The sequence below is a fragment of the Syngnathoides biaculeatus genome, chromosome 10 (assembly GCF_019802595.1).
Source record: "Syngnathoides biaculeatus isolate LvHL_M chromosome 10, ASM1980259v1, whole genome shotgun sequence".
In the NCBI taxonomy this organism is placed as follows: domain Eukaryota; kingdom Metazoa; phylum Chordata; class Actinopteri; order Syngnathiformes; family Syngnathidae; genus Syngnathoides; species Syngnathoides biaculeatus.
In genome coordinates this window covers 12,753,974-13,040,514 of record NC_084649.1, presented here as the reverse complement: position 1 = coordinate 13,040,514, position 286,541 = coordinate 12,753,974, and the positions used below count along the sequence as shown (strand labels likewise).

General features: G+C 42.4%; 14 protein-coding genes, 1 long non-coding RNA gene and 5 other non-coding genes across 60 annotated transcripts in view; 13 read left to right on the top strand and 7 right to left on the bottom strand.

The window, feature by feature from the left end:
* Positions 1-9,129, bottom strand: part of nr1d4b (nuclear receptor subfamily 1, group D, member 4b) — a 9,539-nt gene extending 410 nt beyond the window's left edge. The window contains exons 1-8 of the mRNA XM_061833296.1: positions 8,608-9,129; positions 3,761-4,072; positions 3,582-3,670; positions 3,353-3,497; positions 1,759-2,312; positions 1,482-1,667; positions 856-1,066; positions 1-759 (exon numbers count right to left, since the gene is read on the bottom strand). The exon at positions 1-759 is cut by the window's left edge and continues 410 nt beyond it. Of these exons, the coding sequence (XP_061689280.1) occupies positions 563-759; positions 856-1,066; positions 1,482-1,667; positions 1,759-2,312; positions 3,353-3,497; positions 3,582-3,670; positions 3,761-4,072; positions 8,608-8,626 (1,713 nt within the window). The 5' untranslated portion in view covers positions 8,627-9,129 and the 3' untranslated portion in view covers positions 1-562. The remainder of the gene's footprint in view (positions 760-855; positions 1,067-1,481; positions 1,668-1,758; positions 2,313-3,352; positions 3,498-3,581; positions 3,671-3,760; positions 4,073-8,607) is intronic.
* LOC133507823 (retinoic acid receptor gamma-A-like) overlaps positions 1-68,631 on the top strand; it is a 71,433-nt gene extending 2,802 nt beyond the window's left edge. For 3 of the 5 annotated variants that reach the window (XM_061833299.1, XM_061833298.1, XM_061833297.1), the window contains 7 exons: positions 46,291-46,658; positions 63,017-63,165; positions 63,778-64,083; positions 64,196-64,372; positions 64,528-64,732; positions 64,810-64,968; positions 67,064-68,631. In XM_061833299.1, coding sequence (XP_061689283.1) covers positions 46,490-46,658; positions 63,017-63,165; positions 63,778-64,083; positions 64,196-64,372; positions 64,528-64,732; positions 64,810-64,968; positions 67,064-67,410 — 1,512 coding nt within the window. In that variant the 5' untranslated portion in view covers positions 46,291-46,489 and the 3' untranslated portion in view covers positions 67,411-68,631. Of the gene's footprint in view, positions 1-32,561; positions 32,671-46,290; positions 46,659-54,852; positions 55,123-63,016; positions 63,166-63,777; positions 64,084-64,195; positions 64,373-64,527; positions 64,733-64,809; positions 64,969-67,063 lie in introns of those variants that run through there. The other 2 variants (XM_061833300.1, XM_061833301.1) reach the window with 2 other exon arrangements.
* A 148-nt stretch (positions 68,632-68,779) lies between these two features.
* On the bottom strand, positions 68,780-79,251 carry calcoco1b (calcium binding and coiled-coil domain 1b). Of its 3 annotated transcripts, none has more exons than XM_061833304.1 (11): positions 79,127-79,250; positions 78,405-78,498; positions 76,865-76,967; positions 74,807-75,024; positions 74,530-74,742; positions 74,238-74,401; positions 72,623-72,692; positions 72,275-72,529; positions 72,064-72,189; positions 71,766-71,827; positions 68,780-71,693 (listed from the first exon to the last, which is right to left on the bottom strand). In XM_061833304.1, exons 2-11 carry the CDS (start codon positions 78,444-78,446, stop codon positions 71,666-71,668), a joined length of 1,281 nt encoding a protein of 426 aa, XP_061689288.1. In that variant the 5' UTR covers positions 78,447-78,498; positions 79,127-79,250; the 3' UTR covers positions 68,780-71,665. The 3 variants fall into 3 exon arrangements, with proteins under 3 accessions (XP_061689288.1, XP_061689286.1, XP_061689287.1); XM_061833302.1 differs by having other exon boundaries at positions 70,805-71,693; positions 78,306-78,498; positions 79,127-79,247; XM_061833303.1 differs by having other exon boundaries at positions 70,812-71,693; positions 74,253-74,401; positions 78,306-78,498; positions 79,127-79,251.
* Positions 79,252-79,481: 230 nt separating this feature from the next.
* On the bottom strand, positions 79,482-81,901 carry smug1 (single-strand-selective monofunctional uracil-DNA glycosylase 1). The gene is made up of 2 exons (XM_061833325.1): positions 81,477-81,901; positions 79,482-80,716 (listed from the first exon to the last, which is right to left on the bottom strand). The coding sequence occupies exons 1-2, from the start codon at positions 81,768-81,770 to the stop codon at positions 80,150-80,152; spliced, it is 861 nt and encodes a 286-aa protein (XP_061689309.1). The 5' UTR covers positions 81,771-81,901; the 3' UTR covers positions 79,482-80,149.
* Positions 81,902-82,622: 721 nt separating this feature from the next.
* Positions 82,623-112,468, bottom strand: znf740a (zinc finger protein 740a). Of its 26 annotated transcripts, none has more exons than XM_061831794.1 (21): positions 112,128-112,467; positions 110,533-110,701; positions 110,202-110,387; positions 109,822-109,968; positions 109,267-109,387; positions 109,001-109,084; positions 96,054-96,137; positions 95,540-95,623; positions 95,070-95,153; positions 94,221-94,304; positions 93,482-93,565; positions 92,297-92,380; positions 91,879-91,962; positions 90,744-90,827; positions 90,343-90,426; positions 89,438-89,521; positions 89,025-89,108; positions 87,841-87,900; positions 87,039-87,122; positions 86,595-86,713; positions 82,623-85,019 (listed from the first exon to the last, which is right to left on the bottom strand). In XM_061831794.1, the coding sequence occupies exons 2-21, from the start codon at positions 110,575-110,577 to the stop codon at positions 84,846-84,848; spliced, it is 1,944 nt and encodes a 647-aa protein (XP_061687778.1). In that variant the 5' UTR covers positions 110,578-110,701; positions 112,128-112,467; the 3' UTR covers positions 82,623-84,845. The 26 variants fall into 26 exon arrangements, with proteins under 26 accessions (XP_061687778.1, XP_061687779.1, XP_061687785.1 ...); XM_061831795.1 differs by having other exon boundaries at positions 109,852-109,968; XM_061831801.1 differs by lacking the exon at positions 109,001-109,084 and having other exon boundaries at positions 112,128-112,468.
* Positions 112,469-116,637: 4,169 nt separating this feature from the next.
* Positions 116,638-134,151, top strand: LOC133507629 (LIM domain and actin-binding protein 1-like). 2 transcript variants are annotated; one of them, XM_061832885.1, is made up of 11 exons: positions 116,639-116,911; positions 118,530-118,608; positions 120,004-120,145; positions 120,325-120,370; positions 127,546-127,989; positions 129,270-129,324; positions 129,395-129,483; positions 130,490-130,568; positions 132,217-132,251; positions 132,334-132,467; positions 132,562-134,151. In XM_061832885.1, the coding sequence occupies exons 3-11, from the start codon at positions 120,024-120,026 to the stop codon at positions 133,583-133,585; spliced, it is 2,028 nt and encodes a 675-aa protein (XP_061688869.1). In that variant the 5' UTR covers positions 116,639-116,911; positions 118,530-118,608; positions 120,004-120,023; the 3' UTR covers positions 133,586-134,151. The 2 variants fall into 2 exon arrangements, with proteins under 2 accessions (XP_061688870.1, XP_061688869.1); XM_061832886.1 differs by lacking the exon at positions 118,530-118,608 and having other exon boundaries at positions 116,638-116,911.
* A 233-nt stretch (positions 134,152-134,384) lies between these two features.
* On the bottom strand, positions 134,385-156,968 carry spryd3 (SPRY domain containing 3). 4 transcript variants are annotated; one of them, XM_061832845.1, is made up of 11 exons: positions 156,824-156,968; positions 155,571-155,717; positions 155,347-155,422; positions 148,375-148,499; positions 147,701-147,833; positions 147,424-147,609; positions 142,312-142,461; positions 140,427-140,484; positions 136,919-137,038; positions 136,704-136,840; positions 134,385-136,621 (listed from the first exon to the last, which is right to left on the bottom strand). In XM_061832845.1, exons 2-11 carry the CDS (start codon positions 155,696-155,698, stop codon positions 136,487-136,489), a joined length of 1,248 nt encoding a protein of 415 aa, XP_061688829.1. In that variant the 5' UTR covers positions 155,699-155,717; positions 156,824-156,968; the 3' UTR covers positions 134,385-136,486. The 4 variants fall into 4 exon arrangements, with proteins under 4 accessions (XP_061688829.1, XP_061688831.1, XP_061688833.1 ...); XM_061832847.1 differs by having other exon boundaries at positions 156,763-156,916; XM_061832849.1 differs by lacking the exon at positions 156,824-156,968 and adding an exon at positions 156,690-156,712.
* LOC133507613 (insulin-like growth factor-binding protein 5) lies at positions 156,926-165,743 on the top strand. The gene is made up of 6 exons (XM_061832850.1): positions 156,926-156,961; positions 162,550-162,631; positions 162,808-163,560; positions 163,838-163,866; positions 163,950-164,069; positions 164,885-165,743. The coding sequence occupies exons 3-6, from the start codon at positions 163,245-163,247 to the stop codon at positions 164,981-164,983; spliced, it is 564 nt and encodes a 187-aa protein (XP_061688834.1). The 5' UTR covers positions 156,926-156,961; positions 162,550-162,631; positions 162,808-163,244; the 3' UTR covers positions 164,984-165,743.
* A 2,718-nt stretch (positions 165,744-168,461) lies between these two features.
* Positions 168,462-176,040, top strand: LOC133507539 (phosphatidylinositol 5-phosphate 4-kinase type-2 gamma-like). Its single transcript, XM_061832666.1, has 10 exons — positions 168,462-168,596; positions 169,835-169,932; positions 170,939-171,035; positions 171,367-171,516; positions 173,355-173,501; positions 173,785-173,823; positions 174,114-174,227; positions 175,423-175,672; positions 175,784-175,887; positions 175,960-176,040. The coding sequence occupies exons 1-10, from the start codon at positions 168,462-168,464 to the stop codon at positions 176,038-176,040; spliced, it is 1,215 nt and encodes a 404-aa protein (XP_061688650.1).
* Positions 176,041-184,113: 8,073 nt separating this feature from the next.
* LOC133507495 (arf-GAP with GTPase, ANK repeat and PH domain-containing protein 2-like) lies at positions 184,114-214,636 on the bottom strand. 4 transcript variants are annotated; one of them, XM_061832575.1, is made up of 19 exons: positions 213,526-214,636; positions 206,937-206,995; positions 206,767-206,854; positions 206,319-206,404; positions 206,082-206,223; positions 204,952-205,086; positions 204,735-204,856; positions 203,280-203,438; positions 197,798-197,881; positions 197,443-197,547; positions 197,182-197,341; positions 195,902-196,030; positions 195,687-195,827; positions 195,476-195,535; positions 193,643-193,794; positions 193,068-193,158; positions 188,185-188,407; positions 187,293-187,596; positions 184,114-185,513 (listed from the first exon to the last, which is right to left on the bottom strand). In XM_061832575.1, the coding sequence occupies exons 1-19, from the start codon at positions 214,634-214,636 to the stop codon at positions 185,232-185,234; spliced, it is 3,633 nt and encodes a 1,210-aa protein (XP_061688559.1). In that variant the 3' UTR covers positions 184,114-185,231. The 4 variants fall into 4 exon arrangements, with proteins under 4 accessions (XP_061688559.1, XP_061688560.1, XP_061688561.1 ...); XM_061832576.1 differs by having other exon boundaries at positions 195,687-195,824; XM_061832577.1 differs by having other exon boundaries at positions 195,687-195,824; positions 197,194-197,341.
* Positions 203,052-212,081, top strand: LOC133507497 (uncharacterized). Its single transcript, XR_009796825.1, has 3 exons — positions 203,052-203,158; positions 206,044-206,242; positions 211,934-212,081. It is a non-coding gene; the product is annotated as an uncharacterized LOC133507497 (long non-coding RNA).
* A 4,850-nt stretch (positions 214,637-219,486) lies between the features above and the next one.
* Positions 219,487-232,051, bottom strand: cdk4 (cyclin dependent kinase 4). The gene is made up of 8 exons (XM_061832580.1): positions 231,824-232,051; positions 226,116-226,346; positions 225,886-226,021; positions 223,348-223,515; positions 222,457-222,566; positions 221,810-221,860; positions 221,587-221,722; positions 219,487-220,076 (listed from the first exon to the last, which is right to left on the bottom strand). Exons 2-8 carry the CDS (start codon positions 226,331-226,333, stop codon positions 219,975-219,977), a joined length of 921 nt encoding a protein of 306 aa, XP_061688564.1. The 5' UTR covers positions 226,334-226,346; positions 231,824-232,051; the 3' UTR covers positions 219,487-219,974.
* Positions 232,052-233,878: 1,827 nt separating this feature from the next.
* Positions 233,879-248,372, top strand: LOC133508057 (E3 ubiquitin-protein ligase MARCHF9-like). Of its 3 annotated transcripts, none has more exons than XM_061833760.1 (5): positions 233,879-234,032; positions 234,122-234,381; positions 243,597-243,752; positions 247,183-247,375; positions 247,826-248,371. In XM_061833760.1, the coding sequence occupies exons 2-5, from the start codon at positions 234,175-234,177 to the stop codon at positions 248,122-248,124; spliced, it is 855 nt and encodes a 284-aa protein (XP_061689744.1). In that variant the 5' UTR covers positions 233,879-234,032; positions 234,122-234,174; the 3' UTR covers positions 248,125-248,371. The 3 variants fall into 3 exon arrangements, with proteins under 3 accessions (XP_061689744.1, XP_061689746.1, XP_061689745.1); XM_061833762.1 differs by having other exon boundaries at positions 247,183-247,215; positions 247,826-247,963; XM_061833761.1 differs by lacking the exon at positions 233,879-234,032 and having other exon boundaries at positions 234,039-234,381; positions 247,826-248,372.
* Positions 236,613-236,694, top strand: trnas-gcu (transfer RNA serine (anticodon GCU)). Its single transcript has one exon. It is a non-coding gene; the product is annotated as a tRNA-Ser (tRNA).
* trnas-gcu (transfer RNA serine (anticodon GCU)) lies at positions 237,340-237,421 on the top strand. Its single transcript has one exon. It is a non-coding gene; the product is annotated as a tRNA-Ser (tRNA).
* trnas-gcu (transfer RNA serine (anticodon GCU)) lies at positions 237,531-237,612 on the top strand. Its single transcript has one exon. It is a non-coding gene; the product is annotated as a tRNA-Ser (tRNA).
* trnas-gcu (transfer RNA serine (anticodon GCU)) lies at positions 238,364-238,445 on the top strand. Its single transcript has one exon. It is a non-coding gene; the product is annotated as a tRNA-Ser (tRNA).
* On the top strand, positions 239,362-239,443 carry trnas-gcu (transfer RNA serine (anticodon GCU)). The gene has a single exon. It is a non-coding gene; the product is annotated as a tRNA-Ser (tRNA).
* Positions 248,373-250,086: 1,714 nt separating the features above from the next.
* mettl1 (methyltransferase 1, tRNA methylguanosine) lies at positions 250,087-264,182 on the top strand. Its single transcript, XM_061833758.1, has 6 exons — positions 250,087-250,315; positions 250,441-250,568; positions 250,635-250,819; positions 255,518-255,631; positions 262,315-262,416; positions 263,572-264,182. The coding sequence occupies exons 1-6, from the start codon at positions 250,236-250,238 to the stop codon at positions 263,692-263,694; spliced, it is 732 nt and encodes a 243-aa protein (XP_061689742.1). The 5' UTR covers positions 250,087-250,235; the 3' UTR covers positions 263,695-264,182.
* Positions 264,183-275,936: 11,754 nt separating this feature from the next.
* On the top strand, positions 275,937-285,794 carry LOC133507929 (25-hydroxyvitamin D-1 alpha hydroxylase, mitochondrial). Its single transcript, XM_061833519.1, has 9 exons — positions 275,937-276,359; positions 277,174-277,364; positions 278,430-278,620; positions 278,887-279,087; positions 280,874-281,034; positions 281,579-281,745; positions 281,819-281,900; positions 283,153-283,350; positions 284,181-285,794. Exons 1-9 carry the CDS (start codon positions 276,141-276,143, stop codon positions 284,292-284,294), a joined length of 1,524 nt encoding a protein of 507 aa, XP_061689503.1. The 5' UTR covers positions 275,937-276,140; the 3' UTR covers positions 284,295-285,794.
* Positions 285,795-286,541: the final 747 nt, after the last annotated feature.

Here is a 286,541-nt window from a genome sequence, read left to right as displayed (position 1 = left end):
AATTAGTGATTTACTTATGACATGAAAATAGCTGATATCGTTTCAACATAGAGCACATAAATCATTCTCTTAGCTCTGCGCCATTTCTATTGCTATCACCGATACTTGGCTGTGGGGCTTCTTAATGTCTGGAGCGTGCCTTTTACAGTTGAGGTGTAAATGTGCAGTCAGAAGTCATAGTTGGTGAAGGTTTTGAACAAACTCCTTGTATCTGAGCTGGAGTGTGTGCTTTGCTGACTTGTGGAATTGGAGGACTAAGTCTTAAGTATAGACCAACTCCAGGGAGGAGAGGTAAAGATTTGGTGAATCAACCAGGAAGAACACAGTTTTAAGTCATTATTGACAGTCTTGGAAGCAAGAGATCAGTTGAGTTCAAGGGCTTCCACTCCCTGCTGGGCTAACATCCTTTACTTTCAGAGTCCCCTCTCTCACGACTTCACACTCTGCCAAGCTCCAACAACAACGATCCGTCATGCAGAGGCCAACATCTGTGGCTGGCCTAGCTCGAAAGGGAAGCAAAGAAGCTCCCCGAAGCAGACATCTCAGTGGGCCCTGTGCTGGTTTACGGATCTATACGGAACGCTAAAAGCTTGTCGGAGTGCTGGTTGTTCAAGGTTCGCAAGTCCGGCAGACGTAGCAACAGCTTTGGGAAGAGCGTGCTGTCGTCTGGCCGACGACTCGTAATAAGAGTGCGCAGAGCTTTGATGAGGTTCTCCTGCAGCTGCTCTACTGCTCCCATATCCACAATGCCAGAACGATCTAGAGATAACGGTGGAAAGTAAGTTAGATATGCAGCTTAGACAGAAGACAAACGTGTTGCTCCTCTATGAGTTTGTGACCATGAGTAAGTCTTACCAGCTGAAACAAGCACAACAGCCATAAAAAGGGCCATCTCATCTGGTTCCAAACCCAGAGAGCCGAGTTTCTCGCTGAAATCGAACATGGAGTCCAGTAAAACGCCCATGCCCAGTGCCCTTAGTGATGCTAGAGAGTATGTTTGCCCATTGAGAAAGGTCACAGTCCTCTCCTTGGGGTCAAATAATGAGCAGAATCTCACCATCAGCACCTGCAAATAAAGAAAACAATGTTAGAGCCAGAAACTCCAAAATTGACCACTGAAGAACCCACTAAGTCAAATGCCCCAACACGCGCTGAGCCGACCTTACTGTTTCCACATCAAACTATCCATCAATCACCGCAGTTTTACTTTATTTTAGTTTGTTTTTGTATTTATTTTCATTAGTATGACAACCTTGAATGTGATGTTATTTCAAATATTGCCTGAATAGCCAATCAAGGCTATGCGAGGGTGTAGTTGGTACATCAAACAAATCATTTCCCATGTTTCTTTGCAAATGTTTTTTGCAAACCACCATCGTCTAGGAACGTGTGGTATTTGACTTTGGAGGTTCCTTTGTGCACCCCAATCCATAATTATACGTAAAAAAAAAAAAACATGCAGGTTACTTAAACCAATGTACCTGGAACGTGCCAGATTTGAGTAGCATGACTTGGTCCTGTTGGCTGAGAGTCTGGAAGCCTGGGATACTTTTTGCGAACTCCACCACTTCCTTGACAGCAGGGGTGAAACACTGGGAAAAGGACTCCCACACTTCCTGACTGGAGCGACTGGCTGGAGCCACCGGACAAGAATTGAGTGGACATGCCTGTCACGAGAAAAAGAACAGCGGCCAGATTAATTGGCTGCCTAGGACTGACGTGAAGATTGAAACAAATGAAGAATGCTAAAAGACTTACCAAGACTTTGGCTCCACCATTTAGCTTCCAAGGACAGGGGTTTTGGTTCTGAGAATCAGTCTTCTGATTGGCTGCATAGTGCTGAGATGAATGACCAGCGGGGATGTTACACTGATTTTGATTGGCGAAGTTGTACTTGGAAATATTGATGTTATTATTCGCGGTGTTTTCGTTATTGGCGTGGGCAACAGGACATTTAGAGGGGATGCTGTATCCCGATGTCAGGTCTCCTTGAAACGTGTGGTGTGCATGTACAGTTGTGTGAGTTGGGGCAGTTTCCTGCACAGGACTGTTCTGGAAAGAAATGCCAAGGTTGGTGTTGCTGGCGGGCCTCTTGAGAGATTTCTTCTCACTGTTTATTAAGTCGCTCTGGTATGGCTGCATTATGGAGCCTGCTCCTTCATTCGTCTGGTTCTTTGGGCTGCAGTGGGTGTCAGAAGGAGGTGACGTCTCCATCTCCATGGAGGCGGATTCGTTTAGACTGTTCATATAGCTCTGCATTTCATCCAATAGCCTCTGCTTCTCCCGTTTGGGAATACGGCCAAAACGCACAGCTGAAGTGGAGAGGAAGAAAGAGAGAGTATCTTCTGTTAGTGTATACTCTCACCAAAAATCAAATTGCAATAGCGACACTCTGCAAAAACGGCTTCCGCCTGGTTCTCCGTTTTTAGATTTAAAATCTCAAAATCCAATACTCTCTGTGGCTATTCCATGAACTGTAATGTCATCACCTCATTTGACAGGTTTTTCTTTCCCTCCAGCGTTACAGTCCATCCTCCCCACTTTTTTCCCGCTCGTGCACTGACAGCCCTATTTATAGTTTGCTATATGCTGTCACACCTCCCCCCACTCTCTTTCGCATCCTGTCTCAAAAGTTGAGCTCTGCCTCTCTCTTGTGTAGAAGTAGGTCACTGGGTCGACACTGCTAATATATGATGTCGTATGTAAATTGACAAGAGAAAAGGTTTTAAAGAGTTAGTTGGAATATGAAAATAATTTAGGGTGGAAGAATGTATTTAAAATGTCATTCAAATATTTGACATGGAAATTAATAGGCACACCGTTATAGTGGGCAGGGTAAGAAACATTAATCACAACTATAGATTGCCTTCTCTCATCTGATGTATTATCTGGTAAATTTTCACTGTGTTTTTGGGTCAGCTAAAAATGTTTGCTCCAAAAAGAGATGATTTATCTTCACCTACTTTGTGCATTTCCCAAGAGGCTGGAGCCTTACGGAGTGGGGGCAATAAAGGGCAAAATACACGTGGAATATCTAAACTGGAGCACTCTCTTTTGCTGTGATTAATAGAACAGAAGAACGGTAACATAAACATAAATTTACCTTAAAAAGAGGTGAGACTGTACATAACACTAAATGCATGATCAACAACTCTAGTGTCCCAATTTCCCAAAATAAACTATATTTGTCACAGTTTCTCCGTGATGGATGACTACTGGGATACTTGAGCCTCTCTTGTGATAAATCATACAGAAGACAACTAGCAAAGGAAAAGGGGAAGACGGGACAAAGGAGAGGAAAAGAACAAGTGCTGTGGTCCAAACTGCATGTGTCCCCCTGCACGTCTCTTACCATCTCTGGACATGCCCACTGAGAGACATTTCTTAAAGCGGCAGTGTTGGCAGCGGTTTCGGTTCATGCGCATAATGAGACAGTTTTCATTCTTCACGCACATCTTGTAGTGGATATTCTGTTGAATGCTGCGCCTGAAGAAACCCTGGAAACAGCACAAGGGGAGTTAAATATCTCGAGTGGAAATGTGAACAGGCAGGTAGTCATAATGCGACATTGTTGCACTCACTTTGCAACCCTCGCAGGCGTGGACACCATAATGGAACCCAGATGCAATGTCTCCACACACTTTACACAGAAGCACCATCCCTCCAGTTTCTGTGAAGACATAGGCACAAGATTTAAGAGGACAGTTCAAAAGCGAAAGAAAGAAGAGGACAGGTAGGAAGGCAGTGGCCGTCTACTTACTTGGGAAGGTGCCAGTAAAACCACAGGGTCTCTTGGCCACCGTGGGATGGTTGTAGGTGGCTGATGACACTGATGTAACTTGGGCAGCTGGAGCATTGTTCACTTCTGGAAACTGGAAGACCATTTTCGGGGAAGGCGTCCCTCCCCTTTGTTCCCCTCCCTGCTTCATGGCCCCAATCTCCTGAAAGGAGACACCCTCTGGGGATGATGGCTGCGAGTGGGAGGAGGGTGACTGGGTCTGGTATCCACTGGAGGGGCTGCCAGGACTTGGGCTGGCACTGCCAGAGGAGCCAGCATAAAGGATGACACCACCTGAGGTACACGCAGAGGAAAAAAAAAAACAAAACTTAGTTGACCCATATTCATGTTCTACTTTGACGACTTCTTGGCTTACTTGTAGATACCCTGATCATTTTTGAGACAGCTAAACAATGTGATGAAAATCTTTTAGACCCCAGGTAGAACAACTCCAACCTGTTTGTGTGATCATTTCTTTTTCCTACTTTCCTACTGTGGTATTCAAGCACCCATTTTCTAGTGTTAATATAGACTCAAGCAAAGATGGGGAACCTATGGTAAGACCAATGGATCTGGCCCACCATTTAATTGTAAAAACAAGTGGCACATCTGTGGAAACATTCTTAAAAAAAAATCACCCTAAAAATTAAATCAAGATATATTTTACTTTGCAACATATGTATTCATACATTCTGCATGGCCCTTTTGGACCTGATGATTAAAAAAAATAAATCAAGCAAGAGCTTCTATGCAACACTGACATTCACGCAAACTCTACTGTAAAGCAATTGACTTAAGATAATGGTGCAACAAGGTTAAAAAAAATCAAGTATTTTTGTAATTGGATTCATTTAATTCCTATTTTACAAAGTTCATCTCTTTATTTACAGTGCCATTTTGGTCACTGTGTAGCCATGTGCCTCATACATGCTGTAAATTGGCCTTTGTGTAGGGATGTCACATCAAGTTGGAAATGCCCTATTACCCCTGAATGCAGCTCCCTACAGCCACCCCCCTTGTATTGCAGACACTTTTCTTCCCACAAGATGAAAGACTCCCTCTCACGTGCAGCCTGAGCCAGCCAACTCCATCCCCGCCTTCTCGCTTTCACTTCACCACTGTCCTTACGCCTCATGCTACCCCTCCCTTCGTCTCAATCCTCCTCCCCTCCCCTCTCCTCCCTCCCTCCCTCTCCTCTTTGGCTCTGAGCACGCAGACCCATCTATCCGCCAGCCACCTGACCGCCAGCTCACATGGACTCTTGACACAGTTCCCGCCCGGCTCACAAGGCTCTTTTGCGCAGTCTCGTGTAGACAACAGCAGCAGTACAATAATAAGAGCTAGGGCAAGATCACGTTGGGAATACTGAGGCTTTTAATGCAGCATGCGGGGAACGGATACTTAAATGGCTAGATTCCAAATTGGATTTTGGCAAACTGTGCAGAAAGTTAAACGATAGTCACATTTTCACTGTACTTTCAACATGAAATATTTTCAATCAGTGAATATAATAGAGCTCTCTATTAGTGTTGTCAGTAAGGTATAACCATTGTGACTAATCTAACCATTTAAAGGCTGAATTGATGTTAATAGTAACAAATGTAATATTTTATAGCAGCAGTTAGAACAAATGCTTGTAGAGTGTCGGCTAAAATATGTTATTTACAATATTATTGAAGAACTTGTCCCAATTACATCTTAATTACTATGAATCTGCTGTTTGGTCTACCAGATTGCTGCTTTTAGTTCTGAAGAATGTTTACCATTGGATCGTTTCCACTATCATTATTGTGTACATTTCCCTTTAATGACCTTGACTCATCCAAGGATAACTGATCAGCTGCTTGCTCCAGTGCTCTCTCTCTCTCTCTCTCTCTCTCTCTCACTCTCTCCTTGAAGAAACGTGCTGTATTTGTGTGAAGCGTTAAGTGCCTTCCTTCCTTAAATCCTCCACTTACACGTGAGGTAGTTGTGGCAAGCTGCCATGTGTGGCTCTGGCTTCACACAGAGACGATATGTGTTGTTTTGCTGAGTCCGTGTGCGTGCGTGCACATGTGTGTATGAAAAAGGTCAAGTTTTATCAACGTGTATCACCTGAGTCACACCCGGCGTCACATGGTACACACTTCCTGCCTTCATTCAGCAGCACGCTCACCAGCCTCCCCTCATGTAAAAACATCCCCTAGTTGGTTTGCCCCTAATGACTTCCTGGAATCTAGTTTGGCTGGATGTCAAAGGGAGCTCTGGGAATACAGCACTGAAGTCATGCACAGGTTGAAACACGTGATGTGTAGACTTACACAGGGCTGTAAAAGCTAAAGAATAAACAAAACAACCCACCCCTCCCTCATGTCAGTCCTTCATGACTTCCCCACTCGTGTACTCCCGCCTCCTCGGCATCTGACCATGGCAAGCTTACTGTATAAACATCAACCTCATATCGTGGTTCACAGAGAAACCCCTCACCTTCCTAGCCCCGCCAACCACAGTTCTGTGCGAACATTTACAGTTGTGCATGGGTGGTAAGCCGTCATCCACGTGCAAAGGCTGACCTTATGTGCATATATGAAAAGGGATGATTCAGTAATGGCAGCAAAGGGTAATGTAGTAGTGACTAAAGCTCATTGACAACATATCGCAGTTGTTTAACCCAATAAAGACGCGGCTTATACCAATTTCATTTTCAATAATACTACAATTTGGTTGTTCACTTGTCAACTCAATGTAGATGTGATTTTGTGTCAACATGTTCTAAACTCCTTCAGAGATTAAAATGAATGTTTTTGGCAGCGTGGAGTACATTTGTGACGCATTCAGACACACGTTAACACCTGCCCTGCGATTGCCTGGCAATCAGTCTCAGCCAAAGTGGGAGCTTCCTTGTGACCCTGAACGAGATAAGGAAAAATCAAGTAGATAATTGATGGACGTAAACACCTTCAGGATTTAATTGAAATAACACTGTTTAACAGTCAACTTGTGTTGAGCCCATTGTTAACTTCTCGACAGTTCTTACTCGATCGGGCATGCCAAGAATATTGGACATATTTTACTCCATGAATAGCCGACCACATGGTGACTCAATGACCACAATGTTCATAACCATCAGTACTAGAAAACATCCTAATAAACTCGTAATTTGACTTACAAGTTCAGTTTATTTCATGACCAAGATCAGAACTGAACAGACAATTAATACATGGAAAATCAGTGCTGTAATTGAAATGTATTGTCAATTCTGAATATAAATTGCACCATTTATATGAAATGACTAAAATATGAAGAAATATTATATGTACTGATGTGTGCCTTCAAGGGGCAGAGGTTAGTGAGTTGACGACTTATGGCAATTCATTGCCAGTGGTCTCCTTTTGCAATTCTTTAATATGACCGTTTGTCCTCTTCAAAAAAGCGCTGAAGGTGCATCAGCGACCGTGTTCTCCTTGCTCACATGCACGGGCATTGCAGTAGCTGAACTGTCCCATTTATTTGTTTCACCATACTCAAGTGTTTAAAGCTCGCCCATTGCTCAAATATTGACTCAAAAACACAGAGGAAATACTCCCAAGCCAAGTTACTTGGGACAGCTTATAACCTAAAATGTTGTCGTGCTTGTACGTCATGGTATGGCTACTTATTTTTAATACTCAGTGTTTTTTGCTAATCCCCAAATTCAGGATGGATTCATAATTTCACGTTAAACGCGGGCAATGCCATTCCATTCATATGTATCGTTTAAGACATGAAACATGTGAAGGACTCTTGCTAACAGAAAAGCCAATCCTACCAGATGAACTTAGACGTTGCTTCATGACAATGGAATGAACTTGCTTACTACACTTGAGTATGGTTGCTGCTTTTGAGTAGTTTATGAAGCAGGTAGTGCAAAAACACACTTTAAAACCCCTCTGACCCACTGACCAAACTCTCCTCAAATACAGCGGAATCCCCGTGCTGGCCCCCAGAGTGAGCAAGCGACCATGCGCCTGGTTGGAACGGAGGGTCTGTCAGGGGCGGGGCTAGAGGAAATCCTGCGCAGCACGTGGACAACGAGGTTGTTACACGTGCTCGTGTGCTCGAGGTGGGGTGGGGCGGGCCTGCGTGTCGGAAATCAGCCGCATGATTGCGACTCACAGTATTAGCGCCGCCGACACTACCCATGATGCAAAGGGCACGTAAAACACATGGCACACTAAACAACCAAGGGGACATTGATTTACTTTAAATGGCCCTAATTGCGATTTCTGCATTACTTTAATAGCAATAATTATTCCACATCACCATATTGGGTGCTCCATGTCAGCCGTCCATTTGAAATAATCTGATAATATGAACAATAACCAGTAGCAAAAGTGTGAGCGTATTTGTGAGGTGGGGCGGGCGTTGTCATCCTCAGGGTGGGGGCATTTTAGTTCTCACTCCATATGAGTTTGTTTACATGGATGGTTTGCAAGTTAAGTGTCAAAGGGGATTTAAGCAACATGAAAACTCCTGTGGACAGCACGCAGGTGCGAGTGGTTTTTTTTTTTTTTTTTTTTAAAGTTTTGTTTTTTTTTCGTTTCCCCCAACCTCTAAAAGCCATTTCCCGCGCATGCAGCTGCCAGTCACTTGGTCATCAAGTAGCGACAGAGCAGGAATGTGCACGAAAGACAATATTAGTTTTTTTCATTGACATACTTTTCCTCCATAAACTGCCCTTTAGATTATGCAGTATTTTGAACAGAGCAACTACATGTACACATCATCCAATTTTCGACCGCATCACTGACTGTTATAGTTATTGTTAACACACATTATTTAGTTGTGGGTTGATCGAGAAGCACACTTACCCCCGGGACTATTCTCCATGTCTCCTCGTAGATACAGTGTTTGCTTCTGTTGTTCTTGTTTGTTTAGCGCGTCTGCTCGCCGCCGACGAGTTTGGTTGACACAGGTGAAAGAGTCCTGAACTGCCAAGGCATAGAGAGTGTATCCCACAGATTAAAAGAGCGGGGATGTGCACAGGGCATTGGTAGGGGGTTCTTGAGAAAAATCCGGTCACCAGAGCAAAAATGGTTTGTTTAAGAAGGAGAAATTAGAGCAATGCTGTATTGAATCCAAAAGAAAAAAGAACTCCGAGGTGAATAGCACTCTGTGGGTGTGCACCTCAAAGGGGTTCTGTCACACTGAACTGCTGTCCATGTACAGTCACCATGAAAACATGATTAGAGTGCAAGTAGTTTAAACACACCCCACTCATCAATAAGCAACACGAGTCCTGAAATAGCCAGCACGTTTTCAGGTGCCTGACAAATGTGACCGTTTTTTTTTTCTCTTTCCCTTTCTCGTGTCCCCTCCACCGCCTGTTTGTTGATGGGTCTCTCTCCTCTCCCTCTCTCTGTGCCCCCACCCTCCTGCTCCTCCTCCTCCTCACGCCCCCTCTCTGCTCACTCGTGCTTGGCCTCTCATTGGCTGAGGCTCTCGCTTGGAGACTGCACATTGGGTTGCCTGCACACTGGAATGCTGCATGTGCGCATGGCATGTGAGCTTGCTCTGCCCTACTGACACACATTTTATGCAAATAGGGTGCCTGAGCTGCAGCTAGGTGGGGGGGATGCGGGTGAGCGGCAGCGAGATGTCCTACTCTTCTGAAATACTCCATGTGTTGTTGGAGGGACGTGAGGTTGGAGCTTCTTTGACACTAGGGCAGTGACTTTTTCACACTAAAAGCTGCTTTAGCGGTGACCGCGCTGACGTCACTACGTTTTGCCTTTATACTTTAGCGCAACCCATGCGCGATGTTTTGAAAACGTGCTGCAGTCTCCTCCAAGTCAGGGGTGTCGCTACAGCTGGTATTGGATAAGACACGACAGGGTGGAGTTTCCTCTGCATTACATGACCATTTCTGATGCCCGTTTTTACTTTCCTTTCTGGTACAAAGTTAGGGTGAGCCTAACCTAACCTACAAAACAACAACAACAATGGGGACCGTGCAACAGTGTCTGCTCGAACAAATGGATCTAGATGATAATGTTTAAAGGTCAAGTGTCATCCCTATAAAAATTCTAAAATAGATATTGAAATGCAAAATACAGATACATAATACATTATTCACTTCAATGTAAAAAAAAAAAAAATATGAGCGGAGAGCATGTCATCCATGTGCAAAGTTGTGGAAGTCTCATTCGACATTCAAGTGGTCACCATATTGGCTGTATCTCCTGTCCGTGACGTCACCCCAGACATTTGCCATTGAAAACATTGGCCCCTACTGTGGGACACGCCCCATCAGACACATAAGGTCTTTTCGAAGAAGAGGACATCTCACAATTGAGTGAAGTGTCCAGGGCAATATTACCCGATTGTTTCGAGCCATATTTAGATCATATGCGGATCACTGCCAAACCACCTCCCCGCCCGAACCACCTCCACGCGGCGGTGATTAAAAACAACGCCGCCCGCGAGCGATGATGACGCCGCCGCCAAACCACCTCACCGTCCGATCCACTTCCTCGGTGGAGATGAGCCACCGTGGCCCGGCGCCGCAATGAGCCAACCCGGCCTTGTCGACATGGCGATTCACAAGGCCTGCGGAGGCCGTCCTTCAGCGGCTCCTGTACGGAAGCCTTCCGATGTGCTCGTCGGCACATTTAGCACCCCTGACTTACAGATTACGCTCCCCCCCCCAACTATTGTTTTTTTTTTTTAGTTGCTGTATACACACCTAGCTGTCATTTGGAACCCACAAAGCTCTCGTCCTTTGCACCTGTGCAGACCTTTTTCCACGACGAACCGGATCTTTTGGAAAAGTGTGAAGAGCGAATCCATCCTCCAGAGTGTTGGAGCAATATCCAGCAATACAACGAGCCGCCATTTTGGTTAACACGAAGGAACAACGAGTTATCTTCCCGCAGGTAAACCTAAAAGAAAGAAACGAGTCCGCATGAGCGCACTACTGCCTCCAATGTCACTTCCTGCTTCTTGTTGAAAACAAATTCCTCAAGAGGATTTCCATGGCGGGAGTTAGAAAAAGCCATATGTGTCAAAATCATGTTTTGTGGTGAAAAAACAGATGGGTCCATTCCGGCTGCCATTTTTTCATTAATAACATACTAAAAATCATCCATTTCATGACACTTGACCTTTAATTATATCAAGAAATATATCAAGAAGGCGGTGGTGTAGATACTATGTGGAACCAACGGGAACACTGAGTACATCATCACAGCATGTGACTAAACCGGATCAATCACGAGATGAGATTTCTGTGGCATTCTACACAGCAACAATGCATTGGTTATTTGATGCAGTGTAGGCTCTCTCTGCTGTGAGTGCATAAGTGTAAAGAGGCCTCAACCCAGTGATTTCCAGATATTCATGGTAATGTGTCACGAGAGATTGTCTGGTGTGTTGCAGGATCCTATCACATTTCATTAAATTAAGCAAAAAGTCTGAATCCCATTTATTGTCCAGTGATTATAAAGCATAAGGATTTTGTCTGTGCTATTTGGAGCCACTCTTATTGCGTAAAAACATGAACAAAATATATATTTAGGACATACAGGGAACATTCACTATCCACGGGAGGCTTGTAAAAATCCATGACACCCCCTCGCCCGGCCCCTTCTTACTATATTACTTCATGCAGGACTTGCGCCGCTGCACTATGATTGCTGTATATAGAACTCGCCTGACTGCTACCAGACAGGAAAAGAAGTACGTGACTTAAATGTCCCACTAACCATGACCCAACCTAACCCTAACTCTGACCCATGCCAAACTGCCTTAACACAAACACTCGTGCTAAATTTAACCATATTAAACGTTTTATCTTGTACAAATATGATCCATATTTGGACTGGTCATTGCATAGCCCGTCTTTCCTGCCTGGAACCTGAATAAGCAGAGGTGGAAAACGTGTTAAAGCACGTGTCTCAAATGGGGTTGGGCATCATTTGAATTTACTGCAATTCCATGTCCGATTCTGATTCTCTTTAGGGGGCTGGGTCAAAAAAGTGTTTTGAATTTATTGTTCAAATTATGCCTGCAGCATAGATAAAAATGAACATTCGTCTCGGGGTTATCAAACCTATAAACTAAAATGTGTGTGGAAATAACGCAATTGACATAATATACATCACTTAATATTTCAGGGTGGCACTGTGGCGCAGCTGTAAAGCGTTGGCCTCACAGTTCTGAGATCCCGGGTTGAATCCCGGACCAGCTTGTGTGGAGTTTGCATGTTCTCCTCGTGCCTGCGTGGGTTTTTTCCGGGCACTCCGGTTTCCTCCCACATCCCAAAAACATGCAACATTAATTGGACCTTCTAAATTGCCCCTAGGTGTGATTGTGAGTGTGGCTCTTTGTCTCTATGTGCCCTGTGATTGGCTGGCAACCAGTTCAGGGTGTACCCCGCCTCCTGCCAGTTGACAGCTGGGATAGGCTCCATCATTCCCCGCGACCCTAGTGAGGATAAGTGGCAAAGAAAATGGATGGAGAGATAATATTTCAGCTAAAAGTTAAGAATAGCATTGTTAAAATCGTTTCAGTAAAATGGTTTATCTTTGTAGGTTTTAACTTAAGTTCCTTGTTTCAGCATGTCGCCATTTATTTTGAAATCAGCATTTTGGCACGGAACTTATTTTTACATGACAATGGTAAAAATAAAATTAAAACGAGATTGCAAGAATAAGAGTAATTAATGGAATCAAATGCTCGGTAAAATGTTGATTTCATTACCTACCTACCCACTGATAAGGTACAAGTTTAGTGTTTGTCTTACTGTCAGACATTTCTGTGAATTTTGTCCCAAATCATTGTGAAGTTAACTTTGCCACTTTGTTGGTTTTCTCCACTTTCTTTTTCGGCGGGGATAGAGTGTAAGCATCGAATTTTGGAACCAAAATTTTAAAATTTCAACGATTCCGGGGGAACTGGAATATTAACCCTGGTTCCACTCGATTCTCGATGTCCAATCTTGGTCTCAACTACACCAGAGCAATATAAAATAGGAGAGTTCAGGTAGACCTGGTTGTTGAAGTTTCACTTTGTTTAAAAAAAGTAAATAAATCTGTGCAGAGCAAAAGAATGTAGGGGAGGTAAAAGACAAAGAACAATTATTTCAAATGAAATACATCTGTCATATGCAGTGAAGATTTGAACGCCCTGCTATATTGCTAGTTCTCCCACTTAGAAATCATGGAGGGGTCTGAAATTTTCATCGTAGGTGCATATCCACTGTGAGAGAGATAATGTAAAAAGAAAAATCCAGAAATCACATTGTATGATTTTGAATGATTTATTTGTGTGATACAGCTGCAAATAAGTATTTGAACACCCGAGAAAACCAATGTTAATATTTGGTACAATAGCCTTTTTTTGCAATTACAGAGGTCAAACATTTCCTGTAGTTGTTCACCAGGTTTGCACACACTGCAGGAGGAATTTTGGCCCACTCCTCCACACAGATCTTCTGTAGATCAGACTGGTTTCTGGGGTCCCGCTGAGAAATGTGGAGTTTCACCTCCCTCCAAAGATTTTCTATTGGGTTTAGGTCTGGAGACTGACTACGCCATGCCCCAAGCTTCTTACGGAGCCACTCCTTGGTTTTCCTGGCTGTGTTCTTTGGGTCATTGTCATGTTGAATGCCCCAGCCACGACCCATCTTCAATGCTCTGATTGAGGGAAAGAGGGTGTTCCCAAAAATCTCACAATACATGGCCTCTCCTCCTTAATATGGTGCAGTCGTCCTGTCCCATGTGCAGAAAAACAAAGCGTGATGCTACCACCCCCATGCTTCACAGTGGGGATGGTGCTCTTGGGATGGAACTTATCATTCGTCTTCCTCCAAACACAGTTTGTGGAATTATGACCAAAAAGTTCCATTTTGGTCTCATCTGACCACAAAACCTTCTCCCATGACTCCTCTCTATCATCCAAATGGTCATTGGCAAACTTAAGACGGGCCTTGACATGTGCTGGTTTAAGCAGGGGAACCTTTTGTGCCATGCATGACTTCAAACCGTGATGTCTTAGTGTATTACCAACAATCATCTTGGAAACGATGGTCCCAGCTCTTTTCAGGACATTGACCAAGTCCTGTCGTGTAGTCCTGAGCTGATTCCTCACCTTTCTAAGGATCCTTGACACCCCACGAGGTGATACATTGCATGGGGCCCCACTCCAATTGAAATTGACCGTCATGTTTAGCTTCTTCCATTTTCCAATGATTGGTCCAACAGTGGACCTTTTTTACCAAGGTGCTTGGCAATTTCTCCATAGCCCTTTCCAGCCGTGTGGAGTTGTACAATTTTGTCTTTGGTGTCTTTGGACAGCTCTTTGGTCTTGGCCATGTTACAAATTTGAGTCTTACCGATTGTATGAGGTGGACAGGTGTCTTCATGCAGCTCACGACCTCACACAGGTGCATCAGATTCAGGATAATACATGGAGTGGAGGTGGACTTTTAAAGGCAGACTAACAGGTCTTTGAGAGACAGAATTCTGATAGACAGGTGTTCAAATACTTATTTGCAGCTGTATCACAGAAATGAATCGTTAAAAAATCATACATTGTGATTTGTGGATTCTTCATTTTAGATTATCTCTCTCACAGTGAACATGCAGCTACGATGAAAATTTCAGACTCCATGATTTCTCAGTGGGACATCTTGCAATATAGCAGGGTCTTCAAATACTTATTTTCTTCACTGTACCATGATCTTGTCCACGGTTTGACAATGATGGTAGCAGGACTTCGAGTGCAGCTCCAGCTAAGTAGATTCAGTGTGTCCAACGTAGTCTAAAGATTCAACGAAAGGAAATTACTTGTTTTCATTTTGTTTACAGTTTGACTTTTTATGGGGCTGTCAAAAAGATACAGTATACTTTTCAAAATACACCAACAGAACCCTTTGTCAGAACAGTTCAATGATACTGCTTCAGCACTTTGGAAAATTATTGAAGACCATGTCAATTTTCAAGGCATCAACAGGATCAACATTCGTAACATTGATCATATCCTCAAATACAGCATAATGTGCATGAAGCAACCGTACAGAGTGCCCTTTGAACGCCACTCAGAAAGGGTCGAGGACCAAAGATTCCAGTGTGTGTTCAGCATGTGTTCATAGAGAGGAATATAGTTTTATAGATAAAGCTGGATTCAGTCTGACCAAAATGAGGCAGAGAGACAGGAAAGTGATTCGCCAAGAAGCCATTGTTGCAGTCCCTGGCAAATGTGGTCGCAAGTCTTTTTTTTTGTTGTTGGGTTTTGTTTTTCTTTTTTTTTTTTTTGGCCCTGTTTGGCTTGTTTGGTCCAGCAGAAGTAGGAGCTGAATCCCTTTCATGCCAGAACACTTTTACTGTGCCACAGTGGAGATTTTAAACTGCCACTGTTGCTCTGATTATTTTTTTATTGAAAATAAGCCAGACATTTATCATGCAATTTAACCAGTATATTGTTTGTTTATTTGACAGTTTAGTCACATTATCTGCTTTGCAAAAGCTAGCGCAGCTTATATTGATTGTGAATATGCATCGAGGAGGTCAATCATCCTTAAAGGTCAAGTGTCATGCCGATAAACATTCTCAAATAGATATTGTAATGAAAAATACATATAACATTATTTCCTTCAGTGGCCATACGAAAAAATAAAAATATATATCCATGCACAAAGTTGCCGAAGTCTCATTTGACATCCAAGTGATAGCCATATTGCTTGCAACGTCTGTTCATTACGTCACACCGGGACATTCGCCATTGAAAACACGCTCTGCCACCTACTATGGGACACGGAAACTGTTTTCAAAGAAGAGAACATCACACAATCGCTTAAGGGACCAGGGCAATATTACCCTATTGTTTCGAGCCATATTTAGATGATATGCGGATCACTTCTAACAACAGACTCCCGGACAGTTTGTATGAGCCAGCCCGGCCGAAGCCATGCCTCGTCCGCAGCGGATGAGGCGCCGCCGAAGCCGTACTCGGTGCCAACGGGTACATCGACATATTTAGCACCCCTGACTTAAGTGCACGGATCTTTTGTTACATTCTGAGAGGATTATGCCCCCCCCCCAACTATTGTTTTTTTTGGGTTTTTTTTTTAATAGCTCTGTAGGTGTCTGTCTTAGGTGTGTCATTTCGAACCCAGGAAGTCCTTTGCACCGTGCAATCTATTTTTCATGACGACCGGGTCTTTTTTAAAAGTATAAAGAATGAATCTATCATCCCAAGTATTCAAACAATATCCAGCAATAGAACAAGCTACATTTAGATAAATTTTAGCTAACATGAAGGAACAAAGAACTAACTTCCACCAGGTAAATACAAGACCGCCTGAGTGGGCATCTGGTAATAACGTCACTTCCTGCTCCTTCTTGAAAACAAATCCTTCGAGAGGATTTTCATGGCGGGAGTGACAAAAAGCCATGTACGTCAAAATCATTTTGTCTGGTGAAAAAATGGATGGGTCCTTTCCGGCTGCCTTTTTTCCATTAATAACATACAAAAAATCATGCATTTCATGACCTTTAACTCACTAATGTTGTGGAAAGTGGACTTCTGAAGTTCACAATAGACAAGAGTTTTTGTGTAACCAAAGTCCAAAAGCATTGCGCTTGTGTACATTCTCATATTGCGTGAAAATAAGTGTCTTGGGTATTTTTAGTGCATTGTGTGGATATGATAGAGAAAGAGAAGCCCATTTTATGCTTGGTGTATTGAGTGAAGTTTGTGGCAATGTCATATTACCTGCACCAATCAGCAATCATGGGCTTCTCCACCACCATACAACATTGGGCGAATACAAGACTCAACATCTCATGACCATTGTTAGTGATCTTCGAGATATTATGTGAAGGCATGGGCAGCTGAATAATGAATAGTTAGGGCATCCTGTGCATGTCACTGTGTGGGATGATGTGAGTTTTCACCTTACCATGCAGGTCGGAGAGTGGTTCAAGTGTGATTTTGACATTTGACATGATATTTTTTGCATCAGTAAGTAAACAAGCTAACCTAGAGTGAAGGAAGGAACAGGAAGAGTCCAGGACAGCAGTGAATGCAGATGCGTCAGAGGTTGCTCACATTCTTTCCGTGCTGACTGTAAATCAGCCCTGACTAGGTTGGAGCAGATTGTGGGAGTGAGTTGTGTTCTCCTACTGAAACGATCTTTGCTTGTCACAGCCGGCACGTGCGGAGTGGGCGGTGCTCAGCGTGACATCCTCCTTCGCCCCATTCCCCTGCCCCCACGCTCGTCACGTTCCCTCTCTCTGCAGATTGTGTTTGCACACAGCCAAGCTATCAGCCCGAGATTGGCTGGGACCGCCCGAATGTAGGTCACAAGATGCTTGTGGAAACATGAGCGTGAGAAAAAAAACAAAAAAACGTACACACATACATACATACATGCAAAAACGAACAAATGTGCTGAAAATCGTGGGCCCATTTTGCAAGCATGTGTGTCGAGTTTAATCTGGGTCACGTTGTTTTACGATCTCTCTCTGTCAAACTGTGAAGTTATTCTCAACCGCTCAAATGTATTCTTGATAGATGAGCTCAAATGAAGAATTTAAATTTAAAACATGGATAAATATCACGCTGATCTTGGGGACCACACTCGACCCAACCACTTGTTAATTTAAAGCAGCTGTGAGTTAGTTATACAATTTACATATCAATAAATACAAATAATGCACACATTGACTGAACTGATTGCTATTAAAAATGTTAATTTTGGGTTCGTCTATAATTAATCAATCTCATACTCACGAAATATAATTTTGTACTTCTCAGTTTGCATTTATCACTGTAACAATTTGAGACAGTATTTTTCATTTCTTTTGATTTCACCTCAATGCTACTTCTGATTTTTGTTCATGCGTTGTTAGTAGGATAGTAATAGTGTTTATGAATGTTGCTGCAGTGACAGTCCTTCATCTGTACAACATAGTCATTCATATTTACATTACATTTTGCAAAAGTAACATGCTCAGAGCGTGTGGCAGTTTCCTAAAAAAAGAAAGACCATGTTTCCCCACAAGCTGCTTCATTTTCTTCACCAATAGTAAAACAACAGCCACTCCTTGTGGTTCCAATAAGACATAGCAAGTTCACAAAATGGTTCCCTGCGTCACTCAATATTTTGTCCACAAGATGTCAGTGTGTGCTTGATTCAGGTTACAGTATCTTAACTTGGCAGTAGTACTTCCACGTGTGCTTCAAATCAATTTTCAAATGTGATTAGAATTAAGGGTCATAATTCATGTGCGTGTCACTAACTTTTTTTTTTTTAACTTTGAGGCACACAATTTGTTTGCTTGGATTGTTCCTTCATCAAAGACGATGGAGAAATATTTTGCATTATTCCACTGAGGGACAATTAAAAGCATTCTTATGATCATGAAACTCGTCGTGTGCAAAACAAATCTTGGTCGCTGGTGTTTGTTGAGTCAAGAAAGTTCAGGAATTATTATGTCTTGAACTGCACTCTTGTTTCACGTGTGTATGCCTTCCCCGGTAGGTGGGTGGATTAGCTACAAATTGTACTCGAGTATTGTTATTTTAGAATAATATGCTTCATTAATACGTTTGGTTCATTCAAAGTACTCTGGAAAGTAAAATTTAACCAAAATGTTGGGTAAATGTAGTGCATTCACACCAACCTCTGGATATTATGTGACCTTTAATCCTTTACGGCAACAATATGCAAAGCAATAGAACGCCAACAAAATTGACTGTCTCTTGAGAAGATGTTCAAGAGTTTCACTCTATAAAGTAATGCTAAGACCTTGGGTATGAAAAACAGATATTAAATAAACTGTTGTCTTTGCTCAAGTTTGAAAAGAAAGACCTTGTCATCTCAACTTGATTACAGGCAGATGGAATAAAAGTTAGTTGGTTTTACTTTCCGAGGTGGAGGGATGATTTAAAACCACTTATGTGGGTTACCGCTTTCCGATCGGGTGCCTTTTTGATTTTTATGAATTCCTCCGGAGGTCATGATACGTTGATGAAAAAAATATATCAAGATCAAACATTTTTATTATTCTGTTATGAGCATTTCTGAGCGAAACTTTTTTTTTTTTTTAGCAGTTGTCATTAGGTAGCCAAAATATACAAAACACTTTTAAGGGTGATACAGTGTTGTACCACCCCAATAATAAATGTCATGAACTCAGAACCTTTGTGACAGTCAAATAAAAGCTCTTGTGTTGTATTGGATCTCATTAGATTGTGCAATTGTACCCAATGTTGTGACTCGTGGGTGTATATTTAGCATGCTTGAAAGAAATATGAAGAGAATGTATCGAGCAGCTGGTTACAATAAAGTCGTGATGGGAAAAACATTGTGTGCGCAAGCACTGTGCCTCTCACTGCGTTTGAGGCCTGTTGATCATGAGGACATTAGTCTCATGCTCGAAGCAAACAAAAAATGTAACTAAAATCCGATGCCTGATACACTTGCTCTTGATAGAAAAAAGGTATTCATGTTTTTTTTTTTTTTGTTCTGGCAGGCACATACACTTCGCACTAGGCAGTTAAAATATGCTGACATCTGTTGACAGGCAGCCTTTTGTGATGAGGTGCCACATTATCCCGTGAGGGGAGAACTGCATCCCTGCTGTATCTGCATTTTAATGTCTCTACTTTTGTCCCAGAAGGGTGATAGGGAATTATATTATTTGGTGAAGCTGCTGGAGCCAACCATCCATATTTATTCTCTGTAACTTCAGAGATAACCTTACATCTTAAATCAGACTGTAGTCTTGTGTGGATGAATTCGATTCCAAGTCACTCAGTGTTCTCAGCGGCATCAGATTCTATCTAACTTTTATCTCTTCATGTGAGTAGTTGAAATGACATGATCACGGGGATGCAAAAAAACAATCACAACAAAACTGTGGCTATGGGGTAACTGGTGGCCTTAATGTTGCATTGTTCTTTTGCTAATGATAGTAATCATAATATATCAAGGGGGCATCCTGAGTGCACTGAACACAGAAAACTGTTCTCTATATCTGATTTTATCCACCTACAGCGCCTGCAATACTAAGTAATTATCACATCACAATTTTGTGCCACTGTGTGTACTTTCAAAGATGCTGTTGATATGAAATATCAGCTGATGTTGGGAACAACAGAAGCCATTCATATATACATATAAAGGAAGTAGAACAATTAAGATCAGAAATGAAGATTTGTACAAAAATGTGAAATGACACAGGGAACCAGTATTGAACACGCGAAGAAACGGAGGTGCAAAAAGAAGGGAAAGCCAAGACAACACCCAAAATCTATCAATGATCAAACATTAATCAGCTGTTTCAGTCATAATTGATGGCCTACAAAAAGGTCTCATTGCCAAGGTGTGAGTCAAGACACGATGAGAAGGAGCAGTGATCTTTCTCAAGAAAAATGCAAAACAATTGCTGCGAAACATAACGATGGCAGTGGTTGCAGGTACATACAGTATTTAAGCTTCTGTGCGTTCCAATGAGCATGGGAGAGGCCATAATACGTTAGTAGAATTCAATCAACCCACCACAAATTTGCCTCGAACAGTTGCTCCTCACAAGATTTCTGACAGAGGAGTGCAAAGAATAATCAGAAGAGTTGTCCAAGAGCCGAGCACCACCTGCGGAGAGCTTCAAAAAGACCTGCAATTAGCAGGTACCGTTGTCACAAGGGAAACTGTGAGTAATGCACTCACGTAGCCATTGTATAAGAATTTAAAAAAATGCAAAGAACAACAACACTGTCTGACAAAACCACAGAAAAACTTTACTTGTGCCTAATATAAGCAGTGTTGATTTACGTGTTGTGGAGAAAGCTGGCAGCTTATGTCAGACTGTCATGGTGCTCCCCTTTGGTTTGCCACTCTTACATATAAATAAATCTCAAATTTTTCACTCACAAGTATGTATAATAAACCAATGACAACATATACATAAAGACATACATTGATTTTGGCCAATACTGTAAATGTTGCCGTGTCAACAGCACGGTCCTAAGAACAAAACCGCTAAGGGAACACAGAATCAGGATGCATGATACAGTTGAGAGCAGGGCAAGAGGAACCAGAACAACAGGTACAGCAACAGCCAATTTTTACTCTCACCAATCAACTGTCAGGACCTGCGAAATACAAAAAGACAGGCCGAAGATGCCAGCACCACATTCAGGCAGGGAGGGACACCACCAAAACAAAAATACATTTGAAGGACCCAGGTTCCTAATGCTGAAAAATGTCAAAGTGGGCCCGCAGCCTTCGATTTTTCTCTATGCAACCCCGTACTGGATTGGTCACCCCTGCTCTCAACAAACCAAATCCAAACAAATCCCCAGTAGCCTCCTGAAGTCCATGAAAATGTAGACAATAAAATAAGCAGACCGCGGCCCCCAAGGGCTGAACTCACCCACATCCCTAATTGAGCTAATAAATCTTTAAAACTACAACCTGCCGGGGGGAAAAAAAAACCAAGCAGAAAATGCACGTCACAGCCAGGTGTTTCCTGTGTAGGGTGTTTACAGTGTTTGTCCACGTGGTCATCAGTCGCTGCAGAATACAAGCAAATGTTTGTTACTTTAAATGCAAGCGCAATGACTGAAAACCCAAACACAGTTCCCATTGTAGGTATTTGACTAAAAGATTTTCCTCAATACAGTAATATCCTCCTTGATTTTGATTGTGTTTAGTAGAATTTTTCCTGTTGTCACTGTTTAACTGCTTGCTCATGTGGGACTGGGAGTGTGGCCTTACACCTGCTTTAAAAACGAGAAGTACTGCTTGTTAGAATTTGTAGTTATTTGCTGTTCATTGTGTCTTTGTCACGGTATCCGTCTGGGATATACAGTACTGTATGTTATCAGCGAGACTCTGATGTAAGTTCAGACTCTCTTTCAAAAAAAGTCAGGTTGGAAATGATTCTGCATTTGTAGGATCCCAGTAGTTAAACTGAGGTGTATCCCTGTACGGTACAGAGTTTCCAGATCCAAGGGAGCAAAATAACTATTTGAAAACATGTTTGCAAGTTTTTCCATGTAAATGCTGAAAACAGAATACTGCAATAACTTAGCATTGCTTCATATTAAAGAGCTCTGTCTGGGCACGTACGAGTCTGTCGGTCTCTCACTCCTCCGCCAGTGCTGTAGCAATGTTTGCGCTTATAAGATTTTTCCCATAAAGTGAATATTTGCTTCATTATTGTCCAGCAGTGTCGCATATCTTAACAAAGTCTTCTTTCACTCGTGTTGGATTGATAATGAAATATGGATACCAACAATACCGGATCTTAATGCTCTTAAAATCATTTCTCAAATTAAAATACGAATGCTTTTGACACCTGAAGTATTGAGCTATTGTCTGAATGATCGCCCCCAACTGCCGTGGAGAAAGCAAAAGAGAGACCGTTAGTAGGAGGCCAGGTTGCTAGAATGTGCGTGCGATCGACGTATTGGCCACACCTGAATCAGGCGAAGAGATGGATGATGGGCTCATGTCTTTTTTTTTGGGCGGGGGGGGCGCGTATTGAGATCAACCAAACTTGTTGATCATTTTCGACACATTGAGCACCGCTGGTGTAGAGAAATAGTTTTGAGAATGTCTTGAGATTTTTTTTAAAAAGAAGGAAAGAAAAACAAATGTTAAAACAAGACAAAATAAAAATCATTCTTTTTACAAGTTGTTTTGCATACCACCTTGAGTGGTCTTATCTAGATCAGAATACTATTTAACACATGACCCAAAATGGATCCTTTGACCAAAATACGGAACTGACAATCTAAATGCTTCCTGTCCGTGTGAGGAGATGTGGCGCGGGATGAAATGGCCTTCAGCTCCGGGGAGGAAGCCTTTAAAATTTCCAAGACCTCAATTTAGAAAATTCCTCGTTCGGAACCACCAGTGTACTTCTCTTGATCTCTTTCTCCTCCTCCAATTTCCCATCTTGATTTCTCTTTCATCCAATCATCTAATTTTTGTCATAGTGCGGCCTCCAAACACTGGCTGTCCCCCAGGCAGCAACACTTCAACATATCTGCTGTAATTAGACAATCATTCCCACATGTGGATCAAACTGCTCGAATCACTCAAGCCTCCAATTCACCCACTGTCTCCATTTTCCTCCCTCTGCTTTTCTTATTTCCCCGTCTCACACTCTTCTACCCTCTGCGTGCCCCTTTACACTACCCCCCTCTTTTCCCTCTCGTTCTGATTGAATTACCATAAGTGCAGGTCTTGGCCAAAATATGCCAGCTTGTTCTTATTAAAACTGTCCCTGTTAGAGCGGAGACTATCCAAATGGCTGTGAGCAGTTTGTGTGTTTGGTGGGGTTGGGGCAGGGGAGGGATCTGGCATTACAAGGGAGGGGGAGCACATGCGCCTGTTTGTGTCGAAAAGAAAAATGCATCCAGACAATGTTGCATGGCGAAAGATGAAGCGCGGAAGGCCGAAAACAACATGGGACGGAGAGGTAGTGCGGTGAAGCACGGGGCGGGAGGTGGGGGGGGTGTTGGGAGGAGGGATGAGACGGTAATGGTAGTTGACAGTGTTGAGTTCACAACAGGTTCATGGTGACATCATGGTTGAATTTTGGGGAACATTTGTACGGGAAGAGCTATTCACTGTTCATTGGATGCACATGTACGCCCTTTTCACCCACACAGAAACAACAAATATGCTTTGCCGCTTTAATGTTCATTTTAGCTTGTTTGTATTTCCATGTGCGCATATGCTTTACCCTGAGTTTTTGCCTCTAGTATTCAATGAAAGGACCCCTTTCATTTCGCAACATGTGAGGTAAACTTACTAACCCCAAAATGGCTACCCACAGTGTCACTCGTTTCCTTTTCGCTCCCTCATTTACCTCGTTTTTCCCCTTAGTTTTCAGTCCATTTTTTTTCGCCCGAGTGTCTCGCCAACATTTGCCCGCTGCTACAGTATGCTCTTTGTGTTTAGGCATGTTTAGCCATTCTAGAGAAGACATAAGCCCTGGAACCCAAAAGTTATTTTTTTGTTGTTGTTGTAGTGTCAACTCGCTTTTGCTTGCTTGAAAACAAGCAGCGAATAACAGCGGGGAGCTTTGTTTTATTAAAGGTTCTTTGTGTCATTTCCGTGTGCTCTGGTGTGACTTTATTGGCCCGTAGGCATGTGCCAAACGTTAATGCGAGTGCAACCCGTGCCTTTGTACCCCTGTCGTTTGCGCGTGTCTGAGCCGGTAAGCAGGCTTGTCATGCATGCCTGTCATCGTCGGCATGCCTCTCTGCGCATCACACAGCTTCACATGACATCAATCTGAGAGCAGCGGGGTAGTGATCTCATTACCAGCAGCCTGTTGCTGATTAAAACCTGCCGTCTAACCCCCACTTTTGTTCCCGTCTTTCTTTTCTTTTGCCTCCTTTCCACGTTCGCCTGCTTCCTTTCCTCTGCACACCCCCGCCGCCCCCACCAGTTAACTCTAGCGTCGCACCATTCTGCGGTTTATCCACTGCTCGCTGCCAAAAACGGCCCCTTTTCCAGTTCTTCAGAAAGTTAAGAGCGCCCCTCTTTTTCCTCCCCTGATTTCCTACTCCATTTCTTTGTTCTTTGTCGTGTACGTATATGCTGCTGCAGTCAAGGCCCTAATAACCGTGACCCTCTCCTCATCAAAACCCCCCTTATGCTGGCTGGGGGTTTTATTTCCCAGATGTGAGTGTGCACTCATCAACATGCGGCTGCGTGTCAGAACTTTTGTTTTTGTTTAACATTGAGAAATACACAAATTGCTTCTTTCACACTCAGCCAGGAGTAACACATTGGCCTGCTCTTGGCATATTTCACTGACACAGAAACACAAACAGTAGTAACCTTACACCTGGCACTTTGACACCGTCAATTAGAAGTGTGGTAGAAACCCAGTCCTGGGTTCCATATATAGATACGCTATACAATGAATCAGTTTTTTTGCCACAATTTAGTAAGAAATTGTGTGAATTTAAGAGAGGGGAAAAAAAATCTAGTTTTGGAATATTTTCATAACTGCCACTATGTCCTTTGCAAGATGTGTGTGCATGCACAACCCCCACAGTAGCACACTGTGGCATGGTATAGTCTGGCCACAACATGCATACTGTACACCCCAAAAATGGAAGCATTCCAAACTATATTTCGCCATAATTTCAATGCAGTTAAGGGTTTTTTTTTTTTTTTTTTTAAGGAAACTTTCTCAAGATGTCCAAAAATAGGAAATCAAATTAGCGGGCACAAACGATTTAACTACATACAGTACAAACCACGAAAAATTCTGTACCCTCTCAAACTGACTGTTTTTTTTCCAGTGTGCAGCCATGCATTTGGAACCTGTGCCTTCAGTGTGTTCTTGCCCGACTTAATCTACTTACTTATACTAATTTATCACATCATATTTGAGAAACACTCAAGACTATACAAATATTCAATGCTGTATAACAGCATGTAACTGTGCTGTCTACATCATCTGGAGCAGTTCAGAATCTAGATCTAATAACACGACAGGAACATTAGAACTGAAAACATAATCATAAAATATTGAAGTGGCACTAAAGAGGCCCATGGGTTGTGTGAATATGAGAAACTACAGAAAAAGAGTTATGTTCACAAGCCTGCCAAATTTGAATGAATAATGAAATAATAACTGCGACTGCCTGGCAACCAGTTCAGGGTGTTCCATTGGAAGTCCTCAATCCCAACAAATGGCAATGACCTAAGGGATACCTCAAGAGTCAGTTCTTGGACCCCTCCTATCAGCATGTATATGCTATCCTTGGGTTTAATTTTCCAGAACTTTAGTTTTGACTGTCATAGCTATGCAGATGACAAACAATTACATTTAGCAGTGTCTCCAGATGTTAAATTGAGGTCTGTCTAAAGCAGATAAATAACTGGATGAACGAAAATTTCTTTCAAACAAACCACAACAAAACAGAGATAATTCATTCATTCATCTTCCGTTCCACTTTTCCCCACAAGGGTTGCAGGAGTGCTGGAGCCAGCCCAGCTATCGTCAGGCAGGAGGCGGAGTACTCCTTCTACTGGTTGCCAGCCAATCGCAGGGCTCATAGAAACAAACAAGCTTTCGCACCCACAATCACACGTAAGGGCGATTTAGAGTTCCAAATCAATCCATGTTTTGGGGATTTTGGAGGAAACCGGAATGCCTGGAGAAAATCCACGCAGGCATGGGGAGAACATCCCAACTCCACATAGGTGGGACCAGAATTTGAACCCCAGAGCTCATAGGCCAACGCTCTAACCAGTTGCACCACCGTGCCACACTGGGATAATTGTTTTTTTGAAATAATGAAAAGATAATTGCTGTTTCTAAATACCGGGACTCTATCTTTAAACACCAAGTCCGAAACCTTGGTCTTCTAATAGATTCTCACCTGACTTTCAACAGTCATATCAAATCAATTACTAAAATTGCCTTTTACCAGCTGAAGAACATATCTAAAGTGAAGCCTTGCATGTGTCAGACAGCCCAGGAGAAGCCCATTCATGCTTTTATCTCAAGTAGATTTGACTATTCTTATGGTCTTCTGACTGGACTCCCCAAAAAGAGCATTAAACAGCTGCAGCTCATCCAGAATGCTGCAACTCGGGTTCTGACCACAGCAAAGAGGTCAGAGCATATAACTCCAATTCTGAAGTACTTAGACGGGCTTCCAGTCAGCTTTAGAATAAAAAAAAAAGTTCTGCTTCAGATCTCTAAATCAATAAATGGTTTAGGTCCTGAATACATGAAAGAAATGCTCATGGAATACAAACCCAGTAGGACTCTGAGATCGACTGACTCATGTCAAATACTGGAGTGCAGTTTCCAAAGCAAACATGGAGAAAGAACGGTTTTGGAGCAATATGTGCTGCCATCCAAGCAACTTTTCTTTCAGGGATGCATCTGCTTATTTCAGCGAGACAATGCCAAGCCACATTCTGCATGTATTACAACAGCATGGCTTCATAGTAAAGAAGTGTGAGTACTTGACTGGCCTGCCAGCAGTCCAGCCCTGTCTCCCGTCGAAAATGTGTGGCGTATTATGAAGCACAAAATACCACAATGTAGACCTCAGACTGCTGAGTAACTGAAGTTGTACATCAAGCAAGAGTAGAAATGAATATCACTTTCAGCTTCAACAATTAGTTTCCTCAGTTTCCAAAAGCTTTGACTTTTGTTAAAAGGAAGGGTGATGTAGTAGACAAAGTGATAAACATGCTGCTGTCCCAGAATTTTTGGGAATGTGTGGCAGGTATTTCAATTCAAAATGAGTGAATAGTTGCGCGGCACGATGGCTCAACTGGTAAAGCCCTGGCCTCACAGTTCTGAGGTCCCGGGTTCAATCTCCGACCCGCCTGTGTGGAGTTTGCATGTTCTCGCTGTGCCTGCGTGGGTTTTCTCCGGGCACTCCGGTTTCCTCCCACATCCCAAAAACATGCAACATTAATTGGACACTCTAAATTGCCCCCAGGTGTGATTGTGAAGGCGGCTGTTTGTCTCGATGTGCCCTGCGCTCGCCTGGGAACCTGTTCAGGGTCTACCCCGCTTACTGCCCATTGACAGCTTGGATAGGCTTCAGCACTCCCGCGACCCTCGTGAGGTTAAGCAGCTAAGAAAATGGATGGATGAATTGGAATTTGCCAAAAAAAAGAAGTTTGAACATTATCTTGTATTTGTTGATATCTTTGTCTTTGTTATCCATTCGCTTGAACACAGGTTGAAAAAGATTTTCAAATCATTCTAATCTCTTTTTATTTGTATTACAGTGTGTGAAACAATATCCCAACTTCATTAGAATTGGGGTTGGGTTTCGAGATACTTGCTCGAGCCTCTCTGCCACATATTCATTTCTCCACAGATGGCTTAAATTTGTTTATGTCAGCAGTGAATATGACAGGACCATATGACTGAATTCCTGATAGTTTATTATAGTTTAGTGATGGCCAACTTTGTGTCTTTCCTACATGACAATAAGCATTTAGGGGCTCAATTCCCCTGTTTGCATGGAATCCTTTTTTTAAGCATCTGGAATTATGCCCTTTTCATTTACAGGATGCAGATTCTCCCATCCTGACTTTTGACATATCCACCACACTTAAGTTGTAAATGATGGCGACCTTATCAAAGAGGTGCGTTTCATTGAAAATGCGGTTGTCTGGAAATTATAGGAAATACAGTTTTCCCGAGACTTTTGAATGACATTAAAATGAGTTCATTCATTTTCCATGTCACTTCATCTCACCGGTTTTGTGGTTGTGCTGGAGCCAATCCCGGGTGACTTTTGGCGACACGCACTAGGTCCACTCTGAACTGCTTGCCATCCAATTGGAGGGCAAAAATAAACAATCGTTTACACTGAGAGTCACACTTGTGGGCAATTTAGAGTTTTCAATAAACGTGGCATATTGTGTTTTTGGGATGTGGGAGGAAAATGGAGAAAAAAACCAACGTGGACACAGTAAGAAAATACAAACTCCACAAGGGCCAGGCCAGATTTGAACCAGGATCTCCAGAACTGTGAGGCAGATGTGCTAACCAGTTTTCACCGTGCCACCCACTGTAATCCAATCTTTAAATTTAAAAGGTCTTTTGAAAGAGCTTATTTTATCCAGTAAAAGGCGGCGCGGTGGATCAGCTGGTAAAAAGTTGGACTCACAGGGGTTCGATCCCAGCCCCGCCTGTGTGGAGTTTGCATATTCTCCCCGTGCCTGCGTGGGTTTTCTCCGGGCACTTTGGTTTCCTCCCACATTCCAAAAACATGCAATATTAATTGGACACTCTAAATTGCCCCTAGGTGTGATTGTGAGTGTGGCTGTCTGTCTCCATGTGCCCTGTGATTGGCTGGCAACCATGGGTGTACCCCGCCTCCTGCCCGTTGACAGCTGAGATAGCCTCGAGCACTCCCCGCGATCCTCGTGAGGATAAGCGGCAAAGAAAATGGATGGATGAATGGATAAATCCAGTAAAATACATATATCATATATCAGAATACTGCTTTTGCCTGAATGCATGTTTGTTAAAAAATAATGGGACCTCCCATCCACTATATGATTGATATCAATCAGCTTCAGCTGTCACTACGGTGGCTGGGAAGTGCAAAACAATGCAACAAATTGTGAGACACTTACATTTCAGAACACAACAATAATTGACCCAGACTTGCATTTCAGAAAACAGATGAATAAAACACGAAACAAATTACAAAACAAGTGTCACAATACAGAATGGAAACATATCATGACAAAGATTGACACGTTTGATTGCCACATGCATTATTAGTATTCCCACGCATTTTCCTGTTGGTACTTGCAGTGCTCCAATATTATTGGTTCCTGGATACACGCCGCTGCTGTATGATTGGCTGCTGTATCCCGGTAGAACATGCCCTGCTGCTTCCAAATGGTTAAGGAAGTATGTGACTTAAGTGTGGCGGTGTCAATATAAATGCCATCAACACTAAAGGCTGCCAAACACTGTGCAATGTGGTCGAACCCGACTGGATCGAACCATCTCATAAAAATAAGAGCACCCCCCGTTTTTCCTGTCCTGAAATGTAAAAGTGTTTCAGCATTTGTTCAATAATTTTCTGAAAGGTAAATTTGTTTCGTGTTTTAATAAATGTTTTGTTCATTTGTTTTCTGGCGTGAAATTGTTTCCCAATTAGTTATGTTTCACACTTCCCAACCACTGTCACAAATAAATATGCCCGCACACACACGAAATTGATTTGAACTGATAAAAAACTTGTGCAGTGCTTTGCTTTTTCCACAGAAATAGTCCCATTCATGTATAATAGTACAGAAATGTGTCAAAGGACTATGAAAGTAAATATTTCAAGGATGGAAAAGGTGGATGTGCTCTTGCGGTGTGTCTAAAGGTACGATGCAGTTTTGTTTTTTTTGCAACATTATCCAAACGTATAAGAGGAAAGCTGCTTGTCGATGGGGGAATATGCGTAAAACCAGATTTGACAGGGAACGCCCACATTTTCGGCTTGCTCCACCCAGACCGTGTAGCTGAAGTGAAGGAACTGAAATGACTGACTGAAGTCAATAAAAGAATCTGCTCTCCCTGTAATGCACCTGTGAGAATATGGATCTTAGCAATATGTGCTCTTGTACAATGTTTGTGTTCAATTTTGGATGTCTAATTGTATTAAGGTGGCACGGTGGATCAACTGGTAAAGCGTTGGCCTCACAGTTCTGAGGTCCCAGGTACAATCCCGCCCACCTTTGCGGAGTTTGCATGTTCTTCCCGTGCTTGCCTGGGTTTCCTCCGGGCACTCAGGTTTCCTCCCACATCCCAAAAACATGCAACATTAATTGGACACTTTAAATTGCCCCTAGGTGTGATTTTGAGTGCGGCTGTTTATCTCTATGTGCCCTGCGATTGCCTGGCAACCAGTTCAGGGTGTACCCTGCCTCATACCCGTTGACAGCTGGGATAGGCTCCAGCACTCCTCGCGACCCTTGTGAGGATAAGCGGCTATGAAAATGGATGGATAATTGTATTCAACACAAATTCTCAGCCCCAGTGGCATTGTTTAAACTGTCTTGTATCGTATTTTACGTGGGACAAACTTTACGAGCCAATCTATTTGCTTCAATTGATAATATTGTGACGGTGTCTTCCAAAAACCCTTTGAGATAATTAAAGAACCTACTGTACATACGTACCCCCTGCTTCATGTGATTTTTTTTTTTTTTTTTTTTTCTTCTTATTTTATGGGCCAGCTATTGGTTGGAGATTCCAAGCTGCAAGGATTTAGTCAAACAGTTGGAGAGACTTTTGTCTCTGACATGAAGAAGCAGGTTGCTAGAACCCTGAGGGGGTGACTGTTCAGGTTTGATCTCATCATGGGGCTACGTTTAATTATTCCTTACCAGGCATTAAACTGGTTTGTTTGGTCTTCTTAGGAAACTCCTGTCGCACAAGAGGAAGAGGAATGCTTGAACTCCTTTTATTTGGAGAAACTGTTGAGACAGGCTTGGCATTATGGAAAACACCTCATGGTAGTTTGGTTTATGCAGTTTAATGGAGTTGATATAGAGTGATAAGACTGTATGCTCATGTGTTTATTCATTAAATTTGCAGTCTGTTGAATATGTTGCATATCTTTCTAATTTGAGATTACATGTGGTTCAGTTACCCAATTTCCTATGCTCTTTGTCATGTGAATGTCTCACTGGATTGGCATTCGTATGAATATTTTATGCAAATGCGGTACAAAGCAGGATTCCCACAAGTGCTTGAAATTCATGAAAATAGTGTTGGGTTTTCATAGCTTGAAAGCATTTGGATTTGCATAAAGGTGTGGAAAAATATTGTAATAAAAAGAATTCACTGTCGAACCAGGTAGTCCACTTTACGACATACTCTCCTCCTGTATGTACGAGCCAAACAACCAATGAAGACTTTCCATTAGCTGTGATAACTCTCCGCTCAAACTGCTTTGGAGCGCATCTCCCTCAGTAACTTAATTTTGACGGCGGGTAAAGACTCACAAGACGGTGTAGATGAGAGCTGATCACTCTCATGTAGTTAAAGAAAAATCAACTGTGTTATAAAGTACAAATCAATCATGCAGCGTTCTTGATGTAAAATATGTGTAATTCTACATTTGCTACCTAACATTACAAGCTGGATCATGGTAAGATATTTTAACGACTGTGGATTCCCTACAGTCTTAGGTTCTGGGTTAGAATCCCATGTTCTTCTCCGACTTGCATAAGTTTTCTCTGTCCTGTCTGATTTCCTCATACATTTAAAAAAAAACATGCACATACAGAGACAAACAACTATTCTCACAATGTGAATGATTGTTTGTCGAAATGTGCCCTGTGATTGGTGACTAGTCTAGGGTTCACCACATTTCTCATCCAAAGTCACTTGAGATAGCCTTAAGCTCCTTTGTGAAAAATTGATTGCTATATACACTAAATGTGAATATACCAAATGAAGAAAGTAATTAGCCGAATATGTCAATTCCCACAGCTGTACGCGCCTGGAAAAATATGAACACTGAGCTTGCGCTTAAATGAGACTTTGCAAATAGCTATGATCCCTGACAAACTGATCGACTTTCATTTCCATTTTCTTATTAGCTTAAGATATCAAGAGACTTGTTAAGAAAGTGTCGCTCCTTCCCACTCAGCCTTATTAAGTCTTTTTGTCACAATCAAGCCATGTGTGGCTCTTGAATGGTTCTTGACCTCTTTGGGTTCGCACATTGGTTGGCCACGAGGTTTAAGTCAAGGGATTGTAAACACACTGCAATGGTCTATAAGCTGATACTGATACCCCCAAAGGTGTGCAGCCTTTTTTGGCATCTGTGTTTGTATGTGCCTGTGAGCTAATGACTGTTTCGTTTGTGCAACCATGTGTCAGCTGTGGACTATATTTGGATAGCATTAAATAGCTAGAGTTAAAATCAATCAAAGAGTGTTGGCGTGTGATACTTTGTAGAAAACTGAAATGTGCTATGGAGACAAAGAGAAAAAGGGCTACAAAAAAGGAGAGGGGGTGGGCAGCACAATGAAACCTAAGCCTTGTGGACCCCATTCTCCCTTCCTACAGGCATTCTGTGGCTGGCAAAAAAATGCACTGTATATTTGAGGTTTTGGATCACGTGACAGAGGCAGGGTTTGTGAATCAAAGCACACTATGACTTCAAGAGAGCGAGAGAGGGAGCAAGAGAGAGAGAGAGAGAGAGAGAGAGTCAGGAGAAGGAGAGGGAGGCAGAATGCAACAGGCTAAAGTCAGTTGTCGCTGTTAGAGAAACTTCACAACTTTGAGTTCAAACTTTGCTCATTACTCATCTGACTCTTACCACTGTAAGAAAAAAAAACTAGGCCCCCCCCCCCAAAAAAAATCAGCAGGCAGACTCACATCAGACATCTGGTAAGTTTGACTTGTAGTCTCTTTTTTTTTCGCTTGATCTGAATTTTCCCTTTAAAACTTGAGCATGTATCAGCGGTGTGTAAGAAAAGACAGACATGTCAGAGCACGAGTGAGATGTCTCTCTTTCGCTCTCTGTTTGTGTGTTGTTGGGACAGCACGAGTGCAGAGGTTGGGTTTCTTGAGGACAGCTTTAATCAAGAACAGGGAAAACAGAAAAAAACGTCTAAGGAGGGGAATGAAAGCTGATCGTCGCTCGCATGCACTTGAGGCCCACTCCATGTGAGCGGATGAACTCTTACATGGGTGTTAGCACGTCGTCTCGGTTTGTTCCAGTGATGGATGCACATGCCTAATCTTTCTGATTCACCGATGCTGGAAGAGCAACTGTACTCTGAAATGGGTGTCGTCATTCAACAAATTTTAAAGAATGACAATAGAAGTTTGTACATTTTGAGATAGTCGATCACTAATCGAGTCCTTCAGGTGAGATTGTGGAGCACCAAGCAAAAATGCCTGCAGGTTATGCGGCGTCAGACTGCCCAATTCACTCGATGCGGTGATCCATCACAAATAGCCAAATGGTCTGGTAGAACTGAGTATGCACACATTCAGTCTCGCATCGCCTCCTGAAGCTTTTGAGTACACGTTTCTATCTGCACAGTTACGTAATTCCAAATTGCCTGCTGTATGTATCATGACACCACTTCGATTTCTGCCGATTTGCATTGTGTTACTTTTCGTCATAACATCCTTGTAGCTGCCCGTGCTCTACAAACAGTGTGTGATTGATGATTAAGAGTAAGATGCAATGTGCCTTATCCCTACTTGACCCAAGCAATCCTGGTCGGCCAAATGACAATATAATGTTGAGCGGCCTGCTATACTCGATACATCGTATCAGTTCGTCGCTGTTCGTCATCTCAGTAACAGGGGCATAAAGAATTATGTGCAGACATTTGGGTCATACTGACAACGGATTTAAAATTACAATTAAAATAATTACTAGGGCTTGGACTCGCTCTCTGAATCCCGATTTTCTATCCACCTTGACATGAATGATTGACTACTGAATCATAATTAAATTTTTACTCCTTATATTATTCTGAAATAAAGACGTCATAGTCCACCAAATGAAAAATCCAATTTGGTTATTTTAAAGTTTAATTCAAAGAGGGTAAATTGGTTTTTTTTGCCTGCCTGTGTAAAATGACTCACTTTAGCCAGCATCACTTGCCATACTGTAGCCAAAGGTAGAACCCGGATGGATTTTGCACCTGTTCGCGCCATAAATCCTTGCTCCTTTGGACCAGCTTCCTCCTTTCATGGTAGCCAGAGGACTCTCTTCATCTGCCATACTGTGTTGGATCCACTATGTCGCTTTCATTCTGCCGCGATTGCTGTCCAGTTCAGCGATGGCTGCTTTTCGGCTTCGAATATCCGTGCAGCTCCTCAGGCTAGGCTCGTGGCCACTTCCTCCGGATCTCAGTGTGATGGTATTGCTACAATTGTGTACAGGCACAGTGACTATGTTGAGTCACTCAAAAATGTTGTTGGTTTTACGCAAATAATCTTTTTTTTTTTTTTTTTTTTTATAAATCCGACCCGGCAGCAGTTGCAGCTGTTGTCAAATTGACTTAAGTAGTATCTTATGTTCTAAAACATAAAAAGGGATGATGTGAGCTTTTTGACTTGCTCCTTTCTGTTTTTGGAAAAAAAAATACAACATAAAAATAACTCGTACAGTTGCTAAAAAGCCCAACATTACATTTACCATAAAATCACTTCACCACATGGCTGCCTTACACACTTGCACTAGGTCTATTTGCAAAGTGGTTCTAAATGGACAATTTAACTGGCTGAGATCTGTCACATGGGAGCCTACCTGTGCTTATAAGTTTGCTAACGTGTCTGTTTCCGAATCCAAACAAAAGTCCATCTATCCAAGTCTCCTGGACGCTATAGTATTTTTCTTGTCTGCTCATCTGGTCTTTTTCATCATCAATGTCTTTTCTGGATCTGTAGCCATCTGCCATTGTCGACTGAAACAAGAACTGGTCCATTTGAACAACACAACTCGGGGCGCTATGAAACAGTTGGATCCGTCTGTTGTTGTTTAAATCCTGGAGCATGGAAACGCCTCAGGTTGTTTACAAGTGTGTGCTGAAATTGATTTGGGTGTGATAGATGTTATTTATCTCCACTGCAATCTCAATTTTGTTGTCTTTATTTTCCAAGGATGACTGTAGGGATCATCTCTGTCTCTTTAACTTTTAGTCTTCATCCTCAGTCCTTGTCTCAACATATGTGCAACCTTTTGCCAGTAGTCCTCAACCCACCAAATGTTTCCTTGTCCTCCACAGTATTGCACATTGCCCATGGAATTGTTTAGAGCGATGTTGCGAGAGTCATGCATGCCTAATTGGCTTCAGAGATTTGGAAGTCACTTGAATTGCTGCTTTTTTGTGTCTGCCAGTGCATTGAAAGAAGCTCAAAACGTGTGTTCAATTGTGGCCTGAGGAGATTCTTCCCTCAGCACTGGCTACATTTCCTTTAAAACGCACTTATAATCTTCTATGTGGAGCCAAAGACTATGTGTGAGTGTGAGCGTATGTGGGTGCTCAGAGGAGTTGAGGCTCACTTTTCACTTAAATACTAAATAAAAAGTCGCCTACCAAACGCCTCAATTAGGCCTGACCCATGGCTGGGGTGTGAGGCCTGGAGCGACAGAAGTTGACCCCGGCATCGACCTACAAACCTTGAGCACCCCACAGGCTTGACTCCAGATAATGGCAACATTGTATTTTACATAACGTCACGGTCACCCACATCATCCCCATAACTACCGCTAATACCAAATTTACACTGAGTGATTACAAAATCCAAGTAGTCCTGTTTTTGTCGAGGGTGATTGATTTATGATGTATTTGGCGTTCATTCATCAAAGTCCTTGTCAGGGTAACAGTGAATTTCAAAGCAAATGAAGTGGAACAACAGCTTGTGACATGCCAAATGCTTCAAGTGATCAATTAATTATAAAATTCACAGATTCCTCATCTTGACACTGGACATGGTTGCAGTCCACTGAAAATATGACAGTGATGTTTGTAGTTGTTATTCAGACTGTATGTATCTACTGGCTCTTCTCACCTTGGTTTGAGGAAGTCATATTTTTTCACCTGAAAACGTCCAACCATCCATTTTTAATCCTGCTTATCGTCGCTTCGGTCATGGGGGAGCTCGAGCCTGTCCCAAGCTGATTTTTGGTGAGAGGCGTTGTACACCCTGGACTCGTCGCCATCCAATCTCGGAGCACCTCAAAATAGCACAGCAGGAAATTCTGAAAATAACACTGTCTTTAGTCCAAACAAGACACACTAGGTAATCAAGAATGGGTCTCTCATATTTGTGACTGCTTGCCGTTGTAATAAGACATTTTTATTCAATGGGACACTGAGGGCAGCATTAAAACAGGCTACTGCAGCAAAGTGGAGACTATGGAGTCTAATAAGGCTGCAGGGCATGCAAACATTACCCTACATGTTTATTTGTGTCAAACTAAAGTGCCAGTATCAAGTACAGGTAAAGTGAGTTGAGTGGGTCCCACGCGGTGGGAAAAGAGCATTCGACTCTCATGACCGACGTTGTGGGATGTTGCTGTCTCCCAACCCTGTTCGACCAGATCTGTGTTCGACAAAGCAGACTTGATTGTCTGGTTTTTTTCCTTTCCTGGAAGTTTTGGTCTTTTTCAAATCATCTGTGACAGAAGCATCATTCAAAAAAAAAAAAAGTGTGGTTTTAAAAAGATGCCTGTGGATGAAGCGAGTGCTGCCTTATATGTGGCTTCCCCCAGCTGAGGGAAGTTAAATCCATACTGTATGTTGTAAAATACATTGATGTTACGCAAGCAACTAAGTTGAAAACTAAATGTTGCTGGTGTTTCACCAATGTTTGATTAAAGTGTAAAAGTAGACTCCAGCTGATAAGCAAAGCGACGAACAAAGTCTGATCCAAAAGCAAGCGATTCAATGAGATAAAGCACGGAGCGCATTGCCTTTAAACATGCACGCATGACTTTGGAAAACAGCAACAACTTAAAGGTTTGAAAACACAATTACGGGGGTGTTGAATTAAATGCGTTTCCCAAGAACACAACTTCAAAAATCTCTCACACTCTGGGACGCATAAACTTTTAAGGACACAGGCTCATCACCATGTAATCCATAAGACATGCTAAATTTGAGTACTAATCAACCACATGATCAAGCTCAATAAAGGCCACCATTGTACACCATTGCGGAGCGGAGAATTTGTCCTCACTGTCTTTTATTCGTAACCACCGGCGGCGGTCCAAACATTGCTGCGCATCATTTCTATGTTCCACGTTTCAAACCATTTCACTACTTCAATTGAAGTTGCGTGAAATTGGGTCACTGTCGTTGTTTGACATCATGATTTGCTATGTGTGCCAAATAGAATGAAAAAGACACCCAAGTAACTGTGTGGGTGTGTGTGGCGGATGAGTTGAAAAATGTTAACGTAAAAAATGACAATAATTACAAATAGCTGTGGCAATGAAAAGTATGACATTGGATAATGTGCGTGTTTTCAGTTCCATAGAGCAGAGCAGATGTCCAAAGTCCCACACTCGACAAGAATGTTGGGTCATTATTGTGTGGTAGGGAATGGCGTTTTTGCTTGTAATCTTAAAGGGTAAATCACCAAAGCTCAGCTAAAGGCCTCCGCCGCCACCAAAGGCGGGCCAACCGCCCCGGCGGCCGGCCACAAGCTGAGCTTCGACGTCCTGGGAGTCCGTTAGCCGAGCTTCGACGTCCGGGGAGGCCGTTAGCTGAGCTTCGGCGTCCAGGGCTAACGGCCTCCGCCGCATGGAAGCTCGGCTCGCGGCTCGCCGCCGAAGCTCGCTCTTCAGATTGTGTCATTCCTGTCTGAAGAACCATCCACGGCTTCTGACCCGGAGCTCCCGCGGGCCTTTGTTTACGCATTTATGTCGCGCGTAGGCCTCTGAGTAGTCAGACTCCGTGTCATTCCGTCCGAAGAACCATCCGAATATTCAACATTAATTACAGCCACAGGTTCAAATCTGTATGGAAGTATTCCTCCGTCTTCCCGATCAACCGATACTGCTATTTCTTCATCAGATGAGGATAAATCCGAGAAATCGGCGCTGGGCATAAATGTTGTCCCATCTAATCAAGCGATTGGAACAGCACGGTACACGTCACCTCAGCGCACATAGGTCATATGACTCATGAAAATGGCAATGCCCCTGAAAATTCGTAATTGTCGATAAAAATCTTCTCAAAACACTAATAAATGAGAGAGGATTTAACATCACATTGTCAAAAGGGGACATATTTCATGACCCATTGGATACACTGTTCATGCAAAGCACTGGATTTCCCTTTTAAACTTTCCAATGTGGAAAGTCAGAAAGACATAAAGGATAACCAATCGCAATCCTTGCTGCTATACAAATTGCTCAGATAACTAGATCATCTAAAATTGTTGCTTTTGACTAAAGTTGTGATATTTTGCTTTTCATAGTGAAGATCTACAAGATCTGTGCTTTTGTAAGCAGCCACAATAGCACACTGATTGTTATAATAAGATTAGAAAAGCTTTACTACTGTATATACTGTGTAGGAAAATTTACAGGGCTTGCAAAAAAAAGATACTTTACGGTTAGCGTTGCAGGGACCTTGGCTTACTTACTGTTGGCTTTTAAATTGGTTTTGAAAGTGACCAGTAATGCAGCCTTCATTTAATCAGAAGGTTCCAAAGGGTCATCAGAGAGGTTTGGCGCCTTTAAAGTGGATTTTTGTCAATGTCAGTGGCATGGCGCTAACCCATAATTGCTTACAGCAGTCAAAAACCTTTTTCCATAAAATGGTCGAATTCGTTTCTGCTCTCCGTGGTACAGTTTTTTTTTAGCGTGACACAGAAATCAAAGGGCAACAATGGAGGACATCAAGCATTTCATGTCCTTAATGATTACACTTGCTAGATGCAGATTTTGTTTTGCGTTCTTTCTCTTACATACTTGTTGTCACACTGAAGTGACAAGTCTGCTTGTCTGTTTCCACTGCGGTCTGACGCTGTACCAAAATGGATGGTGCCACAAAATGGTTCATAAGTTATTTTGGTACAATTCACGAGTACTGACCATGGAAACAGTAAATATTGTGTGCTAAACTCAACAGAACCGCCCTACAGTATTTGCTTCAAAACTTTGTGAACACCTCACAACTTCTCATTTTGTGAGCACTCTTTGTACAAACTTGCAACACAATAACACGATCAAAGATTTTTTTTTTTTTTTTTTTTACAGATGTGATGTTGTAACAGATTCATTGTTTGTGTGCAGTACACTCATGAATTAGGATTGGCCTTGTTGGCTTTTGACTGTTTATCGCTGCTTGTATTCATCACAGCAAGTAAAGTAAGGATCAGTGGTGCCTTGGAATATATATATTTTTTTAAAACTTACTACATCTTTTATCTTTGATAATCAAGGCCTATACATAGATCATTTTACACTTGAAGCTGTCATGGAAACAATGAGTCGCAGCCCTGGAACGATGAGTGATCATCACAGAATACAGATAATCTTCTGCTAGATTTTCATTACAGTTGTTGCGCTTTAATCTTTTATAGTTTGTACATTTTTTTTGTATTCTCCATTGCGCTTGCTCTCTATCAATATGGTCTTTAGCGCTGCCACAATAGCAATTATGTTTAGGACAATGTTTTCACAAAAACCTTCAAGATGAACAATTGTATCGTTGATCTTTTCTATGCATAATGAGATTAAAGCAAAAGAAGGACTTGTACACATTCTACAAATTCTGCTCAGGTAATCAAATGTGAGCACAACCGTCTTTTTTTTCTCTCTCAATTTCTCATCGCATTTTGCAACCGCCGTCTTGCCGCATGTAAATTAGGCGCTCCACTTCTGCGTCACCGCATCGGTGACGTGAGCGCGTCGAATCATACGCGTCATTGCCGTGTCCTGTCTTCGCAGTAAACCTGATTTCCACTTTTGCTTTTCAATGTGTTGAAAGGCGCGCAAAATGCAAATTTCCACCCGGAAATTGCGATGAGAGACCGCTTTGTCTGAGCCTTGCGCACATAAGTAGGCAAGCAATGCTGTGCGTCAGCAGATCCACATTCACAAAGCCTTTTACATCTCTCACGCCGTTTTTTTATTTTTTGATTCATTGATTTGCTTGGTGGCACGGTGGATCAGCTAGTAAAGCATTGGCCTCACAGTTCCTGGGTTCAATCCCGGACCCACCTGTGTGGAGTTTGCATGTTCTCCCCGTGCCTGTGTGGGTTTTCTCCGGGCACTCCGGTTTCCTCCGACATCCTAAAAACATGCAACATTAATTGGAGACTTCAAATTGCCCCGAGGTATGATTGTGAGTGCGGCTGTTTGTCTCGATGTGCCCTGCGATGGGCTGGCAACCAATTCAGGGTGTACCCTGCCTCCTGCCCATTGACAACTGGGACAGGCTCCAGCACTCACCGCGACCCTTGTGAGAATAAGCGGCTAAGAAAATGGATGGATGGATGTTTTGCGTGTTTATTTTGCTTCCAGGATGCAGGACGCACAAATGAGGTCCCTGCCTACAGTTGTCCCACTTGTCCTTCTCGATGTCCACAAATGAGCCCTGACACGGAAGCCGAACGGTCGGCAGCTAACCAATTTACTCCTGCTTTGTGCGTGTTTAAGTGGCCAAGGTAATAAACAAAAAAAAATTGACAAGTGTCTGGTTTGGTCAAAAACCCATCTAAAAAGTACCACACTTCGATGTGTTTGTTTTTCTGTCTTTTGACCAGAAATGTGGTGTGATGCAGACTCAGTTGTTTTCTGTTCCTCGGGAATTCTTATGTGCATGAGGGCCTTAATGAAATGAACTTGAAACGGTGATGTGGACACGTTGCCAGAGTGACTCTCAGTAATGACCGTCTGTGTTTCATACTGTAACTCCGAGCTCAAGCTGATTTGGAAAAACTATAAAATCCAGTCACATTTACAAAGGATAACTAGATCCAGATGACTCGCCTCACAAATGGCGGGACACGTGATTGAAAAGGTTTATGTCATTTCAACTGTTTAGATGTGGAAATCGAGAGAAAATAAGCACAACTGATGGTAACTTATGTAGCAACTTGTTGGAGAAGACAGTCCGATGGAAAGCCCCATTCATCGTCTTTACACCAAGGCTGTTTTTCATCGCCATTGTCTGGGAAAAGCCGCAGCAGTTTATGCGTATATGTGAGCGTGTGTGTCAGCAGGACCGGCACCAGGTGACCCAGTCTGACCTGACCCAGCCTGCGCTCATAAAGCAGCATTGAGGCCTGGAGACACAGCGCCACTTTTGTTGCCCTACCCAAGGTGTATTCCCCCTGGAGGCAGAGCGCGGGGGCGGGCGGAGGGTGTTACTCATTAGAGCGAAAGAAACCATGCCTCTGCATCGTTTATTAGCAGAAATAAAAGTGTTTCTTTATTTTTATGTTTGCTGCCTATAACGACTTTGTCTGCTTTCTTGTTGCCCCATGCTGTTCCACCACAGTCGGTCCCTTCTTTCTCTTATTAATCCACTTTCCAATGCACCTCTAATTAATAGCACTCCACTCTTACACATGGCCAGCCAGATGCTTGGAACGCCTTCCCGTGTTCCTCATGCTCGCTTTCGCCATCTTTTTTTCAGCTTTCAACACTTTCCCCCCCCCCCCCCACTGCATGGCAAACCTTTTAATACATCTGGCTTTCATACTTGGGCTTTTTGGGTTTGATTTTGCTAAAGAGTCTCAGTAAACCTGAGTGACCCAAAGGCTACATCTGTGGAGGGGATTCTCTGTCCTATATTTATTCCTTCATTCTTCAAGGTCAATTGCAGCTTTCAATGACGCTTCAGCTCGCGTGAATCGGCTGCGTTGCCGACGTGATTATTCGCCGCTGAACACGATTAACCCTCTCAGGTTTGTCCGCGCTGGGATAGCTGGAAGAGCAAGTATATGAAATGTTGATCAATATTTATCTAGATTCTTGTTTTGAAAGTCAATTGTAATGAAACTCTATTTGACTAGTTTCTCTTGGCTTCACTCTAACTTGATCGTATTTTCAAAGCAGCGTGCAATTTCGAAAATAACACAGGTTTGTGCTGAGCAAAGAAAATTATTTTTAAGACGATACACGTAGATCCAACATTCAGGGGGGCAGAGAAAGTCCTTGACCTCAAAGGGTTAAATGTGCCGAACATCTGTGTACATGCACTTCTGCCGGCTGCATGTCTCTGCTTGCATGTGTCGGTGTTCCTCTTTTACGCAGGCATGTGCATGTTAAGGTTTCTTAAATGTGGCATTCTCCACATGTGCATGTGTATAATTTTTTTTTTTTTTTTTTTTAACTCCAGTACCTCCCTACTTTGTCCAACCGGTGTTTGACATTCTTTGATCGACAAACAGTCAAGTTCTTTGTGGAAATAGTTGCAGGGACTCTCCCCAACTGGCCCTCGCGGTGAAGAAAAACCGCAGTGGAGCCGAGCAGTTACAGAAATATGTCAATATGGGAAATATGACTTTAAAAACAACATTGACTACGCTGACTTTGTGTGTTAGAGTGGGGGGAAGAAATAGCAAAAGACTCTTACTGTAATGACAACTGCTGATTTGTCATTCTAAAGTTACTCAATGCACTGTATTATTAATGCTCATGAAATTTGATGATTTCCAGAGTCATGTTTGATATATTTTGAAAAAAAAAAAAAAAAAGACAAAGAAAGTAAAAATGTACCTTCAGAGTGAGTTATAATACACAGGGAGTCCTCGGTCCACGACTGAGATCCGTTCCTTCAGTAGCGACTTAACTCGAATTTCGACTTAAATCGGATTCCTCCATTAAAGTCAGGGTTTACATCAAAATATTTTGTGGAAAAACCAAATACGCTGGAATAAGCAATATGATCTACTTAGCATTACTGCTGAGAGGTGGATGGAAAAGAAGAAGGGGAGGCTGTGCTTAGCTATTGGGAAGGAAACTGGTCCTCAATCCTCTCCATCTCGACAAGTGTCAAAGAACCTTGTTTTGCGATCATTGTATCCGACATAGGAACGGAACCCTTCACATGCGCTAAAATACGGGCTTTATCTTTAATAAGTGTCACCACCGTTGACCGACTGAAGCCTTGGTGGTGTTGGCGTCACTCCTCTCACATCTTTTTATGATCTTGAGCTTTGTTTCCTTGGTAATGGATTTTCTTTTGGCTGCAGAAGCATTGCTAAAAGATACAGCTTTCTTCTTTGGGGCCATAATGTCTAAAAAGGAGGTCAAAAAATGCAAAGATACTCCCGGCGCACAAACACGGACAAGCATTAGCCGGACAAAATGGCGGACGGGGGGATGAACGTCATAAAGTTGAAACGTCTTGGGTCGAGACCGTCTTAACCCGAGGACTCCGTCTATTAATTTAAAAGAAGCAATACCTAAAATGAGCGGCTCTTACTTGTCTGGTGCGTGATCTTATGCAGCGGACAATATGAGAACTCCATTCATACCAAAGCGTTATTATTTTGTCTAGTTAAAATAAAACATTTTAAAAATGCTGAAGGTGACGTGAATTGTAAAGGGCAAGGTTTTTCGTCGGAGAGCTCTTTGCTCAATGTGGTGTCACTGCCGCGCACATCAATGCTCACGTAAACTGGATGGCCAACACGGGAAAGCTGATTGTGCACCTTAAGCCAGACCTTCACCAAAATTCTTCCTTGGCCCTTCCCGTAGCAAATTGCTTATCGTGTAATTACTGAACTTACCAAAAAACTATCACCTCAGCTTTTTATGCTTGTCAGAGGTAACGTGGATATTAAAATAATACATGCCCCATTTAGTGAATAAACTGTTCTTGTAGGCTTTTTGTGACTTTTTTTTTTTTTTTTTTGTTTTCTAGCAGAAGCCTGACTGTTTTGCCTCAACACTGACTTCATAATTCCCTCTACTTTGACTCCAAAGCCTGGGTATGATATTCTTTTGGTCATGAACAGCATAGTGCTTGCGTCAAACGTACCTTTTGGAATTTACGGCCAAAACATTCAACCTCGGTGTCATCGCATCATGGCAAAATCTTCCATGCTGGAGGCCAAATGTGTATGTTTGGCACAAACGGATCATCTAAAAAAAGACCATACTGTACTGACAGTATAAGTGAACCATGCGCCATCATGCCATCATGCTTTGCGGCTGTTTTTTCTTCAGCTAGAAAGGGGGTCTTTGTTAAGGTGGAGGGAATTGTGAACAATTCTAAATAGCTGTAATTGTGAGCACAAAACCTTCAGGCCTCTGCTGGAAAGAAAAAAAATATCATGGAAAGTCTTTTAGAACTTTTTTTTGGGTGTGTGACACAGATCTCTATTTATTTATAAGAGGGTTTGCACATATCTACTTTTTTTTAACCTCCCCTATAAAAAAGATGAAAATAATCCATTCAGTTGCAACGGTTATAAGTTGCATTAATAGAAACAGTTTTGAAACGATTCATTTTGGTCTCATTTCTTTGTATCTGAAAAATCGGGTGTTTGAACAGGGCTGTGTAGATGTTTTATATTCACTGTAAAAGGTATTGCCGCAGAGTCTTACATAAATGTACTTTAAATACGGTGAACCTGTGCAAATTTTGCCAGTTGTAAAGGCCACCTATTAGCATATTTTTATGATTTTTCTCTAATGCTCTAACATGTTTGGCTACTCAGAAATTTGTAATTGGCATCAAGGAAGTATTGTTGAAGTCATAAATCTTGATTTAAAGGCAAATATTTTGTATGTCTGGGAGGAGCTCAAATTAGCCTGGGTTGTCAGTGGAAATGAGAGTTTTCCTGCATGTACATTTTTTCTTTTTTTTTTTCAAAATCAAATCATCTGTAAACAGTTTGTTTTCACTGATAGTGTAGTAAGATGAATGTTAAATGTTTAAGTGTTTTGTAATTTATAGTTTGAGATTCAAAATTGTAGAGCTAGTAATATCCATTTTCTTTGCTGCTTATCTTCACAAGGCTGTCAACAGGCAGGAGCCAGGGTGCACCCTGAACTGGTTTCCAGCCAATCGCAGGGCACATTGAGACAAACAGCTGCACTCACAATCACACCTCGGGGCAATTTAGAGTGTCCAATTAATGTTGCATCTTTTTGCGATGTGGGAGGAAACTCACGCAGGCACGGGGAGAACATGCAAACTCCACACGGGCGGGGCCGGGATCAAACCCGGTACCTCCGAACTGCAAGGCCAACGCTTTACCAGCTGGCCTACCGTGCCGCCCCAGAACTAGTAATGTAGGTTTTTTTATAATTTTTTTTAAGGGGTGTTTGTTTTGTCCCTGTGTCCTGCAAAATTTACTGCATTCAGAAAGTTGAGGTGCAAACTTCCTGACGTAAATACCAATCAAAATGAACAATTGTGTACACTGGATGTACTTTCTTTTTTAGAGGAGCAAGTCCTATAAAAACTTTTCAAACTGGGGCTTGTGGATTATTGCGAGTAAGTGAGAGTGTTGTTTTTGGACAGCAGTGAGGCTATTGTCCCAACCAAAATGTGAGCTTGAAGGTCTAAACGTTCTTACAATGAAACTCTGAAATCTATTCCAGCTACGTGAGCATGTATACCGCGTGTGCGTTTTTGCCTTCGTTTGTACGAGAGAGAGTTTGCATTTCCAGCAGGTATGAGGTGACCCGCTGCGGCTTCTCTGAAAGTGACAAGCAGTTGTGTTTGACAGCGTGTACCTGTGATAACAACGACAGCCGAGCAGGGATTTGCCTTTACTTCTTTCTACTGTGACTATTTTTGCCGTTATTCCTGCTGATTCACAATATTCCTCTTTCAGTGGAAGACATTTGTATATTCAGATCGCTCTCCCTCGGCCTGTGTTCGTGTGTGTGTGTGTGTGGTGTGTGTGTGTGTGTGTGTGTGTGTGTGTGTGTGTGTGCGTTTGATTCGCATGCTGAAGCAGGCCCAAAACAACAAGACATTCTTTGGCTGAGCTGTATTTACCACAGCTCTACCACAGAGATGTAAGCCCCGCCCACTCGTGAAATCACTGAAGGGAATGAGAAAGAAACAAGAGAGGGCAGCTCTCGTCTAACTTTTTTTCGGCGGGTGGCCGAGACGCAGCGAGAGTCCAAAAAGACGGAAAAGGTGGGACGGGATCGCCGGCGACCTTGAGCAAAGCGAAAGCGCTGAGGGCCTCCTGTGGGCTACGATGAGCACGACTTAGTTTTGCGCGCGCGTGTTGTTGTTAGGGGTTAATTTTACGCATGTTGCTGGCAGGCTGGCAAAGGGAACACAGAGAGCCTTTATAATCCAGTTGTGCTGATTGAAATCATATGGCATTGCCTGAAATCATTACGCCATTTGGGAAAGTGAGCAGAAGAGAAAGGCTTGTTTCTTTTCCCACTTTTCTTCACCAGCCTCTTTCTCTTTTTGTTCTTTACTTGAGCTGCACGATCGGTTTTCCACATTCATTTGATTGGAAGTGAGTTGCAGAGAAACCTTTCTCTAGTTCTAGCATATCACTGCTCAGTCTCCGTTTGCTTCTGTCTTCTGTTCTCTCCAGACCGTGGCCAGGCTCTTCCCGACCTGGTCCCTGGGAGGCTGTCAGCATCACCCGCCTCACCTCCCTGCATCCCAACCAGCAGACGCTGAATGGCACCGGCCTTTTTCACGCTCACCCGCGGCTCCTGACCACCACCGAGGCGTCAACAAAATCCCGCTAAAAACCACCAGACTTACAACGCCAGCTAATTCGTGCGACCATGGCAACCAACAGGGAGCATCAACTGCGTCATATGGCTGGCTTCCCTCGCACCATGTACCCTTTCCCCTTCAACGCCATGAGGAGCCACTCCCCCTTTGACCTGCTGGCCAGCAGCAACCTTTTTGGTCGCTTTGGGGCAGACCTTCCCAAAGAGATGGCGGCGTTGTGTAAGTAATGTCTCAAATTCAATTTTGTTTTTCAAACACGCGGCTGGGTGCCAGCATACAGTCAACTGTTCCGCTGCTCTTTCAGGCTGGGGGGGATCAAATAATCCGCCAAAGTCTAGCATGATGATGCTAATTGCTATAGCTAACCATTATAAAATTTTCAAAAGTTTCAAATTCTGTACACCCAATGTATTCATCCGTTATCTGAGCCGCTTATCCTCACAATGGTCACAGGAGTGCTGGTGTGTACCCTAGCATTCTTCGGTTAGGAGGTGGGGTACACCCTGGACTGGTTGCCAGGGCACATAGAAGCAAACAACCATCAGCACTCAATCACACCTACGGGCAATTTAGAGTCTCCCATTAATGCATGAAACTGGAGTGCCCGCAGAAAATCCACACAAGCACGGGGAGAACAGGCAAACTCCACACAGGCGAGGACGGGATTTCAACCCAGATCCTCCGAACTGTGAGGCTAACACACTAACCAGCTGTTCCGCCACACCATCACACCCAATTTAGACCGCACAAAATATACAGTTTAAGGATCGCGGTCCATCCCTCCAATGAGAATAAAATGCATGTTAGTATTAAAGATTTTTTTTTTTTTTTAGAGTCAAATAATATTGGATTATTCAATCAATAATCACAGAATCGATTCTAAATAGATTCATTAGTGACAGCGTTACAGGTTTTATTTACAGATTATAATTTATAATAATGTACAACGTGGTTGGCAGCGGTTGTACATCTTCCAGTTGAGTGGTTCTGCGTTCGAATCTCAGCGCTTCTAATGAAGTCGCGTCCCAAATTGATCAACGTACAAAGAAAAAAACCTCTAAAATTCCAGTTAATGGCCAGAACTGGCTCAGAAATGCAGTTGAGGTCATATTCTCGTGGTGATTATAAAATGCGTGAAGAATTGGCATTTTTAATCTCAGTCACACACTTGTGCACATGACACTTTCTGTGCTGTGTGCACAACAGTTGAATTCCTCTCAATTTGGGGGACTTTTAGGGCTATTTTGAGGCTTAAATTTGTCTACAGGACTTTAGTGTGAGCTGTGCTTGTTTTTGAAAGGGCTTTTTCAAGTTGAGATGCGCCTTGAAATGAAGCATGAGACTGTGTCTTTTAGCCTTCAGGGGGCGCTATTGTGCTTTGAATGCCTAGCTGTGCAAGAGCCCGTATAGAAATATACATACAAGTAAATACAGTTGTTCCTTTCTGAGGTTGCCCGTTTTTCTTAAGAATGATAATGTGATGTTTTATTTTTTTAAAAATCAATATTATCTATTTATTTGTTGTCAGAGTCAATTTGAAAGAAGGAAGGTTGAATGAGACCAAATCCACTCTCACGTTGACGGTAAATCAGGGGTGGTGAACTCTGAGAATAAAGAGGCTTCATCCAGGTTATCTCATACATCCATGAATGTATCCTCTTGACTGACAAGATGCTATATTTATGTTACATCACTTTAACGAACTCAATTTTTACAAAGTTTATGGTTGGAAGAAAACATGAAAGAATATCTGTTTTAAACTCTGAGCAAATCAGTTGACCACCATCAAAACTGCTTTATTTGTCATTCAAGTTTTCACATCACAAAATACTACATCTGTACTGTGTTAGTCCAGAGTTGTAAAGTTATCCGTTACAACCTTTTTTTTTTTTCTTCACAAAGGAGCTCTGCTTTGGCTCTTGCACTTATGGTGACATTCAAAAGCAAAAAAAAAAGGGGGGGGGGCTGAATGCTCCTCCAGTTTGTCAACTTTTGACATTGCTACTAAAATACTCTCAGAATTATTGGATGCCAATCAAAAGTCAAGACTAGTATGAAAAGGGAAGATTAAATGCAAAGTATAAGATTAAAAAAATGGACCATTTTCAGTCTATTGTAATTTTAATATGAATGGAAACACTTTTGTAGTTAGAAATACTTGTATTAGATGCACAGATGTGTGGATTTGCATACTATAAATTGGATTTTGATGAGATTGTTTCCCTAGATTTGTACATTTTATACTGTTGAAACAATTCATTGTCTCAGTCTGAAAAACAGAAGATAACACAATCTACAGTACACAATACACAATAGAAGGACATTTTGGAAAAGAGCTCTTCATAGATATGCCATCGTTTTGTAAAGCTGGTAGCTTTTTCTTCCATATTTGTGCTTTAAAATATTGGCTTCTTGAAAATGAATAATTGATTTTCCTTGTCAGTTCCCGCACGAATCCTCTTTTCTTGGAAATTAATGTAAAGTTAGACTTGGCCATATTTCTGCAACAGTTCCAATGTTCAATTGATGAGCGCGAGAGGAATCGCGTTTCCGATAGAATAGTCCGGGTATGTTCATGCGACTTTTAAGAATTAATATGTAGTCACACCGAGGTGCTTACATCCATTTTAATAGTATTTTAAGTCAGAAGTTTTGGATGATGCATTGCTGAAGGGCAAATTGTTCAGGAAGCAAACTGACATTTCTTTCACATTTTCATTCTTTCTCCCGCAGCTTCCCGCTTCCAAAGCCGAGCCCATTTGACTGCCGTCCCTAAGACTCTAATATTTACTGTCCCAGAAATAAATACTGTAGTCGTATTTGCAGTATGTAACCGACACCCACCTGAACATCCCCCGCTGACTGTAGCTCCTACATTAGCCCGCTGCAGTCAGTCTGAAGTCACGTCCCGGCCAGCTGCATAATATTGGAGCCACAATGCGATGCTCCCAGTGGAGAGGGACACGCAAAAAGAACAAGGCAGCACCGAGGTGGTAGCTAGTGCACTGTCCAAATCAAACAATTTACACAGCATGTTATGTGTGCCACTATGCTGTGAAATGGGCATCGGGCCCAACATGCCTGTCAGTCTGTTTGCGCGCGTGTGTGTGTGTGTGTGTGTGTGTGTGTGTGTGTGTGTGTGTTGTGTGTGTGTGTGCACGCTCCCCGAGCAGCTGCTATCATTTGATCTGCAGTCGTTTTAGTGGAGCCTATTGCAGCATATATTTCACCAGGCTAGTAGCTCACAGCATGTGATTACATCTCTAACATGTCGCCCGCGCTACTTTATCGCACGTGACGACAGATGTGCCGGACTTGCACTTAAGTCATTTAAGTCAGTTAAGATTTAGTGGTCATCGTGATGGAAAACAGAGGCAGGCAGCAGACGGTAATTGTAATTACAATAGTTCTATCAAGATACCTTGGTAATTGAAGTTCAGAACAATTTAAAATACTATGTATTGCTAGGATAATTGCATCCTGGTGTGACGGTCTGAGCGCTGCCGGTGCAGAAAAGTCTCCTTGTGATTAAGGTGCATGCATGTATATTTTGTAAACTTCCGTCCAGTCTGAAACATCCCCATCCATGCTTCGACATGTACCATTAGACAACCTGTCGCCGAGTGTTCATGTTTGCTATGGACGTCTCAGAAAGATGAACACAATGAACGTACATATATGTGTATATCTTTTCATCAACTTTTGTTTCAAGGTTAGGTTAAAATGTATGTTAGCTCCCTCTATGTAGAAAAAGGGGAACTATGAGACCGGAGGATTTCGCAGTAAGCGTCTGCTACATACCCAGAGTTCCCCTGTTAGTAACGCATGTGCATTAATCACAAGGAGACTTTTCAGCAGAGGGGAGCGCTCAGACCATCACACCGGGATTCAAATTCCTTTCCCCCCTGTGTGGAGTTTGCATGTTCTCCCCGTGCCTGCGTGAGTTTCCTCCCACATCCCAAAAACACGCAACATTAATTGGACACTCTAAATTGCCCCTCGATGTGACTATGAGTGCGATTGGCTGGCAACCAGTTCAAAGTGTACCCCGCCTCTTGCCTGATGACAGCTGGGATAGGCTCCAGCACTCCTGTGACCATTGTGAGGATAAGCGGCTGAGAAAATGGATGGATGGATAGTTCCATCCCTCCATTCATCCATTTCATAACGCGCTTGCCCTCATTAGTTGAGCCAATCCCATCCCAGAACCATTTACATTCGTATTTGCAGCTGTGGACAGTTTCAACCTAACATACACGTTTATTCAATGTTTGAGGAAAGCATGGGGAGAGCATACCAACTCCACAGAGGACAGGCCTTGAGCTGAGATTTAAACCCAGAACCTCCGAGTGTAAGGCTGAGATGTTAACCATCCAGAACGTCTGGAAATTAAGCAGAGAAGTGAGAGAAATTACGTTGCCACGGCAGCAAAATTCACACACACAAAATGCGCCTGTAGCAATAATATACAAACACACACCAAAGTAAAAACAAATGTAAACAGCAGCATTGAAAAGGAATTCAGATCATTTTACATCTAATCGAAGCAAGAAAAAAATTATAATCATGCAAAATAGCTAAGACGGCGCACTCAGCTATTTTGCACGTTTGAGTTCAATGTTTTGATTGATGGTGACACCCAATTCTCGATGGGTGCCCTCGCTTGGCAGCGTCGAGGTGTAAAGCTACTTGATGGATGGCGTCTTTTGAATACTAATTGCTAACATGCCAACAAGGTCCTGCTTTGGTTGTTTGAAATAGTTCTCTGAGGGTTTCTGTCCAGATCGCATGGCCATTCCTTTGCATCAAATAAAGCTGCAGTGATCTCTCATTATTTTGCTAATTAATCCGCGTGCGGCGCTCCCTAATGAGATGAAACATTGGTACGCACATACAGTATCCACTTCAAAAGCTGCTGGCAGCCTATTCACACATACAATAAGATGTCTTTTATTTTCCTAATGGAAGCAGCAATCTGTACAAACACATTAGGAGCTTTTCTTTTTTTTTTTTTTTTTGAATCCCAAATCCCCCTGGACGCTCTGGATTTTTCATATACATGCAATTCTTCAGATGGAATTCCGGCCTTAGGCAAAATGGATGAAATTATGAACAGTTTCAAAAAGCAGTCCTGTTTGTGCAAATGCTTCAAGGCTTTTTGCGAGGCGCAACAAAAATCTCGGGAACAGCCTGTTAGAACAGTGTAACTTTATTTAGGATTATTCAGAGGAACTTTAAATGGTGGCAGATGTGGGCCGATTGAATGTGATCAGTTAATTCTGAACGGGGGATCATCCCCAGTGAAGTGGGTGTGCACACTTGTACAACCACATTATCTCAGTTGTTTATATTTACTTCCCCTCTTGAAAAGACGGAAAATCAATTTTAATTGAGTTGTACAGGCAATATATCACGTTACTGCTGTAAAAAGTTTTGAAATGATTTCATAAAAAACCTGACCTTCGAACAGGGGTGCGTAGAATTTTTATAACCACCAGAAAAGCAACTTTTTTTTTCCCTGAAAATTTGGTGTGGAATGTTGTGCGGCATTAAAAGCCTTTTAACATGTCACCTTATTCATGGAATGAGGAAATTTTTGTTTTCTTCTTCCCTATAATGAACACGATGTATTTCCTTTAGTGGTTTCCTCACATCAATTCAGTCACTTTTTGTAGTGTGTGTGTGTGTGTGTGTGTGTGTGTGTGTGTGCATCCTGATGCACAACTATGTGTGTATACTTGCACTGAGTGGCTGTGATGACAGACACAAAGAAAAACACACAACTCTCTGCTTCAAGTTACTATCACACACACACACACACACACACACGTGCTCACACAGATATTTCCATTGCCACTCTGTAGGCTGCACATTCCAACATTCATGAATGCCGAGCTCCTCACATTCGTGACTTATTTGTGGGCTCTCTGATGGCCGCAGTGAGACTTTGTGCAAATATCTGCGGCCGAGCTGGAGCAAGAGAGAAAGACCGAGAAAGAGAGCGAGAGAGAGAGAGAGAGAGAGAGAGAGAGAGAGAGAGAGAGAGAGAGAGAGGCTATTGTTCAGCTCTGTGTGTTTGTGTCAGACATGACGACGGGATGAATAGCTGAAGAACCTGATTGTGAACGCTTGTAATGTGACTCTCTTTAAAAAGTGTCAGGCACAATTGACGTGCTTGCGAGTTGGTTTTTTTTCTCTCCATTTCAAAGAGCAGAACGCCAGCAATTCGGCCTGCTCGGTGAGGTAGCGACTTGCATTTTTCATAAAAGTGAAAGAAAATGAGGCTTCTTCGTCTTTCGCATTCCCCCATATTTGTGTGTCTCTCCTGCACAAAGCAGCAACAGGGGGCAGGGTGCCGCGAGGCGGTGGAGGGTAATTGTCTCAAGGTGTGGAGAGAGCTCAGCGGGCTGTTATTGTGCCACTCTACTCCCTGCGGTGTGTCATTATAGTGTGTGTTTGTGTGCCCGGCCGTGATGTTGAAAGACAGGTAAAACAAAACAAGAAAAACAAGAGTGGGTCAGCGGAGCGCTCATAAGATGTGTGAAATGGAGCGCGGCGTCCCTTCAACTTCGAAATCATAATGTATTCAGTAAGGGGGTTGAAAAGATGGGGAAAAAAATAAAACAAACAGAGGGGGGAAAAAACTATTGTAACACTCCGAGTGTACAAAGCCAAAGGCATGACATGTTTGGAAGTAAGTGTACATACATGTGTGTGCGTGTGTGTGTGTGGGGGGGGGGGGTTGGAGCCCCAGTGGGGGTTTGTTCTAGAGTTCATCCCTCTTGAAGGAGGGAAGGAAAGGGAGGAGTGGAGGGAGGAGAGTGAAGCTGTCTAGTATACAAACTATTCACACCGCGGGCCAATGTGTGTGGTGTGTGTGTGTGTGTGTGTCGCTTACAGGACACACACACACACACACACACTTCGGGTCCTGTGGTCCAATAAGCTGCACACGCACAACTTAATCAGTCCGGACCCATTTGACAGAGTTTGGAAGGGTTAGTTAGGGTAGGAGAAATGAAAACAAATAATAAACTATGTGACAATTATTTGCCATTGTTGATTAAAAAAAAACAGTTGGATCTTAATCAATCAGTGTATGAGGAATCTAGGCTAGGCAAACAATTGTATGAAGATGATCCATAAGCACAAAAAAAAAAAAAAATTGTAAATGACCCGATGGGATTTGTGAGTAAAATGTTTGGCAACTAAATTGCTACCACATGTGTACCTGTATGATCCATAATCCTTGTTTGTATATTTTTTAGTTTTTTTAAATATATTTTATGATCTCATCAACATAAAGATTTAGATCTTAATAAACTCTAATAAGGTCATCATCATAGATATATCTTTTTTTTATCCACTTTGGTGTACTAAAATATGGTTAACCTAATAATTAACCTAATAATCATTTTTAACTGTTACAAAGTAAATAAAAGAAATCAAAGTGCTTGCTGAAAAGTTTTATTTTTTCGTCATGTCTTGCGTAGATTCTCGATCATCCGGATTTCCGTAATCAGCAAATCTTTAATTGAGGCGACTGGACTTAGTTGCTGAATAAGTTTTTGTTGTTTTCCAAAATTGTAAACGACCTGACGGGTTTTGGGAGTCAACAAATATTTATTCTTTGCCAAAAATACAACCAATACAAATCCGGTGCAGGAGATTTAAAAGAAAAATAGAGAAATGTGTTATTTTATAAGCAGCAATTCTTTTCAAGTCACCCATTTTACCATCTCATTAACGTCACGTCATTTTTGAAACAAACTACCGTAATTGGCCCACCTAAAATATTGACAGTTTCCTAAAGAGGCTTTGAATCTGTTCACAGTTGGTTGACGCAAGTCGAAAGAAGTTGGATTCATTCTGACTAACAGCAAGCAAAAGAAAACATTGTTCTGAGTATGAAGCGTTTTTTCAATGTTATGAAAATGGTTGCAAGATGACTGAGTGTTTGTGTTTGCACTTTGACCTCCGCCGAGTCCATCATCTCAATATGATGCTCATCTCTCAAAGTGCTCCTGTCTTCTTCTCATCTGCTGTGAGGTGATTTTTTTTTTTTAATGTGTGTGTTCATCTCTCGTTTGTGTTCATCGCTAATGGCAACGGAGTGGGGTGACATTTGTGGGGTGGGAGACAGCGTCCCATCCTGAAGAGATGAAATGAAAGGGAAGAAAGTTCACCAGTATACTACAAGGCAAGGCAAAAGGGGTTTGTTCTTATTTGCATCAGATGTGAAATTTGAGGCTGGAAAAGTTGGAGGCGATGAGGAGGGAAGCTGGGGGTTCCTGGCGCGGCCTATCAGGCGTCAGGCGTGCACCCGGCCCCTCCCACCACCCCGCCCCCCCCATGCGCTCAGGCGTCGCTTGTGCCTGTGGTGCAGAGCGAGAGGCCCGCAGAGCCGGTGAGATCGGTTACAGAGCTGAGGTCCGTCGGGTGACCTGAAGGCAGAACGGAGAGTTTCCAGAGACCGCTTCAGACCCACCGAGTTAGCCGGAGTCCCACTTTGTACCCGCGTTCCGGTCCAGCATGTTCGACTGCATGGAGGCTCTCGGGCTGGCCCCGCGGCCTCTCTACGACGTGTCTGCACAGGGCTCCTGCATGCTGGCCAAGGCCCCCCCGTTCTTCTCCAGCTTGGACCCCTTCGCCTGGGCCGGGGCCGGGACCGGCAACCTTCAGTGTGAGTACCCGGCCCGCCTCCTCATTCGGCCCGTGACGTGGATTTGCTTCTTATCAGGGCTGCCGCCGGTGTTATCGCAGCGCTCTCTCTACAGGAAGAGGCCGATTCCTCTCAATGCTCTGTGAGCGTTCTCACCCCCGCCGTCTGTTTGTTTATGTGCTTAGTGGACTTTGCGGGGGGACTTTAGCGGCGCATATTTACCCGTCACCATGTTTGTTTTCTTTGCGAATGACTTCACGTGATTGACAGCCGCTCGAAACAATGCAGGACCTGACCCGACGGCCAGTCCGGAACGTAATGTCCGAACAGAAACAGCTGTGACAGATTGAAGGCAAACGGGCCTTGAAATCATATTGTCGTAATTTGACTTCTCGTCTGTAAAAAAAGTCGCCCAGTGCGGCACTTCCGTCAACCGTGTGGGTTTGGACGCTGGTCAAATGTGTGGCAGCTTTCCAAAGGCCCGCGTTGCATCAAGTGGGAACGCTGGAACAAAAAAAAAACGCTCAAGATAATAAGAAAAGCAGATCTTTTGTTATCATCATGGAGCCCATTGTGGGAGCGCTCGTATTCCGCGCGGTGCCAACCCAAACATTGACTCTATCTTTCTATTCAAGTCAAAATTGCAGAGCGCCATTCAGCTGTGCGGCATGCTCTGCCGCTCAAGTGGTCCGAAGCGCACCTTGAGCCAATTTATCTTCAGCAATCATTGGGACGGCGAGCCACAGAGCGCTGTCAAGTCCGCGGCGTGGCCTAATGATGACGGATGAGCCGCCGGCTTGACAAACACCGCGGTACGGCCTGCAGCCTGTTCCGACTTGCTCGAGGGCTTCCTTTCCCAGATGCCAGCCTGAAAGACACTCGCAAATATCACTTCAGTTGTCATGAAGAAAAAAGAAACAAAAAACTTTTTCATCTAAGTGTAGAACAAAATTGAATTGCTTAACCTTTACTCTGCATTGAAGCAATGAAACAAAAACTGTCCTCCTGGAATAACCTGTTAAATCTATTTGAAGAGGAACATGCAAATGAGCGTGACTCAGCTCAAAGTTTTATTCGCCGCCGAATCAAAATGTCAACCCAAATCAAACTTCTTATTTGCCTCCAATTCGGAGGCTTACCGTCAATGATGGCGACTACTAATCGCCATTGACGTGACGCCACTTTTATTCTTCTACTTGTCCTGTTAATGCTTGATATATATATATATATTTTTTGACCTAACTATGTAATAGTGCGCAGTTCAGGCGAGATATTATTCATTTATAGATTCATCAGGTGATGTACCTGTAATGCATTTCACCCACTTAGCTTTTTGTAACGTCACGTAGTCATAAACAAAAACACTTGAGATTCTGAGCTGGTGCAGAATCGACCTTGTGTGCCGTTGGTGAAAGTCATTCGATTCGTAGGAAAGTCGTAACTTTACTATCAATGTACGACTGCGGTTAAATCATTTGGGAACCTAAAATCGAATTAAACTATGATTAGAATATAGTGTAGTATAATGATTGTACTTGTCAGAATTCTCAAAGACAAACATCAGTCCGTCTCCCTTTTAAATTTCATGATTTTCTATATGATGTCATACTAACAGACGTTAATTTCAATACATGAGCAGCTTGCCAACGTTCTGCATGACCCTGAAATGCGATTTAATATTTTGACTTGTAAGTGACTGTAAAGTTACTTTTTAAAAGTGGGGTTCATTTGTTGATTCATTTATCATTTTCAGTTTTATTTTGTTACTGTACTTTGTGCAGTTTATTTTAAACAGGATATGTAAATGTAAACAAATGAAACTTCTTTATTTTCTTGTTTGAACCAAGGTATCATGTCGGGATACTTTATTCACGTTTGGGTGCAGGATTTTTTTTTTTCTTTTCTTAATAGACCGTAGAGGTACCGAATCGATATCGGCAGAACCTCAAAATCAAGTAGCTGGGACTCTGGTGTCCAAAAAGTCACGGGGCCCCATCCATGCAAAAGAAATGTGCCGAACGTTCTGCCTGTTTTCCAGGGTTCTGTGCTTGTGGGTCAGTTGGACACGTCTTCTTCAGCTTGCTTTGTACGAAAGTCGACCGGCGTTGAAATGCGCAGCGTCCATCGCGAAGTGTGCCACCGCACGGCGCCGCCTCCCGCGTGACGTTTGCTTTCTGCTCTACTTTTGAGCATCGGCTCTCCCGTTGCTCGGCGGCCCCGTCCGGGAGCGCGCGTCGTCCGCCTCTCTAATGTTTCTCGGCTCGGTTTACACGCCTCATCTTGTGTGACCCGCAGCTTTTAATGAAGCCATTATAATTAGAAAAGGCCTCAATTAAGAGATTAGCAGGCGTGTGGGGGCATGAAAGAGAAGGAGAGGGATGAATTTGGTTTTGGGATTAGCCTCGCGACCCCCCTCCCTCCTATTGACTTCTTATATCTTGGCGTTTCAGGCCTTGAGGGGGACATCTCCTTTCTCGGCTGGCGTCTTCAAAGCGGAACCAGCACATCTCCAATGTGAGATGTACAGTACCTCAATTACGTAGTCCAGAAGTTTTTGTTTCTGGTTTGAGGCTACAGCAATAGTCTGTAAACCAAAAAAGACACACAATCGTGCTTTTGGCTTGTCCGTCCGTCTTATCACATTTCTCAATTGTAAAAGATGAGCTCTAGATAAGAGAAGCTCTTCAAACTCATTACAGAGACAAAAACAACAAGATAAAGACACTTGTGAGTAGTTAAGACTTGGATTATTTATTAGTGTTTTTTTTTCTTTTTCCCAAAAAGATGACAATTAATTATGTGGATGTCATTTCGAAATAAGCCTGAAAGTCCTTATCTTGTTTTTTCCTAGTACATAATTGTGGTGTTAAATTGTGTTCAAAATAGTCGATAATAACAATTTGAACAAGGTCCAGTCAAAATCTTCAAAATCAAAGATCAATATGTCTTGATCACATATGTTTTGAAGGAACACTTTTTTAAAATAATTAAGTAATATTTAAATGAGAGAGGAATTTAATTTTTTGCATTTTGTCAGGGCCTGTTTTTGCCTTGTTTTTCGGGTTATTATGAAAAATAAAGGAAGGGCGTGTTCAATTCCCGATGATGTATCGCCGGCCGAAGACATATTTAACAAGCCGTCTTCTGGACGTCCCCTCCCCACATTAGTCAGGACAACTAAAACAACGCGAACGCCGCTACGCAGCTCGCGCGGGTCGTCTCGATCTCAAGAGATGAAGCTGCCGATGATTCACCTCGGTGTCGTCCGTCTGAGATTCAAGGGCGTTGTTCGCAAGTGTGTGAAGCTTGTCAAGTTGAAGTATTTGTCCAAGATTTCTGGAGCGCTTGTGCAAACGTGTTTGTGTGTGTGTGTGTGTGCTTGCGTGTGTCTACCTCCTTTTTGAATGTCTGCTGCTGCTTTGTTTTTTATGGAGCCGTCTTCTGGACAGCAGCCCGGTTTTCACAGTCTTTCCTTTAAGAGGCGCTACCAATGACAGGAAGGGCTCCTCCTCCTGCCCGGGCAGGAAGGCAGGAGAGGACAGAGGGGGGAAGAGGGTTATTACTGGGGGGGTTTGGGGGAGAGGGTGTGGTGGTGGTGGGGGATGCTGGTATTGAACTTAGAACAGCTGATGAAAGGGATTGTCACTCACATCTCCCCCATCTCCTCCCTGCTGTTGTGGTAATTACTCACTCAGCATTTTTTGCGGTCGCCCCCCCCCCCCCCCACGCTGCTCATGAATCCCAACAAAGTAACTCGAAGCGCTTGAAAATGACAACGACAATCGATGTGAAGCAGTCGAATCGAGGCAGACGTTTGCGTGTTGGTGTGTACGTGCGATGCAGTTCTGTCCCACCCACGGCCCCTGTGGTCCGACACACACACACACACACATTCACATGTGGACGCACATTCCACAGGGTGCTGCTGAACATTTGGTGGCGCCAGAATTAATGGACGAACTGAAGTGCTGCGTTTGAATGATTATTATTATTAATGAGGAGATTGTCTTGGCATTTTATTTTGCTATTGTTGGAAGCGCAGCTCCAGCTTAGTCACGATCCGCCTCTGAGACGGTTTTTCATTGACAGCTTGAAGTGCAAAATGCAAATTGATCGAATCCTTTACGACTCTGGCTTGGCTTTAAATACTCCAGGCCTCGTTTTAGCTTTTTTAACTGTCATGCAGGTGTTCAAAACAATATGATTACAACTAATATATGATACAAAACTGCTGACTTTTTTGATGACTCGTGATGAACGTTTTGGTTGATGTGGAGGATTAGAGAAGGCAGTTCGTGTTTCACTTTATAACATTTGTAGCTGTCAAACAATTGTAAAACAAAGTCGGTTGCTGTACTGTATATTAAAAATGAGCACAGGAATTTTACTGCTTATGCTGTTGCCACATCTCAGTTAGATTTTGTTGTGTTCTTCTATTGTTCAATTTGACTTATGGTTGCTTCCGCCATATTTGCGCTGAGCAGCCAGGATAATTCCATTCCCACTTTTACCGTATTTTCCACACTATAAGGCGCACCTAAAAGCCTTTGGTTTTCTCAAAAGCCGACAGTGCGCCTTATATATGGATCAATATTGAGCCTTTAGTGCAGCTTCATCTAATGGATGTATAACGTAACCCCAGCCTCTACTGTAGCGTCTATTCTATGCGCCTTAAAGTGCCTTATACCGTGAAAAAAAAGTGTTAAAATAGGCCATTCATTGAAAGTGCGCCTTATAGTGCGAAAAATACGGTATGTTCATCATCACACTCGGGCTGCAACGACCGAATATTTTTAGAATTGAGTACTCTATTTTCCCATCGATTAGTTGGAAAAAAGTGGATTTTAACATGCTTGTGAGGCGCAGGCGTTTTTTGTCATCATTCTCTCATTCAAGTGGAGTATATGTGACTTTAAAAGGGCAGGGGCTGAGTGACGTGTAGGATCTGTGTGATGAGTGACTCTGCATGAGCTTTGGCCATCAGAAGCTCGGGTATAGATGCCCTTAGGTCGTTTTTGTTTTCTTACCATTTGGTCAATAATCCGATTGAAAGTGCCCATGTGGCTGTGTCCTTCTTTGACCACTTTACAGAGGCATTACGATAATGTTCTGACGAACGATGGTGGGGTAGATGATGCCTTGTGTTGGAGATTGTAGACGTGCTGTACACATTGTACTTTGGTCTTCTTTTTTTTAGTGTGAAGGGATTCAAAACTTGGACATTGTTCGTTTTCCCTCGCTCAAAACAATCACGCCAACTTCTTTTGAGCGGCGCTTGCAACTACAGTAACACTAGCGCCATGTGGAAAATGGCCACCCGCAAAGCTTGAAAGCGAAGATTTTGCTTCAACCATTTTTATTGTCAAACGTCGGGGACACTTCAGTGAAAAGGTTCCAGTGCTGACTATCCTCGAAGCCTCCCCAATGTGAAGCTGCTTAGGCGCCCGGGGCCAAAGTCAAGCTGCACGCCATATGTCACTAAGTCGTCCCCACAGCCACTCCGCAAGCAATAAAAAAACCCACACCAAAAGACAACTTCAATGTCAGCGTAAAGGCACGCGGTGGCAGATTGGTCAAGTCCAACTGAAACAAATGGACGGCGACGCGGTGGCGCGAACTGTCCGCTTTTCCAACGTGGACTAGGTGTAAAGTACGAGGCCAAACTGGCCTGTGTTGATGAGACATTAAATTCATGGCTGAGAGGAAGGAAGGAGGGGATGTTAACAAGACACAAACGTGGCGGTCACTGGAAAAGTTGCTTGCTGATGTAGGTGACAGAAAGTCTGCCAGGATGTTCGGAAAATGTGCGCGTTCCACTGTAAGGCGATGATGTCTGACGAGAGCGTCCATTCCCGCCAGTCGTGTTGTCTCTTGTGGCTCCCGCAAAAGGTTCGCTGATAGATGTTGTGACACAGACCGGGGGTGAGCCGCAGGTTAAGACCAGATCTCTGTTTCTTCAAGCCCGGCCTCCGAGGCCGCGCTCAGTTCAGGGCGATGACAGCCCGCTGACACTTTTTGGCTCCTCTCCCTCTTTTCGTCACGCCAGGTAGCGTCGCTCCCCCCCTCTCTCCTTCCTCCTCTTCTTTTCTACCTTCATTCCTGCCCCCCCCCCCCCTCCACCCATCTCGCCACACACAGACGTCGTCAGTCAGTACCTCTCGTCTGGCGCCAGATGCGCTACCTCTGTTTGAATGGCACCCATTTTCCCTCTCGGAGACACTCTCTTACATTGTTACTAGATCAACAGATCGCCTTACGGGTTTAGCTCCGCCCACTCCCTCTCACCTGAGCGCTAAAAGCCTTAAAAGTCAACACGTCTCGTACGGAAAGTGGACACGATTACTACTAGTAGCCGTAGTTGTATGAGCTGAGCAGGGATTCCAACGCTCATAACTGCGAGGCAAACTTGCTAATCACAGATTTAGTAATAATATTGAGTAAAAGTCATGAGTAATTACTAATACGTAATACATTTTTCCATGATCGATCAAACTCATTAGAAATGAGCATTTTTAGGCTTCTATTTTTTTTTTTTTTTTTATGGAGGTCAGTGTATAGAAATGAAACGAAAGCAACTATTACTGTTTTATTAGTAAGCACCTCCATTTCTCGGTCATTCTTTTCTTTCTCTCTTCATACAAACGGCGTCATTTAGAAGGGCACAAAGCGACTTGATGTTACCGGCGGACAGAATGGTGAATTGTCGAACGCCACTTGCACACACAGTGAACTTTTAAAGTGCCTGCTGGGCAAGTAGTTGCGGTAGCAATGACCCCCTTGAGCCAAGGTCAAAGTTAAATGGTCAAGCTTTGATTGAAGCTCTTGTCCACTGGGAAGTTTGTGTCCCTCCTTCTCAGCCCCTTCCTTTTCTTTCTTTGGCCTTTCTTTTGTTTTTATTGGATTATTCCTTTGTGCTTTACCTCGCTGCGTTTTGAAACCTTAGCGCTCCGGTTAATGACGGGCCGCTGGGTTCATTTTAGGGTTGCCGCGGCAGGGCGGGGGTGGGCCACATTTGGCTGGGCCTTGTGTCGTCTGTTGAAGGTGACAGGAGGGCCACTGACTTTGGGGTTTTTGACCCCGGATTCTTTCATTTTTACAAGGAAGGGACGCGAGGATGGAGCTGTGCGTGTGAATAGCTGCCCAAGGTGACTGGATGCCAATAAAGGGGGGCGTCAGCCTGGCCCAAGGCCTCCTTCCCGTCCCAGACACAACCTTTATAGGGCCGCTTGTAAGCCCGGGCAACTATTAAACTCCGTCCTGCCTGCGCTAAGGAATTTAGGGCCAGGAAACAAGCGGGTGGGGGTGGGAATAGGCAGAGGAAGGTGAAGTTGGGGTGAGTGAAGGTGAAAGTTGAAAGGCATGTTGCAGACAATCTGCTTCTTCAGTCATCACCTCCAAATACTGAGGAAGCCGAAGCTGCTTCTTATGGGAACGGAAAGTTTCCGTCGGTTTACTTTATCTCCCGGCTTGTTTTTGACCGCAGCTTTAAGCTTTGCAAATGTCATAATACAGTTTCCCCCTCGGAGAGAGGGGACAGGGGCCGAGCCTTGTAAACTTCCAGCTTTTGTTTGTTCACATGGACCTCGGGGTATATGGGCACGTCTCATTGGACGGCTTTTCGCGTAAAAATGTGAGCCTGTGAGCACAAACGCACACAAAACTCCGGAGGAATGCTGCTTCCCCCCTCGTTGCCCAGTAAATGGAGAAGCCAATCAAGTCTCAGCTGCCAATCAGTGATTTAAAAGCGGGGGACATCTGGCTGTCAACTAATTGTGTGTCCTTGAAGTCGCTGTCAATCAGATGCCTTCCTCCTCCCTTTTCTCGTCAAATTCCCCCGCTGAGCACCGGCTCGCAAACGCCGCTAACCTGTGAGCGTCCGGCAAAGTGTCTTGACGGCTTCTTCTTGTGTCCGCAGCCGTGGAGACCCAGAGCACCAGCTCGGAGGAGATGGTGCCCAGCTCGCCTTCTCCTCCGCCGCCACCTCGCGTCTACAAGCCCTGCTTCGTGTGCCAGGACAAGTCGTCTGGATACCACTATGGAGTCAGCTCCTGCGAGGGCTGCAAGGTACTAGCGTCCACTGAGAAAAGCCATACAAGGCAGCTTTTGATTCACTGTTATCAGTCTTCCGCCCTCTAGTGTGTCCTTGGTAGTACTACACAGCTTCAACACAAGTTTAACACCCAGCAAAGGCACACATTTAACATTACAAAAATCCCTCTCGTGTCAATGTATTCACATAAGTGTTTATTGTCAAGCAATCAGTTGTTAGCTTAAACTTTTTAGTAGCCACTGCACAAAGCACAAACACATGCCAAAGACCCCTCATAAATTCCACCAACAATCCAGGCTAAATTTATCTCCTTGCCAGCATACAAAGATATATACTGTAATTCCTTGAAACCATTTACTGCTTTCCTGTTAGCCAGGGCCTCGGCGACATTTTGTGACATCTTGAGTCATTATAGAAAAAGCTGCAAAAACCACAGAGCCATAAATTATTTTTTTTTTTTTTACTGAATAGCTAAGGATGTGTTCCAGGGCAGAGGAGGGAATGTGGATTAGTGAATAGAAGTTGAAGGGCAATGTTTCACGATATACTTTCCACTTTCCAGCAGATAAAACAGCAGCATGTGAGAACATTGCAGACAGTATAAATGAGACATTTCTCCATTTCAGGGTTTCTTCCGGCGCAGCATCCAAAAGAACATGGTGTACACGTGCCACAGAGACAAGAACTGCCAGATCAACAAGGTGACCCGCAACCGCTGTCAGTACTGCCGGTTGCAAAAGTGCTTCGAGGTGGGCATGTCCAAAGAGGCGGTGCGAAACGACAGGAACAAGAAGAAGAAGGATGTGAAAGAGGAGGCGGTGCTGCCCGAGAACTACGAGCTGAGCGGTGAGCTGGAGGAGCTCGTCAACAAAGTCAGCAAAGCTCACCAGGAGACGTTTCCGTCGCTGTGCCAGCTGGGCAAATACACCACAGTGAGTGGAAAAATGTCTTGACTTGGCTCATCTTCTCATTTGAACAGCGTTTCATTAAGAAACCGTAGCTTATAGGAGCTCACCAACCGTCTCTCTACTACCCCCGCCCCAGAACTCGAGCTCTGACCACAGAGTCCAGCTGGACTTGGGCCTGTGGGACAAGTTCAGCGAGCTGTCCACAAAGTGCATCATCAAGATTGTGGAGTTTGCCAAGCGACTACCAGGCTTCACCACGCTAACCATCGCCGACCAGATCACCCTCCTCAAGTCTGCTTGTCTGGACATCCTGGTACTGCAATCACTCACGCACGCATGCACGCACGCACACCACCGCCTCATTCGCCACGCGGCTTAAACTCTTGATTGCAAAAACATAAAAATCTGAACAGCTGCCAGGAAACCTCCTCAAGTGTCACCTTTTTTTTTTTTTTTTTTTGTCTTCAGATGCTGAGGATATGCACGCGCTACACCCCCGAGCAAGACACCATGACCTTCTCCGATGGCCTGACCCTAAACAGAACCCAGATGCATAACGCCGGTTTCGGCCCGCTCACAGACCTTGTGTTCGCCTTCGCCGGGCAGCTGCTGCCTTTGGAGATGGACGACACCGAGACGGGCCTCCTCAGCGCCATTTGCCTCATTTGCGGAGGTACAACAAACACCGCTTTTCTTTTCTTTTTAACCTCTCTTTGGTGAGATTTTCACACCGTCTCCCTCGCTCATCAGACCGCATGGACCTGGAGGAACCCGAGAAGGTGGACAAGCTGCAGGAGCCGCTGCTGGAGGCCTTGAAGATTTACACACGCCGCCGACGCCCAAACAAGCCTCACATGTTCCCTCGCATGCTGATGAAAGTCACCGACCTGCGGGGAATCAGCACCAAAGGTCAGTTTGCCACGACACACCAAAATGTGTGTACCCATTTTACACTTTAATGATATGAGAAGTGAGCACAGATTGTGACAATTGTACAAGGTGTGATAAAAGCAACATAACTTGCTTTTATTTGACCTTAATGCCTCTTCTGTATTTCCACCTTAAGCACGAGTCATCAACTGCATTTGCACCTTACACTCACTTCTCCGCCTTCTATTTCACCTTCCAAACAAACGGCTGTCCACTCTTGTTCCCACCTTAAACACACCACTTTTCCTTCAATTCCACCGTGAACTCTTCCGTCCACCTTTATGTCCACTAAATGCATGCAAATACTCACAAAAGGTTTGAAATATTGGGCTTTCGGGTTAAATTTCAGGATGGAACTATATTGGACTGTATTTTTGACAGGTGAACCGAATTTGACCTCTTAACTTAAGAACGCACATTTTAACAGTTTGTTTGGGTAATTTTGCACAACTTTGTTCTTTGACAGGTCACAAAAGTAAAATCCCCAACAGGTGTTTGATCCATCAATGCAGTGATTCCCAAACAGTGTGCCGGGGTACATTAGTGTGCCGTGAGCGCTCTTCAGGTGTGCTGTGGGAAGTTATCAAAATTCATGTAATTGCTAAAAAAAAAAAAAAAAAACATTTATTCCAAGAAATAATATATCTTTGATGACAATGATGGACAACAAAAAAAATCCTCTTCTATTATAAGGCAGGAAGTACATACAGTAATTAATCGATCCATTTTTGGTGACACTTTTGTTGGTGTGCCGTGGGATTTTTCAATCGTAAAATATGTGCCTTGGCTCTATAAAGGTTGGAAATCACTGCATTAATGGACCAACATATGATTCAGTTAGAATTGTTTTTTTTTTCCACATTTTTATATACAAACAGAGAAAGAAAGAAAGAAAAGTAAAAAGAAAAAATCTAGTACGTCATCCTCAACCAAGTTCATACCCAACAATAATGTACAATGATTTACATATTCTCTTCAAGTAAAAATATTTTTATTAGGTTTCAAATTTTCTTTCTTCTTTCTCTAATAATAATGACACAGTTCTGAGGTCCCGGGTTGAATCCCGGACCTGCCTGTGTGGAGTTTGCATGTTCTCCCCGTGCCTGCGTGGGTTTCCTCCCACATTCCAAAAACATGCAACATTAATTGGACACGCTAAATTGCCCCTAAGTGTGATTGTGAGTGCAGTTGTTTGTCTCTATGTGCCCTGCGATTGGCTGGCAACCAGTTCAAGGTGTACCCCGCCTCCTGCCTGTTGACAGCTGGGATAGGCTCCAGCACACCCCGTCACCCTTGTGAGGATAAGTGGCTAAGAAAATGGATGAATGGATGACAACAACAAAAGGATTAATGGGAATTTCAGAATTGGTATTTAAAACTTCATCCTGCATTTTGACATCATGAGCTCAAGATGACAGCTGACCAATGACAGTACCCTTACCTCCCTATTCCAAAAAGTATCGCTTTCCTCGGGATACTATGTTGAAATGAAGTGAGGAACTTCATCCATCCATTTTCTTTGCCACTTATCCTCACGAGGGTTGCGGGGAGTGCTGGAGCCTATCCCAGCTGTCATCGGGGTAGACCCTCAACTGGTTGCCAGCCAATCGCAGGGCACATAGAGACACACAGGCGCACTCACAATCACACCTAGGGGCAATTTAGTGTCCAATTAATTTTGCTTGGGAGGAAACCCGGAGCGCCCGAAGGAAACCCACGCAGGCACGGGGAGAACATGCAAACTCCACACAGGCGGGTCCAGGATCGAACCCAGGTCCTCAGAACTGTGAGCCCAGCGCTTTACCAGGTGATCCACCGTGCTGTTGAGGAACTTAGTTTAGACAAAAGTAGTGCTTCACCACCATCGTGTGACATCGCGAGACAATTATAAAAGTTTGTGTCAGAGCAGCAACTGCTTGGGGATGCCACGTTCATGTTTTAGTGGTCCATCGTGAAATTTCAACGCAAAGCCAGATATCGCTAAGTTTTTGTGAATAGTGTATGTCAATTGGCAATTTAAGACTGTATTTTTATAATTACTGTATACATGTACGTTACCTGTCTGTCCTCACAGGTGCAGAGAGAGCCATCACACTAAAGATGGAGATCCCCGGCCCCATGCCACCGCTCATCAGGGAGATGCTGGAAAACCCGGACGCCTTTGAGGACAGCAGTGACTCGGCGGAAAGCCCCGCCCCCACCGCCGCCGGACCGCCGGCGCCGCCGCCGCCCGCCGTTCAGGCCATCAAGCAGGAGGAGAAGTCCACGTACGAGTCGGCGGTGGAGGAGGAAGAGGAGGACGAGGACGACGACTACTGGGACGAGGACAGGGAGCGCTTGGCGGACAGTGATGCCGAGCCGTGGGGGGACGTGGCGGCGGGGGGGTCCGGCGCGCACAAGAAAAGCGGGACAACACAGTAGGACGCTTCCTCATCCTCACACCATCAGGCTCTTATAAAAGAATTGCAAAGTTTACAGGGAGTGAGGGACGAAGCAAAAGCACTCAACAAGCGACTCATTGTGGTCCATGGTGACAGGAGGGAGGTGATGAGGAGGGTGGGGGGGGTGCTCGAGGAATGTCCCCCTCCTCAGGAAAAGGGCTACGCTTGTATAGAAAACATCTCTTTTTTTTTTTTGTTACAAGAATTGCTACTTATACTTTCTTAATGTATGATGTATTGTCTCAGCTCTTTGTCTATTTTCTTCACTGCGTGTGTTTTGTTTTGTTTTTTTTAAAGCGCTAAAATGACGCATCGTGAGAGCAGGACTCCAACTTCCAATCGTCTTCCAGGTGGTCAAAAGCTTCTCATAACAAGCAATAGTGATTTTTTTTTTTTTTTCCACATGAACAGGGATGGGAATCAAGAACAATTTCCCAGCAATTCCATTCATAGGAATCGTTTTGTTTGCTTCCCTCACAATTCCGCTTATCGAATTGAATGACATCAAACGCAACATCTACCGGTATATATATTTTTGGGAAGATTTCCAACATGAAGTCAAGGCAGAAGCACTGTAAAGTTTGGCTATATTTCACGCTAAAAGATGATATTGAGAAGTACTCGTAAAGCTTTAATTTGGGTCAAGGAGAAAGGAGAAAACATATGAACTGTCTCATCTCTTGGAAATAAACTCGAGATGCTTGATCAGAGCACGGTTGCGCTTGTGCTTGTCTTTAGAAGAACCGGAATTTAAAAATGATCATCGATTCCCATCCCTAGACATGAATGTCATCCAAATGTGATTTTAAGACAAAAACAATAATTCCCAGCTCAAAGATGAAACCATGTATGTGATGTCAGTCTGGAAAACAACTGGGAATTTATTCAATCTCCTTGTACTTGTACAGTCTCTGTCCTCACCGTTGGGGCAATTTTGGCTTGAGCTGGCCCATGAAGGATTTCGGCTAAATCCTCAAACAGTTTTCCTTAATGTCAGCCCTCAATATTGCGGGACATAAAGACAAATCCTGCATTGCATAACCGAGAGGACAAAGTGAAGCCATAGAGATGCCCCAGCAATTATTCTGAACTTTTTACATCACAGCAATCCTCAGGTGTGTTTTTTTTCTTCTTGTGTTAAAAAAAAAAAAAAAACCTGATTATTACTAATTATATAGTCTGACTTTAACCCAGCAACCATCTACAGTCAACGTCTGTTTTAAAAGGTCCTTTACCGTTTTACAGCTAGCAAACACGTGTAAAACACATTTTTCTGATGCCAAATATTAATTTCTGATCACATCATTCTTCTCAGCTGTTCTATGACGCTCACATGCTGAGCCTGAATGTATAGAAGGTCAAATAAGTATTAAATGGGGAATTATCTAAGGAGGCTTCAGAATGTCAACTCACTGAATGTCACGAGAACAAAATCAGTCAAATGCTTTTGCGCTCTTCTATATCGCCCAGTTCAACACAGCATGTTGCTTTAGAACTGAAGTAATCTCCAGGACCAGGATCTAACGGGGTTGGGGGGGCAATAAAGTCTCCTGTTTCTTTTGTCTTTTTCCTGAACTTGAGCCAGTGCAATAAAACAAAAGGCGCATGCAAGGTTGATGGGGGGCACATCTGTGTGCAGAAAAAGAAAAAGAAAAAAATTCAAAAACGTTGGCTCATTAAAATGGCATCACCTTGACGGTTTTGACATTTTTGTTTGTGTTATGTAACAGATAATATTTAATGATGATTTTTGACGCTCAAATCATCTCATTGTGTCTCTTTTAATAATGAACCTCCGTCATTTCTACGTGGAGAACTTTGAACATCTCAAGAACGGGCTCATCTGTTGTTTTCTTTCTATTTGTATTAAATCTGTCCATGTAGTTGCCTTATTTGGTTTGCTTGTTATTTTGGATGGATTTTGATAAAAGTCGCTTTGTGTTTTCACACCTGTCGGCGTGGGGCTGCATTTATTTCCGTCATCACTTTCAAATACTTAACGACCATGTGAACCTTTAAAAAAAAAAAAAAGTCATCGGACGAGACAAATGTCAGATGAAAACTCCCATCTACCAGAAACTCATAATGCATTTCCATTCATGACTGTGAAGAAGGCATTCCAAATATGTCAGCATCACGCAGAACAAGTGGCACGATAAACCCATAATTAGTATAAAATGTCCGAGTTGACTCCCGACAATGAAATGTGAGCCCAATATGAAAGCCTCAAGTGGCTCAATGACTTCAGTTACATGCAAACCTCTCACATGCTTTTACATGACTGAATATTTTTAACATGTCCACAAATTTACTCAATCAAAAGTATCCTATGCTTTTTTTTTATCTCCTTAACAGCTGCAAAACAAAAAAAAAGACACCTGTTAAACATTAATTCCTTAAGCATATTGTTGCCCTAAGGGTGATTACGATGAGTGATTCACAACTACTGTGCCCGATATACTTGAGTGTGTTGTGAGACATGTGATGGGACGTGATCCCATTTTATTTAATAGCTCAGAAAATATTATCTGATTACAAATAATATTAATCTCGCCAACCTGTCATGGATGTAGTGGCAGGCAGAACAATTAATTGTTCTTCCAATAGATGGTACAATTAACCTATTCGCCTTTTGCCATTCATATATTAAAACATTATTATTTTTTCTGTTTAGATCATGACATTCAATATTTCAAGTATAAAAACACACTTAGTCTATATCCTTACCTACAATTGGTAATTATGTTAAATGTGCTCTACCGCCACCTAGTGTTCATCAGGTCAGATGCTGGCAATCAGGCTATCCGTCCATCCATTTTCTTCGCCACTTAACCTCACAAGGGTCGCGGGGAGTGCTGGAGCCTATCCCAGCTGTCGACAGGCAGGAGGCGGGGTACACCCTGAACTGGTTGCCAGCCACACTCACAGTCACACTTGGGGGCAATTTAGAGTTTCCAATTAATGTTGGATGTTTTTGGGATGTGGGAGGAAACCGGAGCGACCGGAGAAAACCCAAACAGGCTCGGGGAGAACATGCAAACTGCACATAGGCGGGGCCGGGATCGAACCCGGGACCTCAGAATACATTTCACAGACCTCATATACATTGTAGATGTCAATGAAGTCTGTAATTACATTTTGAATAGTTAAAATTTCCAGTCAAGATATCTGAAACAGATTTGGGATCGATCAAAAGGAAAGCTCGAGAGTTCAAGACCGACTGCAACCTCATTTTGCCTAGAACAACTGACGTTAGTGGGCTCACTCATTCCACATATCCACAATCAGTTGCAGGAATCCACGAGCGGATATCTGGAACTCCCGTTTGAGGGATTCCAGTTACAGATATGTAACTAATGTAGGTGAAACCTGCTTTTCAATATCTAAAAGGGGTTTTGATCCATCATGAACCGAAGTGAAGTGAATTCAGTATATCTTGAACTGGAATGACGACTAATCAGAATCAAACTGTAAATACCTCAAAACTTGAGTCCGTAGCTAAATTGTCAATATCTGTAGAGAGACATAAATGGCAGAAGTGATGTCAGTGCAGATATATGAAATGCTCATTTTAATTAGGAAGAGTGTAGTCACGGACATCTCAAATGGCTCGGTAAAACTGAATTATAGATAAGTGCAACACATCCCCAGTATAGCTGTTGCTTGTTAAGAAGGCTCGGCGCATCTTCCACTCGGCTGTGCAACTTGGTTGCAGTTACGTTGGCGGTCAGCATTATTAATATATTTATGCTTCATGTGCTGATGTTGATTGGCAACGTTGCCAATATGTGCTCTTTGGAAGCTACTTTGTGCATTTCTGTCTGGAATACTGTTCCTGGTAGCCCAGCTATTTTCTTTTTAGGTTGATAGTGCACTTGGTATGAGGTACAGCTCAGATCTGTAAGAATATAAAAGTTAGGGTTTGATTGCCGTTTTATTTTTAGTTTTACTTTTGATTCATCAATAAACCTGGAAAATAACAAGCAGACTGAACTGGGGCTTATCTTATTTTATGGTTTATCTGCCTGTCAACAAATTCAGAGCTGGCATCACCAACAATTAGCAATGACCGTTATTTCAGGATAAACACTTTTTGTGACTTTCTTTGAGGGGAGGGGGGTTGTCATGAGATTTTTTAAACTTAAAATATCTGTCTTGTCTCAATAAATATTCAGAAACACAACACCAAACACACAGAGCTCAGTCTCAACCCGCAAACTTCTTTGTTCTTAGTGTCACCACATGATGGAGGCCGTCAATTCACTGCAGAAGAAAAACTTTGAATTAAAAATGTGTGTTTGTGCGTCTGTGTCGTTTGCGCGGTGGAGAGGTCACCTGAAGACTGGGTCCACAAGTGCCGGCAGCATCCGTTGTTTCTTGTCACTGCGCCGGTCCGCCTGCATCGAATTGAGCCAGCACATGTAAAGGATGAAAGGGGTTATCTTTAATGTGTAGCACACGTCAATGCAGGGAGTGACGACACTGTCACAAATACAGTACACGTACTCAGATAGCGATCACGCCACATGATGCACAAATGCGGGCTTGAAAAGAATTTAATTCGCAGTACTCCCACTCCACAGTAAATATAGTTGAATGGTGCCAATGAGGTGCCGAAAACACAAACACTCACGCTATTAATGTCGCTCTTGCTCCAAAATTCTGCTTGCGGCTGCTCCATCTTGGTCGTCACCTCTTGCAGTCGCTCTTCCTTCCTTTGCACCTCGATCCTCAACTCCTCCACTTTCTGCTGGTCAGCCTCCCCACGCACACATGCCGTCGCCCTTCATTTCTTTTGTCCTCATTCTGAAAGAATGACATTTATCTCCGTGCCACTCACTCACCTGCGCCGCACTCCTGAAGGCTTCCCTCTCCAGGCCCCAGTTGGCCCGCTCCTCCCTGAGAAGAAGCTTCTCCTCAGAGAGCTGCAGACCCAACTGGGCCACCTGCAGGCGGCTTTGGTGCAGCTCTGTGTCGGCGCGGCCCTGACAGACGCCCAGCGCCCTCAGCTCCCCGCGAAGTCCCTCGGCCGAGCGCTCGCTCGCATCCAGGCGACTCTGCAGCTCACGGACCTCCGTCAGTGCGGCTTGGTGTTCCGTCTGAAGGAAGGAGGATGAGGAGGTTGAAATTGTAATGGTATGACAAAAAAATGGTCTCCGACTTAATGTTCTGGGTTGGAGGGCTTCACGGACTTGTAGCAACTTTCTCTTTTCTTCATCATGTTTGATCTGACTGGATAATTTCATCAGTATCTCTTTCAACCTGCGGGAGGGAGAACAGTGTAAAAACGTGAAAAAAAAAAACACTGAAGTAAAGTAAGTCCATATTAGCAACTAGTAGCTGGCCAAAGTGCCTCGAAACACCCAAAGTACCTACGGTTAAGATTGTTTTTGTGCTGCTTAATATTTTTTCACTTTTTTAATTATCTGTATAATAGGTGAAGTTATGTGGAATTTTAGAGCACCTTTTCATCATCATGAGAGCAAAAACTCATCAAGGGCTTTTATTTGATAGGGGAAATCCAGTGTTTTGCATGAACAATGTATCTAATAGGTCATGTAATATGACTCTATTTTGACAATGTGATGTTAAATCCTCTCTCATTTAATAGGGTTTGGAGAAGATTTTTATCCACAATTAGGAATTTTCAGGGGCATTTCCATTTTCGCGAGTCACATGACCTTCGTGCGCGGATGTGACGTGTTACGTGCCGCAACAGAGGCTCGATTACATGGGACACCATTTATGCCCAGCGCTGATTTCTCGGATTATTCCTCATCTGATGAAGAAATAGCAGTATCGGTTGATCAGGAAGACGGAGGAATACTTCTTCCATACACAGCCGTGAGCGGCCGGGCCGTGAGCTCGCTTGTCCGGGAGCAAGCTCACGGCTGTGTATGGAAGAAGTATTCCTCCGTCTTCCCGATCAACCGAGCCACTCACGGCAGATGAGGCCTGCTGTGAATTCAATGTATTAAGGAGAAGAAGAAAAAAAATGTCCAAATTGTCTCAACTTTCCTAATTTTTTGTGAATGAAGGTACCCCTGTGTAAAAGTGGACAATTGGTGGGGGTTTAAATCCAGCCTCTCCTGTGTAGAGTTTGCATGTTCTCCCCGTGCCTGCACGGGTTTTCTGCAGGTAATCCGTTTTCCTCCCACATTCCAAAAATATACATGGTAGGTTAATTGAAGGCTCTAAATTGCCCATAGGTGTGAATATGAATGCAAAAGGTTGTTTGCTTGTATGTCCCCTGCGACTGGATGGCGAGCAGTCCAGGGTGGACCCTGCCTCTCCAAGACGACTGGGATAGGCTCCGTCACGATCACCACGGCACTTGTGAGGAAAAGCGGTACAGAAAATGGATAGTTGAATAAATTAAACTATCCCAACATGCTGCATATAAGTCTGATGCATCAGTGGTTCAAACACAGTACACAATGTCTTGTTGAGATGTATCACTTCAACATACTTCCTTGACACCAATTACTACTTTCCTATTTAGCTAGGGCTCTGGCAATAACTTTGGCAACATCGCAACTAAAAAACACAGGTCAATTTGTGTATAGCGAACCACAATATACAATTCTATATATCCATCCATCCATTTTCTTTGCTGCTTATCCTCACGAGGGTCGCGGGGAGTGCTGGAGCCTATCCCAGCTGTCGTCAGGCAGAAGGCGGGGTACACCCTGAACTGGTTGCCGGCCAATTGCTGGGCTATACACACACACACACACACACACACACACACACACACACACACGCACACACACACGGACTCTATATAGCTGTCTACAGGTATCTCACGTTTTAAAGACTTGCCTTTCCAACTCCACGTTTGTCTCCTTCTCTCTTTCAGTCAGCACCTTGACTTCATCCTCAAAGTCTTTGATTTGTTGCTGACTTTGCACTTTTTCGCCCATGAGTTGACTCAGTTCAGAGTTGAGATGTTCCTGAGTGCTTTCCACATCCTGCAGCGCAAACACACGATTATCAAAAATCAAACAAATATATGACCTGCATTAGCTGGGCTCTGGCACACTCGTGACCCTGGTGAGGATAAGCGGCTTGGAAAATGGATATGGATATTAGTCCCTACCTTGTGTTTTCCTTCCACCTTCTTCAAGGCGTCACATTTGCGTGTCAGGTTTTGACAGAGCTGGTGAATCTCCACTTTCATCTTGTCCCTTTCGCTCTCCCACTCCTCCTTTGCTTTTGTGCTGCTCCTCCTCTCCTCCTCTACTTCCTGTCTGGCCTCCAGCACAGCCTGCTGCAACTCTGCCTTCTCCCTCAAGCGCTCCTCTAGCTCGCTCTGCGCACAGCAAATTTAAGGATTGCAGAAAAGTGGACAGCGAGCATGTTGCCCCTTTTCCCACCTGGAGCAGCTGAGCTCTGGGGACCACCAGAAGCAGCTCATCCTTCTCCTCCTCCCCATCTCCATCTTCCTCATCTCGTTCCTCAATTAAGGTCTCCAGCTCATCCAGAGGTTTGGGGGCGCAGAAGGTGAACGCTCGACTTTGCCCGCAAACTTTCCCCAGCTTGTCCACGTAGACAAAGTGGTACTCAGTTGTGCTGGGGCCAGGCAAGTAGAAGGCTGCCAAAAGCATTGTGGGACAAATTTAACAAGACGAGGAAGCGGAGTGTAAAATGTGTTATACTTCTTGATCCCTGAGGTACAGTATTTGGACAAAAGCATGCATACCTACGGACATATTGGGATGCCAGGAAACTGTGATAAAATTGTAGCAAAAAAAAAAAAGTCTTCGTTAAGACACCGCCACTAGCGTTGTTATTTTCACAGGAGTAAATAAATGGAGAACTACAGCTAGTTAGATCAATCTATTTGTGATCTCTACAGGCTGGTCAGACAGAGGGATAGAGATGGGAAGGATGTGCAGCAGGTAAGGGTGATTAAGGATAGAGATGGAAATATGTTGACTGGTGCCAGTAGTGTGCTCAACAGATGGAAAGAATACTTCAAGAAGTTGATGAATGAAGAAAATGAGAGAAGGAAGAGTAGAAGAGGCAAGTGTCATGGACCAGGAAGTAGCAATGATTAGTCAGGGGAAAGCCACTAAAAAGGATGAAAAATTGAAAGGCAGTTGGTCTTGATGACATAGCTGTGGACATATGGAAGCAATTTGGAGAGGTGGCTGTGGAGTTTTTGAGCAACTTATTTAACAGAATACTCGCGGGCGAGAAGATGTCTGAAGAATGGAGGACAAGTGTGCTAGTTCCCATTTTTAAGAACAAAGGCGATGTTCAGAGCTGTGGGAACTATAGAGGAATAAAGTTGATGAGCCACACAATGAAGTTATGGGAAACAGTAATGGAGGCTAGACTCATGAGAGAAAACTACTTCCGAGTAACAATATGGTTTTATGTCTAGAAAGAGAACCACAGATCCATTGTTTGCCTAGAGGATGCAAGTGGAAAAGTACAGAGAAGGTCAGAAGGAGCTACATTGTGTCTTTGTGAACCTAGAGAAGGCCTATGACAGAGTACCAAGAGAGGAACTGTGGTACTGCATGCACAAATCTGGTGTGGCGGAAAAATATGTTCGAATAGTACAGGACGTGTATGATGGCAGCAGAACAGTGGTGTGGTGTGCCGTAGGCGTAACAGAAGAATTTAAGTTAGAGAGGAAGATGCAGGAGATGGAAAAAGATGACACGCTGTGGCGACCCTTAACGGGACAAGCTGAAAGGAAAAGAAGAACTGCAAAACATTGTGGAAGAGTGGAGCATGGACAATGGAAGAGCCCGTTGCATTTTATTGCAAATCTGGATCAAACTTCATCATGAGTCTGTTTCACATGGAATTATTTTCAAGATTAAGTCTTCAATGGTGTCAGCATTTATTCACATACACCTTGCACACAGAAGTCTGTAAAAACCTTTGTTTTAATAGAAACATTTATGCCTCGAGTCTGGGGAATCAGGTCTTGGGTCTGAAATTTCACCTGCCAGTTCTGACATTTCACAGCTTGCTTTCATGCAGCCACCATTCTGCCTCTGATACTACCCCCAACCCGGAAAATTTGAGCTTTGGTACAGTAAACCTTTTAAGTGCAATGGCAAGCAATCGACACAACAGAATCATAATTGCAGTGGCCATGAACCAAAAAGTTGCAAAGAGATGGACAAGGAAACACAAACAAAAACAAAGTTCACATTTGTGAACAATTTGTACTCAGCCTGCGCCATTCTGAGTGATATTTGATTTACTTGTGGCCATTACCGATATAGCATTGGATTTGGGGGGCATCCAAACTGGGTTTTGTGGGCATCAACAGACGTCACCCAATACATTTTCATACGTAGGCATTGTTAATGGGCACACAAGTACATACCCCCAGAGGGCACTACTCCTCCATGAGTGAGTGTTTCACACTTCCAAAACCACAGTTACTGTTTCGAATGTTTGATTTTTACCGTAGAAAAGCGCACAGCAATCAACATCGCTTCCTTCGGTGTAGCCTTCGGGGACAAGCGACCATGAGTATGTGTGGTACTCCCTCAGGGATGACCAGCCCACCTAAGGAGGAACAAGACATTCCAAATGTAACCACCAACAAAGTATAACTGCACAATCATATGACAAACACATGAAAAAAATGTACACAACCTGTTCAAATGTCAGGGTTGGAGGTATAAAAAAAAAAAATGACACCAAGATGAAAACCGGAATTTGCGGCCTATAAAACGCGACTTTTTTCACACACTTTCACGCCTGTGGTTAATGCTGTGATGCGGCTAATTTGTGCAAGGGGGCACTCGAGCAGAAAAGGTAAGCTTGAGACCGGTGGAATATATGTGCTGAGGAAGTGACTTTGACTGGTCCGGCCCTGTTAGCACTGCACTAGCGTGTTACTGTCGTGTCTCCGTGATTTTTACCGGTATATTTTATTTTTTAACCGGCCCTGTTAGCGCGGCGGCGCTAGCGTTAGCGTGGCAGCGCGAGCATTAAACTCTCTGCGTATCATCTTTCTTTGTAAATATCTCGTGTTTCACTGTAGGTTTCAATGTGGGTGGGCACTTGCGGCTTTTACACAGGTGCGGCTTATGTATGTACCAAATGGTATTTCCTTTACAAATGTACTCGGTGCGCTCTGTAGGCTGGGAATGATGGTAATTTCACATTTTCCACCATTTTGCAGGCATTGAATCAATCGCCACTGGACCACTCTGGTTGCGATAGAAGAGGTTTCACCTGAAATTGCGAGTTAGGACAAGTTTGATTCTGGTATGGAGAAACTCAGCTATTTATGCTCCAAGTTGGAGACACACCCTCAACATGGGGATGGTATTTTTCTTTTGGAATGCAAAAAAGACCAGTCGTTAGAATGTCCATCCACAAGAGTCATTAGAAACTCTCATTAATTCAGTCATAAACTGGTAGTGGAACTTCCTTATGGCCAAGGAGGCTGTGCTTTTGTCTTATTTGTTGGACGCAAAATCATTGAGTTTTGATAGGGTTAGGGTAAGGGTTAGTACATGATCTTACTCGTCTTTCAAAAAAATCTTCCCTGTCCAGAATAAGCACAATCCTCAAAAGAGAGCTATTTTTCTTGGTAGACTTTTGAGTCTTGACCTGAGGAGTTTGTTCGTTTGTGTTGTGCCATGCAGCTGCTCAGGTTGCTTGGTTTCTCCGATGCATGGACCGTACCAGTGCATTTCTCCATAATACGCCATATTGACGTTGATTTGAGGCTATTTTTCTTCAGTTGTAACTGAAGACACGAGAACACATTAGCAGGAAATCTTCAGGCTTCTCAAAGTAAAACAAAAAGCATGGAAATGCCACTAGAACATCTGATATTAATTTGGGGTCAATCAGAGGCATTCTCCATGCCGCTTGTCACTATAGCAACACCTTAAAGATGCCAATCCAGTCCCTGCTGCTCCACTGATGCGCCGAAGTCACGCTGTAGTGACACTCTACTCGGGTTTGGGGGAAGTAGCGCTGACCCACATTTCGAAACACCACCGCAGACTGAGGATATTCTTTCTCCATGACGGTGACAAGGAGGAGGGCACACGCTGATCCAGCGACAGCAGGAGGACAGCTGAGGAGAGGAGACATTTGAGAGAAAAACACTGTTGGGCAATGCAACATGGCCTGCCCCCACATGTTTAAAGACATGCTCACACTGTCACCTCCTGACAAGCAAACATAGAAGCATCAACCGTGATAAAGAAAAATTATTCAACCACCCTTGTTTAGCCAATTTCTTGTTCATTTTAATGACTGGTACCAACACCAGGTATATTACCAAAAGAATACAATAAATGCAGCTGACTCCATCTATACTTTGTCATATTTCACATACTTAAACTAAATTATCTTCCCACTGGTTTTGGGTAATATCAAGAAAACCATACTCATAATCATGAGCTAATTTGGCATTTATTGTAATAGTATACAAACAAATGTACATTTCCTTGTACCAAACATTAAAAATGAGTAAGAAATTGAAGTAACACGGGTTTTCTAATAATTCTACCATGACTGCAGATAAATAAAAACTGTACTCTTTATTTTAGGTAAGTAAAAAATACAAACAAGACACATACAATACTGCTACTTTTTAAGTGCTGCTTAGCTAGCTGCTATCTGAGTTGCCGGTTAAAGAATGTTTTATTGAGAATGATAACTTCATTTTGAAAAAAAATATCACTATTTTTTATTTTTACCTCAAAGAGACGCGATTTTTTTTTCTTCCTTAAGATGTTCGCAGCTGTGCTCCCATCGTCACACTGACTCAATTTTGCCAGGTGGCGTTCGAGGACACTCACCCCAGAGGATCACGGGAAATGTAGTTGGCAACAATAAAAGCCACAGAGTCCAGTTTCGGGACACATAATCCTCCACTGTGAGTTGTTTACTCGATTCTTTCATTTCTTGGCAGTGGTTGAAGCACACCAGCAAGAGTCGTTGACTTATTCGTGACACACGCTTCACGTCCTAATGGCACGATTACAAGTCACTTATAAATCTTTATTTTTTTAACCGTTATGCACAAAGTACAGTAACATCATTCCAGATGATGGAGAAATTCAAATCTGCCATTATCTATAATTTTTTTTTAATTCAAGTCATGCAAATTTTGTTTTTTTATTTTTTAATAAAGATAAATGGTACATGCCAATGGAATAACAAGGCATTAAAAGACAGCCAAGAAAAACAGATCTGATCAATCATTAAGCAAATGGATCTAAATATACACAACACAATAACCACTACTTTGTAACAAATAATAGTAGAATACAATTAAACATATTCCAGAGGTAATTTTAAGATGCAAAAGAAATTATTGTAGAACAATACAATAGAAATGGAGACAAAATAACAGTTTTGCCTGACATGAAAAAATCTCCAACCAACCTTAGCATACAGTAGTGTAGACTTTGTGTACATGTTTTTTCCAAAATCAATAAAGAAAGATGTGAAAGAGAAAATTACATTCACTTACAAACCTCTGAGGTCTTGATACTCCGTCTTCCTCCTCCATTCCAAAACATTGCACGTGAGGTTAATTTACAATTCAGAACTGATAAGTGTGACTGTGAGTGAGAATGGTCGGTTGTCTACAGTTGCCGGCGACACCACCAGGGCGTACCCTGTCTCATATCCAAAATTAGCTGGGATACGCTCATGCTCACCCAGAATCCTAACGGGGATAAGGAGCGAAGAAAACTGATGGATGGATTGTTCTGTTATGATGTTTCCTGAGTGTTTGATAATTCTGGCCTTGTGTCGTTACTAAGCAATGCGAGGACGCCCAGTTGTGCCAGCTTTGCTTTGGCCACACTCTCCCAGCCCTTATTAGCCAGAGGGTTCCTGGGCGAAGGATGCATGATGCCCTCCACTCGCACGTCCATACCAGCTGCGGAAAGAGCGCGGCGCGCCCGCTGCTCTGCCACCCTGCCCACCCCGATCACCATGGAGACACCCAGCGCCTCCACGGCTTGGCAGAGGGCAATGTCACACAGGCGGAAGAGCTCTGCACGCTCACGAGCGTTGAGCTCAGGCGGGGTCAGGTTCTTCCCGCTGCTGCTCATGAAAATGAGTGGACAAAGGTTGTGCACGAAACAGTGGCGGAAGAACCCCGCCGGTTCGCCGCACAACTTTCTGAAGAAGCCCCAGAAGCGAGCGCCGCTCACTTCGCTCTGAGTGCAGGCCAGGCCGCTGATGCGACGCTTGGGATGCTCGTCGGCAGGGCGACCGACCGCCCCCGTGATCTTCAGCCAATCAACTACTGACTTCACTTCGCCAAAGGGAACCTGGGAGAGATCAAATGGGGATTTCAACAGTGCAACACTGCTTCACGGAACTTCTGACAAATACGCAAGCAGTTGGAGGCACGACTGAAACTGACAATCATTTGCAGAAAGAAATAAAACATGCTCGCCAGCCAATCACAGGGTTAGTTAGTAACTCAGCATTTTATTATTCTTGCAACCGCTACATTGCTCATCCATACACTGGCAATTCACTTTTTCTCTGATTTATTTTCCCCTAATAATTTACAACTCAGAATATTAAAATAAATTACATTTTCCCCTGGAAAATATTCAACTTTTCTCTCCAAAATATCAAAGTTTGTTCTTGCTGTGCGTTTTTGTGTGTGTGTGCGTATTTTCCCTGCCGCTTATCCCCACGTATTACATCTTTAATCGCGAAAATGCAAGACTTTCACTTCATAATATTACAGATTTGTTGCATTTTGGTGTCACTGATGATTTAGTGGCACGGATATTGGTGTTATTTTGGTGCAGGCAGCGTGAGTTCACTTCTCACTTAGCGATGGTGTGAATGGTTGTCTCTCTCTGTGCCCTGCGGCTGCCTGGCAACCATTTTAGAGTGTAGTCTGCCTTTTGCCTGAATTAAACTGGGCTAGGCGGCGTAGAGAACGGATGGATAGCTTACTGGGAAAAACAAAGACAAAAAACGAGCTGTTACATATTTCTGCATTGGCCAAAAGGTTACTGCTGAAGTCATCTTTAATTTCCATACAGATTGAATGTCCTCTTTTGAGCTCACCCCCGTCTGGGCCATGCCGAACGGTCCAGGATTCATTCCTAAAAACAAGAAGCTCTGGCCCGTCTGGCAGTACTTTTCCACATAGCAGCTGTGCGTCTCCCACGCGTACTCCAGCGGGTTGTACACATACCGCACGGGCTCTCCGAAGCTGAGCACACGGAGGTGAGCGTTGAGCTCCAGCTCGAGTTTCAGGAACCTGCATGAAAGGCTGGGCGTAGTGTTCGGTTTGCACAATCGCTCCTGCGCTTCCCGTTCGTCTCCATCACCTCGCGCCATGGCGCTGCCATTTAACATGATTACTTTGGTTCTTTTCCAATTTTCATGCACACGATTCCTAACTACCGTCTCCGCATCGTTAACTCAACGGAGTTGTTTATTTCCTGTGAAGCATCTTGCTTGACTGAGGACTACAATCAACACTTGAGGAGATTACCGCCATCTCCAGGTTTGGAGCGTGAAGTGCATCTTTGCTGGGTTGAGCAGAAATACAGCACTGTACTCGAATATTCTTTTGAAAAATAGTAAGCGTACTTTCTTGAAAGGTATTGTGTGAATGCCGAAGAACTGACGCTGGAATCCAATCTTGTGGAATTAATTAAAATGTAAGAAATGTTAATTGGGAGACTGGAAAACAATATTTCAAAGACGCACTTTAAAAAGCTTGTTGACTTGGGAATTTCGTGGAGTAGAGCAAAAAGGTTTCAAGTCAGAAATGTTTGAGTTGTTGGAGAAATATTAAAGGAGTTGGTCAATGTGTCAAATAAATTTTCATTAGGTTATTTTATTGTGAAATATGGAATAGTACAGAAAAATTGGATGGTTCGTTCTTTGTTCTAAATAAGATGAACTGATTAAACTGTTTTGAATTGGTTAAGAAATGTGGAAGGACTGAGTAAAATATCTGCACTGATTTGTAAATTGTCCTGGAAAATTTTGATCATTGAACTCTTGCGTAATAATTCAATGGACAAACAACATGAAATGAAAATGATCAACAGTAAATTTAAGATTTAACAAACAAAAAAAAAAACTGGACTTGTAGCATGATAATGAAATAAAAAGTCCCTTTGTAAAGAAAAAAAGTGTTAGATTTGTAAAAGTTGAAATGGCAATCAGATGTGAGAAACTGAACGACAGAGACAGATGTCCTTAACAAATGTTTTTATTTCAGCATAATAGTAAGAAGCCTCTCCTCCGATTTCCATACAGTTGAAACTAATTGGATCACAAGGGTACATATTAGTTAGCCCATTTTACAATAATTATTGTAACAGTTTTAGGAAGTTACTCATATGCACTCATTTTTCTACACAAAATAATCAATATCAATATTCTATTATTTCAACTGAGAACCATAACTCTGCATGCAAGACTAATAAAGAAAACAACTAATCTGTGATAGCTACCATTATGCCGTTGCTCTCCTAATACCATGATGATCAATATAATTTACTACAAATACCAGGGACTTTGCATTAGAAGGAATCTTTTTCTTTGTTGACCATCTTAAAAAGAGCAACCGTAGAGCACTGTCAACTGTACTGATCCAAATGGTTCATTCTGTTCATTTTCTCTGAGGAGAAAGAGGCTTTGTCTAAAACAGAGTACACTTTGAAGGAAACACAAATATCCCATCTCTCACTTTGCCTATTTTCCCGCCACTCCAGTGTTTACAATTTTAGAATAAAAATTTACTTGAAATAAAACACAGACCCACATTTGATCCAAGTGGAAAGTTAAAACCTCAGTTAAAAACAAGCGATTGAGACATCAGGGTTCTTTTGCGTGGTCCTAGTAGAAACTAAACTGATGAGTATTGTATTGCCCTTTTAACAAGTGTCGCTATGCACCAGCGGCATGCTTTGTGCACAGCTGGAAGAGTGTCGATGCCTTCCTCAAATCTGGCCCTCCGTCAGTCCATCGGCTGTAAACACCGCAAAGAGAAATCAACATTTTGTATTGAACATAAAGCTCAAATGTGTCTCTCTGGCAATCGCAAAGGAACCAATACGCTCTGGGATTGCACCTGTCTTACATTCAGTCCAAGTGACCGCGTTATGTACACGAAGCTCTTTCTCATTTGAACAGTGAGAATGAGCGCACAACTCAAGGAGGGTCAAGTTTGAGAAATAAATCAGCAGGGAGTATAGCGGCTGTGATGGAGCCTCTCTGCCTTCGCCCGTGCAACAAAAATGCTCGTTACAATAATGTTCAGCATTACAATGATTATTCGTTTATCTGCACTTTGTTAAGGCTACACCCAATGATATGACATACACCTGTTAAAACACGCCAAGCACATAATATCTGCATAAAAAGGCAATGGTTAGTGTGCAGCAGAGTGTTGGTTTCACCAGACCGGGCTTCCTTCAGTATTAGACATCATGTGACTCCCCATCAGTGACAATGACCTAAGAGATTTTCTGTGCCACTCGGGTCACCAACATTCTGTAACCACAACAGCTTAGTGGACAAAATGTCCGCCGTGACATAAAAGCGGCCTTGTTTTTGTAAATACATCTGAAACACAATAATAAAGCATTGAGGAAAAGGCTAAATAAAATTGAGAGAGAGAGAGAAAAACAAAAAGAGGATTCTCAGAGACAAATCTCAACGTGAGAGGTGTACAAGCAACAAAACAGCGGGTAATCAAAACGTGGCCATAACTGGATCCCCCACCGATCACCTACTCCGTGGAAGTCCTGGTTAACATTAACACCCATTGGCTCGCAAGACTGTAGGTAATTCTTGGCCAAAATGAAACAAAAACAAAAATGAGAAAAATCAACTTAAGTCCAACTGTGAATGTAGTAGCAATATTTACAGACAGTGTACCTCTACTGTTGTTAGAGGCAAAGAATGCTGGTCAACCAGATGGCTTCACAATAGTCCTGGTCAAGCCACCGTTGCCATGGTGACAGCAATTGAAACAGCTGCCACAGCCAGCCAGATCTGGTTGACGTGAGCCATATTTGGACCTAAGTGACAAAGCTTAAGAGACAATGAAATCCTTTTCCTCACAATGATATCCCTGTTTGTCAATTTAAAAAAAAAATGCCGTCATTACAGAGTACCAACAAATGTAGATGCATTGGATCAATAAAAACTTTTTTTTTTTTTTCACCCGCGAACAGAGTAAGTACAAAACAGGAACACTCTTCATCACAGAAAAGTCTTGTCGTTAAAAAAATATGGAGGCGAGAAAAGAAACAGTTAAAACGAAACAAACAAATGTCCCGCAGTTATTAGTAATCCAAGACTGGACCTGCATCGTCAGTCTGTGCTAGAGCCACTCATCACAGAGCGAGCGCCACGCCCGTCCACCGGTTCTGTGTCAGGTGGCCACGTAGACGGGGCGAACGTGGAATGTCAGACGGCCAGCCGACCCGGAGGGGGGTGCATGGGGCTCCAGGTCGGGGGAGCAGGTGGACCTTCCTGGGCATATTGGCGCGGTTCACAACATGGTTGGTTCTCCACTTTTGCTACGCCGCGGCCCTGGCACAGCCGACGGTGCCGCAGCAGACGGTCTGTCCTTGAAAAATTCTACGGGGAAAACAAAAGTGTAATTCTGTTTATTCAAGTTTTCCACACAAATTCCAACTACAAGTACGGTTAAAGCGGTTGGACAATTTCAGATAATTCCGTGGGAATTTAAGATGGGGAATTTTGGAAAACCCCTCCTTGAGGTGTCACCTTGATGTGGTGGAGAGGTTTTTGCGTTCCAATGATCCGAGGAACTAAGTTGTCTGGGGCTTTATGCCCCTAATAGGGTCACCCATGATAAATGTGTCCTAGGTGAGGGACCTAAAAAAAGCACGATGATGACAAAAAGTTGACATAGTTTTCCCTTGGCCAGACGTGTGTCACCAGGGCCCCCCGTGGACCGAGGTCTAGAGGTGGGGCTCAAAGGTGAGAGCCTAGTGGCCAGGCCTGTGTCCACAGGGCCAGCCGGGCATAGTCCGAAAGGGTAATGTGGGTTCCCTTCTTATGGGCCCACTATCTGTGGGAGGGGCCATCGGGGTCGGGTGTATTGTGAGCTGGGCGGTGACCGTAGGGAATTTAGCAATCCCAATTCCCACCTACACAAGCTGACGGGTGGGACAGCTGGCAGGGAATAACACAGATGTGTTGTGCAAAGTCAAAATAGCTGTACTCGAGCTCGCCTCCACACACACACACACACACACACACACACACACACACACACACACACACACACACACACACACACACACACACACAAGCTCTCCCTTAGAAATAGGGTGAGAAGCTCGGTCATCCAAGAGAGGCTCTGAGTAGAGTCACTGCTACTCCGCATTGAGAGGAGGCAGATGAAGGGGCTTGAGCATCTGTTTAGGATGCCTCCTGGAGGCATGCCTGGTGAGGTTCTGGGTACGTCCTGCTGGGAGAAAACCCCAGGTATAAACCAGAACAAGTTGGAGACTAAATATCTCAGGTTCCCTGGAAATGGCTCAGGATCCCCTCTGAAGAGCTCGAGGAAGTGGCTGGGGAAAGGGAAATCTGGGATTCCTTGCAAAAGCTACGGTCCCTGTGAACTGACTTCAGATAAACAGAAGGAAATGGATGGATGTATTTTGGAAATTTACAGATTGAAAACTTTGCCAATACCATTGGAATTTCTGAGAAAGGTTAAAGGAAAAAAATCTGAAGCACAAATATTTTTTTGTTTGTTATAAGACATCCATGTAAATAGCTTTACATGCAGACATATGAAGGCATTATAGTACCTTAATTGCTCCAGTTTTTCCAGTACAATATCTGAAGTTCATTTATAACTCAAATTTGGGACGTGCGGTGACCGCGCTAACGTCAATGCGGGTCTCCCAAGTGTTGCTTGCCTTTATAACTGAGCGCAACCTAGATGTTCAGTTTTTGAAAATGCTACAGCTCTTAGTAACTAGGACGCCACTGGGTGGCGTTTCCGTTGTACATTTTGTTCATTTCCGGTACCTGTTTTTACTTTCCATTCAGGAAAAGGGAAGAAAAACAACAAATGCAATCGTGAAAGTATGTCTGCTGGAACAAATGGACCTAAATGACCAGATACATTTAATTATGTTGCTGATTCATTACTGATGAATAAAATAATCTGCCTACCTGCTGGCAGCGCTCACATTGGTAAGGCTTCTCGCCGCTGTGCACACGCTTGTGTCTCTCCAGATGGTAGCGCTGGATAAACCTCATATCGCACATGTCACACGCAAAAGGCTTCTCCCCTAACAAAAAGCACACACAACAGAGTCAATGCGTCAATATTTGTTTTCTTAAAACACTAAAGTGTGTCAAACTGTCATTGAGGACTATCATTGCAGCAAGACTAAGTAGGAAAAAAAGCCTTATCTGTAATTTATGAGTGTTATTATTATAAAAAGGCCTGGTCATCAACTCATTATGTGTAGGACAGAGTGGTTATCATGGCCCAGATGTACGCAACATCTGCGCGGCGTGTGATGCTGGTTCAACATCCCATCAAAGTGGAGGTTGCGCGTCAGGGGGTGCGAGCGGCAGTGGTGGGAGGGGACGTGGCAACGGAACGCATACCCGTGTGAGTGAGGCTGTGTCTCTCCAGGTGGTTACGCTGAATAAACCTCATGTCACACATGGAACAAGCATACGGCTTCACCCCTACACACACAGAGCAGCGGATTAGGCCTTCCCCTTCCCGCCACACACACCACACAAGGTCAGGTACGTGCAACATCACCTCTGCCACACACACACACACACAGACAATGTGGAAATGTTCGCACATGCAACTATGGGAATACAGCTGGAACACAAAATATGTCAAGCGCACTGCGTCAGATAAACAATGACCGCTTTATATGTTCTTAACAACCCTCACTATCATTCACACAAAGTCCCAGATAAGCGTCATAAATTAATACAAATTCTATCAGTTATGGATTCCTTTACGGGCAATGGGACATATTTGGTCAACTGAGATCAAAATGATGCCTCACTAAAAGGTAGTAGAATCCTGTGCTTACTCCTAGTCAATCAGTGAAGAAAAGGCCAAATATGATCAAAGTGTATTGTACAGGTGAATCATTATTAGCCAAGTGATAATGATAAATTGAAAAACGCTACAAAATATTAAAAAAAAACAAGTTTTAACTGTACAGTGGTGCCTCGAGATATATATTTGTTCACTAACCACACTCATAATTCAAAACATCATCTCAAATTGTCTTTAAACACTGAAATGAACCGATATGCCATTAATCCGTTCCAGCCTCACCCCCACCCCCAAAATTGCAATGACTTTTTAGAGAACAATGTCACACTATAATCATATTTGGAACATACAGCAATAGCATAATTAAACAGAATCAAAAATAACCTTTTTTTCCTCCTTTAATCCTCATTGTGCTGCTCATTCTCTTGTCTGCGCCTCGGCCACCTGGGGGCAGTATTAGATAGACATATGGACACTGTATTGGAGGCTGAGTTGCTCTCTTGGCTTCTCAGTACAGCAGCAACAGTTAATCTTTGCACAGGATAAAGAACATATGCCTGTGAATATTGTGATTGTCTATTTAGTTGCTCCACAGATTGTGGTCAGATATCCACTGTTTCAAGGGTAGCAACACCGACACAGATGCCAGTTGTTAGCCTGTCCACCTATGGTCTTTCTAATAGAAGGTTAGCATTAAGCTAGCGAAGGCTATATAGCTGTTCTACATACATGTCGAATTGTTTGCTTTATATTTAGTTCAACAGTAACGTATAGCTGAGGGTGGTAATAAACAATTGAGGCAATTTTTTTTTTAATACTAACTAATGTTATCTGACACGCTGCTTCTTTTTGTGAAGTGATTTGAGTCATCTGCCATCATTGAGGGCTCGCTTCAAGTTTGCACTCGCAAGTCCAAGCAAAGTAATTGGCCAATCGACGGCTCGCATCTCAAGAATCTCAAAAGTCGGGTCATATCTCAAGGCACCACTACAGTAGTTCAATGCCTGTGCAGCAAAGAGTGTATTTCAGGCAAGAAAATTCACTAAATTTTGAAATATTCACGGTTACGTGTACTAAACAGCAAAAATAAAAGTTTTTAGCAGAAATTATGAGAAATGTAACGGGCTACACAATTTAGGTTAAAGAGGGTACAAAACAAATGTATTTTTTCTATTTGTGTTAAAAATTGAAGAAAAAAAAAACAAGACTAATGTACTCATCTCTGGTGTAATTGTTTCCCACTGGATCATCATGTGAAATATTCCCAGCAGGAAAACAAAAAGGCAGATGAAACAAATCCACCTCTAAAATGCTCGCTGGCTGATATCTAAAATTCTACATTCGGAGATTTCTATGTGTGACGATTAAAAGATGTTAGCTTGAGCCAACAACAACACAAGCCAGTAGCTTCAACGACTGCATGTCATAGTAGCATTATGGACATTTCTCTAAAAGTTTTAGATTAAATTGAAGAGCCCGGTCTAAATAGGTAAATATTTCTGGCAAATATTGCGTCAAACACATTAAGTGACTGAAAACATGAGAGGGGTAGGTGCACGGACCCATACCCGTATGAGTGAGGCTGTGTCTCGCCAGGTGGTAGCGTTGAACAAACCTCATGTCGCACATAGTGCAAGCAAAAGGTTTCACACCTAAACGCAGAGCATTAATATATTAATTTTCAAAACTTGTCATTCGGCTCAGTCATCCATCGATTAGTAAAACTGTCATTGATGGGTTGTTAACCACTTCTCACTTGGCTACAAAGTTGTGTTTGACCAATTTTCAGATCCACAGCTAACACAACATGAGCTGATGATGTCACACTATTAATTTAGTTTACGATTCAAACGTGATACAGAAAACGCTTCATGACACAGGACCGATTACCTTCGTAAACTAGCAACAAGCCTTGTGTCTAATTAACATCCTCTATATTGAACTTTGGTCAGTGTCATTGTTTAGGTGGGCGGGTGCATACCCATATGAGTGAGGCTGTGTCTTGCCAGGTGATAACGCTGAAAAAACCTCTTGTCACACATGGTACAAGCATAAGGTTTCACACCTAAATGCAAAGTGGCAGTGTTACATGACTTAGGCTCCATTTTCATTCTTTGCCAGTAAATCCCGAAGCTATTGGTTATTAACCACACAGTCGCCAATTCATGCAAAAAAAAAAACCCATGTCATTCAGCCTCTTTGCTGTGTATTTAAGCGGTTTTGCAGTACTGGAGTTTGCATCAACAGAAAGAAAAATATGTTACGTTTCTCAACTCTATTTCATGCAAATATCTGCCAGAAACAGAAATGCCAATCTTACAGTCTTCCCAGAATGCCCATGAGGGAGAAATTGACACAACTACCAACATTGCGAATGTCTATTAGTGATCAAGTCTAATTGCGAATTCATGTGCAATCCCATCATTTTATGCATGTTTGAGCTCCTAACATAGACACGTCATATAATAATTAATGTGTCTGGCGCCCTAAGTTTAAAACTGAGTGTTCACAATGTGGCAAGAAAACACAGAGAAAATGGAGGATGCATTATTTTAGAATTTGAAGAATCTACTTGTGTCCGTAACATCAGGAGTCGGGCTGATTTCCGTCATCCCGGATATTCAGGAAAATTAGGAGGGTTGGCATGTCTGCAGTAATAGTCCCACTGTAACTGTTGCATTGTGAAAACACGACAATATCCCAAGACAGTAGCTCCATTTTCTTGAGGATGATTGCTTTTAACTGCAAAGGTAACACGACTGTTACATATTTCTATACATTTTTCCTTTAAGAAAAGCAATGTATTTCAAATGAGGCTGTGTGTGCTAAAACTTGATGGGCAATAAGGGTTCAACAAGATAGAGGGGCAGCTGTATAGACCCATACCAGTATGAGTGAGGCTGTGTCTGGCCAGGTGGTAGCGCTGAACAAACCTCATGTCACACATGGTGCAAGCAAAAGGTTTCACACCTAAACGCAGAGTATTACAGGTATTACTTTCACACTTTGGTTTTTAGTGTTCACAATCCAACAGTGATGCAATGTGCTTCTAAATTTAAAATTGATGGGTTGCAAACCAACATTTTCTGTTATTAGACCTATCTTTTTGAGCATTTGAATGCTTGATTTTTATTCATGACCAATCTCTATGCAAAACGTGACAAGCAATGAGTCACAGGTATATATGCTCGTGATGAAAAAAATTAGCCGTCCGTCAGAGATGCTTTGTGTGATGTCATGTAAAGTCAAATGTGACTTTAAGTGTCATGGGCAAGGTGAGCGCATACCCATATGAGTGAGGCTGTGTCTTGCCAGGTGGTAGCGCTGAAAAAACCTCTTGTCGCATATGGTGCAAGCATAAGGTTTCACACCTAAATGCAAAGTAGCAACGTTATAATACTTTGCTTCACTTTGCAGTTTTGACTATGTAAACATACCTAAGCTATTGGTTATTAACCACACATTTTCCAATTAATACAATGACAATATCTCATCCTTTGACATTTCTGCCTATTTTCACTGCCACCAGGGATTCAGCAGATTCCGCTTTAAAATTTGAGTTGTGAAAATGTAAGTACATGGAAAACTAATCAACATCACAAACAAACCAACAGATACTGTTTTAAAAAATGTCTTATCACATTCATTATGAACAGGTCAGTGAAAAGATAAAAATACTTGGAATGCCTGACAAGCAATTGTTGTCTCTATGTCGTAAATTATGTAAAAAGATTTTTTTTTTAAATCCTCCAAAGAACCCTACAGTTCTCCTTGTAAAGAAGTTGGATTCCAATAAAATTGAACAAAAACTTTCCTCAGAGGCTGTCATTGTTCACAAACTTTAAGTATTGCTTTTGTCACATCCAAACTATATGGCACCTGCCTTTACCTCTTCGGGGAGTCATTTTGTGCCCATGTTTGTGAAGTTTGAAAAATGACAGCATTTAACTGCATTATTACTATAACAGGGAGTAGTCTTGGAAATACAGCAGATGTATAATTCCAATTAAGCTTGATATAAAGCCACCTGAGAAAATATAGCAAATGCAGATATTACCACTACTATATTACTAATACCAGCCACTAGCCGTATTGATTTGCCTCATGTGCTGCACGTATCTTTAAATACAGACTGACTGCACTACATTGTAGCTAATCTGCTTCAATGCATTTTCCCTGAAATTAATACATTTTGAGAGTAAGGACAGGAAATCTATTCACAACGATAGGAATAAATGTATTCTCTACTGAAAAAACAGGACTCAAACACCACAGGAACCCTCCAACAGAAACACAAGAAGAAGAATTTCTTAAATCTTCCGGCTCAGATATGATGCGTCAGAAATGAGTGAGATCCTGAAGGAAAGTGACAAATGGGAAGGTGCACACAGAATGTACTGGGCACGATGTACGGACCCATACCAGTATGAGTGAGGCTGTGTCTCGCCAGGTGGTAACGCTGACAAAACTTCATGTCACACATGGTGCAAGCATAAGGTTTCACACCTAAATGCAGAGCATCAACAGTATTAATTTGTATCTCTGCCACAAAGAAACAAGAAATCTTGATGTATTTAAGCCAACTAATCCGAGATAAATTGATGTCTGTGGTTAATAACCAATGTCATACCCTAACATGAGTTAAATGGGCAAAGTAGGAGCTAGGTAGGTGGTTTTGCAAAAAAATTACCATTTTCTGATCCACTTACTTTACACAAGCCAATATCATTGGTACTAATGCACTACATCTGCCCCATTAACAAAGTGTCAGAACACAGACATTTAACAGATGTTGCAGCATCCCAATGGTGTGACGGTCTTAAGATTGGCAGGCGCATACCCATATGAGTGAGGCTGTGTCTCGCCAGGTGGTAGCGCTGAAAAAACCTCTTGTCACACATGGTGCAAGCGTACGGCTTCACCCCTATGCACACAAAGTACCAGCTTTAGCGTGGAAAAGAAATTATTCAACTGCCAAAAATGATCGCCGCTAAACTTTACTAATTGTTTAGTAAAGTTTGGTTGTAGTCATCAGCGCTTAGTTTGCTGCAGAGATTCCACTAGGTGAGGAAGTAGGTCTGCCATTCCAATTGAACATGACTTTTCTATTTGACTATGATTGCTAATTCCACAGTCAGTGTTTGAATTTCAAAATGGTGATGGACAATAACAAAATCATCCAGAGAGGGAAAGAAATCAATCTGCAAACCTAGACCCCTGAATATCCAAAGGAATAATTGAGGTCCTAAATGGACACAGTACACCAAACACAATATCCAATAAGAGATTGCCTAATTTCAACAGATTTTTTTTTCAACGCTGATCGCAGGTTAGACAATTTTAGGCAGTTGGCAAACTATTCACAAAAGATAAGAAAGTAACATCTGCTATGTAAAATATGAGAAAACTATGATGACATACTCTGGAAAACATTTTGAAAAATGATCAATATGATGTCTCAATTTATGCTTCTGTAAAAATAATTAAAAAAAAACAAAAGTGACCAGAGCCATTGTTAATAAAATGAATGAGAAATGACAACAATTGACCAGTGTGGACTGTTGTGCATACTGACAACTGACCGAAAATAATAATTTGTCTAATCTCTCACACAGATTGAATGCCAAGTAAAATGGTGAAAATTCTCTGATGGGACAAAGAATGTGTCTATAGCTTAAAATAAAGGTCTATGTATCAAACATTATCTTCATTTATAGGGTGAGATTCTTCTATATGTATGATGCCACAATAAAACAAACGACAACTTAAAACATTAAGCAAACAATCATTTTTACTCTATTGTGAGCAAACTAGGAGGGGAACTCTCATTAGCATCACACTTTACATGTGCTTGTGAAGTAAACCGTTGAGTTTAAACAAACAACCGTTTGGCAACATTGTCACAGGTGTCGTAATAATTTTTTTAACATGGAACTCTCAACAGCCATCAATGGCAGTGAATGAGTTTTAAGGCATAAGCCCATGGTGGTGTGAGCCATGTCACATTGAAATGAAAGGGACATACCTGTGTGTGTGAGACTGTGTCTTTCAAGTTGGTAACGTTGAATAAACCTCATGTCACACATGGTACAAGCATATGGCTTCACTCCTGAATGGAACACAAAAAGGTTAGATGTATTTCATAACTTAAAAAAAATAAAAGAAAACAAAACATGTAAAAGACATGGACATACTAATTGGGTGGTTTGTAAAAGCATGCTATGAAATTGATCAGAGACAACACATTACGCCAGAAAGAACTGGCAGACATCAATGTTTTTAGTTTCTTTTTTTGTTGTTGTTTTATAATTACAAATAAGCAAAGCTCAATATATAAAATTGTAGGAGCTACTTTAATAATGTTCACTTTCAATGCAGTCAGTTGTCAAAAAGTTTCTGATCGGAAGTTGCTGGAAAATGAATTATTTCAATGGTCAAGCAACTAAATATTGGTTCAATTTGGAGAAATGGAACTCGTCTTATTAGTATTTCAGACTACTGATGTCTGCCATTAAATTTCATTTGTGTAATGTGCCCGGTTAGTGATGGTGTCAATTATACATGTTATGGTACCGGTTTTAAATAAAACAAAAAAGGGCCTTTTTTTCAGTGGACAGTTTTCCAACAAAGCCTACAGTTTTACTGGACATTTTCCACTCATTACATAATGATGTTATTGTGGGAAATGGGACTTAAAACATGTTAGACGTCCTTGGGTCGGATTTTAGAGGTTTAACAGTAAAAGGGGAACAAATGCAGCATACCGGTATGAGTGAGGCTGTGTCTTGCCAAATGGTAACGTTGGAAGAACCTCATGTCACACATGGAGCAAGCGTACGGCTTCACCCCTGAATGCATACAGTACCAAACTTTATTAAAGTGCTCCTGTCAGCTATGAACAGAAATGTATTTTTACATGTACAAATCAGTTTTGGGACCAATACATACTTTTTATACTTCCATGACTAACAAGTCCCTAGTCACACATTCATGCCGACACAATGAAATTAAGTGAAGGGGGGAAAAAATGAAAGATTTTGGCATAGTCAAAAGGTCCTCATTCGCCTTGAGCTGCGTTTCCCCTGAGTAGCACCTACACGGCTCGCCTCAGCTTGTCTTTTTTCCACTTCATTAAAAAAAAAACAAAAAATGAAAACAGGCATTATTCAATGCATCAGTCATAACTACTTGTTCGAGAGGCGGCTGGGGGGCAGCAAGAAAACAGACTCCTGCAGCAATGTGGAGACTGGAGTATAACACGGCAGCCTACAGAGCTAAAGCACAGCAACAGAGTCTGCTAACATTAGCAAATGTGTAAATTTTTTATCATTTGTAGCCTTGTATCCAAATTTTACAAAAACCCAAGAATGACAAATCTGCAGCAGTTTACCCAATATGGTCTCGTCACGTCATGCTTGGAACCTCGGCTGATGAGGAAGAGAAAATAGTACTTGGTTTTGACTGGAAATAGTGTCAATAGAGAGTTGAGCCGTGTAGGTATTGTGCAGTGGAAAGACGTTTGTGTCTCAGTGCTCTGACAGGTAGGGTGAGGCCTATACACTAGAACACTCCATTGTGTGGTTAGGTGAGAGGGATTGAGAATAAACATGTACCCGTATGTGTGAGAGTGTGTCTCGCCAGGTGGTATCTCTGGAAAAATCTCATGTCACACATGGAGCAAGCATATGGCTTCACCCCTGTACACACAGAGCAAAAATGTTTTGCAAAAAGTAAAACGAAACACCACAATGATCTCAGTGGGACACACCCAGTTATTATGTATCCAGACATGCCAAAGGCTGTGGCACAAGTACACGACACTTCACGCACTGACCTATTCTTACATCGTCTTCCACAATATAACTTGAAAGAGTTTTAACTTTAAACATATTTGCCTTCTGTCTAAAGTCTAAGTATGGCAATTTAATGGAAGTACCTGGCTGGAACAACAACTCTAAGTGTTATGTTGAATAGTAACAAGCACTTCTATGCTGTATGCCTAAAAATATTCTAGAAATTAGGAAGCGTTAACTATTGGGCCAGTATGAAGGATTAACTAGATCAAGGAAGAGCAACTTCATACCCGTGTGAGTGAGACTGTGTCTTGCCAAGTGGTATCGTTGAAAAAATCTCATGTCACAAATGGAGCAAGCGTATGGCTTCACCCCTACACACAAAAAGTACATCAGTATGAGCTAGAAACAAAAATCACAACCATCAACTCTTCCCTCACCTTAGCTCTTCTTATACAGCCACATCTTCTCAGCAACTGTTTTGCTGTGCAATTATATGTCCAAATCATGTCCGCCACATTAAATAGTGCCCAAGTATTGTTTTTACGGACAAAGAAGAAATTGCGCAGAACAAAGTAGAGCATTCAGCGGGGAAAAAGCTGACGTTTCATACATTTATGTGTACAATTAATGCTACAATTATTTTTTATTTGGCTGTCGGAACATGTCTGGATACATCTTCGTTTTTTTCTACCATTTCAAGCGTAATAAAAATTTGAAAGTCAATTGAGACACAATGATATCTTTACTGTCTGTTGTTTAACGAGGTGAGGACCGAAGAAGCTAGTGTAAGTAGACGCATACCAGTATGAGTGAGGCTGTGTCTTGCCAGATGGTAACGTTGGAAGAACCTCATGTCACACATGGAGCAAGCGTACGGCTTCACCCCTACATACACAAAGTCACACATTAGCTAGGACGTCCCTCTAGCATTAACAGGGACAGTCACAGGCTTGTTTAGGTCTAGTTGTATCTTCTGTTATTTGGGAGGATTTGTTGTGTGGAATTATGACCAAAAAGACAGCCACAGGATGTGAGCCAAGCATGCGTGAACGAGACACAAGGCACAAGCAGCAAGACAGCAAGGAAATGCGGGACACAACGATCACACTGGCCAGCGGAAGCAGACACATTTGCACCACTAGTAACTATAAGAAGTGACCTTTTTTTTTTTTTTTTTTCACCCACTGGGGTGAGGATGTTGTTTGAAACTTCTTTTTTTCGTAGGCGTGATGCCAAAATGATGACCTGCACTGGATGCTTAGTATTGCCAATCAATTCCTGCTCCAATCTCACAGCATTTAAATCGTGCTGAAAGCCTCAAATTTAAAAAAAAAAAAAAAGCTTGATGTTTACAGCCCAGCTAAATAAGTTGCAACCATTCAACCATTATTATGCATGTACGGTACATGTGGGTGGACATCAAAGGACTACTGCTTTAGTCAGAATTACCCAACCTAGAGAATGCAAAACACTAATAACCGTGATATGTTTAATTGCACTAAATTTTAAGCATAATTCTCACAACCCCATTTCACCAACACCACACTAAATTTAGTAGTTCCTTCCACCTCGCGTCCCCTAATTTGAATCACACATAAAATCTAGATCTTAAAGAATTTTTGCAAAATGTCATCATTTAAAAAACGTATTATCAAATAAGTGCCACATAGCAACACAATGAAAACTTACATTTTGGTTAGAACTCCAAGATCAGAACAAGAATGTCTATATTCAGTAAAAGCAGGTGATTGGGATGTCAAGGTCACAATTGTGGTATCATTAAAGAGACGTTTTTTGTTCATGTTTGATATCTCATTTTCCCTAATGTCAAAGCATCTACAGTGGAAAGAAAAAATTATGAACCTTTTGGATTTTTTTTAAATTTATGCACAAATTGGTCATCAAATGTAGTCTGACCATCTAAATCACAACTATAAAGGCTGCTTAAACGAATACCACCCATTTTCATATTCATATTGAAAATAACCTTTAGACAACATGACAGTGAGGATAAAGTGAACTCTTTGATTCAATAACAGGTTGACCTTCCTTTGGTAGAAATAACCACAACCAAACGTTTCCTCTTGTTGCAGACCAGGCCTGCACAATGATCAAGATGAATTTAGGACCATTCTCCTTTACAAATCTGTGGCAGTTCAGCATGATTCCTGGGATGTCCAGTATGAATAACTCCCTTGATGAGGATGAGGTCAGGACTTTCTTTTATATAACTTGTCTAAGGCTGGAAGCTGGTTTTAAAAGTATTGCTAGATGTCTTTGTGGTCATCATTCTATGGTTAGACAAATTGTTTATAAATGTAGAATTTTAAGGACTGTTGCTTTTTTACAAAGGAGTGACTTTTGGAAATATGACAGCAATAGCACAGCAAAAAATATTCAATGAGGTCAAACAGTTACGTAGGCTATCACCTGTGTATTGACAAAATTGCATTCTTGGTATCGGTCTGAAACACCAAAACATTCCATAAAACGGAAACTGGATAGACTATGAACATTCCGGTTTGCCCCAAGAAAATATCTGAACTGGAGCTAACGCCGCTACATCATACAGCAGCTTGTACATTGCAGCCTCTTATTCTACCCTGCCTGAGCGTACTTTCAACTTTTTATTGACGCCACAGATCACTGTAAAACTAAGCATACAAAAAAAACCCTTTTTTATTTAAACAAGACATTTTATTGAAAGACCAATGCCAACAGTCCTAGAAATCCCTATTGATGAGCAAATTGATATTAGCATTTGGTCACAGGTGTGATTTACCTTCAAATAATGGTGGTGTGCGGGAATGGAGTGTGTGTGGAGAGGCTCTACTCCTTTACATTTTTGAGAGTCCACATAACAGACAACCTGACCTGGACTGTAAACACAACGTTGGTGGTGAAAAAGGCCCAGCAGTGTATGCACTTCTTGAGAGGAAGAACAACCTGGAAGCTAAGCTGCACCTGGCTTCCTGCAGAACCACCAAGGAGAGCATCCTCTCATACTGCATCACAGCATGATATGCTGGATGTACTATGGCGGATGAGAGCTTTGCAAAAGCATGAACATCACCGCCTAGATCATCACTGGCTTCTCTCTGCTCTCCCTCGAAGACATTGGCAGCTGTCGCTACCATAGCAGCGCTACTAAATTTGTTAAAGGGGAAATCCAGTGCTTTACATGAACAGTGTATCGAGTAGGTCATGTAATATGTACCCTATTTTGACAATGTGAGGTTAAATCCTCTTTCATTTAACAGTGTTTTGAGAAGATTCATATTTTTTTCGATCTAATACCATACCAATACCACTAATACCAATTCAATTGTATGTATATTGGTTTGAACACCTTGTGGAGTAACGCTCATGTGGTTATATTCACAGTCATATAATGACAGGCTTTCGATGATTGATCACGAATATTCACACACAAATGCTGGCTACAGACAGGTAACATAATTTTCATGGGCATTTATTCTTCACATTTGTGAAAAATTACTTTATTCATGTTTTAATCGCAACTTTCTTCTTTTACTCTTTCTTAGATGAGAGAAAATGAGTACCTCCATGCATGCATTGCACTACACTGCCCCTCAGAGGCCAAGGGACACACAGCAGAAACAGCAGATACAGACATTGACTGGATAAAACGACACCGCACTTTTTTTTCTCAATTAAATCAAACCTTTCAAACCAAAATTATTTTCATTCGCTGTATGCCAGCCTAATGATATTAATTTTTTGAGACAAGTATATTAGAGAATACTGTCATGCCTGAAAGCATTGGTACATTTTCAACAATTAATGTATTTTTCTTTAGTTATTGTTCAATTTCTATTATATTATTTTACATCTGTTTTCCTGGGTACTAACTTATTGAATCACCTTTCTCCAAAGTTATATTGAAACTTGAATTTTGGTAACTGAATAAATACAAGATTTTGAAATGAATAACTGATTATTAATCAGGATTTCTATACAAATCAAAATAATCAAATCTGATATTTTTCTATAATCCCATAGCTCTAGTGTAGCGTCCCCTCCTCGCTTCCCACTGCATAGGTATGCAAGATCTGCGAAGCTAACCCAAACAAATCATATCAAATCAAATCACATAGCCAAAAGCACTCACCAGAAATAAATGTAAAAATGTACAGATAACCCATATTATTGGTATCGGCAATGATAGGCAAATCTCACCCATGGATTATCGGTACCGGCAGCATAAACCACTGAGCACTGCTAATACAACATAATGTGCACAAGACACATGAAAAAAAACATGTCAATGCTAGGTAAATAATTTCATAATTTGTAGTCGATTTATTCTTTTAAGCATTATTTTTAATGTTTCCAATTGCATGGACTTAATTTTAGGGAGGCCAGTACCGAGTCATCACCATAAATACCTTTTTACGCCACTCTATCATGAATATAGGAAGCCAGTACAAGCTCTGACCGGGCCAACAAAAATGGTACATGGACTGCACTTAGTGACCCAACCCGTACCCACTGCATATACTGCTTTATCTACACAGTAACCAAAGCGCTTTACAAAGCCTCATATTCAACAGCCTCCTCATACATCAATGGACGACTGCTGCCATCCAAGGCGCTGCCAGGCCCAATTGAGGGTTTAGAGTCTTGCCCAATAACACTACGTCGCAATTTTAACCAACTTCCCTTTGATCACTGGACGACCCGCTGTAACCACTGAACCACAGCCACCACTCAAAAAGATTTGTTAGACCCTAGTGTCAGATTAGGGTACATGAGGAAAAACCCATGTAGAAATATTTAAAAAAAAAAAAAAAAAACTGCTGCAAATTTGAATTCCACCCTACTACTGGCAAAATATTCTGTGGACAGGTGAAACCAATTTCAAGAACTAATTATTTTGGAGAAACACACAATGCTGTGTGAAGGAAAAATGCCACAACACACCAAATCAAAACCTTATGCCAAAATGATGGTAAGTGTACTTTCTTACCTAAGGAGTTGGACAGCCTGTTCTCTTCAAGGGAAAAATGAATAAACAAGTTCGGCAAGGTATTTTGCACTTGAGCTTTGAACTTGAGGCCATCTGTCCAACAGTTGACAACAGGATAATGGTCCAAAGCATAGAAACAACATAAAGGCATAAAAAAAATGTGTGGCCCAGACAAAGTCCTGATGTCAACCCAATAGAGATGCTATAGTATGTATGACCTCAGAAGTACTCAGATTAGATATCTCAGGAATCTTGCTTGAGCGCTGAACTGCAAGTTATACAGTTGTAAAGAGAAATAGTTCAAAATTCATCCTGATCAATACGCAAGTCTCAGCAGAAACTACAAAAAAATAATAGGTTGAGGGTGACAAAAAAAAAAAAAAAAATTGCTGAAAAAGGCTGGTCAACCAGTTATTAAATCCAAAAGGTTCACTTACCGTTTCCTCCTGGTCATTAAAAGGGTGAAATAACAATTACTTAATTTTCACAACCATAAAGTGCAGTTAAAAGTCTTACATTTTGTCCAAACTCATAATGCAGTCTGCCATATGTGTGCACCGAGTTCCAAAAACTGTAAATGTTGTATGACTTTCATGAGTGCTCGGCATGACTGACTGGGAGAATTTCCTGCCGATATGCTGCTTATACAGTATATAGGAGAGCCAGACGTAACTGAGGACAGCATACGGATGTTAAAGGGGGAAGGGTGGATGTGGAAAAGGACCCTAAGGCACACCCCCAGTAGGGATACAGTGCTGGTATGTGTATTGTGCAAAACAAGATCAGTTTGGCTAAGGATCCTCGAATCGGCACCTACGAGAGAGATGCTTACGAAGCACAGTTTAAACTGCAAGTTTTTAATTGCAAGTTATGCGGAGAAACATGGGAATCGAGCAGCCACGTGAAAATTCGAGATCAACGACTCTATGGTTCGCAAATGGAGGAAACAGGAAAACGAGCGTCGCTATGTCAAGAAGACAAAAGTGAGTTTCCGTGGAAACAAGGCAGGGTGGCCAGAGTTGGAATACCAACTCGAGCAATGGATTAATGATCAAAGAATGGCATCAGGGAACCAGGCGTGTTTGATGCAGAACTTGCTCTGCTGTTCATTTCGGACACAGAAGATGAGGACTTTAATGGATTTGCGGGTGGGAATAAAAGAAGAAAGAATAACATGAATACATTCTTAAATACTCCAATAACGTACAACCGAACTCACTGTTTACATTTGAAAATACTTCAACCTAACTCAGTTTTGCTCCCACTGGCTTTTTAATTTGCATGTGTGCATGCTACCATATGTTTCAAACTAGCGTATTGTAGCATCAGTGGGAGGTTAGAGGCACTCCCTGCTTGCTTCGCAGCGCTAAACATGTCAACAGCGTTTCAAGTGCATGGTTTGTGTCAATTATTTCTTCAGTTATCGTTTTGGTTGTTTTGTTGTCTGATGGTTGTGCTGTTCTGTTTGCTGTGGTGTGATGATTTTGGTTTGGTATGACACCGTGATTGTGCATAGTGTGTCGGAAGGTCACTATCCTGCTGTCCCTGTCGCTGTGCGAGACAAAGGTAACATTGTTCTTCAAGTTGAAAAATAAAAGTGCAATTGTTTCTCACTGCCTCATGAGTGTCATAGTATGTTTTAAGGTAGCGTATGTTTTATCATGCCTGCACCTAATACGGTGCGCCCAATCTGTGTGTTAAATACAAAAATAGTGCCCATAACTGACAGTGCGCCTTATGGTCGTGAAATTTCTGTATGTGGTATTAGTTTGATTAGACTGTATGTTTATTCTTGCGACTCTGATGAAAATCAGAGATTCGATGACCAATTTTAGCAGAAATGTAATGCGTTTAAAAAGGTTCAAATTTTTCCTCTCGTCCAAAATTGAATTTTACTATTAATAAAACATTACTTAGAATCACTATTTCAATGAATAATTTAAAACATAATATTAATCTAAATAATCATACTCCTTTGATGTCCATGTAGTTGTTCTTAGAAATTTTTTTTTCAAGAGGGGGGGTTAAAAAGAAGTGCAAACCTAGCACATTGAGGACAAACACCGTGGTCCAACAATTTTCAAGTCCATTATAGAAATCCTATAAAGAATATATATTGGCAATTGCTTAGCACAGAGTTCCGTGACCATACAAGTTATGTCTACACACACAATATATGTACCTGTACGTGCTATTCCACTCGCCGTGTTTAGAAGAGGAAGCATGAGGAATACCATCCCCAAAAACACCATCGCTACTGTGAAGCATAGGGGTGTTTTCTGCACATGGGACAGGACGACTGCACTGTATTAAGGAGAGGATGACCGGGGCCATGTATTGCGAGATTTTGGGGAATTCCCTCTGTTCGAGGATTGAAGATGGGTCGTGGCTGGGTCTTCCAACATGACAATGACCCGAAGCACACAGCCAGGATAACCAAGAAGTGGCTCCGTAAGAAGCAAATCAAGGTTCTGGGGTGCCCTAGCAAGTCTCCAGACTTAAACTCAATAGAAAATGTTTGGAGGGCACTCAAACTCCGTTTTTCTCAGCGACAGCCCAGAAACTTGCCTAATGTAATGAAGATCTGTGAGGAGGAGTTGGCCAAAATCCCTCCTGCAGTGTTTGAAAACCTGGCAAATAACTATAGGCAATGTTTGATCTCAGTAATTCCAAACAAAGGTTACTATACCAAATATTAACCATGATTTTTAATGTAGGAGAACTTTCAGGGTGTTCAAATAATTTTCCTCATTGTATGTGTGCACACACACTTTCCGAGCCGCTTATCCACACGAGGCTCGCAGGAGTGTTGGTACACCCTGAACTGGTGTATATACACAAACACATTCACATCCACACATATGCAGTGCCCTCCAAAAGTATTGGTACACGGACAATTTATTTGTTTTTGGTGTATACTGAAGACGACATTTGGGTTTCAGACCCAAAGATGAATGCTGAGACAGAAGTTCAGAAATCCAGCTTGTTTACCCCATGGTGTTTACATCAGGATGTGTTAAAAACAACTTAGGTCAGAGCACCTTTTGTTTGAAGCCACCCACTTTTAAGTGAGCAAAAGCATTGGAACAGCTTAAAGCCGTATAGAGCTCGTGCATGTGACGTCACCATTTTCACGGCCCCATATTGCCAGTCAAACAGAGCTCCTCGACATTGTGGGAGACATTAAAACGGAGCAGAGTATACACAATGCCCAAGACTTGTTGTGCTGTTGGTTGTCACAATAGATGAGACAGTTCTTAAAGAAGATCATTCTATAGCATACCAGCTGAAAAGACCAGAAAAGAATGATGGATTTCGGCAATTAAACGTGATGAATGGTGCCCAACCAAATACACACACCAGTGTAGCGATCATTTCAGGTAGGAATAACTGTGAATCTCAAATTGCCAATTAGTATCTATAATTCCAAGTTGGCTCATTTGAGAACAATCCGTATTAAAAAAAAAAAAAAGTCAGTCATAGAGTGGTTTACGGAGGAGATGACTCCCTGTCCAAAATTTTATTCCCAATCACAGTTAATGAATGCGAGTTTGTGTAAAACCAGGGGTCATTTATTTAAATATTTGTATTGTAAAATCTGAGTGGGTACATCACGATGTGGGACTGATTGAGAACAGATCCAGCAACGAAGTATTTGTATGCGTCCAGACTTTCATACGCTTTCAAACTTTTCCATATAAGTCTCGACGACTTACTCACCAGATGCAAGTGTATATCCAGTTGTCCAAGACAAGCGGAAGTGAATTAACAGTCCAATTTCTTATTGGCGAAAACAAGTGTCTCTAATTTTTCCACATACCTTTATTTATTATGACTTTCTAAATGTTTAACGGTATTTGACAAAACTCTGGGCGTTGTGCTATATAAGACATTTTCGTTTCATCTCAACGGACTTAGCATTGAACAATGCTTTGCTTGACCGGCAATTTGGTCAGCCATGTGATTTTGGTGACAAAGGTGCACAAGCGCTATACCTTGTGAAGTGAATAAAATTTAAACATTTGGTGACATAACCATGACTTGCAATAAACGAATAAATCCTATGACCCATTAAGTTCACCTGTGGTTTTTTTTAGGCCTTTACTAGAACCTCTTGAGTTCATGTTTGTTTCCATGGGCTTCTCCCTTCAGCCTCCTTTCTAGGTTGATTGCATGCTTTTTTGGGGTAACGTCCAATTATTAACTGGCCAGTCTAAAGGCTTATTTATCACGCGCAGCCAACACCCACCTTGCAACATGTGATGAAGGCGTCGACCCGCGCGGACTGTCTGCGTCATTCGACATGCACACAGCAAAAATGTGGCTGTGTGTAGAATGCCACAGAAAGCATCTCTTGTGATTGGTTTGTTTTAGTCAAATGCTGCAATGACGTACTGACTGTTTCTTTTGGTTCCTCATGCCATCTCCGCTCCTGCCTTCTTGATCGATTGTGCACCATAATTAAACATATCATCTGGTTATCTAGGTCTATTTACTCTAGCAGACAATGTTTCACGAACACCACTGTTGTTGCTTTGGTCCTTGTTCTGGAAAGGAAAGCTAAAACGGTACCGGAAATGGCCAAAAAATGCAGAGGAAACTACTCCCTGCAGTCTCTGTGCCAATAGCAGCCGTAGCGACACCCCTGGCATGGAGAACTGCAGTACATTTTCAAAACTGTTATTAGGGGTTGTGGTCGAGTATAAAGGCAAACTCCATATGGGATAGCCGCATTGACGTAAGTGGGATCCCCGCATGAGTATAAAGAGCCCTTTAAGACCTTCCATTTTTTCCCCTTGATTAAGTCCATTGTGTTGGCAGTGTGTTTTGGGTCATTGTCTTGTCGCATGATGAAGCTTTCCCCAAGTAGTTTGGATACATTTTTCTCGAAATTCCCACATCAAATTGCTAGTTAGAATTCATTCCATTATTCCATCTTCAGAGTTCTACCATCACGCATTACATCATGAATGAAGACAAGTGAGGCTGTTCCAGAAAAGGCATCCAAGCCCAAGACATGGCATTAGCTAAACCGTGCTTCACAGATGAGCTTGTTTTTTTTTGGATCATAAGCAGATCCTACCTTTCGCCATACTTTGGTAAAAGTTAATCTTGGTCTCATCAATCTATAAAATTTCGGTCAAAAACTTTTGTGGCTTATCGCTGTACTTCTTTGAAAAAAAGAAAAAAAAAAACTTTTTGCTGATGAGCGGGTTGCATCTTGTGGTATGCCCCTGATATTTCTACTCTTGAACTCTTTTTAAAACAGTGGATTATGATACCTTCACCCCTCGTCTGTGGGGGTTGGCAGTGATGTAATTATTGTCTTTGGGTCTTTCTTCATGTTTCTGTCAACTGCTGTTAATACCATTGGACAAACTGTTCAATGTTTGTTGCTCAGGACACCAGTAGTTTATTTCTTTTTCAGTACATTCCAAATTGTTGTATTGACCATCCCTAATGTTTGTGCAATACTGCTGATTTTCCCCTCTTCTCTCAGCTTCAAAATCTTTTGCTTTTTCTCGAAGGACATCATGTTTGCTTAACAAATGCAGTTATTACAGGAGAAACGTAAAGCCAAAAACAAACACTATTTAATGTATAAGCAATCAATCTAAAAGGAAACACATGAGCAACTAGACACATCCATCAGTCACATGTTCCAATACTTTTGCTCACTTGAAAAGTGGAAGGATTCAAACAAAAGGCGCTCTGTCCTGAGTTAACAAATTTATATGTAAATACCATTAAATAAAAGCTCTTGACTACTGTCTCATATTTTCTTGCGATCTGACAACCAAACATCTTCAGTATATAACAAAAACAAACACACAAAGACATGTATATCCATCTTCCAAGGCAAGAGGCAGGGTAACCGCTCAACAGGTCACCAGCCAGTCGCAGGGCACAGAAACAAATAACCATTCAGACTCACAACCACAACTGAGGCCAATTTAGAGTCTTCAATTAATGCATGTTTTGGGGATGTGGGAGGAAACCGGAATGCCCCGTGAAAACACACACACATGCACACACTTGAAGTCAGACATTTACATAGACTGTGCAAAAACACATTTCATTTTTATTTTTTTGTCTCACTCTCTGTGATTTGACGGGCGCATATGTATAGATATTGAAAGACGTCACTTATTTTGTGTAGTCTTGACTAATGTTCCCTCTAAGCTGCACCACTGATCCAGCGCAGTGAACCACAGTCTGACGTCATTGTTTTTTTGTTTAAACACGGAAGCACACAGCCGAGATGCTGCTCAGCATACTTCTACTTCCTAGTTTACCTGACACCACCCGCCTCCGCTCTTACAGAGGTACACTCATAATTACAAACAGAACACACATCGACAAATTTATATTAGAGGGCATGACTGGTGGACCACACCTGTAACTTTATATCTGCGGGCATGCCTGACCACACCCGTACATTTTTCAAATGTGAGTGACTGCTGTCTGAAGTCAAATCAGACTTTTTGTTCATTGCCACAATAATGAGATAGAACTTTGGGGAGAATTTTATATTAATTTCTTTGAGGTCAAACGTATGCATGCATGCAAAAAAAAAAATACTGTCTTTAAAAAAACATTGGTGAGATCCAGATGATGAGGTCATGGTTTTGGAAGCTACTGACAACATGTGAGTTAATTGACGGCACACCTTACAATGTATTTAAGGCCACACCTCAATGTATTTAAGGCCACACCTCAAACACACTGCTTTCTTGTTTGAAATCATGAGAAAATCAAAAGAAATCAGGCAGGAAATCATAGAAAGAATCGTGGAGCTCCACAAGTCTGGTTCATCCTTGGATGCAATTTCCAGATGCTTGAAGGTGCCACGATAACCTGTTCAAACAATTATACACAAGTACAAACATCATGGGAATGTGTAGCCATCACACAGGTCAGGAAAGAGATAGCCTTTGTCTCCCAAAGATGAACATGTTTTGGTCCAAAATGTGTGTATCAACCCCAGAACAAAAGCTAAAGACCTTGTGAAGATGATGGATCATGCTGGTAAGAAAGTGACACTATCAACAGTGAAGCGAATCCTGCACAGACATGGGCTGAAAGGCAACTCATTGAGAATGAAGCCATTTCTCCTAAAGAAACATAAAAATGCCAGATGACATTTTGAAATAGACAAAATAAAGACCTTAACCTCTGGTGACATGTCCTGTGGTCTGATGAAACTTAAGTGGAGCTGTTTGGGCATAATGACCAACGTTACATTTGGACGCAAAAGGGAGAAGCTTGTAGACCTGAAAATCAACTGTGAAACATGGAGGTGGCAGAATCATGTGGTGAGCCTGTTTTGCTGCAGCAGTAACTGGAGCGCTTCATAAAATAAATGGCTTCAGGAAACACAACATTACATGGGATATTAAGGAAACATCTCTAGACATCCGCAAGGAAGTCAAAATTTGGGCATCAATGGGTCTTCCAAATGGACAATGAGCCTAAGCATACTGCCAAAATGGTTAAAAAGTGGATTGAGGATAAAGACAATGTCTTGGAGTGGCCATCACAAAGCCCTAATCCGAATCCCATTGAAAATGTGTGGGCAGATCTGAAAAGGTGTGTGCGACAAACCTGACTCAGTTAATCCAGTTCTGTCAGGAGGAATTGGCTAGGATCCCAGCAGAGTACAGTCCGAAGCTTGTTGAAGGTTACCAAAAACATTTGACCAGAGTCATGCAGCTCAAAGGAAATGCTGCTCAATACTAAGGAAATGTATGTTAACTTTCTTTAGGTGTCTCTCAGAAATTCTCGCTCTCATTATTGTAGCATTTAAAAGAAAAAAAATGGATCTTTCCCGACCCGTAACAGGACGTGTCGTCTGATTTGACTTCAGACAGTGAGACAAAATATGAAAACTGTTTTTGCACAGTGTATGTAAACTTATGTCCTTCACAAACATATACTCACACACACACTCACAAACACGTCATAACAACTCAAAAGACTATCACCCCCTTGAATAACTAAATCTGACGGGTCACAAATTATCTGTAACACCCGCCGGCTGGGGCAGACAAAAACATGCACAGAGCTCCCACTACAGTTTATTCAGTTTGATAGGGTTTTTTTTTAATTCATTAATTTCCATGCCGGTCGGTCAAAATATGTCTTTACGTGAAACCAGCGCAAAAAAAGGCTGGGGACTGTTGTACTATGCTGCAAAAATATCAAAAAGGTCATCGATGAATTAGATTAATCAACTTTGACTCACTCAACTTTCACCATATTAGTCGATTACCAAAAAAAATTTCTAGTCGTTGATAAAGTGAGCCTGACGAGAGGAAGAGACACGATAAAAAAAAAAAAAAAAAAAAAAAAGTCACGTAATAAAAGCCTTATATACCATCTACACATTTGGGATTTTCAAGAAAATTCTGTATATGTATTCTCTGGTATCTGTAGTATTACAAATAATAAAAAATAATAATAATAATACTATTTAAGAAAAGTGAAAAACTACAAAAAGCAAGGATTTTCAATAGTGGACTTGGCACTGATGGACCACATTGTGATACACTGTCTGGAGCAGGTTGAAGTTGAGCAAACAAAAATGTTATCCTTAAAAAGCTTCGGGCTGAAAAGATTTTTGTGTGGTGGCTTTGTTGGAAATTACTGTCCACAGACAAAATGAACCATTAACACCCGTCCATTTTTTTAAAGTGTCAAGGCTGCAGTGATAGTCCGGAGAATATATGCAATATGGGTACGGTTAAAAGACGCATACCCGTGTGAATGAGGCTGTGTCTCTCCAGGTGGTAACGCTGAATAAACCTCATGTCACATACGGCACAAGCATACGGCTTCTCCCCTAAACCGAAGAGCACCAGTTTTAGTTCAAGCCCCTACAGAAACCACTAAAACTGTGAGACAAAACCTATTATATCAAACAGACCATTTGAAACCTAACAGATGCTGCACAGTGCTATCTATATCCAGACCATTTTAGATTTGTTCTATTTAAGGCACTATGGTTAATAGCATGAAGCATACCTGTGTGAATCAGGATATGTCTCTTCAGGTGGTATCCACTCCTAAATGCGCCGTAACAGTGGTCACAAATAAAGTTTTTCTGCACTTTTGAAGATGGACCATTCTCATCTCCACCTGCGCCCTGAGGATGAAAGCAATGAATAGCTGTTCAGCAACATTGTCTCTGCACCAGTCATAAACTAAGATGTTTTTTTCCATACCTTCTCCTGACTGTCTTGTTAATGAAAAGCTAAGTAAGTTATGTATAAATATCCTCTAATCAAGGTGCACTTTACAACTCTTTTTTTTAGGCTTGATGGAGAATTAACTTACAATCCCTTCCCCAAAAGGCCATGGTGCTGCTCCCCCAGTTTTGCACACAACTGCTGTTATTGTGCACCGCTTGGACCTGCTCCCCTCCCCCAGCTTTCCTCTTCAGATCCTCCACCCCCTCCACATCTTCTCTGCGCTCCTCCCCCCACCCCCACACACACAAACAAATGTGCAGACTAGGGAGAGCCCCAAGAGGGGGAGCGCACTAAGACCGTTCCCTGTTTTGCAATCACTGCCACTGACCTTCCCTCCCCTTCCCTCTTGTTCTCTCACTTTACAGGGCGCCACTGATTTCCTGTTCTTTTTTTTCTGCTGCAGGTCCTCATTGGTCCTCATGTCCTTCTCATCCAGCAGGCGCGGAGCTTGGAATTCACCTTCCTTCCGGATCAGCTAAAATAAAGGATACAGAACAGACAATTATTCCAGAATTACTCCTTTTCACAGCCCCTTCAATTTAACACAATTCATTTACAAAACCAGTGGTGAAAATGTGATTCCTTAGTTCCTTAATTCCTTATGGGTTTTGCCTCATATTGAGGAAAAACTCAACACTTAAGAAATGATAAAAACTTGGCATCCAAAGAGTGCAATTTCCCTGCATGAATTTCCCAGCAAATTCTCACCAGGGGTGGACAGCTCATGCCAGACGGTAGGATCATGTGACTCTGGGGACCACGGTCAGGTCCGTCTCTCTGCGGTGGTGCGTGTCCAAGTGGAGCCATCATCTTTTTGGGTGGAGCTGCTGCCATGGTGCTGGCTTGCATCAGAGCCATACTGGAGAGCACTGCTTCACAGCCGAGTAGGCCGGCCTGGGATATTAAAAATCAGATTTAGGATTAAAAATCTGTTGACATGCATCGACGGCACAGCAATTATCAATGACAACATCCTGAGTGACACAAGACTGTTCATTAAAAGTGACTTGCAACCACTTTGGTGTTATAAAACACAAACCCATTTCATATGGTCGCGGACTGAGCTGCTGGGCAGATGTGACATTGCTGTGGTAACGGTGTATGTGAGCGCAGGGACAGGGGTGGGGACAAGGTCATCCAGAGAGCCGTCAGTCAGGATGGTCAGGCTGGTGGGAAGCCACACCCACCTCACTCATCTAGCATTCAAACTGAAGAAGAGGAGGATGTGGATGAAATAGACAACACATGGAATTACAATAGTATTACTTATTCCCTTTTCAGCTACATGCTCTCCAGTGGTAATGTTTATCCAAGTATGGAATACTGGAACTATAAGTGTATATTAATATGTTTTTCTCACGAAATTATTGAAACTTTCAAGTCATTGAACAGTACAATGGGCCATTTACTTATTGGTTTCAAGGGTCCGTAGGTAAAGTACAATGCTTGTACCAACCATCAATCTGAATTTACACAATAGTACTAATTGATATGACTAGTCGATAAACAATACAGAAATATATGAGAAGAACTGACAACATACATAGAATGCGACATGTTGACAAGGGATAGTGGTATGGATTTATATGGTAAATGACATTTATTCACCACAAAAATTGCTAAAATTATAGAGAAATGTTAATCATACCTTCTTGGTATACTTTCATTTTATTGAAAACCCGTCATAAATGTTGACGTGTGCAGAAATACAAAATGCTATAAATGAGGTTTCATATTTCTTGACATTCAGACTTGACTAACTCGATCTTCTGCAACGCGCTAACTAAAACGGACAATTGAAAACCATCATTCATTAAATAAAAATGTCCTTGTAATTGCTTATATTTAGGATGCTCGACATAGTGTGTAGCGTCTGTCAGTTTTAATTCGTTAGGCTCATGTAAAATGATCAGAATCAAAGTACAACTCCAGATATATTTATATAGGTGAAAGCGACATTGCTGTATTAGCTTTGCTAAGCTAACGTTGTTACCACTTGTTAATAATACATTAAAAAAACGACCACCACCAATTGGGTCTTACAAAACATGCGTGGAATATGGAATATGTTACGGGCATATATGGTGGTACATTACTATAAGCTTTTGTTTGAGGAAGAGATTTTTCCATTTTTCAACATTTTGCAAAACTGGGCCTTCGCGCTTCAGGCAAACCTGACGCTAGTTTAGCGTAGGTTGAACAGGCTAGCTCACACCAAGGGGCCATCAGCTAGCTCGCCTTGTTAGGGTCCTCGCCTACTGCAAATTACACAGAGTATTAATTCACGCCCTTTACTTTTTCACTATACGCAAAAGCGCGACGAACATCTACGTCGCGAAGAGGGGATCAAATAATGTTGTTTTCTGAGCGAAGACAAAGCGCGAGACGCTCGAGACGAGATGGGGCGATAACGAAGCTCATAATGGCCGTCGTGTCGTGGAGAGCCTCCCCCTCTCGACGAACAAGCTAACGTTAGCTGGCGACGGCTAACGTCGAAGCTACAATATCGAGAAAATCCGTCGATTCCACCCTAATCGTTACGTGGGCGTCCAGAAGGAAGCAGCGGCCCACCCAAAAAATGAATTGCGAAAACCGATCGAACACAGAAAAGGCAACGAAAGGACGGCCGTTTACCTTGGAGCTTCGGTCGGCAGACAATTTTCCGAGAGCGTCTAGTTTACAAACACAGGAAACGCCACAGGATGTACGGACCCACTCCCCCACGCAGTAGCAGCAGCACAGCCTCCTCCAGCCAACAGATCATCTTCTTCAACCGCTCGGTGGCCAGCCTCGCCTCACCGTCGTGCTGGAAACCATCCGGACATTAGGTTGCGCCGTCTGCTCGATGTTTCGATGATTATTGTGTGGCTTTTTTTTTTTTTTTTTTTTTTTTAGGGTGGGAGCAGCCTTCGCGCTGTTTTGCTGCGGACAGAGGCGCAACTGAAGAGACGCAGATGGAGGAAGATGAGGGGGAGGGGGAGGAGGAAGGAGAGAAGGGAGAGGGGGGGAGAGGGGAGAGGAGCACTCAGCATAACAACCCGTTCGCTCCCCTTCACCCCCCGATGTCCACCAGACCCACACAACAATACTCTTTCACTACCAAATTAGTATATCGGTTTTTCAAATCAATGTTAATAATTACATTTCATCTGTATAGTATTATATTTTATGGCATATTCCCCTCATCTCTGTACCGTAATTAAAAACATTCTATTCATTCTAGATATTTTACATATAAATTTCGATTGCAGTCACGGAAAATGCAGTGGTACATTTACCTGGCGTCTAGTTAAAACTCAGTGTTGGTGTGAATGTTTGTTTGTCTCCTTGTGGGCCCTGTATTTGATTGACTAGCGATCCAGGACCTTGTTTTCCTTTTGTCAATTGTCAAATGGGATCAGCCCCTCGCTTCCCGTGACCCTGAATAGGATAAGCACTGTATAAAATGGATGGATTAATGGCACAGATGTGGCTTTGCGTGGGTTCAATTGATGAAAAAAAAGTGGGGGACCCAACTGGAGGGAAATGAGGAGTGCAGGATGAAGGTCCAAAGAAATTCAAAACAAAAACAAAGTAAAAAATAACACCCGAGTGAGGAGAAGCGGTACAAAAATGGATGGATAGATGGAAAAAGACAAACAATGAGGAAGAATCCATCCATCCATTTATTTTCTTTACCACTTATCCTCACAAGGGTCACGGGGAGTGCTAGAGCCTATCCCAGCTGTCAACGGCCAGGAGGCAGGGTACAGCTTGAACTGGTCGCCAGCCAATCGCAGGGCACATAGAGACAAAGAGTTGCGCTCACAATCACACCTAGGGGCAATTTAGAGTGTCCAATTAATGTTGCATGTTTTTTGGGATGTGGGAGGAAACCGGAGTGCCCAGAGAAAGAAGGGGAGAACATGCAAACTCTTCACAGGCGGGTCCATGATTGAACCCGAGACCTCAGAACTGTGAGGCCAACGCTTTACCATGCCGTCCAATGTGGAAGAATCAAAACACAAAATAAAGCCCCTGCCTTGCGTCTTCTTCTTTTCCTTTCAAACCAGGTGGTGGAAGCTGAGAAAGAAAGAATGCTGTGCAGCCTTCCGGAAAGAGTTGAGACAGGCTCTCAATGGACAGGAAGAGTTCCCGGAAGACTGGACTACTAAAGCCCATGGTGATCAGAGAGATAGGCAGGAGAGTACTTGGTGTGTCTTCTGGTAGGAAAGCGGAGGAGGAGACCTGATGTTGGAACCCCAAAATACAGGAAGTCATACAAGACAAGAGATTAGCAAAGAAGAAGTGGGACAAGGAGAGGACTGAGGAGAGGCGAAAGGAATACATTGACATGCGACGTAGGGAAAAGGTAGAGGTGGTGAAGGCTAAGCAAGAGGCATATGACGTCATGTACACCAGGTTGGACACGAAAGAAGGAGAAAAGGATCTCTACGGGTTGGCCAGACAGAGGGATAGAGATGGGAAGGATGTGCAGCAGGTAAGGGTGATTAAGGATAGAGATGGAAATGTGTTAACTGGTGCCAGTAGTATGCGGAATAGATGGAAAGAATACTTTGAGAAGTTGATGAATGAAGAAAATGAGAGAGGAAGAGTAGAAGAGGCAAGTCTCAAGGACCAGGAAGTGGCAATGATTAGCAAGGGGGAAGTTCGAAAGGCACCAGAAAAGATGAAAAATGGAAAGGCAGTTGGTCCCGATGACATACCAATTGAGGTATGGGAGCAATTTGGAGAGGTGGCTGTGGAGTTTTTGAGCAACTTATTCAACAGAATACTAGCGGGCGAGAAGATGTCTGAAGAATGGAGGAAAAGTGCGCTCGTTCCCATTTTTAAGAACAAAGTCGATGTTCAGAGCTGTGGAAACTATTGAGGAATAAAGTTGATGAGCCACACAATGAAGTTATGGGAAACAGTAATGGAGGTTAGACACATGAGAGAAAACTAATTACGAGTAACAATATGGTTTCACGCCTAGAAAGAGTACCACAGATGCTTGTTTGCCTCGAGGATGCTCCTGGAAAAGTACAGAGAAGGTCAGAAGGAGCTACATTGTGTCTTTGTGGATCTAGAGAAAGCCTATGACAGAGTACCAAGAGAGGAACTGTGGTACTGCATGCGCAAATCTGGTGTGGCGGAGAAATATGTTCGAATAGTACAGGCCGTGTATGATGGCAGCAGAATAGTGGTGTGGTGTGCCGTAGGTGTGACAGAAGAATTTAAGGTGAAGGTGGGGTTGCATCAGGGATCAGGTCTGAGCCCCTTCCTGTTCGCTGTGGGACTGGATAGGTTTACAGATGAGGTTAGACTGGAATCCCCTTGGACCATGATGTTCACAGATGATATTGTGATATGCAGCGAAAGCAGGGAGTAGGCGGTGCAACAATTAGAAAGATGGAGGCACGAATAAAAAAAAAAAAAAAAAAACAGAATATAGGTGCGTGAATGAGAGGGGTGCAAGGGGAAGAGTGAGGCTACAGGGAGAAGAGATAGCCAGGGCGGACGACTTCAATTACTTGGGGTCAACAATCCAGAGCAATGAGCAAATGGTGAGTGTGGTAGCTGGCGGAAGGTGTCTGGTGTGTTATGTGACAGAAGAGCCTCTGCTTGGATGAAGGGCAAAATTGGTGAGACTGGGCATGATGTACGGATTAGAGAGGGTGGCACTGAAGAAACGACAGGAAGCAGAACTGGAGGTGGCAGAAATGAAGATGTTGACATTCTCGCTCGAAGTGAGCAGGAGACTACAGGGAAACATTCAAATAATTTATTTGTCATACCAACACTCATTTTCACATGATATGAGATTAAATATGATACCTGAGGTCCCAGATTAGCCCAATATACCCTGAAACCTGTGTATATGACTACAATACAAAAATAACAATAAGATGACAAAAAAATATGTATCTACAGCGATGGGTGTGTTCAAATTTGCAAATGGATCAAGGATGTAGAAGCATTAAGTGATGTAAAATGACAAAATAAACAAATAAATATAAAATGGCAATGACAGTTTTCCAATGGTGAGATGAAAAAGGACACTTTTTTTGTCAAGGGAAAAAAGGATGGTGCTTGAGCATCTTCTTTGGTCTATCTATGCATTCCCCTGCTGCAATTGCTTGTCTACGTTAAACTTGGCTGGTGGCAAACAGGAGTGACATTTATGCGCCCTGTGATTTCAAGACCATCAATGATTGACTGATTAACGGAGATTCCAGTATTCCTCTTTCATCGACAAGTCTTTCATGCAACAATGTGCATCCAAGAACGGATGTTTTTATGTTTCATGGTTTATTTATTTTTTTCTTTGGGATTGTTTTTGTGACAGTGGCCTCCTGGAAAAGTCATTTCAGCCTTCGGTATTTTACACATATTTGGAGGAATTAACAATGAAATTTTATCAGGTATTGTACGTGACTTCACGGACCTTCTATGAAACCAAATGAAATTCCATTACGGTTCGGCCTGTTTTTATCTTTCCCTTTTTCATTGATTGAAGGGGTTACACAAAGCATTTTTTAATTGAGTTCGTGCTTCTAACTTGATTTGAATCAGGAATAATCAAGTTATAGGATTTATATCACAAATGATATACAGTGGAACTTTTTTTTCGTGATTTATAACTTTAAACAAATCACATGAAAACCAAAGTAATACTTCCCTTGGGAAATGATGCAAATCCAGTCCAATTAATCCTTTCCAAACATCGTAAAATATTATTCAGAAAATATGTAGTTTAAAATACAGAAAACAATGTGAAATAAATCTGATGAAATTGCTAAATGAACATTATAAATCACTTTTAGAAGACTCCTAATAGCGTAGACGTGTTCATGCTTCGTTAAAATACGTTTTACTTGGCCTACATCACAATTTAAACGATTTTCCTTGCTTTCCCATTACTGTATTTTCTTCGTGAAGCCACATCCTCTAAGATTGTGTGGTATTCTCACGCACCTCAAGTGTATTTTGTACATAGGTACGCAGTTCGACTGACTCGGAACAATAAACAAAACCGACCCAGGTAGAAGTAACGTAACACCAAAGCTCATTGGTGCATAAAATCACATGACCTGCGTCCTCCACTCCTGTGACACCTTTCATTTCACTCCACCTTAAACTGCCCCAGTCTGGACAATGTTGCCAGGTTGGATGGTTATTCTCAGCTTTATCTGTGTGAGCGAGGTATTAAACCATCAATGACATTGGCTCTTGCGATCGGCGGGTTAAAAAGGGGAAAACCTTCATCAAAGACAGACTGTGAGCGTCACTTGTTGCCGTTGCCGAGATATCCTTAATCGAAGTAAAAAACCATGAAGCGATGAAAAGCATCAGCTGGATCTGGCAACCAAACATCAGGCTGTGGCAAGTGTCAGGTGTCTCAAGGTTTGGGCAAAACTCCACGGAAGTTTCTACAGGTAAGACACCTTCAAACACGACAGCGCACAAACACACAAAATTGAAACATTTCAATAGAATTCGTACTCAATTAGTCCTATGTTATCATAGGTAGATTTCCTGTGGTCACAATACCCCCTCGCTGCTCATTCGTGATGAATTACTTATTAATTATGTCCGCTTGCCTACACTATCGTCACATTTTAGCGATGAACAATATTATTTCAAATAGGATCACACTTGGTAATCCAGCTACTATTATACATACACCTGCAAATAAATGGATATGTACAGTCGTGTTCTGTATATCGAGGGCAATAGAAGCAAATTTCTTTGATTTTAATCAGATGTTATGGTCATAAGACGTTCTGTCAAGTCTCAAGAATCCAATCTTCTGCTTCCTCTTCGGTGGTATTCTTTATTACTTCTGAGTAGGTGTGTGCATCTTTATTTGAGTGTGCTGTGGTGACTTGTTAAGGATAACTTGAATAAGTTGGGGTTAAAGTTCAATAGACCTAATGTAAAACGATGGCTGCTCTGTCTCTCTCTCTCTCTCTCTCTCTCTCTCTCCTCTCTCTCTCTCTCTCTCTCTCTCTCACTATCTCTCTCTCTCTCACTTTCTCCCCCCCCCCGTTTTTTTAATATTTCTCTCCCCCTTCCCCCCTTTTTTTTAAAATGTTTCACATTAGTGTAAAAAAAATCGTCAGATCTGAAAGCCACTAAATATTTTATCAGCCAAAAAGAGCTGAAGCGCCACCAATTTGGGAACTCCCTTTTCTTTCGTCAGAATGACGTCACACCATGCCTGACTCAAAAGAACGTCATCATTTTAGGCCAGACAGGATGTAAAGACCTAACAATGTAGTGTGTGTTGTCTTTAGTAATCTGTTATCTCACTTGATATACAAGTTCAGATGAGTTTGCTAATGTCGTTGCTCATTCAGCAGCTCGAGCTTTGTAGCGCAACACCTTAATGTCTTGTTAATATTGTCACACAACTGCCCTGTAATCACACACCTATTCCTCATAAAACACATGAACCGGTGTGTTGGAATGTAGCAAATGACTCTATAAAGTTACAAGCATGTTCGTTTGGATTGTCAGGACTGCAAGCAGCATACGTGTGTTAAAAATAATTTGTCCAAAGTCCACACGATATGTTGTCATCTGTTTGATCATGTTAAGGAGAGAGCGGGTGACCCAGATATCAAGTCAATCAGTGCTTGGCGGTGGATTTTGCCCAGCACTCTTGGAAAAGAAATCAAACACTTGTGCCGCTTTACTTTGTTACCTTTGAATTTAACATCAGCTGTAAAATGCTCTGCCCTTGTGTACTTCAAACAATCTTAACTGCCTGACTAGTTACTGCAATTCTGTTTGTGTTTATCATCCCCTGCACCCCATAGCAAGTAAAAATTGAAGTGAAACCAATGCCGTCATCAAATCTCCAGACAGTATAGGCAATTTTTTTGGTAATCGCACTTATTTGTGTTTTGAACAGGAACAATGCACAAAGTGTTGAACCGATGAGTTGACTATTTGAAGAGTTGACTTTACTGCCCCGTATAGACATTTAAAGCTTGTAGGTGCCTAATCGTGGATTTGTGGCTTCTCATATTCCTCGGCCTTTATGCACAGGACTTTGAACCCGTTCATCTGCTGCTCTTGGTGGACTATAACATTCTGTGGAGCAGGGAAATATCTGGCCAACAAGGCGGTAAGATGAGACCGGTCGGCTCGGGGAAAAAAAACCCAAAACATACGTTGGGGCCCAACTAGCTATAACAAATACATTTAATTTTTAATCTTTAGTTTTTGTTTGTTTCAATGCTAGTCCATCAGAATTTGTGTTGAAATGTAACCGGTCTGTGGTGCAAAAAAGATTGGGGACTGTTCTCCTGTGTGGAATTTTTACCATTGACTTCAGCTCAATTTTTGTCACAGTCTACTACAAAGTCTTTTAATGATTTTGCACAATGTACACTAATAAATATTTCTGTTAATGTTCCAATTGGCCAGAGGTCCCCCTGAAAAATAATAAATTTTTATTATTTTTTATTTACAAGTTTACAAGCATTTTTCAATTCAAGGATGAAATGGAACTCACTTTTGGTTTGCATTCCATTCCTTTTTTTTTTGCCATATTGTACAGAGCAGCCAAAACAAATGTATTTACCAAATGATGACCATGTAGCTATTTTTCACGAAAGATGGATTCATGTAGTTTACCTGAAGGTACATGTGAGGCAGACAGCAAGCATCTGGTAACTTTTGTTGCTACATTGTTATCGGACAGCCAGGACAAAGTTTGTTATTCCGCTACATTTCCTGTTCTGCTGGTGTCATCATAGTTCTCCTCATTGCAATCAATGTTAAGACTGTGGTGATAACACAGCAAATACTTCACAACGTCAACAAAAAAGCTCGTAGGAAATTGTTTAAATGCTCACTATGCAGAAATCTCGCTAAATATGCTGACAACGCTTATGATCGCACAAACTACTTCTTTTAGTGTGTTTCAAAAATGTATTCCCATTTTAATCTAGTATTCTTGATAGTTTCCAGTTTCTTAGTAGGTCTCTGTGTCCCTTCCATGAGTTGAGGCATCATGTTTGTGTACATCTGGAGACTATTGGTGCACCAAAAAACAATATTTCAAACCTCAACACTCAGTATTTGTTTCCAAATTTATTTCATAGCATGGCTCGTCAGTCTTTTTCCTAAATCATTTTTAGAGGTCTCAGTGAAGGCTGGGAGTGAGACTCATTCCTAGGCTTTTCAAAGCTCCACTGCACGAAACACAGAAAACTTAATGGAGGGTTATCCGCTGTCTTGCTGCTGTTATGATACGGTTGGGTCAGAATAAACAGCGACTGTTTTGAGCTGTGTGGTTTTGAGCCGCCAGTGAGTTAAATCCGCAGAGCGTGCGCTGGCCTTCCGAAAATAACAGCCCAGATTTTTGCAGTTTCTATGTTGCAATCAAGTCGGTACAGGAGTACGAGTTTGAACACGTCAATAACAGGAATGCATATTGGAAAATATCACTTTGTATCTTTATTTTTGGTTTGGCACAAAAGTCTGGATAAGGACAAGCGGTTTTATTGTGTTCTAGGAATTTAGGTAGCTGCAAAGATGGAAAGCGCTCCATTCAGTCGAAAGTCGTGGGTGACGCAGTCGTTGCGTGTCACTGCAAAGGAGTTGTCGCTTGTCAGTGGGCGAGGAAGAAGCAACGCCATTGCTGAGCGATTCTCCAAGTGAGTAAACAAAAACATTTCAGTCTCATATGGATTTAGTGTCTGCTGTAAAAAAAAAAAAAATCCCTTTATTAAAGTAAATGGACTGTGGTTACAATAATTTGTTGATTCATTTTTGAAAAATAAAAAAAAAAAGATTTCAGCAGACCTGATCTAAGTATTGTTTCTGACCCCAAAAGGTACCAGAAAGCTGCAGAGGAGTTAAATTCAAGTAAGCGAAAAGAGGTAAGTACATAATCAGATGCTTCAGATACACTGTAACACCCTAAGATCAACTTGAAATTTATTTCAGGTAAAAAAAATAAAAAAAAAAAAAAATATATATATATCTTTATACACTCCATTCTGCTCTTATTCTCTTTGACTTGACTTAGCCACATTGGGCGGCACGGTGGAGCAACTGGTTGGATTGGTTGTGACCTCTGTTTTAAAGTTATCATCACACTTTGCCCTTACAGCCACCATTTTGTGGTGGCTAAAAAAAAAAAAAAGACTACACCAAATACATTTTTCAAGTTAAATCTTCATCTGCTCACTGAGTAGATAAATCTTCCAAAAATGACTGACAGTTAAATCTCCAACTTTGTTTTTTTTCCTATTTCACCAGAAAACCTTGGTTAAATTCAAATTTAAGGACCTTTAGGTTTCATGGAGTTTGGTGTTCCATTGTTTATCTGCTCAGTCATCAATAGATGTTTGAACTTTGAACCGAAATAAAAGGGCTTGTCTTTACTGAATTGGATTGGTCATATATGCCCGGTTCAAAAAAAAAAAAAACAGTGGGAGATACCCATTATGCCATCAACACAAATCTTCGCAAATTGTCTTGTCCCGGCTGACCTCTGATTGGCCAGCAGTACCAATGGGCAGGCTATCAAACCCATAATCCGGCCTCAATCGGTGTAATCCCTTGCAATAGTCTCTAGTGTTGTCTGTATTTTAGCAGCTTTGTCTGAATGAAAGACAAATTAAACAAGCCTGGACTAATGATTATTACTATTATTACAAGGATAACTGACCAGCCAATATCATGAAAAAAACAAGGTAACGTGGCTGTGTGTTATGTGGTCTCTTGGTAGTTCAGTTCAGTTGTTCAACTGAAATAAAATAATCCATCCATTTTCTGAGCAATTTTAGTTAAGTGTTTACTCTCTTTTTGTAAGACACAGGTATCTATCTCAAAGATGCAACATGGTTAAGACGTTAAAAAAAAAAAGTCTCCTGGCGTAGTTGTTGCTAAATTAAATCAGCAGTGTAAAAAGACCATCTGTCATGTGCACACACAAGTTCTCACAATGCATACATACATACATTTCAAGGATAAACTGTTGCTAGGGTTTGGGAAGTGGCAACCAGAGGTCAAAGTCCAGCTGTGAAACTTGTTCAAATGCCTTGTTTTTGTCTTATAAATTCAGAAAAGGCGCTAAAATACTTTTGGGGTAAAAAAAAAAAAAAAACACATACACAGAAAATTCCGGACATAAATTTGGGGTTCAAATATTTTATCAGTGATATTGATAATATCCCAATACTGCAATAAGGCAATCATTTATATATAATTGGCCTCTGTATAAATTAGTAAAGAGGAAAAAACTTTTAGAAACGTGTTACTCTAAATATAGACAACAGGAAATTGGGAAAATACTTGTTCATACCTGCATATGACAACAATAATGAGTTCTTACAAAAAATATCTGTAGGTTGTTACGTTTAATATTTTCATGTGTTTAATCAGTCGGAAAGCTTAGGTATGGAAGAACCAGTAAGGTATTTTTTTCCCCAGTTTTTAGTAATGGCTAGCAAAGTGAAACCAACATGTTCCACAAACCAGGGCATTGGTGTAATATTTTATACCAAATTCAGCGAGATTTACAGGTGAATTCATTCACCCAATTAGTATGTGCATCAATCAGTAAAAATGTTGCCTTTATTGCCAATCATCAATTTAAAACATTACATTCACAGTCCTGTTACATAGTAATCTATTGATTTATTTAAAAAAAGCAAGGAGCTTTGTTTTAAGGAAATTTTGTGAGTTATTGGTCTTCATCCCCCCCAAAAAAATGGTAGCAGAATGTTCAAAACACAGGATAAAAACATTTTCATCGGTTGTTTAGACATGAAGCTTAAAGGCTGATGTCAGCATTATTGATTCTAAATGTGACAGCATCAATAGTGACAGATAATGGGAGGCCACATGGCAATATCCATTTTGCTTAATACTCCGAATGAGCACTCTTATATTTAGGGGGTTAGTCTGTAATCAATCAATGACACGGATGGTAATTCTTATTGAATTGAAATTTAGCCTATATCATTAACAAATTTCCTGATGTTTATCAGAGAGCATCATAAAGCAAAAGCTGTGGTCACAAAGCGGAGAAGGCATAAAAGGGAGATTATGGTTGAAAGCTCTTCAGATCTTACGATTGATTGGCAAGGTATTTGTGCCACAAGTACACGATAGTCCACAATGAAGACCTTTAACAGATGGAGAAAATGTGGCACATCTGGGACATTACCCACACCTGGACCTCCATTTAAAGTCGGTGTTAAGTCGAGAAGAAATGTGATCAGGGAGGCTGCCAAGAAACCCGCATCAACATTAAAAGAACTGCGAGGATTGTTGGCAAGTATTGTTTGTGTGAAATCGAAAATACAGACATCTGTAATCTTTATAGGAAAATAGTATTCTACAAAGAAGTACAGCTTAAGCATGACATTGGGTGGGACATGTAGGAAACTGAAAACAATGACATGACCAACATCATGATGTCACACTTCCAGGTCCAACTCAATAAATTAGGATAGTGCCAAAATCTTAACTTAGTTCAAAAAGTGAAACCCATTATAAAGATGCATCACACAGTTGAACCCAGATGTCGACATACATATTTTTATTTCACTGAAGTCAAATCACACTAAACTTCTTCTGTTTCAGGTTAGTCAGGATCACCCAAATGATTTAATTTTGTTAAATTCCACAATGATGCGAGAGGAAATATCTTAAATAATTTTATATTTTCTTTTAAGTCAAACATTTACAAACACAAAATTACTATGTATTGAAAAAACATGGGGAAGCTCAGATGATGTCATGGCTTTGAAAGCTCCTGATGGGTTAAGTGATGGCACACCGGGGGATGTAGATAAGGCCAGACTTCAAAACAATCTGCTTCCTTGTATGAACTCATGGCAAAAATCAAAAGAAATCAGCCAGAATATCAGAGAGAATTGTGGAGCTCCGCAATTCTGGCTCAGCCTTGGGTGCAATTTCCAGATGCTCTCATGTGCCCAGATGCTCTCATGTGCCTTGTTTATTTGTTCAAACAATTATTGCACATGTAAGTATAAACATTATGTGAATGTTCAACCATCACACCCCTCAGGAACGAGACAGGCTCTGTCCCAGAGATGAACATGTTTTTGTCTGAGATGTGCAACTCAACCCCAGAACAAAAGCTAAAGACCTTGTGAAGATGCTGGACGAAGCTGGTAAAGTGTCATTGGCTACAGTGAAATGAGTCCTGTACTGATATGAGCTGAAAGGGCGCTGACCGAAATGAACCCATTAATCCTAAAAGTCAAATTATAGTTTGCAACCAAGACAGCTAGAGACTGAGAGCCGTTTGGCCATAATGACCAATGTTACATCTGGGGGGGAAAAAAGGGGACGTTTATAGACCTGAGAACACCAAAGCAACAGTGAGGCATGGAGGTAGCAGCTTCATTTTTTGGGGATGTTTTGCAACAGCAGGAACTGGACCGCTTCATAAAAAAGGATGGCATCATGAAGAAAGAATATTGCACAGAGAGGCATTAGGGCAACATCTCAAGCTATTAGCCAGGAAGCAAAAACTTAGGCATAAATGGGTCTTCCAAATGGACAATGACCCTAAGCATACTACCAAAATGATTCAAAAGTGGCTTGAAGATAACAAAGTCAATGTCTTGGCGGGGTCATCATCTTCAAAGCCCTGATCTGAATCACATTGAAAATTTTTGGACAGATCTGAAAAGATGTGCGTCAAGCCTGACTCAGTTACACCAGTTCTGTCAGGAGGAATGGGCCAAAATTCCATCAAGAGTACATGTGGGATGTTACCCAAAACGTTTGACCCAAGTCAAGCAGGTCAAAGGAAATGCTGCTCGATACTAAATAAATGTTTGTAAACTTTTATCCTAAAAAATATGAAATTCTCTCTATTATCCATCCATCCATCCATCCATCCATCCATCTATCTATTTTTTTTCACGTTTATCCCCACGAGGGTCGCGGGAAGTGCTGGAGTCAATGAGCAGGAGGCAGGGTACATTCTGAACTGGTTGCCAGCCAATCGCAGGGCACATAGAGACAAAACAGCCGCACTCACAATCACACCTATGAGCAATTTAGAGTGTCCAATTAATGTTGCATGTTTGTGGGAGGTGGGAGGAAACCGTAATCCCTGGAGAAAACCCACGCAGGCATGGGGAGAATGTGCAAACTCCACACAAGCGGGCTCAGGATTGAACCCGGGTCCTCAGAACTGTGAGGCCAACGCCTTACCAGTTGAACCACAGTGCTGCCCTTCTTTCTATTATTGCAGCATTTAACAATTAACTATTTTTGGTGATCCTGGCTAATCTGAAACAGGAGAGGTATAGTCTGATTTGACTTCAGACAGTGAGACAAAAATGAATGTGTTTTTGCACAGTGTATGTAAACTTCTGTCTTCAACTGAATGCAGGGAAATATTTAAGGATTTTAAAGAAAAAGTATAATTTTGATGATTATAGCGTACATAGAGCAAACACACCTCATACTCATCATCCAAAGGAACCGGTGTATTACGTACAAAAAACAGTTAGAAACTGTGATAATTATTTTAATGTCAGGATTAGTCAGGAATTTTCCCATGTTTTTAATAAACATACATAAAATGTATGAGTACTGACACAAATGAACTTTTCTACCATATTCGAATTTGAGGTGTAGCTGTACACCCTCAGTGAAGCATGTCTTGAATTTCCCCTGAGAATGAATTCCAGTTTAAAGACATTTAGGTAACATTTGTGTTTCATCTCATCTTAACAGGAAAGGCGGCTCTTTCGGCATCAGAAAAATGTAAAAAAAAAAAAAAAAAAAATGGCCACTAGCATAATATGATACAAATACAAGAGCTTATTGAATATTTTGGCTTTACAACTCAGCTTTTATTTCAAGAGCACGTTTAACAACTGCAACTGTAACAAAGATCTATACATGAAACTATTAATACATAAACAAAATGTTCTAAGTAAAGGTTGCGTTTGCAGTTTTTGCACCGCTAGCAAAATTTGAATGTAGCTTGAGTTCACGCTTATCTCCCATATCGCTGCCCAAAGCCCCTCACTAACGTCACACGCAATGGCCAAAGATTAACCCTTGTTTTGTCTCCTGGGCTGTCCCATTTCCTTCTTTGTAACTTTTGTTGTTAACTTGAGGGAAATAGTTCGTCCCAAAAACAGTTTGCGTGGGGCTGGGTGTACCACCAGCAGTGTTGCGGCGTGTGTGCGTGTTTGTGTGTAGGGCAAATGATTGACACACTATTCGCTCATCATGCCTTTTCCTGTCTCAGCAGGACAAATTTTCAAATAAGAGACCTCTAAATGAAATGAGAGGCATAACATGGGGCCACAGAGGGATGATTTTTTTGAAAGCTCATCGATATCATTGATCGGCCAGGATAGCAGAATATTTATTTTGTCATCACAGTGTGCATGATGTTACTCAAGGTTGTTCCACGCTGAGTTTGAACATAAAAGCCAACTTATTATAAAGATAATAACACTCAATTATTATTAAGTATAAAGTTAATTATTTTGGTATTCATTTGCAGTGGTATGAAACTAATGGATCATATTGAGAGGTCTTAGTATTTGTGACTGTCATGGGTAATTGAGAGAGTCAAATATTATACGCTGTCCTCATTTGCGTTCTGTCCCGGTTTTCAAATGAATGGGCTCTATTTTGGCAACTTTGTCAAAACAAAAACCATGTGAAAAATGCAGCCCCCCCCCCCCAAACAAAACTACTATTTTTGCTAAATCGTCTTTGTGTAAACATACTGGGAGAAACACTGAAGATATGGCTGTATTTTACACTGTCAAGTACGTACTTGTGGGCCACTACAATTTCCCGGTGGAGCAGCATTTGCGAAACACTCCAGTATATTGCCTCATTTGGAGCATCAAGTTCTTGTGTGCACAGACTTGCTTATCTATTAGGCGATTGTGTCATTTAGATGGAAACATTGAGCCACATCAGACTCGGATATTCCCATTTAAGAGCCCTCTTAATGTAGGGGGTCTGCCCTGTGTGCACATGGTGGGAATAAAGTACTTTTCTATCCACTGAGTGCATAGTAGACAAAGAGTTAACTTTCCCTCCGTGTGTATCATTTCCTGCTCCAGTTTGCTGGGCTTTCTGACTCTTTCCTGGTGTCAGAGGGGTTGGACCAAGTCGCGGGAGCTTATTTAGTCTGGTGGCTAACATCTGGCACACTTCCACCTAGTACTCATCTGTAGAAGACCAAGCAGAGGACATTGCCACACACACCTCGCTGGCTGTTTTTTCCACAGGTTGACTTATTTCTTTTTTTGCTCTGTCTCTTTCCATTCACTTTCCTTCATATTGGACTTTCCACACAATGGCAGTGATTGTTAGTGTTGTTCTGCTTTTGTTTATGTATCCAATTGTCTGTTCCCGAGCTGTTGCTGCTGTTTTGTTATTTGGGTAATTTCTGGTTCCTTATGGATGGAGAGCAGAAACAATTGATTGTCATGTCAAGTCGCATTTTTCTTCGGATTTAACAATATGATTCCGGTTATCTGTTTAGAAGTGGCCAAGCATACCTGCAAAAGTTGAGCGAGATTCATGGTTTTGTGTGTGTGATTGTCGCCCTTGTTCAGATCCTCTTTTCTTTAATGTGTCACTCTTCTATCACAATTGGGGAAGTTTTTGAAGGTCACGCAGCTGCCACCGGCCTTCCTCCCATTGTTCTGCTTTGTCTTGTCCGCCTCACCGCATGCTTTATTATTTGCATGAATGGTGGACAGCGAGCTCTCCTTAGTGCGTTTTCTTCGTAAGAGTGAAGTTGTTGTTCACAATGGAATGCGGCACGCATGCTCAGCCCTGTTAGATTCGTCTTAGGCCATTCGTTTTGCCTCAAGCGTATTTAGCAAAGACATCTTCAGTATTTCCTGCACTCGTTTTTCTAAGCAGCTGTTGTGTTAATGGATCAACAGCCAAGTGAGCAGATTCTAGGATTCCCTTTAAAAGTCTTTTCCCTGCAAGGGCGCAGTACTCAGTGAGCAAGAGTGAGCGTTCACGCTGTTGAATTTTACCTTTCACTTCCGTTTTCTGCGTTGTCTTACAGGGCTTTAACAGTGCATCTTCCTCTCAGCGCTCAACTAACCTGAGCGCTTTGAAGAAGCGCTGGGAGCAAGCGGGGAACGTCGGTCATCAGGACAAGACCCCATTTATCTCCGCGCCCATACACAATCAGAGCACAACCACGGTCCTGACGAGGCCGGCTTCTGTCAGCGAGCAGCCCCCTCCTCCGGAGAGCCCGGTGGCCTGGGAGCCTCCTCAGGAGGATCCACCGAGCGCACCCGCCGCCGATCCTGTCGTCACGCCTCCAGCTGCTCCGCAAGAGGAAGAAGAGGGGGGGATGGAGAACGATGTGCCGACACACAGCGAAGCACCCGAAAATCTCGACGAACAAGTTCCGACTAGTCCCCGCGCCTCCTATGAAAAGCCCAGAGTGCCGCTGAATAATCTGAAGATGAGGTTTGAGAAGACAGACGACACCCCAGTAAAGGTGAACATCTCTTGGTACTTTGTGAATGAATAACACATATCTTCAGTGAATCATAAAAAAAAACAAAACATAAAACAGTAAAGATGCTGACTTATCGTCACATTCGTTTGTTAGCTAAGAAAATGAAATCCAACATGGAGAATGGGGAAATTTATTATAATGAGTGAAAATATGAATCACAGATGGACCGCGTCACAACGCCAATTATGTACCGGCCAATCAAAAATAACATCTCACATCAGAGTATACTTTCATTTGGAAATGTGGTTGGAAAAGTAAAGTGTTGGGAAAATGCTAAAGTCCAGTGCAGTCAGTGAATGGGTGTCATTGCTCTGCTTCTTCCATGACAACTGGGCCACGTAGTTTGCGGTCAAATAAAACACCACCGTACTGTATATTTGACGCCTCAAAACGCTGTTTTCTGATAAGAACACCAGGAGTCGCAGTTTTTCTGTTGCAGTTGGTATATGTGCCAGGGGGCCGGTCGCCTGGTTTGCGGGTGTGCGTAGCGGGTTGTATTATTTCCCACTATTGTTCCAGCTCAATCGCTTGGGGTGTGGCGGCTCTCGTTGTTTTTGTAACTTGTTTTTTTCCCACCCAAGAGTTGCCTATTAAAGAAACAAAAACACAACCAAAACTTAACCAGCATACAAATAATTTTGCAATTCAAGGAGCTTTTGCTGAAACTGTCAAAGGTTTGATGACTAAATGTCTGCTTGTGGTTGCGCTTGAATGGAATGTTGCCAACTCAGATATGGCCAACATATGTTGTCACTTCAGCATCGCCACAAAGTTTGTCAGCCCTGTTTCCACTCTTGCAAAACGAAACTATAATTGACGGTTTTGTAGCAAGTAATCTAATGCTTTTAGAGAATGTTTTCATTGTGTATTTCCAAAACAATCAATCAAGAGCTCACCTTGGCCAAAAGAGGAATGTGGGAACATTCCTGACCTCGGGCTGCTTTGTCATTCCGACGTCTGTTCGCTCACTTGATTCCTTTTCTCACCGTGCTCTCGTGGGATCGTCTTGACGATCATTTATGCTTCGCTTCCCAAAAGTGACACGCGCTACACATAGAAACTGGCATCTAGACTTTATGGGAGCGTAACATTTTCAATATGATCTCGATGAAAGACAGGAAGGCGTGCATGGCTTTTGCGGAAGTGGCCTGTGAGTAATGATAAGCTGATAAACAAGTGCACTGATTGAATTTAGCGTTAAGGTCAAGGGAGGAGGCCGGTGGCCATGTTCAATCATCATTCTCCTCTGTTTCATCCAGGGTTCCAGGTCCATGCTACTAAGTACTTCGTCAGAAGATATGGACCAAACCTCGGGTGAGATTTGCCATTTATTTGAGATTTCAGCTAAGAATGAACGTGAACTTTACGTGTCGTGCGCCATCAGTGTGTGACCGTGTACTGGAGAAGACGTCACTGAGAGAGAAGCTGGCCAAATACTCGGCTGCTGTCTCCAAACAAAGCAGCGCTAAAACTGTGAGTAAAAGAAGGATCTCCTCTCCTGTTACATAAAGTATATACATTCTAGATAAGAATAAATATCACTATGAAGTACCTATGGGTGTCCTCATCAGAATTAGGAAATTAGACCAGTATAATGAAACTCTAGCCAAACATTTGCACTTGTACCTGTACAATGATACAAACCACCTTAAAATGTTTCCAGCATTTTATACATTTTTTCCCCCCTAGTTGGATGTATGTGATTTTAGCATTGCTCTGCTATTTAGTTTTTGAAACGTGGTTAAATGATTCCAAAAGAAAAATCTTTTGACATGGTTTTATAGTCCACTAGTAGTCATTTGATAGAACGAGTCATTTATCTCACCCGTATTGTTTTCATATAACAACATTTGGCATGTGTTTCTGAAATATAGCTATCCACCTGTCACTAAGGGCAAACTGCCCTCTGATGATGGGGGGGCGCACTGGGTGGGGGGCTGATAGTTGGGCGTTCCCATACCCACGCTCCTCCCCTTGGGACTCTCTGGGGCACTGTCCTGGGGAATAGATAGCATCCCCACTATCGTTTCACTTATCTTTTCTTGAGTTACAAAAGATGACATTATCTGATGTTTAGACTTCATTCCTGTTTATATATATATATATATATATATATATATATATATATATATATATATATATATATATATATATATATATATTTGTATTTTAAATAATTAGAATGATTGAACTTTTTCTCCAAAGACACCAGGTGTAATTTGGGTTTCCAAGTATCCTGTCGTCAAAATAGTTACGCTCAATCTCGCAGGATACACAGGAAGTCCGCTTACTCGTCGTCTGGATGTAGTCATGTGATGTTCCGTATTTAGCGGATTGTCTGTGAACTTTGGCAAATGGAGGCGCGATTGTGTGTCTGCGTATTGATTGATCACGACCTCCCCTTTCACATGTTCAGTCTGTGATTACTACAACACTTGTGTACATAACAGCCATTGTGTTGCTCCCCCCTTGACTCCAGGCTGCGACGCCAGAAGTGCTTCCCTCCAAGATTTCTCTGTCAGCAATTCAGAAAGTGACGCCTGTACACGAATGCAATGGTGAGTCAATGACTGGATTGGCTCGAGATGACAGTAAATTAAAACTAAAACTTTGGTGTTATTTCTATTACGCAAGGCACTCGCTATTTATAACTAGCAAAGGGGGTGAAACTGGATTGATCTTGAGCACACAGTGCTCCAACTAGTCAAACGGTGTCTGCTGGCCGTGTGAATTATTTTGTTGTTCGATTCATTCCCGTTTTGCAAAGTGGCAGTTATTATTGTAGTACCTCACAGGAGGAGCGACGAGTATTCAAACTCAAACGAAGTCATTCATGTCAAAAACCAGTAGTGTCCCTAAATCTCACGAGGACAAATACAGCAGTACTTCATTTTCACGTAGAGCGTGCGTGAGGAAATCAACTTTGACTTTTACCAACATAAGCAATATTTAATAGTTTGAATGTAAGCGTGAAAAAGTAAAGGCCATTGGGTGAAATGTTCTGACGAATCTAAACGGCACTTAACTGTTGAATGTGTTCGTTCTTGAACAGCAAAATTCACAATGATCAGTGTATCAAGTATTACATTTCCAGGTTAAATTAAACTTAGTATTGAAACAGTACTGAAACTTAGTGCTGTTCACATTTTGACATCTTAAGCCCAAGATTATCGTATTTTCCGCGCTATAAGGCGCACCTAAAAGCCTTTCATTTTCTCAAAAGACAACGGTTATATATATGGGTCCATCTAATGGATGCATAATGTAACCCCACCCTCTACTGTAGCATCTATTCTATGCGCTTTATAATGCATAGGCAGGGTGTAAATTTTTTGCCTTATTGAGATAAAAGTCTCCTAACAGGCCACAATCAAGGAAATAACACTTCTTTAACGCATAAAACAAAGGGCAAAAAAGATGTACCCTCTCGTGGGCAGCGTCCCAAAACTGGGACGGGTATGTTATCAGTTCTGTGAAGTGGTACATATGAGAGATATGTTTATTAATTCTTATTCTAGAAAGCCGCTCACGTGTTAATAATACTGATGGATTAGCATTTTGAAGACAAACTTGGTTGCATACTGACCTTTCTCCCTTTCTTCTCTTGGAAAAACGCACCATGTGTACTTGAGGCAGCCATGTTGGGTCAGGAAGGAAAGGGAAATAACTCCGTGCTAACTTTGACCGAAGAGTTATCCTACTGATACCAAATTATGGCTTCTGATTAGAACACTTAAATATTTTGATATACTGAAGGATATAATGCGTGAAAATCATGATGCCCCAAAAATGGAACGCTGCCCACGAATGGGTTAACCCATTAGGGTTGGGCCATGCATTGAAGGTGCGCCTTATCACGCGGTGCACCTTATAGGACGGAAAATACGGTACTTAACAACTGATCGATATTGTCTCACTTCCGACAGCGAAGTGGCCACTAAGTGCGGCATAGTGTCATCAGTTAGTTGTAACGCATACAGAGACTACAAGTCATAGACATAAAATTGGATGTTCTTGAAAATGTTTGTGGAATCAAATGCGTGATGATTTTTTTTTTTTTCTGTTAGTAACTCGTGAGCGAGCATCTAAATGTGCTGCTAGCTAACGTCATGCATGTTAGGCCTCTTCAGAATTTTCACCTGAAAGCTAACTTTTGGTCTGCGGTGTCAAATGAAATAAAACAGTTGGCATTTTTGGACGTTTCAGGGGATACCAGCAGCGAGCTCTCGAAACCATCCAGGGTGAGTCGAGCAGTCCAGCTGTCAGTCAGAAGAAAGTATGCTATACGTTGCCAATGTGTGTTGTGTCTCTGTGTGAGTTTAGAAGTTCTGCCCTCCAGTCAAGGAGACGTGCGTTGCTTGTCAGAAGACGGTGTATCCTCTGGAGAGGCTGGCGGCTCTTCAGCACATCTACCACAAGAGCTGCTTCCGCTGCATCCATTGCAGCACAACGCTCAGGTCCCCCCCCCCTCCCCCCCGGCCCCTCCTGTCCAAAGTGTTCTCGGTGCAACTTTTTTTTTAATGCCTTTGATGTGCCTTCTGTTTTTTTCAGCCTTGGCAACTTTGCCTCCCTGCACGGAAACGTGTACTGCAAGCCTCATTTCAGCCAGCTGTTTAAAGCCAAGGGCAACTACGACGAGGGCTTCGGCCACCGGCCCCACAAGGAGCTGTGGGCGCCTCGCAAGGATGACGATGAAGGCGAAGAGGAGGCGGTGAAGCCCAAAGAACAAACAGCGGCAGTCAGGAGCGGAGCCGAGTCAGCGGAGAGCACATCGGACCAACAGCTGACCCCAACTGTAGAAGCGTCACCGCAAGTCAAAGTCACCGACCTGGCCGCCCACCTGGAGACCCGCATGCAGACGGCCGCCGGCTCTGCAGAGAAGCCGGCCGAGACCCGCAGGTTGAGGATCGCCTGGCCGCCCCCCGCCGGCGTGCCCCAGTCCGGCCCGGGCTCGCGCACCCCAGTCGTCGAGGGGGCCGCTACTGGACGGGCCTGGAGGGCCAAGTGGCCCCCGGAGGACGAGTCGCCGTCTTCGGGTTCCTCGTCCCACAGCGCCGAGCGCGCTGAACTTACGAGCCTGAGGAGGAGCTCGTCCCTTAGGGAGCGGAGTCGGCCCTTCACCATAGCTGCCCAGCCCAGCGCCGAAACCACCTCGAGTCCCAGGGAGCCTCGTCGGCCACTGAAGGCCTTGCAGGATTGGAGAGCTTCTCTGGAGGAAAGGAGCTTCTCTCAAGAAAGAATGGAGGACAAGAAAGTGGAGCTGCAGAGGAAGAGAGAGGAGATGGAAGAGCACAACGCTGGTGAAGAAGCAAACAAAAGCAGCCCGGAGGTGATGGTGGAGAGCGAGTGCAGAGGATGTGAACAAGAAAGAAGCTCGTTAGCAGAGGACGGCTCCCGCAGCATCTCTCCCGATATCTCGGAGTCCCCCTCACCGCCCGCACGACCCAAACAGAACCGTGCCTCACAGGACGTCGGCTTCTGGGAAGAGGACAAAGACGAGAGCGACGCAGAGGAGCTGACAGCGGAGGACTTCATCAAGAGGAACCGTTGCTATGACGATGACGACGATGACTAGAAGAGCGCCTCGTAATCAACGCCATTTGTCTTATAAAAAGCATTCTGTACAAGTTGCAATAACTGCCTTTTATTTCTCAAGTTGGTTTTCCTTACGGTTTTAGCTTTGACAATTGTGTCACTCCTGACTGTACTGGAACAGGAGTTAAATATTTCATTACTCTCCAACTGTGCTAACATTAATTTGGATGACTGGAAACAAAACTCAGGTCGACAAATGTGCAACTGCTTTGAAAAGCCTTTTCATTGCTGAAATCCTTAAACTACGCTGTTGCCATATTACATAGCCTTATTGGATATCTTGAAGTTGAAACATTTGTGTAACGTTACTTTTAGTCTTTGGAAAATCATGTCAAGATCCTCTTGAAATGTTCTGACTGCCACAAAAAGATAAATCCTGATGTAGTTTTTTTTTTTTTTTTACATTTGGTTTTGTGAAACCCCTTCAAAACCTTTAGTTTAAAAATGTGCCACTGAAAATATGGTTTCTTGTTTTTAAATAACTTGTATCATTAATTCAATTTTAGTAGTTTTAAGTTGTTAAAGTAATAAAATGTTAGAAAATCAGTCATATTTTTCCCTTGTTGCTATTTTGTGTATTACAAAACTAAACTCAAAGGTAAAAATAAGTTTCAGCGCAGACGGGGAAATTTTCCCAACAAAGCTTGAATTATATGGGAAGAACCACGACCGAATCAAAATGACGACTCATCCACCTTAAATTGCCTTCTTGCGCCACTCCATTTTAAATGTAAAATGTGTTGCACATGGGAACTGTAGCATTAAGACAAACACATGGATACAGGATAAGACTTAAATTTAATATAGAAAATATACCTAAAAAGCACCAGCAAAATGTCAAAAACTACACATTCCAAACATTTAGGTGAAAATAACATTTGTGGAACATTTTTGGCTTGCATCAGATTGCTTTACACTTGGCTAATGAGGAAAGGCACTTCATTGTTTTGAAATAACCAGGTGAGGGTTAAAAGGCACAACCGGCCGGCCATGGGACGTTCTTTATATTAATCCAAAACATGCAGGCACTTTGGTCAGGATGCTCTGATTGGCTCCTCAGATCCGGATATTTTGAAGAAAATTCATTGTGACATACACTGCTTATGCCATTTGAGGTCACAGACAAGACGGATCCGACCTCAAATTCACACCGAGGCTCAATTTAGTGTTAAGTGAACCAAATATTTGTATTTTTGACATGGGAGAGGAGATTACACATTTCTTTCTTTCTGAGGAGGAATAGAATTGAGGCAAGGAAAATCTACTACTGTAAAAGGAAGTACAAGTGAAGATTGGACGTCTTAGTGTAACGAACAGTAATCCTAAACTATGAGAACAGAATTAACTCACCCGCCCAAAACATGACTCAAAGCAATGGAAATCTCTGACTTGAATCGATAAAAAGATGATCATTTTTGATATTTAAATACACCTGAGAGCAACAAATCATAGTTATGGCTTCATTGTCACAAAAACATTTAAACTGTAGACATTTTTGGTCATTAAATATCCTTCCATCGAAAATGTATTCCCTTTCAGCATTTCATCTTGTAGCGATCAAAATGTTGTGCATTATGATAACAGATTGAACTGAGTGACGTAACACCCCCCAAAAAGGGGAAAAATTATTCAAACACCAAATTGTTGTGAAACAAAATTTTTTTGGGCTCAAAAATTAGAGTTAATGGCCACAATGATGTGTTTCCCAACCATTATGCCTCAGCACACTTCTGAGAGAGCTCATCAGGTTGCAGAAAACGATGCAATTATCTGAAAATCATTTTGGCTGAATATTTGCGACATGACAAGACAGGTGTAGCATTTACTGGCAATTTATTTTCCAATAAATGGCAGAAGGTTCAATTAACTTCAGAATAATAGCTTTGTCTTCAACTTGGGGGAAGATTTCACACAAAGTAAAATGCGTCAGTAAATCGGGACAAGAAATTCATTTTTACATTGAATTATTTTCTATTACGTTTTTGTTTGGTGATGTGCTGAGAAAATATTCACAAATACCATATGTGCCTGGGCTCAAGTTAAGGTTGGGAAACTTGATACATTTACAGGCCATCACTGCACTTCAGGACTCTCACCACTAAGTGTCGCTAATGCACGGTTTATGGGACGTGCAGCGTAAAGGGTCGGCAGACAAATGCTAACTGTGCCGTGTTTGTTCTTTCTTTTTGTATATTAAAATCTACATCGCACTTTGTGATTGTATCAAAAACAGGGGTGTCCACACTACAGCATGGGGGCCATTGCAGCCGACAATTCCATTTTTTGGGCACCCTGTGCCATAGAGTTCAATTAATATGTAGTTTGCCTGCATTGTACTACAATATTTCTACACTGGGTGGCAAGTCAGGAGAAGAAAAGAGGAAGTTCCTCATCATCTCTTGCTTCCTTTTTTTACACCAATCACTTGGTAAGGTGCAGCGTTGAGGTCATCTTGGTCCAGAATGCTCTATATTTGGTTCCCGTGGCGGAGAAGGGATTCTACTGTGCTCAGTGCAGGGATGTATTCTTGTGGGATTTAGCCAAAAATATGGAAAACAAAATCCTTGACTTCATGCACTATAAATAATATATATGTGTGTGTGTGTGTGTGTGTGTGTGTGTGTGTGTGTGAGTGTGTGTGTGTGTAAATGCTTTGCATATGTTTACTTACACTGATAAATTGTGTGTTCAATAAAGTGAAGATGTCAAAGTGAGGAAACAGCTTGGACACACCTGAATTACAACTTCAATAAAAATATACATTCGGATCATTTGGAATCAAAGTTATTTGACTCTTACAGCATGGGAAGGCCACAGTTCTATCCTGACGTGACTTCAACAAGCAACGTGCAGCAGCCTGTTGACGATGAGGTGGTGGTGTTCAGCCACTGAGCGGGTGCAGGTCCACTTTGACTTTCTCCCCGGTGCTCATCATGCCGATAGTAGGGTAGAAACCTCCCGCTGGCAAGACCACCTCCCTGCGTCCCACCACATTTCCATTCCGGGTGAAGAACACCTGGCGCGAATGGACAGCAAGGACAACAATGAGCATTGTCACACGCAAGAGGTTCCTGGCTTCAGTTCTGGCAGCAACTCACCGTGACCTTGGTTCCTTCCAAGTCTTCCTCTACCTCTTCATCATCATCATCATCATCATCATCATTGCCCATGTACAAGTCGTTCTGAACCTCGCTGGGCCGTGGAAACGCGTCCGGCTCCCAGTCGTCCGCATCATCTAAACAAAGCCGTTAAGAAAAAGTCAGACAATTGAAAGGACGAACCGTCTGTTGGACGGGAGTGGAAACCGGCTCACCTCTGCTCTCGTGGCTGTAGTCACGTGGAAACATGATGCCGCAGCCCATGAGGTCTCCTTCGAAGCAGCGCGGTCCGAATGCGTCGCCGACTCCGCTGCCCTGGAACAACTTCCCGTCGTCTACAAAAGAACCTCGAGGTCGTGTCACTGCGACACAACGTTAGACAAGCCGAGCCCAGAATCTACCGCCGACACGTCACGATGCAAGCAGGCAACAAGCGGCTTAATTAGGGGCACCACCCCTTACCGATGGTGAGATCAATTTCAAGCTTTCACATTTCGATTGAAAACGATTTCAAATATCTCAATGCCATCATATAGACAGAGGAGACTAAAGTTGTACTTTTTGGATAGTGTGTGTCTCATTACATCTGGAGTAAATACAGCACAGCATTTCAGAAAAGGAAACACCCAACCAAATGTGTAACAGTGTTGATTGTGTGATGGGGTCGCTTGCTACTTCAGGACCTGGGTGACCTGCTGCGATCGATGGCACCATGAATTCTGCTCTTTACAGAAAATCTTGAAGGTGAATGTTTAACCATCAGTTTGTGACCTCAAACTAAAGCGCACGAGTTTTGCAGCATGACAATGATCCCAAACACACCAGCAAGGATCACTTCTGAATGGCCTTAAAAAATATAAAAAGAAAGCTTTTGGAGTTGAATAGTGTTGAATCTGATTGGAATACTGTGGCATGACCTTCAAAAGGCTGTTCATACTGTTTTTAAAGCAATTCAACAAGGAAGAGTGGGTCATGATGTCTCCACTGAGACTTTAAGGACTCATTGATAGAAAATATTTGCTTTCAATTGCTGCAGGTAAGGGTGGCTCAACCAATTACGAATTAAGTTTAGGGGGCAATCCCCCCCATACAGAGCTAAGTGATTTTTCTGTTTGTTTTGTTTGAGATTTACATTTGATTGATGATCTTACAGTTGAAGCCCAAAGTTTACATGGAATTCAAAAACATTTTTTTTTTGTCTCACTGTCTGAAGTCAAGGGCGGCACGGTGGATGGTAAAGCGTTGGCCTCACAGTTCTGAAGTCCCGGGTTCAATCGCGGACCCGCCTGTGTGGAGTTTGTGTGTTCTCCCCGTGCCTGCGTGGGTTTTCTCCGAGCACTCCGGTTTCCTCCCACATCCCAAAAACATGCAACAATAATTGGACCCTCTAAATTGCCCCTAGGTGTGATTGTGAGTGCGACTGTTGCCTGTCTCCGTGTGCCCTGCAATTGGCTGGCGACCAGTTCAGGGTGTACCTCGCCTCCTGCCCGTTGACAGCTGAGATAGGCTTCAGCAATCCCGTGACCCTCGTGAGGATAAGCGGCTAAGAAAAGCATGGATGGATGTCTGAAGTCAAATCAGACTCAACACCTCTTTCAGGTCAGTCAGGATTACCAAAGTTATTTAATTTTGTTAAATGCCACAATAATGACATTTTCCATCCATCTATCCATCCATTCATCTTCTGAACCGCTTATCCTCACGAGGGTCGCGGGAGTGCTGGAGCCTATCCCAGATGTTGTCAGGCAGGAGGCAGGGTACACCCTGAACCGGTTGCCAGCCAATCGCGGGGCACAATGAGACATACGACAGTCACACTCGCAATCACACCTTGGGGCAATTTCGAGTGTCCAATTAATGTTGCATGGTTTTGGGATGTGGGAGGAAACCAGATTGCCTGGACAAAATCCACACAGGCATGGGGAGAACATACAAATTCCACACAGGTGGGGCCGGGATTTGAACCTTGTTCCTCAGAACTGTGAAGCTAACGGTCTAATCGTTCACTTCACTATGCTGCCGAGAGAGGATTTCTTGCAGAATTTTTTCTTTGAGGTCAGAAGTTTACATACAAAAAAGTACTGTCTTTAAACAATGTGGAAACGCCCAGATGATGAGGTCATGGCTTTGGAAGCTCCTGATAGGTTAACTGACAACATATTCGTGAATTGACGGCACACCTAGGGATGTATTTAAGGCCTCACCTCAAACTCTGAAACTTTTGAGAATGAAGCTGCTATTTGTAGGAAAAACTTTGCCAAAATTTTAAGAGAGAAAAAACACAGATTTTTGCTACGTTTTGTCATGTGGGCGTACGCAATTACTCTGAAATTATGCCACAGAAGATTAAAGCCCAAGTGTCATCCTTATAAACATTCTAAAATCGATATTGTAATGAAAAATACACAACATTATTCACTTCAATGTCTATACGAAAAAATAAATGTGAACGGAGAGCCTGTCATCCATCCGCAAAGTTGCAGAAGTGTCATTCTACGATATTCAAGTGGTCGCCATATTGGCTGCATCCTCTGTAAGTGCCGTCACCCGGACATTCGCCAATGAAAACACGCGGTGCACCCTAACTATGGGAGACAAGGGTTAGGGTTAGGTTAGCTCATTTCGAAAAGGAGAACACCACACAAACGGGTGAAGTTACCGGGGCAATAGTACACTATTGCTTCGACCCATGTTCAGATGATATGCGATCACGGCCAAACCGCATCCCCGTCCGATCCACTTCTGCGGCGGAGATGAGCCATCGTGGCTTATCGCAGCCGGCCAGTGTGGCTTATGATGGAGCCGAGCCGTGCTGCTTTAGGGGGTTGTTCATAGACGCCGCAGTACGTGATGAACAACACAGTCGAGCCGGGGTGCTTTACTGTGCGCACGCGGCTGAATGAGACATTCTCGGCTGGGTTCTTAGGAGCGGCCCCCGTCCGCAAAGCCCGACGCGCAGCCTTCGCAGAAGCTGTGACTGCCTCAGCCGGTGTGGCTGATTTTCGGTGCCGTGGTGGCATATAATGGAGCCGAGCCGTGCTGCTTTAGGGGGTTGTTCATAGCCGCCACAGTACGCGATGAACATCACTGTCGAGCCAGGGCGCTTTACTCTGAGCCTAAACCGCAGCCTTCGCTGGCGAAGCGAAGCAGCAGCCCGACGCCATCAGACGTGCACATCGACATATTTCGTATGTGGATCTTTTGTTACGTTACGAGAGACCGATTACGTGGTCCCCCTCAAACTATTATTTTTTTAGTAGCTGTATACACACCTACGTGTTATTTGGAACCCACGAAGCTCTTGTCTTCTGCACCCGTGCAATCCATTTTTTCACAATGAACCGGGTCTCTTGCAAATTTATGAAGGGTAAATCCAATCTCCTGAGTGTTCAAGCAACTCGCAGCAATGCAATGAGCTGGCATTTTGGCTAACACGAAGGAACGAGCTACCTTCCCAGAGGAAAAACTAATGGAAACAAACGAGTCCACTTGGGGGCGCCGCTGTCCTTTACGTCGCTTCCTGCTTCTTCTTGAAAACAAATCCCTCGAGAGGATTTTCATGGCGGGAGTTACAAAAATCTGTATACGTCAAAATCATGTTTTGTGGTGAAAAAATGCACAGGCCTATATTGGCTGACGTTTTTTTCATTAATAACATACTAAAAATCATCCATTTCATGACATTAGCCCTTTAAGAGATGCAGTTGATATGTCAACACTCACCAGCATGGTAAGCTATGGACCCTCTACTCCAACCTGGATGTCTGTTTTTTGGATAATCCTGTGGGACGACAGTACACCATCAGTCATGTATGAATGAAAAAGGTATTTTTTCCCTTTCGCCCTGTAAATATCAGCCGTGATTTACAAAAGATTGGTGCATCCAAAAACAGGTTCAAACTTGACTGGGGATACAAAGAGTTGCGGAAGCTCATCTACCATCTGGTCATAACCAGGAGTGTGTTTGCCAAATGGCGCATAGTTCATTTTGCTTGATGTGGGAGAAGTGTATTCAAATTAATGAGCTCATACAATGTGATTTAACAAACCCGAGATGAATTGCAGTCTGTGTTTAAATAACGCACCAGAAAGGCAGGTGCAAACCAGCACACACAACAGTGCCAGCGTGGAGAACTCAATGCTTCTTGTAAATCGGGCCCCGTGTGTTTTACAGGGTACCAAATTAACTACCCTTTTTTGGCAATCCTACATTGGAGTACCACAGTACTTCAAAAATACAACTATGACACAAACTGGCCTCAGTGTCACGTCCGACCAGACCCCAAAACACACTATGTGCAGGACAATTTTAAATATGTACATATTTTATTACGTGCTGAATTAAGTGGCTTTGAGTTTGGAGTGACCGCTGTGGTTGTCCAAACATTATTCTTCAACTCTTCATATTACGCTGGAGGGTGAGGTTGTTTTAAGAGTTATGAAGTTTCCATTTTGACAGCTTTGACCTTGTCAAAGAAAGACAGCAGAGGCTTCTAGTTTGGAGTGAGCGCTGAGCGCTCTCTAGCTTTAGCCTTCAACCCTTCAATTTGTGCATTTAGCAGGGTGAGGTTACAACATTTTTGTTCCAAATAATTTTGACATGATCAGCCTTGACTTTTCCTCACGGTGGAAGAACACGGCTGACATGCGGTTAGAGACGTCACAAGTTTCAACCATCGAACTGGCACACGACGAGGTATGTAACCAGCTGATTGGTCCTCCCAGGCCAAGTGTGAGACATTACAAGTGAAGAGATGTGAAAACATACACGGTGCAAAAACCAATCCAAATAAGATCAATAGTGAGAGGCAGGTTCTTTGGAGCAAAGATTGATTAGTTTTCCTAGAATGTGGAAGGACTGAACAAACTGTTACCCTGAGAGAAAAAGGATACCTTTGTTTTGGTTATTGAAGTAAAAGGAAAGCGAATGATGGCTAGAAAAAAAAGTTTCAGAAAAAACAGACGCAAAGGGAAAAACAATCAGTCAGAAAAACGACAGCTCTATTCTCTGATGCCGCGACACGCCTACGCGCATCAACGCCAGAGGACTCAGAAGGAGATTAGAGAGGGCGCAAGTGCAACAAAGATTCGCCGCCTCCCAGGGTGTGAGCAGCGCCGGACACAGCTGGCACAAGGCAAAGCGTGCGTCAGTTAGCCGTCGCCACAAACTGAAAACAATGAGCGCATGGCAGAACATCTCCAGATCGGAGGCCCACTTCTTTTCAAAAGTGTTATTTCAATGACACAATGGTTTGATAATGTGTAAACATTCAACAGGTCTTCTTTCAGACACGGCCCATTTCCAGAATGTGAATCATTTGCAATCAAACAACACCTAAGTTTCCCCAATGTGACTGCCCTTTCCTCCTTAATGAGGCAGATTAGCATCTAAGTGGAACAACCTGCTTTGGATGGAAACGCAGACATGAGGGCACAATGAGACAATATTTATTCTGTTAGCTTTTCCTCCCTCATCCATCAACACGCAGACTGGAAACAGTGAGAGCGGCGCTACATGTCGAAGGGAGGCTCCGGAGAAGTGACCGCAGCGCGCACCCTAACGCCGATTGTCAAACACTGATCGTGAAGAGCCCAAGGCGCCTCATACCTTGCGTGCCAGGCCCAGGGCGATGTAACACTTCTCTCCAGCGTCTGTGATCTCCAGCTCGTAATAGTGGAAGCGGGTGTTGAGTGGCCGAAGGGCCTGAGCCAAGCCCACGTCAACAATGCTCTTGCCTTTGCCAGTGTACTCGAGCAGCTGAAGAAATAACATGTTCACGTCAGTACTTCAACTTTCTCTTGATTAGATGTCCCAACATGTGTTAGTAGAGCAAATTGAAATAATGTCATAATGCTTCAAAGGAAAAGAGACTGTGTGTGGCCAAATGAATAAAACAATTTTGATCTTAAATTAATTACTAACTAACTAAACTAAAATACATACTAATTGAGCATTTTTACATACACACACACACAAATATACATTGAAGAAAAGTATTTGAACATCCTGCTTTATTGCAAGTTCTCCCACTTGGAAATCATGGCGTGGTCTGAAATTTTCATCGTAGGTGCATGTCCACTGTGAGAGAGAAAATCTAAAGATAAAAATCCAGAAATGACAATGTATGATTTTTTTTAACAATTTATTTGTGTGACACACCTATAAATAAGTATTTGAACACCTGTCTATCAACTACAATTCTGACCCTCAAAGACCCGTTAGTCCGCCTTTAAAAGTCCACCTCCACTCCACGTATTATCCTGAATCAGATGCACCTGTGTGAGGTCATTGGCTGCAGAAAGACACGTGTCCACCCATACAATCAGTAAGACTCAAACTCGCAACATGGCCAAGACCAAAGAGCTGTCCAAACACACCAGAGACAAACTTGTACAATTCCACACGGCTGGAAAGGGCTACGGAGAAATTGCCAAGCAGCTTGGTTGAAAAAGGTCCACGGTGGGAGCAATCATTAGAAAATGGAAGAAGCTAAACATGACGGTCAATCTCAATCAGAGTGGAGCCCCAGGCAACTTATCACCTCGTGAGGTCTCACTGATCCTTAGAAAGGTGAGGAATCACCCCAGGACTACACGATAGGACTTGGTCAATGCCCTGAAAAGAGCTGGGACCACCGTTTCCAAGGTGACTGTTGGTAATACACTAGGACGTCATTGTTTGAAATCACGCATGGCACGGAAGGTTTCCCTGCTAAAACCAGCACGTCAGGGCCCGTCTTAAGTTTGCCAATGACCATTTGGATGATACAAAGGAGTCACGGGAGAAAGTTTTGTGGTCAGATGAAACCAAAATGAAACTTTTTGGTCATAATTCCACTAACCGTGTTTGGAGGAAGACGAATGAAGAGTTCCATCCCCACTGTGAAGCATGGGGGTGGTAGCATCACGCTTTGTTTTTCTGCTCATGGGACAGGACGACTGACTGCACTGTATTAAGGAGAGGATGACCGCGGCCATGAATTGTGAGATTTTGGGGGACAACCTGTTTCCCTCAGTCAGAGCATTGGAGATGGGTCACGGTTGGATCTTTCAACATGACAATGACATGAAGCACACAGCCAGGAAAACCAAGGAGTGGCGCCGTAAGAAGCATATCAAAGTTCTGACGTGGCCGAGCCAGTCTCCAGACCTAAACCCAATAAAAAAAATCTTTGGAGGGAGCGGAAACTCTGTGTTTCTCAGCGACAGCCCAGAAACTTGTCTGACCTAGAAAAGATCTGTGTGGAGGAGTGAGCCAAAATCTGTCCTGCAGTGTGTGCAAACCTAGTGAAAACCTACAGGAAACGTTTGACCTCTGTAATTGCAAACAAAGGCCACTGTACCAAATATTAACAGTGTTTTTCTCAGGTGTTCAAATACTTATTTTCAGCTGTAACACACAAATAAATAATTTAAAAAAGTCATACATTGATTACATGATTTTTGGAGTTTTCTTTTTAAGAGTCTCTCTCTCACAGTGGACATGCACCTTTGATGAAAATTTCAGACACCTCCATGATGTCTAAGTGGGAGAACTTGCAATATAGCAGGGTGTTCAAATACTTATGTTCTTCACTGTAGATATTGTATATAGCAGCATGGTGAATGGTCCTCAGAATGATGAGGCAGACGCTCTAACCAGTCAACCACTGTGCCGTCGATACAGTCACCCATCCATTATCTGAGCCACTTATCCTCACATTAGGGTCGCGGGAGTACTGGAGCCTATCGCAGCTATCTTCGGGAAGGAGGCGGGGTACACCCTGAACTGGTTGCCAGCCAATTGCTTGGCACAAAGAAACAAACAACCACTCCCACCCACATTCACGCCTACAGGCAATTTACACTCTTCAATTAATGCATGTTTTTGGGATGTAGGAGGAAACCGCAGTGTGCGGAGAAACCCACAGTTACATGGTGAGAGAACAAACAAACACACACAAAACGTACCAGGAAAAAACTAATTAAACCCCGTGCTTTCATATAAGCATCTGGCTGTTCTACAGATTCACAGAGAGCACTTTTAATGTATATAAAGAAGCAGCACCTCAAGAGCTCCCAAGTTCAAGACCTGCAGACGTCCGGGCGAACTGAAAGAAAGAAGACTGTTTCTTTATTTTTTTCCCCCCCCAGCTAACAAGTCTCCTGAGGACAGTGCATGTGGAATTCAGCTTGCATGCGGTGTGAATATGTGCTGATGTAACACAGAACAGACATTAATAAAACGATAGGGGACTAATTTGTAGAAATCACGCATGAAGAAAAGGTACTGCAGACTTGCAGGTTATTTGCTGGTGCCTGAGAGTTATTCAGCTGTGATTCCCTCTTGCCTCCTATAATTGAGCTCAGATTTAGTGCACATCAGCGTCTGAGTCAGACACCAGCACTGCAGTCTGGACGTCTCCAAAATGGGTGGGAATCGTAAAAGGGTCAATGACCTCGGGAGAATACTAATTTGATTCTATCATTAAGAATTTGTTGAACACTTCTGTATTTGGCTTTGCCTCCTTTACTGACTCAGTTATGATTCATATATGGTCTTTTAAAAAGTGGGAACTTTTTCATTTGAAATCCCCAGAAGTGCAGAAATTTATTTCATAGTAACTAACCTCTTTAATCTATGACATCAGTGTGCTGTGTTTATATAGCTAAGGCACATTAAACCTACATTGCCAAAATCTCATGGTACACGAGTCGACAAAATAAAAACCTCCCAAAAAGTACAATTGAAGCCAGAAGTTTACGTACACTGTGCAAAAACACACATTTCATTTTTTGTCTCACGGTCAAATCAGACTAAACCTCCCCTGTTTCAAATGAGTCAGAATCACCATTATTATTTAATTGTTATATGATAATACAATAATAGAGAATTTTTTAGAGAATTTTATCCTACTTTCTTTGAGGTCAAAAGTTTACATACAATTCTCCAAACACCTTAACTTTAGTTTTATCAGACCATAGGATATATGTCTAGAAGTTAAGATCTTTGTCTTGAAAAAAATTAAAAATTATCTTTAAAAAATGGCTGCAGTATAACAATGAGAAACTTGATGGGGTCAGAATATTTTCTGTATCCACTGCATAAAGAAATACCTGTAGTAAATAAATAATTCTGAGACCAATTGAAATAAATTAAGCCATTCTTTGCAATACATTTGAAGAGCTTTCTCTTATGTGCTGCGGAATTGGGCCGATGTCGACCATTTTGAGAAAATGGAATTGTTAGTACCAGTTCCAATCGATGCTCTAAACTCGATGTGCAACCCAAGCGGCGAGTACGGGTAATTAATGACACGGGGGCACACTTCACGTGTTCCCTTTTATGCAAACATGAAGTGTAGCATTATCTATCTACCCTTGAACTTCCATGTCCATTGAAATCTGAATTATATTCAACCGTTTTATGTTTTATACATTCAAAATTTTATTCATGCAATATTTCTATAAATTTTCCAAAGCTTCATAGAAAGTATTTTTTTTCTAAGAACTTGTCAAGGACCATGAAATCTATTCTGAATTATATCATATTACATTTTAAATTTTTTCATGATTGAACAAAAACTTCTTTTCGTATAATATTTTGATCTCAAATGGCTCTTTTTCACACGCACACACACGCACGCACGCACGCAGACACAAACACACACACACACACACACACACACACACACACACACACAGACAGACAAGCGCTCGCGCGCGCATACTGGTTTCAAAATCAAGATCCAGATCCAGCCCACCATATTCATTCATGGAGCCCACGTAAGCCAATCAGGTGTATCTACTTCATGTTGTTCTGGACCAAAATTTCAAGTTTTCTCAACTTTTAAAAACACATTTTACAATATGTGGGAAGATGGATGCATTTTGTGTTTGGACCATTTTCAACTGTACAGACAACAAAATGATGTATAAAAAGTGGGACATCATTTCTGAGAAAAAAAAAAGTCAAAAACTATGGCATACAAAACTGTTGTTTAACTGTACATTGTAATTATATCTTAATTTCCGGTCTATAAGCCGTGACATTTTTCAAACGCTTTCAACCCAGCGGTTTATGCGGTCATGCAGCTAATTTATGCATTTTTTTCTAACAGCCGCAAGGAGCCACTTGAGCGGAAAAGGTAAGAGTGAGACCGGTGGAATATATGTGCCAAGGAAGTGAGTTTTATCAGTCCGGCCCTGTTAACGCTGTGCTAGCATATTACTGCTATGTCTCTGTGATTTTTACCAGTATTTTTTTTTTTTTTAACCGGGTCTGTTAGTGTGCCGCTAGCGTTAAAACTCTCGGTGTACCGTATTCCTCTGTAAATATCTCGTGTTTCAATGTGGGCACTTGCAGTTTCTACAAAGCTGCAGCGTATGTATGTACCAAATGGTATTTCCTTTACAAATGTACTGGCTAAGGCTTATAACCAGGTCCGCTCTGTAGGCCGGGAATTACGGTATGTGGTTCCACAGTCATGACGTCCCTCTCAGAAAAACCATAACACTCTGGCCTGCAACAAATATGACTTTAACACCCCTGGCCCAAGTGGTTTAGGGCTTCACTACAATACGCAAATATCTTGACAGTGTTGAGTAAATGTACCGAATATTTTACGCCGCGGTGGGATTCAAACTGTGACCTACTGACTGAGACTGTGCAACGGCCACAGCCATACCAAAAGGAAGACCTCTTTTTCAAATCCTCCTCTACGTGTTTATCATTACTTACAGTGCCCGAAACTCTAATATCATGGAGGCGGCCCCAGTCATCTTCATGGCTGTCTACTATCATCAGTCCATCATCCTCCTCCATTTTCCACTCAGCATGTAGGTCCAACAGTACTTCCTCCCCTAGCGAGTGCATTCCTACCGCAGGGTAGAGAGCTTCAGCTGCTGGCATGTCCAAGCTGCCAACCTGGAAACATTCACAATCTCATAGTATTGGGCCCAACATCAGGCAACTGAAGTCAACTAAGTACGAGTGATCTTCAGGGTACTGGACTTACTTCTTTACCATTCTTGGTAAAAAAAACAGTCAACTGTCCATCCTCAGAGTCCAGGGATATTCCACAACCGATTCGGTCCCCTCTACAGCATTTAGGACCAAATTGTTGCCCTACAGTGTTGCCGTTGTACAGCCTGCCAAAATACAAGACTTTATACATCTCGCAGTGATTATGTGATGCCACTATTTTCAGAAATCAACCATAAAAACAGAGCTGAGGCCAGACCAAATATAGAGATGGAGATACAGATTATCAGAGATAATGAGAGTTTATAGTATTATTTAATATTTCAACAATTATACATTGCAATGATTATGAAATGATAAATGTTGCTGTATGGTGACAACTTATGTGACAGAGCCAGTGAGGAGATTTTGCTGTTGAATCTTCTCCATTCCCACCACTGTGAGATTTTTTATGTGGAAGTGTGACAGCCAAGTATTGAAATCACATTACTTCGCAACCCATATCAAACCAAATTTGAAGGAAAATGTTGCAATATAAGAGTCATGTACCTTTATGGCTCAATGTTCCCTATATGCGAGACAGAAAGTTAAAAGAATGCCATGTGAGCTGCAAGCAACTGCGATGTTATTAGCTCTTTAACATGACTACAAGTCAAGCAGTGCATACTTAAAAAAAAAAAAAAGAAAGAAAAAAAAAGTCACACATACTTGCCATCATCTGCATGGAAAGCCACAGAATTTGGGAGCCAGCCCGGCTGATGGTCCAGCTTATAGAGTTGAGGCACTAAACCAACAGCAATCATCCCTCTCACTCCCGTATCAACAATGGTAATCTAAAAGAAGCCACAGTAACAGTTTAGAATATTACACATCAGTACAACAAAAAAAAAAGAGAACACCATATAAGTTATGTTGGTTCTGAGCGGAATTAACAGAACCCATGTCGCAGATGCAAGTCATTTAATTATGAGTCAATATGTACGTTCCCTTACACCATCATCACCATCATGCATTTTCTTGACCAATGGCAGATGCTCACAGAATGTCAAGAGGAAGAAGACGACAGATATTGTTTATAGTGATGCATCAGTGAAGGTCCACCGTGTGTACAGTAAATGATAAACAGTAGCCAAAATTGACCTATCTGTCAACAACTTCACATATGTTTGCATGTCCGTTGCCTGATTGTAGTTAATTATTAAAAAGGTTTGAGAGCCTGACAAATGTGTTTTTAATACGAGAATCATCCATTTAGTACAATGAATATTAAGCTCAGTGACAAATCTACTTATTTTGGTATAATGGGATGTCTATAAGACATGGTGACATTGACGCAAATGATCACTAAAGAGAGAACCAGTGACAAAACCTGAAATACTGTCATGCAATACCTATTCTTTTTTTATTATTATTATTATTTTTCCATCTTGTGGGATGTCCCACTCATTGAAACTAGTGATTCATACGAGCGCTAGGCACCGATCTGAGTCGTTGTTATCGCAACTGAATACCGACTGTGTGACGTGATTGTTGGGAAGTCCTACATGGAAGCGCACAAGTCAGAGCACTGCTGGCAAACAAAGGGTAAGCAGAAGAGGAAACTTTTAAGTTCTTTCCCATGACTTCAACAGATCTCTCAAAGATGCCTTGTGATTGAGAAGGGATTTTTTTTTCTTCAAAACTGTCAGATGGCCCATAAATATTGACATCAGATCAACGAGGAGGCCGCGTCACTGATTAGGCTCCCGACCCCACTGACGCAGATGGCCTCTTCCTTCCCTCCTCCACTGTGCCTCCCACACGGTGAGTCATAAGAAAGAAGCACATGCAAGCGGAAAGGTTAAAAGGTGTGGTTACCGTATTACTACATGGTAGACTGGGCTGCGTGGGTGTGCTCGGCAAGTTTGAACATGGTTACCTCTGCGGCCGCAGGTTAGCATCTAGTCCAATAAATCATGCATGGTGTAACTTCCAAAGTTGAATGCTCACCATGACATGTGGCCAAATGTTTTAGAAAAAAAAAATTATATTTACCACTACATAACCATCCCTAGTGATGACAAAAGAAAACATATCCAACAACCAACTGGATATAAAACTTACTGTGACATCAGAAAAGATCTGACTCCTCCATACATTATGAGCAGTGATGACTAGCATTGAACTGTCCCTCAAATTCTTTCCTAGTTCCCTTCTCGTATGTCTGTCAGGTGACTTCAAATGGTGAGGAGTTTAGTTGTATTTGTTTTATTATACAATGGAAAACATTTATTCCTATATAACATAAATGATATTAATATGTTTCTCAAAAATGGCCTTTACATGTTTTAAACAGCGACAGATTCAGTCTGGAATAAACTTGGAACTCACTCAGGATTCACAAAAGATGGCGTTTGACTTTGGACGTTTAACTTTAGCCCATTATTTGGCTCAGCGAAACTAATTTGCCTTAAAGTAATTACAAACTTACCAAAACAACATGGAAACAAGTTTGAACTCTGTGCACAGTAGCATACTTCCCACATTCGCCAGGAATCAACTGCCATGCTTCTTGTAGGCAGAAGCACGTAGTCCATGAGCTGAATTTGCCACAGACAAGGGCCAAAAAATACCATCTGGATTCAGTCAGAATCTTTCATGCATCATATTATTAAAGCCAAACTGACACAATAAGGAGCTTCTCACTTGATGAACAGCCATGTTAGAAGACATACTCTGCAGTCATAAAAGAACAATGGTTACCAGGTTCAGCGAGATCACATTGCTGGCCTGGATTAAGCAAGTAAAAAAAAAATAAGGAGACTCCTAAAACAATTACTGTATTTTCTGCATGATATGGGGCACTTAAAAGCCTTAAATTTTCTCAAAAATCCACAGTGTGTCTTTTAATCCGATACGCCTTGTGTGTGTGTTGAATTCCAAAAGCTGTAAAAATTTTGTCCGACTTTGGTAAGCGCTCTACGTGATTGACTGTCAGACCATTTCCCGCTGACACAGGGATGTAATAGATGTACGCTGGCGGTGATAAACCACTCAGTGAGCATTATGCAATACGTATAGTACATACGCTTACCTCCGCCACACCTCCGGTAGGTATGCTACCAGTATGCTGCAAAACATTTGTGGTTATCAGCTACACAGTTATAGATGGTAATACAGCACCCCCAAAAGAATTCAACATCAGTGAATCTATGGTTTGGAGGTGGAGGAATCAAGAAAATGAACTGCGCCAAGTTAAAAAGACGAAGCAGAGTTTCTGTGGGAACAAACAAAGAGTACTCAATTGAAATAAGCAGGGTGAATCCAAATGGAATTTCATTCATTTTCACAGGATTGGAACACCCCTTTTGCCAAACTGATCAGAAGTAAATTTTCGTCATGCATGCCGACATTTGGAATTGAGCTCGGCAGCACTCTGTCTGTGCATGCTGTGTGTAGTCAATGTGCTCCGGCGTTTATGCATGACATAAATATGGCGGCTCTCAATGGAGCTCGTATGTGACAGAGACCTTGTTTTTGAATTACCTAAGTTTTTTTTTTTAAATAAACATATGAAAACACTACCAACTACTGTGCAGAATAGACTACTTGAATAACGTGACATTCACGGTGAAGTACACGTCACACAGCTTTTCTGACTAGTGTGCGTGTACACACTCAATCGGAATATCTCCCCTCACAGATCTTCAATTGTAATGATTTCAATCAGAATGACAAAAAAAAAAAAAGTCTTCATGTAAACCCAGTTACTGCGTGGTTGGTCCCGTGAAGATGAGCCCTTCAGCTGTCAATCATGTATAGATCGGCGTTCGCTGTAGTCAGCTAATTGCTAAATAACATGTTTCACTAAGGTCGTGCTTAATAAACAGTTAACTGCTAATTGGGGACTAACACACAACAACGTCATCACTGCAGTGAGATGTTTAGCTCCGTAACTCGCTAGGTTACAGCACTCCACATGGAGCAAAAGTGTAGTCTATTGGATGGAGACAACAGCGGGATGAGGGCACCGGTCCAAGTAGCGGCTTATGACACAACAGTCCAACTCGTAACTGTGTGATCCGGTCACCGGCTCACCACAATGACCATTTATCGAATCCAGAAAAATTATTGTGGCCATTTTATTTAACCAAATTGTACGCAAATATAATAATTACAGTGACAGCCCTTGCTTGGAATGAGCTACATTTGTACACCTGCACAACTCAAATGAATTGAATAAAAAATAAACTGAGATAATGTGACTCAACAGCCTTTTATAACAAGGATGTGGTTGTGTTGAAAACTGACCAATCACATTCAAACTCATTGTAATGGGGTCAAAACACACGTGCCCCTATTTACAGTGCCTTTGATGAATCCAAAATATAGTTCAGATGCGTAACCAGGGTTTTTCTAACATTTGCTTTGTAGAAGAAGCATGAAGGTTTCGTGCTACCAGTAACTGCTATTTTGAACTGCTCATCATTCCTTCCACCTTATCGCCAGTCCTGGTTCCATCTGAAGAAAAACAGCACCAAAGCCTGATGCTGTCATCACCATCCTCCGGTATCAGGTATGGTGTTCTTTTGATCATGAGTGGTATTCTGGTCTATTTAAACATTCCTTTTAGAATTAGGCCCAAAAGTTCAAATTAACAGCCAATCACAAAATCTTCCAAATACCATATGGACAAACATAATGTACAGGTTATAGGTCACAATGATGAAAAATATTTTGAAATTATTTATCTTGTTGTAATTAGTTAATATGACAAAAAAAAATTGAGCAGGGGTGGGTTTTTTATATATCTAATGTATCTATAGACTATCCCTATAATATAGTACATAAACTGAAACTGACCCTGCTTGAAATTTAACCAAGAGGGAAGATGAAGACATTTTCAGATAACATGATAATATTTGTTTTTGCTTCTCAAACCCACCTGGGAAACAGATAATAAAATGTTTTGGAGGAAAAGATACTTGGAAGGTGATTTGATTAATGTTCAGATCAACAAAACATATGATGTAGTCGGAGCTCACACCCTGCCTCGTAAATTTTTCGAGGCCAACAACCAAGATTCCAACATGGCAAGAAAAGCTGAGAGGTAAGTTGATATTGGGAAACAATGTTCTTTGTTTCTTGGAAGAAATATTGTCCTGTATTGATCAAACTACTGCTATGGCAACATGCACACTCATGTTGATGTTCTGGTGATACAACCTTGCAAGTTCACGTCTCTCAAATCTAAACAATTTGCAGATGATTTCCATTAAATAATTTGTTCTATAGAGTAGATGTAGAGACTAGGGAGGGGGAAACAACTGATGGCATGGAACCCGCACTGATTCACGAAAAATTAAAAGATAATTCGGGACAGGTCATCGGTAACAGTGCATCATTCGATAAGCTCTCGTGTGGATGAAGAGGGGGAAAATGTGAAGGGTATGTGGAATACCATAAAAGGCATCTATATCCCCCACCAGGGGCTGTTCCAATTATATTCTCAACTTCCCTGACTGATTCACTGACAGCACTTCCATGACCCAGACTTGAAATCAAGGCGGTTTTGTCGACTTCCATCGAAAATAGATGAGCCTGCGGGCCAGCAGCAATACAAACAGTAAGCTCTTTTTGCTGAACACACCCCAGAGACGCTAATTATGGGCCTAACACCCCACCGCAAATGCAGCCAATTTTTTTGTCTTTGTCAGAAGAGCACTCCAAACACACCCCATTACATACCTACAGAGGGGAGTGTTGTCACGATCCCATAATTATGACTTCATATTATTGTACAATACCTGCCACCAAGAGTTTAGCAAACACTGAGCATCAGAAAACTTTCTTATAATAAAAGTTGACAGAATATTTGGTACTGAGTGCACTAAGTCTGAGCAGTTTAGCAGGCCCGAGCTTCAACAACAGGCTCACCCATGCAAATCAATGAAAATACAGTTTAAGGGACTCGTCTTGAGAACAAAATTTGTACATTTATCGTACATAATTTAAATGAGATTTGGCAATTGAGATAATGTGGACAATATACTGTAACTGTACATTTCTACACTTTGCTCTATAACATACCAAAAATTTTCAGCCAGACAAAAACCGGAAACATGTATTGATTGTAAAGAAAACTAAGACCCCGTCAACAAAGCAACAACTGTCTGCAAAAGATATTTTAGCATTTCTGCCCACCCCACGCACACACAAAAATGGTGTTTCGGGAGACCAAATATTCTCGTTTTTTTAAAACAGAGTCCCAGAGTGAGGAAATTTGTAAACGCAGCCAACCTGTTTCCATGTGTACAACACATAAGCACCTTTCCAAGACAATGATGTGGTAGTCCCGGTTTTTACAAGATCACCCCCTAACACGGCCAACATCAACAATAACAATTGTCAGATTATCTTTACCTTGATAGAGATTGGGGCTTTTGTTGCCAAGCAGGTTTGCCTCATTGTCAGTTCACAAAAATGTCTCCATCCACATTCTTCACCATTATTATATATTTACGTCACAAATATGGTATCAGATTCTAGTGGCATGATAAAGGTGAGGAAAGATATTGTGGGATCAAAGCATTATGAAAATAATTATACCTCTTAAATGTATTATTTTTAAATGTTTGCTTTTGGTGACTTCCCGTGACAGCATTACAGCACCACCTCACGGATGGCATATAGAGTCGGTACAGAGCATATTCAGACCCCTCAAATGTTTCACGCTGTGTAATATTGCTGCCATTAGCTAAAATCATTTAAATCAATTCTTTTTCTTCATTAATGAACAAACAGCACCTAATATTGACAGAAAAAAATTGAATTTTTGACATTTTTGCACATTTCTTAAAAAAAAATATATGTGATACTTTCACAGTCATAATTGTTCTGACGCTTTGCTGTGACACTCATATTTAACTCGGGTGCTGTCCATATGTTCTGATCATCCTTAAGATGGTTCTACAGCTTTATTGGAGCCCAAATGGGTTTGATGATACCGAGTGGAGCTTATTATTAGCTTATTAGCAAAACCAGACCTGTCTATATAAGACATTAAGAGCTCACAGTGCATGTCGGGGCAACTGCCTGAAGAACTCAAGAGACAGAATTGTGGCAAGGCACAGATCTGGCCAAGGTTACAAAAATATTTCTGCCGTACTTAAGGTTCTTAAGAGCACAGTGGCTCCCGTAATCCTTAAATGGAAGAACAAATCAGACGTATAATGAGCATCCTAATGTGGATAGTAATTATTACTTTTATGGTAATTTGCTACAGGCATTTTATTTTGTATTATGACTTATTATTATTATTATTGTTATTATTGAAAGAAAAAATTTCAAAGTGGTGTCGAACCCATTATTTTTTTTTTTTAAAAAAAGTGTTTGCGCTCACATGATCCATTTGCAATCGTGAATAGTGAAGCCTCATTAGCACCAATTTAATTCCATTACTGTACAGCATTCGGTCTTTCTGGATAAAAGTGTGACATCTTGACTACTTTGTAAAAGCAATCAAAGGGCAATTTCTTGGGTAATTCATCTTATTTGTGGTGAAACCTTAATATTCTGTATGCTTTGTAACAGGTAACATATACAAGAGTTAAAGTATGCAGCCAGATTGTTAAATTTAATTTACAACTCAATTGTATGTGCATTTTGTCGCATTTTACTGGAGTACTTTGTTTTTTTTACCTCAAAATAGCGACTTCTCTTTGATAATGGCCTTGCCGCTACAAAACAGCCAACTTCATCTGAATTCCCATGGTACCTGCAAACAGAATAAATACATAAAAGAACTGACTATCGCTGAACACTTTGATGTGTGGAATATAACAAAGGCATGATGGGGAAACCCAAGAGGAGTTCTTTTATGGTGAAAGAAATCAGTGCAGTGGTACGCTCTCATTAAATGTTACCTCAGCACATCTCCATCCCTCAGCATTCTTTTCAGGCGTTCTCGGTAGCGCACTGGTCGTACTTCACGAATTTCTCGAATGCGCCTTCTCCAGTTCAAAAAGCGATAATGGAGGTTGATGTCTTCCATTTGTGAGAATCATCACAATCTGAAACGCAAAGAAATACATTGGTTCATTCAGATGTACACAAACAAGACCGACAACGCAAACAACCATATTTCACCATCTAATTTCTATACCACTCATCTTGCTAACGTAGGGCAATGACGGACCACTCCCTGGAGTGGTCCCCCGTCAATCACAGGGCACATATAAAGACCGGCAACTATGCACACAGTAACTGAGTGGGAATTGAACCCACACTGCCTTGCACAGGAAGTTAAACCGAGTGAACAACCACCACCAGTGACTAAGGAGTCTATAATAGAAGGGAAAATCATATGTGTCTGAATATATTTGCAAAAAATATTCCATTCAGTTAAATAAAAGTAGCTCTAAATGGGACCGATGCACCCCTCTTACACACCCAGATACACATAAACAGTCTTTGTTAAATAATTAAACATGGTTACGATGACACGTAACAGCTCTAACTCTCAATTATAGATCTCAATGAGATACACTTAAGAAACCAATTAGAACATTAGAATTACATAGAAGGACATACTACAAGAAAGTGATATAATTCAACAAAAACATAGTGGGCTAGGTTTCAAGGACAGCCCCATGTGGATTCGAATAAACTTTTGTTTTAATCGTACTGTATTCGCTGTCTAGTCAGAATTCTTAAGAGTAAATAAAACATTACTAGGACGTTTTCTTTTTTAAACACAACAACAACAGACAAGTTTTAGAATCGTATACAGTAGTTACTCAGTAACTACTAAAACTACTTACTTACTACTAGTTACTTAAACAGTAACTTACTGTTTGACCGCTATCAAATGCGTCACGTACTTATAGAAATCGGAACCAATTGTCAACTTTTAAGTAACTATTTTACAACGTTTTGTAATATATTACTGGTTGTTAACCACTGGAAAAGGTCCACAGAGTAACAAAAGTACAATTCCGACACTGGTTTGGTTGTCATCAAATACATAAGATTCCTCAAGCTACATTCGGCCGGCTAGCTGCTACTCTTTGGTGCGGAGTTATCAAACGAGCTGACAGGTTCCCAACGATAAGTCACCTTCAACTCAAAGTAACTCAACTCTCGCTTTTGTCTACAACTTTCTTACTGTTTGACCAACCATATGTCGACGTTCTTCGGACTTTATCCCGATTTAAGGCAGCTGCTGAAGTTTCACTCTGTATACACTGTCCAACCGGTGCTGCCGGAAGTTCCGCCTCTGCAGCCAATCAGATCAGCTGATCACCAAAACGTGCGTGTGAGTATTTTTTTTACGTGCACGCGACTGTCTCCGCCTGAACTTCAGATGCCTTTATAACGATAATATACCGAAATATGTAAATATTTTGTAGCTTTGTACCATTGTATAGCGGTTTAAACAATATATACAGTACTTGTGTTATATTTGAAGCATTTGAAGGAGTATGAACCATATACTGCAGGGGCCTTTTGAGGTACTTTTGGGAAGGGCTACTATATGGAAGTAGATTAGTGCCACCAGGATTTGAATTTGAAATGTAAAGTGAAATAGGATTTGAATTTGAAATGCCACACAAAATAGGATTTGAATTTGAAATATAACGTGATCACATTTTCAATAGTTGTATTCAGTGTAACTTCTCAATGTTAACAATTCGGTCTGTGGGTTACCACAGGTCAGAACCGAACACACAGCCAATCCCAGTTACGCTTTCTTAATGTGTGAGGTCACGTGACTAAGAAAGCGTAACTGCGATTGGCTGGGTGTTCTGCCTGGTGGCAGATGGTGAATTTTAGACAGCGAATTGTAGCAACTATTGAAAATGTGATCACTTTACATTTCAAATTCAAATCGTATTTTCTGTGGCATTTCAAATTCAAATCCAATTTCACTTTACATTTCAAATTCAAATCATGGTGGCACTAATCTACTTCCATACTACTAGTTTGATACACACCTCTGAAATAACAAATCTGGTCAAATTACCATTAAAAATTTTATTATTTGTAAATATAATTACATTGTTGATAAATCACATTGATTCGGACAATAATTGCCATTAATGAATAAATACCACTTGTTAACCGTTCCTGCTCCGGTCGCCTGAACGTGGTCGGGAGACACAGGGGAGACGTGTTCTCCTGGGCCGAGGTTGTCTTCCTAAGGGTTAAGTCCCTTCTCGCGTCGCAACTCCGAAGCTCGATGGTGGGAGTAGTAATAACACGGAGCATCGACTCGCTGTTATACTCACTTTATTGGCTCTTAGCACACACCACTTCCCCGGTCGCTGTGAATCAAACTTTTTCTTTTTCTCTCACACTCGCCTCTCACCAAATCCAAGTGCAGTCCGTCTCACCCACACATCAATACACACGCCCACCTGCACCGAGCCCGCAACACACTATACAATACTTTAGTTCAATAAATCTCTGTCAGTGTCTACATAGTTCCTAGAAAATCTCAATGTCTGTAATTTCTAAAAACTCATTTAAAAAATTGTCCTGGTCTGAGTGTGGGGCATTAAGAGCAGGCCTGTTGATTGGCTTTTCAAACGTCAGCAAAAATGAAAATGCAAGGTAACAAAATAACATTTCAGATGAAATTGCAAAGGGGATTAATCTGCGTGTGGAGTGACTGATGCGTCGCTCCTAGGCAACACTTGACGCACACGTGGCACAAATTATTCATGCAGAATGCCATGAGATCATCTCTCATGATTGGTCCGTTTTAGTCACATGCTGTGATGACGTACTAGGCTACTCAGTTACACATACCACCTATGCCGTCGCTTTCTTGATCGATTTTGCAATATAATTCGTCATCCAGGTCCACTTGTTCTAGCAGGCACTGTTCCACAGTTGCATTGATGTTGCTATGTTTCTTTTTCTGGAAAATAAAAAAATGTCCACTGGAATTAGCCACAAAATGCAGAGGAAACTCTACCCTGTAGTTTCGTAGCCAATACCAGCCGTAGTGACACCCCAGACTTGGAGGGGAACTGCAGCACATTTTCAAAAGAGCACACGTGGGTTGCACTCGATTATAAAGGCCAACTGTGCGCGGGATAGCTGCAGGGAGGTCAGTACGGTCGCCGTCCGCAGAAGTATAAAGAAGCCTTTCTAGGACTCTTGTGGAGCTTCTGGAAGAAGATGAGGCCTCCTGTAAGCCCAACCCCCTCCATGAGCAGCTGATTCAACACGAAAAGGGGCGGTTCCAAACGTTTCACATAATATTTACCAGTGGATTCTCGTCAAGGTATTACAACTCTGTGGAATCCAAGGAAGGATGGAGGCTGTCATGGGACAGAAGACAGAGAAACATTGGGCCATGCCACTTGACTTCTAGGCTCCAGTGATCTGGATTCTGCGCTGGGCCTGTATGGCAAGGCCGCCAAACGGTAGTGGACCTGTTTTCGCCCCACTTTAACATCTCCAGCAGACTCTTTGGGAAAGTGCCTCGAAGGTCATGAAGCTGCGGCATGGCTGGCTCGAATGTTCAGCATGGGCGTGTTGGAGGACGACAACAAAGATATGTACTGGCAAGATGACATGTCCAAGTACAACACCATACTGGTGGACATCTCTGCATATGGACTCTATGGCTGTTTGGTCCTACAAAACAAGAAAAAAGGAGGAGTCATACCTTGGCAAAATCCTGCAAGAGTTCACCTTGGTGCAGAATTCCAAAGAAAAAAATGTCGTTTCCCTTCAGCCTTGTGCAGCACTTCTATCAACCGGTGGCTCTGTTGGATGTTTCAAGCATGAGTGACACAGTGGCTGAAGCTTGGAGGTCATCCAGATGTCACATGGTCGGGGAGGATGTGGCCCCCGAGGGACACCCCAATATGGTGTCAGCCCAAAAGGGGGGAACTGGTGGTGGAAACCACCTGATTGAGTTGTGTAGCAACCGCCCACCCCTCCTGTTTCATCAGCAGAAGGAGGAGGTGGTGGGATGGACAGGCCACAGGCCACAGTGGTGGTGGCCCGCCAGCATGGAAACCCTTTGAGAAGAATTCCAGCACATAAGCCAGATATGACGCATACTTAAGACAACTAGTACTGGGAGACAAAGATGCTCTGGGTGAGAGTTTGAATCCATGACAGAGTGGGAGCGCTGCAGGGAAAAGGAAGAGTTTGAGCAAGCGTTCATCTCTTATGGGCCCACATCCTGCATGCTTCATGTGCGGTAAATAGAAAGATGACCACATGATGACAACAACCGGCACATCCAAATGGGGTCAGGAGGGCAATATGCAGGACAAAGATGCAGCTGTCAAGATGAAAACCTTTTGCAAAGTTGACCAGGGAAAGCTTTGAATGGGTTCCTGACGAGATCACGAGATGTCCAACATACCATGCTCAAACCGTAACTTAGCCAGAGTCAGTCTTCCCAGAGTCAAGTGAAGCCTTTTCCATCTTCAACTATCTGACATATACGCTGAGCAACAAATATAGAGTTTTCCAAGGTGGTGCAGGTCACCAAGAAGTCAATTGGGGACCAGGAAGCGAAGCAAAGTGATGTGGCAACTTAGCAGATAAGTGACATCAAACATGTATTCCAGGGTTGTCCGGTAAAATTTTGAAGGTGACACCTGAAGACATAGTGGTGAGCGCACCTATTGGATCATGTGACCTCACACAGTACAAGAAGCAAAACGATGATTATGAGGAGGAGGAAGTGGATAAGGGGGTGCGTCCCCTCATGGATGTGTTGAAGGCTATTTTGCCAGCTTCTCAGATGATGGCAAGTCCTCCTCATCTTCCTCAGATGACGATGGCGAGGAAAAAGAGGAGGCAAAGGTGTATAGATTCAATAGAGTACATGAGATCGATAACAAAACATAAAACACAAAAATACCAACCACCACTAATACCAATTTTGCTTTCCAATTAAAATATACAATGCATACGTTGTATGATGTGAAGTCGTTGGCATTTGCTGTACCGAAGGTCCAGAGTTTTAATGCCTTGTTGGACAGTCTACAATGTAGACTCGACATGATGTGTTACAAGACCTTTAGGCACCTTTTGACACAATTTCAATGTGGACTGCAAAATAAAGCCAATACAGTCCCCTTAAAAAGTATTGGAACAGGAAGTTCAACTCCTTTGTTTTTATTGTATTCTGATGAATTTAGGCTTCAGATCGACAAATGAACTTGAGACAAAAGTTCAGAATTCCAGCTCAGGACAGAGCATTCTTTTAGAAGCCACCCATTTTCAAGTGAGTAAAAGTATTGGAACAGACTGTTAAATTAAATAAAGTGAAAAACATTTCATGTTTGGTGGCATAACCCTTAATTGCAATAACTCCATCAAGCCTGTGGACAATAGACCTTTCTGACCTGTCAATCACTCGTACAGTAATAGCCAGTCAGATAGCCGCATTGTCTTAAACCCTGGCTTGACACGCCCCTCTCGCCGTATTGTCCCACAAGCAATGCTGGTTGTCAGTAACATGCGCTTGGAAAAGTTAATGTTACGAAGAAAATGGTCCTCAGATGCGCTTGGGGAACGTGGAATTCTGATGAAAGATATCCTGCTAGGTTACAAGGGGCCCAGTTGATTCATTTTCCAAAGCCTAAAACACAGTTGAGGAAGTGTCTATGATGGATTAAGGCTTGCGGAAAAGCACACGTACCACTAAATGTGAACAATATCAACAAATACACAGCTGTATGTTGAAAGGTAAGTGAGGGAGAAGTATCTCCTCTGAGTTGGATTTCATTATTATATACATTGCAGGAGAACAACTTTCACTTTGTTAGTGTATCACTGACCTGCTGAATGAAATGTGTCATGTTTTATGCCGAAGAGTCGGGTTCGTAATACATAAATGCGCCATGTCATGCAAGAATAATGTCTTATTTGCCCATTTGTATCTCATCGAACTTTTATGACAGAGCACTGGGTTCAATTAAGAGCCGAGTGAAATTAATAAACCCACTCACTTATAAAGACAACAACGATATTCCTGGTGATCTTTCCAAGTAAAAAGTACTCACCCTGCTTTACATGTGCAGTAGCATTCCACTATTTTATCCTGTTGGATTTCAATATGAAGTTTGTGAGCCGTCAAACTTTATTCCATCGATTGCCAACGCTTCGCTGTAACTCTGACATTGCGTCCTGCTCCGTCCAAAATCTTAATTCCGTGTACATATCCTCACGTGAAATAGTTGAGACCTCTCTGTAGAACTCTCTTGGACAAGTGAGACGCATTTGGCAAAAAACATACCCCAATATTATCTGGAATATGCGATAGAGAATCCAGTTCAAACCTGTTATGTTCAGTCGCCATTTTGGAAGATTGTGGGGCATGGCAACTGTAGCTAAGGGGGGGCCGAGCTGAAGATCACCAGTCGGAAAGGTCCATTAACTTTACCCGACTGTTCCATTCTTCCTTCAAAACGATATTCCAGGCCTTTTGTGCAGCATTGTTCAGTTTTTGTTTGTTTCTGGGGGTATCTCCCTTCAGTCTCCTATTTAGGAAGTAAATTACATGCTCTATTGCGTTAAAGTCTGGTGAGTACTTGGCCTTTGAGACCTTCCACTTTTCCACTTCCACTTTCCCCCTTGATTAAGTCTCTTTTTTTGGCAGTGTGTTTTGAGTCATTGTCTTTTTGCATGATGAAGCGTCTCATGATTATTTTGGATGCATTTTTTTTTTGCATATTGCTAGACAAAATGGTATTGTACACTTCATTCAACTACTCCGATCAGGAGTTACAGTACATCACCAATAACGACTATTGAGCCTGTTCCTGAAGCAACCATACAAGCCCAAGCCATGGCATTACGTCCGCCATGCTTCACAAATGAGCTTGTGTGTTTGGATCATTCACAGATCCTTTTTTTTCTCCACAGTTTGGCCTTTCCCTCACTTTGGAAGAGGTTCATTTTGTTCATGTCGAGAAACCTTTGTTCCAAAATCTTTGTGGTTTTGCAGGTCAGTGTATAATCTACTTTTAAAATCAAATAATAAAGGTATTTTACCAGGAATCTTTTTTTTTCATTTGTTTTCAAGGTCAATGACCAACAAAACTCAAATGACAATACTGAAACTGGAGCAACCAAACTCTGATACATAAATACATATTTTTTTGTGTGTGTATTCTGTTGCAGTGGTCTTATTGGTCAATTCAGATTTCTGATAGATTCAATCTCAACTGGCTCAAAAGCAGAGAATTAGCAACTGCCACTGCTGATTTATGTTGGAATAGAAAACATGACTATCCTTCAAGATGACAGACAGCAAATGGTATGAGTGCGTGTGCGTGTGTTTGTGTGACGAGGAGAAATGGGGTGTGCTCAGCCCTGTGGAAATGAGAGGGAAAACTAGCATTCTTCATCACGCACCCTCCCATACCTTTCCTCATTGGTTCGGCCCTTTAAAAGCTGCTGCCAGTGCTATCTGTCAGCCTCATTATCACCATTTCTTGGCTTGAGCAAATTGCTATCCACCTTTCGAAGCTCAGTGGAAATAAACAAAGAGGCTTCCGAGGTCCTCGGAGAAAACAAGCGTCAACAAATCAAGGCCCTGGACAACTTTCAAGTGTGAGATGCTTCTTTGCACGAATGTGCTGCTGCTGCTTTTCCTGCAGCCACTTCTTTCAAGCCAAAGGCCGCTAACTGCCCCATCCAGAGGATGTCCCGGCTGTAAAGGAAAGCCATCCCAACTGCATACGCCGGGAGATTTAAATGTCACCGCTCTTGCCATTGGAGAGCCGTGTGGGGTCTACACACAGAGCTGTGCCAGCGGTCTGCGTTGTGCACCGGCTCCAAATGACCCGCGGCCCCTCCGCACCTTACTAGAGGGCAGGGGCGTCTGCACCAACGTCAGCGTCATCAGTTGGACAGAAAAGAGCCAGACAGCAGGTAACATTTTCGGCTTGGTGCCTGGAATTTAATGTTGATGGATCTGCATGCATCAGCAATTTGTAGTGCTGCAACAACAAAGTTTTGGTATTAAAGTCTGTCTAACGAGTGGGTTTTAATTCAGAACCAATCCTTTTAATGCTATTGGATAAACCCATTATAAAACAAAATAACACCACTTATGATTAGTAGTTTGCTCATTGGACGTGTTTTGCAATGACTTATAGTAGGTGTAAACACATTGAATAGTCAATTGTAATATTTTGTCTGTCCTCAGATCCCGCACCCACCGAGAATCCGGAGGAGGTAACCGTCTTCTTCTATAATAATTATACACTATGGAGACAGTTAATGATTAGTCATACTTTAAAAATCCTCTCCCCTCACAGGCCCCATGTCGAAAGCTGCTAACCACACTAATCAGAGGTCTTGATAGTCATTTATTCAAGTCCCATCATGATATCTACATGCCCAACTGTGATAAACGTGGCTTCTTTAGAAAGAAGCAGGTGAGTTGTAAAGTACTGTAACTTCATCCTATGATAGATAGTACAACTTTTTGATTTGTACAAATCATTGTCTAATGAGAAATTCCATCTATCTATCTATCTATCTATCTATCTATCTATCTATATCTATCTATCTATCTATATCTATCTATCTATCTATCTATCTATCTATCTATCTATCTAATCTATCTATCTATCTATCTATCTATCTATCTATCTATCTATCTATCTATCTATCTATCTATCTATCTATCTATCTATCTATCTATCTATCTATCTATCTCTCTCTCTCTCTCTCTCTCTCTCTCTCTCTCTCTCTCTCTCTCTCTCTCTATCTATCTATCTGCATGCATACATGTGTGCGTGTATAAAAATGAACAGTCTATTTTATTTAAGCTTTTCTATAATATGATAATAAATTATATTTGCTTCAAAATTTTGTAACATACAGTACAGTGGCTTGGTACAGATATGTTACTGTGTATCTTGAGTAAAACTGCAGTTCAAAACAAAACAAAACAAAACAAAACAAAACAAAACAAAACAAAACAAAACAAAACAAAACAAAACAAAAACAGAAACACTACAGTATTATAGTACTAAGTAACCAAGGGGAGAGTAAGAAAAGCTCGGAGGAAAAATGTAAATGTGCGTTTGCGTTTCTCTCCGGAACATTAAAATAGACGCACACCACACTTGCGCATTGTGCAGGAATATCAGCTACAGCTAGATAGATGGTCTTGTGATGAAATAAATGAAAATTAATGTTTACGTAGCGACATTTGTGTTCCAATGTGTTGTTTATTTGTGTGCAGTGCTGGTCCTCTCGAGGTAAACAACGCGGACAGTGCTGGTGTGTGGATGAGAGCGGGATGCCGGTGACGTCGCACAAACACAAAGGCTCGAGTTGTTGAAGAAGAGTGTCGAATGTCGGATTAAAGAAACGAGACAAACGCATGGCGGCCATTATAGGACGAAGTTATAGGATTTCCTCACAGACTTATTAGGAATTCCATCTTTGTGTCTCGCTTCTCACGCCATGAGCCTCAAGCTGTTCAGTGTAATTTTGACCATTGGTGCCCTCTAGCGAACACCTAGTGAACTGTTCACCTGACATTAGGCACGCCTGCATGAACAAGAGATCCAATACAAGAGCGGTATCAAAAGTTAACTTAAAAAAAATACTTTTATGTTGCAACTGGTCAAAATGACCCCAACATCTCTAGTTCAGTCCCATATAAAGTTTCCACGGAAATATTTTCCAAATTCCTTCATTCAAAAAAGCAACAAACTGACGTTACTTCATGTTTTTATGTCACGTAGCTCTGCACAATTGAATTTTGTTTGTCCAACACGACAAAATATTAAATTACTAGCGGATCAATGCAATATTGTTGTTTTAAACTTAAAAATGTTAAGTCTGTGGAACACTTTGACACAAAGTTTAAAGTTGTGTGTGTTTACTAAACATCCCGTGGAAAATTTCTCGTATGTTTTGGGGAATTCAACCTAAAATCCTCCCGTGTACAGTTTCGTCACAAACACAGTAGTCATCACTTTGGAGATGTATTACTCTGCATTTATTTTTTCTTGCGTATTACAGCTCTTGTCTTGGATGTTGTACTGTAGGTGTACCTAATACAGTAATGTGTTTGGTATGTGTTTGCATATTCTGCCAACAGTCTATTTGTCATTTAACAATTATTATTTGTATTATTGACAGCACATATCATTTTTCAATTTTTTTAAAAATATAAGATCAGTATTTTTACACCACTGCTATTGTAACAATGTACCTGTTGTATATAGTATCTACTTGTCATGTTATTTATATTTTAACACCATTATTTATGGCCATAGGATAATTAATAATAATTTAAATATTACCCAATGCTAATTAGCAGTCACAAAAAATAAAATAAAATAAATAACGTAGAGTGGAAGTTGAATGAGGATATTTTAATTTTATTTTTTTCCTTATTAAACAACATTAAAAAAAAGAAGTGACGGCACTTTGAACATGCACGTTGTGTTAGGCATTGTGTGACTTAATTAATGTGTAAGTATCAAAATCAGCTTGTCATGTTTTTTTCCATTGATTTGTCACATAAAAACAGCAGAAGAAAGCTTTAATCTCGTTTTCAACGAACAATAGTTTCTTCAATAAAGATTTGGATGACAATGTAAGCAAATCTCCAACGTCAAATGGTGCCCGCAACGTCTGGAAGCTGAAAGAATGTCACAACTCTTGACCATTTGGAAGACTGATTTCACATTTTAAAATTCATTCCAAGTGTGTCCATTAGTGATGTTTTTCTACGTGCTGAGTCAAATTTACAGTGGGAATTTGCCTGGGCCTTCAAATTGATCATCGGTTGCACGCAATTAAACTCTGATGATGTCATTTTTCTCTCTTCTCCTTGAAAATGATGAAATAACCGCTTAATCCCATTTTAATCGTGTTTTATAAACTTTGCCCTTCATCCTAGCGGAGACTCTTCTGTAACATAACACACCAGACACCTTCTGCCTGCTGTTCCAACCTGCTTGAACCCGTTTCATCACTTCCTTCCCACACTCACCATTGCTCTGGATTGTTGACCCCAAGTATTTGACGTCGTCCACCCTCGTTATCGCTTCTCCCTGTAGCCTCACTCTTCCCCCTCCATCCCTCTCATTCACGCACATATATTCTGTTTTACTTTGCCTAATCTTCATTCCTCTGCTTTCCAGCTCATACCTCCATCACCTTCCGTCTTAGTCTATTTGATTGGTTCACTCGAGCCTGTCTTCACGTCCACGGCGTTTCTCACAGCAATTGCCAGAAGTAAACCTTTGAACCCCAAGATCAGTGATTTCTTTCTTTCTTTTTTAAAAATATAGATACATAGCTTTGTTTGCTTCTTAACCTTAGTCTTTCGTCACAGATGTTTGTTTTTCTCCTTCAGAGTAATTTGATTTTGTCCCTTATATTTTTGCAGCTTTTGGTTTGGGAATGATTTTAGGTCTGTCTAACTTTAAAATAAAATAAATTATTAATAATCGCTGTAATTTATTGAATAAAATACTATAAAATGTTGCTTAGTTACACTTTCCTCCTCCTTTTTCGTTCTGTTGTTTTGTTTTGAGCACTTTCCTCTGAGTCCTGTTTGTAGTCCCGGTCTGACAAAATGAAAGGAGCTTTTTTTTTTTTTTTGCTTCTACAAAAAAAGTGACAGAAATACACAGATTTACGACATGATGTACTTTAATCATCAAAGACCCCAAACACAATCATTTAACACAGTGGTGTCAAACATATGGCCCACAGGCCAAAACTGTCCCAATGGGGGTACAGTCTGGCCCACAGGATACATTTGAAAAGGAAAAAATACAAAAGACATTGTGGTGGTGGGGAGTATGGATAATTTTGAGAATTATTATACTCCTGTATAAAAGGGACTGTAATAATTCTTTGGTCATCATAAATTGATTCAATCCAATTAAAAAACAAGTGCAATACTATATTCTACAATTCCAAAAAGACTTCAAGTCTTGTGCCTTCAAATACAAACACTTCCATCAGTTATTTTGCATGCATTGTGGATAACAAACTGCAACAAAATCTTCTCAAGAAATACGTTGTTTTATAAAATGATTTGATTTGATTTGGATTCAATCAAAATTAAAAACATAGGCATGTAAGATTTTAGTGGTTCTGCCAATTTGACATCAAATTATAGAAACAGATTTTTTTTAAATTTTAGACAGAAAAGTCCCATATGATAGAGGTAATCAACAATCTTTACATGTGCATGAAATAAGATAAGAGTTCTAAGAGTTTTGGCCTTTGAGAATGAATGTAGTATCTGATCCGTATGTCAAAAGCCAATTTATAGATACGTATGTACCCTGTTCATGAAACTAATACGATTCTCTATGTAAGTGTGGATATTTCTAAGGATAATTTTCAATCGATACATTTCTACCCATTAAAACAAATAATGACAGTAAGTGACACCAGAATAATTTTGAGAACACGGCAATGCCAAAATGAGTAGAAATCAAATCTTTTATACAGTGTACATATATATTTTAAATAGCTGATTGAGATCTATAGATGAGTCTAAAGGAAAACTCATTAACTTTATCAGTACTTAACCATCGAGTCATCTCAGCCACAAAACCGTCTCGGGTGGTGACTAAAAAAACGGTTGCAATAGTTTGGAACAGGGGGCTGTTGCATCCACAGCGCCACCAACCTGCAGCGGAAAGTTGGTCAAACCACAGCATCATCATCACCACCACCACCACCATCATCATCATCATCATCATCCATCCCACTTTTCCAAAGACACAACGACGTCGCAAGGTGATCGCCGCACACCGCCAGAGACAAAAAAAAGTGCCCCGATGTCCTCCCCGAGTGCAGCGCGCGTCCCACGCAGGAGGAAGACCAAGATGAAGCACTTCGTGCATCAGAAAGTGGAGGTGTTCCGCGCCGGGGAGCCCGTGCCCAGCGTGCTCATGTGGGGAGTCAATCACTCGGTGGGTATGCGACTGGGGAGGGCTTGCTTGCTTGTGTACAGCAGAAGTGGTTCAAGTACTCACATTCTGCACTGAAATAGTACTAGCTTACTTACAGGGAGTGTTGGGAAGATTACTTTAAAAATGTAAATTACATTTACAAGTGACCCTGTTGTACCTATTTCTATTTGGCTCCTGTTTTCCCCCTTTAAAATCTAGTGTAACTATTTACATTTCAAGTACTTTTCTTTATTGTGAATGCAGGCATCAACAGCACCTTTGGTTGCTGTTCTTCTGAAAAAGTGGATTAAAATCAGTGATCATTATTTTGTAATTCGTCAAATATTTGTTCTTTGCACAAATAATGTCATAACAAAACATGAAAAAAGCATTTTTTTTGCATTGCACATTCACATACAGCAGAACCTCAAAAGTACAGACTAATAGGAGGACGAATGAATGAAGCACTTTTTTTTTAGGCCATAAGGACCGATGTACAGTACAAAATGATTGGATTGTTTGGGTTTTTTTCATGCCTTATAACCTCCAGCATAGTATAAATGTCTTGAATAAATACAACAACAAAAAAACCTTTAAAATGTTTGACATTCATTTACTACGCTGGTGTCTTAGTCATGGTGACATTGATGACATCTAGTCAACAATGTCATTTTCGTGAGCCCCGATGAATTAGTGTGCTTCCTAATTCCAAATCTGTTGCCGAAGGTGCACCGCTTCATAAAAGAAAAAGACAGAATTAGTTAACCCATTTGCTCTTCTAACATTTTAGTCTATTTTTCAGTATTTCATCTCTCAGATTTCATGTCAACCATGGATATTCGCATGCGCCACCCTTGCTGACGCAAAGAAAATGATGTTCCAGATATAACGGATTTGACCTCGCAGCAGTGTGCCTCCTTGTCTCCCATTTGTAAAAAAGCGATCTGAACAATATTTTGAATTTCTGTACCAGACACTAATCGTACAATAATTATGTCTTCCGGGGAATTTTTCTTTTCTCCCCACAACCTGTCCATCCAACCAGAATAAAAACAGTGGAAAGGCTCCGTGGTAATCCAGAATTTCAGCTTTAAGGGGCAACAGAAGCGATGTACTGCAGCATTAAAAAAAGACCAATGAATGCCTTCGTTGTCAAGTTACATATTTCACAGGTCGTGCCATCATCTGCTGAGGGTGAAACATGTACGTTGGGTTTGTATTTTGTAACTTCCCACCACCCAGTAAATGAATGTGTGCAGATCAACGACCTGTGCCAGGTTCCTGTGCCTGTCATGCTGCTTCCAGATGACTTCCGAGCCAGTACCAAGGTCAAAGTCAACCACCACCTCTTTAACAAGTACAGTACTGTCCTCCTCTTTATTTTTCTGCTTTCATCCTGCACCAACACTCCTCAAGCAAGCATCACTTCACCAAAATCGGGGGAACAATAGATGGCATGATCTTTAGGAGTGCTCAGACGCCAATCAAAATATTAAAGTAAAGAAAGTGTTAATAAGAGTATGGTAGTGGTGGTAGAAAGGAGTGGTGGTAAGATTAATAAGGGTCTGGGGTGGTTAATACAGCTTTAAAATATGTATAAATAACAATATAAATCATAATATGAATAATAAATAATGAAAAAATATGTGGTCGCTACACGAGGGATTTCACCTATTGCAGGGGTGGTCCGGAACCTTACTCCAGCAACAAACGGGACATTACTGTACATACGTTTTCAACATCTATCAACAATATGAAGAAAATAGTTTCTCAATTCTTCAGAGAAGTACAACACAACTCAAGTCTGGAAAAATGAGTAGTTTGAAATAATCCCTTAATCCAGTCAGGAATCCAGGTTGTGTAACAGTCTCGGGAAAAACAATAAACTGTGTTTTGTCATGTGATGTTACTACACAGGGATTTGTTCCAAATCTCTTTGAATTTTTACCTAAATAATCAAAGTACACATGCCTTTATTAGCAAGGGTGTAGCACCAAATTGAGAGAGCCTGAAAACCGCTAAGGCTACTATATAATGAATGTGCTTTTAAAGATGTAGTTGTTGGCGTAAGTATCCTAGCAGCTAGGATACATATGCCTTGAACTAAATTTTGAAATTATAATCAGCATCAATATCATCAGTAATAACTAATAAGCATGCTTTATGATAAACAGATCTCATATATCAGTTAATAATCAGTCTAAGAATTAATTATCGTTGAGAAGATATTTTAGATTGGGTAGGTGTAATGATGTTGCTGTGTTTGGCATTGTCATCTTTAAAAGACATTAGATGATTCTAGATTGTTTTTTTTGGTTTTGTTTAATAAGAAAACCATATTTTTTGTGTGATTTGTTCCTTAGAGAGAATCTCCCGGGAGAATTTAAATTCAAAGAGTATTGTCCGCAAGTCTTCAGGAACCTACGTGAGCGCTTTGGCATTGAGGACCACGATTACCAGGTACTGCTGAAAAGAAAATAAATACAGTCCAAGCACACTGGTCTGAACTTATGCAGCATTATCAGAATTTTTTTCCAGCAAAGACTCAAAATTTGCATGCGTTTGTGTCAAATTTGCATTTCTGTGCACCTTGGAACACATTTGAGCTTAGCACGATGATCTGATCCATTCTGGGCGCTCATTACTGATGAAACACTGGAGGAAATACACAATCATGCAATAGTTTTTCCAATGTCCTGTTGGTAGCAATTTGCATTTCAGTGAAAACCATTTGCATGTTAAAGCGTGTACAAAATGCAGTATGTAAAAACGAAAATGTTTTCATCGACAGGTGTCTCTGGCTCGCAGTCCGCCGCTCAAAGATGGAGAGGGGACATGTGAGGGCCTGCTGCTCGCGTCATATGACCACACATTGGTGGTCAAAGAAATCTCCAGTGAGGAGGTGGCGGAAATGCACAACATCCTTTCTGAGTATCACCAGGTGACACACGCACACTTAAATCATTTTTTTTTTACCGACAAAGAAAATATGGCCCTTACATAGAATCATATTTGGTAATACTTAAAGCGCAAACGCAAATGGAAATGCACTTTGTAATTGCTTTTATGCAAATACTGTATTTTGGTTCTCAGGAGTGTATGCCTGCCCAACAAGTGTGAAATTAAACAACCAAGTAGATTTAATGAAATCTGCCTCTTAACAAATATATATTTTAAATGAGATAGCGGTTATTAATTTTGCCACCACAATTCAGCTGATTTGCCAAACACTGCCCTTGCATCAAGTTCCGCTCATGAATTGGAAGCTAGGCTGGGTGAAGATCAGGCACACTACACCGTCTGAAACAATAGGACAAAGCCAAATGGTTAGCAAATTGAACAGATTTGCAATAGCTAACAGCACTCGCTTCTGAGAAGTGACTCATTCTTGATTGCTTGGTGAAGTTGACGCTGTGGGGGTGTATTTGTGTTTGGCGATGTGTCAACTGCATATGCCACATGCATGGTTCTGCACATTAGCATCAAGTGTCATTTATCAGCTCGGTGGTGAACTGCTGACTTTCTGGGAACATATCATCCTTCTGTCTAGTGCTGTGATAATAGTTCAAATAACTTGAAAATTTTGATTAAAAAACAAGTCAAAGCATTGCAGTGATCATTTTTCCATATGGGCTAATGTTACTAAAGTATGCGTAAAAGACTAACCATATGTTCAAAATTTGAGATCATTTCTCACTTCTAAAAACATATAACCCACAAGTGGCCAAGGATTGACACAGTCACCGGGGCACTTTCAATCACAAACGGCAACAAAATGAAAACTCATCAAACATTTTCAAAGACTACTACATGGCCACAAATGATGGCCAAGCTCTCAAATAGCCAGACAGGCTAACGGTTAGCCGGTTAACAGCTAGCTGCTAACACTAACCCTTCACTCTCATTTGCTGACTCTCACGTCACTTTCAAGGCTAGGCCCCGCCTCTTAAAGTCACACAGACACACACTCAATATCCGATTCCATTCATCAATTCATCTTCTGAGCCGCTTATCCTCACAAGGGTCACGGGAGTGCGAGAGCCAATCCCAGCTGTCAACGGGCAGGAGGCGGGGTACACCCTGAACAGGTTGTCAGCCAATAGCAGGGCACATGGAGACAGACAAGTGTCGTACTCAGAATCACACCTATGGGCAATTTAGAGTCTCCAGTGAATGCATGTTTTTGGGATGTGGGAGGAAACCGGAGTGCCCGGAGAAAACCCACGCAGGTACAGGGAGAACATGCAAGCTTCTCACAGGCGTGGTCGGGATTTCAGAGCTGTGAGGCCGCTATTCTACAGCTGCGCCACCGTGCTGCCTGTTATCAAATTATTCAAGTTATCTGAATTATTATCACAACACTAGACAGAGGGATTAGATACTTTAGGCCAAAGGCAGACCACACCCTGAAGTGGTCACGAGTCAGTCGCAGGGCACACCATCATTAACCGGGATATGAACCCGCACTGCTTGCACCAAAGTCAGTTGATAATTGCTCGCGGCACACCAGAAGAGCTTTCACGACGCATTATTTGCCACAGCACACTGGTTTGCAATCACTGTTTAGAATATAAGAATGAACACGAGGGAGAAAAAAAGCCTATATTTTATACGATTACTTGAATAATCAATTGTAAAAATATTCATTAGCTCCAGCCCTACTTCTGTTTTTGTTGGGGTAACATCTGCACTCAATGTACAGCCACGCCTAGCTTCATTCATGCAACGCTGTACCTGAAATATAAAAAGACATGACACTGCTCCTTTTTTCATACCCAGCATGTTGTCACCTGCCACGGTTCTACACTGCTCCCTCAGTTCCTGGCCATGTACAGAGTCACAGTGGAGAGTGAGGACACCTACCTGCTGGTCATGAGGAACATGTTCAGTCACAGACTGCATGTCCACAGGAAGTATGACCTCAAGGTAAAGTGATTGTGTAAGGGGGATCCGTTCCTTTTGTCAATGCCTGAACACGTTCCGTTACGTTTGTATTTGTTGCAACTTCAGATTTATAATCATTGTAAAAATATAACTTGCCTCAATTTATGACCGCTGATACTAGGTGTCAAGATCTAATGGCACATCATTAGTTTAAAATCAGTGATGTGCTCGCGACTCAATGAAGTGCCATACGAGTCCGCTCTCCACTCTAATTGAGCTCCCCTCAGATGATGATGAAATGTTGTGTGGTCTCTCCTTTCCTCAGGGCTCCCTGGTGTCTCGAGAAGCAACTTTTAAAGAGAAGGTGAGCTCACATGAAAGGATGTGTCAGTGCTGGGAGAACTGATTGAAAATCATGAGGAACTGGTTTTTATCCTGTGGGGTTAATAATGGAAGCGTCATGATTGCAGTGAGCTTGCTTTTGCGGACTGCATTGATAGATGTGACTGTGAAGAATGAAAAACAACATTTTATAGTCTGCCAAAAGGGATTTAGAATGAAATGAGAACCATATGAAATTTAAGAGGGTTCACACAAATATTACATTTACAATTTAGGTATTAATTTAGATATTCCTTGTTGTGTTCTGTCCAGGTCAAGGAGCTTCCCACTTACAAGGACGTGGACTTTATGAACAACATGCAAAAGGTTTACGTGTGTGACGAGGAGAAAGAGCGCGTCATGGTCAAGCTTCATAGAGATCTTGAGGTAAGAAATCTTTTTGAATTTTTTTAACTTTGTGTAAATGTGTCTGTTGATTGGAATCGCCCATTGGAATGAATGGAAATGCCATTTATCTGTCCTCTTTTCGCAGAGGATATAGAGTACATGTTTGTGAGTGTTGTTATAGACTCTGGCTGAATGTGTTATCATCCATCCATCCATTCATCCATTTTCTTACCCGCTTTTCCTCACAAGGGTCGCGGGAGTGTTAGAGCCTATCCCAGCTGTCAACGGGCAGGAGGCAGGGTACACCCTCAACTGGTTGCCAGCCAATCGCAGGGCACATCGAGACAGCCGCACTCACAATCACACCTACGGGCCATTTAGAGTCCAATTAATGTTGCATGTTTTTGGGATGTGGGAGTGCCCGGAGAAAACCTACGCAGGCACAGGGAGAACATCCAAACTCCACACAGGCGAGTCCGGGATCGAACACGGGACCTCAGAACTGTGAAGCCAACGCTTTCCAGCTGATCCACTGTGTCGCCGTGTTATTATTTATGTTCAAATTAAAATTGCTAAAAGGTTTGTAACGACCGCAGCATTGACATAAGTGTTATTACCTCATTTATTGTGTTTCTCATAGTTTGTTAACATTAAGCTAATTCACTTTGATTAATCAAGATGTGCTTTTGTTGTGTAGAAAAAGTGTAATTTTCTTCGTTTAATGTTCAAATTTCCAGTAAATGTGACCTGGGAGTGGCGCCAAACATATACCTTGAAGATTTCAGAAATAGGATCGCTAGGTACCACTGTAGACAAAAAATAAAAATAAAAAATAGTCCCTGCTCCTCCCAAAAACAAAATAAAACTAATAATTAAAAACTTTGAACCTAGTCGCTGATGGTGTGGTGACTTTGGTGTGGAGAGCGTGGGATCGATTCGAGTCGATATCTGCCCTGCGACTGACTGGCCCTGTGACCCTTGTGAGGATAAGCACCTTGGATAACAGATGGATGGACTTTGAACCTTTGACCGAACATGCGTGTGTTTGATTACTGCATTCTCCACTGTGCCCTGCATCGTTTGGCAACCAATTCAGGGTGTAGTCTGAAAGTCAGCAGGGATAAGCTCCCGCCCCCCAGCATACCCCCCGTGACCCTGAACAGTATAACCGGTGTTGAGAATGGATGGATGGCACATTTTGGAGTGTGCTAGCTAGACTGCCCTCTTTCTGCAGTTCCTGGTGCGCATGAGGATTATGGACTACAGCCTCCTGCTGGGTATCCATGATGTGGAGTGGGCTGAGAAGGATGAGGTGGAGATGGAGTCGTCTGATGGCGAAGAAGAGCAAGATGAAAGCAGCCTGTCTGCGGTCCCACGCTCCAGATCACCTGAAGGCATCGCCGGCTACATGAACTCCTTCAAGCCCATGGGCCCCGGGGAGTTTGACCCTTACGTGGATGTGTACGCTATCCAGAGCGCTGAAGGTGAGTCCTGAGGGCGCTCTCTGGCCCGGGCCCGGTCGTGCAGGCTCGTACGTGGAGATCAAAAACAATCGGCAAAGGCTGAAGCGTTGAGCCTCCCTCACTCCCGTGTAGGCGCACCGCGGAGGGAAGTGTATTTCATGGGTCTGATTGATGTGCTGACACAGTACGACACCAAGAAGAAAGCGGCTCATGCTGCCAAAGCTGTCAAACACGGGGTGAGCGTCGGTGCCATGTAAAGCAACTGACATTGTTTATTCACACTGACAAATTGTGGGTCTGTTTTGCAGGCAGGAGCAGAAATCTCCACAGTTCATCCAGAGCAGTATGCCAAGCGTTTCAGAGAGTTCATCACCAAGATGTTTGCTTAGCTGAACAAAGATCCATTATGTTTTCACACTTACGGGATGGAGATTGCTGCTCCTTCAGGAGAGCTTAAATTCAGTTTTCCCCATCTTTAAATCTGCTTTTCAGATGTCTTCAAAATACAGCACACACAGTAAAAGAATGGGGTTACATTTTCTTTTTGAAAACCAATTTGTAGTTTTGAAATTAAATCAGGAAACAAAATATTGTCTACATAGTTTTCTTATTTCATCCCATAGTTTCTGTGTGATTTTTATTACTTTAATAGTTCTTTGTTTTTGTATGACCTTTTTAAATGTACCTAGTATCTTAATTGTTTTTTTTTTTTCACCCCTTCTTAGTTGCTCAAGAAGCCACCCTTTTCTCTCATGGATGAGATAACTGTGCCTTTCTTTCTTGACCCCCTACCATTTTAGTTTTAGTTAGTTCTGTGTTTGTTCTTCAAAGACGGGGTGAAGCATGAAGCAACTGCAGGATCCTTTCTTGTCTCCCTCTCTTATTGCAAACATTTCATTAAAATGGGATAAGACAAGATCGTTCCCTGATTTCATTGCAAAACAAACTTGGTGTCAGAAGTGGGATCACAGGATCGACTGTCAGACTCGGGACTAGAGAGACTTTGATCATCCAAGACAAGTCACTGGCTTGCCCCTTACCCGAGCCATCAATACGGGGGGACTGCCTGGCGCCTGAACAACTGACTGCCGCCGAGAGATCCACACAGGCCTGCGAGGTCCTCCAAACAAAGAATTACGGTCAAGAAAAATATAATTACTTGAAAACTGGACCATTTCATATGGAAAGGTTCGAGTCCTGTAAAGTCCTCCAAGAGTCCTGTAAAGTGTTAGCCTCACAGTTCTGTGGACAGGAGTTCAATCCCAGTCCCGCCTGTGTGGAGTTTGCATGTTCTCCCCATCCCTGCATGAGTTTTCTCTGGGCACTTCGGTTTCCTCCCAAAACCTAAAAACATGCATTCATTGGATACTCCACATTAACCCTAGGTGTGATTGTGAGTGCAGTTGTTTGTCTCCATGTGCCCGCGATTGGCTGGCAACTAGTTCAGGGTGGAGCCTGCCTCTGTCATGATCCTGGATTCCAGCCAGGGCTGGGCGTGGCCGTCTAATCGGAAGGGTCACACCTGCGCCTCATGACCTCTGATTAGACCCAGTACATATAGGACCCGGGGGACGACAGAGACTCTGCTAGATCGTTGCCTCTCATGCCTCGTTCCCGCACTACCGTACTCCTGACGTCTACCTCCTGTGTACCGACCAACGCCTGTCTCCCGACCTACCCCGTAAGCCTGCCGTTACTGATCTTGCTGCTTGTTTGGACGGACTCCCTGGTAACCGACATTGGAACGAATAAAGGCTTATTCCGCACTGCCTACCTCTCACCTGAGTCGTGCATTTGGGTCCACCCCCGAGTCTCGTCCGTGACAGAACGAGCTAGCCAAGAACATGGACCCAGCCGACTCTGAAGCCATTCGCCGTGCGCTGCAAGTGCAGGGCAAACGCCTGGGTGAGCAAGAGGCTGCTCTCCAGGGTATGACTCACCAGATCCAGGAGCTCTGCACCCAGCTGCAACCGTGGCTAGCCTCCCAAGCTAGCGCGGCCGCTCCTGTGCCTCCCTGTGCCACCATCACTCCGCTCTCTCGACCAGAGCAGTTCTCAGGCGACTCCGGTAACGTCAAGCCCTTCCTGGCGCAGTGCGATCTCCACTTTGAGCTGCAAGCTTCCGCTTTTCCCACGGACCGCTCCCGGATCGCCTTCGTCATTTCCCACATGACAGGGAGGGCGGAGGCATGGGCCACCGCCGAGTGGAGCCGTAACTCGGAGACCTGCCGCTCATGGGCGAGCTTCGTCTGCGCGCTCACCCAGGTGTTCCAGTATGCGACTCCGGAACGCCAGGCGGTGTCGTCACTCATGACAATCCGCCAGGGGCGTCGCCGCGTGTCCGACTACGCCATCGAGTTCCGGATTCGGGCTGCCGAGAGCCGCTGGAATGAGGAAGCCCTCCATGACGCGTTTTACGAGGGACTGTCCCCACAGATCCGTGGTCACCTCGTGGCCATGGATCTTCTGCCTTCGCTTAACTCCCTCATCGCATTGGCCCTCAAGGTGGACCAGCGCCTCACCGTGCAGAGACAGATGGAGGGAGGAGGAGAGGGAGAGTCGCAGTCCGGTTGTTTCCGCTTCCCGGCCACCCGTGTTGTCAGCTTCACCGGAAGCCATGCGAGTGGAGGGGCTTGGCAGCTCAGCGGAGGAGCGCTTACGTCGGCGACGAGAGGGACGCTGTTTTTACTGCGGGCGTTTGGGACACTTGATCGCCCGTTGCCCGACTCGACCAGGGCATTCTGACATCAGGATCGCTACTCCGCTGAGTGTGCGGTACACCGCGACGGGTCAGGGAGGTCCCTTCTTCACCTCACCTTGGGAACGGACTCCCGTTCATGCTCTGTGATGGCTTTCATAGATTCTGGGTCGGAAGCAAACCTGATAAATCCCCGCGTGGTCGAGGAGCTGGGGGCGGCAACTTTTCCCACGCAACGTTTTCGTCACGCGTATGCCGCCAACGGCAAGTTCCTTTGTCGGGTTACACATCGCACTCAGACGCTACGTATGAGCTTTCCGGACGCTCACTCAGAGCGTATTAGCTTTCATGTCTTCGACGCACGTAGTAGCGACATCATCTTGGGCAGCCCGTGGCTCAAAGAACATAATCCGCACATAGATTGGACCACGGGTCAGATCAAGACTTGGGGAGAGGACTGTCTCAGTCGCTGTGTCGCTGTCCGGAGAGACAGGGGTATTCAAGTTGCGCCGGTTCGGCTAACAGAACCTAGTACCGCCCTGGACCTGACCGCAGTGCCCTCCTGCTACCATGACCTACGGGAGGTCTTCTCTGAATCTAAAGCAAAGTCTCTGCCGCCATATCGGTCATACGACTGCGCGATTGAACTCCTGCCAGGCACCTCTCCACCCAGAGGGAAACTGTTCTCTTTAACCGGACCAAAGCATCAAGCCATGAGGGACTACATCGAGGACTCGCTGGCAGCCGGACTCATTCGCCCCTCATCCTCACCAGCCGGTGCGGGGTTTTTTTTGTCAAGAAGAAGGACTCCACGCTGCGACCCTGCATCGACTACCGAGGCCTGAACGACATCACAGTCAAGAACAGGTACCCTTTGCCGCTTATCTCTACAGCATTCGAACTCCTCCAGGGAGCCCGGATCTTCACCAAGCTCGACTTGCGCAGCGCTTACCATCTGGTGCAGATTCGGGAAGGGGATGAGTGGAAGACGGCGTTCAACACCCCCACAGGGCACTATGAGTATCTGGTGATGCCCTTCGGACTGACAAACGCTCCAGCCGTCTTTCAGAACTTCATTAACGACGTGCTTCGGGAGTTCCTGAACAGATCTGTCTTTGTTTATCTGGATGATATTCTCATCTTTTCAGCAAACCTAACCTCTCACATTCAACAAGTCAGAGAGGTGCTCCGGCGTCTGCAGCAGCACCAATTATACGTGAATATGGAGAAGTGTGAGTTCCATCGGGCATCCGTGTCCTTCCTGGGCTTCGTCCTGGCTGAGGGAGAGATACGGATGGATCCCGGGAAGGTCGACACGGTGCTGCGGTGGCCTACCCCCACCAACAGGAGGGACGTACAGAGGTTTCTGGGATTTGCCAATTTCTATAGGAAATTCATAAGGAACTTCAGTTCCGTGGCCGCTCCTCTGCAATCGCTCACCTCGCCACATACCCTCTTCGACTGGTCCGGGACCTGCCAGGAGGCCTTCAGCAGGCTCAAGGCAAGTTTCACTACTGCGCCCGTTCTCATTATTCCGGACCCAGATAACCAGTTTGTGGTGGAGGTGGATGCATCGAATTCAGGAATCGGAGCAGTCTTGTTGCAGAGGAGTCCCAGGGATGGAAGGATCCACCCGTGCGCGTTCCTGTCTAGAAAGTTGACCCCGCCAGAGAGGAACTACGACGTGGGAACTGCTGGCGGTCAAGAGCGCGTTGGAGGAGTGGCGGCACTGGCTGGAGGGCTCGCAAGTACCGTTCGTTGTCTTCACGGACCATAAGAACCTTGAATACCTGAAGTCTGCGAAGAGGTTGAACGCCCGTCAGGCCAGGTGGGCCCTATTTTTCACCCGCTTCCACTTTAAGGTGTGTTTCCGCCCAGGCTCCAAAAACGGCAAGCCGGATGCACTCTCGCGGGTCCACGAGGGAGGGCGCACAGATTCAGACGCCGCTACTATCCTGCCAGCAGGGTGCTTCGTGGCCGGTTTCACCTGGGCGATCGAGTCGCGGGTGAAGGAGGCTCTGGGAGAGACACCGTCACCCGCGGATTGTCCGTCGGGCCGCCTGTTCGTCATCCCATCTCTGCGGGGAGATGTCATCAACTGGGCCCATACCAACAAGACGGTCTTCCACCCGGGTATGGCGAAGACACGTTCAGTGGTCGAACAAATGTTCTGGTGGCCTAACCTCAGCAAGGACGTAAGGGAGTTCGTCAACGCCTGCCCGGTGTGTGCTGCCAATAAGACTTCCCGCCTAGGGCCTGTTGGTGAGTTGCAACCCTTGTCCATCCCCTTTCGTCCGTGGTCACAAATCGCGCTGGACTTCGTCACCGGCCTGCCGCCTTCTCAAGGGAACACAGTGGTGCTGTCCATAGTGGACCGTTTTTCCAAGATGGTCCACTTCGTGCCGCTTCCGAAGATCCCGTCGGCCAAGCAGACAGCCCAGTTGGTATTAGACGAGGTCGTCCGTTACCACGGCCTACCCCAGGACATCGTTTCGGACAGGGGTCCGCAATTCAGCGCCCGTTTCTGGAAGGAGTTCTGCAACCTCATCGGCGCTTCAGCAAGTCGGACATCGGGTCATCACCCAGAGTCTAACGGCCAGACTGAGAGGATTAACCAGGAATTAGAGACCGGTCTTCGATGTCTGGCATCCAGGGACCAGAGCACGTGGAGCCAGCACATCAAGTGGGTGGAGTATGCCCACAATTCTCTACCCTCCGCTTCAACAGGTATGGCTCCACTCCATGTCGTGCATGGGTATCCTCCGTCCCTGTTTCCTCCACTGGTCACAGAATCCACAGTTCCGTCGGCCCTGGCCATGGTGCGACGCTGCAAACGGACCTGGGAAGCAGCTCGGAGGACACTGCTGCGCATGAGCAGCGCCTACAAGGCCGCAGCAGACCGCAAGAGGAGGGCCGCACCAGAGCTCAGAGTGGGACAGCGCGAGTGTGGCTCTCCACCAAAGATCTCCCGCTGCGGACGGAATCCCGCAAACTTGCTCCCAGGTTCGTTGGCCCGTTCCCTGTTTCCAAGGTTATTAACCCGGTCGCCGTCTCGTTGAAACTGCCCAGGTCGATGAGGGTGCACCCTACGTTCCACGTCAGCAGACTTCGCCCGGATCGCACGTCGTCGCTGGCTCCTCCGCTCAAGTCCCCCCCCGCATGGTCGACGGTGGGTTGGTGTACACCGTGCGCCGGTTGCTGTCTTCCCGCCGCAGAGGGAAGGGGGTCCAGTACCTGGTGGACTGGGAGGGATATGGCCCGGAGGAGCGCTCTTGGATCCCCTCCCGCTTCGTCGTGGACCGCTCCCTCATCAGGGACTTTCACGCGGCTCACCCTGATGCGCCTGGGCCGTCCAGAGCCGGCCGTTGAGGGGGGGGTACTGTCATGATCCTGGATTCCAGCCAGGGCTGGGCGTGGCCGTCTAATCGGAAGGGTCACGCCTGCGCCTCATGACCTCCGATTAGACCCAGTACATATAGGACCCGGGGGACGACAGAGACTCTGCTAGATCGTTGCCTCTCATGCCTCGTTCCCGCACTACCGTACTCCTGACGTCTACCTCCCGTGTACCGACCAACGCCTGTCTCCCGACCTACCCCGTAAGCCTGCCGTTACTGATCTTGCTGCTTGTTTGGACGGACTCCTTGGTAACCGACATTGGAACGAATAAAGGCTTATTCCGCACTGCCTACCTCTCACCTGAGTCGTGCATTTGAGTCCACCCCCGAGTCTCGTCCGTGACAGCCTCCTGCCCGATGACAGCTGGCTCCAGCACTCCTGTGACCCTTGTGAGGATAAGCGATTCAGAAAATAGATGGACAGCCAGAACACAGATCCTTTTATGTAGCGCATGCAGCTGGCGCATCGCCGGAGTACAGCAAAATTAAGAACAGGTTTATCGCTGATACACTTTCAGATATATACAGCTCACAAAACAAACAAACAAATAAATAAATAGTACTGGGCAGCAGCACGGTGGATCAGCTGGTAAAGCGTTGGCCTCACAGTTCTGAGGACCTGGGTTCGATCTCGACCCCGCCTGTGTGGGTTTTCTCCGGGCACTCCGGTTTCCTCCCACAACCCAAAAAACATGGAACATTAATTGGACACTTTAAATTGCCCCGATGTGTGATTGTGAGTACGACTGTTTGTCTCAATGTGCCCTGCGATTGGCTGGCAACCGGTTCAGGGTGTACCCTGCCTCCTGCCTGTTGATAGCTGGGATAGGTTCCAGCACTTGTGAGGACAAGCGTCAAAGAAAATTGATGGATAGATAATACTGGGCAAGCAATAAAGGCCCACCTATTTGTATACAAGGCATATAAAAGTAAATTTTCCATAAAATGTCCCTTTAAATCTGGGTCAAACTGACTAAAAACTCTTTGCGGTCATTAATTTGGCGGGGGAGTGAAATAGTAGTTATTACTTCCCTAAAAACAGATAAAAATCCATATATTCATGAGCCCTTGCTTGAAACAAAAACAACATAAAATCTCACATATGTGGATGTATTTTATGAAAGTTTCATTTTTATTTTTATTTTTTTTTGCATAATCAGGTTCTCCTCTGACAAGGCCAGGCTGCCCAAATCCAGTCATCTATCACAGTGCTACAACTTTCTGACAGTCAGGAGGACCAGAAAATCTTCCAAACTCAGGGCAAGGACCTATGTTTGGTATACCGGAAAAGAAAAAGAAAAAAAATCATACCACATTTTTTTGAGGTAATCTATTTTCCCCCATTTTTTCTATTGTTCACAATGTAAGGTCTTGTACTGTATCACCCAGTAGTGTTAGGAAACGTTCCAAATCCCAAGCGGAGCTCTGACTCCACATTGTATGAAATCCAACTTGTGAGGGGGTTCTGACAAATTCGATTTAATTTATGGCCACTGTCAAAACCCATCAGCAAGGAAGGCCAGAAAACCTTCCACACCCGCAGCAGGGGAACTTTGTGCTTCCTAAAATGACCACGAGTCCACAAGACCACAAAGAATATTTTTCATTTTATTTTAATTTTTTTTTTTGGGGGGGGTTGGACTTTGGGGGAACAGGTGCTTTAACCGTTCCTAGTCGCAGGCTATATTAGCTCATTCCCAAGGCTGCTTGTGGTGCACACAAACTGCTTCCGCTCGCTCCTGATACTTTAGAGACAGTGCAACATGGCACAGATTGATTATTTGACATAAACTTCAAGAGCCTAAAATATTTAAAATGTTGGTTCATTCCAACCTTTCTACTAGTGTTCCCTTGCTTCACCCAAAGTAGAGGCTTCAAAAGTGAAACGTCAACATGAATTCAGAGCATTTTTATTCTGTCTGTATGTAGGATTGTTATTTTTTTTAATCAACTACTGCTATTGAGGGCTATCGTTTGTGTTGTGATCCCACCCTATGTGAATCTTGTTTCTAATAATTCACTATCTTTTCTATCGTGAATCATCTGCTTCGGCTTGTTGCGTCTGCAGCAGGCAGTGTCGAAGCTCCGTTAGAAAAGAGAGTCCAGGGCTCTGACCTAGAAAGATGTAGCCCGCAGCCAAGGAGCAGCCAATCTGACAGCGAGATGAGTGTGAAGTGATTTCTGTAGGCTGATTATTGCTCAGCTGCAACATGTTCCTGTTGTTTTGGTGGATCTAAATAGACTTGAGCAGAATTTCTGACGCAATAATAATAATAAACAGCTGGACGATGGTTTTGTGTATTGATAATGAATGCTTTATGAATCATTTGCATGAATTAAAAAAATACAAATGAATAGACTCTTTACAGCACAGACGTATACTGAGCAACATTCATTAGATGAACACAAAATCACATCGAGTACGGATGGGTGACTTGTTTTTATGCTACTCTTTAAATCTCCACGTGGGCAAAAGTTCCTCTTTTCCTGACTCTGATTATCAGCCACCTTCCAACATTCATTCTAATGCTCACTTGTATACTGTATATACGTACATGTGAAAACAACATATTTAACAATACTTTTAATCTCTATTGGTCATGGCAGGAGAGTCACTTCACATCCATTAAAGCTGCACCTCTTCCTGATGACGTGACGCTTTTTAAATACATTCAGTTGAAATGAAGGCATTTTCTTTGCTCATATGCACATCACCACGGCGGCCTGCAGCTTGGAGTCATTCACTTTAACGATGTCTATAATGCACAAATCATGTACAGTGTTTGTCGCGCACAGTGATACAAACATTACATATAAATTTTAGTCTTGAGCTTTCAAGATTTAATTATCAAAGGAACACCAAAGCAAGAAACTGTAAATCTCTTCCGCGGCCACTTTTGTACTCAGAACCACCCGTACAAAAAGTACAATAACAATTCTGGAAATTAAGAACTCAGAACTTTTTTTATTCCTCATTTTTTTTCCTTTTTTTTTTAGATTTATAGAATTCTATCATCGTATCTCTAGATTTTGTTCAAAACAAAAGCAGCCTTGGCAGCGCAACTTTAAAACGACCGGTCAGTCTGTTTGGCTGCATTGAATGCAACACAATATAAACACTCTCTTGAAAATACCAGTAAAGTCATGGCATTTGAAACCGATACATACAGACCAATTTATTAGTTTATTGCAGTTCTTTACATTTGGACTTGAGATCTTCTTTTCGCCCAACACACTTTCTTCACTTTCGTTGCATGTGGCAGTTTGCCAGTTTCTCTCTGTCTGTCTGTCTCTCTTTCTCTCTCTCTCTCTCTCTCTCTCTCTCTCTCTCTCTCTCTCTCTCTCTCTCTCTCTCTCTCAGCAGCCTAATAGAGCTTGTGGCGCAGCACTAGTGCAACATCTGGCCACATGCTCCTTCATCCTGAATGTGCAGGCCTCAATCTCACAACATAACTTTAAAACAAACAAAAAAATTATCTCCAGTCTTACGACACAGCTTTTCTTGATGTACTGTAGCTAAAGCTCGAACACCCACCCCTGTGTGAGATCTTGAGCGTTGCGCCGACTGCTGTGTTTGGCGCCATTGCGACGGAGACGCCTGGGTTGGCCGCGGAAGCGAATCCGGCAGTTGTGGCGACGGAAGGGGCGGCTTCATTGGGACATCCATACTGCAGCAGTATCTCGGCGCACTCCTGGCTGCCAGCCATGCGAGCCAGGGTCAGTGCCGTTTGCCCCTGACCATCCCTGTACCGAACGTCGCATCCATACTGATGACAAAGACAGATAAAACAATATGGTTACTGGAACACATTGGATGTTTCTTGAATGTTTAACATTTTTTGTTTTAGTTTTTGTAATTATTGAGAGATGTTAGTCAACCTGCCTAGGAACAAGGACATCAGACGTATGCACTGTAGTCAATCAGTGTCATCCACTGAAGTTACATGTCTCAGTAAAAGGTTTTTGAAATGTCACTTCCAACTTTGTTTCATTTATTTTCTTTAACCCACAATGACATCCCAGTCTGTTTTTCTTGGTGTATAACTGAATTATTGTTTGGAGAAGATCTTTACCAAAGCTTGTTTAAAGGTGAATGATGCTGCGAAACAGTTTTAAGGTTGTCATGTTGCCTCCTATATTTAAAATACAGAATTAGCTTTTTGGGCAGTGTATTGTCTGTGCTTTCATTCTCAATCAGGCTGTCCCAAGGTGGAACTTTAACATTACACACCATCTCATCCTGCACTTTCTACTTTGGCTTCAGACCAGACCTTTTTTACTCAAGAAAGAGAAAATCTCATCCAGTTTCACTACTTTTTCTTCTATTATTCACATATCCCGATGTTTGTAATTATGAGTGGCCCAATGTGACTTAGCAGCAGCTCTTTGTGAGAGGCAGTGTGCTGCCGTGTTTAAAAAAAAAAAAAAAAACAAGACGTCAGCCAGTAGTTCACTGCGCTGGATCTGTTTTCCTCTGCGCTGAGAGTGTGCACAAATGCGCAGTTGCGCAGCTTAGAGGGAACACTGAATACAGTGCAGTCGTCCTGTCCCACGGCTAGGGACAACTAACTGGACTGTTCTTGATTGTTGAAGATGCTTCACCTTTAACCCAAAAGACTTTTTCAGTTCCATTTTTTGCTGAATTGTTGCTCACGTGGAGGGTTCTGCAACTAGGAGTGGATGACTGTCGGACACGTGTTTTGGTGGGATTGAAATTTTGTTGGTGTCGTAGATGTTATAAATAATAAAAATGCCATGTTGATGCCATATGACATGAGTGTCGTGACAAAAAAAGACATTTCTGTGTCTAAAGCCCGATCTAGCTGGTTGCTGCCAAACTGTATCAATATAGTATATACAGTAAATATTGGTTTACAGTTATACTTAGTACATTCACAATTCATTATAAACATATACCTGGGAGTGTCTGTGGCTGAAATTCATGCAAAGTCTTTGCAACAAAACTTATACTTCGATTAATTATTATTATTATTGTTTTTGTTATTAGTATTATTAATTTCCCAGACACATAATTCTTACAGGTCCATAGTCTAATTACATCCAGTACACGAGCTTTAGCATAAATCCCGCCTTTACAATGATATCCAGAAACAATTGGAGACAAGTGAAACGTACTCCTTCAGATTTGTGAGAGTGCAGCTGCTTTACTAAAGTCCCTAATGTCTCTTTTTGGCTTTGAGAAACCTAACAAATACACCAAAAATTGAAGAAATGAAGAAAAAGACACATTAACATGATATACACAATATCAGTAAGATAAAACTGATAATTGTCACTCTCATGAAACTAAAGGCAAACTAAAACATATAAATATATATGGAAAAACTCCATTGTAAAAGGCAACACTAACACTGTATACACAGTTGAATATACAGTGTCAGTCAAAACTGAGCATTATTATCTTTGCAAAGTCAGAACTTTGCGTAGAACTCTTTGAGCTTTCATAATGTAGTGGTCAGAGAGTGTAGAGTACATCCCAGTCAGCAAAGCCTCAGTGGGATAGACTAAGAGGGAAATATACTGACCCAAACAAGAAGCTGTGTCATCACCACGTCGGCCTGTTGACAGGCAGCATGAAGGGCTGAACCGGGCAGCCGCAGTGCCATGAGGGACCGGGAGGAGAGCGCCATGCTGGGGGGTCCGTTGATGTCCTCTTTAGTGCAGTGGGCCAGGAGGAGCAGCAGTTTGGGGAGGTTGTGCTCCATCGCCGCCAGCAGAAGACGGCCGGACAGTGTTATGTCTGGACCCTCATTGGGAGTGGGAGGAGCCAACGGCGCCACAAAGAGTTTCTGCTCATATTTGGCCCGAATCCATGACTCTCGCTCCTCTCTGGAAAAAAAAAAATAAAGTGGTGGAGCGTCATAGACAGCAATGGCTCCTCTGCTGTTTTTAACACAAACAAATGCACAAGCCCACTTACAACCTAAATTCATTGATTCAGAACCTCTCCTGTTGATTACTGTGGCACGATTGTGTGCGGTTATATGTATATTACATTTTTGTATCGTACATGTCCTAACACTTCTTCTGCACAGTCCACCCCCCTAAAGAAGGCAGACTCTGGAATTATCTTCTCAACGAGTTGAGACTGGAGAACTAACCCGAAGATATTTGACAGCGACCAAGTCTTGACAGGGCTGCTTGCATGAAAATCTAGATTTTATTATTGAAACTATTTTAAACACGGCCCAGTTAATTTATTTATATTTATCTGATTATATTTATCTTACTTTTTGTATTTTACCTTCTTGTAACTTATGTACCTTCTAAAAACCTCCTTTGGACAAATATTGCAAATTAGCACTCGTGCTAAAATACTTAAAGCAATGGATCTAGTTTGTCCGATGTTTTTGTGACGTCCAAAGCGAAAAAATGAGTAAATACATAAATACGAAATGATATTTTCACCGTCATTACCGGGTAGCATCAGGCGGGGGTTTACGGTGGCCCATGGTGCGAGCCTCCCATATACAGTTCACCATGTGGTTCCCAATGGCACTGAGAACCAGCGTGAGCTCTCGTGGCAGGTCGTCCAGATCCAGAGAGCGAACGCGCGAAACGTGAGTCCCCAAGTTCCTGTGGATCCCCGAACACTCGATGCATATGAGGGCGCCAAGGTTTAAACTGGCCCACGTAGGATCTTTCAAAGGGGGAAAAAAAAACACAAACTGATGATCATTCATCTTTAAATGAAATTGATGATTTTTAGTACGTTATTAATGAAAAAACGGCAGCCAGTATGGATCCATCCGTGTTTCCACCACAAAACATGATTTTGATGTATATGGCCATGAAAACCCTCTCGAGGGATTTGTTTTCAACAGGAAACAGAACGTGACGTTGGAGGCAGTAGCGCACTCAAGCGGACTCGTTTTTTTCTATCAGTTTTACCTGCGAGAAAATTACTCGTTGTTCCTTTGTGTTAGCCATAATGGCGGCTCGTTGCATTGCTGGATATTGCTCGAACACTCGGGAGGATGGATTCACTCTTCATACTTTTCCAAAAGATCCGGTTCGTTGTGAAAAATGGATTGCACGGTTGCAGAGGATGAGAGCTTCGTGGGTTCCAAATAACAGGTAGGTGTGTATACAGCTACTAAAAAAAAAAAAAAAAACAATTGTAGGGGGGGGCGTAATCCGTAAGTCAGGGATGCTAAATGTGTTGATGGGCGCATCGGAAGGCTTCCGTACAGCAGCTGCTGAAGGATGGCCTCCGCAGGCCTTGTGAATCGCCACTGGCCGGCTCCGCCTTGTTGGGTGGGGTGGCTCATCGCAGCGCCGGGCCATGGTGGATTGGACGGGGAAGCGGTTTGGCCGTGATCCTCAAATCATCTAAATATGGCTCAAAACAATAGGGTAATAATGCTTCGGTAACTTCACTCGGTTGTGAGATGTTTTCTTCAGAAGGGGCGTGTTTGTCTCCCATAGGAAGGGCCACAGCGTGTTTTCAATGGTGAATGTCCGGGGTGACGTCACGGGCAAGAGAGCAGCCAATATGGCGACCACTTGGATGTTGTTGAATGAAACTGTCATGATCCTGCCGCTTCAGCACGAGCTGTGCGGGTGCCCGCGCGGCTGCGCTAATTGGGAGGCACACACCTGCGCCTCATGCGGGCTGATCATCCCCCGTATATATAGGACCCGGTGACGACTGGTCCTCTGCCAGATCGTTGAGCTTTATGTCCCGTTCCAGCACTCTCGTATTCCTGATTGAACCTGTGTGTACCGACCTTCGTCCGTTCTCCGACCAACCTTGTAAGCCTGACTCCTTGGATACGTCTGCCTGCGTTGATTGTTTCCCCGTGTACCGACTCCTGCCTGTCCGCTCATCTGCTCTCTTCGCCCGATGTCACAACTACCGCTGCTGCACCGGACTGCCTGCTCGATCCCCTACCTCTGCATACAATAAACGTGTCTCTTCTTGAACTACCTTGCGTCTTCCGAGTTCCTGCATTTGGGTCCTACTCTCGTTTCCGATGGGACGTGACAGAACGAACTGGCCAATACAGGACCCAGCAGGAAAGACCCGGCGTCGCCGGGACCGACGCAAGGTAGACCGTCTGCCGGAGGACCAAGCCTGTCCAATCCGGGTAGGCTCTCTGATGTCCTCCGCTCCCGTGTCTTACGCTCCGCCAGCGAGGTATGAATACGTCCCGAACACGACCCGTCCGGCTCCTCATATTCTTCTGGACTCTGACTTTTCGGAATATGAGGAGGACCGCGATTTGTATGACCGGCTGCCTGAGTACGACTCCGACGACTTTGATTTTGAATCTCTTTGCCCGGCTTTTCATCCCAGTCAGTTTGCTCCGCCTCCCCGCGTTTCCAGCACCCGAGCGACTTCGCCTGGTAGATCCAAGTACACCAATCGGTACGAGGGAACCCGCTTGGCCATCTACCCGGGACCTCCGCGTGGCGGCCAGAGGAGACGCCCCGGCCGGGCGCTCCTTGGTGTCTCTCGCTGCGCGGCAACGAAGACACCGTCCTCCCACTCCTCGCCGGCAACGGTGAGACCGGCAGACCCGCAGCTGTTGGCGAAGCTTCCAGCCCAGAGGGAGGAGGAGCCGCCAAACCACGAGGCGTTCTGTCGCGAAATGCGGGCACGGGTAGAGAGGCAGAGCACGGAATTGGCGGCTCTCACGGCCCAGGTCCGGCAAGGATTGGCGAACCAGCCGAGCTACTCTGACGTCGCAACGGCAACTGACTCGCCACCTCGCCAAGTGCATGTAGCTGTGGAGACTGACCCGCCTCCTCGCCATTCCCACGTCGAGGTTTTGGCGGTTCCGAGCAGAGCTCACGCGGCAGTTGGAACTGACCCGCTCCCGAGACACGCCCACGTGTCAGTTTCGACTGACTCTCCGCCTACTCAGGTTCACGTTGCCTTGGAAACGGATTCGCCACCGCGCCACGCCCACTTTGCTGTTTCAACGGATGCACTGCAAGCTCACGTGGCAGTGGGGACCGACCCGATGCCGCCTCACGTTGCTGTCCAGGAGGTGGCGACGTCTCCACAGCTGCTTCTCGTCCGTGCTCTGGAGTGGCAGTGGCGACCGGCCCGCGGACGCTCCACACTCCTGCTCTGTCGGCGACCGGCCCGCGGTCGCTCCCCGTTCCTGCTCTGTCGGCGACGGGCACGCCCTCACGTTCCTGTCCAGGAGGTGGCGACAGTTCCCAGCCGCCTCACGCTCCCGTCCAGGAGGAGGTGGAGTTGGTGATGCTGCTGCCGCCTTCTCACGTTCCTGTCCAGGAGGTGGCGACGGGGTCGCTGCCTTCTCACGTTGCTGTCCAGGGGGCGGCGACGGGGTCGCTGCCTTCTCACGTTGCTGTCCAGGAGGGGGCGGTACTGGCGCCGCCTTCTCACGTTGATGTCCAGGAGGGGGCGGTACTGGCGCCGCCTTCTCAAGTTGCTGTCCAGGAGGGGGCGGTACTGGCGCCGCCCTCTCACGTCCCTGTCCAGGAGGAGCTGGGGAGTTCTGTGGAGCCACCCAGGAGCTGGAGAGACTTCGGGGTGGCGGTCATGGCTCTGGTCCTGCTCTCTATCATCTTCTTCGCTCCTGAGTGCGCCCAGCCGCTTCAGGACCTGGCCTCGTTGGCGACCAATCCCTGGTCGTCTTGCAACGACGGCGTGGGAGGTTCTCGTCCGGAGCAGAGGCCTGCCTCGTTCTGGTTCCTGCTTCGCCGTTTGGTTCCTCACAGAGGTCGTCCGCCCGAGTCGCCCCGTGGGGACCCTGGTGCTTGGCGTCCAGGTCGTCCTCCTGACCTGTCCGTCCGGACGCCTCGTGTTTGGTGGCCTGGATGGCCACCAGTCTGGGGTTCAGGGGGGGCGTGCCCTCCTCCGGACCCCCTTCCGCCCACCCCTGCCTGTGTTATTGTCTGGTTTTTTGTTTAGGCACGTCTGGGAGCCGTGCCTTTGAGGGGGGGGGGTACTGTCATGATCCTGCCGCTTCAGCACGAGCTGTGCGGGTGCCCGCGCGGCTGCGCTAATTGGGAGGCACACACCTGCGCCTCATGCGGGCTGATCATCCCCCGTATATATAGGACCCGGTGACGACTGGTCCTCTGCCAGTTCGTTGAGCTTTATGTCCCGTTCCAGCACTCTCGTATTCCTGATTGAACCTGTGTGTACCGACCTTCGTCCGTTCTCCGACCAACCTTGTAAGCCTGACTCCTTGATACTTCTGCCTGCGTTGATTGTTTCCCCGTGTACCGACTCCTGCCTGTCCGCTCATCTGCTCTCTTCGCCCGACGTCACAACTACCGCTGCTGCGCCGGACTGCCTGCTCGATTCCCTACCTCTGCATACAATAAACGTGTCTCTTCTTGAACTACCTTGCGTCTTCCGAGTTCCTGCATTTGGGTCCTACTCCCGTTCCGATGGGACGTGACAGAAACCTCCGCAACTTTGCACATGGATGACACGCTCTCCGCTCATATTTATTTTTTTGTATATACATTGATGTGAATAATGTTATATGTATTTTTCATTTCAATATCTATTTTAGAATGTTTATAGGGATGACACTTGACCTTTAATGTGATGTACATACACTAAATGGTTACTTCCTTGGATACACATCAGAACAGGTGAATGAAATCCATTATCAAAGCTGTATTTGAGTGCTGCCTTTACGAGGATTATTATGATCAAATTTATCCAACACCATCACAGATGTTTCAATTTCACAATATGATTATTATTTCAGTTTGCAGTGGTGTTCAATTTTTAATAGTTTACCCCTGTCATCCAAAGGTAATTTTAAAAAACAACTTTCAGTATGCATCACCACAAATAATAAACACTAAAAAAAGATGTTAAAAGTTACTCTAGCACCTTACTGATATTATTCATTTGACCCATTATTTGTATTTTTCTGTAAGTTGATGTAATCAAATTTGTTCTCGAAAGAAGACAATAGTCACTAAGCAAGAAGAGAAAAGTCTCCTTCCTCCCACATCATGGTGACCCAATTTGATTCAGTGGAACAATTAACATGACATCAAAGTGTGCTTTTTTTTTTTTTGCTGCTTGTAATCAAGATTTGAACACTGATTTCTGTAATGCATTGTCTCATTCTCACCCTTTTTTCCTCCACGCTGTGATCAGTTGAGTATGTAAGAATGTGAGAAATTACTCAGTAACTAATGAACGACTTTCTTCTATTGTTCTGTTGAGCGTTTTTCATCTTTAAATGAATGCGACACAAAGATGAAAGATAATTGTCGCGTGAATGGCTTGAAGCTGTCAGAGATGACATGGCCGACAGACACAAAAAGTTGAAATAGAGAAAGATGTCACTGACTGGGAGCATCACAGTCGACGCAGAAGTTGTTGCCTTTGGCATTACGAATAGCCTGCAGGGCCACAGCCTCGCTCTGGCTGTTCTTGCGGGCCTGCAGAAAATAAAATAAAGTGATGTTAGCAATGCTCCTCTTTATGCAGCGTAATGACTGTAACCGTGTGCATGGAAAGAAAATGTGTAAAATAATGAGAGATATTAAAAGGCTTTGACCCGTGAATTATCCCCCCCCCCAAAAAAGTACTGCATCATTGCATTAACTCGTCATATCGGAGGAAATGACATTTTTAAGCACTCATCCACGGATGTGTCCTTGCGGCAGTGCGGATATCAGCACGAGACAAAATTGAGCGTGCTTGAAATCCCGACATGCTGGCTTCAGCATGAGAAAATCAATTAAACTTTCTTTATCTTTTTGACAAAAGCTCTCATGACTGTGTTGTAGGGTCATAAATCAAGGATGAGATGTTTTATGATTTTTTTTTCAGTGCAAAGAGACAGCAGAGAGCCAGAAATGAATGCAATTTTTCCAATACTCTGAATTTGCATGAACGTGTGTGTGTGTGTGTGTGTCTGACCTTGTTCTTGCTACTCTCACACAGCTGCAGGCTGGCCAGGATCTGGCTCTCAATGGCCTGCACCCACGAGTCTCTATCCTCCACACTCTGGGCTTCAAAATGCCACGTCTGGCCAGAACTCGACACAACGAGGAAGTCGGTGTTTTCTTCATCTGTCATCCACGCACACAACCAAACAAACTCTTAATTGCAGGTTATTTTGCCACATTTATGATTAATTTTCCTGCAGAATTTTTATTATGTACCAAAATGTTATGCATTGCATTACACTAAAGAACAAATGAATTAAAAAAAAAGATTAAAAATACATCTCACCATTACATCATAATATAGTTGTGGCAAATATTAATGGGAGGTCTGCGCATGTATGCGACACCACACTCAGTCTCCCAAACGTTACATTTTTTTCTGTGGCGTTGTTTCCATTTCACTTGCGCTTTTAATGTACCGTAATCTCCGTCCTATAAACCGCGACTTCTTTCACACGCTTTCAACCCTCCGGTTTATGCGGCGACGCGGCTAATTTGTGAATTTTTTATAACGGCCGCAAGGGGCCACTCAAGTGGAAAGGGTAAGCGTGAGACCAGTGGAATATATATATGGGCCGAGGAAGTCACTTATACCAGTCCGGCCCGGTTTGCGCTTCGCTAGCGTGTTACTGCTGTGTCTCAGTGATTTTTACCAGTATGTTTTTTTTTGTTAACTGGCCCTGTTAGCACGGCGCTAGCGTTAGCGCGGCGGGGCTAGTGTAGCAGCGACGCCAGTGTTAAACTCTCTGTGGACCGTCTTTCTTTGTAAATATCTTGTGTTTCAATGTTGGTACTTGCGGCTTTTACACAACTGCGACGTATGCGTGTACCAAATGGTATTTCCTTTACAAATGTACTGGGTGAGGCGTATAACCAGGGGAGGTCCGTAGGCCAGGAATTACAGTATTTGAGAATAGACCTTCTACAGGTCTCTGTTTTTTTTGGGGTGGGGGAGCATCCTTACAGCCCGATAATATACTGACATCAGTGTCATAAAGTAGCACAAATGTCGCAAAGTTAGTGTGCGCTATCGCAGAACCTCAATGAGGAATGAAGTTCTTCTTAGCACACAGTTGTCTGTACATTATTACACAATTTATTGGGCAAAAAAGATGGAGTTTCACTTGCCCTTGGTCCTTGCCACTAGTGCTGAGGCTCCATAAATATTTTAAGACGAGTAGTGATTGGACTAGCAGAACCTATTGACGCTAACCGCTAGGCTGCCCACGACCGTGTTAGTTTTCAAACCCCTTGCAGCTGTACGACGACTGTGACATCTTGTTGGCGGCGCTTTTCACTGCTCCACAGAGAATTATAGTCCAGCGACAGTGAAAGATGGACGAGTTTGAAAGTGTGATGTAAATTGGCTGAACGTAAGACGAGATGCCAGAAATGTGATGAGTGATTAGTGGACCTCAAGCGTTAAGCGTCAATGCGAAGTTGTAAAGTCAAATCGTTGAGTGTTTAATCGGCTCAACCAAGAATTCATGAGAGCACAGAAAAACTTTGCAGGAAGATTGGACTTTTTTTTTTTTTTACAATCCAAAGTCATAGCAAGAGGATTGATTCGTGTCGACTGAGTGTTTTTCATCAATTGCAAAAATGAAACAGAGAAAAAAAACTGGTTACCAATAGCTTAAAATGTATATTAACTTCAGCCTCGCTTCATTGGATCCAACGTATTTCCATTTTGTGACACAACAACAGCACCTTGTCACACCCAATATGTACTAGGAACTGTAATTTACAACAAGAGATCAGAAGATGCAACATGAGAGGACGTAGTAACGATATATAATATTACCTGTTTTGCTCACGTTTCTTAAACTACCAAAGCTTTTCAGTTTCCACATTTTGCGCTTGGCTGGAAAGAAGAAAAACAGTTGAAATCATTAAAAGCTGATGAATTCTACAAAATATTTGCTTTAAAACGCCAGGAATAACATTTTTTTTCAATTAATGAACAATTACAAGTCATTTATTTGTGAGTTTGAGAATATTGAGAGGCTCTTCACCGTCTGCTTGGCCAATAGTGGCGTCTCCTTTCTGGTTCATGCTCTTCTTTCTGCGATGCTTCTTCCTGTCCTCCACCGGCGACATGGAGCCAACGTCTTTGGTGGACGAGGAGCTGGACACGCCCTCGACTGCACAGTCTGCTGACCCGTTCACAGACACTTGATCATCACACAATTTTCTACAAACTTTGAAGAATTAGGGATCTTTCCCTCACCGCCACTTTGAGCGTGGTTGGAAACGTTGGAGGAACATCGCTGCACGCCTCGGTTACTCCTCAGGAAGAGACCGCCTCCCAGACCTTCCATGTCGTCCACTTGCAGGAGGCTGCTGGCACTGACAGGAACTATGACAAGCATCGAATCAATGCAGGAGTAAAAAAAAAAATAACAATAATAAAAAAAAAAAAAATGCTGTTAGACTACAAGAACAGACCACGGTGCTCTATGGCCTATTCACAGTAGTGTCAGTATCATTTATTTATTCATGACCAGTTGCCCCTACAAGATTGCCACATTTTCATTCATTCCATTCACAACTGCATAGTATTAATTTATTCATGTTTAGGTCCCAAGCACTTGCCACTGCTACTATTTACCTTGTAAATATACAATAGATATCCGTGCTTCTGCTTCTATTCCCTTGCTGCTGTAAAAAACAGAATTTCGCAATGGTTGGACAAATACAACGATATTCTATTCATCCCCCACCTGATTCTACGTGTTTTTGTTTGCTAATTAATTTCTCAGACTAGGGTGTTTTCATGGTCATTAATTTGTTTGTTAGCAGGATTGCCGGTACGCATTAGCCGACTTAACGGATTTCTTTAAGTTTGTGTGATTTGGAGAAAGACTCCAATTAAGACACCTTTTGTGCAAATCAGATTTTCAATACTTTTTCATCACTAGCATGGTAAGCAGTGGTTAGTATGTTCGCATCAAAGTTGAGTGGTTCTGGGTTTGAATCTTGGCTCATATTCTCAAGTGACGATTTTGCATATTCTACCCTGTGCTTGGGTAGATTTTCTCCAGGTACTCTGACTTCCTTGAAATAAAAAAAATAAAAGAAAATGGATGATAGACTAGCTGAAGACTCTAAAATCTCCACTGGTATGAAGGTATGTTTGTCTATTTCTGCCCAGGAATTGACTCCGCATCACTCCAGTGTACCCAGTCCCCTTGACCAAGGTGTGCTAGATAGGTTCCTTCTCACACAAAGCCCAAATGAGGAAAAGCGGATTAGAAATGTGATGGAGTTTTCACAATTTTCTTTAATTTCTCGCTAAACAAAACTGGAGTTCCCAACATTTATTGAGTTGGATGTTTCTGAATGCCCAAGATTTGGCCCTTATCCAAATGAGGATTTTTATGCCTTGGTGGATGTCTGCTCCACGAGCAACTGGTACATAAAGAGGATTTGGTGTTGGCAATGTTTATTAATTTCAATATATTTTCTAGATATTTAATATCCATCAAGGAATGCAACCCTTTCTCTCACCCAAGCTGACACCCTCTGCTCCCTGGCCATCTTTGACCCTCCCGTTGAGCCCGACTGGAGGGCCGCCAGTAGGTACAGCACGTGGGGGACGTTTACCCGGCACCTTCACCGTCACTCGCAGGAGGTCCATTTCTTTCCCGGGTGTATTCAGCATGTAGTCCTGCCAAGTCAAAAAGCCTTCATTACCACCAACCACCAGCCGAGCGTGATGTCCCATCCCAGCACGGTAAACCCTTGAAATCTCTCTGTCAAAACACTCACATTAACATTGGAGTGGTATGACAGTATGCCATCGCTGGAGAGTGTGACGTATTTCTTCTTCCACTCTTTGTTGAGTGAGTTCCCGCTGCGCTTGAGCAAAAAACCCTGGTAGAGGTCACAGAAAAAGAAAAAAAATCACTTTTACTATCTTGTGTGTTCCTCTCACACGGTTAGGCAGCATGATGGCAGGTGGCGGCCAAAACCCCTCAAAGTGTATTCGTATAGCCAATTTGAGGGGATGGCGTTCACACAATGACACTGACGTACGTGTCATTTGAAAATAGTCCTAGTGTGATGTCCTCTGCTGAAGTTCATTGGATGGACTAGACATTTGTATTCTCCCTCTTTGACTTACCTGCTTGATGGGAATGAAGCGCCCGCTTCCCACATCTCCTTTGCAGTCTGCACTTCGCCTGGCTGAGTCGCTGCCTCTTCGACCCTGAAGGCAACACAAAGGGGACCAAGAACGTGCTTTATATGGGGGCAGGAATGTGGTGATACTGAAAGTAATACACTGGAATTCCAATGTTAGATGATGTGATGTTAGATGATCCCCAGTTCAAAAATGTCATGTCCAATAGGAAATAAATGAAACTGTATTAGTCTATTCCAGTGTCAAACCTGCACCGTGACATAACCTTCAGACATGTTTTTCTTCTTCACGCTAAAACGCTACATAGTGACACACTTGGGCGTCCAGCATGACTGAACGCCATTCTTTCATCAGTAGCTACATTTTGCCCACCACCTAAAAAATAGATCTTCCCTCTTTGGATGAGTGGCGGGATATGCCGTGAACTGGTTGCCAGTCAATCACAGGGCACATAGAAACAAACAACCATTTGCACTCACAATCAGACCTAAAGGCAATTTAAAGTATTCATCTAACCTATCAGACATCTTTTTGGGATATGGGAGGAAACCGACGTACCCAGAGAAAACCGACACAGGTACAGGGAAAAAGTGCAAACTCAGTACAGGTGACGGCGCATTTGAACCCGTGTCCTCAGAACTGTAAGGCGGGCGTGCTAGCCAATTATTCACCATGGCTGTGTTGTTAAGGCAACCATGAGGCCATCCATAAAAAGTCGGCATTTTATTTCTTTTATACACAAAGGGGATGAAAGTCTGGACAAGGGAAGTAATTGTGTGTGTGTCAACAATAACGATGCGAGACAGCTTTGAATGTTCAGTAGTGCTTATTTTCAGACACCACTCGGCACAGAACAACGGCGCGCTTCCGCATACACTGCTGCAACAACCCATTGAGCTAGGGGTGGGCACTACGATTCTTAACAGTAACCCAGGTTCTGTCTCAAATATTAACCAATCAGGAAGTTATTTTCTGTTCGTCTACCTCACACTATCATGGCGGACGGCGTGCCACTTGCTTTCTTGCTTATTTTAAATGGCGAATACATCGTGATAACACCCCATGATCCATTCAAACAAAATGCCCCAGACGAATTTGGAGATAACATGCTGTCTGAGATAAAAGCACTGCGACTGGGGCAAACTCACGGTGGCATCCAATGCGAATGTCTTCATGATTTTGAGACATTATTACAGTTCGATCCGGATCTTAGGGTAGTGAATTTTCATTTGAGGAAAAATGCCACGGCTTAACGGCCCAAAATGGATGCATTTCTCACTATGATGGCAGCTGCCAAGGAAAATTCAAGATCTTTCCTTCCCGTTAAAAAAAAAATGCTGATCTGGGAAAACACCGCCATTTTAACAAAGTCCTGGAAGAGGTCAACAGAGCCAGCGCCTCATTCCCAAGTTCAGTGTCCAAAGAAGAAACTACTTACGTTATCCAGGTATGCAGATCAGTGATTTTAAATTATTGGGAAGTTGAAAATGTGAAGAAAGAAATATTTATATAATTTATAGCTAAAACGTAAGCTACATCAACACACTGAATATATTTATTGGTAGAATAGAATATCATGAAATGGACCTTTGTAAAAAAAAAAAAAAAAAAACCTACCTACTCATTTTTTTTCCCCATTCTTCTTACCTGAAACATAAATATTTTTATGGATTGCCTAATACAGTATGTTGAAACGCAAAGGAAGAATGTGCTCAAATGTCTGCCATGTGCCGTACGCCACAGGCTCAATAACGCAGACTGCTGTGTGTAATAAATAGGTAACTTTTCCTGAAATGTCATCTCTGCTTTGTGGACCCAAACACTGACACAACACCAAGCAAGGCAGTGACATATTGAACAGATTGTTTTCCTGCGTGTGAGCTGGTGGGTAGCATCTCACAGCAAACCGGAAGCTTAAGGGGATATATTTTCGCAGCTCAAACATATACAGCTGTTTAATATGCATATGCGAGGAGTACAAACACATTTGATTGACCGAGGTTTTTAGTGGAGTAAATCTCCACTAAAAGCCCAGGCACCAAATGTACAGTCCCCCAGGAGTTCTGCACTTGAGCTTCTCGTGAAAAACTAATTTTGTTCTTCTTTTCACCACTTTGAGAAAGACAAAAAAAAAAAAAAAAAATTCTCAACTCCTGTGGCGAATGTGCAGGGCCACACAATCTTCATTTGCTGCTCCCTCTGCTCCTGACTCGCCACCGTATCATTGCCAGCTGGTCTATGGCACTGAAACACTCTGTCTCACAGCTAACGACGCACAGTCCATGCACCCTTCTGTTAGCGCGATAAAGCTACGGTAGCAGTGGCAATGAAATAAACCATCTCACAACTAACGATTCACTGAAAGACAGCACGAGAAATTAGACCAAGGCCTAGAGATGTTAGAGACTATAAGCAAAATGAAACAAATTCATTACGTTGGAAATTACTCAAAATCATAAATATTATTTTACATTCATAAGTGGTCTGCCATATAAAAATCATGGAGTCATGAACCCAAAGTGGTCATGGTTAGGCAGTGGATCTTCACTGGGAATGTGCACAACAATCCACATCTTAATCATAGACCATCACCTTGCAATTATAAAACCCACAAACACAATATAACAGCATTTCAGCATCAATAGTTATCAGACAACATAGAAACATACATTTAAATAAAATAGATCATACCAAGTAGAGAAGTTAGAAATGTCTCGATCTGATCACGTGATCGAAATCAGGGTCAATCTCGTGATTTTCAACTCGTCAAGATAAAGAAATATTTATGCTCGAACCCCATAGTAAGACATAAAGACAATATATATACAACAATAAATGTCTTATCACAACATTCTTTGATTCTTTTTTTAGTTACTTTCAAAGGTGTAGCTCTATGATCCATCGCACCACACTGCCCCATAGAGGCCAAGTTGTACACAGCAGGACCAGCCTGTCATCATTTTACCCCCTGACTGTCTTACATGAAATCAGACCCCCACCCCAATCCAGTTTTGGGTCACTTAGGATGAGCAAAAATATTAAATGATCTACAAATAATACAACAAATATTTGTATTTGTTAAATGGTAAATAGCTATTGTTTTCATTTCTATTTTTTGATAACACTATTTTACTTGTTCCTAATTTGTTTTTCGGTTGATCTTGAAACTTTTAACACACACACACGTCCTCCCCACAAGTCTATAGGGAACCACAAACAATTAACCATATCCTTGAAGAATGGTAATTGGGTTTTCGCTTTTCCAATCAAGACCGAAAGTAGGCAATTACTACTGCCCTACAACAGCTGAAGTTCTGGTGTCACAGGAAATCATGACCAGTATGTAATTTGTTTTTGCACATCCTCCTAAAACAAAATTGACTGAAAAGGGAAGTATGCCAACACTGGGAAAACAACATGCTACATAATGAACAGGTCATAAGTCATTTGCACGACTAACACATTACAGAAATGACACATTCATTATAGTCACACCAGCTTGTAAATTATACTTAACTTGCTAAACACTTTCAGTTGAAGGCAGCCCCCCCAGGAACATGCATACTCCATACAGGCCAATTAAAAGGAACCTTTGTGGTTGAGCATGACTCAGCTAATGCATTTAATCATAGTCGCTGTTTTACAGTTTAAAGCCGAAGTCCACTCATTGAAAATAATAATCCATCAGATAGGTCATGTCATTGGTACTGTAACTTTAAAATAAAGATTTTTATCAGATATCATTTGAGGTTGTTTATATCGGCAATTTTGAATGTTCCCGGTCGCTGACATTTTGGGAGTTACATGAGCAGATGTGACGTGTCATGTGCTTGGTTACGTTCCTACACAGTTATTGTCAGTGCAGATTTCTGGGATGTATCTTCATCTGATGAAGAAATAGAAGTATCGGTTGATCGGGAAGACGGAGGAATACGTCCATACAGATTTGAACCTGTGGCTGTAAATAATGTGGAATATTCAGATGGTTCTTCCGACTGGAATGACGCAGAGTCTGACGAGTGAGCTGCAATGGGAGGCTGCAAGCCGAGCTTCAGCGGCGGGGCGCGAGCTGAACTTCGGTGGCTGGGGAGGCCGTTAATTGAGTTTCAGCGGCCTCCCTGGCCCCGAGCTTCAGCGGTGGCGGCGGCTGCGAGCCGAGCTTTGGCGGTGGCAGAGACCGCGAGCCGAGGTTCGGCAGCAGCGGAAGCCGTTAGCCGAGCTTCGGCAGCGGCGGAGGCCACTAGCCGGGCTTTGGCGGTGCTGGAGGCCGCGAACCGAGCTTTGGCGGTGGAGCTCGCTTGTCCAATTCTGCGTCATACCCCTCCGAACAACCATCCGAATATTCCACATTATTTACAGCCACAGGTTCAAATCTGTATAGACGTATTCCTTCGTCTTCCTGATAAACTGATTCTTCTATTTCTTCATCAGATGAGGATATTTACGAGAAATCAGCGCTGACAATAACTGTGTAGGAATGTAACCAAGCACATGAAACGTCACATCCGCTCATGTGACTCCTAAAATGTCAGTGACTGGGAACATTCAAAATTGCCGATATAAACATCCTTAAATGATATCCGATGAAAATCTTTATTTTAAAGTTACAGTACCAGTGACATGACCTGTCTGATACATTGTTATTTTCAATGAGTGGACTTCCCCTTTAAGTTTTCGGTTGGTGAAACACAGAAGAGGGGAAGAGTACCCAAATATTGTACTGTAACTTGAGAATAATATGCTGAGTAAAAGTAAAAAGTAGTCAAATATTTACAGAGAGATTACAGAAAGATGATTTGCTTTATTTGCTTAAATGGAAAAAAAACTGCTGAATCAGACTGAGTGACTGTTTGTGGGACACCATATTGGTAGTGATAATTTGGCCACATGCACTGCCAAAACAACAATAGAAACATCTGCAAATTCCCACAAGGTGTTTTCTCAAGTTAGAAATGTGCTGAAATATTCAAGTTTGAGCAGTCACAATTTGAAGAGCTGCATCATAAAACTGTTGTTTTGGGGATTCTGTAAAAAAAAAAAAAAAAAAAAAAATAACGGCGCTTCTCTGCCCTCAAAATGAGTCATTTTGATTGGCTCACGGAGGCTACATGCAAGGTCTTGTGACTGCCTTGTGTCATTTGATTGGTCAATTGGAGTCAAATGACATTAGTGAGCCCCTTTGATTGGCGCAACAGGTGCCTTACAGGAAGTCGAAATGGAGTCTAAAAATAGACGCGGAGACGTAAGAATGAATAAATAAAAGTAGTGAACGGCATGTCCATCATTGTAATGGAGTAAAATTAAGGATCATTCTTCTCATAAACGCTCAAGTAATAGTAAAAGGTATGCTGCAATCTCTGACAAGTACAGTTAATGGAAAATATTACTTGAGTAAATATATCAGAGTAAATGTATCACGTAAGTATGCACCTCTGCTTAAACATATTTACATCATTGTGCTTACCGAAAAGCGTGGGGTACGTCTGCGGGTGGCACTACGGACGGAGCCAGGGGTGCCACTGTCCTGTTTTTCTCTTGCCGACCTGCCAATCTCTTTATGGCTAATCACCGGGGTGGAGGGAAGTGATGAGGAGTAATCGCTACTCTGACCTCCATTACTGGCCTGCAAACGAAAGACAAAGAGAAAGCGTGAGAGAGAGAGAGGCATTCCTTGAGTCGATGCACTAGTTAAAAGCACCATGCGTGAAATCATATTAAATATTTCCCATCGCCATGCTTGTAAAAACAGCAATTAACACAAATAACATTTTTATTGAAGGGTGAGATGAGCCACATTACTTGTCAAGGACTGTAATTATTTCCTGTACTTTAATTTTACTGCACAGCTTTAATTTGAACGTTAAAAGAAAATACAATAAAATTATGAGAAGAAAGACTGTGTACAAAAAGTTTTTGAGGATGACGGAATGTTCTAAACTCCTATCGTACTACAAGGAATGCTGCTCATAGGAGGTATGCATGGCTGTTGGCCTTATCTGGTCATGTTGCCACTTTTTTTTTTGACAGCAAACTTGCCGAGACTGAATGAACAGCGCCATGGAAACAGTCAATTGGTGCGCTCCATTTTGCCCCGGTTGCAATTCACTGTTGTAGAGTATAAGATATTGTATTACTAATTCATATGGGAAGCTGTTTGTATGACTCAGCAAATACTGGTGTTTGGGTTAGCAAAGGAGTTAGGCAAATGCGCAGGTGCGGGAGTGCTGGAGCTTTATCACAGCTGTCATCGGGCAGGAGGTGGGGTAAGGCACATAGAGACACACAACCAGTTGCACTCACAATCACACCTTGGGGCAATTTAAAGTTTCCAATGAATGCATGTTTTTGGGATGTGGGAGGAAACCGGAGTGCCCAGAGAAAACTCACCCAGGCACGGGGAGAACAAACTCCACACGCGTGTGGCTGGGATTTGAACCCTGGTCCTCAAACTGTGAGGCTGAGACGCTACTGTGCCGCCTTTTAATACATAATGTAGTATTAAACTGTCTTTAGTATTCCTGATTTTTTGGGGGTGAAGCATGGCTAAAACCACTTTGATACTTTGGAGTCAGGCATAAGTTGCCCCCCCCCCCACTCTAGATAGAAGCTGTAACGTCTTACATTAGCATTATATTAGTCGCGCCACTGTGCTGCTTAAGTAAATACAGTAAACGAAATTAATATTCATATTCAACTGTCTCCTATGAAGTTGAGTCAGATTGTTATTCTCCCTTTGGTTCCAATTTTCCAAGTATTATGAAGTTAAGAATTTAGGGTACGGAGCAGTCTGACTCACATTCACGCAGTCATTGAGTGGGGACTGAACCCACGCTGCCTGCACCCAAGTCAGGCGCGTGTACTACTACACCATCAGTGACCACAGTCAAAGTAATGTGACATATTTTTTTATCCAGTTCACCTGTCCAGGAAAGACACCAGACACTGGGGTGGAACCTCCAGAGTGACTAGGAGAGTTGGGAAGGGATTTGCAGGAAGCCAGTAAAGCGGCTTGCTTCTTGGCTGCCATGATCTTCTGAGCAGCTGGAACACAATAATGACAAACAAATTTTCACCGCAAAAAAGACAAGATTCCACTATTTGTACAGACAGTAGTAGATCTTGTGAGTTTGACATACCATCAGTGAAGACCCTGTTCACGTTGAGTCCGTACGTGGCGCATGTTTCGTAGTACGTGCAACGGCGCACATCTGAGCAGAGCTGCCTGGCCCGAGCGTCATCGATGACCCTGGGGTTGCTGTTGCTGATCTTATCTGGAGAAGACACAAATCCTAAATCCCTGCTGGAGAGTAGGCAGTCCACCCCTTTAAAGCCCTTAACTGTGGCATCTTAAAGAGCTCACTGCCCTATTCCCCTCAATGGATCACTATTCTCCCTACATTTCCAAAAAGGTGGAAATGAGGAGAGCAGCAGCTTCATCTAGCTCGACTGCCTCTATTTTCTGTTTCTTTGTCTCACTTAGAGCGCTCGAGGCAGAGGGTCGCTCCACCAAGAGACTTCTGCTCAAGGTTTCCTTTATAGATGGGAGCATTTCCTTCACCCTGACACAAAAATGTTGCTCGTGTGGGGATTTGATTCTGAAGCACTTCTACGGCGATAGGTGCTTATTTAAGGCTTTTGCAGATCAGAGGTGGTCTACTTTGTTTCTGACGCTTGTAAATCAACCAAGGCATATTTCCGGCATTTAAATTTACACACATTTCTTACAGCTTTTCTGGTCTCAATGGTATGCTCACAGATAATACAAAAGAGCCATTGCATGCAAACTCCTACGTGGCACGACTCAGACAATCAAATCGTTTTTTTTTTCAGAGCAGATTTGCGAGTGGAGGGAGTGTGTGTGTGCGTGTGAGCTGCACAAGCCATGAAGTGGGTTTTGGGAAAACTGAAAATTCGGTAAAAGGATTACTAGAAGCTGTTTAGTTCATTCCGATTGTTGACAAATTTTGCAAATATAAACATTCATATTTTCAGGGCCTTAATTAAGTTTAAAAGCATTAAAGATAAATAATAAACAAATAATTTTAAATGTTACTTGACTGTAAGTGCTAAAATACAAGACCAGAAATATAAATAGTTGTGACTATGCGTTTTATACATTATATGTTGAAGTACCTGAACTGACTTGAAGACATTTATCTGGACCGGACCTCGTTAACCTTTGATTGATTATACTTGGTGAAACCCGGCTTCGTCATGGCCCCCCACAGAACAAGACTTCGAAACGCTACGTTCGTGACCGTCTCACCCTGTGTGCCCACGACTACGAAAGGTATCTCGGTGACAGGCCGGTGGACAGCAAGCTGGTGGTAGATCTTGTACACTTCCTGGAAACTGGCCTCGTTTTCCAAACTGAAGACCAGGATAACCGCGTCCAGCCAGCTTGCAAACTGAAAGGAGGCAGACAAGGTACAAACGCTCACAATAAACAAGAGAAGGACTGACTCATACAGTATATCCAAGCTAAAGTCACTACCAAACCCACCTGGGCTCCTGGAAGTTCTGTTTCTTCTCTGATGATTAGCAAGTGGCTCTGCCCATCAATCAAGACATCTTTGATGTACTGACGCCCTAGACAATACAAATAATCATTAAGACTTGCTATAGAAAGCAAGCAACATAAATGAAACTGTATATTTATTTACATCAGTTAGACATGCAAGAATGGATTTCCACCACAATGAAAAATGACTTTTACTTTAACCAGCAGCAACATTAGGTACACTTGTGCAATCTACCCCATAGAACTATTTCAGTACCTCCTGTTCAGGGTCTACCGGGAAAGGCTCTGGGTCATTTATGACCCCAATGAGGATAAGCACTATAGAAAACACATGGTATTATTGTGGTTGTGTACTTAATGTTGTGGCCAGCGAGAGTATTAGCCAGTCTGTCCCGAAAAAAATGTGTAGCCGATTAAAAGTGGAAACTACCCTCAGCATTCTCCAGCGACAGGTAACTTCCCGTCAAGTGTCTATGGACCAGTGCCGACTTCCCACTGCATAGCCCTCCCAACACAGCCTGAAACACACACAAAGGCCTGAAGTAAGCACTAAGAATGTATTTTAATATCAAAACTGATTACGAAAGTAGAGAATATTACCAGGTGAAGTTCTTGTACAGTTTGAGTGATGGTCCATTCCTGACTGCTGGTGCACGTCGCTAAAGCAAAAAGCAGAACTTGGTTAAAAAAAATACAGAACATGTACAACACTCCCAGGATAAGTGGAACGAATGAATGAATAAATGAATGAATAAATACTGCCTTTAATGTAATGTGACAGTTAGTGGTTTGGTGGGCAACACACTGGAGCCAAGTTTCAAAAATCTTGCCGGTTTTGGGTCCTCAGCTTCTCACGAGAGAGACGACGCCACGACTGAAGATCCCGTTAAAATGTCATGCTGACAACGTCTTTTATTTCTGTGGAGTTAATTTGTGACTTGTTGTCCTTGAGCTTCTCGCTGTCATCTATCACAGAGGTTTTCAAAGTGTGAGCCAGCAAAGCTTCCTCTCAGTGAACATGAAACGGCCTCCCCGACTCGCCGCTCTCCAATATGCACTCTCGAAATGCCATATTCAAGTAATTAACGTTGTTCCGGTACTTGCGACACTGCTGCGTCCATTAAGACACAAAAAAAATAAACCAAAACAAGGAAATTGATTACATAACAAAGCCCATTAGACGATAGAAGAAAACCGTCCAACTGAAATACTGTATTCTCTAAAATATATTTAATGTAGTCATTACCATTATAACATGAATATTTTGCTGTTTGCATGCAAAGTATTTTTTCCATTTGTAGCCAATTTATTGAAAAAAATGTTGTTTCTTGACTAATACACAATTTTTAACAGCATAACATGTACATAACACAAAGAATATGAACTTCAATGGAAAATCTCAACATTTTTAATACAATGGAGACGTTATTACTGCAATAATTATAATAATAATTCATTTGTAAAATTTGAAGTCAGAGTTTTCATATAAACTATATATCAGTAGTTGCTGACAAGTAATTTGCTTTTCTTATTAACATCTCAACATTTGATTTAAATCCTTTTAATATTGGCCCATGTTAAAGATTTTAATGCTCTCTTACAGTACAACCTAAAAGGTGACTCATTTTGATTTATACTTTTGTAAGATTAGCAGGATTACTATTATATATATTTATATATACATGGAGGTACTTTAAGTTATTAGTTTGTTATTCATTTTACTCAAATATCAAATCAATCTTCCCTGTTGAAATGAATTGAAATGCCATGAATGTATTCCAGCCCCAGGAAACACAGACATTTTTTTTTACATTTAAATAAGGAAAAATATCACTGTAGTTTACAAAAATGTTATAAAAACAAAATATAATGTACATAAAAATAAAGTGTAACTATACATACTGTAGTATTTGTGAATTACAATGTGGCACCAGGGCCTTGAGTCGAGCTAGCTGTTTATGTTTCAGTGGGAGCATCTGGGTGTGAGTTATGGACTACAGCAGATCCCAACAAGTATATGTACGTATTTGTGTGTTTGACCGTACGTATATGAAGGCATTACAGTATAGTCATTTAATCGCATTTTTTCCCCACTTCACTCGAGCAGTGGTGTATTTGAACTTTGGTTGTAAAATGGGTCAAGATGGAAACACTCCAGTAAGGGTACCACTACATCTTCTATTTGATTTTACGACGATTTTTTTTTTTTTTTGGGCATTTTAGGCTAATTAGCTGGTCAGTTTTCCCACAATTGCTGATCTATAATATTCTGTTTTTGATGTTTTCTTATAAACAGAATACATACAATTGCAAAAAAAGCAAGTCCACTCTTTGCCTGTAAATATCCTCATTTATCCAGGTCGTGTAATTCTCAGGGCATTGAATCTATCGCAATTGGGATGTTCTGGTTGTCTTAGACGATGTTTCGCCCTTCATCCGAGCAGGCTTCATCAGCTCATGCAACAAGGCTTAGTAAGGACTCACTACCCTGAACTGTTGTGGAGAAGCAAAAGTATTTATACCCTAAGTTGGAGGCACATTCCAAAAGCATGGATGGTATCATTCTTTTGGAATGCAAAATAGGGAAAGAGAGACACAGAAGTCTGTCATCAAGAGTCGCGAGATGGAAACGCCTCATTAATATTACATTCAGTTGTGAATGGTAGTGGAGCTGCCAAACGGCCACGAAGGTTATGTTTTTGTGTTATTTGTTTGAGGCGGAATTCTTTAAAATATGAGGAATTTCCGAATGGATGGCATTGTAAATTGGAGATAGATGGTGTTATAAGCCATCCTGTCGCATGAACTGATGAAGCCCGCTTCGGCTGAGAGGAGAAACATCTTCTAAGACAACAAGAACGGTTCAGTTGTGATCGATTCAATGCCCTGAGGAAAAAAAGTACACTTATCAGGGCTGTAAAAATGGCAAAGACGAAGCACTTTAATAGCTTTTTTCACAAGATAATGTTAAAGCGCCCCGGATGATTCTGCTTAAGGGATGAACATTTATGTGGCCATGGAAACCATCGTCAGGCTGCATGACTCAGTGTGTTTGCACACACACACACACACACACACACACACACACACACACACACACACACGTACATGCAGACGCGAGCAGAAGGTCTTTATGTGATGTGCAAAATACACCCACAGTGCCGTCTGCCACACCGGGGAAACATTCTACGTTTAAACCCGTTTGACGACGGTCCCCCTCCCACCTCTCGCCCTAATCTCCCATCTTTGGGCAATTCCCACACTCCCCTCTATCAGCGTCACACCGCCGACCAAATAACAATTCTCACAGCTGGCTGTTGCCATGGCAACTCCTTTTTCCAGAAGCCTCTATACAATGAATGGTCTCTCTCGGATGCGGCGACATGTGAGAAGCATAAAGGGGTTGTGTCCACCTCTGCGCGTGTCACTGCCTGCAAACTCAGTCTATACCATTTAGTATTTACAACAATATTTACAATATGCCAAACGTTACAGGTGATGCGTATACGACGTTACTCACTAAAAGTCAACATGTCGTGACGGTGAATGCTGATGACCAGGCCACACAGAGGAGGAAGTAGTAGGTTGTTCTCTGCATGAACACGGCTCTGTGTCTCCCCCACCTTAATTATTCATGTCCCACTTACTCCTGACAAATTATTCAGCGCTTCCTTCGATCCCACAATCACCGTCGTAGACCACGTCCTCCAGTTTAAGGCTCGATAAAACGGTGCAAGTTGTCCTTAATATTCAAATTGAAAATATCAATTTTTCATGCCGCTGTTTGTTTTTGACAAATCTTGAACTATTTTTCTGTTTTCTTGCAATTTGACGTGAAGCCGTGTTTGTTTAAAAAGTCACACTCGAGGCCACTGGAGTTAATCAATGATAATTAATTTCACAAGCTTGACACATTGTCTTTTACTGAGATTTTTAAAATGTCAGCGTTAATCACTACCGTGAGGAAATTAATAATGAATCTCACTTAAAGAAAATAAAATGGAAACATTGGCATTATCAGGAGAGATGTTCACAACTATGATACAGGAAAACACTGTAAAACAAATTACCTCTTGCCTGAAATATTTGTCAAATTACGTTTCCTATTTCCTTGCTACAATGGCATATGTCAAAATACCCCCGGTCAAATGGCAAGTTTTATGACGCATTGTTATATTTTGAAAACCTTTTCAAATATTAATGCTATCTTCTTTGTCTTCTTTTCCTTTCGGCTTGTCCTGTTAGGGGTCGCCATCTCTCTGTCATCTTTTTCCATCTAAGCCTATCTCGTGCATCTTCCTCTCTAACACCCACTGTCCTCATGTATTCCCTCAACATCCATCAACCTTTTCTTTGGTCTTCCTCTCGCTCTTTTACCTGGCAGCTCCATCCTCAATACCCGTCTACCAATACACTCACCCTCCCGCCTCTGAACATGTCCAAACCATCGAAGTCTGCTCTCTCGAATCTTGTCTCCAAAACATCCAGCTTTGGCTGTCCCTCTAATGAGTTAATTTCTAATCCTATCCAACCTGGTCACTCTGAGCGAGAACCTCAACATCTTCATTTCTGCCACCTCCAGTTCAGCTTCCTGTTGTTTCTTCATTGCCACCGTCTCTAATCCATACATCATGGCCGTCCTCACCACTGTTTTGTAAACTTTGCCCTTCATCCTAGCAGACACTCTTCTGTCACATAACACACCAGACACTTTCCGGCAACTGTTCCAACCTGCTTGGACCCGTTTAATCACTTCCTTATCACACTCTCCATTGTCCTGTATTTTTTACCCCAAGTATTTGAAGTCATCCACCCTCGCTATCTCTTCTCCCTGGACCTTCACTCCTCCTCCGCCCCTCACATTCATGCACATATATTCCGTTTTACTTTGGCTAATCTTTATTCCTCTCCTTTCCAATGCGTGCCTCCATCTTTCTAATTGTTCCTCTGCCTGCTCTCTGCTTTCACTGCAGATCACAATATCATCTGCGAACATCATAGTCCAAGGGGATTCCAGTCTAACCTCATCTGTCAGTCTATCCATTACTACCGCAAACAGGAAGGGGCTCAGCGCGGACCCCTGATGCAGTCCCATCTCCACCTTAAATTCTTCTGACACACCTATGGCACATCTCACCACTGTTCTGCTGCTCTCATAGATGTCCTGTACTGTTCTAACATATTTCTCCGCCACACCAGACTTGCGCATGCAGGACCACTCTTGGTACTCTGCCATAGACTTTCTCTAGGTCTACAAAGACACAATGTAGCTCCTTCTGACCTTTTCTGTACTTTTCCACGAGCATCCTCATGGCAAATAATGCATCTGTGGTACTGTTTCTAGGCATGAGATCATACTGTTGCTCACAGATCCTTACTTCGGCTCTGAGTCTAGCCTCCACTACTCTTTCCGATAACTTCATTGTGTGGCTCATCATCTTTATTCCTTTGTAGTTTCCAGAGCTCTGAACACCGCCTTTGTTCTTAAAAATGGGGACGAGCACACTTTTCCTCCATGCTTCTGGCATCTTCTCTCCCGCATTATTAACATTAATATTATCTATAACCTGTAATAATGATAACTATTTCCTTTGCAGGTGAGGCAATTGAGGAGTGTTTCACACTTATGTCGATCTGCAGCCAATTTGGAGTTCAGTGTATCGCCCAAGGACACTTCAACAGTGGCCATTCGAATTCCCAGCCCTTTGCTCAGTTGACCACCCCAGAATTAGAAAAAAACATCTTTTTGCGAGGGTAAGTAAACATGATTTTCATGTTAATGTGCACAAACCCATGTGTGGAGGTGGCCGTGTTCAGAATTAAATGAGCACACACAAACTGATCTTAAATGAAAGTCATCACACACCTGCAACCATTTAAAACGCCTCTGATGAACCCCAAATGCGCATTTGAGCTGTTCGCCTTAGGATTTGGAGCTCACACTGATATTTCAAAGTGGTCATAATTCCCTCCAACCAAGTTGCAGCAAAAAGAGCTTTGCCAACCGTGATGCTGCTATCACAATGCTTGACTCCACATATGTTGTTCTTTTCTGTGTTGTGTTTGCACCAAAAACATCTTTTAGAATTATGATCAAAAAGTTCAACCGTGGTTTCATTGGACCGCCGTGGTCGGTGTCAACGACACACTACTAATTTCCAAAACAACAGTCAAGCATGGTGTTGGCAGGATCCTACTTTGGGGTTCTTTTTCTTGAGCTGGAACTTGAGCCTTCATCAAAAAAGTGGGGATAATAACGGAAAAAAAAAATCAGGAAAAGCCTACTAGAAGAACTGAAATGTATTTGTTGTTAATTAGAGGTCTGTTAAATGGTGGCAAGCATGTGCTGACTTTCATTTAACATAAATTTGATCACAAATCTGGCTTTTGAACAGGGTTGTGTACACTTTTTAAATCCACTATATAACATCATATTAAAGAGAAGAATGAGTGTATTTTTGCCACTGTGCAAATATAAGTGCAAGAGTTTAAACATGACAGACATTAAGCATCAGACTAAGCCCCCGATTTTAATTCCCAAACATTTCCTTATTAACATTTTTTTGTGAATCCTATCAGGAAAGGGAAAAACCAGTAAAAGAATGAAGAACATTTTAAGTTATAATTTTCAGATGTTGGGTATCTTCCAACTGTAAATGAAAAAAAAAGTGTCAAATGACTTTGCTTTGCATAAGAGCTATTCATGAAACATGTTTGCTATTTTTTTTTTTTTTTACATTTAGAGATTCTCAATATCTCAGATCTTATCTGAGAATCTTTTACACCCTTGTAAAGGATCACGGTAACATCTCGCATAATCGAGAAGATTTTAATCATCTCTTCTATTTATAACGGGATATGCCTGCGTATAAAAAAATGAGCTTAACAGTCGAAGCATTATTGAGAATCGAGAAGGAGTTGGTAATACTGTCTATAATCGCTTTAAATGGAATGGCTGATTCCTTATTTACGTTTAAAGAGGTGAGAGGTGATCAAGATGTGCTTCATAGTTTTACAGAGGAAATGGAATCACATTTCTGTAGCACCATTGTGTCATTGGCTGTGGAAGAAAGCCAGACTGCATGAAATACTGGGCCAATTAGAAGGCTAACGTGTATGTTAAAAGTATAGAGAGCCCAACATAGATCTCTGTCATGCAGTCAGCGAGATGAATCAATGGCGAACTTACCCTCCTCCTCGCTGGAGCCCCTTTCCACAGCGGGATAGAGGACGGATGCAGTGCTGACATTTGGGGGCACAGCTGTACTTTTGGAGAAAATCCCACTAATGAACTTGAGCATCTTGCGGTCACGGGCGGGAGCTCTCTGGATTGTTCCTCCTTGGCCCTCTTTCCCTCTCCTGCTGTCCTCAGAGAGGCAATGTAGGTCGCTGTTATCTAGGGTGCGACTGGTTGCTTTTCTTTGAGGCCTGTTCAAGTCGCAGGTAACAGGTGTACCCAAAGAAACCTTAAATCTGTCCTCGTGGGAGTTCTCCCTATTCATGATTCCGGAATAGCCTCCACTGAGCGGAGCTGCAGGACGAATGAGCGTTCCTCTGCCGTCGCTGTCGGCCCAAGACGCCCTGTAGGGACCCAGAGTTGTAGTTGCCGTTAAGGGGGACTGCTCCCCGATACGGTTTTCCCTCCGCTCCAGAGTCTTAGCAGAGTGATACAAACTGGTGTTGGCTTCTCCGGCTTCCCTCCAGCATGCCGAATTGGCCCCCGTATGTGACCTCATCAGGACTTCGGGGCGCTGCCCGACCTGAGGCGTCACCGAAAAAGGGAGACTGCATCGTGAGCGGTTGTTGAGCTCAGCTCCGTTTTCCCCCTTTAGGAAGAGCCTGGGGGGCTCTCGGTAGAGCTCCGTCTTGGGCCGCGAGGCGTCATTGCGAGGCCCCTCTCTTCGCACGGTGGTCTCAAAGCTGCTTCCGCTGTACACCTTCACCATTTGCCTCAATGGGGGGTGGACAACAGTAATGTCCTTGCTTTTAGTGACCGGAACAAGGTCTTTTTGGTCTCTCCTCTCAGCTTTGCCCCATTTCTCCTTCGGGCTGTCATACTTGACACGCACCTGCTCCACTTGTTCTTCCACTTGTGTATTTGCTTTGTCCGACACTTGTGGGCCAACACCTCCTTCCCCTTCTTTGAGGGCATGTCTCACCTCCTCCCTCTCCTTTGGGCTCCCTTCCCCCTCTTGCTCCCCTTGGATCCCGGCTACATCCTCTGGCAAAGCCTCAACCTTCACCAGAGTGAGGGAGATGAGGTAGGTGGTGCGTCTCTGTGGGTTGTCTGCTTGGCTCATTGGGACAGAACACCTCAGTACAGTGGCGCCGTATCTCTGACCAGGCCACGCATGCAAACCTCAGTCATGGCACCAGGAGTGAACTGAAACAAAGAGAATCTACGATAATCACAGGACTTGGACAAATGGATGCAGGACATGATTTTTGAATATATTTAAATGGCTTACCAAGTCTAGACTACTTTTGTTGCCGCAAATAATCCCCGTCCATGCGCAGCACTACTACTTGTTTCAACCACCTCTTCATTCATGAGCCCTTCCTTGCTTTATATCCTGAACTCTTCTGTTGAAATCTGACAGGTAGACACATAGATGGAGACGACATGGGATTCAAAGATGGAATTATTAATTCAATTCAGCTATCGTTGCACTGATACATGGACTGATAAAAATTTCACATTTCTGCAGCTTTTTCCCCCCCCCTTGAATTCTGCTCATACCATCATTCTGTCGCACATCATTTAGAATGGTCCCTTTGCTAAAAAAAAAAAAAAAAGAAAGAAAAAGGATTCCTTTGGTGATCAATTAGTATCAAACGGAACATCAGATGGCGCTGACAATGAAAAGCTGATTGATCCAAGAAGAAAATAGAAATAGGTGAAAGGGAGCCTCCTGGGGAAAAAAATGGAAATCATTCAGTTGTCACGATGCGTCTTGCAGCTGGAGCCTCCATTTGACAATGTCATGCATAAAAGCAGGTACTCACAGCAGGACGGCTGCTGAGGAAAAACCCCATGTGGTCTTCTGTGCCCCAAAAATGGAAGAAATTCCGTAATCGTATGCAACGCTTCCTTGAGTCTCGGTCGCTCCTCGGGAGAACAGCTCCTCTCGGTCACCGCATCCTCTTCTCCGAGTGCCTCATCCAATTAGCAAGTCAATAAAATGTGTCTGTGAGGCAGAGGAAGCCCACCAGCTCACCACGGCCCCTCCTCTTTTTTTTCCCTCCCCTCAAAGCCCCCAGTTACTCTACCGTAATCCTGCAGCACAACTGGACTTGCTGGCTCCAAGGAGAAGCTAACTGCCAGGTGCTGGTGGTCCTTGCTCACGTTCATCAGATTTTTATCTGTGCACACTACAAAAGAGATGCTGTGTGGGGTAGGGGACAAACCTCTCGCCCGTGCATTTGCCCTGGTGCTGTCTCTCATTCTCTCTCTCTCTGTCTGTCTGTCTCTCTCTCTCTTTCTTCCTCTGTCCTTTCCAAAGCAATTTATGGGCAGCGCCTGCTCTCGCTGCCTGGCCGCTCGCATACAAAAGAGAAGATGCACAGGTTGAGACCGATTAGCGTATCGACGCTCATAGACTTACATTCAACATCAAATTTTTTTTAAAAAAAGAAAGATTTAGGAGCAGGAGGAGAGTGTGGGGGGGGGGGGAGTAACGATTAAAATAGACATCTTGGAAGGCACCGTTTTAATAGCCTACGACAAAAAGACTGTGCCAAGGCCGATATATCCATCCATTTTTTTTACAACGCTTGTCCTCATTAGGGTCGCAGGTAAGATGGAGCCTTTCCCAGCTGACAAACCCGGACTGGTCGGCAGCCAATTGCAGGGAAACTATGCAAATAACAGAAACAGCCATTCAAGGTCACATTCACAGCTATGGACTATTTTCAGTCTTCAGTGAAACCACTTTGCACGTTTTTGCAATCTGGGAAGAAGCCAAGTGCTCAGAAGAAAATTCATGCAAGCACGAGAGTGCATTGAAACTCCACACAGGAAGGTTTCAAACCACGAACCTCAAAACGTAAAAAGTAAAATGTGCTAACCTCACACTCGCGTGCTGACCCCACCAAGGCCAATTGAACACCTATACTTTGTGTACATCCCTGATACAGTATGAGAAATTACATTACATTATTTCTCAATTGGAAAAACAGAATCGTTTTGTTTGAACCAAATGTTCAGCACCCTCAACTTAATTGGTGACCTTTTTAGTAATAGCTTTGACACTTTTCACCTCATGATTTAGACCTAAGTTGCAAAAAAAAAAAAAAAAATGTTTTCACCCACTAAGATACATTTTACACTCCGATGCACTCGTGTTGCATCAGGGTGGGGACGGGGAGTAAAAGTGAAATTCAAAGCACATGTGTCTCAAAATCAACACAGTAATTCAAAACACATCAACACTTGTGGCGAGACCAATATAAGCCGGTTAAGTGAGCACCAGTTGCTGGTTTCATTCACGATGGATAGAGATAATCAGACAGACAGAGGCATTGAAAGAGTAAGGTGGTCATGGGGTAAGAGGAGGATAGCGAGAGGAAGCGCAGCACAAACAATAATTATGTATTCCAGCTAAAATACATAATTGCACACACAGTGTCTGCCCTCACAGAGTCTCACAGCTCTGAGGACTGGGGTTCAAAACCCGGCCCCTGACTGTGTGGAGTTTTCTAATTTGTTCTCGTGCATGGGTTTTCTCCGGGCACTCTGGTTTCCTCCCACATACCAAAAACATGCAAGTTAGGTTAACTGAAGGCCCTAAATTGCCCATAGGTGTGTGTGTAAATGATTGTTTGTTTATATGTGACCTGCGATTGGCTGGAAACCGGTTCAGGGTGTACCGCGCCTATAGTCGGCCATAGCTGGAATAAACTCCTGCACTTTCATGACTCTTGTGAGGATAAGCAGCTCAGAAAATAGATGGACATATACTGTGCACTGTATATCATCTGTTTTGATGCAATTGTTTTGCTGGAAGAGTGAAGTTTTGCGACTATAGCTCTAAAATTGGGTTTTGTACTGTATTTGCAGTTTATAGATAATGATGGAGGGCTTCAAAGAAAAGTCTTGCTAATTTGGAAAAATTGAAAAAGTGAGGGGGGCATCTAAATGTATATGTCAATCAAAAAAACCCCAAAACAAATAAAAAACAGTGGAGTCTTATAGGAATGCCTGCTCAAACAAATGTGTTTTTAAACTGCTTTTCATATTTTGGGGGAAACGGGTTCCTAGGGTCTACCACCTTCAAACTATTTACTATTACAGTAATGGTAGTAGTTGGTAGTACTGTATATGTGAATACAGCAGATTCTCCAAAGTTGATCCGCTTAAGGATACAGTTTGGAATGCAACCAAATGTTTCTGGGGGAAAAAGAAAGATGGCTCCAAAGATTTGGCAGACAGAACTTCTGTTGCGAGAGATGTAAGCAAATACTTGGAGAGCATGTGACAGTTTCAATGCTAAAATATAATTATTTTATCCATGAATTTACAAATGTACTGTTTGCACAGACTGAAAAAATAGTAGAACTATTGTTTCTATTGCTGATTTGTTAAGATAACAGAAAATCACTTTTATCTATCCATCCATTTTCTCTACCACTTATCCTCATAAGGGCCACGGCTGTGCTAGACCCTAACCCAGCAATTTTCGGGCATGAGGCAGGCTACACTCTCAACTAGTTGCCAGCCAATTGCAGGGCACATACTACAGAAACAAGAGAAAACCCACACAGGGGAGGCCAAGACTTAAACCCTGTTCTTCAGAACTGTTAGCCAGACGTGCCAATTAGTCATACACCGTCCCACAAAACCTGTTTTAGTGGTTGAATATCATGCCTGCTTTCAATGTGCCTGCACAGCACTTCCAGACACTTGTGATGACCAATATGCATGTGCCCGTGTTGATCTCACATGCAATTAAAGTAATGAGGAATGCGCGGGGAAAAGCCGAGGCACAATCAGCAATGCCCTTTTCATCTGTTTATTGAATGTCGGGAGGACGGTAAAACAATGTGCGCACACTTGCACAGAAGCTGCCGTCAGGCGCAGCTCTTATTCAGACACTTAAATTTACAGACGGTACACGCCACCTTGCCAGGCCCCGCCTTTTCCACCAATCTCAGTTTTTTTCTTATTAAAATACATTTGCAATGTTTAAAAAAAAAGTTCTCTATCTTTTCATCTGTTATTGTTTTTTTCTTTTTTTTTTTTAGTGTTCTCTGTGTGTCTCCTCTTAAAGATATTATGCATGATCTATTTCTGACTCTTCAAAGAAGCCCAATGAGCTAATTTGGGCAGAAAATGTTTCACTTCCTTTTGAAATTCCTGATTTTTTTTCAATGAACTGAAATTGAAGCTAAATACATTTCTAAAAGGTTAAAAAAAAAACTCGACAGGTGTTCCAACACGCCGTACATTGACATTTGACAGAATCAAATGTAAGCTATCGATCCATCCATTTTCTTCGCCACTTATCCTCACAAGTGTCACGGGAGTGCTGGAGCCTATCCTCGCTATCTTTGGGTAGGAGGCAAGGTACACCCTGAACTGCTTGCCAGCCAAATGTAAGGCACATGGAAACAGACAGCAGTTGCACTCACAATCACACCGAGGAGCAATTTAGGGTGTCCAATTAATGCATATTTTTGAAATTCTGGGAGGAAACCAGAGTGCTCGGAGAAAACCCACACAGGGATGGGGAGAACATGCAAACTCCACAAAGACGGGGCCGGGATCGAACCCTGGACCTCAGAACTGTGAGGCCAACGTTTTCTAGCTGAGCCATCATGGCACCAATGCAAGTTATGTAAGGTAAATAACTGGGTGTCAATTTAATGATTCTCGCCATCTTAATCCTGGAATAAATAATTCCTATTATCAGTGTTTTGAAAAGAGAAAGAAGAGCGGTAATTTAGCACTTAGCATATGCATATGTTGGTTTTTTTTACTTTGGAAGTTCCTTCTTAAGTATTTAGAAGTTCATCACAAATTCGCAAACACGTATAAAATGGGTAACAGGTACCTTATTTGGGTCGATTTGTGAAACTTTGCCAGGGATTCTGTTTAAATTCAGGCATGATTAGAGACACAAAATGAACCTTTCAGTCATTAAGTTGTGATTAAAGTTTTTTTATTCCTTTGTAGTGGCAGTGCAGGTTGATTTCTGAGGTTTATCCACACACAAAAACAACTTTGAAATTGAAATGAAATCCACCTTTTCAATCGTCCAGTAATGCCAACCATTTTTCCAAAATGACAGAAGGTTATTGATGTCAGGGTGTGCATTTTCATTTGACTAAAGACTTGCTCAGAACAAAGATGTCGATTCTGTCACTTTGTGGAGGCTATAACTAAATGCCGAGGGACTGACAGCAGAAACAATGAAGTCATGATATGTTATCATCAATAAGTGTGACATTTACATTTTGGAAAAGTATGGCAGTGATCCATAAGTTTGCTCCTCTTCAACATGATTCCTTCTTTTTCCAATCGTTTTTGATACTGAAGTAATAAGAAAAAAAGAATCCCAGGGCACAGGTGGAACTCCTTGGGTGTGAAATCCTGTGGTCAAAATTCCCTCTCTCGTTACTGTGTTCTATTGCGGCAGCTCAGCTTTTTGTCTCAGTCAATATCTCCTCATTGCGGAAATACGGGTGATCTAGTGCATTCAGGGCAGATATTCGATCGGAGGGGTTAAAGGTTAACATTTCCTGAAAGAAAAAAAAGAAAGAAGAGTGGACTATTAGAAAAGCCAAAATGATAAGTGACACGTTTATTAAAACGTCTTGTTGAGAACGACACAAGGTGAGCCTAAAACAAGCCGACCATGCGCTTTAATACAAATAATTTAGAATTTGCGTTGCAAACATTGACAACTGCCATTTTACAGGATGTTTTGCTCCCATCCTGGATGAGGCTAGTTGCCAGGCAACCAGAAGAGATTGTGAGAAGTTCTTGGTAAAAAAAAAAGAATCAGAGACAAGTTCTCCGATCACGGTCATTAGTAGCACAACAGGTCACATACACCCATACATACTGTATACTACTTCATATAAGTTTTAAAGGGATTTTAAAACATTATATAATTTCTACATCAGCGTTCTATAACGTGATAAATTACACGTTACCACTGAATAAAGTCCATCTAGCTATAGCAGATTTTTGAAGCAGTTATTTGTGAAGCCACACACCCCTTTCAAAAACCTAAAAGGTTGTACATCTCTCAAAGAGAAGCCTAATTAAAATTAGATTAAACATAAGAAATATGCATATTTAACATTTTTATTACAAAAAGAAAATTATACTTGGGGCGGGGAAAATTTTTAAAACGTGTACAGTAGTACATACTGTACATATTGTACGGCTAGCATGACTTTTAAGAAACCATCAGAAGCAAAGAGAAATAACGTCAATCGTTCTCATTCACTTGTGGGAACGTGCTGCTACGTTGTTTGCGGTCTGTTATGTTGAGCAACAACAGTTCAAATAAAGAAATTGGACAGATCCCAAGCGTGAACAGGAGCTGCCTTTCAGAGGTGGAGGGGCCACGGGCAGCTGACAGCATTCGAAATCGTCACGGCATCGTGAGATTTTCTACTCAATGGAGAAGTTTACCCTCTTGATTTTTAATTGATTGTGCATTTAAAAAAAATCTTTACACTGATAACATTAAGTGCTTGTTTTTTTGTAGACAGCACATTTGCGGCAGAGTACAAATCCTGGCGGATTTTCACTACGCATGTTTGCTATTTTTGCACACCGGTCTGCACCATATCATGGACGCCTTTTAGAATTTTAACCCCCCCAACCTACAGAACCCGATATAAATAGTGGTCGTCACCTTCGACATTGGCCAATATTGTCTAATATATTTGGCGCATTAGCAAAATTTGTATTGGGTCAGTGATAAAAATTTGGTTGAGCTTCATGAGTGTGAAAATGTGAAACAGACCACAGAATGATCTCGATGTTACTCTCTGTAAAGGCAGAACGTTTAGGGCAAATCTTTTTGTGAATCATTACACTATACTACATGTGGTCATTATGGTGACTGTCACATTACAATGGCCCTTTGTTGAATTCAAAATATAATACATGTATGCCAACATGAAGCAATCCTGGCGTTTTTTCAGGTTTCTCAGTCAGCAGGAAGTCTCAGGTTAGATTTCTGCTAACATCCTGATCGTCTGTCACTTCAATTCCAACTCGCCGACATCTTACCAGCAGCAGTTGCGCCCCTTGCTCACTTATCTCTGGAACAAAGTCTGTTATTGGGCGAGCCGGGGAAGGGGGGAAATGTTTTCTTGAAAGTGTCACACCAACTGGCCACGCCTCCTCTGCTGGCAGGCCAATCACTCTGAGGGGACACATTCAATTTCAGTGAAATACGAATCATCAGCCAGCACATCTCGCGCTGGGGTGACTGCATGAAAGTGTGACTCACTCAAAGATTTTCCCGAGTTGATCCACTTCGGATTCTCCACAGAACAAGGGTCTACCAGAAATAACAGTTTGTGCAGTTTAAGGATGAGAACCTTAATTGCTTGCTGTGCTTTCAGATTTGTGATGAAAGCCTTCCAATATTAAAGTCTTAATATGACAGTTGGAACAAGAGAAGTTATTTGACGCTGCAAATGTGGTGAAAGTCCAACGAGGAGACGCTTACTCACCCTATTTGGTACTTCTGCAATTCAATGACATTCAATACATGATGTACTGTATATCTAACATCAGCCTTCTTCAGTTGACTATCAGAGAAAATATCGTATTCAACTCCAATGCATAATACATGCAGCGCATCTCACTGTGATAATCAAAACTACTTTTTTTATACAACAGATTTTTACAACATACCTGATGAAATGTATGTGTAGTGAATAAGATGTGTGAGTGTCTCTGGATATCAGTGTTAAATAAAGTGTACCTAATTCTATAACTGGTGAATGTATCTGATCTCAAAGAAATTATGCTTTCTGCTTTCGCACATACGCATCAAATATCGGATTTGACCAACTCCCAACACGGGGACTTGCATTACATTGTCGTCACAACCAGTGTCTTTTAATCCAATTCGCATTTCTGCTGACTCACTTGCGTTTGAACATTTCCGCAAAGATGCAACCAGAGCTCCAGATGTCCACAGGTGTGGCATAGCTCGACTGGAGCAAAACCTCAGGAGGCCGATACCACAGTGTCACAACCTTGGAGATGCATGCAGCAAAAAAGTAGCACAATGACTAACAAAATCAACATTTGTTTGTTAAAACTAAAGCCTCCAGCAGCTTACAAATTTCTTAAAATTCTCAAACGCTTAATGACACAGGTCCCGTGACAACAAATTTCTTTTGTTTGTCATAATGTTTGATGTTATCTGTGATCTGTTATCTGAAAATGCCCAGGATGCCCTTTTTCAAACTTTTCTACCTGGGTCTTTTATGCACAGCTCTTGAGACCACTGGGTTTCTCATTGATATCCAATATGTACATTTTTGGATCATTTTCACCCCCACGCTTTATTTTTTTACTCTCAGAACTGATCAATCAAGAAATCAAACTCTGTCCCGAATCCTGGCTTCGCAATAGTTGAGATGTGTGCAGGTGCTTGAATAATTACAGAGTAACTATCATAAACGTAGAAATCTGATCGGGTTTTCCACTTGCCCAACACTGTGTCCGTCTGCAACAAATCTCCCTGCGGTAACCGTGGACAGTGGCCAAATGGTTCTGGGCAGCGGAAATATTCTCTTGTTGATATTTTTCATTGCCCCTTTGCAGAAACTATTTTTCCTGCAGCCAATTTTTGTGGTTGACTAACTCGAATTAGAAGTGTTATTTTCATAGCCCCAATTACGTGGGTAAGGTGTGTGAAATAAAATGACTCCATTACTGGATTTGGTTTAAAAAAAAACAACAACACTGTACACTGTAAATATCCAATAATGTGTAAGCATGATAGAGATATAAACGTCTGCTGGTTCTTACCACAGGAGTGAGGGCCATGTGGCAGCTGTACATGCGCGCCAGACCAAAGTCAGCCAGCTTCACCTGACCCTGGCTGGTTACCAAAATATTCTCCGGTTTCAGATCTCTGTGCATCACACGGTTTGAGTGCAGGAATGCCAGACCGCACAACAGCTGTTTCATCAAGTCCTGCAGAAAAAAAACAGGCAGGTACATTTGATCGGAATGCAATGTTATTATATTATTTATGTGATGCGATCATGCTCACAGTGGTATTATTTGTACAATATGATTATTAGTGTCTGAGAAGACAGTGGACGCCTGTCACGAACCAACGGTGCACGGGCGGACCCAAATGCGGGACTCCAAGTCGAGGAAGATGATGTTCAGAGGGTTTTATTATAAACGAACGTTGTGCTCGACAACACAGTCCAAGAAGGCAGGATCCAAACACAAGAAACAATGTCCGATAACTATGATATTGTTGGAATATTGTTTAAAATTCAAACTTGGCATACATTTCACTTAAATACAACACTTGTTATATACTCACAATGATGCTATTTAACTTGTGTGGGTGGTAATTTTGCTGCTTCTTTTGTGTGTGCCTTCGCCTCCAAGTGGGAATTGCGGTAAAAGTATGCAAATAACGTGTGGATTTGATGAAAAGATATCAAGAATGTCGCAGCAAAGCTCCAGTAATATAGCTAACTTTCCGAAGAATAGAACTAATGAGTATTGCAGCATCTTCACCCTCCGCCACCCTACCAACATGTTTGTGCACCATTTGTGTTGCAATACTTGTGATTTAAAGGCTTACTCTGCAACATTGATGTAATTCGTTAAATTGTGGATATCATTTCACATGATGTGTTAGAATGAAGATGGCGACCGTTTGCGAGACCACGGTATTAAACATAGAACCAACACAGCCAATGTACTCCATTCCCTCGCACTTGAATTGCAGAAACCGTTCTGGTTAAGAGTCGGATGTCATCCAAGACAGTACACTGTCGTTCCTGGCACATCAACAACAATACCTGGTCTCTGTACTTCTACTTACAAAACATCAATTGCTTGGAGTCCAATCCCCACCCACCGCACTCCTGTTGTCCTTGTTCAAAGCCTCGTCACTTCTTGGCCTGGATTATTGCAATTCTTTGCTGTTTGGTCTCCGCCACAAGTCACAACAAAAACAGCTTATCCAGAACTCTGCCGCCCGCATTATCACAAGGACCACCTCGACTCACCGTATCAATTCAGTCCTGCAACTCAACAGGTTCCCTTTCCAACACCACATCAGATAAAAAAAAACAAAAAACTGATCTGCACCCATATCTTGCTGAATTCCTTCACATTGCCATGCCCTCCCGGTTTCTCGGATCACTTCTCCCTGTCATTCGACCATTGGGGACGGAGCCTTCAGCAGTTCTGCCTTCCGTGCTTGGAACTGACTGTTAAGGTACACGTGCACCAGACGTCCTTCTCACTTTAACATTTCCCATCACATTTTCCATTTGAATTGTCTTTTTATGTTTTGCTGTTTTGTATTGCATTGTTTGAATTCTCTTTTATTTCAACTTATGTTTGTACAGTGATCTTAATTGGCTTGAAAGACATCTATAAATGGAATTAATTATTATTATCTTCGAAGAACTGTTACGTATCTGCCAAACTGCACACCACACACTCAGGCAAGACAAAATAGTTTAGTGTATGACGAGATGGTACCGTATGTCCTAGTATCAGATCTTTTTTAAGAATCTAAGTACGCCAAGGTGCGAAATGAACACTTGCTGGGCACCAAATGTGACTAAATGATTTGTTTGACGAGTGAAACTCAGAGTACCACTCGCCATGTGATGCGTGAATGTTTGTACCCACGTGCACAAACACATACGCGCCAATCATAGTGCATCTACAGTACACGTGTATTGGCGTGTATTGGCCTCACAGTTCTGAGCACCCGGGTTCAATCCCAGCCCTCCCTGTGTGGAGTTTGCATGTTCTCCCCGTGCCTGCGTGGGTTTCCTCCCACATCCCAAAAACATGCAACATTAATTGAAGACTCTAAATTGGCCTCAGGTGTGATTGTAAATGCGAATGTTGCCTGTCTCCGTGTGCCCTGCGATTGACTGGCAACTAGTTCAGAGTGTACCCCGCCTCCTGCTCGTTGACTGCTGGGATAGGCTCCAGCACTCCCCGTGATCCTTGTAAGGATAAGCGGCTAAGAAAATGGATGGATGGAATATTGGAGCAAGGGTCGAACTCACGTGACGGGGAGTGTTTGTGACAACACCCAATCAAATACCTCTTTCCATGTTCAATGCGTCCAAATATGTCACGTGATAAGACTCAAGTGAGGGATGCGAGGCAAAGTGATGTTTCGCATGCGGTGGGTAAGTAACATAAGAATTTGAGAAGTGGGCAATATTTTTTCAAAGCACCTGGCATAGGTGCTTGTTGTGTGATGGCTTACTGTATGTCATGGCCAGTGAGTTTAAATTATTATATGATTTAAAAATGCAAATGATTTTAAGTTTGAGAGAAGGTGCTCACTTTGATGCGTTTGGGGCCCAACCCTGGACTTGGGGCTTTCTCCAAATATGTCTTGAGGTCTTGCTCTACGTGCTCAAAGACTAAAGTGACTTTAGTCTCCTGGTCTGACCTCTGGGTGGCGCATACATCCATGAGCCTGGCACGATCAGGAGAACAATGGTGATATTTGAGGGTACAGTATGTTGACAAGAACCCGCAAAGAACAGGCTGAGTGCGCACCACTGTCTTACCTGACCACATTGGGATGGTCAAACTGCTCCAGTCGCTTTAACAAAGCCACCTCTCTGACCGTGGAGATGGGGAGGCCATTATGGTCTGTCTGGACGCGCACGCTTTTCAGAGCCACAAATTGACCACTCTCCGTGTCACGGGCCTTATAAACCGTCCCGTAAGCACCGCCGCCTATCTCCGCCACTCGCTCGTACTGGAAGCTGGTGGCATGGGCCATGACCGGTTTCACACTGAGAGAGAGAAATATAGATCACATGACATTATCTTACAATAGGAATACAAGAAAAAACAGAGAATACAGAGTTGACACTTAAAGGTCAAGTGTCATGAAATGGATGATTTTTGGTACGTTATTAATGAAAAAACGGCAGCCAATATGGGACCATGTGTTTTTTCACCACAAAACATGATTGACATATACAGCTTTTTGTAACTCCCGCCATGAAAATCCTCTCGAGGGATTTGTTTTCGAGAAGAACCAGGAAGTGACGTAAAGGACAGAGGCGCCCCCAAGTGGACTCGTTTGTTTCCATTAGTTTTACCTCCGAGAAGGTTGCTCGTTGTTCCTTCGTGTTAGCCGGCTCATTGCAATGCTGGACATTGCTTGAACACTCGGGAGAATGGAATTACCCTTCATAAGTTTGCAAAAGACCCGGTTCGTTGTGAAAAATGGATTGAACGGGTGCAGAGGACGAGAGGTTCGTGGGTTCCAAATCACATGTAGGTGTGTATTCAGCTTTTAAAAAAATAATAGTTTGGGGCGGACCACGTAATCGGTCTCCTGTACGAAATATGTCAATGTGCGTGTCGGACGGTGTCGGGCTACTGCGCAGACGGCGGCGAATCTGAAGAACCCAGCCAACAATGTCTCACTCAGCCTCGTGCGCGCAGTGATGCGCCTCGGCTAGATTGTGTTCATCGTGTACTGCGGTGGGTGTGAACAACTCTCTAAAAGCAGCACGCCTCGGCTTTATTATATGCCACCATGGCGCCGAAAATCAGCCACACCGGCTGAGGCGGTCATAGCTTCTGCGAAGGCTGTGCGTTGGGCTTTGCGGACGGGGGAGGGTCTGAAGAACCCACCCGAGAATGCGTCACTCAGCCGCGTGCGCGCAGTAAAGAGCCCCGGCTGACTGTGTTGTTCATCGTACTGCGGCGTCTATGAACACCCCCCTAAAGCAGTACAGCTCGGCTCCGTCATAAGCCACACCGGCCGGCTGCGATCGGATGGGGATGCGGTTTGGCCGTGATCGCATATCATCTGAATATGGCTCGAAACAATAGTGTAATATTGCCCTGAGGGCTCTAAACAATAGTGTAATATTGCCCAAGTAACTTCACTCGGTTGTGTGGTGTTCTCCTTTTCGAAAAGAGCTTCCGTGTCAGAAGGGACGTGTTCGTCTGCCATAGTTAGGGTGCACCGCGTGTTTTCATTAGCGAATGTCCGGGTGACGTCACTTACAGAGGATGCAGCCAATCTGGCGACCACTTGGATATTGTAGAATGACACTTCCGCAACTTTGCGCATGGATGACGCGCTCTCCGCTCACATTTATTTTTTCGCATGGACATTGAAGTGAATAAGGTTATGTGTATTTTTCATTACAATATCTATTTTACAATGTTTATAGGGATGACACTTGGGCTTTAATCAATCGGCCATTTTTAGATGTGGTTCCCTTGGATCTTCAAGGTAATCTAAATCGTTTGGTTATTTCTGATCTTATCTAAAATACAGTTCAGTCCAACAAAATACAGTCAGATTTCTTATTCCTGTTTTGGTATTCATAAATTCACATTTTTGATGATTTTGGTGGGGAACCAATCCGCTGTTATTTTCTGACAAACTCACCTATTCGCTGTTTTTGTTCAAGCCAATCGAAACAATGTATTGCTTTAGCGCCATCTTGGTGTCAAGAAACTATGCTTAAGAGCGTTAAGGAGGTTCATTTACAAAAAAGTAGTTTTGTTGTCATTTTGGGACATTTATCGGCAATTATAAACCATTTTTGGGGCGGCTTTGCTGTCAATTACTCAAAGATTTTTGTTATTCAGACGATTGAGACAGAGGCCTGTAATTATCATCAGTGTAATTATAAAACAATAAATGCAAATTATTTGCATCTGCTTTTGTACAAACAGAACAGTCGGCTGGTATAAATGAGAGAAAATCTGTAAACCAGCGCCTTTCCTCATTGGGGTTGCAAGTGAACTGGAGCCTGGCCATCAAACCTGAGGGAAAGGGTACAGTCTGGACTGGTTGCCGGCCAATTGCAAGGTCAGAAGGCCATAGTAAGACAGTAGTAGTTGTAGTAGTACAGTAGGTAAGTAGTCAGACTAGGAGGATAACACCTGTTAAATGTAACAATAACATAATTTTTACATTTCTGAGCTGAAAAAGACAGGGTACAAAATGCAAGCAAAGTCACAGGCAGCAAAGTTGAAGCAAAAAAAGTATTTTGTGAATAAGCCACACCGTAAGATAAAAAGTATCAACAGGTTTGTTGAGTCACGTAACATTTGTGGTGTAGATCAGACATATTTTACTGTAGAAATGTTAACAGGAGGTGAGCCCATGATAATACATTTCCATTATCGAATGCCAAGACTACAACAGCAAAGGTTTGGTGGTGTAGTGACCCACGTCTGTGTACAAAAGAGTTCCTGACCTCCCGTGATGACTCAGTACATGTTTATCACTACCCAGTGCCCAACGGTAAGGCTTTTCTGGCTCACTCCTCATCACTTTTTAAAAATGAAAATAGACTTTTCTGAAGATCAAGTATTACCTGAGTGGCCTCATCTTTTTGGATAAACTAATGTTATAGAGGTGTGTATGTGTGTGAGTCTTAGATGATGCCTCCAAGCCCTGCTGAGCCAGAGCTTAAGGGGGGGGGGCAATGGGCTCCAGCCTGGATTGTTTCTACAGGGGAGAGTGATTGAAGTGCAGCGACAAAATGAACACAACGAGGTACTTGCAAAGCCAAACACTTTGGGCAATGAATCGGCTGCCTTTTGTAGCGTGTCCCTCTCGTTACCCTCCCTTCCAAAATCTTCACACTCTTAAATGGCTGTCCAGCTTGTTGTTTAACAGCATGGCAGAAGGTAAGGTCACTTTTGTGGGGTCACTTAATAAGTCAAGAGGAAACGTTTATGAAATGCACATCATTGCTCTATAAGGCAAATGACATTTCACTATGCAGTAATATGCCTTTTATTTGTTTATATATTTTTAGCTGAATGTAGATATCAGTTTTAATATGGTACTGTTATGCTAAGTGAAGTGGCAGAGAAAATGGACGGATCGATGAATTTACAATAAACATTTTCTACTAACTACATGTCCTTCACGCTGTGCCCTGATTTATTTTATATGGCTCATACAAATGCTGTGTGGGGATTTTTTAAAATCCATTTTTACTTGCTGTGTGTATGATCTGGACACACTGTTTGGTTTTGAAAACATTATAACTGGTTCTGAGGTGATAGTTTGAGTTGTGACAGAAAAGTCAGGGCTTTGCAAATATAGAGGAATAGACGAGAATTAGAAATTCCAGGTGGAGGTTTCAAGCAATGTGTTTTAACAATTGTCGCACAAGGTGAGTGTAATTGCGACCGATCACTTCAAATCGATGAGGGACACAGAGCAGTCAACTTCACATTAGGGAAGGTGAACCTTTGAAGATTATGATTTGTCTTGGGTCAAAATCATGTAGGCAACTGAATGCGCATACTTCATTGTTTTCCTAATTTCCAATTCACAGAGACCTGGTAGGAAAACATGTACTTCGTTGACCATGTACCAGAAGCCCAAACTGCTAATGGGACTTGAGAACAATGTGCTGCAAACACGGCATCAGTTGAGAACAGAACAGGAAGTCACACGCATGCGCACAAAAGATGACATCCCATTGTGCATCTATGAAGCCACGAGACACTGTGTTGATTGAATTTCATACAGCCCCTTGCATACCTCTCATCATGCCGCATTTGTGGCAAGTTTAGATTTTGTGCAATTGGAGCCAATATTTTCTTATATGTGTAAATTTACAGGATCTTCCTTTTGCCTCTGTTCTGCATTGTTTTGGGGGGTTTAAATCCTGGCCCTGCCTGTTTGGAGTTTGCATGTTCTCACCGTGCCTGCGTGGGTTTTCTCCAGGCCCTCTGGTTTCCTCTCACATCCCAAAAACATGCATTCATTGAAGACTCTAAATTGCTCCTAGGTGTGATTGTGAGTGCCACTGTTGTCTGTCTCCATGTGCCCTGCGATTGGCTGGCAACCAGTTCCTGCCTGATGACAGCTGGGATAGGGTGCAGCACTCCTCCCAACCCTTGTGAGGATAAGCATCTCAGAAAATTGATGGATGGATGTGCTCCTTTGATTGCCATTTGCTTTTGTCATGTGTCTGTTTTGTCCAACAGTTGATTTTGAAGATGTAATGTCACCCTTGAGCGTCCTTGTGGCGGATATGTGATATTTATCCACATATGAAAGAGGTCTGAGTCAGATATATATAAAATATATATATTTTACTGTTCACATTGACAAGAAAATATCTGATACATGTCCATCCATCCATTTTCTTAGCCGCTTTTTCTCATGAGAGTCGCGGGGAATGCTGGCGCCTATGTCAGCTGTCAATGGGCAGGAGGCAGGGTACACCCTGAACTAGTTGCCACCCAATCGCAGGGCACTTAGAGATCAACAGACCAACTCACAATCACATCAAGGGGAAAATTAGAGTGTCCATTTAATGTTGCATGTTTTTGGGATGTGGGAGGAAACCGGAGTGCCCGGAGGAAACCCACGCACACAGGGAGAACATGCAAACTCCACACAACGGGGCTGGGATTGAACTCTGGACTTGCCAGCTGATCCACGATTGGACAAAAAAAAAAAAAAAAAAAAAAGAATTAACCTGCAGTGTGAACATACTTTAAGTCAGATACGAGGGAGTAGTTAAGTGAGGGTACATTCTAATCTTGCTGTTTGAAAACTGCAAACAGCATCTTTAATGAGAAGGGAGGATGATTTATATTCAACTACATGACAATTACAGACATTACACAAACTAATAAGGTTGCAAATTATTATTTTTGACATCGATTCACAAGCATGGGGAGCACAACAAGTCCATAGAAATTTGAAGCCAGAACCGATCACTTTGTATCGCAACGTTTCAATGTTCAATGACACAAGCAGCAGGAGACAACACGTCTCCTAACACTGAGGTCCTTCACCTGAACACTAACCTCACCTATAGGCGCTTGTTGACTGGGGTCTTGTTCTAAGGTTCTAATCCGAGTTTATGGGTATTTCTCTGAAACTTGATGTTAGCTATCCAAACCATTAGAACGCAAAGAGGCCGGTGGCCGGAGGCACAGAGAGAGAGAGAGAGAGAGAGAGAGCGAGAGCGAACCAGGCCAGGAAAGACGGGAAGCGCAACACGTGGTGCTGCTTCGTCTTTTGTTAATTCAGGAGTGAACACCAAAATGTCAAAAAACAAGAAGCACATCCACACTTCACCCTCCCCCCCCAAAACAAAAGTGACCTGGAAAAGCATTTACATGTGCGGCGCATTACGTAAACGCTTCGCGTCCAGTAATCGCCAACCCGGATGGGGGGAATAAAACAAACGAAACAAAAACAACAACAAAAAAACAAAATATTAATCACCCACCACGTCAATAGTTCCCAGTATCTTACCTTCGTCTCCCTCCAGCTGCGGGTCCGCTTCCTTTGGACTGTTACGAGGCGGACATGCTTCTTCTCCTCGATGCGGTGTCACGTAGAGATTCACCACCGGACAGGCATGGGTCAGAGGCGGCCACAAAGTTCTGCAGCTTCCCCAGGAACCTCGATCGAGAAGAGACAATCAATCGATACGAGGTCGACCTCCACCCACCCTTGCCTCTCAGCCTGCCGTACTCTTTGGGGGGGGGGGGGTTGCTGCTTCCTGTTGCTTCAAGAAAAAGTCCTTTCGGGGCGGTGCTACATATATAGTCCTCATTGGCATGCAGCACGACTGCAGTGTGAAATAAAAAAAAAAAAAAAAAAAAAAAAATATATATATATATATATATATATATATATATATATATATATGATGTCGATCAAGTTCCCATTCACTCACCCAACTCTTTGTAACAACAGTGAGATGAAAATGTCATTCCCTGATTTTAATGATATGTAATGTTTCTGACCAAGAGAGAAAATTTGGTATTTATTATGCATTAACAACGACATAGACAGTACTTATTTGTTAGCAGAGTATATATACCCAGGGGTACTTGTATCTTCAATACAGATTACCGATCATGTGTTCAATCAGACTACCATGTCACACTATTGACTACGTCCACTTGTGCTTTATTAGGTGTGTATTAATTAAAAACAGTAGCCACACTGAGTAGCCAGCGTTGGGAGAGTGACGTTGAAAATCTACTCCGATAGTTTCATGTTAAAAAAATAAGTCAGTGATGTAAGCCAAATACGACAATATTAAAGTAATGCAAAGTGGTTACATTTAATTGCTTTGGATTACTCCAATATTCGTGACAAAATAAATTCAATATCAATTGAAGATATATGGATGTATATTTTCTGCCTTGTATGCATGTTTTTTTTAATGCACGAGTGGGAGGAAGTCGGAGCACTCAAGATTCAAATACAAAACCTCAGAACTGTGAGACAAACATGCAGACCTCTTGTGCTCCGTGCTGCCTCAGTTCATAAAAGTTTTTTTAAAAATCCTTCCACGACTCATTGTGAGTTTTATACCAAGTGAAATGGAAAAAAATATGACTGATTCAATTTATGTAGGCAACCGGTGGGTTTAAGGGCACTGGGGTGAGGGGGCGTCTGAAAATAATTTAATCTCCAAAAGGGGTGCTGCAAAAAAAAAAGTTTCACTGAGTTAGAGGTAGCGCTTCCCTCAATAATATTGCCTGTTTTAAGGGTATAACATTTTCGGACTAACTTTTTGTTGGGCTTTACACAATCGGGATTTTTTGGGAGGGTCAATCACTAATCAGCGAGTAAAAAAAAAAAAAAAAAAAAAAAAAATGATCACCAACCCCATCAACAGATGGCGCAATGAGTCAATTTAAATGGATATCCCCATTACATGTGTTTTGGGGAAAGTTCATTTTTTGATGCAAACTATTTTAATGTTCGGAAACCCATGACAAAAATGAACTAGTTCAGTTCCTTTATGGATTCCCCCCCCCCCCCCCAATATGGTTGACTGTTAACATCCGTGCCTTACACTTTTGAAGACCCGAGTTCAAACTTTTATTCACTCAATTCGTTCAGGTACAGAACTGACACTGGTTTTCTCCTACACAGCAAAAACATCCACATTGGTGGAGTGAAATCCCCCAACGGCTGTAAACGAGTGTGAATGCTTTGTTTGTTTGGATGTGCACTGAAAGATGACCGAAATCAAATGGGGTAGCGTCCACTTATATGCCTGGTGAGAGAAACCATATGGATTCGTTTACTCTTCCACTGAAATGTAATGTTCTTTTCATTAGGTTAAAGTTCACACCGAGGTAGAAAACTTTTATGATTTTCACATCACAGACACACACCAAAAAAAGAAACAACAACAAAAAAGTCGATGATAAATGTAGTCCGTAGTCAATTAAAAAAAAAAAAAACGTCTCCATTGCGTCTGCATGACTATCCAGTAAAAAAAAATAAAAGAGGCTATTGTCCTTTATGGCGTTTATGTCGACAAATATGTCACCGCAATTAAGGACGCACACTCGTCATCTTTGTTCCTGTTGTGCGTAATTGCCATCGTCCTATCCACGTCACAGCAACGGTACCGCGGACAGACGCCGTGAAAGAGAATCTTTTGTGGCGTCGTAACGAAGTCGTTTCAAAGTGAGTTACAGTTCTGCAATCGATGGTAAGATCCACACTCAGAGGCTAGACCAGATTTACGCATCTCCGGGAAAAAAATAATCATAATAAGAGAAGACTATGCTACCCTTAAAGGCTTCTCCCCTATTGGCTTCTCGTGACCCTGAGACCGAGCTCCAGGCTCCAGCATGAGGGGGGTCATCGGAGGATGTTCTTGGCCGCCGCACACTCGCTCTCGTCGGGGAGAGGAGGAGGAGGAGCAGAAAGCTCACCGGGGGCCCGGGGGCGAGAAAACTACGCACCTGCAGCAGGAGGACACTGCCTCCCTGCAAAGTCTTTCAGAAAATGGACTGCGCAACCCGCAGTGCCGGATCTGCTTCCAGGGCTCAGATAAGGTACTCTTCAATGCATTTTTTCTTTTGAGTTTATCCTATGTCGGCCTACTTGGCGGATTCCATTTGAAAACTGCAGTCTGCACCAGCACAGCAAATCTTAAATGAGGACGAACGTATTTGAATTTATCCCTCGAAACGGGAATGAATAATAATCTACACAAATGTCTCATGTAAGGTTAGCACAATGAAAAATTAGTAGAGAAATGAGCAAATGTTCACAATTGGTTCAAAGATGTGTTCAACAATAGATGGTAGAAGTAGATGGATCTGTATACCTGCCACCCACCAGTTGCATTCAGACAACATAATTTCAAGTTAATTCATGGAAGTAAATCATATTTGATTAACTGAACAAGTCTAGATTTAAACATGAGGACCAGGGCCAATACAAATTTGCAGCTCCTGACTGGACAATTGGGTAAGCAATTCAAGAGCTTCTCTGGCAAGGTAGAGGTCGCACCCTGGGCTTAAAAAAAAAAAAAGAAGAAAACAGTGATACAGTAACAAGTGACTCTTCGTTTTGGCTTTAAGCAACAACGACATCCAGAAAAACTTTGCTGTGCAGGCTGTTGGAGAGATCAAAGTTCTAGATGACACTTGTCTAGGAGGTTTTCTGGAAAGGTGCATGCATGCCTCCTACTCTCCTACTCAGACGTCAAAGTTGCAAAAGTACTCTGACAAGAACTGACAAGAACAAAATAAATATAATCTCTGGGGCTCATTAGATGTCAGTCGATCTGTTCTCTGGATATTTTCCCCCCTTTGGATATGTTTTTGTTTTTTCTTTTCAATGGAACACAAAATTGACAATTATGAGCTGCCCCTCCCAACCCCACACACATACAGAGTACATACAGTTCTTTTATGTAATTTAAGTCCTTACTTATGTCATCCAGTCTGACATGACTTGGCTCAGTGGTTACGGTGATCGATGCCTTTCATGGGTTTGAATCATATCTTTGTCAATATTTAGTGTTATGCTGTTGTAACACTATTCTCGAAGCTGAAAACCCGCACGAGTTCAGACCCCATGGTAATCGATGGTGAGCTTTGTCCCATATTGTAACACAAAACCTTTCTTGAAACCTGATAAAACCCGACTTTGTGAAATCAAACCCTATTTTGAAACACATACCGTACTTTGATACCATATCACCCCCCCCCCCACACGCACACACACCCCTCACACACTTGGAACTCTATACCTACCTAACTTTGAAGTCACAACCTTGGTCTGCTAGCTGGCAGATGAGGTGGCTGTGTGGTAAAGGTGTTGAACTGCTGAGCAGTTATGTGCTTCACAAAATGTTTCCGATCCCATCCTTTTTAACATTATGTTACATTTGGAAACTGAAACCCGACTTCAAAAATCAAACCTCATTTAAAACCTTACTCTGGAATTTTAACCCTTACACTTCACCAACAGATGAGGGTAGAATTGGTTTAGGTGATGGACTGCTATCTATTGTGTTCGACTTGCATGTGTTCGAATCCCGTCCTCATCGATATTTATTTCGCATTGTGCTGTTGTCAAAAGAACCTGATTTTGAAAGCATTTGGAAACTGAAACCCGACTTCAAAACCAAACCTGCTTTAAAACCTTACTCTGGAATTTCAACCCTTACACTTCACCAACAGATGAGGTTACGATTGGTTAAGGTGAGAGACTGCTATCTATTGTGTTTGCTTTGCACGGGTTTGAATCCCATCCTCATCAATGTTTAGTTATTTACCGTTGTGCTTTTGTCACAAGAGCCTGATTTTGAAACCATTTGGAAACTGAAACCCTAATTCAAAAATCAGACCTGCTTTAAAAGATTACTCTGAAATCCAAACCCTTACAACTTTAAATCAAATGAGATGACCAAGAGGTTAAGGTGCAGAACTGTTATTGCATTTTGTTCTGCATGCATGGTTTAGAATCCCATTCTCATCAATATTTAGTGATGCAGTGTTGTCACACTAACCGGATTTTGAAACCCGACTTCGAAGCCAAAGCTGCATTAAATCCCATCCCATACATTTTTACCATGAGGTGACCCGAGTGGTTAAGGTGATGGACTGCTAATCCATTGAGTTCTACACGCATGGGTTTGAATCCCATCCTCATAGATATCTAACGTTGTACTGTGTTAGTGACACAAACCTGATTTTGAAGCTGTAACCCGACTTAAATCCAAACCTGCTTTAAAACTTTACTGTGAAATCTGTACCCTAACGACTTTACATCAGATGAGGTGACCGAGTGGTTAAGGTGATGGACTGCTAATCCATTGTGTTCTGCATGCATGGGTTCGAATCCCATCCTCATCGTTGTTTTGGTGCTATGCAGTGTCATTACACAAAGCTGATTTTGGAACCATTTCGAAACTGAAAACAGACATTAAAGCCAAACCTGCTTTAAAACAATACGCTGAATTTCTAACTCTTATGGTTTACCATCAGATGAGGTGGACGAGTCGTTAAGGTGATGGACTGCTTATCCATTGTGTTCTACACGCATGGGTTCGAATCCCATCCTCATCGGTATCTTAACGTTGTACTATGTTGTCACGCTAACCTGATTTTGAAGCTGAAACCCTGCTTCAAAACCAAACCTACTTTAAAACCTCACTCTGAAATCCAAAATCTTACGACATTACACCAGATTAGGTGACCGAGTGGTTAAGGTGATGGACTACTAATCCATTGTGTTCTACATGCATCGGTTCGAATCCCATCCTCATTGGTATCTAATGTTGTACTGTGTTGTCCCACTAACCTGATTTTTAAACTGAAACCCTACTTCAAAACCAAACCTGCATGAATGCCTTTGAATCCCATCCTCATCGGTATTTAGTTAGGCGGTGGCGTCACACAAAACTTATTTTGAAACCATTTGGAAACTGAAACCCGACTTAAATCCAAACCTGCTTTAAAACCTTACTCTGAAATCCGTACCCTTACACTTTTACATCAGATGAGGTGACCGAGTGGTTAAGGTGATGGACTGCTAATCCATTGTGTCCTACACGCATGGGTTCAAATCCCATCCTCATCGGTGTCTAGTGTTGTAACACTAACCTGATTTTTAAACTGAAACCCGACTTCAAAACCGAACCTGCTTTAAAACCTTACTCTGAAATCCAAACCCTTACAATGTTACACCAGATGAGGTGACCGAGTGGTTAAGGTGATGGACTGCTAATCCATTGTGTTCTACACGCATGGGTTCGAATCCCATCCTCATCGGTATCAAGTGTTGTCATACTAACCTGATTTTTAAACTGAAACCCGACTTAAATCCAAACCTGCTTTAAAACCTTACTCTGAAATCCGAACCTTAAGACTTTACATCAGATGAGGTGACTGAATGCTTAAGTTTTGCATGAATAGGTTCAAATCCCATCCTCATCGATATTTAGTTCAGCAGTGGCGTCACATGAAACTGAAACATTTGGAAACTGAAACCCTACTTCAAACAAACCTACTTTACATCAGATGAGGTGACTGAGTGGTTAAGGTGATGGACTGCTAATCCATTGTGTTCTACACGCATGGTTTCGAATCCCATCCTCATCGGGTTCTAACGTTGTACTGTGTTATCACACTAACCTGATTTTTAAACTCAAACCCTACTTCAAAACCAAACCTTCATGAATACCTTTGAATCCCATCCTCATCGGTATTTAGTTAGGCGGTGGCGTCACACAAAACTTATTTTGAAACCATTTGGAAACTGAAACCCGACTTAAATCCAAACCTGCTTTAAAACCTTACTCTGAAATCCGTACCCTTACACCTTTACATCAGATGAGGTGACCGAGTGGTTAAGGTGATGGACTGCTAATCCATTGTGTCCTACACGCATGAGTTCAAATCCCATCCTCATCGGTGTCTAGTGTTGTAACACTAACCTGATTTTTAAACTGAAACCCGACTTCAAAACCGAACCTAGTTTAAAACCTTACTCTGAAATCCAAACCCTTACAATGTTACACCAGATGAGGTGACCGAGTGGTTAAGGTGATGGACTGCTAATCCATTGTGTTCTACACGCATGGGTTCGAATCCCATCTTCATCGGTATCAAGTGTTGTCATACTAACCTGATTTTTAAACTGAAACCATACTTCAAAACCAAACCCGCTTTAAAACCTTACTCTAAAATCCGAACCCTTAAGACTTTACATCAGATGAGGTGACTGAATGCTTAAGTTTTGCATGAATAGGTTCAAATCCCATCCTCATCGATATTTAGTTCGGCAGTGGCGTCACATGAGACTGAAACCATTTGGAAACTGAAACCCTACTTCAAACAAACCTGCTTTACATCAGATGAGGTGACCGAGTGGTTAAGGTGATGGACTGCTAATCCATTGTGTTCTGCATGTATGGGTTCAAATCCCATCCTCATTGTTGTTTTGGTGCTATGCAGTGTCATTACACAAAGCTGATTTTGGAACCATTTCGAAACTGAAAAGAGACATTAAAGCCAAACCTGCTTTAAAACAATACGCTGAATTTCTAACCCTTACGGTTTACCATCAGATGAGGTGGTCGAGTCGTTAAGGTGATGGACTGCTAATCCATTGTGTTCTACACGCATGGTTTCGAATCCCATCCTCATCGGTATCTAACGTTGTACTGTGTTGTCGCACTAACCTGATTTTTAAACTCAAACCCTACTTCAAAACCAAACCTGCATGAATGCCTTTGAATCCCATCCTCATCGGTATTTAGTTAGGCGGTGGCGTCACACAAAACTTATTTTGAAACCATTTGGAAACTGAAACCCGACTTAAATCCAAACCTGCTTTAAAACCTTACTCTGAAATCCGAACCCTTAAGACTTTACATCAGATGAGGTGACTGAATGCTTAAGTTTTGCATGAATAGGTTCAAATCCCATCTTCGATATTTAGTTCGGCAGTGGCGTCACATGAGACTGAAACCATTTGGAAACTGAAACCCTACTTCAAACAAACCTGCTTTTACATCAGATGAGGTGACCGAGTGGTTAAGGTGATGGACTGCTAATCCATTGTGTTCTGCATGCATGGGTTCGAATCCCATCCTCATCGTTGTTTTGGTGCTATGCAGTGTCATTACACAAAGCTGATTTTGGAACCATTTCGAAACTGAAAACAGACATTAAAGCCAAACCTGCTTTAAAACAATACCCTGAATTTCTAACCCTTATGCTTTACCATCAGATGAGGTGACCGAGTGGTTAAGGTGATGGACTGCTAATCTATTGGGTTTTACACGCATGGGTTCAAGTACCAAACTCATCGGTATCTAACGTTGTACTGTGTTGTCACACTAACCTGATTTTGAGGCTGAAACCCTGCTTTAAAACCTCACTTTGAAATCCAAACCCTTATGACTACATCTGATGCGGTGACTGAGTGGTTAAGGTGATGGCCTGCTAATCCGTTGTGTTCTACATGCATGGGTTTGAATCCCATCCTCTCGGTATCTAGTGTTGTCACACTAACCTGATTTTGAAACTGAAACCCTACTTCAAAACCAAACCTGCTTTAAAATCTTACCCTGAAATCCAAACCCTTACGACTTTACACAAGATGAGGTGACTGAGTTGTTAAGGTGATGAACTGCTAATCCATTGTGTTCTGCATGCATCGGTTTGAATCCCATCCTCATTGTTGTTTTGGTGCTATGCAGTCTGATTACACAAAGCTGATTTTCGAACCATTTCGAAACTGAAAACAGACATTAAAGCCAAACCTGCTTTAAAACAATACGCTGAATTTCTAACTCTTATGGTTTACCATCAGATGAGGTGGACGAGTCGTTAAGGTGATGGACTGCTTATCCATTGTGTTCTACACGCATGGGTTCGAATCCCATCCTCATCGGTATCTTAACGTTGTACTATGTTGTCACGCTAACCTGATTTTGAAGCTGAAACCCTGCTTCAAAACCAAACCTACTTTAAAACCTCACTCTGAAATCCAAAAGCTTACGATATTACACCAGATTAGGTGACCGAGTGGTTAAGGTGATGGACTACTAATCCATTGTGTTCTACATGCATGGGTTTGAATCCCATCCTCTCGGTATCTAGTGTTGTAACACTAACCTGATTTTTAAACTGAAACCCGACTTCAAAACCAAACCTGCTTTAAAATCTTACCCTGAAATCCAAACCCTTACGACGTTACACCAGATGAGGTGACCGAGTGGTTAAGGTGATGGACTGCTAATCTATTGGGTTTTACACGCATGGTTTCAAATCCCATCCTCATCTGTATCTTAACGTTGTACTGTGTTGTCACACTAACATGATTTTGAGGCTGAAACCCTGCTTCAAAACCAAACCTGCTATAAAACCTGACTTTGAAATCTGAACCCTTATGACTTTACATGAGATGAGGTGACCGAGTGGTTATGTTCTGCATGAATGTGTTTTAATCCCATCCTCATCAGTATTTAGTTAGGCAGTGGCGTCACACTAAACTGATTTTGAAACCATTCGGAAACTGAAACCCTACTTCAAGCAAACCTGATTTAAAACCTTACCCTGAAATCCGTACCCTTACACCTTTACATCACGTGAGGTGACTGAGTGGTTAAGGTGATGGACTGCTCATCCATTGTGTTCTACATTCATGGCTTCGAATCCCATCCTCATCGTTGGTTTGGAGCTATACAGTGGAATTACACAAAGCTGATTTTGGAACGATCAGACTTTAAAACCAAACCTGCTTGAAAACCTCACTCTGAAATCCAAACCCTTATACTTTCCTGTCAGATGAGGTGATCGAGTGGTTAAGGTGCTGGACTGTTAGTCAATTGTGTTCTACACGCATGAGTTCGAATCCCATCCTCATAGACATCTAATATTGTACTGTGTTCTCAGACTACCCTGATTTGGAAACTGAAACCAGACTTAAATCTAAACCTGCTTTAAAACCTTACTCTGAAATCTGTACGCTTACAACTTTTCATCAGATGAGGTGACTGAGTGGTTAAGATGATGGACTGCTAATCACTTGTGTTCTGCATGCATGGTTTCGAATGCCATCTTCATCTATGTTTTGGAGCTATGCAGTCTCATTACACAAAGCTAATTTTGGAACAATTTGGAAACCGAAACCAGACTTTAAAACCAAACCTGCTTTAAAACCTTACTGTTAAGTCCTAACCCTTAGGCTTTACCATCAGATGAGGTGACTTAGTGATTAAGGCGATGGACTGCTAACCCATTCTCCTCTTCATGTGTGGGTTTGAGCCTTATACTTGTTGCTATTTAACATTATTTCCTGCAATAACAAACTTCTCATGAAACCCGAACACTACTTTGAAACCCCCCAAAAACCTGATTTTGAAACACACACCTTAATCTGAAGCCTTCAACCTCCTCCGAAAAATTTACTCTGAAATCCTCACACTGGTGAGCTAAAATCATATTCGGCGAGCAATTGGTTAAGGCAATGGACTGCTAATCCGTTGTGCTATACATTCATGGGTTCCAATCCCATCCTTGTTGGTATTTATCATTATGTCATCTCATAACACTAAATCTGTCATGAAAACCGAACGGCCAAAATCGTAACCCTACTTGGAAGGAGGCCTTAGAAACCCCTACCCTTGGGGACCAAACATCAGATGTTGCGCATAACACAATGTACTGGTAATCCCCTGTGCTCTCCAGGCATGGGTTTGAATCCCATCCTTGTCAATATTTGTTGTTATTGTGTCTCGTAACACTTAAGATATTCTTGAAACCACTTTTAAACTGAAACACTAACCCTGCTTTCAACCCACACAAGGAAATTGTGTGTGGTTATAAAACTGATCTGTGGGAGGCAGCATGGTGCCACAAACCATGATATTTTAACATTCAGGCTTAAACTATGTGATTGACTAACACAAAGTAGCGCATAATTGTAAATTGAATTAGAAGATGTAGTTTTCAACATTTTTAGATAATAAAAACCAGGAAGCTGTGAATTTGTATTCACCCACCCAGCATTAAAACTTTGTGAAGTATCCTTTTGCTGCAATTAGAGCAGCAACTCTTTTGGGCTTTGTTGTTTCTTCTGCCTTTGTATATCTTGACTCAGATGGGGAATATTTGTGGACAGGAATTTACCAGTCACGCTGCAAATGCTAAATGGTATTTGGGTTTGGAGTTTGACAGGGACAATCAAACATAATAATTTTTTTTATCTAAACCATTCCATCTTAGTTCTCGCTGTGTGTTTAGGATCATTGTCTTGCTTTAAATTGAATCATCTTTTTTCAGGCTCCATCCTGTTTCATTCCAGATTACCCTTTATTTAGCTCTATCCATCTTCCCATCAACTCTTACCATCTTCCCCTTTCCTGCTCAAGAAAAGCATCCCCACATCATAATATTGCATCACCTTGTTTCACAGCGCGGATGGTGTGTTCAGGGTCATAAGCAGTGTTATTCTGACACACGACAACTCGTCGTTTAGGTCATGTGTTGAAAATTGTTTGATGTATGCCAATTATTCTATTAGTTGTATACAACTTTCACAGGCTTTATTAGGTTGTGGCTTCTCGCTCTCTCCCGGTCATGCTGTGTATATTATTTCTTCGTAGTTATGTTAAACAACCTTCACATGCTTTATCATGATGATGTTACGTTGTGACGATTAGCTATATGTGGGTAACACTTGGTGCGGCTGTGGACATAGATAATTGTTGTTTTCTTCGTCTGTCTTATTTAGATATAAGAAGGATTTTCTGTCTGGGCTTCAGTCAGGGCTGATTGCTCAAAAGACTTGTACCTTTTCCTCTCATTGCCAAGTCTTTTGTTTCATTCTTTTTTTGTAAAAATAAAACACACACACACAAAGACATCATTTCTTCCTCACGTATTCTGTCAGAAAAAGATTTGCTCAGACAGTGTCACAAAATGCAAAATGCTCCTCCCTCCCACATCCCCAAAAACATGCAACATTAATTGGAGACTCTAAATTGCCCATAGATGTGATTGTGAGTGTGGCTGTTTGTCTCTATGTGCCCTGTTATTGGCTGGCAACCAGTTCAAGGTGTATCCTGCCTCCTGGCTGTTGACAGCAGGAATCGGCTCCAGCACTCCCGTGACCCTTGTGAGGATTAGCGGCTGAGAAAATGGATGGCTGGATAGATGGATGGCTGGATGGATGGATGGAACCCAAGAATGTATCAAATGTAGCCGATCCCCGACTTCATGTAGGTGCTCTTTGTGATCTGCAGGGGGAGCTGTTGAGTCCCTGCCGCTGTGATGGCTCTGTCCGCTTCTCACACCAGTCTTGCCTCATCCGCTGGATCGGCGAAACGGGCTCCTGGCGCTGTGAGCTCTGCCGCTTCAAGTACCGGGTCTTTTCCGTTTGCACCAAGAACCCACTGCAGGTACTATAATGTTTCCAATGATTTTGGATTGGTCACCCCTTTGTGCCTCAAATCAATCGCATACCACTTGGGTTATCTTTCTGAAAATGTGAGTGAAATCCAGTTACAAATCAGTAGGACTGATTAACAAATAACTTAGCAGCTATACTGGTCAATGATGTAGCATGAGATGTGCCCCTTACAACAGAGGTCACTGTTGCATATAAAACAGTCAAAATGCTTTCATTATCTTTTAAACTAAGGGCACTTGCTTAGTTTCCACAATCTGGCCTCTGTTTTAAACTGTGAAAAGAAACAACATAAAACCTCAGGATTCCTTGATAAAGGATGACACAAGAGTGAGTATAAAGGGCAGCCAAACTGATTGAAATGGACAAAGAAGAAATGAGGCCTGCCTAATGAGACAACAGGAGGCCATTGTTTTAAAGGGAGAAAGGGCAGGAAATTCAAACAGACCAAACAAAAAAAGGACAAATCAAGGCTGTCATGCTGACGGTCAAATTGTAAAACGAAACCAGGAAATGCTAATGAAGCTAAATTAAGAGACACGTTATCTGCGTTTTGCACAAAGAGACAGGAGTTACCTGCATTTTGCACATCAAATTTGAACATTTCAATTCGGGATGTTTCGGTCTTTCGTATTCCATATAAATTAAGCCATAAGACCATTTAGCTACATAGTAGCGCATGTACAATGGATGTAAAAAGTCTACACACCCCGGTTGAAATACCATGCTTTTGTCTTAACAAACGAAACCAAGCTACATTTTTTTTTGTCATTTATTCCACCATTAATGTGACGTACGCATAAAATGTACCACAAAATTGAAAATTACATATGTGCATGCTGCACTTTTGTAACTGAGGCTCTGGCTGTGCTCCGAATCAACCACTCACTTGCTCATCTAATTCGTACATGCCACCAAGCACACACTATGTCTGATTAACCCCAAATGAAATTTAAGTGTTCCAGTAGGCTTTTTATGGCATTTTTCTAGTCATATATTCCGACTCTAGCTCTGGTCTGTAAGAGAGCATCTACATTGTAGGTCTTTACTGTGTTCAATGGAAGTTATTTTGTATTCCTCACTGATAGGTTTTGTCAAATATCCCTATAATGTTGTAGACTCTACAACATGAAACACATTAAAGACCGTCATCAACTGTGGGAGAAAATATTGCAGAACTGCGAAACCAAGGACTGAATCCATCCATCTGTTTTCATAGCCGCTTATCCTCATGAGGGTCGCGGGAGTGCTGGAGGCTATCCCAGCTGTCAACAGACAGCAGGCGGGGTACACCCTGAACTGGTTGCCAGCCAATCACACCTCGGGGCAATTTAGAGTGTCCAATTAATGTTGCATTTTTTGGGATGTGGGAGGAAACCGTAGTTCCTGGAGAAAACTCACACAGGCACAGGGAGAACATGCAAACTCCACACAGGCAGGTCTCGGATTGAACCCGGGACCTCAGAACTGTGAGGCAAACACTTTCCAGCTGGCCCACCGTGCTGCCCATCCCAAAAACATTCAACATTAATTGGACACTCTAAATAGGTGTGATTGTGAGGGCGGCTGTCTGTTTCATTGTTCCCTGCGATTGGCTGGCATCCAGTTAAGGGTATACCCTGCCTCCTACCTCTTGACACCTGGGATAGGCTCCAGCACTCCCGGGACTCTTGTGAGAATCAGGAGCGAAGAAAATGGATGGATGAATGGATGAATCTGTTTAGGGCATGTAACAACTTCCATTTTAATGTTTGCATTTTGAGATAGGGTGGCAAGAAGGTTATTTATTTATGTATTTTTAGCTATAGCCAGAGCCTCAGTCAAGGTGGAAGGAATAATGAACATGCTCACATATAAGTCAGTACGAGCACAAAACTGTAGGGTCTCTGCAAAAAAAAAAAAAGCCTACTAGAAAAGCTGATCCTGGTTGGTTTTAATCAAAGGTACTGTAAATGGCAGGTGCAAACTGGCTCACATTTAACAAATTTGAATGTGATTGGTCAGTTCTAAAAACAGCTACATCCTCAGTTATGAGTGTGTGCACACTTATGCAATCATATCTCAAGTGGGTTTTTTGTGTGTTTCTACAGTTTTATCTGTGTAATGTTTATCGATCATTTTCATTATTTTTTTTTTCTTTTATTCTTTCGGCCCAAATGAACAAAATGGGCTAGTTATACTTGTAATTATTTCATCAACATGAATGAAATGTTGCACATGAGGTGTGAGAACGGCTGAGTGTGACGAGTTGCTCTTCATCCTGCACATCTTCAGTGACAGTGATGTGAATACAGCGCAGTGGATGTGTATAATGAATCAGGGGTTTTATTTCTCGGTGTTGTCAAATACCATAAATAAAGTGTGACCCCTCGGTTGACGAAAGACATCAACTCCATCACTAACCTCCTCCAAGGCAGTGTTCTCCACAGAAAGGTTGCCAAAAAACAATCTTGGCTGACACTTACTGCATGAACACGAAATGCTGGATGTGCTTTAGTGTTTGCTGTCTTGTGTCAACACTTATTTACACAGCTGACTGCTTTCACTATCTAGTTGACACTCCCCGTGGTAATGCATCAGATTAGATTATTATGTTTACCAGTCCAGATTGGACATCTGAATACTTGTAATCTATACCTTTTGATTTTCCTGTACAAATTCAAAATGTGCAAAGACATATAAAGCACCGGCTCTTGATTGTGTTCTTGAATTCCTGTGCTTTTTAATGCCATGCCATTGAGTGTAAGTGCTCTTCATTGTATTTTTTTTTTTAATTCACTTCAACTAAATGTTTATAAAGAGGCTGCTGGATTCAAAACAGTGCGGCCATAAATCAAAGCAATATTCCGAGAATTCAAATTGAACATAGAAATGTAATTAACGTAACTGCAGAACAGTGGCGCAGGTGTAGAGCGTTGGCCTCACAATTCTGAGGACCGAGGTTCAAATCCCAAGCTCCCCCTGTGTGGGGTTTGCATGTTCTCCCCGTGCATGTGTGGGCTTTCTTAGGGTACCCCGGTTTCTTCCCACATCCCCAAAACATGCATTAATTCGAGACTCTTAAATTGCCCCTAAGTGTGATTGTGAGTGCGACTGTTGTCTGTCTCCATGTGCCCGTACCCTGTGATTGGCTGGCAACCCAGATGAGGATGTACCTCGTCTCCTGCCTGAAGATGGCTGGGATAGGCTCCAGCCCTCCCGTGACCCTTGTGAGGATAAGCAGCTCAGGAAATAGATGGATGGATGGAAATATTTGTGGACAATCAACACCATGTACAAATGTGTTTGGTATGATTGACTCATTTCACACACATAAACAGTAGTGTGTGGACCCTACCATTTATTATTATCACAGGTTTTAATGATGGCTGAATCTTGCGTGGAACATAATCATCCTTTAATATGTGTGTCTTGTCTTGCAGTGGCAATCTATTTCACTGAACTTCATTGAAAAGGTACAGATTTCAGCCGTCATCCTGGGCACTCTGTTCCTCGCAGCCAGTTTTGGTTGGCTTATGTGGTCATTTGTCAGCCCCTATGCAGAATTCCAGCACCAGGATTATATCTTTAAGATATTATACGGCATGTACATCTTCATGGATTTTGTCTGTATAGGTATGACACAACAGATTTTCTTCTGAAACATTTTTCTCACTAGTTAACATATCAGGTGTCGTGTATGTTTTCAACAAAATGAAGGTTGTGCTTTGATAGTATTATCACATTTGTGTTATCACATTTGTTACTCTCAATATACGCCTTTCGGTGTAAATACATTGAGTTCCGGTCTAAAATTAACCAATATCATTTTCATTTATATTATAATTAAGAAGGCTGCTGCAAACTTTCATGAGCTCTTGCTGCTTGCCACACAGCACATTTCAACCAATCTGACCTTGATAAAATAGAACAGCAAATGTGTGTGTTTTTTTTTTTTAAAGGAAACTCACTGCAAATGTGTGCTGATATTTTACTTCATCAACTGTGAAAGAAGCTTTCTGCATAACCAAGAAACATTTTTTAACCCTCTTTGTTGGACCCCTACCCTTTGTTCTTTATGCACAGGACTTTTAATCCAACAAGGACCGGCTGTTTACCGGATCATAAGGCGCTGGCATACAATGAACCAGAAGTGGAAAGTGCTGAATTATGAGAAAAACAAGGACTTGACCAGTTCTGACAGCAAAAGTGGTGGTGGTGAAAACGGCACCGCAGAGGTCACAGACAACGGACGGGGGTCGAGGCGACGTTTGAGGTCTTGCCTTACACTTTATGTTGGTAATACTGTTCTGCGCATCGTGAACAGGCTAAGACCCAACCTCACCACCAACCACGAGGTCATCATGAGGGTGACCACCGTATAGCAGGGTCAAGAGCAAACAAGTGAACTCTGGCGGTGTACCTAAAACACCACCATGAACCTATTTTTTCTCTTTTTTTTTTTGCACACAGAAGGGCAAATTGTTTGCGGCCAAAGGGTGAATAGATTGGTTAAATCAAAGTCCCGAAGCCCACGTACACAAGTAAAATGAACAAATCAAGACTGTTGGACAAAAGACTGCTGGATAAAAAAGTATAATTTTCAAGACTGTTGAATAAAAGTATTGGGTAAAAATAAGGTTGGACTGTCTTTTTTTAAAGGAATAACTTAAGGATTGTTGTACAGCTCTTTTCTGAAGAATTGACATACCTTTAGGCTGTTTTTTGTTATCTCGAGTCGTTTGAACTGAACTTTGCAAGGCTAATGCATTAGGTTTTAAAAAGCATAAATACAACAGAGGGGATGGAAACCACGTTATTAATCAGTTATAAAAATATGAAATAATGCCAACTGTGAAAATGCCATTTTGTCACGTCCTAAAAGAATATGCACTAATAAGGAGACAACCAGGTTCTTTACCCTCACAGTTCCTGTAGTGATTATATTTACTGGGATACAGATGTGCTAGAGCCTATCGCAGCAACTGCAGTTGCCAATTAAGCCACCATCGATGGTTTGGGGATGTGGAAGAGTTGAGGAAATAATGCATTGAATAGCAGATGAGGTTTGCTTTCCCTTTTTTATAGCCGCTGAACAACGCAAATGCACAAATGACCTTAAGAGTGACCTAAGAATACAGAAATAAAGATCACCTCCCAACCCAGACTGGATGACTCATTGGCCACCAAAACAAGTCACCATCCGCCATCTTGATGCTCCCGAAACAACCATGCTGACCTGTGCAGCGACAGCGATTAATTGCGTTAATCGCCAGTTTCGTGCCTGTGAGAAAACATTCCACAGGTATCTTATAAAGATTTACTTTGACAATTAAAAGTTTGTCTCGAAAGGGTTCACTTGAACAAAGTTTCGTCCACGGTTGTTGTTCATTGTTCTCTCTGCTTCGCCTTTATAGGCTGACAGTTTTTCGTGAAAAAGCAATGTAAATATTTTCCCAAACTTCCTCAGTGGATAAGCAAGAGAACACATTTTGTGTAAAAATATTTGATGAATTTCATAATGCAAAACTACAAATTGAATTTGATTTTCAAATGTGAGGAAAAATGTTCTGTCTGAAATAAGACCTCGCTGAGATAATGAACAATGTGTTTAGTGTGTATTTTCCCATTGCGAGTACTTATTTCCAAAAATATCTCTGACTTAAAATCGAATGTTTTTATGACAAAAAATGCTTAGTTTTTTGCTATGTTATGATGATAGTGCTTCACGGCGTATTTTGGAAAAAGTTAACATTTCACGGCAATCGGGCCGTAGGTCATATGCAAGGTTTCTTGGTAGTCACGGTGTTATCTTTCCTTTGCACTTAGCGTTTTATTGCTTACCAAGTCGAATTAAAAATCCTTCATGTTACCAGAACTGGAAAAATGTCAAACTCACACGACCAGTTTTAATTCTACATGCCAAACTTTTGATTCCCAAACAGTGTGTTGGGGTACCTTAGTGTGCCGTGAGCGCTCTTCAGGTGAGCCATGGGAAGTTATCCAATTTTATGTAATCCCTAAAAAAAAAAATTATTCCAAGATTTAATGTATCTTTAAATTTATGCCGATAAGGCACAGACAGAACAAAAAAAAATCCTCTTCTATTAGATGACATGAAGTACATATAGTAATTAATTGATTCATTTTTGGGGACATTTACTTCTGTTGGTGTGCCGTGAGATTTTTCAATTGTAAAATATGTGCTTTGGCTCTATAAAGATTGGCAATCACTGCTGTAAGCCATGTCCTCTGCACGTGTTGGGAGTACCAAGATGGTGGCCAACCAATCAACATACCGCTCGATGATTTTTTTTTTTAGATCAGTGGCGCTCCCAACCTTTTGAACAGTCGCTTAGCGATGACGTCAAATGCGCGACGCCGGTGTTTGGAAGATGCAGACGGAAACGTGACACGAAAGTTGGGAGGGAGTTTCTCGTTTTAGAGAATTAATAACTGACGTGTTTTTGGAAAGAATATCTCTGTTGAATCCAAAATGAGTTCGTTAATGCCGCAGAAGCGTTACTACAGACAGCGAGCACATTCAAACCCGATGGCACATCATACGTTTGATTAGTGAGTGACGTCCGTTTACCACTGACAGAACATCTGCTTCAAAAGAGGATTGTTATCATCCTCATATTAAAACTTTTTCCATGCGTGTTCACATGGACTCACTGTTTTTATTGTTGTTTTGTTAGTCCTGTGTGTCCAGAGGAGATGGACTGGGTCTCGCTATATCCACAATACTTCACAGGAGACCAGTCTCAGGAACGAACGACACAGGTTGAGTTTGCAGATATTGGGTGTGGATACGGAGGACTTTTGGGTAACTATGCCTGGGAATTTTGACTTGTACGGTATGTCGGCATTTGTAACTAATGTATTGTCTCAGTGGAGTTATCTCCACTCTTCCCAGACAAGCTCATGCTGGGTCTGGAGATCCGCGTGAAAGTGTCCGATTATGTCCAGGATCGCATCAAGTCTTTGCGTGAGGCCAGTCCACAAAGCTACCAGAACATTGCTTGCATTCGCAGCAATGCCATGAAGTATCTTCCAAACTTCTTCAAGAAAGGACAGGTAGAATTGACATGCATTCTTTTCATTACTTTTGAACATAAATGTTACGCTCCTTGAGCAGTCAAGATCTCCGTGGTAATTGTTGACTTTAAGATGGGAGTTTGCCATTAACTTTCCAAAAGGGAAAAATCAGAAGGTGGAATACTTGAGTGCCACGCATACTGACCTCAATTGTGTTTCATATTATGATGATGTATTAATATAAAAATGATAAATTGTAATGGTTTTTAATTGGCTGCTCCATTTTTTGATACAGCATTCTACAATTAGTAGGCTTTACATGATAAGGATTTTTGGGTCCAATCAGCTAGTTTGAATAAGTGATAAGCAATCACAAGATGGATTGACATTTTAATGTCACTTTTTAATGTACTGTGTATAGTATCCTTGTGTACGGTATACTAAGTATCGAGAAATGTATTTTCTAATCAGGTCACATATTCTTATCAGTTAGGTAAAAAAACATTACAACATGACAGAAATAATGGGTACTAACTTACTGTAATTAAATTACTTAACACCAACATTTTAGAGCATGATTCAACATAATGCCGGTGTGATGGTCTGAGCGTTCCCGGTTATGAAACGTCTCCTTGTGATTAATGGGCATGTACCCAGAGTTCCCTTGTTAGTAACGCCTGCGCATTAATCCAAAGGAGACTTTTCAGCACGGGGGAACGCTCAGAGCGCTCCCAGTGCTGAAAGGTCTTCTTCAGGTTAATGCGCATGTGTGCAGAATTGTTGGAATTTTATCTACTTTTTCTAGTTCCGTACCAGTCTGAAAATCCCCCATACATGCTTCTTCCACGTGTTAATTTTCGTTCCGCGTGCATTACGCTATGGACATCTCACAAACCCAAACACAGCGAGTGAAACAATACAGAAACAAATGCGAACGTATTGTTTGTTATTTATCAACTGGAAAGCACATTCCAGCATTGATAAAGAATCAACAGAGGATTGTTTGGGCTCAGTCATTCAGGATTTACATTTAGATAGTGATACTCAGTGTCATATCATTTTCACGCGCTGAAATTACCTTATATTGTCAGCAGCATGCAGAGCTTTCATACGCTGTGTTCGGCTTTGTGAGACGTCCATAGCGAAATGCACGTGGAGCGAAAATGAACACGCGGAAGAAGCATGGATGGGGAAGTTTCACACTGGCACGGATGTAGAAAAATTCTATGTGCATGCGCATTAATCCTAAGGGGACTTTTCAGCACGGGGGAGTGCTCAGACGGTCACACCGGTCATGTTTAAATTGACAAGATTAACCCTAGGGATTGTAAAAGACTGAATGCCGTGGTTTCAGAATACAAGATTTTATTGCAGACATTCCTGACATAGGGCAATCGTGAAAGACCAAATTTGTCTTGTAGTCTGATCCGGGTATTACGTGTTCTCTGTGCTACACCATCACCATGTTAAAATAACTTTATTGGTGGTCAGATATTTACAGCACTACGTCAAAAGATGCAAAACAACGCTAAAAATAAACTAGCTTTTGGATCCAAATATACTGTACACAATATTGACACCGGGTGATTATCTTTTGGGGATTTTGGGAAATTATAACATCAAAGCCGACCAGCCTAATATGCCAATTATCAGCAGGTACAGATCAAGCCGATCAGATCGGTGTAAATTCTAATAATCGGGAATAAAAGTTAAATAAAAATTAAAGCAATCTTTAAAATTTCAATCTGCTGAGAAAGAGACTGTACTGATAACCAACCATATGGTTTGTACCTCCAATTCTGAGCCATGGTTCAGTTCATTTTCAATTGGTTCTATGCCTAAAGAGAACAATGTTTTGCTTGTTTGCTTCTTAAATCCTCCAGTTCCTTTAATAAGTGTAAATGAATGCTGACGTACGGTTTTGGCAACGCCAAGGTAATGAGAGGACTCTTTTTAACAAAAAACAATTACGGTCTTCTTTCAGAACCAAGAGAAATCCAGGATTTTTAATGTTAACAATGGAGTAATTGATAACTTAGGGGGGTGTCACATCATCTGAAATTAGAGTACTTTCGTGCAAGAAGATTTTTATCCGTTCTTATTTGCCACAGTATTACATGACTTCTTAAAACTCATTAGATTACACAGTGATTGTATTGTACTACAAACATATTGGTTGCTTTGGATTAAATGTTCAGAACAAATAGCCCCAGGAAGTATTTATTCATTAACTTTTAAATAAAAAGGCAACTGTATCAGAAAATGAAGCCTACATTCATTGAGAACAAAATTCGGTACATCTGGTGTTTGTACCACTCTAAGTATCATTGAAATGATAGTGCTCATTTAATACTGCTCTGCCAATATCAATTAAAAGTACTAAACATGATCTTTCATCATTTATGATGCAGCTCTTGTGTTCGATTGTACAGGTATATCTAATTGGAAGATAAGTGACATGTATAGAGCTCGTGCACCTACGTCATCAAATCACGTCAGTGGCCGGAAGTGCCGGTCAAAAAAAAACATTGTTCAATACTAAGTCGGTTGGAGATGATGTGAAAAATACTTCTTATAGCATGACACCCAGAGTTTTGTCCGATACCATTAAACATTTAGAAGGTGATAATAAGCGAAACTTGGCATAGAGGGCCCATATATAATGCCGAAGTCGATGTTTTCACCGATAAGAAATTGGACTATTAACCCGCTTCCGCTTGTCTTGGACAACTGGATGTACACATGGATCTGGTGAGTAAGTCGTCGAGATTTACACAGAAAAGTCTAGACGAATACAAATAACTCGTTGCTGGATCTGTTCTCAAGAATAAATCCCGCATAGTGATGGAGCCACTCAGATTTTTTTCAATACAAATATCAATATTTAAATAAATGACCTCTGGTTTTACACAAACTTGCATTCATTAACTATGATTGGAGGAAAAAAAAGACAAAGTCGTCTCCTCGTACACAGAAGGTCGTTGCCGCCACACATTGAACTACAGTAAACCTCTGTGTGACCGCTAGTACTAGTTTAGTTTTTGAGATTGAGAATAATAATTCCTACATGAAATGAAATGATCATTACACAGGCGTGTGCGTATTTTGGTTGGGCACCATCAATCATGTTTAATTGCCGAAATCCATCGATATTTTCTGGTCTTTTCAGATGGTATTCTATAGGATGACCTCTGGATATCTGTCTTGTGGACAAGCACAACAAACAAGTCTCGGGCATGCGAATATTCTGCTCCGATCCAATGTCCTCCGCACTGTCAACCAGCTCTTTTTGACCGGCAAAATGGTGACATCACGTGCACGAGGTCTATACAATTGACCCCTCCGTACAGGGCACTTAACCACGCCTCCTGCAGTTACGTCAATCATTCACACGTAGCTATGTTATGCAAGCGAAGAACTGCTAATTCATTTATATGAGACATGTATTGAAAATCAAATATAGGGCATATCTTCGTGCAAACAAACTAAGTCCGGTTTAGCTTAGTTCGGGAGTGCCGAACAGAGACACGTTTGTGCAGTCAGATCATCGTAAAATATCGCTCAACACAGATCAAGTGTGTCAATCATTCACACATAGCTATGTTATGCAAGCGAAGAACTGCTAAATCATTTATATGAGACATGTATTGAAAATCAAATATAGGGCTTACCTTCGTGCAAACATATCTGTTCCGGTTGATGGATTCAGTTGATCATGCGGTCTTCCAGAAAGTTTGATCCATCGAAGACATTTTTCGTACTCGGTCTTCTGTTCCGGTTGATTTTAGATGGCTTCAGTTGATGATGTGGTCTTCCACAAAGTTTGATCCATCAAAGACATTTTTCGTACTGGGTCTTCGGTTTTGGAAAGGGTACGAATTGAACTCCACCAACTAGCCTTTCAGGATACCTGTCGTCTATATTATAAACTCCGTGACTACACCTCTTAACCATATATATTGTTAAAGAACCCAAATACGCGATTAAAACGGTAACAAAAGCTATACTGGGCCATGCAACGTTGTCTGAGGGAGCGGCGAGTCCAAAAAGGGGTGTGGTTTATGCAGATCGCTGGCCTCTGATTGGTCAGCGACGCAGATGACGCAATTTCTACTGAGGGGTCAATTACTTCAGTGGCCTCAAACTGGCGGCCCGCGAGACGATATTTTGTGCCGCCCACCTTAATATGAAAGTTTGCTGGTGCAGCCCTCTGGTTATGTATGAATGGCATTTTGACAGGGTCTGTGCGTAGTTGACAAACCTACCAATCACGGTGGGGTATGTGGCTCTCGGGGTATTACATCGATAGGGCTTGATGCAAGCAAAGAAACATTTTTCAATGAGTGAATGTTGCCATGGAGAGTTTTACAAGTAATTTTGAACACAACTTGTTTACACCTTGTTTATCCTATTGTGTTTAAAAAATAAAGCAAATGTTTGAGAAGATTCGAGTTTTGTTTTTATATTTGTAATTTAAATTGCGCAGCCCAACCTTTGCCAGACTCTGTCTCCAGGGGCCCTAAGGTAAATTGACTTTGAGACCCCTGAATTACATAGACATATCGAGAATTTTTTTTTTTAACGAGCCTATTTTACAAGTTGTTTCAAAGGATTGCACCTCTTTTAAGTGATTTTTTTAAAAATAGAAAGTACAATTTTGTGTGAGGCCGAGTGATTCAAATTTATCCAGTCAAAGAGCTCACAGAGGGGTTTCTAACCATTTTTCTTTCTTTTTAGCTTAGTAAGATGTTCTTCCTTTTCCCGGACCCTCATTTTAAGAAGACGAAGCACAAATGGAGGATCATCAGTCCCACGTTACTGGCAGAATATGCCTACACACTTAGGATCGGGGTACGTACAATACAAATTAAAACACACTCAATAAATGTTTGTGTGAAGCTAATTTCATTTGGTTTCCAAAAAGCAGTAGATTTCGTCAAATGATGCAGGTGTTTGCCAACAAACAACAATGGAAACCTAACCTCTTGGATAGAGGTTTTTTTTTTTTTTGGGGGGGGGGGGGGATGTAAGATGCATGTTACTATTGTTGGCAATCTGCTTTTGATATACACATTGGAACCTTTAAGTATTCCTATAGGAAAAATGGAAACTGAAGTGATTCATTCCAGTGTTTTAACTGTAAGTTTATCCATCCATTTTCTGAGCCGCTTATCCTCACAAGGGTCCCAAGAGTCCTATCCCTGCTACCATCGGACAGGAGATGGGGAACATCCTGAACTAGTTGCCAGCCAATCATAGTGCACATGGAGACAGACAACTGTCACAATCACACCTGGAGCCAATTTAGAGTCTCCAATGAATACATGTTTTTGGGGTGTGAGAGGAAACCAGAGTGCCCGGAGAAAACCTACGCAGGTACGGGGAGAACATGCAAACTCCCCTCAGGTGGGGCCGGGATAGGAACCCCGATCCTCAGAACTGTGAGGCCAACGTTCTAACCAGTTTCCCCACCGTGCTGCCACTGTAAGTTGAATTTAAATAAATAAATATCCTTCTGGTGGTAAGCAGTCCAGTAAATGGATGCTTGGATGGTAGTCTTCATCTTCATTATCATTACAAATGTTGATTGCATTTTGCACTCATGGTTAGCGTTTGAGAATGCGAGGAAGGCAAGGCGAAGACATGGCGGACCCAGGTGTATGGAAGCAGGCAGTCAAAAGCAGGAGTCTCTAAATCATATTACATTTCCAGGAAAAGGCAACTAAACAAAGGAACAAAGAAACACTTAAACCTAGAACTGGAAAAAAAATGTGACTGGTGATCTAACGGACAGGCATAGAGACCGAGACATTTTAATAGACACAAACAAACATGAACATTTGACACTGCAGTTTGCCTGTAGAGCTAACAGGTCTGGAGATGTTGCAGTCTGCACTTCACTCTTGAACACCTTGGCAGCATAGGAACCTATGTGAGGATCCTGTTTGTGGAGTTCAGGTCTGCATTCAATGGCTTCATCCCCGAAGACCTTTCCTCCAAGCTTCACCAGCTCAGCATCTCACTTGCCATCTGCCAGTAGATCTGCAACTTCCTGACTGGCAGGACACAGCAGGTGCGGCTGGGGGGAACCACCTCTTCAATGCGCCATCAGCACCGGGGCAGCCCAAAGTTGTCTTCTCCCCGCTACTCGCTCTACACAAACAACTGCACCTCAACACACCAGGCTGTCAAACTGCTGAAGTTCGCAGATGACACCGCAGTTATCGAGCTCAACAAAGACTTGAGAGACGAGTCTGGATATTGACAGGAAGTGGAGAGGCTGGAGCTTTGGTGTGGCCAACACAACCTGGAGTTGAACGCACAAAAGACTGTAGGGATGATTGTGTGAGACAAAGATAGAGTGAAGAAAATTAGTTGTCGAACACCCTGCTATCTTGCAAGTTCTCCCACTTAGAAATCATCGAGGGGTCTGAAATTTTCATCGTAGGTGCATGTCCACTGTGAGAGAGATCCTCTAAAAAGAAAAATCCAGAAATCAAAATGTATGTTTTTTTTAATGGTTTATTAGTCAGATACAGCTGCAAATAAGTATTTGAACACCTGAGAAAACCAATGTTAATATTCGGTACGGTAGCCTTTGTTTACAATTACAGAGGTCAAACGTTTCCTGTGGTTGTTCACCAGGTTTGCACACACTGCAGGAGGGATTTTGGTGCACTCCTCCTCGCAGATCTTCTCTAGATCAGACAGGTTTCTGGACTGTCGCTGAGAAACACAGAGTTTCAGCTCCCTCCAAAGATTTTGTATTGGGTTTAGGTCTGGAGACTGGCTAGGCCACGCCAGAACCTTGATATGCTTCTTACGGAGCCACTCCTTCGTTTTTCTAGCTGTGTGCTTTGGGTCATTGTCATGTTGAAAGTCCCAGCCATGACCCATCTTCAATGCTCTTACTGTGTGAAAGAGGTTGTTCCCCAAAATCTCACAATACATGGCTGCGGTCATCCTCTCATTAATACAGTGCAATCGTTCTGTATCTCTGTATCTCCTCTGTATCATCCAAATAGTCATTGGCAAACTGAAAAACCGGCCTTGACATGTGCTGGTTTAAGCAGGGGAACCTTCCGTGCCATGCATGATTTCAAACCATGATGTCTTAGTGTATTATCAACAGTCACCTTGGAAACGGTGGTTCCCAGCTCTTCTCAGGTCATTGACTAAGTCCTGTCATGTAGTCCTGGGCTGATTCCTCACCTTTCTAAGGATCATTGAAAACTCACAAGGTGATATCTTGCATGGGGCTCCACTCCGAATGAGATTGACCGTCATGTTTAGCTTCTTCCATTTTCTAATGATTGCTCCCACCGTGGACCTTTTTCAACCAAGCTGCTTGTCAATTTCTCCAGCCATGTGGAATTGTACAAGTTTGTCTCTGGTGTGTTTGGACAGCTCTTTGGTCTTGGCCATGTTGCGAGTTTGAGTCTTACTGATTGTATGGGTGGACAGATGTGTTTATGCAGCTAACGACCTCAAACAGGTTCATCTGATTTAGGATAATTCATGGAGTGGAGGTGGACTTTTAAAAGTGAACTAACAGGTCTTTGAGGGTCAGAATTGTAGCTGACAGACAGGTGTTCAAATACTTTTTTGATGCGGTATCACACAAAAAAATTGTTAAAAAAAATCATACATTGTGATTTCTGGATTTTTATCTTTAGATTTTCTCTCTCACAGTGGTCATGCACCTACGATGAAAATTTCAGACCCCTCCATGATTTCTAAGTGGGAGAACTTGCAATATAGCAGAGTGTTCAAATACGTGTTTTCTTCACTGTATGTGACCCCATGGGTCCTCTTGGGTTAATATACAGTAGAGCCAATTGGTTTTACAGTGTCAAAATCCCTGAGTTGCATCTTGTACCTACCCCTAACAGTTCAGTCGTATGCCTTCCCTGCAGTTAGCAATTTTTTTTTTGTGGTAACAAAGAAGGCCCTTGTATTAAAGTTAAGCTTTATTGCTTTTTCCTTTAGCCTGTATATGCACATGCGCGGCTATGTGGGCTTGTGCATGCATGCATACTTGCGTGGATGTCCAAGGTCTGCCAGGACGTTCTTTTTTGGCTCACAGTCAGAACTGTTCTGGTGGTTTGGAAAGTTGTCAAAGAAGTCTACTTTCATCATACAGTTCCCCGCCAAAACATGAACCACAGTTAATGATCGACACAATGTTTTACATCTGAACACAAGTCAAACTTCAGGCACCGAAGACGATAATATATGTCCGGTCCTCGTCTCAGCTTCCCTGGAAGGGAACAAAAGTTAGCAAAGTGCAGTGCACTGTAGTAATGTGTGCCATGACTGAGTTTTCTAAGAAGACCCTGTTCTAGTAAAGCTATCTGCGCAGTCTCCAAAGTAAACTCCAGTGACATAGGGGATTAACCTCTGTGTTGTCTCTGGGTTATTTTTATCATAGTGCCAAGGATCATTGCTCTGCACATGTGATGAAACCTTCAGACGCAATTTACACTGAAAGCTTAATAACTGGAATGGCCCCCGGTGGACCACTGACGTCTGCCAAGGTTGCGTAACCCTCATTTGGATCTGCACCAGGTTGTCAACCATCATGTACAGTAGTGTGAAAAAGTGTTTACCCCCTTTGTGATTTATTTATCATGTTATTTTCGTTTGGTCTACTTCACTTTGTCAGGCAGGTCCTATTTAAGTGATTTCTTGTTGGAGAAAGGTTGTGGCAGGCGCAGGCCTGGGTGAAAAAGTGGTCATTCCTAGGGAAGCAGTGGCGTACTGAATAACACTTGGATTTCCTCGTTATATGATTTTCCATATGTTGGCGAGGCAAAAATTGGGCATACATTCATGAATTGTTGTAATTGTTATTTTTTTTTTTAATTCTAACTAAGAGGAAAAACTCCTGCTAGGATCGCATCCAGTCAAGGAGTTGAGAGGTCGGGCCGGCTCGTCTCTCAGACATTATTTGGATTCCCACATAGTTTTCTAGTCAGAATATGCTCAGCTCCAAATTTACTGGCTCCAGGACACACGCCTCTGCACTATGATTGGCTGTTGTATCCCTTTAAGACACAACCTATTGGTTCCATAGGGGAAAAGATGTGACCCAAGTGTGCTGTTAATGTTTTCCATTCATCCTAACCTACCCTAATCCTAACCTTAAGACATTCAAAATCCCCTCAAGTCCCCAACCCTAGCCATTAACCAAACCATGAAAAAAAAGTTTTTATTCCATAGAAACGGGATACATGTTTGGGAAGGTTATCTCGTTAGATTTTTGTCACCTGCCTTTCCCACGGCGAAGGAGCCAGTCATTTTGCAGTGGGACATGTCCTGCTTTGAAGCTATGTGGGAGTCCTAATAAGGTGTCTCTCTCAGGCGGGGCTGCTATCAATTTTCATCCCAGAGGCCTTAATGAAGTGCTGAGGCCATCTTAAGTATGAAGCCCAACAGTTTTCAAGGTATTCAATCGGTGGACAAACAGAACAGCCCAGTTGTGATCGATTCAATTCCCTAAGAATTAATTGACTTGGATGGATGGCAATATTCCTAGGAAAAAGTCTAACAAGGCATAGTTCTGTCATGGTGAGGCTTTTTCTTTGGCATCTGGTGTGCACTGGTGACATCCAGTGTGTTGACGTGGTGCTTTTTATTTATTCATTCATTCAGCTTACGTCCCGCTGCAGCCTATCCCAGCTATCTTCAGGCGAAAGGCGGGGTGGACCCTGAACTGGTTTGTCAGCCAATTGCAGGGCCTTATTTATTTATTTCTTAGGTTGTGGTGTTTGTATGTGTCAAGCAAACAAGGAAAAGCTCATCCTTGCTTTTATCTCAAGTAGACTTGACTACTGTAATGGTCCTCTGACTGGACTCCCAAAAAAAGAGTATTAAACAGCTGCAGCTCATTCAGAATGCTGCAGCTCACATTCTGACCAAAACAAAGCGGTCAGAGCATATAACTCCAACCCTAAAGTCCTTGTACTGGTTTCCAGTCAGCTTTAGAATAGATTTCAAAGTTCTGCTACTGGTCTATAAATCACTAAATGATTTATGTCTTGAATACATGAAAGAAATGCTTACGGAATACGAACCTAGTAGAGCTCTGAGATCGACTGACTCAGGTCAAATAGGGGAGTGCAGAGTCCAAAGCAAACGTGGTGAAGTAGCGTTTCGCTATAATGCTGCACACAAATGGAGTAAGTTGCCAACAGATGTGACGTCAGCCCCAAGTGGGAATGCTTCAAAATCCAGGTTGAAAACTCTTTTTTTTTTTCTCATGCTTTTTAGAATATATCCACTTTTTTTTAATCATATTACTTGCACTGTATGCAGTTTTAATTGTTTTTTTTTAAATGTTTGTCGTTTTTATTGTTTTTATACCATTTTAAATGTTTTGTCTTTTTCAAATGCCTTTAATCATGCAAACCATATTGACTTACCTTGTGTATCAAATGCGCGATACAAATAAATTTGCTTTTCTTTGCTACTAAGAGCAGTCTTGTTGCAGCTGGCTTGATTTAGACTTGAGCTAAAGGTTGTTTGCACGATGGTTTACACTCAAATTTGCCTGAATATTGGCCAAAACACGTAAGCAAACCCATACTAGTGCTATTTATCGCAACATAAGCGTGAGCCCAATATCCTGTTTTCTGAGTTATATTGCTCAACATGGCCACCTCCTGGAATCGGTGAAAACTGATGAATTATGCAAACACAATACAGTATTCTTCAGAATACCATGTTTTGACTAGTGGGGACACATCTATTCTTGCTCCTCCCCAATTTTTGCCTTTCCTTCTGTTTTAAGTCCCCCTTCCATAAGAATAAAATCTTCTTACTTTTTTTTATTCATAACACAGGTCAAAATGAGTTTATGTCTTTAAGATGATCTAGTTTGTCAATTGAACACAAAAGACAATACATGGGCAAGGATTGTAAAACTTTGGGATTGAATTTCTATTTGTGATTTAAAAAGCTAACTCCTTATTCAAGTACTTGCTCACTGTGTGGTTGGGACCCACCCACCTAATTCAGATGAACTGCAACACCGCTTTTCTTTGTCAAAAAAGTTTTAAGCAAGCGAGTCTCAGGTATTAGAACATCTACTTGTTGGTGCGATAAAATGCAATTCATGTGTGATGCGATTGGTCCACCGATTGTAAAATAGTTGGTGAGTCGTCCACTATCAAAATAATTCGTGTCAAACCAATCGCAGGGAACATGGAGACAGACAACAGTCACACAATCACACCTAGGGGCAATTTAGAGTCTCCAATTAATGCTTATTTTTGGGATGTGAAACTGGAGGGCCTGAAGAAAACCCACGCAGGCACGGGGAGAACCCGCAAACTCCACACAGGCGGGGCCGGGATTTTAACCCTGGTCCTCAGAACTTTGAGGCCAACGGTCTACAGCTGTGCCGCTGTTCTGCCCACATATTTTTATGATGAAGTAAATGTTTGATAAATTGATCTATAATCTCTTATCTCTTCATGAACTTCTTTCCTGGTCCTGTTATTTTATTGGTTGTCCTGTGTGTGTCATACTAGGGTTTGGTCTACACCATCACAGATGTGGAGGAGGTCCACCTTTGGATGGTGAAGCACTTCAGTGAACATCCGTTATTTACACGGGTGCCAGATGAAGAATTGGTACATGGATCTTTTTCCACTTTTGTTTGCTGCTCACACACAACTGTGTTTGTTTTCTGTCTGCTTCACAGAGGTCACACTTTTTTTTTTTTTGTAGCGTTCCAGTTTTCTTTGAGGGGTTTAATTTTTCAAGTGAGAACTTTTGGTAAATATTTAAACCCTCAAAGCTCTCTATTGTACTGGAGCCTTTCAAAATGAGATAACCATTTCAATGTATTTCAGCTGTGGAATTTTTTTTTTTTTAACTAGCCCACTTCGAATCCTAAAAGTTACATTTTGGGTCCCGGTGGCACAGCTTTGCATCACATCCCTCTTTTTTGCGATGCCCGTAGGGGGGGTAAAAAAAACCTACTACTAATAAATTGCTTTTATAAGAGCTTTCTAGCTATGCAAAGAATCATATATAGTATTTGCGACTACAACCCCCCCCCAACTAATTCAACACTTAAGATACTTTGTCAAACATTACTTTCATATACTGTTTGCGATGTTTACAAATGAAAATTATGTGATTGTGAATATTTTAATATAAAGTTACGGTAAGTAGGGGTGGGACTGTATGATGATTGTCAGAAGCTTCTTCGTTTCATAGATACGCAAAAGTCCCCGCCCCCGACTCTATTGTACACACTAGAGAAGAAAGTAGACTTGACTTGAGTCCAAGTCATGTGACTTGAGTCCACACTACTGGTGAATACGGATAATTGAGTGTCAGAAGCAAAATATGTTTCCTCTACTTTTTGCTGATCTATCACATTAATGATCCTGAAGTTAAAAAAAAAAAATCCATCTTGATCTTGGCCTGGTTCTGCATGTATAAAGTTGATTCAGGTGTGCTCAGTGCTGGGGCTGCCTTATCCTAGCGGATACATGGTAACGTGCTATCCCAAAATCCTGAAAAATCCCAAACTATTTGCCCGTCACCTTTAACAGGCTGCTGTCACGTAGCAGTTTACATATTCAGTGGACTGGTTTAAAATTAGTAAATTAAACTCGAAGAATGTCAGAGTAATGGTAGTATCCGTGGATTTTTCTGTATATGGCCTTCGGAGGCCAGCAAATGTGGGCACATCATATCATATCACATTTTAAAGCTTAACTTGAATGATGCACGAGTGTGTTTGCGTCTCAAGCAATTTGTTGTTGTTTTTGCAGGTTGATGATGTCATAATTTCTCGTTTGGGTATTTGCACAGAGGAAGGAAAGAAAGTGCAGCGAAATGGGAAGAAAAACTTTCCTGCTATTTTCCGCAGGAACGAAGATCCAAGATCAGACTGAACCTTTTAATTTAATTTCACGAATCACAATAAGACTTTTGCTGTTCTCAGTGCAACATGGGGATAAAACATTTGTGTTGGATATCTCCTCCAGTTGTTGCTACACTGCACTGTTGTGAGCCTTCAGATGTGCTATTTGTAGTTTAAAAAAAATATATATTTTTTTCCCAATGTTTTTATGGTTTTCTTTTTTTCTTTGTAAACTATTTTGTTGTGGTTTCCTGTATCTCATTTTGTAAAACTCAATTACAATCATTGTAATAGTCTTGTTATACAGTGCGAACAATAAAGAGAGCAGGAAAAAAAAATCTTTCTCAAAATAATGTCAAAATTTTCTTGGATAATTTCAGTGAGAAACATCCAGCAAGCCCCTCTTTTGTCCATACATGGGACTTTTTTTTACTTTCATCCTCTTTGTTTTCTTCATTGGACCAAACTTACAGATGGAATCTAAGGCTGAGACAGGTTGGTTTAATTGAGCATGGGCATTAAATACTTTTTTTTTTTTTTTTTTTTTTTTTAATTCTGCAAGGAAATGGTGGAAAAAAAATAAATGTACCTTCATGTTCTAACGTGTTTTTGCTATATTTTGAAATTATCAATCAAATCAATTTGCCAATGACTGTGCTACTTTTCGCAGAGTCGCTTACTTGTTGAAGTACCTTATTTGTTACTTGATTATTCCATGCCATGTGTTAAAAAGAAGCCCTTTATGAATATTAGTAAAAAGTGCTTTGAAGGAAAGCTGAGATTGAAGCTTGAGACAATTTGCAACGGATAACAAGCACAGGTGATATTGCGAAGGTTACATTTGGTCCCATCTGGACCTCAGACTTGTTGAAGTCATCAGTCCTGTCTCTGATGTGTTTGCGGAAGCAGCTGTTGATAATGCGTGAGAATGTTCCTGCGACCCTTTCTTTTCCTTTTTTTTTTTTTTAAGGTTGCTCATCACCCCCAAACATTGCCTGAAGACTTAGAGGAATCCTGAATCATACATTTCAACCACAACAAATGGGAAGTGATTAGAATGTATGCAACAGAAAAACCTGCGTAAACAAACTTAAGGAAAAAAAGAAAAGCTAATACAGTTGCTGGTCATTCTCCTATCTTATTTATTTTTGTGCAACTCTTCCAAAGGTACAGTACTCTCATATCTTCCATTTATTGGACTCACCTCTTTGGGATGTGCTTGCAACTCCTCTATTTTGTCACACACACACACACACACACACACACACACACACTTAAAAAAAAAAAACTTCTCCATCTGCATGCTTTATCAACATGAAGTAAATATTGTATTTCTTAATCGTATGCAACCTCCACCATCAGCCCACAGATCTCATTTGACTCTGTCTAAAGGAGATTATGGGATTTAACATTGCTCCCTCTAATCTTTCAGGTCAAGTTTCAGGTCATAACGGCAATATTTTGCTTATCTTGACCCACTATTGTTGTTGTTAAAAGAAATTAAGGTCCAGCGTGTGTACCTTTTTGAAATAATAAAACGGTCTGATGGATACCAGTAATTGTTTTCAAATGGTAAATAAAGAGCTGCAGCCTCACTTAAGTGTTTCCAACTGTGCCTCATGACATCATGACTGCCTCATTATTGAAGTCACCCAACATCAGCTGACCAACTAAGACACCAAAGCAGTTCGTTTTCTACTCTGATGCCATAATTTCCACCTAAAGCTTGAATTCATTTCCAGGCTCTCTTTTATATCAGTCTGAACTCAAGGTGCATTGTGTACGGGAAGTGATCAAATTAAAATAAAAGGTTTCCCCAGATTTGGAAAACAATGACGCCAGGATAAATAATTTTAGCATGTTTTTAAAGATTTAAGATGGGTGATTTTATTGAAGATCAGCCAATATGTCAGGGGATGAAAATAATATATATATTTTTTTTAAAAAAACCTTGTTTCCCACCTGATGGCTGGTTGCATAACCAACTGCACAGCCTAAAATTGAAAAAATATGATTTTGGGGTACCTTTTGCTATATTATTACCCAATTCTGCTTTTTAGGGGCTGTTAGTCTGTCAGCATTGAACATGGAAATGACAACAGATTTTCATTCTGAAAGTGTCAGATAGTGAGGCATCGCTGGTTCACAACCCCCTTCAGGTCACCCCCACACACATTTTCAACCGGATTTAATCTGGCATGAAAACAACACCATGCATCACCAGAAAAACACCATATGCACAATAAAGTGTGGTGCTGGAAGTATCATGCCTTGGGCTGTTTTTCTTTAGCTGGAACAGGGGCTTTAGTCAAGGTAGAGGGGATTATGTGCGGGTCCAAATACCAGTCAGTTTTAGCACAAACCCTTCAGCTGTCTGCTTAAATAAAAAAAAAGCTTAAACTGCAGAGGAATTTCACCTTTCAGCGTGACGTTGACATGACATGCATCACCACCACCACACCCAAAAAAAAAAAAAGGGTTTTCACTAGTAGGTGAAAGTTTTGAAATGACCCAGAGCCAGAGTCCAGACCTAAATCTTGTTATGAAAATGACTGTGCACAATGTATGCCCTCAAAATCTGACACATTCTTGGAACTTATGTAACACAGAATGGCCAAACATTCGTGAATCAATATGTAGCATGTGAAACGCATACCCCGAAAAGACTGAATGTTGCTATTGAATGGTTGAGCAAAGTATTAGTTTCAAAATGACCACTTTGGTCAAGAATATGACATGGTCCTTGCAACCAGCTTAATCGTCAAAAGCCTGGAAAACAACCTAGGGGAAAAAAAAAAGACAGCCATCACATTTTGCTCATTATGCAACATCACTTCACAAAAATAGTCTTGGCATAACACTACATCAGATAAACGATATGGCAGACATGTTATGAAGCAATTGGGGGTTAGGGTATATGTTACTATTACAAGTTCAATACTTGTGATAAGTAGTTGTCATGGTAGTAATTAGTCAATACAAACTTAACTTTTTTTTAAGGAACCCAGTCCCAAATCCCTAACTTCTGCTGGTTCCAGTGCCATCCTACTAAAGCTGTCGTCTCGCCTGAAACTAAAACAGATGTTCCGACTGTGGCAGCACATCTGGATGGTCTGCTTCTCTTCAGCACCACTGCAAGAAAGTCACACGTTTTAATATGTGTGTCGAGTCGGGCCTCTTTGTGCCAAAAGCGTGTTTATAAGGTCAACTTAAATTGTTTCTTTGGCTCAATGTAATGAGACCTCAGCCATAGCCAAACATTTTTTTTTTGGGTGAGGGCAGTGGGTGGGGATTCTGCCTTGTATAACATTGCAGTGGAATGTGTAGAGTAAAAATATGTCGGTATAACAACCAAACACACACACAAAAAAAGATTTTATGAGATGGGCAGGTAAAATGACCAGTCATCATTTGACTTTTTATTTGTTAGATTGCAGCGGGCTGAAAATGTCAGCAGCCTGTCAAAATCAATCCATCATGTGGACAATGAAAACGTCTTTCACGTATGAAGGCGGACATGTGGCGTCCAGATGCTGTCAATTCAACAGACGCCGTTCACCCCGTGCCCTAAATTCTCACACGTGGGTGACAAATAAAGGGAAAAGGCAACAAACGTTTTTGGTCAATGCGACGGCAAGATCAGGAGGACCTCAAACAAGTTACTCCTTTAAGTCTGATTGCGAGTTTGTTGCTGCTCCATTTAAAGTTGAATTCTTTGTTCTAGCGGACTTTTCTGTGACTCTTCCATTTTCTGGCCGCGGTGCCGACCTCCTCTTTGAAATTGATCATTTTTGGTCTTGGTCTCATGATTTTAAAATGTGAATAGCAAGACGAAGAGGAGAATTCAGCTCCTTGACCGAGAACAGCAGAACATGTCAATTCAAGTCATGTGCAAACATCATACTCTGTTGTACTTTAGGTGCATCCTGAAATTTCACTCCTAAGCCAGCATTTATATATATATATATATATATATATATATATATATATATATATATATATATATATATATATATATAGCAGCATAGATGGAAAATGTCACGTGGTTTGCTAAAACAAGCAAGAATATAGTTAAGAGTCCAAATAATATTGTCAGCTGCAGTCCAGACTAAAATTGGTAACTGCACAGCATGAGGATTGTCTTTCATTGCCCGTGAGGCTTAAAAAAATACATTTCAAGTGTAACAGAACCCTTCAGTGTCATTTCTCCAATGAAAATCAGTTTTATATGCTGCGAAACTGCATTTGATTAACACGTCCTAAAACAGGGTGAGGTCAACTTAAGCTTGGGCGCCAAAATTTGATAGGACCTGCCGTGCAATTGTAAAAACAAATCAAACTTGAGAGGGTCTGTTAAATAAATTCACAATAATATTTAACCCCTAAATGCTTATAATGCAAAAAAACAAAGATTTGCTTTATTGTGTTTTTTTTTCTCCACCTTATTTTTTTTTAGAAATTCCAAATGGCCCTCGAAGGACTTTGTCAAAAGAGAAAATGGCCCCTGATAGGAAAAAGGATCCCCACTCCTGCACTAAAGCTGAAATGGTTTGCTAAGTAATGAATAACATACGAAAAAAAAACTCCCAAAAGCCTAAATGCTGTGTAATCTGAAAATAACTCTCAAGTACAATGTGCTCCTTTTTTTTTTTTTTTGCACTACAAAGCGATGCCACGTAACAAAGACAATGTGCCTTGGCACCGTCTTGCCATTGGCCAATGCGATGGGCACTAACGCAACCCGGGAGCTTTGAAGATGCTGGTGACACCGTGGGTGGTCCTTTAAACTTTCTGCCCAGAGGACTCAATGACTGTGATTTCCAATACCAATTTTAAACATGCGCCTGACCACATTGCTTTTTTTCTCCCCATTTGTTGCCCCAACACTGGACAGTGTGGGTCCAGCATAGTCAGTGAGTAAAATAACATCAAGGCATCAGTCAAGCAACATTTGGAATGAACCTCATGCATACAGTTATTATTAACCAATCTATCTATGTGTCCAACTTTGATCCTTCCACCACTTAAAAAAAAAAAATACATGTGAGAGTGGTTCAATTGGGACTATGCAGTCCAGTGCACACACACTCCTATTTTATGACAGGACACCGCTTAAGTTTGCCAAAGTGAGCCTGAACCCATTCGCACACACTCATACTATAACTGGAGGGCACTTCTTGATGGAAAGCCGGAACGTTGAATGTAAATGCAATGCAATTTTGAATTTGTGAATTGAAAACAAATTAAAATGTATATCAACCTTTACCATGCCCCACATCAGCCCACGTTAATGATTATGCAAGTGTAAATGAGCAACAGGGAAAAAGAAATTGAAACATCTTGATATGGTGGGCGAGTTTGTTGAGTGGCGAGCATTTTTGCCGCGCAGTTCTGAGGCTGGGGGTTCGAATCTGGGCTCCCCTCTATCCTGTGTGGAGTTTGCACATCCTCACCTCGCTTGTGTGGCTTTTCTCCAGATACTCCGGCTTCCTTCTAATTTTCAAACTCATGCACGACAAAATTGTCCTGGAGTGTGAATGTGTGTGCAAACAGCTGCTTGTCTATATGTGCTTGTGATTGGCTGTCATCCAGTCCAGGATGTTCCTCGTCTCTCTTGACTTGAATGAGAATAAGCAGATGGATGAAATCAAAATGTATGGTTTACAATGTAATTGTAACATTACATAATTAGAAATCTCGTTCTTATCCAACTCAAATATCCATCCATCCATTTTCTTTGCCGCTTATCCTCACGAGAAGTGCTGGAGCCTATCGCAGCTGTCAACGGGTAGGAGGCAGGGTACACCCTCAACTGGTTGCCAGCCAATCGTCGAGACAAACAGCCGCACGCACATTCACACTGAGGGGCAATTTAGAGTGTGCAATTAATGTTGCATGTTTTTGGGATGTGGGAGGAAACCGGAGTGCCCCGAGAAAACCCACGCAAGCACGGGGAGAACATGCAAACTCCTTACAGGCGGGTCCGGGATTGGACCTGGGACCTCAGAACTGTGAGGCAAACGCTTTACCAGCTGATCCACCGTGCTGATAGACACAAGTATGAATTGTGTATATTTTAGCAGAAACAGTTCATAAAAGAAAAATTTAAAAAGGACACAAAAGCTATCATACGTAAGGGACAAAATGTAATTGGCATTTGAAAACCTCAATCTTGTTTGACTTCAATCTTGAACTTCAATTATGATTTTTCTTCGTGTAAAATTGTATAAATATAATGGCATAATATTGTCCTCCTCTGTACTTAATTACAGGTGTAAACATGTTCAAAACACCATTGCTGTCCTTTTTCCTCATAGCATACCAACAATCTTATTTCGACAGCCTAAGGTAAAAAAAAAAAAAAATGGAAGCGCATTTATAAATGGCGTGGAGGTGGGGGTCATGGGGCGCAGCACATTTGGCCTGTCTCCCATAAATACCAAGTCATCCCCTGCCTGTAGACGGAGGGAAACACACCATGCTGGACAAGACGCGCACACATTGTCACTTGGACGTGTGTCAGCGCATGCATGCATGTGCACAAAGCCGCTCTTTTGCACGCAGCAGACATGCAGACTGCAGCCATGAACTTTAACATACTAGTCTGGGAGTATAGAGCCGTCTCCCCCCTGGGCACCGGGCCAACACAATGACAGTTAATACCTCGCAGGCTGTCCCTACCGAGCTCGAGAACGTGATCTACAACTGGGCCACATCAGTTCCCACTGCACGACAGCACAAAGAAGCGATTCTTTCACGCTGTTCCCTGACGTTTTTTTCATTATCAATATCTCATTTTTCAGTTCGTCAAATATATCACATTCAGCCAAGAGTTAAATCAGTCAGTTACTTGTATACTCTTGAAGAAGAAAAATGAAGTGGACAAAGACGAGCACCTGAGCCATTGTTGCAGGAAACATTTGGAATGCTGTTAGTTGTGAGCAGGAAGCTACGGCTCTGATTTCCATGAAAATATTTGCCTAGCGAGCTAACCGGTCTGTAGATGATGCAGTCAATAAGGAACTTCATCCTAGAACATCTCAACGAGGCGGCGACCACCGCGAGGATTCTGTTGGTAGACTTCAGCTCTGTGTTGGACATCATGATCATCATCGAACTCCTCTTCTCCAGGCTTCTCCAGCTCAGCGTTTCACCTGCCATCTGCCGGTGGATTTACATCTTCCTGACAAGCAGGAAAGAGCAGATGAGGCTGGGGGACACTACCTCATTCACACACACCATCAGCACCGGGGCACCCCAAGGTTGTATTCTCTACCCACTGTTCTTCTCTCCCTTCACAAACGACTGGACCTCAATGCACCCAGCTGTCAAACTCCTCAAGTTTGCAGACGGCACCACAGTCGTCAGCCTCATCCAAGACGGTAACAAGTCTGTGTAGAGACAGGAAGTGGAGCAGCTAGAGCTGTGTTGCGGCATACGAAACCTGGCGTTGAACACGGTTAAGACTGTAGAGATGATCCTAGACTTCAGGTGGCATCCCTAGCTACAGCTGCCCCTTACGCTTTCCAACTGCTTTGTGGCAACCATCGAGACCTTCAAGCATCTCGGATTATCTGTCTATCTATCCAACTTCAAAAAGTTCCAACAGAGGACCTACTTCTTGGAGTTCCTGAGGAAGCATGGCCTTTTGTGAGATGACCGGAGCAAGAAGGAGTTGGTCACTTTCCAATTTTGCTATAGGGATGTTTGCCCCAACCAAACATCAATCTAGTCCTAAATTGATTCTCTTTTGAGCGCTCCAACTTGACATTACAGTGTGGATTGTTCCTGGAAGGGCCACAAACTAAGAGTACCTAAAAATGCCACCAAGTATTTTATATTTGTGATGTTCTGTTTCAGTTACTCTTCGGTTTTTGATTAAAAGTGTTTCTTTATTTCATCATCCCCCTTGGGACTTGACAGACAACCTGATAATTTGTGTTGTTTAAAGGGGTAGTTTTCAATTATTATTTGTTAATTTAATAACTGTCAGTATGACCTGAGAGTAGTACACAAGGAAAATGACCTGCCCTTTATGGCCTCTTTTGATCTTTAAGAAACCACGTGCCTTGGGATAAATAATTGACAGCAATTCACAAGGTTCGATTAAGGAGGTGTCAATTATTGTCATGCACTCACTGTGGGCGCACCCCCATGGTCTTGCGATCTTTGACTTTTACATATAATGTCAGGCTATGCTAAAACTATGGTGGAATATTCACCTCCAGTTAGCAACAAAAGATAAAAAGGAATTGAACAGATCCACAAGCAAAATAAGGGAGGACATAGAACTGTGTTTCAGGGCTTGACTGGCTACAGGTGATTGAGAAGATTCTCAATCTGATCAACAGATAAGTTTATCACCCCTTTTTGAAGCTACATTTAAATCTTGCTAACAGTTTTAAAAGGGCAAAGTCCTCTTTTAATTGTCATTTTTATACTGGTAATACTTTAAAGTTGTTTGGTTTTAAGCTGTTCTTTAATCTTTCCACCTTGGTTGAGGTAATCGTTCCGCTGAGCGGTTTTCAAGTACTAGTCGATTGTTTTTTGCGCCAATGTAGAATTGAAGTGCATTGTCAGGCATGGAAGAGAAACAATGATTACAATGAGCAACGATACGCTATTAGATATTAGGAAAAGAACTCTAAACATAATAAAATACGTCCGAACAAAGTTGCAAGCACAACAAAGTGTTGTGTACTTTCAAGATAAGGTGCCGCTCAATGCAGTAGACGCAACTCATACAGTAGAAGAGTGGAAACAATCTTTAGATTGGATGTGCAGGTACAGTTGGGTGTTGAAAAGGTTTCCAAACATTCAATAGAATTGAAAAAGGTAAACAATAAAATTTGTGAGTACCACAATGATCAACTTAATATTTGGCGGCCCGGTGCTGTCACTACAAGTCATTGGCGTTTGGTTGGTTTGCGTTGCGATTTTGAAACAAGCAGACGTGCCTTGTCTAAAAATTGTTTGTGTCAACGTTTATCTTTTGCCTCCAGGATAAGCGAACGTCTTCCACCTGGCACATCTCGTGTACAAGTCTCATGTCTAGACGCTTTCCAAGGTTTGATCTTTGCTCCTGCGCTTTGACTTTCATCCTTCCATTTCAACATCTCCCTCGTTTGCATTAGAAGGTTGTCAATGTTGTCCATGTTTCGTTTTGTTTTCTTAAAATGGATTTCAGTATTGCGGTGTTGGGGTCCATAATCACGATTGTGTAACCTAATAACTGGATTGCTGTGTGTCATCATCTTATTTGTGTCGCGATTGACTTTAGTACATGACTGCAGTACTTCAAATACACAACAACAAGCGTCTTTGGAGCAGCCCCTTAACCTACTTTACACCAATATCTGTGGAATTATTGTCACTTGGATTAACACCATTTTTTTTTATGACATTGGGAACAATTGTTTTAAAATTAGAACAACCTGGAGAGTCATAATTATGGAACGGTTTAGATTAAGATGATGCCAGTTCAAAGCTGTACGAGTTCAAACAAAAGGAGTGTTTGATAGAAATAAGGACAGAAAGAACACGAAAACTCACTTTGAAGTCATTTTTTCCCCTTTTTTGTTGTCTTTGTGGTGTAGCGAGTTTCACAGTGTGGTAGGAATTGATTTTTGTTTTTGTCATACTGGTTTTTATTGGGGATAACGAAATGGAATTAGATCATTTCTGCCATTTCGAACAAAGTTGTCACTTTGTTTGCTGTTTTGCTTGCTGTTGTGAAGCTTTACAAGGTTGTTAGTTGTTGTTTTGCTGTTTTGCTTTGATTTAAAATAAAAAAGCATCAATGCTGGTGGCACGGTGGATCAGCTGGAAAGCATTGACTTCACAGTTCTAAGGTCCCGGGTTCAATCCCGGACCTGCCTATGGGGAGTTTGTTTGTTCTCCCCGTGCCTGCGTGGGTCTTCTCAGGGCACTCCGGTTTTCTCCCACGTCCCAAAAAAACATGCAACATTAATTGGAGACTCTAAATTGCCCCTAGGTGTGAATGTGATTGCAGCTGTTTGTCTTTCTACGATTGACTGGAAACCAGTTCAGGGTGTAGCCCGTCTCCTGGCTGTTGACAGCTGGGATAGGCTCCAACACTCCCTTGTGAGGATAAGCGGCTAAGAAAATGGATGGATGGAAGCATCACTGCTATCACTTACACCTCAAAAAAAATGAATCTTCCCTACTGATAGTTTGCTGGCGTGGCTCCTTTAGTGCATTTTTCTTGTCAGCCGCGAGCGCTTGAAGGTCACGCAGCGAACACGCGATACAGTACCGGTATGTTACCAATGCCAAACTCCAGCAAATCCTCATTTCCATTAAGAAGATTATCAATCACTCCCACGTATTTCCCTAAGACATTGCTGATTTAGGACTTCTGGTTAGACTTCACTCGTAGGGTCAGCCAAGAACCTGAGGCCGATTGGGAGTATAGCCGCGGGCTTGTTACTCAACGCTCTGCTCACACATGGTACTTTACATGAATTCCACTTCAAATTAAATCAGGTCAGGATTTTCTCCCGGGCTTGGAAAACCCAGCAAGTCAGCGAAAATAATTGTGTGGAGCCACTTTTAAATAGTCCACCACCACCAGACTCGCCTGTTCTTCCAATTCAACTTGAAATGAGTGCAAATGTTTTGCCTATTGGGGAGTCTTTTGACACATGCTCATGTAGAGGACAGGGGCGACATTGTCTTGTTGTTTTTAAAACCACCGTATGTATCACTATCGAAAATATGGCTACCCCTTCAACCTGAGCCTCTCCTTTTAGATGTTTGGGGTGCAAATCTAATGTTATCTCATCTTGGGACCAACTTTGTGGAGTTTGCAAATTCTCCCCTGTGGTTGCTTGCACCCACATTCTGTAACCGTGCATTTTGGATTATTGGAGAATTTAAAATGTCCATCAGTGTGATTGTGAGTCTGTCTGGAGTACTCACCTCTCACCCAAAGTCAGCTGGGATGGACTCCAGCTTGCCCGTGATCTTGATGAGGGCACGTGGTCTAGATAATAGATGGATGGAGAGATAGATGGATCCATGGATAGACTTTCATTTCTATCCTTGGGGCAACAAACTGCAGCGGGGGTGGGTGGATGGCAGCGGTCCATATCAGGTTTTTACTGGTATCCTAAATTCTAAAAATAAATAAACCCTTGGAGAAGCTGTTTTAACAAGCACCCCAAATATTTAACCCATACATTCTCGTGATATATAATAATGAACATGTGTGCAGTCAATGAATAAAATTGTCCTTCTATTTTCCATAGTTCTTGTCCTTACTAGGATTGCTGATGAGCTGGAGAGATGATTAAGATGAGAGGCGGGGTCCACCCTGGTCTGGTCACCAGCCAGTTGCAGGGAACATATATACGAACAACAATTTACACTCATATTCTCACCTATGGACAATTTAGTCTTCAGCTAACATGCATGTTTTTGGAACGAGTCGGGAAGTGTCACAGGCCTCCTGTCAGCATGCACCGCAAAGAGAGAGACTACTCTTTTGAGGACAAAAAACAAAAAAGCCCTTCTTTTAAACAGAGAAGACAGATGTTCTGAAAGACGAGCGATGGTGGCTGTCTAAAACGAGGTTGAAAAACCATCTCTAATCAGAAGAGGGGGCTTTTGGCAACAGCTACCGCCCACACATAACGCTGTCCTTTCATGCTTTCCAAGGAGATTTGTTAACAAATAACTAACAAACACCCGCTTTGACTGGGCTGCTGCGGCTCAGATGGTAGAAGAGGTTTTCCATTGGATCCTTAGTCGCCACCGAACCTTAAATTGCCACCAAGTTGTCATTGCAAATGAGAAACTGCTCTCAATTGCCTCGCCTAGTTAAGGGAAGGAAATTTGCGCCTTCAGGTGCCTCCGCCACTGTTGTTAAGAAGGCATGGAATGACACTTATAGGACTTTAATGACTCCACTCATGTGTGTAATTATTTTTAATTGCCTTTTTTTTTTCTTTGACCAAAAGAGTTGCTTTAGGCATGTTACCAACCTGCAAAAGTGTCAAAAGTCTCAAGTGCACACAAGCACCCTGCAGTGACGGCAACCCCAGTACTATGATGAGGTGTCGCCCTGCTTCCACTCGCTTTGAATATGCGTGATAACAATGTGTCAGCGTTCGGGTGTGCGGGGGAGCAAAGTGCTCGAGATAAGACAGTCGTCCCCCCCCCCCCCCCCCCACACACACACACACACACAGCAGTCATGCACTATTTATCCTGGAGCTCCACGTGTGCTGCCTCTCGGGGCTGGTCCTTGTTCGCCCCTGTGATTGGACACACCTCCAGGCTCCATCGTCTCATCCGGACGGGGGCGGGGGCGGGACCTGGGCCGCACACACACACCCGCGATTGGCCCCGAATCTGAAAATGTACAGCTTTATCTCGCTGGTCGCGGGGGTTATAAATAGAGCCTCCGGCCCGGCAGAGGAAAGAAAATGAGCATCGGCGTCCGGCGACCCCTCCATGATCTCTGTGAGAAGGATGCTGCAGCAAGCCCTAAGAGTATCCTGCCGGAGCGGCTCCCCCCTCCTCAAATGGGTGGAGAGGTGGGCCGAGGGCGCAGCGGCGGGTCCCGACGGGACGACGCTGAGGAGCCTGGACGACATGCCCGGCCCGTCTGTGCTCGGCTTCGCCTGGGACTTATTCGCTCGCCGGGGGTTGTCCAAGCTGCACCAGTTACAGGTAAAAGCACGTTCAACATGACAGCACCCACGGGAAAGGGGGGGGGGGGGGTATCAGCAGTGGATTTAAAAAAAAAAAAAATCAAATTCGTTTCAGGGAAAACTCGTTTTAATTTTTTTAATAGCAACGTGCAAATATGCTTTCTTGCTGTCTCCAGAACTCTGCCACTGAAAATAATGCGCACTTTGGATTAAAATGAGTAGCAGGCTAATTTAACAATGCTTTGTAGTGCTCTTGTGGTTGTAGTTCGCAGAGTTGTCTAAGTGCACTCCATCATAGCCAGAGCTATCTAATACTTTGTAGCACAATGTAAATCTTGTATTGTTAATAACAAACTGAATTTGAACTCGTGAAAAAATTGGGGCAGGCAGATTTTGAGGTATAAAACTGTATTTAAATTTTTAAAAGATTTGGTGGAAAAAAATGATTGTAATGACTGTTAGAATAGTGGGTAAATGCATTTTTTGTGCATATTTTATGCCAAAGTGAACTGGGCCGTTGACCTTGAGTTAAACATTTGTGGTTAAGGGTTATTAGAAAAGCATCATCTTGCCGGGCTTTGATGATTTCATCGCACAGTGCCATTAAATCCCCACTAGGTATGACATTTTCTCATTAAAAATGCTAAATATTTATGTACCATGTACTTTGTTTAATGCATATTTTTATTTGCCCTCTTAACAATGATGAAAGGGTCTGTCCTCAGACAGCATGTTTTAAAGTCATACCGGTCATTATCGGCAGTCAAATCTCAAATCCCCTGATGCACACCTGTGGTACTTTCAAGTGCAAAAACCCATATGTCGTGTCCCAGCTGGAGGGAGTGCAGCGCTACGGTCCCATGTGGAAGGCGAGCTTCGGCCCCATCACGACGGTCCACGTGGCTCATCCGGCACTCATTGAGCAGGTGCTGAGGCAAGAGGGCCAGCACCCCATGCGCTCTGACCTTTCCTCCTGGAAGGACTACAGGAAGCTCAGAGGTCAGCACTATGGACTGTTGACATCGTAAGTTTTCTCTCTGAATGTCAAACGAAGATAAATTAGCATATATTGCACGCCACCATTTTTCACTTAGGAAAATAAGCAGCGGCTTGAGTAGCCTTGTTTGCCCCCCCCCCCCCCCCTGTGGTCAGTGTTTTCACTGCTGGTGGCAGAGCAGCATGGAGAAGTCCTTTCCAAACTTTTTACACAAAGTATCACCTGATAAAATAAATGGTTAACAAGTACCGCTATCTTAACCAACATTAAAATACAGGAGCATAATAGGCCCAAGTCTTCATCACAAAAGTTTGTTATTCCTAGAAAGTACATTTCATACAATTGTAAACCAAAATAACTACATGCACTGTTTGAACTCTTAACACAGCGCTTCTAATTCAGATAAAAGATACTCAGTGACTTTTCTAAGGCGTGTGTCAGCAGTGGTGTGTTCCAGCTGCGCAGCAAAGCTGTGCATGCGCAGACGTAATTTGGCCAGAGCGCTCGTCACACACATGCGTATATGTCACATGTGCGACCGTGCGGGAATTCAAGTAAAGCAACAATTAGTTCCGCATCAAACTGCAATGCATTTTTGATAGGAACCCAAAATAAGAGAGCACACAAATAGAAACTGCTAATGTGAGGCAGTTACACATTCCACTCCAATTCTACCACGGAAGTAACAATTCTCTTGCACAAACAAAGGCCTTCTCCCAAATAGATGTTTGTATGACGCCGGACAGTATTTCAGGAAATACATAATGCTTTCATGCACAAAGCTAAGGACATTTGGGGTGAGTTCAAAGGAGATACGCACAATTAGCATTCAAGCCTTTATTAGATGTCTTTATACAAACCTGCGTCTCTTGGTTATCCAGTTCAAAAATCAACTTCAAATGGACTGGGCGAACACCGCCCCCACACTGCAATGATGAGATGGCGCCTAAATAATTGACTCCAACGTGCTCGCCGTCACGCCGGCTACTTCATTTATTTTACCCTAAAACAAGGCCTCGAGTGAGCAACACTGAACTTTTCACAGACAAGCCAATACGTATGAATGATATTATTGATTTGTGTTGTGCTCAGTGAAGGCGAGGAGTGGCAGGAGGTTCGGAGCCTCCTCGCGAAGCACATGCTGCCGCCCAAGGCGGTCGAAGCTTATGACCAAACCTTGAACGGCGTGGTCAGTGACCTCATGGTCAAACTTCGCCTGCGCAGACATCCCGAAGGCCTTGTGACCGACATCGCCAGGGAATTCTATTACTTTGGCCTCGAGGGTGAGGCTAAACTGAGCTTGGAGGACTCTTACATGATGAAGCTGACAGTGTGAACATGCGTACATGTTTGACCCATTTTCTTTTTCACTGATGTAGCGGCATTTTATGGACAATTGAAGTATAATCATATTGATCGCGCTATCCTGGAGTCATTAAGACACATTCAATCTTGTCACATCACCTCTTATATTGTAATTTAACAACTGGAAGACTGAAAGAATGAAATAATTTGACCAGTTTCCTCCTCTATTTTTTTCCCCCTGTAGGTATCTCCTCTGTGTTGTTTGAGTCCAGAATTGGCTGCCTGGAGCCAGTCGTTCCGAAAGAAACTGAACTCTTCATTGAGTCCATCAACACCATGTTTGTAAAAACGCTTCTTACAATGGTCTTGCCAAGATGGATACACTTGCTGTTCCCCAAACCCTGGAACACCTTCTGCCAGTGCTGGGACAACATGTTTGAATTTGGTAGGTTCCATTGGATTTTGAAATTCCTTTTGAGATTATATACACTGTGGAACAGGATGTGCCAAATTTGGATAAATGGATAAATATTGGGATGGCACAGTGGATAAGCTGGTAAAGTGTTGGTCTCACAGTTCTGAGGACCTGGGTTCGTGAAGTTTGCATGTTCTCTCCCCGTGCCTGCGTGGGTTTTCTCGGGGGACTCCGGTTTCCTCCCACACCCCAAAAACATGCAACATTAATTGGATGCTAAATTGCCCCTAAGTGTGATTGTGAGTGCGCCTTTTTGTCTCTATGTGCCCTGCGATTGGGTGGCAACCAGTTCGGGGTGTACCCCGCCTCCTGCCCGTTTACACCTGAGCGCTCCCCGTGACCCTCATGAGGATAAGCGGCAAAGAAAATGGCTGGATTAAATATTGTTATTAAAAAAGAATCAATGGTGGTGTACGGTATGTTGCGTCGTGCTAAAAATTCAATATGCTGAAAACAAACACGGCAAAAGAAAACGTTAAGTCGTCTAGAAATCACTTTGTATAATTACTTTTCTTGCATTGTCCCGAGCTCCCATTGGCTGTTGCTGGGCTTTCCAATCAGGGCTGCGTTGTTATCCGCCTCCGCTTCGACGCTTTTACGTGCATCTGGGAAGTCCAAACGTGAAGATGTTTAAAAAAAAATCAGGCTGATCCAAAGTGGAGGAGCAAACCACAGGGTATAATCCTTAAAATGCACGTGCTGCACGCTTAAAAGGCATGTATATTGTTCATGGTTTCAAGTTATTCTCCTCAAATGTGGGAGTTAAAGTTTTGACGATGCAGTTAGCACTTATATTGAAATGACATTTCTCACATTGATTGTGCTATTAACAAAAGAAATCATTAAATACAAGACTGACTTCCACACATTGCCACCATGTTGTTCACGTGCAAATTAATGAGATACAAATACAGACAATGCGCCTTTAAGATGATCATTTTTAGTTTTGAGAAACAATTTCAGTGCAGTATCATTTAGAGGCATTTCTACCATTTTATCTTTGTTAGAATGCCAAATAAGGCAGCCAAAATAATTCAACCAATTGACATTACCGTAAGGCGCCACGGTGGATCAGCTGGTAAAGCGCTAGCCTCACAGTTCTGAGGACCCTGGTTTGATCCCGCCCCTGCCTGTGCGGTGTTTGCATGTTCTTCCCGTGCCTCTGTGGATTTTCTCCGGGCACTCAAGTTTCCTCACACATCCCAAAAACATACAACATTAATTGGACATTCTAAATTGCCCCTAGGTGTGATTGCAAGTGCGAATGGTTGTTCGTCTGTATGTGCCCTGCGATTGGCTGGCAGCCAGTTCAGGGTGTACCCCGCCTCCTGCCCGTTGACAGCTGGGATAGGCTCCAGCACTCCCCGTGACCCTCGTGAGGATAAGCGGCAAATAAAATGGATGGATGGATGGATGGACATTACTGTATATTGTTGTGCAGTTCTACACCATTGCACACTATTTTACTTAACTTAGATCAGTACTTCTATTTACTTACAGCTGTATATCAGTTTATCCCTATACCAACAACAAGATGACATCTATTAAATTTTCTTCCACCAATGGGGAAAGAGGTACATAATTAACCTAGTTATCAACTTTTTTTTTATCAATGTTTTGTGCTGTGACTTTTTCGGCAAAAAAAAAATATATATATATATTATATTATTAGAATCTTAGCTCATTTGCGTGCGTGAACTTCATGCGGCGTCGTTCCTGTGTGTTAACATGCTGCGCCGTTGTGCTCCATTTCCAGCGAAAGGCCACATCGACCAGCGCCTAAGCGAAGCGCAGAAAAAAAGCAATGGAGACAAAGTAAAGGGCCACTACCTTGCCTACTTTCTGTCCCAAACCAATTTGCCCATGAAGACTGTTTACAGCAATATCACAGAGCTGCTGCTTGCTGGCGTCGACACCGTAAGACCTCACATTGATACGTCCTTGCTGCTGTTAGGCGCCATGTGTATACCTTAAGTGCGATGGTGGGCTGGGGATTTGGTACCCGGGCCCTCAGTAGTAGTAATACCAAGACTATCACCTTGTAATTATAGAAATGATCGATACTATTTAATGTTGCTACTAATACTAGAAACTGTCGTCTGTAGGATTTCAGAATTTAATTTTGGCTCGTCCAGTTATTTATCTGTCAACATGAGCCTTGGAGGCACTTTGCAGATTAGATTGACATTCTTAGTTAGAGGCTGAAAACTGATTAAGAGCCACAAAATAAAAAAAATCAATTAGTATTATTCAGTCATTGAATTTTATTTTATTTTTTTAACTTTTTAACTTTTTGGGGAGTGCGCCAGTGCACATGAGAGATATGCTACCAAACGAAGAAAATAACACAAGTCCATGGAACAAGTATTAGAACTTATGTTACAAATGTTGGTCAGTGTTGACAATGTGCTTTTGCTCTCCACTGATTTCTTATAATTGTATGGGTGTTTTTTATGATCAGATATCCAGCACGATGTCCTGGTCGTTGTACGAGCTGTCGCGTCATCCTGAGGTGCAGGCCTCTCTGCGCGATGAAGTCCTGACAGTACTGGAAGGCAGGAAGGTGCCCCAGGCGGCAGATGTAGCACGCATGCCTCTCATGAAGGCCACAGTAAAAGAAGTGCTCAGGTAAGATTCCTGAAAAAAAAAAGAAGCCAATTCGGAATGCCCTGGTTTGCTGATGGCTGGTGACTTTTTCCAGGTTGTATCCGGTCATTCCTGCTAATGCTCGAGTCATCATTGAGCGAGACATCCAGGTTGGAGGCTACCTCATTCCTAAAAATGTGAGTGTTTAAGAGTCTGACAGACTTCAGCAGCTGCAGGTGGTCAGTTTATAAGGACTTGCTTGGGCTTTGGAGTCAGACACCTACAAAATTGTAAAAACAGCGACTCCCAGTCAATTCTGTTCCATCTTTATGATTATCTTGAAAGTCGTGGTTTCTATTCCCACCATTTCCCGATGACTTTGTTGTCTTTCACTCCCACTCCTGCCCAATTTCTTGGTTAATAGTGAAATTCACTCCCATCCAGCTGGTTTCACGGGAACTGGTGGGAATCCTGTGACAATGTCAGCCTCTATTGTGCACAAAGTGTACATAGTAAAACAAAGCTAAGCACATTTATTTGTATGGCACACTTCATAAACAAAGTAACTCAATGTGCTTTATATGATTAAAGGCATTTGAAAACAAAGAGATCAAACATTTGTAAATAACATGATCAAAAAGTGGATATATTCTAAAAAGCATCAGAAAAAAAAAGAAGAGTTTTCAACCTGGATTTTAAAGCATTCCCACTTGGGGCTGACGTCACCTCTGTCGGAAACTTATTCCTTTTGTGTGCAGCATAATAGCCAAACACTACTTCACCATGTTTGCTTTGGACTTTACAGTCCACTATTTGACCTGAGTCAGTCGGTTTCCGGGGCTCTACTGGGTTTGTATTCCGTAAGCATTTCTTTGATGTATGAAGGACCCAAATCATATAGTGATTTATAGACTAGTAGCAGAACTTTAAAATCTATTCTAAAGCTGACTTCGAGCCAGTGCAAGGACTTTAGAATAGGAGTTATGTGCTCTAACCGCTTTGTTTTGGTCAGAACGCGACCTGCAGCATTCCGAATGAGCTGCAGCTGTTTAATATTATATTTTTTGGGGAGTCCAGTCAGAAGACCATTACAGTAGTCAAGTCTACTTGAGAAAAAACATGGATGAGCTTTTCCTTGTCTGCTTGACACATACAAGACTTCACTCGAGATATGTTCTTCTGATGGTAGAAAGCAGTTTTTGTGATTGCTTTGATATGATTGTTGAAATTCAGGTCTGAATCAATCAGAACACCAAGGTTTCGGACTTGGTCTTTGCTTTTTAAAGATAGAGACTCCAGGTGTTTACTAACAGCAATTCTCTTTTCTTTATTGCCAAAAATAGTACATAGTGAAAAGTTCAACTTCCCCTTCAGGGGACATGAATGAGTATCATAAGTTCATATAAATAAAAGAAACCCACAACTAAGACAAAAATCCCTTCCTTCCAGACTCTGATTACGCTGTGCCACTTTGCAACATCACGCGACCCGGCAGTGTTTCCAAACCCAAATGAGTTCCTGCCACACAGATGGTTGAGCAAGGACCAGACTCATCACCCGTACGCTTCTGTGCCTTTCGGGGTGGGAAAACGCAGCTGCATCGGCCGACGCATTGCCGAGCTGGAGCTCTACCTCGCTCTCGCCAGGGTGAGAAAGCACTTAGCAATACGGTATTTCTGTTCCTTCAACGGCTGTCCGGATCAATTAGTTTCCAGCTGTATAACCCTTCACAAAAGTAATCATGCTCAGATTTGGCAGATACTGTCAGAGTGATACCCATTTAATATCAAATTTATTGTGCTTTATTAGTGTCTCATGAGAGATTGTAAAGTGTGCCGCGGGAAATGATGCAATTCATTCATTTGTGTATCCTCCTGTTGCCCATTGCTACACAGTGGCGGGTTCTGCCATGTGCAATATGTCTGACTGCGGACACACTTCTTGGAAGGGCAGCAACATAACACCCCCCCCCTCCACCACCACCACCACCACCACCTTCAAACAAATCATCGTGAAGTTGTTTTCTGTTGGCATCATGAGGTGTAAATAATCATTGGAGTTGTATCGGGGAATTTGGAGCCCCTTGCGGAGTCGCATCTGTAAAAGCAAGGCGACAAGTTTTCTAACGTGAAATATGCGCCTTGGCTCATTAAAGGTTGGGAAACACACACGGTAATATTTTGCATGACCTATGCAACCGTTCTAGCATGAATACCCGTCAGTACGGTGAAGACTGCTGCCTTAACAATTACCATATTATCACATTAATACCTCTCTGACAGTGTCAGGCAAAAGTGAGCATTATTATATTTAATATGGTTTTGAGATGACCTCACATAAGATGTACAAGTGTGTGCGGGTGTACCAAAAAGTCACTGCACCGATTCCAAGTGCCACCTCATTGATAACATATCTAAAAGCAATTTGCACATATGGTGATCACGTTTCAGTCCCTGTTGCGTGTCTGGTCTTGACAGATCCTGATGGAGTTCGATGTGCAGCCGGACCCAAAAGGGGTTTCTGTGAAGCCCATGACACGGACGTTGCTCGTTCCTGAAAATGTCATTAACCTGCATTTTGTTGAACGATGACCCACTCGTCTGAGCTGGCTGAGTTACGTGAAAGGAGAACAAAGCATGCGGGCAGGCGGCGACCCGTTCGGGATCATGTCAAAAAAAAAAAAAAAAAAAAAAAAAAGGCCCAGAGGACACCTCTGAAGTAGAGTACAGCGACCGAGGTGCTCCACGGGAGTTTAACTAGCCTTTAGGTTACGATATCGCGTATTTGCACAAAGTCTGAGAGCTCCCGTGAAGTTAATTTCACAGATGCTCCTTAGACCACGTTTCATTTATTTGAACTATGAGTGGATTTTTGTATTAAAACAAATGAAGCAAGTGTGCTCAAGAACTGTTTATTCAGGATATGACGTCCCACATCTGGACATCGATCAAGCACCTAGTTGAAGTCTGTAGTTTGTGCTATTGGAGTGCGCTCGTGAGGGCATACTGCGGAAACCCCCGAGTCAAAAAATCTTCCGTGAAGCTGGTCGACTTGAGTTTTCAATATTGTTAATCAGGTGATGCAATTTTATATTCCAGTAGTCACCACTAGGAAGTTTTTATTAGCTGTATAGGCAACATTTAAAAACTACTCAATCTGTGAAATAAGAGGGAGCACGCCTTGGGTGCAGAGCGAAACTGTTACCCACTGGTATTTGCATATGATCCTGTTTGCATTAATTAGTGGTAATATATGTAGTTTTTACTTTTGCATCTGCTTAGTCAAATGATTTTTGTGTATAACTGATGTTTTGTTGTTTCTGTTGCTCAGCCAAGCAGCCAGGTGATTTTCTTTTCTTTTTTTTTATAGTCAGGCCTTAGTTGGGTTTCCAGTTTTCTGGTTATCATCACCTGTGTTCCTTTTTGGTCATCTGTTAGGGCATCACAGAAACATAACTAAAATGAAAGAAAATGGAGTTAACTCTTTATATACTCATTGAGCTGAGGTCTAGTAAAATATGCAGACATATTGTTCTACTTTGCATGTGATGATTGAACTCCAAGTTGTGTTTGTCTTTTGAGAATGTTTTGGTTCAAATCACAATTCTTTGACATTAGTCACTCGGTGTTTATTTTGGACGTACATTTTTTTTTTTTTTTTTTGGTAAGATACAGAGAGCATCACAGAAGGGTATAAGAAAGCTTTGTGAATGGGAAAAAAAACCCCAAGTTTGGATAATTACAAGTTTTGATGTGCGACTGTAAAAATTATTGTCACAAGGCAGTTATGGGGGAGAAACATTGGAACGGGGTTCTTTTGAAAACTTCACTCAAATGGCAGCTGAAACATTCTTTGCATGAACAAATAATAATAATGCAAATATTTTGAATTCACCAAGACTTTGGCTGTTACTGTACTCTCAAGGCAATGCTCACTTTTTTTATTCTAGTTTTTAAACGTAGCATAGTGTCTGAATTCTGTATTTATTGTAATTTAACATTTTGAAACTGTACATGTCAATAAAATCCAAAGTATATAAATGTGTTTTATCGGCTTGTGCATTTTTCTGAATGCGTGTGCAAATATGATGCCGAAATATCTTTCACATGCTCAACTATCTAAATGATTAAACTTTCCCAGAACTGGTTTGTCGGTAGCAGAATTTTTGGCATGTAGGCATAAATTTCTCAGAAATGCGTTATTGGATGTCAACGCTCTTGTGTGTAGACTGGACCGAGTCAATGATTTTGACCAGATAACTCATTATGTTTGCTTTAGCAACAGACAATGCGTCAAAAATTGACAAGATCAATACATGTAGAGCTACTGTAAATATTACCGACTTGCTCGACGAGATACTGTAGCAAATGATAATATACAATATTTACAGGAGGTCCTTAGTTTAGGACAAGGTTCAATTCCAGTGGTAATGTCATAAAACCAAGTCTGCGTTTTTGTGCTGTGTGAAAACCAGCGTAAGTAAAATCATTTTGGAAACATGGTGGTTTACAATTACAAGTTACGCTGCTAAAATCTATTAGTAGTTTTCCTATTTCAATTAAGACGGTGACGAAATGTAAAGGCATGGTAAAAAGTGTTTGTTGCATTATTTATGTAAAGTAAATGTGGAAGGATATGTAAAACCAGCGCAATGTGCTATCTTGACCGGCAAATGTACACAATTAGTGGTACACACGCCTGCCTCTGGTGTGGACAGTGTGGGATTGGTTCCCGCTCAGTGATGGTGTTGATATCTGCCCTGCAACTGACTGGCGCCCAGTTCAGGGTGTAGTCTGCTTTTCGCCCGAAGCTAGCTGAGCTAGGCGGCAGCTTTCCTG

What these genes read in the sequence shown, in the direction of transcription:
- calcoco1b (XM_061833302.1), bottom strand. Translation starts at nt 78,446, where the DNA reads ATGGAGAAAGAATATCCTCAGTCTGCGGTGGTGTTTCGAAATGTGGGT. An exon ending in AAAAGAGAAAGTTGCTACAA is followed by an intron (nt 72,530 to 72,622) that starts GTCCGTGAAGCC and finishes TCCTTCCTTCAG; the next exon opens with ACGGAACACCAAGCCGCACT. An exon ending in GCAAGAGCGACATTAATAGC is followed by an intron (nt 71,828 to 72,063) that starts GTGAGTGTTTGT and finishes AATTCGATGCAG; the next exon opens with GCGGACCGGCGCAGTGACAA.
- smug1 (XM_061833325.1), bottom strand. Translation starts at nt 81,770, where the DNA reads ATGTTAAATGGCAGCGCCATGGCGCGAGGTGATGGAGACGAACGGGAA. An exon ending in TCGGCATGGCCCAGACGGGG is followed by an intron (nt 80,717 to 81,476) that starts GTGAGCTCAAAA and finishes GATCTCTCCCAG; the next exon opens with GTTCCCTTTGGCGAAGTGAA.
- znf740a (XM_061831794.1), bottom strand. Translation starts at nt 110,577, where the DNA reads ATGTCACATCTGCCCAGCAGCTCAGTCCGCGACCATATGAAATGG. An exon ending in ACATATCCTGATTCACACAG is followed by an intron (nt 109,085 to 109,266) that starts GTATGCTTCATG and finishes TCTTCGGTTTAG; the next exon opens with GGGAGAAGCCGTATGCTTGT. An exon ending in ACACAGCCTCACTCATACCG is followed by an intron (nt 93,566 to 94,220) that starts GTATGCTGCATT and finishes TGTTCCATTCAG; the next exon opens with GAGTGAAGCCATATGCTTGT.
- LOC133507629 (XM_061832886.1), top strand. Translation starts at nt 120,024, where the DNA reads ATGGAAAGCGCTCCATTCAGTCGAAAGTCGTGGGTGACGCAGTCGTTG. An exon ending in ATTGCTGAGCGATTCTCCAA is followed by an intron (nt 120,146 to 120,324) that starts GTGAGTAAACAA and finishes TGACCCCAAAAG; the next exon opens with GTACCAGAAAGCTGCAGAGG. An exon ending in AACAAAGCAGCGCTAAAACT is followed by an intron (nt 129,484 to 130,489) that starts GTGAGTAAAAGA and finishes CCTTGACTCCAG; the next exon opens with GCTGCGACGCCAGAAGTGCT.
- spryd3 (XM_061832845.1), bottom strand. Translation starts at nt 155,698, where the DNA reads ATGGAAGACATCAACCTCCATTATCGCTTTTTGAACTGGAGAAGGCGC. An exon ending in ATATTAGAGTTTCGGGCACT is followed by an intron (nt 142,462 to 147,423) that starts GTAAGTAATGAT and finishes TTATTTCTTCAG; the next exon opens with CTGCTCGAGTACACTGGCAA. An exon ending in TGGAAGGAACCAAGGTCACG is followed by an intron (nt 136,622 to 136,703) that starts GTGAGTTGCTGC and finishes CATTCGCGCCAG; the next exon opens with GTGTTCTTCACCCGGAATGG.
- LOC133507613 (XM_061832850.1), top strand. Translation starts at nt 163,245, where the DNA reads ATGCTTCTTTGCACGAATGTGCTGCTGCTGCTTTTCCTGCAGCCACTT. An exon ending in CCACCGAGAATCCGGAGGAG is followed by an intron (nt 163,867 to 163,949) that starts GTAACCGTCTTC and finishes CTCCCCTCACAG; the next exon opens with GCCCCATGTCGAAAGCTGCT. An exon ending in GCTTCTTTAGAAAGAAGCAG is followed by an intron (nt 164,070 to 164,884) that starts GTGAGTTGTAAA and finishes ATTTGTGTGCAG; the next exon opens with TGCTGGTCCTCTCGAGGTAA.
- LOC133507539 (XM_061832666.1), top strand. Translation starts at nt 168,462, where the DNA reads ATGTCCTCCCCGAGTGCAGCGCGCGTCCCACGCAGGAGGAAGACCAAG. An exon ending in TGTGGGGAGTCAATCACTCG is followed by an intron (nt 168,597 to 169,834) that starts GTGGGTATGCGA and finishes GAATGTGTGCAG; the next exon opens with ATCAACGACCTGTGCCAGGT. An exon ending in TCCTTTCTGAGTATCACCAG is followed by an intron (nt 171,517 to 173,354) that starts GTGACACACGCA and finishes TTTCATACCCAG; the next exon opens with CATGTTGTCACCTGCCACGG.
- LOC133507495 (XM_061832575.1), bottom strand. Translation starts at nt 214,636, where the DNA reads ATGAGCCAAGCAGACAACCCACAGAGACGCACCACCTACCTCATCTCC. An exon ending in CACTATTGGCCAAGCAGACG is followed by an intron (nt 195,536 to 195,686) that starts GTGAAGAGCCTC and finishes TCTTCTTTCCAG; the next exon opens with CCAAGCGCAAAATGTGGAAA. An exon ending in CCCCCGCCTGATGCTACCCG is followed by an intron (nt 187,597 to 188,184) that starts GTAATGACGGTG and finishes TTTTTTTTCCAG; the next exon opens with AGAGGAGCGAGAGTCATGGA.
- cdk4 (XM_061832580.1), bottom strand. Translation starts at nt 226,333, where the DNA reads ATGGCCCATGCCACCAGCTTCCAGTACGAGCGAGTGGCGGAGATAGGC. An exon ending in GACCATCCCAATGTGGTCAG is followed by an intron (nt 226,022 to 226,115) that starts GTAAGACAGTGG and finishes TGATCGTGCCAG; the next exon opens with GCTCATGGATGTATGCGCCA. An exon ending in TGGGCCCCAAACGCATCAAA is followed by an intron (nt 223,516 to 225,885) that starts GTGAGCACCTTC and finishes TTTTTTCTGCAG; the next exon opens with GACTTGATGAAACAGCTGTT.
- LOC133508057 (XM_061833761.1), top strand. Translation starts at nt 234,175, where the DNA reads ATGAGGGGGGTCATCGGAGGATGTTCTTGGCCGCCGCACACTCGCTCT. An exon ending in GCTTCCAGGGCTCAGATAAG is followed by an intron (nt 234,382 to 243,596) that starts GTACTCTTCAAT and finishes TGTGATCTGCAG; the next exon opens with GGGGAGCTGTTGAGTCCCTG. An exon ending in CATGGATTTTGTCTGTATAG is followed by an intron (nt 247,376 to 247,825) that starts GTATGACACAAC and finishes CTTTATGCACAG; the next exon opens with GACTTTTAATCCAACAAGGA.
- mettl1 (XM_061833758.1), top strand. Translation starts at nt 250,236, where the DNA reads ATGAGTTCGTTAATGCCGCAGAAGCGTTACTACAGACAGCGAGCACAT. An exon ending in ACTTCTTCAAGAAAGGACAG is followed by an intron (nt 250,820 to 255,517) that starts GTAGAATTGACA and finishes CTTTCTTTTTAG; the next exon opens with CTTAGTAAGATGTTCTTCCT. An exon ending in GGGTGCCAGATGAAGAATTG is followed by an intron (nt 262,417 to 263,571) that starts GTACATGGATCT and finishes TTGTTTTTGCAG; the next exon opens with GTTGATGATGTCATAATTTC.
- LOC133507929 (XM_061833519.1), top strand. Translation starts at nt 276,141, where the DNA reads ATGATCTCTGTGAGAAGGATGCTGCAGCAAGCCCTAAGAGTATCCTGC. An exon ending in ACAGTAAAAGAAGTGCTCAG is followed by an intron (nt 281,746 to 281,818) that starts GTAAGATTCCTG and finishes GACTTTTTCCAG; the next exon opens with GTTGTATCCGGTCATTCCTG. An exon ending in TCTACCTCGCTCTCGCCAGG is followed by an intron (nt 283,351 to 284,180) that starts GTGAGAAAGCAC and finishes TGGTCTTGACAG; the next exon opens with ATCCTGATGGAGTTCGATGT.